Genomic DNA, 285,031 nt, shown 5'->3' with positions numbered 1-285,031 from the left:
CCTGTCTTTTGGGCACAGAAGGCAGGAGCTCTTGACCATTCAGCTGCTGGCTCTAACTCTTACCACGTGACAGCCCACCTCTTCCATGCCTGCTAAGTGGCCATGAAGCCCCTTCTTGCATGCAGTACTCATTAGTAATAGGTTGAGCCTACTTGAGACCATGAGCACAAGCTCACATAGCTCATTCTATCTTGCTGGCCCCAGACCCCCAGCTATGCTTTACCCCATCACCTCTAGACCATCCATGTACCCTCCACCTCTCCCTCTGGGATCGGTAATCAACAGTACCATTGCCCCTGGAAAGAGAGTGTCACCCAACTGCCCTATGGGCCCACTCACTATCCCACTGACTTCCCAGACCAAAATACCTTTCCCTGACCACCATTTTCCTGTATTCCTATTAGAAGGCAGGTGTCTAGAGAGCAGAGATTAGCCATCTTGGGTATTTGTGGGCACAAGGCTTAACAGAGTACCTGGCCTGAGGTGCATTCCTCCATTCCATTGCCCAGCCCCAACTGGAAGGAACCCAGAGATCCTCCTCTCCCTGGCATTCCAGCAAGGCCCTCCAGCCTCCCCTGGGATCTCTCCAGTACTCACACAAGTCCCCATCCCCCAGATGGAATAGGCTGCCTTGTTGGAGTCAGGCTTTCTAATGACCACAAGGGAGCCCATCCCACTTTAGGACAGTGCCAACATACAGGAAGTTCTTCCCTGTATGGATTTTTTTCCTCAGCATTTCTTATAGTGCTGTAAGTTTCTTACCAATAGTATCTCACTGGATCCTCACAACAACCCTGATGGGGAACCTGAGTCTGAGAGAGGTGAGGTGACATGCCCAGGGTCACACAGGTAGTACCTGAGGCCAGGTTTAAACCCTCATCCTCCTGACTCCAAGTCCACTGATTCATCCCCTGGGCCATCTGGCTGCCTGGGAAGTTAGAAGGCTTCCTCCTTATAACTTGCACCCACCATTCCTAGTTCTGCCCTCTGGGGCCAGATAGCTCCTCTTCCATGTGACCATGCTGCAGATATTTGAGGGCAGATACAGCTCGTCAAATACTTCAAGGCAGATCATGAGGACAGAGGAAGCCAAAAAGAGAGGCCAGCCTTCACGATTCCCATCAAACAACAAGATAATTCCCCAAGATCACAAAAAGTTGAGTGAGTCATCCAGAAAATAAAGGTGTAAAGTGGGCTATCAGTTTAACAAGGCTGAGATTGGAAACTGATAGAAATGCCAATAATAGACCCACTATGGGTAATTTCCATCGGCAGCTTGAACGCCCTGCTAGAAGGGGCCTGATGGGGGCCTAATTGGGAAGCGGGATTGATGAGGAAGACAAGCGGGCCTGTGAGGGAAGATTGGCGAGATGTGAGTGTCACACCTCAGGGGAGGCCGCCTCAAGTGGACCTAATCAGAACCCTTCTTGAGCTGATGAATATATTCAGAGGCAGGTACCAGCAGGCACAGTCCCCACACCCCCTGCCCTTCTCTCTCCAGGATGAGAGAAGAGCTCATCGACCAGTGCTATCACAAAACAGGAATCAAAAACTTGTCCTCCATTTGCAAGGGAGCAGACCCTTATAGTCAAATATATATGCTGTGGTTTCAACCCAGCCCACCGTGATCTGCAGGCATGCCCCATGTGTAGAGCTCTGAGGAAGTCCATAGGGCCACCATCTTTGACCAGTCCATTGCCTAGTCCCACTCAGGGCTACTCCACGTTTGCCAGTGGCTGACTGAGTTACAGTCTTACCTCCCCTTGTCTGGCTACATCAGCTCTAGGTTATGGCTCTCCCTCTGTCTATCTCTAAGGATCGCTGGGCTATTCCATTCAAGGGTGTAGTGATGGCACAAGGACAGTCCAAGAGGGAGCCTGGGATAGTTCTAGGGTGCATAAAACTGTGCAGGGAGGGAATATGCTCACCTCTCCCCTCATTCCACCATACCAGTGGCTGGGGATAAGTAGCAATGGTTTCCATTCATAGAATCATGGAACCTCAGAGTTGGGAGGAAACTCAGAGGTTCTTTTTTAAACAAAATACTCCTGAATAGCATGGTGGACAAGTGGTCATCTAACCTTGGCTTAGTGAGGGGGAACCCATTCCTTCACTTATGCATTCATCCATCAAACATTTCTGAAGTGCCTCCTGTGTGCAGAACACATGCTAGTAGCCTCTGGAGGAGATACAGTTTAGATAAAACCCAATCCTATTCTCATGGATCTTACAGTCTAGTAGACAGGCACACACAATGAAGTGATTAGAAGAAGTAACAGAGGGGCAAGCTAGGTGGCGCAGTGGATAGAGCACCAGCCCTGAAGTCTGGAAGACCTGAGTTCAAATCTGGTCTCAGACCAAACACTTGACACTTACTAGCTGTGTGACCCTGGGCAAGTCACATAACCTCAATTGCCAAAAATACCGACAAAACCCCCCCCAAAAAAGAGTAACAGTTGAGGCATGAGGGCATTGGTTACTACTAATAAGAGAACCAAGACAGACAGAAAGTCACATAGGAGTTGTGCTTTTATAGGTGGATAGAAATTCAACAGAGTTAGGAATGTTTCGAATTTCACCTCAAACTCTTAACCGCGTAACCCTGGGAAAACCACAATCTTCCTGAGACAGTTTCTTCATCTGCAAAATGGGAGAATTAGGACCTGGGATCCTATGATTATTGGAGATTTCACCCATAAGTATTTGAGGAGAGGTTCAAGCTACAAATTCAAGGAGCATTGTTAAGCACCTTCTTTATACGAGACCTGTTCTGTGCCCTAGGGGAAATCATGAGTGAAGCCACCACTCTTATTCAGGTAATACCACCCAGTTAACTAGCATTTATTAAGCATCAGCTTTGTTCCGGGTACTCTACTGAGTGCTGGGGACACAAAGAAAACTGATGCTCTCTATGAGCTGCTTTTGGGGGTTCTTGGGTTGCAAATGCAGGTGGAGCTCAAAGGATCATAGCTTTGGAGGCAGCATTGCCTCATGGTTAGAACACTGGCTTAAGACTGACTAAGCTGCGGAGAGAGTGCCGAAGGAGCTCCCTATATCAATAAACCACGGGTCTGGCATAGTACAGAGGGTGGCTCTGCAGTCCCAGGACCCAGGTTGAGCTGCCTGTGTGATCGTAGGCAAATCAAGCCTCGGTTTGTTCTTCTAAAAGAGGGGGTTGAACTAGTCCACCTTTAAAGCATCTTCCAGTTACCTAAGGAAGCCCAACGGTATCCACCTAACCTCTCATTGCCTTACTGTACAAGAGTCGCCTCATTTTAATGTGCATTTTCTGCAGGTTCTATATGGAATCATTACCTTTAAAACCGTCTTTCTTATAGTCGAACTTCTAATTTTGCTTTATTTAATCCATTAGCATAATTCATCACCTTTAATGCTGGGAAATTAGTGTTTCCTCAGTGGCTCATTAATTTCTGCTTTTTCACCTAAAGAGGCCAGAGTTCATAGAAACAATATCATGCAAAGCTAGAAATGCTTCTGATTCTTTCAGTGAGAGGAAAGACAGGGAGGGGAAGGAAGCTTCTCAGGCTGATTTTGTCTAGACACCTAAATGATGATTTTTAGGAGGATGAATTTCAATGACTAATCTATTGAAATTGGCTACAAGATTACTCCACTGCAGGGGCCCTAGATCAGAAAAAAAGGTACATTATGCAGCTCCTTTGTGTGCAGTCATTGCCCTCTGCAAGAAAGACAGTAAATGTCACTGCTTGTGGATGAATCAATCAGTCAGTGCATTCATTAGAGACCCGTGAATAGTCAGAGCTGGGACTTTAGAAGTCACCTAGGCCCAGCCCCCCATTTCACAAGCAGGAAGCAGAAACAGCATGGTATAGTAGTAGTTAAAGCTCTGAGCCTGGAGCAGGGAAGACTCAGGCTCCAGTCCTGGCTGTGTGACCTTGGACAAGTTACTTATCCTCTCTGGGCTCCATTTGGGCAGGGACTTGAGGGCAAGATCTGTCTTTTGCCTCTTTTTGTATTGCCTGTGCTTGGCACCTAGTAGGTGCTTAATAAATGTTCAAGGGTTGAGTCTGATGAGGGTCTATGATTCTAGGTGATGTAACTTGTCCAAGGAAGCACAGAGCTGAAACCAAACCCATGTCTCCGGAGACTCAAGCCTGAGGCTGTCTCTACAGCACCAAGTCCCAGATTCACAGGATCAGAGCTTGAAGCAGACCTTAAAGGTCACTTTGGCCAACCACTCGTTTTACACTAAAAGAAACTGAGTCTAAGCAGTCAAGTGACTTGGCCAGGATCAGGGGAGGGATTTGAATACAAGCCCTCTGACTCAAGAGCCTGGGCTCTTTTCATTGCCCCACCTCCAAGCTCATTTCCCTCTGTACCCCACCTTCACTTAGCCTCTTGCCGTCCAGGGGAAATGCTGCTATTCTCTCATTATCCACAGCCAGTCTGAGGCCTACACAGTCTGGCAAAAGGCTCCATGAGTGGTTTCATTAATGGACAAGAAACAATGAATGGTCCCCCCTACCTAAGCATTATTCGTGTGTCCTCATCCATCCACTGCCCCCATTGTGCGGGCCATTCACTAGAGGAGAGGGGAGAGTAGAATTCATGTCCCAGGGGCTCAGGGGCCCAGGGGCCCGGGGCAGGACAGATCAGAAGGGGCAGTCATCTCCCACCCACACCTTCCTCTCCATTTACCAGATCTCCGGCAGACCCTTATTGCTAGATACATGGAACCCCTCAGGAGACAGAATTCCACAACAGATGCAGAACCAGCGAAGGGAAGCCTTCGGTTCCTTTGGTTTGCTCATGGTCTTGACTATAAAAGAATACCTAAGAGGGAGGGCAGAGAAGTGGTTAGAAAGCAGGTCCCCAAAGCCATCAAGGCATGTGCCCTTCTGGTGCCCCAGGCACTGCCCCCCCCCCCGCCCAAGGCTATAAGTTGCCTCGTAGATGCTGACTTGAACTGGTAGAGAGAGTTTCTCCACCCCAGATGAAATCACAGGACTAAAAAAAAAGATAAGGAAGGCAAATATTCCTGGCCAAAAAAAAGTATTTAAGAACATTTGTGCTTGTTACGGAGGAAGAAACATTCAGCACCCAGGATAGGGCCTGCGGGCATTTACAGCAGCTCCTTGACTGTCCTATCCAAGATCAAGGCACCAGCTGGTTGAAGCAAATGAGACTGAGGTGTTAACACTCTGGAGTGTTGTCTATTTTTAGGGATATTCCGTGATATTACTAGGTGCTTTCTGTGCCCCAGACCCTAGGCTGGGCCCCTTCACCTCTCCGGAGGAGCTGCAGGAGCCCCAGTAATTTCTCCTATGCCAACTCTCCTCTTTCTGGTCAAGTCATCCAGCATTTATAAATCACCTACTATGTGCTGGGTGCTGTAAAGAGCGCTGGGGACATAAAGAAAGGCAAAAACAATGTCCATCTTCCAGGACTTCACATTATAATGGGAGAGGCAATGCATAAGCAACTATATACAAACAAGATACAGATATGGTAAACTGGAGGTGGCCTCAGAGGGAAGACCCTGCCTCAAAGGGGGAGCAGCCATCGGTAGCCATCAGTAGGACATCAGCTCATGGCGGACCCTAAAACTTAGGGTGCCTGCATTTCATGGTAGCAGAGCCACTACCATGTGAGGTCAGGGATGACCTATTTAAATTCCACTACCATTTAATATATGAGCCAAGTGCAAGGTTTGGGGAGAAGTAGGGGTCAGGATGGAGATCTGTCAAGCTGGAGAGCCTTTTAGAACCTTCTGTGGCTCCCTATTGCCTCCTGATCCTAGCATTCAAGGCTCTCTCCATTCTGGCTCCATTTACCTTCCCCTTTCTCTCACAATCCCCCTTTATGCACACTTATTCCTTCTGTTCTAGGAAAATTGGGCTCCTCCTTGTTCCCTGAACCACTCCCATTCTAGTTCCTCCTTCTGTCCTAGCTGAGACAGCCAGGGGAAAAGGAGTGAGTGTGTGTGTGTGTGTGTGTGTGTGTGTGTGTGTGTCTTTGGGGGTACATTCATGTACCATGTTCTATGTTGTGCACATCTACACAGATGTGTGTGTTCCCATGTTTCTGTGTGTCTTTATACATTCAAGCTTGGGAAGCCTATGCGTCTGTGTATAGGCAAATCCACTTTTGTGTATGTATGTCTTTGGGTGTATATGTGTATATTATATATGGGTGGGTGTGGTGGATGTGTTTACGCTGTGTGGTCTGTGTTTTTGTGAGTGTTGTGAGTGTTTCCTTGTATTTGCATGTGCAAATATAAGTGTATGAGTCTGTATTCATTTATCCATCCACAGTCCACAGTATACAAAGCACCAAGCCAGGCAATGGGGAATTGGGGGTTAGGGGAGATGTGATTAAAATTTAATTAGTGCCTGATCCCTGCCCTACCCTCTGGTGTGTGTGTGTACGTGTAAATATCTGTATCTGTGATTGTATGAGTATCAGTACATGTGTTCTGCCTCCATATGTCAGTGTGTGTGTAGAGGGGAGAGGCAGTGGGGAAAGTGAGTTGGGGGGATGGAGAAGAGAAGATTGGGGGAGGGGGGAGGGACTCAGAGCAGCAGAGTAAAAGAAAGCCAGGGATGATCACTACAGGCTCCAAGCTTGTCAGAGCCCCCTGCATTTTGTCTTAAGCTATGGAATCTAGCCTTGGTTGACCAAGGTTCAGAGGCAGTGAAATACAACCCATGGAAGAGCCCTGTGCTCACCAAGTAGGTTTCAGGACCCCTCCTCGAAGTCCTTCTGGAGGAGAGTGGGGAATGTCATTCCATAGAGGCCCTCGGGGTCACAATGGAAAGACTCCTGTCCTCTCCAGCTCTACTGAGGCACCCAGATCTGATAAAACACTCATGGTCCTGTGGGTTGTGGGTAATGATGAATTTGGGCCAAGAAAGGGAAAATCAAACATCAGAGGCAGGAAAGGGCAGAATAAAAAGAAAGGATAGAAAAGAGTTGGTTTGACTGAAATCTAGACTTGCTAAAGAAAGCAATATGACAGACTGGAGGGATTTGAATACCACAGCATAGAGGGTATACATGACTCCCTGGGCAATGGAGGAGTCACAGAAGGAGAATGGACTGAAGGTAGGAAGTGATTGCAATGGTTCGGGCAAAGGATGACAAGAACCCGGATGAGGTTATGAGGAGGAATTAGATTTGAAAGGTATTGAGATAGAATCAACAGAACTTGGTGACCCATTGGATAGGTGAGGGAGAAGAGAGAGCCCAAGAGGACCTGACATGTTGGGAGGACAGGGGGGCCATCATCAGAAATAACTATGGAAAGGAGAAGGGCAGCTAGGGAGTGGGGTGGGCTGGGGAGGAATGGTGAATCCAGTTGACAATGATCAATCCACTTGGCTGTGCTAGTGGGCCATCCAAGGAGAGTGAGATAGCCAACAGGCAGCTGGAAATGTGTTCCTATGGCTTGGGCAAAGAAGCTGTAGCTGGCGATACAAATTGAGGTGGGGGTTTCTAAATGGAAGTGGTTATGGAAATCATGTACCCTCAAAGCATTGAAAAAAACCAGGGCTCTTCATGGAGTCTCAGTGTTGAAAAATCTGCTCATTTTCAATGATTACCTAGTTCTATTCTCAAGAACCAAGAACCAAGCAGAGACAGTCAGAAAATGTCAAAATCTCAGAGCTGGCTGTTTAGTCCAATGCATAGCCAAAAAATAATTCTGCCTAAGACCTAAAGGACCCCAGGCTGTCTAACCTTTGCTGGATGACTTTCAGGGAAGGAGAAGCTACCGCTTCAGGAGCAGCCTGTCCCGCTTAGGGACAGCTCTTGTGATTGGGGAGTCCTTAAGGGCAGTTTTAAAACATGTTGTCTTGTAACTTGTACTCACTGATGATACAGCTGGCCTCCGGGGCTCAGCAGAACAAGATTAATCCTTAATCTCTTCCAAATACTTGAACACAGAGGTTCTGACAAACCTAAATCAGACCCAAGATCTCGTTGATTCTCCACAAGGAAACTCCCAACTGAACACTTCCAGGGAGGGGGGTGGGGCGCAATGAGAAGTTAAGTGACTTGCCCAGAGTCACACAGCTAGGATGTGTCAGAGGCAGGACTCGAACCCAGGGCTCAGAGGCTGCCTCTCCATAGACTGCTACCTTGCTTTCCTCAGGCTAAACATTCCTGCTTCCTCCGGCATCCCTCATACCGCGCGGCTAGGTCAGTCCTTCAGTCCACAAGCATTTATTGAATATTCAGGGTTTGCCAGGCCTTGCACCAAGGGCTGGGTATACAAGTGAAGAGAAAGGCAGCCCCTGGCCTCAAGAAGTTTACATTCTAACAGGGGAAGACATTACACAGCGGGGAGCTGGAAAAGGAAGGGGGGGGTGGTAAAGTGACTTGTTCAGGGCTCTGTGGCAGCCAGGGGTGGAGGTGAGCTTGTGACTCCCAGCACAGGGTCCCACCCACTACCCTACAAGAGCCTGAGGAAATCATCCTGTCTTGGCACCTGCACAGTGGCTGGTCCGAGCGTCCCCACCGTAGAGCCTTTGCTCAGGAAGGCAGCCATCTTTCTGATCAGCAAGAATAGTTCTCATGTCAAAGGGAGGAGGGCATGAGGGAAAAGCTTGGTTTTCTCCAGGGAACAGAAAACAAACCATCCTCATGAAAAGCTCCTCTGTCAGCCATGTGGGGCTGTGGAGGCGTCCCACAAGGTGCGACATCAGAGACTTTGTCATTAGTTGTTAAATGTGTTGTTGTCGTGCGTCAAGACGTCTGGCTGAAATTCCAATGGATCCTGGCGTGACCTTTAAAACGGGTCCAGGATCAGCAAAGTAAGCTGTACTCCCCGGTGAGGAAGACCAGTTCGAAGCCTGCACAAAGCCCACACGTCACCCTTCCATTCTAGTGATCAAAAAGATGTCTCTGTTGGGTCTGTGAGTTAAACAAATTAACCCCTCCGCTTCCTTCTTTTATTGAGTTTGTAGTTCGATTGTGAGCTTCTCAAGGCATGGAGTGGCTTCTGCCTGTCTTGGCATCTTGCCTGGCACGTAGTAGGTACTTAATAAGTTCTCTCTCTGTCTCTCTGTCTCTGTCTCTCTCTCACTCTCCTCTCTCTCTCTCTCTCTCTCTCTCTCTCTCTCTCTCTCTCTCTCTCTCTCTCTCTCTCTCTCTGTTTCTGTCTCTCTCCTCTCGGTCTCTGTCCATCTCTGCTTCTGCAGGCAATGTGATGTAATGGAAAGTGAACCAAATGTGGATTTGAGTCTACTGGCTGGTTGACCTCAGGCATATCACTTTCTCTCCCCAGCCTCAGTTTCCTTATCTATAAAATGAAGATGAACATCCTAGGATTGTAGATTTAGAGCCAGCAGGCTCCTTATTTATCCAACTCCTTTATTCTAGAGAAGAGGAAACTGAGTCTGCCAGAGTTGAAGTGGTTTTCCCAAGTCTACACTTCTAGTAGAAAGTGTCAAATCCCTGCCCTCTCAGCCTCCTGGAAGGCCAGGGCATCACTGCATAGACGAGAAAACTGAAAATCAGAGCAATGACCGTGACAAGACCTCACCCTGTTAGGTGAAGATCTGGCCCAAGGCCATCCTTGGTGTGGACACCGCACCCCCCAACTTATTTTCCTTAGTGCCTCTGAGACAAAGGAGTTTTCTAAAGGACTTTAGTAGCACAGAAGGGGAGAAAGTGTACAATTAAAAAAAAATGAGAAGACAGTTTCTCTGGGTTAGGGAGGCTGAAAACCCCTGTTGGAGCTATCCCTCTCTGGCCCTGTAGGCTGCACACAGAAGCTTCCTGACCTCATTAGCAGCCCCTTCTCTCATCTCAGCCTCTGCCTACTCCCCTCCCCCATCCCCTGTGTATCCAGCTATGGTCCACAACCCAAGGTTGGGCCTCCGCCCACATGGGCTGAGCTCTTCCACGTGCCCTCCCACTGACAGCTTGGCCTTGGCAGACGCCATCCAGCATTCACCTCCTTGTGCCTTCCCCACTTGTGGTTCAAATCCCAGCCCTGGCACCAAATAGCTGGGTGCCTTGGCTAAGTCCCCACTCAGTTTCCTCCATGGTAAAATGAGGAATTGAGACTAAATGGTCTTCTAGATTGAAATCCCACTGCCTAGAGGCCTCTGTTAGGCACCTCCTTTGAAATCTAGAGTTCTGGCTAAGATAGACCGGCAGGGTTATGCGGTCTGCTCGCCTTGGCTATGGCCACACGAGGCAGGAGAGTCAGTGTGGTCATGGGAGCTGGGCACCTTACTTGGCACAGTCTGGGCTGAGACCAGCAGACCAGCTGCTGTGTTTCTTGACTCTGCACTGACCCGTGGCTTGGCTCCCCTGCTATAGGAGATGGCCTTCAAGGCTCCTTCCAATGCTGGAAGTCAGTGATTCTGTGATCCCCCAACCCTGGCCCACCCCCAGACCCATGCCAAGGGTAGGAAGGTAGGCGAAAATAGTTGTTAGGACTGCACAAGGCTGGTGAGGGCTCTTTACCCAAATGGTGTGAGGCACAAGAACAGAGAAGGTATCTGGAAAAGGAGGCCCGGCAGAAAAAAGGAAGGGAAGGTCCAGGCCTTCCCCCAGGTGGGTAAGAGAAGAGACCAGAGAGGAGGAATTAATGACATCCACGCCTGCCTTCCTCCCCACTTCCCCCCAGTCCTCCCCAGTGGGAGAAAAGACATTGGCTGGGCAGCTTTCTCGAGCAGGGGGTCCAGTGGGGAGCCCAGCCCTGCTCAGAGACCAAGCTGGCCGCCAGCATCCCGGCCCAGGCTTCCGCTGAAAGGGCTCCAGACATCTGTCTCAGGGTCATTGAAGGTTGACTGTCAATGCCAGGAAACTGTGACAAGCAAAATGCCCGGCTGGGAGCCGAATTGTTTAGGAATAGGCTGGGCAGAGCCCACCTTGTCAGAAAGGAGGGAAGCTGGGAAGGGGCTGCCTTCCCCCTCCCCCATCCATCAGTAGCCCCGGGCTAGAGATGATGCCTGGAATCAGGCCATCCTTTTCTCTAATGATAATGATAATAAGAAGAGCTCACGTTTTTCAAGACTGACAAGAGGGGCCTTGTGGTGTCCCTTACCTTGCTCTGTTTTTACCAGATGAAGGACTCTGAAGCTGTGTGTGGTTTGTGCGAGCTCAGCCTGGACACCTGGGGGTGAGGGGTGGGAATCTGGCCCTGAGCTGGAAGCCACCTCAAGACTAGCAAAGCAGGACAGGTACTTCTGGGGTGTGTGGCCGGCATTCAGATGAGTGATTCTATTGCACAGAAATAATAAAAACAAGAGCATTTATTTAGCACTCACTGTGTATGCCAAGCACTTCACAAATCCTTACAATACTGTGAAGTAAGGGCTCTTATTATTCCTGTTCTACAGATGAGAAAACGGAGGCAGGGGCAGCTGGATGGCCTAGAGCATAGAGCTCTGGCCCTGGAGTCAGGAGGACCTGAGTTCAAATCTGGCCTCAACCATTTACTAGCTGTGTGACCCTGGGCAAGTCACTTAACCCAGAAAGAAAGACAGAAGGAAGGAAGGAAGGAAGGAAGGAAGGAAGGAAGGAAAGAAAGAAAGAAAGAAAGAAAGAAAGAAAGAAAGAAAGAAAGAAAGAAAGAAAGAAAGAAAGAAAGAAAGAAAGAAAGAAAGAAAGAAAGAAAGAAAGAAAGAAAGAAAGAAAGAAAACTAAGGCAGGCAGAGGTTAGGTAATTTGCCCAGGGCCACCCAGGGCTGGATTTGAACTCAGGTCTTCCTGATTCCTCTATGCACTGTACCACCAGCTGCCCCAGGTAAGATTTAGAAAGTCTCTTCCGGCTCTAAACCTACTCTCCTGGAAACTTATTGGAATATTCCTGCTCTGCAAGTTAGAAGCTAAGGCAAAGGGAAGTGACTTAGCCAGGGTCACACACCCAGTATGTGTCAGACGTGCACCTGAACCCAGGTGTTCTTTGCTCTGTTGTCTCTCTCATGGTTCCTCTCCTTAGAGGTCTCCTGGCTCAGCCCCTCGCTGGCAGATTAGGACATCCAGACCCACAGTCACAGCTAGTGTAAGCAGGGCTTAGGCCAAGACCACCTGACTTCACGTCTAGGCCATCCATGATACCACATTTGGGGGGAAGGGGAGAGGATCCCCCTTTGTGTGAGTGGGGAGGATAAGGCAGAGAAAGTTCATGGGTTAGGCCTCAAATTGTGCAGTCTGCTGGGGACTTTGGCTGCTGGGTCCCCCAGGCCCGGGTTGGGGCCTGCGCGCCCCCCATGACCCTTGGCCTTTCAAAGGCACTTAGGCCAGTCCCTTCATTTTACTGTTGTGGCAAAGGCGTAGAGTGGCCCACTTGAGGTCACCTGGGTACTGTGTGCTAGAGCCAGAACTAGAACCCAGGGCCTCAGACACTGACTCCAGACTCTTTCCCCTGCACAAGGCCTCTTTGTAAGACGTACAGCCTTTCTGCAGTGAAAGCTGACTAACTTCTGAGGTCTCTGAACCCTGGGCAGCGGAGTACAGTGGATGTCCCATTCTGCCCCTGACTATCTGGGGGATTCCAGCCAAGCCCCTACCCCTCCCAGGGCCTCAGTTTCCCCATCTATAAAATGAGTGGAGTTGACTAGATGGTGCCTGAGTCTGCTCCAGCCCTAGACTGGTGGTTGTATGGTTGGTTTTAGGATTTAGGGAAGACAGAGAGAGGAAGACTGGCCAGCTCCAAACCTGTGATCCTGTGGGCAGAGACTGGGATAATGGGGCTGTCCCAGACCCTTCAGGTGAAGGGCAGGGTCCTGGAGTCCCTTCCTTCCTTCCTTCCTTCCTTCCTTCCTTCCTTCCTTCCTTCCTTCCTTCCTTCCTTCCTTCCTTCCTTCCTTCTTTCCTTCCTTCCTTTCTTCCTTTTTTCCTTCCTTCTTTCTCCTTCTCCTTCTCCCTTTCTCCCCCTCTCTACCTCCCCTCTTTCACTCTCCTCCTCCATCTCCCTTTCTCTCTCTTCTGTTTTTCTCTTTGTTAGTCTCTCGCTCCTCTCTCTCTCTCCCTCTCTCTGTCTCTCCTTTCTCTCTCTCTCTGTCTCTTCTCTCTCTCCCTCTCTCTCTCTCCACACACACACACACACACACACACACACACACACACACACACACACACACACACAGAACAAGGGGAGGAGAGCCAGGTAGCCCCTGTTAAGCTGGGTCATTAATTGGAGAGAGTACCAAAGGTCCACTAATGACAGTCACCTGTGGCTGGCTTCCAAGGCCTGGATTCCACTTGTCAGCTCTTGCTCACAGGGATTTCATTAACCTCGCAGAGCTGCAGCTCCCCTCTAGCTCTTTGGTCTGGGGCATGGGATGACATGGCCCTCGTCCCAGCTGCCAGGGCAGGTGCTATTGTCCACTGGCCAACCCCTCCTGGGCCCCTGCTGCTAATCCAGTGAGAGCCCAAGCCTCGGGAAGCCCGCCCATCAGCTGAGGGGGTCATGGCTGGCCATGCTCGAGGGCTGGACAGTAGAGGGCTGGACAGTAGAACTCTGCTTTTCCAGGGTCCAGCTCCATAGGGCCAAATGCAGAGGATAGCAGCAGCTCTAATGAAAACTGCAGGAGACAGAGAGGAAGTAGTGGCCAGGGCCTGGACAGGAGGCTGGCCAAGATGTCAGCATCCTTCCCTAGTACAAGACGGCCATCAGATTGTGAGTAATGGCCCTATCAGCTCTGCTCTATATATGAGGCTGGACAGTTAGCCCCCCAGGATGGGCACTGTGGCAGGGCAGTGGATAGAACATCAGGACTGGAGTCAGGAGGACCTGAGTTCAAATCCAGACTCAGAGACTTCCTAGCTGTATGACCCTGGCCAAGTCACTTAACCCTGCTTGTCTCAGTTTCTTCATCTGCCAATGAGCCAGAGGAAGAAATGGCACAAACCCCTCCAGCATCTTTGCTGAGAAAACCCCAAATGGGTCACATAGTCAGACAGGACCAGACAGCATACGACGATGGAAACTGTCCTTTTACCTTGTGGCAACACCCTGAAAGACACACAGTTTCCTGGATGCACAGTCTTTGATTCAGGGAATCTTCACCACACAGAACCTCAGGGAGTGCAGGGTCTACAGTCAGAAGACCCGGGTTCTGATTCTAGCCCTGCCACCATTAGCTGTGTGACCTCGGCCAGGTCACTTACCCTCACCGGGCCTCAGCTTTATCCTCCCTGAAATAAGGAAATTGGACCAGATGGAGTTTGCTCGGGCCAGAACCATACAGAAGAACTCCCTGGTGGCAGAGGCTCCAGCCCCTCTCACTTTGGGGTCTTTTTGCCTCCCCCATCCCCCACCCCCAAGTTTACATTTTTGCTTTCCGTTTCCACATTTGCTGGGTTGTCAGTATCACATTGTCCAGGTGAATAAAACCTAGCTAGATGGGTAGGGGGAAAAGTGTGGTCAGACATCATCACACAGGTAGTAAATGTCAGAAGCAAGATTTGAATCCGGGCCCTCTAACTCTGCGTTTTAAAGGCCCATAGGGTTGATATCAGTAGGAAAGGACCTTAGAGGTCATTGAGTCCAAACCTTTACAGAAAGGGAAACCTAGAGACCAGAGAACAGGTGTGTGTAGGACAAATGCAGAACCAGAGACTGGGCGCTTTAAAGCCCTTCCCTTGGGCTGTTAAGAAATGTCTCAGATGGACGATGCCAGGGTCCTCTGATTCTGAGGGGCAGCCGAGCGGTCACTTGTCTTTGATGGAACAAAAAACACCAGGCCTGATGCTGGAAGGGACCTCAGAAGTCAGGTAACCCAACAAGCTCGTTTTCTAGATATGGAAACTGAGGTTCATGGAGGTCGCCCAAATCCGGTCCCAAAGATCTGGCTTCAGGGAGTGACCCCAACCTCCTACTGTGTCCATCCAGCTTGTCCCTCTGGAGGCGGGAGAAGGAGAGAGGGAAAGGCTGGCGATCCTGGAAGTCCTCGAGAAGAATGAGCTATCGCTGCTATCATCATGAGATCACACACATAAAACACTTTCAGGTTTGTAGGTTCAGAAATGTCTTATTATCATCATCATTAATAAGGCCCCAGAGAGCAGGGCGAGGAGCAGTGAATGGGAGGGCTGGGGCAGCCAGCAAAGCTGGGGCTCACAATGGCTGGCTGTTGCAGGGAGGGGGTCAGGGGCTGCCCTGCCCTGGGAGCCTCTAATCGAAATCTGGATGACTTCCTGTGGATCGGATGGGGAGGAAAGGCTCCCCAAGGCACCTTCTAGCTCTGACAGTCTGGGATCTGATGAGCCTCTGCACCAGCCCCTCCAGTCGAGGTCTGTCCTGGCCAGCTGCCTCACCCTGGAGGTGCTCAGGGCCTCCAGAGGCTCTTTCCTCTAAGCACCAGCTCCTGACCTCTTGCCCTGAGGACCCATCTCCCCCATTCTCCCAACACCTTTATTGTGTGCTGGGCTTTCTAGCTACAAAGTGCTTTTCTGTGGGTGATCTCATCTGATCCACCCAAGACCCTAGTGAGGTAATGCTGAGGGAGACTTCTCATTTTGACAGATGAAGAAACTGAGACTCAGAGAACTTAAGTGACTTGCGCAAGGCCCCACAACTAGCTAGGTGACAGAATTGGGGCTTGAATGCATGTCTTCAGACTGTGCATCCAGTGCCCTTCCTTTCTTACACCAAGAAAATGCCCATGAGAAGTCTGACCTGAGAGCCCTAGAGATGCTTTTGTAACGCAAAGACCGGCAGAGGTGGAAGGGCAGGGTCTTGGCGGCCACCGAGTCCATCCACCTCGGGGTAAGGATCGGGGCTAGAATCGGTCAAGAATCTCCAACATGGCAGACACTGCGCTAGACCCACGTACCAAAAAGGAAGCAGTCCCTTCTCACAGGAAGATTCCATCCTAATGAAGGACCGTGGAGATCCAAGGACCGTAATCTGAGAGCTGAAAGGGACCCTCCCTCTCATTTACAGATGAGGAAACTGAGGCTCAGAGGGTACTAGCTTAGGGTCACCAGCTCTTCCTGATTTCAAGACCAGCACATTCACCATGAAACTGTGAGCAGGATTGTTACTGAGCTGACTGGCTCAGTAAAATCCTGTTAACAAAACTGTGTTGCTCCTCTCATCTACTATAGAATCATCATTTAGGTCACTGAGTCCGAGCCCTCCCTTCATTTTGTAGGTGAGGAAAGAGAGGCCTAGAGGAGAAGGGACTTGGAGTGAGGACGGACTACATCCACTGACCAAAGATCCAACCCGCCACAGAGGGGCGAGTGACTTAGCCAAGGTCACACAGCTGCTGACCACCCCAGGATCTGAACCCAGGAGTCTCTGGTTCCTTCCACTACACCCCATCAGCTCTGGGCTTCAGGGCAGGTCCTGGGGACTGTGGTTTCACTGGCTCGAAGACCTTGGAGAATTGGACAGCTCCCAGGTAATGGAGGACACCCTCATCACGCCTCATTCTGCTAAATCACCCTGGCCCTGCTGTGTCTCTCGGAGCCGGGCAGCACTGACCAAAGTGACTGTGAAGGTCTATCATTGGTTTAGAGGAGCTCCAAATGCCCGCCAATTAGTGGTGTTTGGTAAGTAGCAGTCAGACATACCTGGCTTCGCGAGACAGAAGGAAGGTGAGCCCTGCTCAGAAGTGAAACCTCAGCTCCACAGCACTGTAACATGCCTGGAAGACGGATATACCATTTTCTTAGCCATCCCTCACTAGCCAGGAAAGCAGAGGTGGTTTTTCACTTGATCTATAGCTCGGAGACACCTTCGGAGATTTTAGAGAGTGTTAGAATACTCACTCACTCTGCCCGCCTTCAAGCATCAATAACTATTTTCATTGAAACAATTCTTTTTATTATGAGGTATGGCTCTCCTGGAGAGGGGAAGGAAGCTTGATTGTAAGATGTAAATGATGTAAGAAAAGATAATAAAATACATTGAATGCGCAAATGTCAGACCCAAGAGACAGCCAGGCCTCATGGGAGGAGGATGGGCCCTGAGGTCAGGGAGCCCTCGTTTCAGATCCTATCTTTGACACATATTAGCTGGAGACTGTGAGCAAAACAGGCAAGCCCTGGGTGTTTGAGCCCTCACCCCTCTCTCCTGAATTATTTCAATAATTGCCCTTAGTGCTTAGCAAGGTGGCTGGCGTGCGGTAGGTGCTTAGTAAATGCTAGTAGCTGACTAAGCGGCTTCTCTCCTTCTGGGATCTCCCAAAGCCCAGGTCTGACTGTGCCACCCCTCCCTCAATAAACACCAGTAGCTCCCTATCACCTCGAGGCTCAAACGCAAGCATTCCTTTGGCTTTTAATAAAGCCTTTCACAGCCTGATAGAATTAAGTTCCTGGAGGGCAGGGAATGCTTCCCTTCTGTTCTTGTATCCCGGTCAATCAGCCCAGGGCCTGGGGCTGAGATCCCAGACCGCTGCTGAGCGCTGAAGCTGTTGCCGGCCTCCTGCCAGAAGCGCAGAATGCCGCAGGTGGTTTTTAGAGGGCGATCATTCTGCTTACTTTACGGGGCTTTTGTTTTTCTTTCCCCACCCCCAATTAGGGGAGGAGGAAAGAAAATAAATGCATGATCATTGGAAAAAATTAAGTTTCATATTTTGAAATGCTTGACTGATTGATTAGAGGAATTTTCCCCACCAGGTGTGTCCTATTCTGATGGCAGTACTACTCCAAAAATTATGCTGGATGCCATTCTAATTATGAGAGAGATTAAAAAAAAAAAAGAGGTCCCTGGCCTGAGGGGGGTTACATTCTACTGGGGCATAGTTCACAGTGACATGGGGCTTAGGGGACAACCTGTGGTATGCGATGGCCCCTGATTTCCAGGGGGAAGACCCTAAAGTCCAAGGCAGCCCATTGGCTTTCCTGGCATCTGGGGACATCAGGTACCTCCCTCAGGGGGCAGGAGAAGGGGGAGAGTCCTGGCGGCCTGATCAGGAGATGTGGCTTCAAATTCCCTCCTCTGGCTGCCTCTGGCCAACTCCCTTCTCTGCCCCAGTCCTCAGTTTCTCCACTGCATCACGTGGAAACATGGCCCACCCACAGGAGCATTGAATGGGGCACTCAGGGAGCCTGGGATTGAACCCTATGTCTGCCACTTCTTACCTCCTCTCCCAACCTCTGCCCAGCAGAGGTGCCTAGATTGGAGTCCAGGTGTAACAGAAGCCACTGTGGAGTTCATGGACCAGGGGGATGATGTGGTGGCTGGACTGGAGAGCCAGGGAGGCCGGTTTGGAGGAGAGGCGATGAGGACCTGAATATTATCAGGTTAAGTGACTCGGTTTCCTCCTCTGCCAAATGAGGGTGGACTAGATGACCTCTGAGTTCCCCTCTAGCCCAGAATCTATGTTCTGATAACCCCCCATCACTGAACTGGGTGGGCTCCTCCTGTCCATGAATCCTCTGCCTCCAAGGCTTGAACTTGGCCTCCTTGGCAAAAATCTGCCCTCTTCCTGACAGCCAGGCACCTCCTGGAGGACTTCAGAACCCTCTCTCTCTGCTCTCCTGGGGGGCTGTCAGCCTTTAGGGGATCCAGGGCTACAGACACCCCCCTGAGGAATCTGGGAAGCGAAGCTGTCTGAAATAGAGAGCCGATGCTCTCACTGCCCCTGACCTTCTGCGGGGAGAGTCAGCTGGAGAAAGAGGAGGTCACGGGAAGGTTTCTGGGTGCTGGGGGAGCCCCTTCAATCTTCCAGGGCAGCCTTGCTCTGGGCAGCGGCCTGTCCCTTCCTGTGTCCAGTCTCATCTCCGATGACCGGCCTGCTGAGGTCTCCCCCCCTCCACCGCAGATATCTATCCATTTTTCAGCTCTAATAGACTTCATGGTGGGATCATTTTTCCTGACACTCAGCTCCTTTTCAACACATTATTTCTCATGGCCCTCTCCCTGCCCCCTCCCTCTGGCCCTCGGAACAATCTGTCTCTAATGCTGTTTGTGCCCTTCCCTGGCTTATGACATGTGGCACATTTGGGCAGGGAGATAGCCGTTTAGCAGCTCAATCTTGTCTCATGAATCAGCCCCCGGGATCCCTCAGGCTCCTCGGAGCAGAGCTTAGAGCCAGAAGGGGCTCCAGGGATCTTGGAACCTGGCTGCCTCATTGAACAGGCAGGGACACTGAAGCCTGGAGAGGGCAAAGGACATGCCCAAAGTCTCCCCAGCTCACAAGGAAGCGACTCCAGAGCCAGAGGCTTGGCCACGTCAAGCAAGCAGACTCTCCAGGCAGAGTCTAATATAGTGTAGGAGGAAAATCACTGAAGTCCTAGGAGCTGAGTTCAAATCCTGACTCCCTTTCTACCTGTGTGCCTTGTAGGGTACATCTGATACCTAGTAAGTACTAAACACATTTGCTGATTAAATGTTTTAGCAGGTGCTGTTGGGGGCCAGCTTGGAGTCAGGAAGACTGGGGTTCAAGACCTGTCTCTGACATAGCCTGGTTGTGTGACCTTGGGCAAATGACTTAACCTCTCTGGGCCTTCTATTTCCTCCTCCATAAAACAAGAGGTTTGAACTAGGTGACTTCCCAGCTTCCTTCCTGCTCAAGATCTGGGCTCCTGTGACTGCGAGGAAGAGGGCTGGTTGGCTGGGGCTTTGCCCCAAGGGGAGGGATCTGACACCACTTTCAGGCCTTCAACAGCATAGAAACACCTGAGCTTAGCATGCACTTACAAGTTGGTAAATAAAAAGCTGCTACATCCAGCCGAGCTGCTCTGCTCTCACCCCATGGAGTGGCCTTGCTGGGTCCCAGGAACCTGAGAACCTGAGAACACCCAGCCCTTTGGCATCAGAGCAAAGAAGAGAGTCCAGGATGCCTGGCCTCTAGGCCGATGCTCTGGTCACTGACCCACTGCCTCCAATCCCTTTCCATCCCTGGGGAGCTGTTTCTTTTATGCCAAAAACCCCTCCGACACATTCCTTAACTCTACCATGCATCCAGATTCATCTTCTCATTCTCCCTTCTGATCTTCCCTGTCCTCTTGGTCTTTTCACTGATACCAGGTGGGTAAAACAAATGGCTTTTCACTTCTCTGAGAAGTCAGTTTCTTCATTTGGAAAATCAGGATTGCGTGGTCTGTCATTTTCTACCCAACTCTGATGGTCCCTGTTCTAAGGCCCCTCCCAGCTGTGATGTCCCAAGGCTCCTCCCACTTCTGCCATTCCCTGTTCTGAATCCCCTCCCAGCTCTGATATCCCCTGTTCTCAGGTTCCTCCCAGCTCTGACATCCCCTGTTCTCAGGTTCCTCCCAGCTCTGACATCCCCTGTTCTAAGGCCCCTCCCAGCTCTGACATCTCCTGTTCTAAGGCCCCTCCCAGCTCTGACATCTCCTGTTCTAAGGCCCTCCCAGCTCTGACATTTCCTGTTCTAAGGCCCCTCCCAGCTCTGACATCTCCTGTTCTAAGGCCCTCCCAGCTCTGACCATCCCCTGTTTTAAGGCCTCTCCCAGTTCTACAATTGGCGGGTGCAGCCTGAGGTCACGGTTGACCCTCTAATTGCCCTGAGTATTAGATGGGCTGATGCCACCGAGCCTCCCAGAGGCTCTGCTGACTCTTCTTTGGGGGCACCCTCGTGGTCTGGCAGCCTTTCTCACTGGCAGCTGGGTCACTCCCTAGTTTTCTTGGGGTGAGATGTTAACACTTTCCCACTTGAAGTCATTAAGCCTCTAATTGTGCTGGGAATTTCTCTCTCTAATTACCCTTTGATCAGAGAGGACACACAGTCCTTTGGCAACTGGTGACATTCCCAGAATGAAAGCTGCCAGCCCCAATCATTTCAGACCCGAAGGGCGCACAGAAGCCCTTTTCCCACCTGCCTCCACGTCCGAGGCAGCCACCCTCCTTCTCGTCCTCATTGTCCATCCTTGCAATCATCTCTGGGAGCACACGGAGGGCAGCATGGGAGGATGATTGCCTGAAAGATAGGGTGAAGGAGGAAAGGCTCCATTTGGACAAAAAACATTCACAGCAGCAAAGGAATTGGAAACGAAAGCAGCGCCCCTCAAGTGTGGAATGGCGGAACCAGCTGAGGATATTGTGTGAGGGGATATTATTGAACCAGAAGAAAGCGTGACCGTGGAGTTCAGAAAAATACAGTACAGCTTGGATGAGCCCATGCGGGGGAATTAGCAGATCCAGAAGAATTATACGGAGACTCTTGGCAAAGAAAAAGAGCCACGGTCTGAGCAATGGATCCGAACAGATGCCAAAGACTGATGATGGAGCTAGCTGCCCACCTTCCAGTTATTATTATTATTATTAGTAGTAGTAGTAGTATTAGTATTAGTATTAGTATTATTACTACTATTGGTGAGGCAATTTGGGGTTCAGTGACTTGCTCAGGGTCACACAGCTTGCAAGTGTCAAGTGTCTGAGACCAGATTTTAACTCAGGTCCTCCTGACTCCAGGGCCGATGCTTTATCCACTGTGCCACCCAGCTGCCCCTCACCTTTCTGCAGACAGGTGGTGGACTGAGGTGCAGAAGGATACATCCATCCCAGAGTTTGACCGATATATTGGGGAGTTTTTCTTGCCTGCACCACTTTGTTACCAAAGAAAGGGCACCTCCAATGTCCTCAACACATCCCCCACCTCCAATCAGCTTAATGATGAAGATGAGGATGCGGAGGAAGAAGATGCTGCTGCTGACAGCCAGCGTGCTAAGATTTACAAAGTGCTTTACATATGTTTTCTCATTTTGCCACAACGTGTCCTGCTCTCTACCCCCAAGGCCACCACCCTAGACCAGATCTGCCCCATCACCTCTCACCTAGATTATTACAACAGCCCCCAAACTGATCTTCCTGCCTCAGGCTGGCCCCCTCCACAAGCCTCCTCCACACAAAGTGATTTTTAATAATTAGTTAACTTATTTATATTTTTCAACATTCACTTCCATAAGATTTCAAGTTTTAAATTTTCTCCCCCTCCCCCCAAGACAGCATGCAGTCTGATATAGGCTCTACTTATACATTCATGTTAAGCATATTTTCCCATTAGTCATGATGTAAAGGACAATTAGAACAGAGCTGCTATGAATATTTTTGTGCATGTGGGTCCTTTTTCTGTTTTTATGATCTCTTTGGGATACAGCCCTAGACATGGTGTTGCTGGGTCAGAGGGCATGCACAATTTTATAGCCCTTTGGGCACAGTTCCAAATTGCTCTTCAGAATGGTTGGATCAGTTCACAACTCCACCAACAATGCATCAGTGTTCCAATTTTCCCACATCTTCTCCAGCATTTATCATTGTCCTACTTTGTCACAAAGTGATTTTTCTAATGGTGAAGTTTGACCAAGTCACTCCCCTACTCAACAAATTCCTACAGCTCCCTGTGGCCCCAAGATCAAATAAAACCTGCTCTGTTTGACATTAAAGCCCTTCAGAAGTTGGCTCTAACCTGCCTCCCCAGGATTTACTACCATCTAGTAAGCCTGGCCTTCCCGCATCATTTTCCCTGTTTGCGTAATTTGTCTCCCATGCCAAAAATGAACTTCCTCCTCACTTCTGCCTTTTAAAATCCCACTTACCAGGGCAGCTAGGTGGCACACCGGTCCTGGAGTCAGGAGGACCTGAGTTCAAATCCAGCCTCAGACACTTGACACTTTCTAGCTGTGTGACCCTGGGCAAGTCACTTAACCCCATTACCTAGCCAAAAACAAAATAAAATCCCACTTACCTGCAAAGCTCAACTCAAGACCTCTGCCTACATGAGGCCTTTCCTGAGCACTCAGGCTGCCAGCCTCTCCCCTGCACCATCACCCAAGTTCCTTCGTGGTCACTTTGTGCTATATGGTTTGTATATATAATGTGAAAGTGGTCTCTCCCTCTAGAACGTGAGCCGCTTGAGGGTAGGAGTTATTTCACAAAGCCTTAGAGTTGGACGGTGACCTCACAGGCCATGGAGCCTAACTTATCTGATGACCAATCATTCAGCCTGGGTACAGGGCATTCGGGGCTTTGTATCTCTGGTGGTAGTGATAATGCATGTGGTGACACTGAATAATCCTTGCTGATTGATGGAATATGGAAGTCTGGGGTTAAGCCCAGGGCTCCTTAACTCCAAGGCCAGGTCAGCCTGCCTCTCTGGGCACGTAGTAAATGCTTCGCGTGATCCTGGGGTTCAGAGGAACGCTGTGAAGTAGAGATAACCCGGTGGATGACATTGTCTTCCTCCTGTGCCCAAATGCTCCCTTGCCCATTGGGATGGCCCAAGAGCTTGGTTGGGAGGAGCCAGCCAGTTTCACTGAAAATGCAGGGGCAGCTTGGGGAATCCGTCTATCTCTACGACCTCCCTCCAAGAAGGGCTCCAGGCGATGGGGAGGCCATCTGGCCAGTCACCTGCAGTCCCAGCAATAGGACAGTAACATTGGACAGCCGTGACTGAACGCCATCCCCTTTCCTGAATTGTGCTCATTCAGCACTTCACCTACATCCCAGGAGTAAGGACTCAAGCCCGGACAGCCCCAAGACTGACCTTGTGATGAAGAGGACCTGCAACCTGGGAGCCGGGCAGAAGCCAGGTGGCATCCATTTCCACTAGTAGAATGCCCTGAAGCGGTGAGCCTGGGAGTCTCAAAATCTGTCTATCTGGGAAGTCACTCCCAAGTGTTTGTTATTTCTGCCAGAGGCTGTCTCTGTCTCTGACAGAAGGGAGCCTGAGCCCTGCCGGCTGAATTCCAGAGCCTCTTTATAACAAGTCTTCAAGGGGATCGGATTTTAAGAACATCTCTTGAACTCCTACTGCACTCATGGCCCCTCTCCTTCCCAAAGCCCCTCCAAATGAGCCTCTGCTGGATGAAGGATGAAGAGTAGCTGAAAATCAGCGATCAGAAGTTAATCAGCTAATTTGTATTTTACAGGCAGCGATAATGAGCAAAGGGAACTTCTGGGACTAATAATAATAACTTAGTGATAGGGAACGTTAGGGTTTATCAAGCCTTTCCTTTCCACAGCCCCACGGTAGAGAGAAAAGAAGCCAGAGGCCCTCGGCTCAGATACGGCACAAGCTCGATGTGCCTGGTTCCTCATTTGTAAAGAAAAAGTCCCAGCTCTGAGCTTGAGCCACACTCCCACATAGCAGTCTGACATCCCCTGTTCTAAGGCCCCCTCCAGCCCTGACATCCCCTGTTCTAAGGCCCCCTCCCAGCCCTGACATCCCCTGTTCTAAGGCCCCCTCCAGCCCTGACATCCCCTGTTCTGAGGCCCCTCCAGCTCTACCATTCCCTGTTCTGAGGCCCCTCCAGCTTTACCATTCCCTGTTCTGAGGCCCCTCCAGCTCTACCATTCCCTGTTCTGAGGCCCTTCCCAGGTCTGACATCCCCTGTTCTAAGGCCCCTTCCCAGTCCTGACATCTTCTGTTCTGAGACCCCTCCCAGCTCTGATATTCTCTGTTCTAAAGCTCCTCCCAGCTCTGACATTCTCTGTTCTAAGGCCCCTCCTAGCTCTGTCTTTCTTTGTTCTAAGTACTCTCTTCAAATAAAAACAGCTCTGAGATTTCACCTCACATTTAGCCAATTGACAAAGATAGTGGAAGATGGAAATAGTTAATGTTAGAAGAGTTTTGGAAAAAATAGGCAGACTGATGCATTATTGGTGAGACTGTATAACCACTTTGGAAAGCAATTTGGAATTATCCAAATAAAGTGACTCAGCCATCCAAACCCTTTGGCACAGAGATTACAGTGTTAGGCCCCAAGGAGATCCATAACAAAAAGAATTCCTCCAATACTTTGTATTTATATTATATTTATATATATATGAATTGTATTTATAGTAGAACCTTTTTTGGTGGCGAGGAACTGGAGAAACAGTAGATGCCTACCTACTGAGGAATGACATGAGTATAATGGGAATCTTACTACACTGTAACTTATGATGAGTGTGGTGAACATGGAGAAGCCTGGGAAGATTTATATGAACTGATGCAGAATGAAGTTCGCAGAGCCAAAGAAATGGTATGCAATGACACCAACAATGGACATGGAAAGGATGGAATAATAACAAATGAGTGTTGAGAAATTATGAGGAACAACTTGGCCCCAAAGGAATATAGGACAGCATAGCTCCCCACCCTTTGCAAAGACGTGCGGTGTGAGGTATGGGAAAATCCATTTATATACTCATATATGTATGTATGTGTGTGTGTGTGTGCACATAGGCGTGTATGCACACAAATTTATAGTTACATATACATATACTACACATACTATATATTAGATGTAACATAATATATATGTGTGTATGTATAGATATAGAATATAATATATACACATATGTATGCCAACATATAGACCACTTTTATTTTTCTCTTCCTCTTTTTATCTTGAAACAAAAACCTCTTTGTTCTATGGAATAGCTCTTTACAGGAGAGGGTGGGATGCAGGGGGAAGTTCAGGTGACATAAAACCAAAATATATTAATACAAGTTTATTATAAAAAATAAAGCACCTCGGGGGCAGCTAGGTGGTGCAGTGCATAGAGCTCCCGCCTTGGAGTCAGGAGGACCTGAGTTCAAATCTGACCTCAGACACTTGACACTTAACTAGCTGTGTGACCCTGGGCAAGTCACTTAACCCCAATTGCCTCACCAAAAAAAAAAATTAAAAAAAATAAAGCACCTCCATCATCTGTCCTGTGCTATGTTCTTGGGCCAATTTCTAGCTCTATGTGCACCGTTTTAAAGGCCCTCCCTGCTCACTTGGTCTAGGCCAAGTCGGCCAATTCTTTGGTCAGGAAAACATCCCACCGTTCTTCTGAGTTTATGGATTCAAACAATTTTTTTTATTGTTATTCACCTTTCCTAAGTGTTTTTATTCAATAATGATTTATTTCCTCAATGTTTTAGTCTTAAATTTGCCAAGCAATCTCTCACAGATTCTGCTTCTAGATGTTCTATGATCTTTCATTGCTGTTTCTTAAATTCTTTGCACCCAGTTACAGTTTTTAAGATGATTGCTTTTTAACACGTATGTGTATTTGTGTAAACATACACAGCTGTAAGGCCATATCTGCGGAATCTCCAAAATCAGGACCAGAAGCACGATTCACCAACAAACGTGAGTCATGTTTTTCACAATTAAGTTCCATGATTTTGGCCACATGATCAGAGCAGGCTAATTTTGCTGCGCATTTGTAATGGTTCATGGTGTGTGTAGAGGATGGGAGGAGACGGCCAGTTTAGCTAAGACACCAGAGGCTCCCTACGGAGGCTGCTTAGCAGAGTCAGGGGCAGGGGGAGCCCGGTGGGGAGGCCCTCGGTGTGGCTGCGGCTCTGATCTACCCCGGGGGGGTCAGCCTCCGGGCCGGCTGACCCACTCAAGAGGCAGAAAAGAGCAGCAGCTGCTGCTGTGAGCAAGGGGCCTGTCAGGTCACAGAGCCTGCTCGCAGTTTGAGATGCAGTTGGATTTCCAGGCCACAGTGAGCCAAGTGCTGCAATCCATCACACCTTGTATTTGCACGGAAGCACCCAGGTGAAGCTGCTTTATTAAAATAAATGCACTTTGCAAGAGGAGGTGGTTTGTCTACTAAGTCTAAACAGGTTTCAGTCCTTTGCTCAGTCCAGAGAACGGGGAATGTCGGAGTTGAGAGGGGTCTTAGAACAGGGGATGTCAAGGCTGGGAGGGGCTTAAAATGATTAGGACAGGGGATGTTAGACCTGGGAGGGACCTTTGAAATCACTTAGTTCAAGTCTGTCATTCCACCCAGGAGGAAACTGAAGGTCAGAGAAATTGTGTCTCCCAAGGCCATGTGGGTAACAAATAGATGAGTCAGGATTTGAACTCAGGTCTCTCTGCCCTGTGCTGTGTTCATCCCAGCGTGTTGCCCATGGTGAACACTCCCAGAGAACACTGCACAAATATGCCCGCAAGGTCTCCCAGGTAACACATGTGTCTATTCAGATCCTGGGCGAGGCCCTTCCTGGGCCTTCCTGAGCATCTTGCGGGTCCCCCAGAGAAGGGCTGCAGCCTCAGTCATGGCCCCAACAGTCCCCTTCCCTCCGTGGTCAGTGTCAGGCTAAGCCTCCTCTGTTCAGCTCCTCAGTGATTCATGAGTCCTCGAGACAGAGAGCTGGCGGTTTTAACAAGTGGCTCAGTGCTTACCGCCTTCGAAGGCTCCTCCCTCACTCCTAAATACCCACCTGACTGCGGTCGATCCTTGCCAGCCCTGCCCATCTGTACGGTCACCAGCATCCTGGAAAGGCTAGCTAGCTCTGTGACCTCAGGCGATTCCCCTTCCCTCTGGCTGCCTCAGTGTCCTCATCTGTGAAATGGAGACAATAACCTCCCTCACAGAGCTGTTCATAAGAGGATCCTAATTTTAGGGTTGGTCGGGATGTCGGAGGCCACCAAGTCCGGGTGAGAAAACTGAGGCCCAGAGAAATCACTCTGGTGATCATTATCTCGGGGGTGAAATTTGAACCTCTGACTCCAAGGTCAGTGTCCTTTCCCTTACACCACACTGCCTCCGATCCCCCAAAATGGTTTCATGGAAAAACCCTGTCCCTGAGCTAGACACTCCACTGAGAGTCAAAAGAATTGCATTCTATAGTTCCTGCTCTGCCATGGCATCTTAGATTGGAAAACAAGAAGGAACCTCAGAGGCCATCTGGTTGAACCCCATCATTTTACAAAAAAGGAAACTGAGGCCCAGGGAGTGTAAGTGGTTGGTCCGAGATCTTACAAGTAGTAAGTGGCAGACCTGAGATTTGAACCCAGGTCCTCTGGGTCTGTTGTGTGACTCTGGGCCCATCCCTTCCCCTTTCTGGAACTCAGTATCCTCATCTGTAAAATGGATTGTAAGATCATCTCTGCCCTACTTTGCAGGGCTACCGTGAGGCTCCAAGGGGATTAATGCACGTGAGGAGGCTTTGCCATTGGAAGGCCTCATGCAGATGGGAGGAATCATTCAGTCTGCAGGGCTCTGGAGAGCTGAATTCCTGCCTGTTGCACTCCCCGTGTGACAAAGAGAGGTCCTGATCCACATTGCCAAGGAAGGAGGTTTGGGCCAGTCCATTTGGAGGCAGTGGATCTGGGTGGGGAGAGAGAAGTGAACGGAGATGGACACAAAGGGGCAGGAAGAGATCCCAGCTCTGCTGGGTCCCAACAAGGAGGTGGGATTGCAGGGCCTCTGATGTTCTGCCCCATCTCTTCTGTTCTGGGACACCACCAATATCCTTGCACACAGACAGGGCTGCAGCCCTTCTCTGTGGCACCTGAAAGATGCTTTACTGCAGGTGCCAGCTCCCTCCAGCCTGAGGAAGGGCCTTCCCCATGGTCAGAATAGACACGTGAGCTAGGTACATGGGGGCTTTCAGGGGGGATGAACGGGATGAACACTCAGAGTCCCTTTCTGCCCTGGGCTGGTGCTGGGATGTTGGAGATGAAGGGCAGCTCGCCAGACCTAAGGATGAGGGCGCATTGGGAGAGATCCCACTGAAGATTGAAGTAGGAGGGTGGGGAGGAGTTCAGAAGATGGGGATACTGTAAAGATAAAACAAAACCATCAGGTCACCAGGGAGACAGAGGCACAGAAAAAGAGAGATACCGGTGGCTCAGGGGAGATGAAGAAAAAGGAAGGGACAGAGAGATGGACACAGAGGAGAGGGTGATGGGGAGAGAGGGGGAAGCTGGTGAAACAGAGACAGGGGGAGAGTGGGAGGTGTAAGTGGAGATGAGAGACAGAAAGAAAAAGAACAGCAAGAAAAAAAGGTGCAGGAGAGGGGCAGAAACCAGTTTGGGGGCTGAGGTACAGGACAGGGAGAGAGCAACAGAGAGAGATGGGGGGAAGGGGAGAAGGGGGATAAGGAATGGGAAGAGAAAGAAGGCAAAGGGAAATGCATAGAAGGAGAGAAGGACTGGGAGGAGACACTGAAAAAGGCAGGGAAAAATGTTATAGGGAAGAGGGAGCCAGAAATAAGGAAAAATGAGGAGAATGAAGAGGAGGAAGAGAAGAAGAAAGAGGAGGGGGAGGAGAGAAAAAGAGGAAGATGAGGCATGACTAGATGAACTCTTCCAGCAGATACTATGGGGAGAGAACAGAGAGAGATCTGAGCAGAGGCTGAAGAAGGACATGGGTCAGGGAGCTGTCAGGGAAGGCTTCACAGAAAGGGTATTGATGGGTGGACAGGGCAGTAGAACTGGGTGTCCCAAACGCCTCAGGCACTGGAACCGCCGCTCGCAGATTGAGGCTCATGCACACCCAGAGTCCCCCCCAACCACCCAGCACCCAGGGAGCACCCCTTCTATGAATTCTCTAGCACTCATTGCCTGCTTGCACCCCCCCCCCAAACTCACCCCTTTATTACCCTCTTGCCAGCTCTGCCACCATCATCAATAACCACAAACCTGGCCTGGGTGCCCACTAGATGCCAGGCCCTGCTCTTGGCACAGAGGACACATATCTAAGAGACAAGCCCTGCCTTCAGTGGATAGAGTGCTGGACTTGGCACCAGGAAGACCTGGGTGCAAATCTTGCCTCACATACTCATGAGCTGTGTGGACATGGACAAACCATGTCACTCCTCTGGGTCTCACTTTCCCCTTCTGTTGGACTAGATGGTGTCTGAGGTGCCTTCCAGCTCCGGAGCTATGATAGTCCCACGAATCCAGGCTGCTGGACTCCAAATCCATTGCCACTCGGTACCTCTCTGAGTCGAGTGATGGAGTCCACATCCCTGCCCTGCCTGCTTGGGGGTGGGGAAGGTGTTATGAGTACCACATTGTCTAAGCTCCGAGGTGCTCTCTGAATGAGCCTGTTGCCCTCGCTGACCCCAATATGCCAGGAGTGAAAGGCTTGCTTTTCTCACTCGCCCCAAGTTGAGAGAGTGAGGTGCTAGAGAAGAGATACCCGCCTCTGGTCTGTGCACCAGAAGACCTGCCAGGCATCTCACTGAGCCTGCTCCTTCAGGCATAGCTTCCTCTCCAACGCTTTCCCTTCCTGGGGGGCTGGGCTGCCAAGCAAGGCCCAGAGTCCCCAGGAGGCTGCAATGTCCTGACAGGAGGCCCTTTCTGCTGCCTTCCTCCTCCTTCCTCCTCGGTACCTCCTCTCCATCCATCCTCCTGTTGCCATGGCAACGGCAATCTTAGGTCAGGTTGCGGCTCTAGGGATGCCTCCTCTCCACTGATGCCGATGCCGCCCAGCCAGACTCTCATTTTCATCAGGACCACAATGGTGGTGGCTCTTAATCATACACAGATTAACACCAAATTCATGACTGTTAGCCGGCTTAAAATTCATGAATTCAGTTTGACACAAAAAAGTGCTGATGGGAGAAGTTTCTCTAGTCTTAAAAAAACAAACAAACCAACCTGAACACGAAAGAATGTTTCAGGCAGATTCTTTCCCTCCCCCCACTGTCACTCCAGGCAGCCTGCCCATAATTCTCTACTTAATAGGTGAAGAAGCGAGAAATAAAGGGAGAGCAGGACCCTGGTCACCTCCCAGGGCAGGCTGAGGAATCCGGCTGGGTTGTGAGAATAGACTAGACCGGCAGTCGATGCAATGTCCGCTCTGCCTCGAGTCACCGCACTGGGGATGCAGAGCTGGAAGGGGCCTCAGAAGACAATTACTCCAGCCCACCCCCTCGTTTACTGAAGTGAAACCGAGTCCCGGAGAGGGAAAGAGACTTAGGCAAGGGCATACGGAGAGTGAAGGACAGAGGCAGGATTCAAATCCAGGTCTTTTGACTCCAGGCTCCTGCTGCCGTCCTACACTGACTCTTGCCATTCAGTTCTCAGATTGCCAGGTGAAGACTGGCTGGGAGCAGAGGAATTTACCCTCACAAACCTGTTTCCTTCCACAGCTTGCTGCTAGGGGCTTGTTTCCTCGTCTGTCTCTGGGTTCCTAATGCAGTCTAGTGGGTATGGATATCTCAGAGATTACTAACACATAGAAAATCTCTTTCTAATCAGTTTGTCACCCTCTACCCCAGCCTGAGTCAGGGAAAATCTCTCTTTTCAGGTCATTTTCCTTTTCTGAATCTGAAGTCACTTACTTAAAGGCAAAGCAAAATTAAAGGAAATACTTGAACAACCATTTCAAAGGGATAGAAATATAGACAAGCATTAAAGAGCAGAGCAGGGGAGTTGTAGCCAGAGGAGTTGAATCTCCCTCCTCCTTAATGCTAGTTGGAGGGGGAAGTCATTCAATAAACATTTATTAAGCACCTACAATGTTCTAGGCACTGTGCTAAGTGCTAGGGATACAAAAAGAGGCAAAGGACAGTCCCTGCCCTCAAGGAGCTTACAATCTCTGGGCTTCAATCCCGCCAACAGTAAAATGAGATGATCTCTAATTCAACAAACATTTATTACGAAGCACCTGCTAGGTGCCAAGCTCTGTACTGAGTGTCAGGGAGATAAAGACAAAATGAAAATCAGCCTCTGCCCTCCAGGGGCTTATGTTTTACTGGGGGTAGATGTGAGTGTGCAGATGAGTCAATTCGAGGTTATCTGAAGGTGGAGAGAATGCCCACAAGAGATGGGGGAGATGAGGAAAGGCTCCATCTTGCAGGAGGTGGCCCCTGAGTTGAGTTTTGAAGGAAGGTGAGAAAGTAAGGATGCTAAGAGGCCAAGGTGAAAGAGGGAGCATTCCAGACCTGAGAAATTGCCATGGTGGCTCCTCTTAGATCCCACATAGCTCTGTTCTAAGGACACCTTCAACTCTGACATGTGTTCTGAGGTTCATCCAGCCAAGAGTATGCCGGTAAATGTTTAACAACCAGCTCTCTGAGGAGAGAAATGTATTCATGAAACACTTTTGAGTTTAACCTGCATTATTAATGTTTTCTTCATAACTTTCTTAAGTCTAGACAATCAACAAAACAATAAAACAAGCCCTGATTTACAGCATTTGCTGATTTTTGAGGTGTAAATGCTCACATTGAAAGTTTCACACTTGGCTGTTGTGAGCTCCTATGAGTTGGTTCAATGTTCTTAGCTCAGACATTCCTTGTTCCAAGGCCCTTCCCAGCTTTACCATCCCCTGTTCTAAGCTCCCTCCCAGCTCTGACATCCCCTGTTCTAAGCTCCCTCCCAGCTCTGACATCCCCTGTTCTAAGCTCCCTCCCAGCTCTGAATCCCCTGTTCTAAGCTCCACATTCCCAGTTAAGTCACTCTCCATGACTTTCGCCAAGTTGCTTAAGCCTTTCCGAGCCTCCTTTGTAAAGCTGAAGAATTTGGACTTCCCTTCTGGCTCTCTCTGGGCCCATTTTCTCTGCAGTAAAACAAGGGGGTTGGCCTGAGTGACCTCCAAAGCCCCCCAGGCCTCAGAGAGGGGCGACCCTCCCCCAGATCTCCATTTGGCATTCCCTCTTTACCCTTTGGGGCTGCCAGGACATCTCCGTCCACAGTGACCACAAGAGGTGGCTGCTTGTGAGTCAGTGTTCCCTTCCTAGAAGACACTGGACCTTGGGCAGGGGGTAGGGAATGTGTCCCCATTGCCTGGGTACTTGAACACAAGAGCATTGTAAATTCTTGTCCCCCAGTCACATAAGGTGGATGAAGGATGCCTACTGCGGCTGAGGGATTGTCCCTTCAACCACCAAATCAGTCTTTCAGTTGGCAAATCGAGGGTGTCTCTGAATCTATGAGCTCAAGACTCCAAGGTCTTCTTGATTTGGCTCAGGCTCCCTCACTAAACAACTCCCAGCCTGCCATCTTGGTCTGGAACAGCAAACATAGATAGGGTGCCCATGTGCATACCTCTCAACTGTGGGTTTCTTCAAAGTTGGTGCTCTCCTGGCCCTCCTCTCACCATATGTACATTTTTTTTTCCATTCTGAACTTAACAGACTCTAAATAAAATGAGCATTTCCATATACAAAGTAGAGTAGATAATGAGGATTGTACACAAAACTGTGAATCTCTATTATGTACAACTTGGTTCCCTTTTCAGTTTATAATAAATTCACTGCTACTTTCGAAGCTGTCTGGATTCAGTGCATGTATTTTGAACAGACACTGCAGATGGGCAATGAGCTGGGCCCAGAACGGAAAAGTAGGCGAGAACTGAGCAAGATGGGTCACACTTGGAAAACTGGTCAGAAGTTTCAGCAATCCTAGGCTTATGCTAAAAAACCACCTTTTCCACACCAGTTCTCCTTTGGGGATATTGTATGGCTACAAATCATGAAAAACCATGGTGGCTGAAAAGTGCAAATGATGAGTGATGCAGAATAAACGGAGGGACATATGGTGGGCTCAGATGGGCGGATGAATCCATGGCCGGCAATGACTTACGGGGGGAAGAATGGCATAAGAGACTTCATCAGTGGTATGTAGGACCAGGACAGGGGGAGGGAGAGGGAGCCAGAGTTCCCAAGAGGCAGAAATGGAAGAGAAGAACATGGCAGACAAAGAGGACAGCCAAATACAGAGATGGGAGATGGAGTGTTAGGTATGAAGACTAGCAAGGAAGCTGGTTTAGCTGGAACTTGGAGTGTGTAATGGGGAGGTAGGTGACATCAGGCTGTGAGGATCCAGGCAGGTGAGATCCAGACTGCAGAGGGCTTTAAGTGGTGTGTCAATAGGAAGCCACTTGGGTTCTCAGGCAGGGGCATGACATTGTCAGAACTGTGATGTAGGAAGCCAGAGACAACTTGGGTATGATGTCTCCAGAGTATTCACGAAAAGATATAAACCAGAGAAGAGGCAGCTGGGTGTCTCACTGGATAGAGCACTGGGCCTGGAGTCGGGAAGACCTGCCTTCAAATGCAGCCTCAGACACTTACTAGCTGTGGGACCCTAGGCAAGTCACTTCACCTCTGTTTGCCTTAATCAACTGGGGAGGGGGGAGAGAGTGAGAGAGAGAGAGAGAGACAGACAGACAGACAGACAGAGAGAGAGAGACAGAGAGAGAGAGAGAGAGAGAGAGAGAGAGAGAGAGAGAGAGAGAGAGAGAGAGAGGAGAGAGAGAGAGAGAGAGAGAGAGAGAGATTCAGTGGATTCACATTCACTCTGTAACAGTTTATACCAATCACACACCACACAGCTTTGGGTACTAAGCTCTCAATCTCATGGTAAATGCCCTAAGGGCCGGCAGATGGGCTCTACCTTTTGCTGGTGATCTCTCTGTGTCTACTGAAGCTATCCAGGATCTTGATACTCAGAGCTCTAGGCACACCGTTTAACCTCCGTCTGAGACAGCGCAGCCAGGTGACAATTCCCAGATGAGGTTCCAGACCGAAGTCCATACACAAAAACTAGGGCCCCCAGATGCCTTGAGGCATGAGGCCCAATGGTGGCCACAGCTGAACATTCCCATGGCCTTCATGTATGATATCTCATCTCATCCTTACAATGACAACAGCCGTTATCATCTCCATTGTATGCAGCAGGAACCTGAGGGCCAGAGAGGTTAAGTTACTGGCCCTGGGTCACACAGCTAGTCAGTATTAGAAGTAGGATGTAAGCCCAGGTCTTCCTGACTCCAAGTCCAAGAGGCCACCCACTGCACCACACTGCCTCCCCTTCATGGATAGAGCACCAGAATTGGAGGCAGAAAGACTGAAATTAAATCCTACTTCAGATACTGACTAGCCAGGTGACCTTGGGGAAGTCACTTTAACCTCACCATGCCTCAGTTTCCTCATCTGTAAAATGAGGATAATAATAACAGCCCCCACCTCACTGGATAGTGGTGACCATGCCCAGAAGTTGTTTTGCAAATCTACAGAATTATTAGCTATTACTCTTAGACAGATGAGACCAAGGCCCCAGATAGAATCACTGTCAGAGAATGGGAACCCACAAAGACTGAGACCTGGACCCAGGACAGGCCCGAGATAAAGCTGAGGCTGTGCCAAGACCCATGTGTCCCCACGTGTCACTCACCGAGCCAAGTGACCTTGAATACATCACTGGCCCTCTCTTGGCCTTCATCTCCTCTTAGGTCCAGAGAAGGCAGGGGCTGAACTTGCTTAGCTCCCAGGCCCCCCACCATCCTAACGGCCCACGAGCTGGGCAGCAGGAACTAGCAAAGCATGAAATTAGTCCTCATGTGGGAATGACATCAACCCCCTCCCCTCTGACTCCCCAACACACACACACACACACACACACACACACACAGCTCAAAAACAATTTGTCTCCTTAATTACTCACAGGCTGAGTCCAGCTGAGAGAGAGAGAGAGAGAGAGAGAGAGAGAGAGAGAGAGAGAGAGAGAGAGAGAGACAGAGAGAGAGACAGAGAGAGACAGAGAGAGACAGAGAGAGAGACAGAGAGAGACAGAGAGAGACAGAGAGAGACAGAGAGAGACAGAGAGACAGAGAGAGACAGAGAGAGAGACTGAGACAGAGAGAAGAGAGAGACAGAGAGACAGAGACAGAGACAGAGAGAGAGAGAGAGACAGAGGGAGAGAGACAGACAGAGAGACAGATAGACCCTCAAGAAGAGGCACCTGAGGGTGAAGGGAGGCTGCAGAGCCTCCGACTTGTCTTTCCCAGGTTCCTTCCAGGTAGGGATGAAGGACCCAGCCCTGGGGCAAGCTCCTAAGGCTCTGAGAAGGTGGTTTGGGATCCCTATGGGCTGTGGTGGGACCTGAGGCTGCTTACATCCCTCCTCCCCGCACCACTTTGTTCAACTGTAAGTCAGGTCCCCTGGCTTCCCATGGAGCTGAGGTAGAGTTGGAGGTAGGGGGCTCTCTTCACCCCATCCCAACCCCATGAGGGTAGTTAGAATTAGTGGAAGAGTCTGTCAGAACTGAGAGGTCCCTTAGGGATCTCAGGCTCATTCACTGTCCCTTGTGCAAATCCCTTTCCTGACAAGACTCAGTTCCTTTATCTGTAGAATGATGGGGTTGGGTCCATAAAAGCCCTTTGCACTCTTGACCAGCTGTGTTCTAAGATCTCAGCTCTGACATCCCCTGTTCTGAAGCCCCTCCAACCCTGACATCTCCCGTTCTAAGACCCTTCCCAGCTCTGACATCCCCTGTTCTAAGGCCCCTCCAAGCTCTGACATTTTATTTGTCCATGTCAGTCTGAGAGGTCAGTTCTCCCCCCAGTCCATTTCACCCTCCTCCAAACCCTGCCTTTCCTTCTCGGCCCAAGCCTTGGCCTCTCAGCCAGCTCAGGAAGCCTTCCTTGGCAGCCCCTGGCTTCTTCCTCTGACTTCCCTGGAGCCTGACACCTTATACAACCATGGTTTCCCATGAGCATCATCTTGTGTTCCAACCTGAGGCCAGCAGTTCCAGGGGACAGGCTGGACCTTCTCCTTCTCTCACCTCCCAGGACCAAACCCAGACTCCCACCCCCAGGAGCACCCAGTCAGCCCAGGTATAGTGGGAGGGGAGCCCTGGATTTTGAGGCCAAACACGTGTTCAAATCCCAGCCTTCCCTTTTACTACTGGTGTGACTAGGGCACATCACTTAAATGATCTGGGACTCAGTTTCCTTTTCTGTAAAATAAGGAGGATGGACTTCAGCATTGCTTCCAGCAACTCTAACATCTATGAGAGGGAAAGGCTGGTTGGGAAGTGCCCCCATCCTGGAAAGGCCCTGGCCAGGGAATGAGGAGTCCTTGCAGGCCTTTCTCCCACCACAGACCCCCCATTTTCCCTCTGTTCTGGGGACTCATCACTGCTGGGAGTTGGAGAACGCTCATAACTAAAGGACTCAGGCAGGAAATCCTCCCAGCGGCTTGCTGCCCCAACTCCAGAACGCGCCTCAGACACACACACACCAAGTTTCTGAAATAGCTGTTTGTTTTTTAATTCAATACAATACTTTGTTGTCTGTTAGTTTTCCTACACCTTGATGGTAAGAGAACAGCAGATACTACCCAACAGCAACTAGGATTAAAATGGTCACATCCTATAAACTGTACATCCAACTGGAAGTTCATTAATAAAAGAGGAAAGGGACAGGATGGAGGGCTTCCTGGAGGAGAGAGAATTGTCCCTCCTCATCCTCCCTGGTGGCTATCCCCTCCCCCAACCCCTGGGGTGTCTGAACCTCGAAATTCCTATTATTGCATGAAGACAAGGAGCTATCTGGGTGTGGCAAAGGCTGCTGCCCCTGACATCCGGAAAAACCCCCTTCCCCAACCCCGAGGGCACAGCAGAGGGGTGAGGGGTGAGGGCCGGTGGGCTCTTCCAGACCGATGGGCTGGAGGGAGGAGGGAAGGGGAATGAAGTCTGGGGGAGTATATTTATTGGAATTTTGGGCCTCCACTAAAGTCCTATGCTGAGGTCCTGCCATGGGCTGCAAGTGAACTTGGGTCCCTGGAGGCCAGACCCCAGGACGTCTTCCCAAGCTGGAAAGACTTTGAGGACAGGTCCAGAAACAGATCACGTATGTATCTTCCATCGAGCTGGAACAAGCTTTTACACCCCAGCTAAAGTTAGGTTGGGGTGAGGAGTCTGGGGGAAGCCCCACACGGAGGGAACTCACCTGCACCCCTGGAGGACAGATGGTGGTCTGCGACTCCCTCTCTGCACCCTTATAGGGACTTCTTGGGGAAGGAGTGTGCCTTCCATACAGATGTGAGCTAGTATTCTAGGGCAAAGCTCTGTTTGCCCCACCCTTGTTACAGCTCTGGCCCTCACCCATCTGCTGATCAACAAGCATTTATTAAACACCTGCTGTGTGCTAGGCATTGTGCTGGGTGCTAGGGATATGAAGACAAAAAAGACTTAGTGTGGGCTTTGGCTTCTAGCGGCTCAAGTTTTGGACTATAGCAAGTTGAGAGAGAGAGAGAGATGGAGGGGGAGAGAGAGATGGAGGGGGAGAGAGAGAGATGGAGGGGGAGAGAGAGGGGAGAGAGAGAGAGAGAGAGAGAGAGAGAGAGAGAGAGAGAGAGAGAGAGAGAGAGAGAGAGGTGAGGGGATGAGATCTGCTGGAGTATGACCATCTTTGCTTCTATCTTTGTCAGAGAAGGGACGTCCTGGAGAGCTGCAAGAGGAGACAATGTAGGACGTGAGATGTGAAAGGGCAGTGTGGTACAGTGGACAGAGCACCGGGTGTAGGCTTGAGCCCCTGCTCTGCTACTGAGTGCGTGTGTGACCTTGGGTGAGTCACTTCCCCCCACCTCCCCGGCCTCAGAAGCTTGGCCTGGAAGATGAGGAGGCTCCCTGACTTCCTAGAGTCCCTGGGGCAGAGTATGGGGCTTGTATGAATGGACTGTGCTTTTCTGAGGGACCCTGGGTGACTCAGGGCAGACTGAGACAAAGGGGAAAGGGACACTGGGTGACATCCTGGACAGAGGTGCAGGCTGTCTCACCCCAAGAAGGAGGGCTTAGATGGAGTCACTGTCCTATTCTCTGGCCACCCTGGGGCCCAGCAGACCTGTGCTTTGGGGAAGGGGACCTTTGGGTGTAGGGGGACGTCATGCCCCACTGGCCATAGTGGCTTCGCTCAGTCCTTCTGTCAGGCCTGTGCCACTGACCAGATGATGACCTTAAAACAAGTTAGGCATTCTAGTGGGGATAAGCTTGTCTTAGGAAGGGTCCAAACCCATCCGCCACCCCGGCCAATGCACACATGAGTTAAGGTCAGGTCAGCACCTGGGCCTCTGTTTTCCTCAACCGTCTAATAAGTCAATTGGCTGTGGCCCATCTCTTCCAGCTCTAAATCTGGGTCTCAATTTTCCTGTAAAATGAGACTAGATTGGACTAGATGGCCCCTGAGCTCCCTCCCAGACCTAAATCTGTGATCTTTTCTACTTAGTGAACAAAAAACACGGCGGCCACGAGAGGAGGGAAGAAGGCTCCCTTTCTTAACTCTACCCAGGTCCCTGCAAAAGCAGCCTCCACTCCTCAGGGCTCCTCTTCTCCTTCTGGCTTCCTCAGAAACCAAGCCCCTTCCCTCTCCTACTTCTTCATCCCCAAAGTGAGAATCAGAATCCAAAGAAAGAGGCCAAGACCTCTCTGAAGGAAATCTACCTTGTCCTCGTCTTCCCCTTAGGAAGCTGATTTTTTAAAGCATGAGGGCAGTATTTTACATTTATCTGTACTGATTTTTAAGCGTAGAACAGGAGATTCCTGTTAGGGCAGGGGTTGGGATCGATGCCCTTCTCTGATGATCCTTTCCCATGAACAAGCTCACATCTCTTTGCTAATTGTGGTTCTGGTGACCTTGGGCCTCCAAAAAAGAGGCAGAAAGGAGAGAGTCCAAGTAGCCCACAGGCCAGTGGCAAGAAGGGTGGGGAGACGGCACAGAGACACTGGCATATTCTAGTCCTAGAGAAAGCCCGCTTGAGGCAGCCACCTGGCACTGTCAGAAGAGCCTCCAGCCTGACCATGTGCCATCCCTCCCCAGCCTCACCTTTGTCCTGAGCCCAGGTAAGGCAAACACGACCTCCCACCCTGACCGGCCCTGAGCTGACACAGAACACATCTTTCCTTGTCCAGTTTCACCCAACTCAATGATTGTGGCAGATTCTATGTATGTGACATTCCACACCTGTGGCCCTCCACCCCTCCTCTGAAAACTCCCTCTCCTTCCTTCCTCACCCTGTGGCCATCCACAATCTGACTCACCAGCTTGGGCCAAGCTATAGCCACACTTGCTGCCTGCCAGGCTGCCCAGATACCCCTCCCTGACAGGTTAGCCTTGAAAGTCAGAAGACCTAGGTTTGAGTCTGGCCTCTGAAATCAAACAAACTGTGTGATCATGGCAAGTTTCTGGACCTTAGCTTCCCTAGCTATAAAACAGACATAATACCTTTGCCCCACCTACCCCACAAGGCTGCAGTGGGCATAAAGTACTTTTCACTCCTAAAGGTACTCTAGGGATGGGAGCTGGGCTTATTCATCCACACACATCTTCCAACCCATTCAGGGACAGGGGGTTGGGGAGAATAGTAGCAAGCTCTCTGCCTGGCATCCTGTCAGCTGGGTAATAGGAGGAAAGATCACTGGCCTGGGAATCTGATCAGAAGATGTAGAAATAAAAGGCATTAATTAAACTACAAAAATAAAAATTCAGGCTGTAAAGAAAGGGCTATATAGACGCATAGGAGGGTTTATATGTTTACAATTACATTAGGAGTCTAGTGTTCCAATGACTCATTTGAAAAATGGAGCTGTTTTCTAGCCTTGGCACCCCAGTTAACCAAAATCCTTCTCTTAGAGCTGGATCTCCTCCCTTGGAGGTGACAAGGTGGGAGATGAGTGAGCCAACTCCACCCTTCCATCTGCAGCCAGAAAGATGCCCTCGACAACTCCTCACAGGATCTGGTGGGAGACTCAGAGAGGGGTCCTACTCTGAACCCTTCATTTCCCTCACATATCTTGGTAAACCTTCTGAGATGAGAGTGAGCCCCTTCCCACCCAGTCATAGCTGGGCCTCCAGCGAGGGGAGGGGATACGAAGCCCACCCTTGGGTCTTTCTATTGCTTACATGGATCTTAACCCAATACTTTGGAGAAGGGTTGGGAAAGCTAGAGCAAGTGTGTAAGCATGTGTGTTTCTGTGCATGTGTGTGTGTGAAATGACATGTAGGAGTGTGAACACAGGTGTGAGCAGAAGCATGTATTTGAAAGTGAACATCTATAAGCATGTTTCCCCCTCTATGGGTTGGACAAGGTGACCTTTAAGGTTCCTCCCAGTTCTAAATATGGGACCCTATGATCCTATCTGGGGACGTGCAGTTCATTGGCTGGAAGGCCTTAAGGAACTCAAATTGCTCAGGATGGGATGGCACGGACAGGCTGAGATCATGATGGGTGGAAAGAGGTCGCCCATTGTCCTCTGAGGTCTGGCTGCCTTCTCCCAGAAAGCCCAGGCCAGTGATGGGCTGAGAGCCTGTTGTCTAGCTAAGCAGTCGAGGCAGGTTGGTGGGGAGTAGGTGGGTGCTTGTGAAGGGGGGTCAGGAGGAGGGGCTCCTCAAAGGGCATGATCTCAATCCCCCAGCCCCAGCTGCCAGGCGTGTGCTTAGTATGAGAGAATGGGGATGCCCTGCCCTGAATTCTGGAATTTGCTTAGATACATTTGGCTCCTCAAGGCCCAGACTGATGAGAAAGTCAGCTGGACTCAGGAAGTACAAACAGATGAGCCCACCCACACCCAATGGGAGCTCTCATAGTCCAAACTAGGGTCCATCTGTCCTGGGCTAACCTCAGCCCTAGGTCACAGAAGGGCCTCCCTCCCTCGTTCCAGCCACTCCCCTCATAAAGACCAAGGAATTGGACTTGGGAATCAGGAAGACCTGGGTTCAAATTCTGCTTCTGACCCTGACAAGGCATATGTAGTCTTTGGGACTCAGTTTCCTCAGCTGTAAAATGGGGGACCTGGACTCAGTAGGCACTGACATCCCTTCCAGCTCCTGTTGGCTGAGGCTCTGCTGGGCCTGTGACCATCTCCTGGCTGTCCACAGGCCCTCAAAGCCCCTTACTCAGCATTCTTCGTCCTTTTCTCTGTCTCTCTGAGGCCTACCTCTATTGCTTAAACACTTAGACTGCTGGGGAGACAGAAAGACAGACAGACAGACAGACGGATGGCCCCTGGTCCTTCCCCTCACACCAAGATCTGGAGTGATCAAGTGATCACAGCAAGAGGCCCAGGGGCAGAAACCCACCCTAGAGGAACAGTGGGGGCCTCTGGCATTGCCCAGACCCTCAGCTCCAGGAAAAGGGAGGGGCGGGGAGGGCAGACCTTGGTCTGGAACATCAGTCATTCTGTGACCAATACCCAGGCCTGACCGAGGGCACAGTCAGCAGAGGAAGATGCCACCGATCCGTCCTCACATCCTGCCTGTGCCAGAATGCTGGGCTCCATGTCAAAAAGGCTCCAGAGACTAGGCTTGGATCCACGCTCCATCATTCAGCAACGCCCTGAGTGACCTTGGGTAGGTCACCTACCTTTCTGAGTCTCTGGTGTCCCCTGCTTGGATCAGGCTGGTGGGCCCATCCTGACACCACGTGGCTCTGTTAGCTACGGCTAACCCAGGGACACAAGTCCACCTCCTCTCTCCTACTACTGGAAAAATACCCTTCTTCCCTTCACTTTTTTTTGTTTTTGTTTTAGCTACAAAAAAAATATATGTACCTATTTGCTAAATAGGGTTCTCGAGCCTTTGGGGCTCCTGAAATACAATCAAGAATGAAAGGACAAAAACCTCACCCTTCCCAGGAGTGCTGGCAGCCTCAGTGGGTTGCCCCAGATGGCCCCTGCACAGACTGGATGGCCTCAGGGCCCGCCAAGGGCAGGGACCCGGCCACCCTGCTTGCCTCCTGTTCTCGTGCCCGCTGCTTCTCCACGAGTTTTGTTTCTCAAACATTTCCCCACCTCCCCATCCCACCCCCTCTCTATTCTCAACACTTTCTGGAAGTCGTAAGCTTTCAGTAAAAAAAATAAATAAATATATATGTCTTTGTGTGTGTATATATATGTATATATGTATATATATATATACACGAAAGGGCCTCATCTGGCTCCACATCTGGCTAGAGGCCGCCACCCGAGCTGAGCTGCCCCTGGCTCTTCCGTCCCCACTGCCCACAAGACTTCCAGCTCACGGGCACGTCCCTTCAGTCTCCCGTGTGCCTGAGGTAAGTGTGTTTGACCCCCGGCCGGGACCCTGGTAGACTCTCGCTCGCTCACTGCGGTGGGAGTTTGGAAGCGACAGCCACAGTGAATGGCCTTCCCCCGCTGGGCACCCCTGCCACAACCGCTCCTCGGCCTGCACCCCCCGGGGCCAGAGAACCTCATCTGTTCCTCTTGGCTACCCCTGCCTCAAACTCCATCCGGGGAGGCTGCTTGCGTGGGTGGGCATCTGGCCCCTGGGCCTCCTCGCCGGCTGAGTGGTGGTCCTTGCAGAAGTCTGTCCCCCAGGAGGGTGCAGACAGGAAGCCCCTGGGATCGACGGAGTAGGGCTGCACGCCCTCAGTCCCCAGGGGAGGCAGGGGTCCCTTGGCGGAGGACAAGGGGCCCACTGTGGACAGGCTGCTGGTGCTGTTACACCGCTTAGCCAGCCGAAGGCCTGGGGGTGGGAGGGCGGGGGAGAAGAGGGACGTGAGCGAGAGGCTGCTGAGGGTCTCTGACTGCTCGCTGCTATTGGTGCCTCCACCCTGGAGGCTGCTGCCCACCCCCTCCTCGTCGGAGGGGTCCATAGAGTCGTGGTGGGTGCAGCCAGGGCTGGTGCTGCCCCCGCTGCTGTGGCTGCGCTGGTGGCCTCGCAGGGTTCGCAGGCTGAAGAGGCCGCGGCCTCGCAGGCTCCTGCGCCGGGAGGCTGGAGAGAGGGCAGCAGCCACCACAGTTCTGTGGGCCCTGGCGTTGGGGGCCGGGCAGCCCGGGGCACAGGGCGGAGGGGAGGTCCAGGGTGCACTGGGGAGAGTCGCTGAGATTCAGGCTGTCGTCCAGCGTGGTCTGGAGGCTTCCCACCGAGCCGCTGCTCCGGCTGTTGTCCAGGGAGGTGTCGCTCTCTGTGGTCTAAGAGAGAGAGAAATGAGATGGGGGGAGACAGAGCTGGTGGAGGAGAAAACAGGTGCCTGAGGGCATGCAGAAGCAAAGCCAGGATTTGAACCCAAGTCTTCAGACTCTGGAGCTTAGCATGCTGTTTCCACCACACATGGACACCTATTGGGCCATCTTCTTGGGAGAGGCCCGGCCTTCACCCCCAAGCTGTCCTAGCCATTCTGTCCCTATTTCACTGTGTGCCCCCAGATAAACAGACTCCCCCCTCTGGTCCTCAGGCTCTTCCTCTGTCCAAATGAGACAGTTAGAATTCTGAGATACAAAACAGAACAAAATAAAACCCAAGTTTTCTTCCAGTTCTTAATTCTAAGTATGTATTCAAGGACCCCTGGTGCCTGGCCCTGAGCTGAGCACTGCATGTGTGACATAGATTGTAAGGGTGAAAAGAAATCAGTCTTTTCCCCTCCTCTCTTCCCCCGCCTCTTTTCCTCTGGCTTTCTCTCTCTCCCTCAAGTCTCTCTCTGTCTCTGTCCTTCTTTCTCTTTCTTTTTCTCTCTCTCATTCTCTCTCTTGCCTTCTCCTCCCTCCCTCCCTTCCTTTATCCGTCTTTCTCTCTCGGCCCCTTTTCCTCCTCCAGCTCTCCCTCTCTTCTGTCCATTCCGGCACCTACTTCTTATGAGACCTTAGGCAGCCAGTGGCACAATGGATGGGTCTAGAGTTAGGAAGACCCGAGGTCAAATCCAGCCCCAGACATTTATTAGCTGTGTGACCCTAGGCAAATCACTCGATCTCAGTTTGCCTCAATTTCCTCATCTGTAAAATGGGGATAATAAGAGCACCCACCTCTCAGGGTTATTTCGAGGACCAAATGAAGTAGCGACTGTGAAGCGCCTGGCACATGCTAAGCACCATATGAGTAGGACCTAGGATGGTGACGATTTCACCTCCCTCTCTTGGCTGCGGTATCCTCCGCTATGGGTTGGACTGCGTGACCTGCGAGGGCTCTTTCCAGCCCTCGCTCTAGGATCCTACGACGCTGTGAGAACGCTTGGACACTTTAACAGATCTCGTGGCTTTCCCTGATAGACTGTAAGCGCCTTGAGGGCAGGGACTGTTTCATCTGTATCTTTGTATTCTCAGCACTTAGTGGCTGGCATACAGTAGGCGCTCACTAAATTCTTGCTGACTGAGTGATTGAGATCATGGCATTCCATCCTCTTGAACTGTTGAGCATCCCTGGGTAGGGAACAATGGTGGAAGGAGACTGACCTCGGTGCCAGGAGCAGCTCGGGCTCCCACCATTTTCCAAGGGCAATCCCGCCTGCTCTTCTCCCCCGCCAGCTATGGGCTCAGCTGAGGGTATGAGCTCAGTCTGCCCAACGCTGTCCAAGGTGCTGATCTACGCTGATGCCCCCCAAGCAGGGCCTGGATTTTTCCAAGGAAAGGAGACTTTCATCAGTTTCCCGTTTTTTCAGTCAATAGCCTGTTGAATTGCTGAGATCACATCAGAGGCATTTCATCTTTGTCCTTTCTCCTGACGTGAGCTTCACTTTGACCTTCGCTCTAACCAGTGGATCGTCCAACCACACGCACATGGAGAGTTGATTCCGAAATGAGTCAGCACTCCTCCCCCCACCTCCCCAGCCAGCCATTTCCTGTCTGCTAAGATACGGGCACTTTCACTTTTCATCAGGCTGTTCAGTGTTTGCCATGTTCAGCATTCTCTCCTTGAATAGAATGCTCATGACATATTCACATGAGACCTCTGAGTCATCGACAAGACCTCTTTTATTTCTTCATCCTGAATCATATTTTCCAAAATAGACTTTATTGTCATCCTCCAAGCTCACACCGGCACTGAAGTTGCCAAGTATCAGGGTAAATACTGGGCCACGTCACGTTCATGGGCATAGGAATGTTTTGCCCCTGCAATGCCTGTTCAGTCAACGCATAAGTGTCGAAGAGCCTATGTGCCAAGCACTGCTATGGATGCTGAGGACACACAGACAAGATAGAACAGTCCCTGCCCTCGAGGAGCATACAATGTAGCAAGGGAAACAACGTGTACATGCATATGTACACGTATGTATAGATGTGTATATAAATGCATGTACACATATAAATACGTATAGATATGTATAAATATGTATGTATAGGGGCATAAAGATGTGTGTCTATGTATACAAATATATGTGTGAATATGTATTTATATGTGCATAAAAATGTACACATAAATACATATGTATAAATATATGTGTGTACAGGTATAAATGTATGTAAACATGTACACACACATATATGCAAACTGTATAAATATGTATGTGTGTGTATAAAGACATGCATATGTGTATAAATATATGTGTGTGTATGTATAAATACACATGCATGTGTGTATACCTCTGTGTATATGTATAAATATTCATATATAAGACATGTAAGAATATGTATTGATATATGTATAAAGATGTGTATATAAACATATATGTATAAATATATGTGCATAGGTATAAATCAATATAAATATGCATAAATACATAGAAATATGTGTATATGTATAAGGGCATGTACACATGTATACATATGTATAAACATATCTGTATGTATAAACATGTATTAATAGGTATTTATACATGTATAAATACGTGTATAGGTATAAATGTATGTAAATGTGTATAAATATATGTACAAACATACAAGTATGTGTCTATAAAGATATAGGTATGTATAAATACACACGTATAAATACAGACACAATATTTACACTATCGGGAGGGGGCGACCGGCTTCCAGGAGGCCCAGGAAAGGCTTCGGGAACGCAAGGCTTGAGCTGCACTCTACAGACACCAGGGACTCTTCAAGGTGAAGTGAGGGCGTGCATTTAGGGGTGAGTGGGGGCAGCTGGTACAAAGGCCTGGAGAAGAGAGGATGTTGTGTGGGAAACAGCAAGAGACCAGTATGGCCAGCCTCGAGAGACCATGATGCAGCCTGAGCTCGGCTCCCTGATCTCCAGCTGGAAGCGACCTTGGAGATCATTTTACAGAAGGGGAAACCAAGGCCCAGAGAGAGAAAGCATCTTGCTCCAGGTCACACTAAAGTCGGTGGCAAAGCTGGGATCTGAACCCAGCTCCTCGTGGCCCACAGCCAACGCTCTTTCCGCTCTTGCACCCTGCGGCCTCACCTCTTCTGTAGTCTAGAAGATCACAGGCTTTGGGCTGGAAGACAGCCTGGAGGTCATTCAATCTCCCCCTGCCTTGTTTTACAAATGAGGAAACTGAGGCTCCGTGAGCAGCTTGGTCAAGGTGGGACCTCTGACTCTGCCCCTGCCCTAGCCTTCTGGGTGCCAGTGCTGGGCTTTCCTGCCAGCCCGCCCCGAGAGCCTCTGTGGCCGCCCTTCTCTGAACTCTGGGGGATGGCTGCTTCCACCATCTGCTAACCGGACTTGAATGTGGCAGACAGGCCTAACCCTCTGGGTGACCACCTCTAAGCTGGAGCTGGCCCCCATCTCCATGACCTGCCCACCTTTGCCTCTGCAGCACAAGGGAAGCTAGGCTGGGCCCCGGCCCCTACCTGTCGGAGGAGGGCACAGTTGACGCTTGGAGATCGTAAGGATGCCCAGGAGCCCTGCAGGGAGATCTTGGGCAGGGTCCCCTTGCAGGTGGCCTTCTCCTCGGCCTTCTGGCTGCTGGCCACAGCTGGATGGAAGAACTCTGCGGGCATGGGCAAGAGAGGGCTGGCAGCATCGGGTGAGAAAGGACTGGCAGGAACTGTCAGAGCAGAAAGAAAAGAGGTCCCAAGGGTGAGACCCTCCCAGGGGCTGGGGCTGCTGCCACCACTGTGAGGGGGCATAATTCACTCTGAGCAGAGGAGTGGGCTGGGGGACAGGCTTTGTGGGTCCTCTGAGCTAGGCCAGCGCCCCCTCCGGAATGTTTAGACTCTCCCCTCTGCTTTCAGAACAGCGATGACGTAGCCATCAGGGAAGGGAGGATTAGAACTGGCCACTGCCAGATGGAAAAGGCCAACAGCCACCCCACCTATGATCCCAATACTCTCCACTCCCAGGGCTCAGCCTTGGACTCTGTTTCTGACAGGAACCCCAGGGCTGGGCTCTGAGAATTGGTCTCCTTATAGTACCCTCCCACATAGAAGTGGTGGAGAGGCAGGTTTGAGCTTGATCTGAGGAAAGGCTTTCTAACTATCAGGGTGAGCTCCCCATCACTGAGGATATCCAAGTCAAGGCTAGATGGCCCTTCTTTGGGGACATTGTTCATGCATTGAGTAGGGGTTGGGCCAGATGGCCTCTGAGGTCTCTTCTAGCTTGGCAGAGTCTAGGATTCCTCAGAAGCGGGGCCGCCCTTCACCCCTGGAATAGTGGCAGGAACCCTCCTCACCCTGACTGCTTTCATGTTTCAGCCAGGACTGGACAGGATTGAAGGGGTCCTTCTCCATCTCACACAGGTAGCTCTCTGGGGCCTCTGAGACAGCTGTGTTGGACAGCGGGAAGAAGCATTCTCCCAAGTCCCCGATCTTGATAGGGTCAGGAGTCTCTGACTCTCCCTGCTGGAGAAGGAAGGGCAGATTAAGAGGCTGAAGGGGCTTTGACATCAGGGATGCGGCAGTTTCCAATGCAGAGAGCGCTGGATAAAGAATCAGAAGACCTGGCCCTGCTGCTGGCTTTGTTCTCTGTCACTGTGTGGACCCTGGCAAGACTCTAAATGCCTCTGATTTCCAGTTTCTTCATCTGTCAAATGGGTCAATAATCCCCAATCTGGCCTATTCTTGTCTTAATGCCAGGCTCAAAGGAGATCATACTGTGTTGGAGCCTTTGTGTTGGGCACGAGAGATACCAGGGCAAAAATAAAACGGCCCCTAACCTCAAGGAGCCAACTTTCTACTTAGGAAGTTATGAATGTTGGTAAGCCATGTACAAGAAACTATTGTTTCTGACACGGGTTGGAATCACAGGGAGTGATAATACACGGAAGAAGGGAGCCCTGTCCCAGCTGTAGATCGCTACTGCCTTGATGTAAAAGGGTCTTAAAAAGGACCTTTCCTAAATCTGTGGCTGCTTGAGGGCAGGATTTTACCTTTGCAGACAGAGCTTGGTGCCCTGCACATAGCAGGTATGTGATAAATGTTTATCAAATTGAATTGCATTGAGACTCTAGCAGAGTTTCTCTGTGATGGATGCTCTATAAAATGTTTGACACAGAGGTTGTTACCTCATCCACAAAATGGAGGTGACCATATTTGTACTATGTGTGTCACAGGGACTATTCATTAGATCACAAATTTGAGAGAGAGAAGGGACTTCAGAGGCCACCCGTCCAACCCTCTCATTTTACAGATGAGGAAACTGAGGCCCGTGTGTCAAGGGACTTGCCTAGGGTCACAGAGGCAGTAAGTGGGAGATTTGGGATTTGACTCCAAATCCAGAGCTATTTCCACTATATTGCACTTCAAAGATTAAATTATGTTGTCTAGTTTCAATGATAAATACATTCTGATATAGTCTGATTATTTAACAAGCAGGAAACCCATGTATTACTTGGCTCCCAGAAAACTGGATTTGTAACCGTGAGACCAAGTTTGCTGCTTACTATCTGTAGGACCTTGGTCAAGTCATTTTATTCTCTGAGCCTCATGGCCTCTAAGATCCCTTCCAGCTCCAAGGAGAAGATACTATGCCCTGGATTCAAATCCTAATGCTGTCACCTAATGCTGTGTAGTAAATATGGTAACATATTAACTATACAATAATAACAAAAATATAATTACATATTAACTAGTATTTAAGGTTTACAGAGCACTTGTTTCATGCATTACCTTATTTGGCCCTTAAACAATCCTGTGAGGTAGGGGGTATGATTACCTCCATTTTAAAAATAAGTAAACTGAGCCTGAGAGAAGTTAAGTGATTTACCCAAGGACATACAGCTAGAAAGCACCTGGGGTGAGATTTGAACTCAGGTCCTGCTCACCCCAAGTGCAAGGCTCTTAGCCTCTGTCCCTCCTTTACATCACCTCTCTGGCCCTCTGTTCCTTCCTCTTCCAACTCGATGTCTAGAACTTTAGGATTCTTTGTTAGTTCAAATGTTTGGCTTTCCAGTTTCCCCCACTCCCCCACTCCCAGGGCAGAGCTTTCTGCCATTAGGGGAGGGGAACCCTCTGTTTGGGTCACAGGAAAGGACCCAGGACCCTGGGGAGGGTGAGGAGAATGCAGAAGAGATGAGCATTTCTGGTTTAAAAATAGAGAGGATAGAAGTGGGGAGTTAGCAGTGGCAGGCAGAAGGAATGGGGAAAGGGTGTGTGTGTGTGTGTGTGTGTGTGTGTGTGTGTGTGTGTGTTGTGTGTGTGAGAAAACAGCTGGCTTCCCTCCAGAAGTATTCACACAAAGAAGATCTCACTGCTTGGCTGACTGAAAGGTAGGACTCCCGATGGGGAAGTTACCAAGAGCTCTGAGCTCTTACGATGGGTCTGTCCAGGCTCCATCATCAAACTGGGGCCACCTGAGTGTGGGGGACTCATCTCTCCCCATGAGACTGGAGGCTCCCTGAGGGCAGGGACTTCAGTCTTCTTCACCAGACTGGGGGAGTCATGAGCTACCCGTCACCATGGGTTACATTAGAGCTCACGTCAGAGCTGGAGGAGACCCCCGAGGACATGTGGTCCAGCCCCTGATTTTACACAGAAGTAAGCTAAAGCCCAGGGAAGGGAAGTCACTTGGGTAGACCCAGACCAAGGGAACCTTCAGGGGGTGACAAAGACTAGAGCTGTACCATCCACGGATCTCAGGGGGTCTCCACTCACATGGGCATTTTACGTGGGCTGACCTGGGCTCTAGACCTTCAGGAAGCTTTCTAAGAGTCGAGAAGGAGGAACCGTTTCAGGGTGTCTGGTCTCCTCCTCCTTGGCCTTGTGAGCCGTGGACGGGCGTGGTAAGGGGCTTGTTTATTAGATGGTGAATCTGTGACGACAGAGTAATTCAGCTACAGCCCAGGCTGAATTTCAAAATCCTAGGGTTCTGGGACTGCCACCACCTCCCAAGGGTGGGATCCCCATGTTCGCATCAGAAGGCCATTACAATGGTCCAGGGGAGAGGGAATATGAGACTGAACTGGGGGCTGGCCACAAGACTGGGGAGGAGGGCGGATGTTTTGGAAACGGGCCTGGGCAATTGCTCCGACAGGTCTTGGGGGCCGGGGACAGGGAGGAGCCAAGGTTGGCTCTGGGTGACTGGGAGGGCACTGGTGCCGTTGGCAGAGTCGGGGATGTCTGGTAGACTAGCTTGTTTTTTGCTGGCTTTGGAGAAGTTGTACCTTTAGGTAGCTGGGGGCTCCCAGGTGAAGAGGGTTTTACCTGCTCGATCAATGAATCGTGGGATCACAGAGACAAGGCTGTAGCGCTGTATGGGACCTCTGGGTCCAGAAAGTCTGCTCCCTCATTTTACAGATGAGGAAACTGAGGCCAGGGAAAAGAAGTGACTTGCCCAGGCTCACAGAGGAAAGAAGTGCCTGACCAAGAACTTGAACCCAGGTCCTGTGGACTCCAGATCCAGTGCCTTTTCCATTTTACTGTGCTGTCTTCCTCCCTCCCTTCCAAGTTTGCTTATGATGGCTAACAAAGTGCAGGCTTGGACAGTGGGTAAGAACTGGGATGTATGAAGGAGGGGAAGGTGAAACAGGCTTTAATTTCATCTTGCTCTTTCCCAATGAGAAAAAAGCCCACTCTCTAACGCAAGTGGCATGGCGTAGGCACAGAGCTCTGGGCTTGGATTCTGGCACACCTGGGCTCCAATCTTGCCAATGACCTTTGCTGTCTGGATGGCCTGAGACCCACCACTCTACTTCTCCAGCCTCAGTTTCTTCATTAGAATAGCACCCCTCTCACCAGGTTGTAGTGAGGCCCTAATGAGAAAACCTTGCCGAGGGACTTTGCAAACCTGAGAGGGCTGTTAAAACGTCAGATGTTGTGAGGGTGACTGCTTAGCTCCCCCGTTCCCAGGTGTCACCGTCTGGGGTGATCTGGAGATAATTAATCCTGTTCTGGTTTTTTCCCCACCTCAAGCCTGGATCTAAACCTGAAATGAGCAGCCCCCTGCTCAGTTCAGTGGATACCGATTTCCCCTCCCCAGCTGCTCCCCATTGATGTCTGTCAGGAATAGAATTTCTTCTTCAGAGACTCTTTCGTACCCATGACCTCACCTTGTCCTCCTCACTACCCTGTGAGGAAGACGAAGAAAGAATTATTTATCCCATTTGGCAGATGAAGAAATTGAAACACAGAGAAGGTGAGTCATTTTTCTAGGGTCACACAGCTGGCTAGTAGAAGCGCTGGGGCTAAGCATCCAGTTCTCCTGATTTTATGTGGGGTGCCATGTTGGATACCAAGAGCTTCAACACAATGTGAGTTTGAAGAGAATCCCAAGGACGGGTGCAACCTCTCACAGTCGGGGGGGCAGTTCTGTTCAGCCCTCCCTCCCACTTATCCTTCTCTCACCTTGACCTCCTTGGAGGCCACAGGGCATGCTGGGGGATCCTCCAGGCTCACGTCATCCCCCAGCAGGATTGACGAGGACTTGTCTGAGTTCAGGGAGAAGGCCTCCATCTCAGCCAGCTGGACCTGAAAGAAGTCACAGACCACCTGCTCAGCCCTCAGTGGGCTTGGGAGGTGGGTAAGGGCAGGGGGTTACAAAAGGAGGCAAGAAAAAGAAATATTTATTGTTATATATCACCATTCCAGGAGCAAAGAACTAGGGAAAATTGGGTGCCCAGTAGTGGAGGGAATGGCTGAACTGATTATGACATATGAATGAAATGGGGTAGTTCCATACCGTGAGTAAAGGCAAACAGGCTAGATTCAGAGAAACTCGGGGAGACTTGTATGAACTGATGCAAACAGAAGTAGGAAGAACCAAGAGAATTATCTAGACAATGGCCAGCCACAAAAATAAGAGGGGAAACAACCTGGAAAGACATAGGGACTCTGATCAATGCAAGGACCAGTTAGAAGGCCAATGATGTGGTCTAATTTATAAACTAGAAGTAAATGATGAGATAGACATTTTTCAGATAGCCATCCTTGGGCTTGTGGGAGGAGGGATGGGGAGTAGTCACGGAGCCATCACTGAGCTTGAGGGATGGCTGAGGGGTGGTCAAAAGGAGGTCCGGGAGGGCAGTGGTTATGGTGGAAAGAACATTGACTCTGTAGTCAGAGGACCTGGGTTCAAATCTTGCTTCTGATGCTTACCACCTGGGTGACCTTGGGTAAGACACTTAACCTCAATGAACCTCAGTTTCCTCCTTTGTAAAACTAAGAAGTTGAAATAAATGGTCTCTGATCTTCCAGATCTGGATCCATGATGCTGTAACCACCTAGTGAGTCACAGTTGGGGTTGGAGGTCGTGAGGGTAGAGAGAAGTCTCATGCTAATCCCACCCACAAGGCCATTGCTGGGTTTGGAGGGAGAGAGAACCAGGGGAGACGGGAAGAGGTCATAAGCACCCTCTCCCACCCTTCCACAGGCTGTTACAGGCATCTTAGGGAAAAGGACCATATCTGAGGAGTCATGAAATTCTGGGATTTTAAAGCTGAAAAGGAACTTTCCAGGCCTCTGGCCATCCGGTTGAATCTCCAAATTTTACATGTGAGGAAATAAGCCTGGAGAAAGGAAGCTATTTTTCTGAACTCAGAGACTGGGTTAGGATGAGTTTTCACCCAGTTCTCTCTGGATTTGATCTACTTTCTCCAAATACTCTAGAACCATTTGGGCCAGGGTCTGGACTGCACAAAGTCAGGGAGGGCCGCCCTTCAGCTGGAAACAGTATCAATAGAAGGAGAGGGTGAGATGAGATATCTGATCAAACAGCAGAACAAGAGAAAGGTTTTCTGCCTGAGTGGGGCTGGTGGCTGGCACACTACAGCTAGAGAAGCAGAAGGCTCTCCTTCATGGAGCAGGAAGGAGTTTCCTCCCAAGCTAGGATAGGAGGATGCCTTTGCCTCCTGTCCCTTGGAAAGGAAACTTCGAAGTCAGCAGACAGAGCTACAGGCTGGGACCAGAAGAGGCTGCCCCAGGGATGCACCAGTGAAGGAACTTTAGAACACAGAATGTCAGAAGGGGGAGGGACCTTAGAACAGGAAATATCAGAGCTGGGAGGGGCCTTAGAACAGGGAATGTCAGAGCTGGGAGGGGCCTTAGAACAGGGAATGTCAGGGCTGGGAGGGGCCTTAGAACAGGGAATATCAGAGCTGGGAGGGACCTTAGAACAGGGAATGTCAGAGCTGGGAGGGGCCTTAGAACAGGGCATGTCAGAGCTGGGGATGGGGCAGATTATTAGAGCTGCAAGGGACCAGTTCAACCCCCTCATTTTTCTTATGGGAAACCTGAGGCCCAGAGATGGATTATGCTTTGCCCAATGTCACACTGGGTGTTAATGGTAGAACCAAGACTCAAATTTGGTTCTCCTTGGCTCCTAATCCAGGGTTCTCTCTTCTATTCTGTTCTGGGGACAAGGAAAGCCCCATCAGGTCATTAGAAATGCCCAAAATCAAGATCACTTCAAGAGGTCAAGAAAGACAACCATCTTGGCATGAACCCTTGGCAGACCCATAACTAGGGCAGGGCAACCAGAGCTGTGACCCAGGGTGCCACAATTTAGAAGGTGCTTGATAGTCTTTGCAGTCTTTCCAGAGCTAAAAACAAGCTTAATACCTAGTTAGGAAGAATAATTAGTTAAAATAGGAAGCTACCATGTAGTGAGGTTACTTCTTCTGACTCCAACTGGCCACATCCTAGGCACCCAGCTCCAGCTTCTCTAGCAGCTGTCATATCTCTAGCTTGCCATGTCCCCCATTCTTACTCCCCAACTCAAGTCTTTAAAAGACTTGACCTGAAGGCACATTCCATGCCATTTGCCCCAGTTACAATAACAGCTGGTGGTTCTGACCACCTTCTCCCATCCCCATTCCCAGTCTATTGCCTCATTCTCTTCTTACAACAGCCCCCTGAGGTAGCCAGGGCAGGGTCAGACAGGGACTGCATTCCTTGTTTAACATACAAAGAAAATAGGACCCAGACAGGTCACATAACTGGCCCAAGGTCACACAGCATGGAGTCAGCACTTGAACTCAAGTCTCCAGAAGTCGTAGCCAAGTACCAATGGATAGAAGGGGCCCACAGTGGGGCTGCCCCCCACGCCCTTTCTGCCCTCTTATCCCATGGTCCCTCCCCAACGGACTCTGCTAAGGAAGACACTGGCCAACCCTGAAGGGAGCTGGGTCACGGAGCAGGTCCCAAGCTGCTGCCTAAGCCTGTGCCAGCTGGGGGTGGGGTGGGGGAGTGGCCCCCTCCCCCCAGCACCCCTGCCCATATGTTACCTCTTGCTGGTCATGATCACACCTCTCGCACACGGCCGGGGAGGAATAATGGTGGAAGACGGAGCCGGACAGGTTATCAATCATCATTAGCTCTCCTTCGAAGGAGTCCTTAATAATTAAAGAGACACTGTCCAGCCACAAGTTCTCCTAGGGGGGGACGAGAAGGAAGGGGGTGGGGAGGAGGAGGGGAGAAATTACTGGAAGGAGCCAGAGCAGAACATCGATGCTCTGTGGGAATCTGGGGGAAGTGCAAGGAAGTGGAGGTGAGGGGCACGGCCTTCTGGGACCTGGGGTAGTGTTGGGAGTTTATAAGATCCAGACTTGGAGGAGACTTGGGGGTTACCTAGTCTAACCAGCTCATTTTACAGAGAAGGAAACTGAGGCCCAGGGAGGGGAGGGGAACTGCTCTAGGTCACACAGCTAGTAAACAGGGGAGCCATCATTCGAACCCATATCCTTCGTGGGTGCTCTGCCCACTGCACTAGACTGCACTTCCAAGTTTTGCCTAGTCTTCTGAAAGAAGAGGCCAGCACCTCTGATCTTGGGAGAGGTTTCATACTACTCCTGCCCTGCCAGGCCCCCAGGCCCACATCAGTGCACACCAAACCAGACCTGGCCTTCAAAGCCCAGGGATGCTCCAAAGGCCCCATCCACCTCCTGCCAGCCAGTCAGCCTTCCGTCCTCACCAGTCATGTTTGCTGGCCACCGTGCCCCTGAGGGCTAACTCACTCCACGAACCCCAATTCCGCTCTGAAATCCCTCCCCCACGGCCCAGCTCGGCCCCCCTCTCCTTTGCCCTTCCCCCGGTCTCCGAGCTGGCCGTCACCCAAACGTGGATCTCGGGCCAGCCGATTCCGCGCTCCTATACCGCGATGCCGCGGTCCTCCCTCCGTTCTCGCGGGCAGGTCGCACCAGGGCGGTAAGGGCTGCGCCCCTGGGAGTCCCCTACCTGTGCTGGGGAGTAACAGCGCACGCAGCGGCGCGCCTCGGGCTCGGCGGGCGGCCCCGCGCCGGCCGCACAGCCGCCGCCTTTGCTGGAGCCCGGGGAGCCCGAGCTCCGAGGGCACAGGCCGTGGGCCATCTCCAGCTCGATCTCGGCGTCCATCTCCGCGTCCTCCTGAGCCTCCTTGTTGCTGTCATCCAGATGCTTCATCAGCACGGCCACCACCACGTTGATGAGGACGAACTGGGCGGTGAGCACGAAGCTGACGAAGTACAGCGGCGAGATGAACTGGAGGTTGCTGAGGCAGCTGCGCTCGTCGTGGGTGCAGTCCCTCAGCGTGTCCTGGGTGGGGCAGAGGACAAGCGCTAGTCTCACCCGCTGTGCCGCCACCGGCCCAGGTGAGTCTACGGCAGAACCCCCGCGCCCGCGCGGGGAGACCTTGGACAACGGCACAGTTCATTCCATTGGGCTCTTTTTTTTTTTTTTTGGTCTTGTCCCCATTAATTTCATGGCAACGAGGCTCGGGAGAAGGGCTGGGGGACTTCCAGCCTCCTCTCCACTATTCCCTAGTCTCCGTCCTCCTCTACCTACTTTAGGAAATTCCCTGTGATTAGCTCTCCCTGGCTCGAGTCTGTCCAGCTCCTCATGGACTGGAAACCCAGACTCGTGCAATTTTAGGGTGAAAAGGGACCTTGGAAGGCCAATGAGTTCAACTCTTATTTTACAAATGAAGAAGCTGAGGCCCTCAGAGAGCAGTGGGATGCTAAGGTCACCCAGCCTGAGTCTCTGGCAGAGCTGGCATTCACCCCCTCATAACCAGGGCTCTTTTCAAGATGCCAGTTTACATTCTATCTCAAGGGGTCTTGTTCCCAATGTAGATACATTCCTGTGGCTCTATCTGTGGGTGTCCTGTTCTGCTGCTGACCTCACCTGATACTTTGTTTTTTGTGTCCCCAACACGCTTATGTGTAATATGTATGATAGTTATTGGCATGGGTGTCTCAACCACCTTCTGGACACAGATGATGTCTTATTTGTCTTTCTGTGTCACTCAGAGCCTGGCCCAGGGCTTTGTTCACAGCAGGTACTCAAGAAATGTTTGCTGAATGAATGAATTCTGAGACCAAAACTCAGGCCTCCTGCCTTTGGCCTAGGACTGTCTCCACTAGAACACATGACCTTCCCTAAGATCTCACTGAGTGGAATGTAGATAGGCAGACAAGTGGAGGGGAGAGTGAAGGCAAGGCCTGCTGGTGTGTTCAAGCCATTTCAAAGTAGGGTCACTGATTCCAGAAAGCTTTCCTTGCTCATCTCTGTCTCTTTAAACCCTTGGTGGCTTTCAAGGCTCAGCCCAAGAGGCCCTTCCAGATATCACCAGTGTTCATGCTGCTCCCTGAAATTGCTTTGTATTTATTTTGTCTTGATTTATCAGTCACTGATCATTTCCCCAGTGGACTTGAAGTTCCTTGAGGGCAAGGACTGGTTTTTGTCTTTGTATCCCAGCATCTGGTATAGTGCCCAGCATACAGTAGATGTTTAATAAATGCTTGTTGAATTGAATTGCTGAAAATGTGAAAATGGGGCCCAACCTAAACTGAAATTCCTTTCATCGCTTTGTGTTTCAACTTTTCCCCACCCTCAACCCTGGGGAATTCTGAGAGGAACATTGCTCCCTCCTTCATTCCTTCATCTATCTCCTTTCCTCTATCTATCCTTTCCTCTCTTTCTTCTTCTTCTTCTTCTTCTTCTTCTTCTTCTTCTTCTTCTTCTTCTTTCTTCTTCTTCTTCTCTTCTTCTTCTCTTCTCTCTCTCTCTCTCTCTCTCTCTCTCTCTCTCTCTCTGTATCTGGGATATCTAATCTTGCTGCTCAGGGATCTTTCCCCCTATATTAATTCACCCATTAATTAAACAAAAATTTGTTTATTTTTCTTTCTTCCTTCCTTCCTCCCTCCATTTACCTGTCCTTTCTTCTTCCCTTCTTTGCTTCTATCCATCGCTCCTTTCTCCACCTGTCCCTTCCTCTTCCCTCCCTTATTCTGTCCATCCCTTCTTTCCTCCATCTTTCCTTTCCTCCTTTTCTCTATCCATCCCTTCCTTCCTCCTCCTTCTCCTCCCGCCTGGTCCTCCCTCTCAGTCCCTGTTTACCTTCATGATCCCGTTCCAGTTGTCCCCAGTCGAGACCTGGAAAAGCGTGAGGAAGGCCATGCCGAAGTTCTCGAAGGTGGCATGGCGGCTCATGCCCTCACAAGGGTGCTCATCACTGCACACTGGGAAGGGAAGGAAAAACGATGTTAGAAGTGGACTTGGCAAGGATCTAAGACATCTCCAAAGGCCCCATGATGGAAAATGCTCTCCACATCCAAAGAAAGAACTGTGGAGTTTGAATGCAGATGGAAGCAGACTATTTGCTCTTTTTTTCTTCTGTTGTGTTTTGTTTCCTCTTTCTGGTGGTTCCTCCTATCGGTTCTAACTCTTACTTACAACATCACTAATGCGAAAATATGTTTAATTGGAATGTAAAAAAAAGAAGTGGACTTAGCATCCCAGACCCTTATCTCTTCTGGGTCTATGAGTGGCTTCCTTGCACTGGTTGGCTGGCATTCTAGGTAGCAAGGGACCGCTGTCATTGTCAGACCTAGGTGGGGACTGAAGCTCCCCCAGCCCTGCAAACCCTGCTCTGGCCAGTGGAGACTCTTTGGGCAGGGGGAGGGGGAGAACCCTCATTCCTAGGTCAGGCTGATCTGTCATCCTTGCCTCCTGGGACCGTGGGTGAGAGTGGGCAGCACAATGCCATCTGCCAGGCCAGCCTCCTGCTCTCTGAAGTGTGTCTGGCACATTTCATTGCAGAATAAACTCAAGAAAGAAGCCTGGGGTGGTAGAAAGGCTGGGGCTGAAGGCAGCAGACTTAGGGTTGACGCCACTTCTGCCCCTCACTGGTCGTGTGCCCTTGGCGAAGCCCTTGGGCCGCTTCCACAGCCAAAAAAAGAGGGGGCCACGTTGGGTGGTCTCGAGGGGCCCTTCTCATGCAAAATGGAGGAGTCTGAGAGTTTTTATGGTGAATTAGGAAGATACCGCCTTGGTAACATGAAAGCTGGCACCTTTGTAGGGATTCAAATCAGAAGTGAAATCATAGGAGGTTGAGTGAGAAGGGAGCTTAGAGATTATTCAGTTCAGCTTCCTCACTTTACAGGCAAAGACACTGGAGCCCGGATAAAGGAAGGGATTAGTCCAGCGCTGCACAAATACTAAGGGGCGAAGCTGGGAGTCAAACTCAAGTCTTCTGAAGCCAAATCCAGCTACCTCTCTATGTCTCCCTTTCTCTCTGTCTCTGTCTCTTTCTGCTTCTCTCTCTTTCCTTCTCTTCTCTGTGTCTCTCCCCTGTCTCTCTCTCCCTCTGTCTCTCTCCCCCGTCTCTCCTTCCCTTTCTCTCTGTCTCTGTCTCTTTCTGCTTCTCTCTCTTTCCTTCTCTTCTCTGTGTCTCTCCCCTGTCTCTCTCTCCCCCATCTCTCTCCCCATCTCTCCTTCCCTTTCTCTCTGTCTCTGTCTCTTTCTGCTTCTCTCTCTCTCCCCCTGTCTCTCTGTCTCCCCCTCCATCCCTGTCTCTCTCCCAAACATTTAAGACCACAGATCTAGAGCTGGTTAGGACCTCAGAGGACATGTAGTCCTACTTTCTCATTTTACAAATAAGGAAACTGAGGCCCAAAGAAGAGGACTGCCTTGTTAAAAGTGATGCGAGTAGCAAGTAATAGAGTCACATGCCGCTTTCAGTTGACACAGGGCTTTCTTCCTTGAGTAAAGGTCACCTATCACTTGGGTTCCATGATATTCCAGAGACTATCCAAAGATCTCCTCAAGCTCAGATTTCCTAGAGTGTCCACAGGAAACCACCTCTCATCCCCTGGCACAAAACCAATGATTTTTCCCAACAATCCCAAACCATAATCATAAGATCATAAGACCTCGAACCAGAAGGGCCCTAAGACATCCCCCTTATTTACAGATAACAAATGGAGGTCCCAGGAGGCAAAATAATGGCTCCCTGGGTGCTCAGCCAGATCAGAGCCAGGGTTCCAGTCTGTGGTTAATGGCTCCATGCTGCCCCTTTGAAGGCACCTTGGTAGGACTCAGAAAGAAGGGGACAACTCTTTCCCAGCTTGAGACTTGACCCATGCGAGTGGCTAACCTTGCAATGTAATGGGAAAACTTTCCCCCTGCTTACTCCTGCCCATCCCCTCCCTGCTTACCCAGCTTCCCAAAGAGCTCCACGCCCAGAGCAGCATAGATGAAGAAGAGGAGCATGAAGAGAAGGCCCAGGTTTCCCACCTGAAAGAAACACAGACCTGTTAGGAAGGGCAATGGGCCCACTTGGCAGGTGGCAGGGCCGGGGAAGCTTGTGGATTTCTGTGTTTGTTGTCTCCTCTGATAGAACAGATGCTCATTCATGGAGGCCAAGGACCATTTGCCTTTCGTCTCTCTCTCCCCACTCCCAGGAGAGAACCTGACAGGGTAAGTGCCTGATAAATGTTTGTGGAGTGATTGGAAGAGCCACTTCCTCCTACCACCATGATCACTCTCTTGGTCAGCTCACTTTGGAGAGGACCTGTGGTTTCATTGGACCATTGAGGAAGCTCCTTCTATAGAATGGATGACCACCCACTCCCCAACTTATGAAAGAATTACCTGAGGTCCTGAGTGGCTGCTTTACCAGCTGTCACACAGCTAGGACGTGTCAAAGGCGGCCCAAGAGCTAAGCCCTTCCTGACTCCTAGGCCAGCTACCTGTCCATTGTGCCGTGTGTGACCCCTTCTGACCCCTCTCTTATATCTTCTTGGGTTCCCATAATCCAAGGCTTTGTGTCGGTCCCTCTGCAAATATCCCTCCCTTTCTCTCTCCTCCCTTCCATTCTCATGGCTTCTGCCATTATTTCTGTCTGAACGATTCCCCAGCCAACATCTTTGGTCATGAGAACCACATGGTCATAAATCTAGAACTGGAAGGGACTTTTGAGGCCATCTTGTCCAACGCTCTCATTTCACAGATGAGGAGACCGAGGCCTGGGCTGATTAAAAATGACTTGTCCATGATTACGGAGGGAGCGAATGTCAGAGGCAGGATGCAGCCATCCCCGGATCAAAATGCAGCATTTTCACATGTCGCTCCCCTCCTCGGGCTCTGCAATCCAACCATTCTGGCCTGCTCACTGTGTGGTCCTCCATCTCTCATCTTCATGCTTTTCTACTGCCCCATTTCTATGGCCACCCACCAGATATTTCTACTCAGATGTATCACTGTGCAGTGGGGTGACCCGAGTTCAAATCCAGCCTCAGACACTTCCTAGCTGTGCAAGCCTGGGCAAGTCCCTTAACCTGTTTGCCTCAGTTTCCTCATCTGTAAAATGAGCTGCAGAAGGAAATGGCAAAGTACTCTAGAGTCTGTGCCAAGAAAACCCCCAATGGGATCACAGAGTCAGATATGACTGAATTATAATACCCCAAACCCTGGGTGGCCCTCTAACCTGTGGGGTGGATTCACGAGAGGCCGTGGATGAGAGCTGTGCAAGACAGAAGCAACGTGGTGAAGAGAATAGTGTTATGCTTGTAGTCAGGAAGACCTGAGTTCAAATCCCACCTCAAACATTTTACTAGCTATGTGAACCCAGGCAAGTCATAACCCTTCTCCGGGACTCAGTTTCCTCATCTGTAAAATGAGGAGGCTGAACTTGATGGTCTCTGAGGTTCCTCCCAGCTCTATATCTGTAATCCAGAGGGCAAGCATGGGTCATCTGTGAACTGCCCTCTCGGAGGAACGACCCATATCAATGAGATCACGGACCCATCGCAGTATTGAACTGTCTTATTAGGCAACTGGTCATGCTTTCAGGATGGGCCCAGCAACCACCCACTGCCTGGTATCTCAAGACTAGCTGAGCTTAGCGCGGGGATCTCCTTGTCAGGTTGGCCATAAGGCGGTGACTCGTTTACCTGCAGCAACTCATTAAAACTCTCCACCAGGGTAGAGAGGGGTTGAAATCTGCAACAGTGGAGGACATATCTGCATCACTGAAATCACGAGATCCTTGGGAATTATTGCTCTGAGCATCTGCCTTTCTTCTGTTCTAATGAAATGATCACTCATCACCCCGACATAACAGTGACCCATAGAGAATCTCCAATCTCTGTTTGGAATGAAAAACTCCCCAGATCCATAGACTCGGTAGAAGAAGTCAAAACCATGTGGGAGCGAGAGGAGATCTAAGCCATTCTCATCATCCCATCTGCTAGGCAGAAAGCCTGCACAAGACGAGTCTATATCCCAACACATTCATTCAGTTACAAACAGCAATCATTTTATCTACCTCAGCAGGAGCCTGAAGGACATTAGGCACAAAACAAAAAAGAATAGTAACCTGGCTGAGGAATATTTCTGTTGGAGCTCCTCTGAAGATAAGATGATACTACTACCACCACCACCACTATCCCACTACTACTGCTACTACTACTATCACTACTACTACTACCATTACTACTATCACTACTACTACTACTATTACTACTACCACTGCTACTACTACCACCACCACCACCACCACTACCACTTCTAGTACCACTACTACTGCTAAATTAATGATATAAATAATAAAAATAAAGTAATAATAACATTTTATAGAGCTTTAAGGTTTACAGAGTACTTTATTAACATTAAGCTCATGCCATTTGCCCAGCCACCATGGAAGGCAGGTATTATAGATATTATCATCATTTTAAAGATGAGGAAACTGAGTCTCGCAGAGGAGAGAAAGGAACTGGCCGGCGATTCACCCCAGGCCCTGCCAGATATGTGGATCCCGAATGAGATCCCTGAGAAGAGAGAGCTGTATGGAGGTATAACATGGGCTCTTTGCATTTGAGGCTGTTAGCACCATCAGGGAGGCAGAGCAGCTGAGCTTTGGGAACAGGAAGGCAGCTCAGAAAAAGATGTCAACTTCTCTCCATGTCTGAAGCAGTAAATAAAAGGCAGAGAAAGACCAGGCTTCTGGGCTGGTGTTCCTTATATTGATTCGTATACTGGGGCTGTCAAAATGACTTCAAACAGCTAAGTGTAGGCGGTAGGATTCAAACCCAGGTCTTTCCTGGCTTTAAGCTCATATATACCCTTTACTAAGAGACTTTTTAATCCTCATTTCTCAGAAGAGGAAGCTAAGGCCCAGCATGGACATTACTTACCCTGTGGCCACCTGGCTGGTCAGAGCTCAGACTCACACCCTGTCTCCTGGCCCTGGGTCAATGCTCTGGGAGAGAGGCTGAGGACCGCCTTACCTGGGGGAGGGCCTGCACCACTGTGTCCAGCAGGGCTCGCATCCCAGTGGCCATCTTCAGCAGCTTCAGCACTGAGGGGACAGACAAACAGCGGGTCAGCGCTTGAGAAGGCCAGGAGTGACATGTGAATGCCTTTATGTGTGAGTTTATGTGTGTGTGAATACAAAAGGGGAAGCTGTGATTTGAAAGTCTGAGTATGGGTAAGCATGGGTCTGCGAGTTTGTAACCACAGGGACACTGAGAAAGGGAATGAGCATGTGTGTGTGTGCATATGTGGGTACCAATTCTTCTTACAGGATGTTCACCCCTCCTCTATGGTAAGGCCTGCTCTCTCAGCCTCCTCTCTCTCCATTTTTTTCCTCCCTATATGTCCCTCTAGCTTCATCCACCCTCAGGGCTCCATAGCCTTCCCTCCTCATTCACCATAGAACCATTGATTGAGAGCTAGAAGTGTCCTTTTAGGTCATCTATTCTAACCCCCTCATTTTCCAAATGAGGATCTGGATGCCCAGAGAGGATCACAGATTTGGAGAGAAATGGGACCTTTAGGCTCCACCCCCTCATTTTAGAGATGAGAAAACTAAGACCCATGGATGTGAAATGACTTGTGTAGGGTCACACATTCTTTGCCATGCTCTTCACCTAATCCTGTTCCCCTTTTCCATGGCTCTCCCTTCCCTTCCACCTACTCCCACCTCCCCCAGCCACAGTACAATGGAGCCTTGGCCAAGTCCAGAAAAAAATCACCTTCCTCTCTTAACATGTATAAAGGCCACAAAGAGAGGTTCAATCTCCCCACTCCCCAACAGAAGGGGGGGCTTCAGGCTTCCCACACTGCAGCCAGGTGGACCCCCAGTCCTCAGGGTTATGGGTGTAGTTCAGGGCTCTGTGAAGGGCCTTTGAGGACATCTGAGGGGGCAGGCTGCTTGAATGGGGCCTCCATGAGAAGCGTCTTCCACCCACCTCCAACCTCCCCCCCTCCCGGGACCAGGACTCCCAAACTAACCCACCCTGGCAGCTCCTCACCTCGGGCGATGCGCAGCACTCTCATGATGCGGATGATGGTAGGATTGATGGGCAGGGCAGCGTTGATCTCAATCTCCTCCAGCGTGATGCCCATGACTGAGAGGAGGACGATGGCCAGATCCAGCTGGTTCCACCTGAACGCCCAGGACAGAAGGTGGGACACAGTAGCACAGTGGCTCAGACCCACAGCAATGGCGCCGAGGCAGGGAAAGTCATCACTGACCTCTAGGGGGCTTAGCTTCAGGATGGGATGAATTGGGGAGGGGAGAGGGGAGGGGCCCCCAACGTCTGGGTGCCTCTGGGGTCAGAAGGGCTCAGCCATCCCTAAGCAGCCATTCAGAATGCCAGAATCACAGCACACCGAGTTAGGGGCAGATGAGACCTTAGGGACCAAGTACTTTCAAAGGATCGTGGATGTAAAACTATCCAGTTACTTCATCGGACCATAGATCTGGAGACCATCTAGTCCAACTGCCCATGAGGAAACTGAGATCACAAGAGGTTAAATTTCTACAGTGGTTGTGTCACAGCCAGGATTTGAACCCAGGTCCCAGGACTCTTTCCTCTGCTCCATCACAGAATACCACCTTAGAGATCATTGAGTCCAAATGCCTTCATTTTGCAGGTGAGGAAACTGATGCCCAATGATGGGAAGGGGCTTGGCCATGATCACACAGCTAACATGCTCTGAGTCATGACTCAAACCCAGGTCTCCTGACTCCAAGCCCAGAAGTCTTTGTATCACAGCACACAGCTTTTCAACATCCCCTACATGAGGCTGATTTGCTTATAATGATCTCATGGAAGGGGTGTCCTCTACATCATGGGATAGCCCATTCCACCTTGGGATGGCTGTCCCTATAAGTTGGCCATCTTCCCTTACATCAAGCTGAGACTTGTTCCACTCCCTTCACTCACGCGTTCCTTGTTCTGGCCTCTGGGGCCAAGAGAACGGATCTGATCCCTCTGCCTCATAAAAAACCAGGGACCAGATGCTACACCATGGCTCCTCCCATCCCAGCTTTCCCTTCTGTTTTGGAAAGGGCTGAGTCTGAGGCACTGGTGGAGAGTCTGGCGGCTAACTGAGAGTCAGGACTGGAATTCCAAGGAGAGATGGGGGGGGTTGTGAGGTCTCTAACAAGGGTTCTCCAGCTTCCACCAAAAACCCCCAGTGAGGAGTGACTCATCCACCTCAGTGTGGGACAGTTTTGATCTTCACGCGGACCTCAAGCTGCCTCTACATCACTTTCATATGACTCATTCTCCCTTGTTCTGCCCTCTGGGGTCACGACCAGCAAGGCCAAAGCCTCGTCCACATGACAGCATCTCCAATTCTTGAAGACAACTGTAATGCCTCTTTTCCAGGCTAAACATCCCCAGTTCCTTTAACCAAGGCCTCACATGGCATGGACTCAGGGCCCCACATTCTCCAGCTCATTGACGTCCTTTTTTATGCTGTGGTGCCCAGAACAGATTGGAATGTTCTAGACTTCTGGTCCCTTCACCATCCTCTGGATGCTCTTCTATTTGTCAATATCATTCCTAAAACATGGCACCCAGACCTGAGATCCAGGCATTATCCAACCAGCACTAAGCAGGAAAAGACCGTTCTCTTATTCCTGGGCAGTCTGGCAGCTGAGGGCAAAAGTCCAACCAACATCCAAGGGCCCAGTCATGAGCCCCCCTCTCTCTCCCATTAGTGGTCTAGTCCCTGGACCACCAAACCATCGGAGGCTGGAAGCCCCAAAGAGGAGAAGGATGACTTCCAGCTGGGAGAGTGCCATGAATGGTGGGTACAAGTCCATAATGCAGTGGGAAGAGTCTTGATGCAGAGTCAGAGGCCAAGAGTTCAAATCCTGGTCTGCCACTTTCTTTCTGTATGACCGACCTAGGTCTCAGCATCTCCTCTGTAGAATGAGAGGTTTGGACCAGATGGCCTCTAAGGCTCTAGAGCTGTGGTCCTAAATCACTTAACCTCCCTGGGCCTCAGTTTTCTCCTCTGTAAAATGAGACCAGATGGCCCCCAAGGTCCTCTCAAGCTTGAAATCTCTGATCCTCTGACCTCAAGTCAGACTGGATTTGCCATTAAAGGCAAATCACAAGGCTAGGAAACAGCTAGGGTAGCAAAGGTGGCACCCTGGAAAGTTCCCAGGACTAGCTGTCAGAAGACCTGGCTTGGCTATCAACTCATTGGGTGAGTTTGGGGAGAGGTCCAGGCAGAGTGAAATGAGAAAGCTGAGGAAAGAGAGAGATCACTTTCTGCTAGAGGCCATCAGGAAAGGCTTATTGGAGGAGGTGTCAAAATCCATTATCTCACTTGAGTCTCATAGCATCCCTGTGAAGCAGGTATGACAGGTATTATTAGTCCCCTTGTACAGATGAAAAAAACTGAAATGACTTGCCCAGAGTCACACAAATGTTGGAGATGTGGTTTGAAACTGCATCTTGCTGGCTCCTGCACCAGCACTCTATGTGTCAGGCAACTCGCCTCTCATGCCTGAGCTGGGCTTGGAAGGAAAGGAGTGCATTCTATAGAGACAGGACATGATATCTGTATGTGCGGGACAGTCACCCTCCAGTCCCACAGCTTGTTATTGGGCCCCATGGAGAGCTCTAAAGAGGAGGAAGAGAGAATGAGGCTGCCCCTCCCACCTCGTCACAGCTCCCGGAACCACACCCCATAACATGGTAACTGGCCCCGGCGCTACCTCACGCCAAGTTTCCACTGCTCTGCTCCTTCCCATGGTGGGGAGGCGGGGGCCCAGGTCTGCTCTACTCACCTGTCTTTGAAGAAGCGTCGCAGCCCAAAAGCTACCAGCTTCAACATGGCTTCCAGCACAAAGACCGTAGTGAACATGTAGTTGCAGTATTTGAGAGCGATCTCCAAGGACTGTGGGGTGAGAAAAGGAGGCGTGAGTCATCTCACAGAACTGTCTTCCTCTGAGTCGGCCAAGGAGGGCATAGGAAATGAGAAAGGGATTGGCCAAAGGCTCACCCCAGGCCCTGCTGAACATGTGGATTTTGAATGAGATCCCCTAGAAGAGGGAGCTGCAGAGGGGTATAACATGGGCTCTCCGCACATGGGGCTGTTAGCACCATCAGAGAAGCGGGGCAGCTGAGCTGTGAGAACAGGAAGGTAGCCCAAAAGCACCCACTTCTGTCCAAAGAACAGGCTTCTGGGCTGGTCTTGCTTAAACTGGTCCTTATCCTGTGGTTTTTAAAATGTTTACTGACAAGAGGAAATGTGAGAGAATCAGGTGATAACTTCTTTAAGGGAGGGCAGTGTAATTCCAGGGAGTTTGGTCTTCCTAGGATGCTTTCCCTAGGCATCCACGTTGGGTTTCTCTTATGATGTATGTGTCTTTAGGAAAGTCTTGTGTGTTGGGCTGAGCTGCAAGCTACCTGATGTCCTAGACACTAAGGATTGCATCACAAAGGCAACAACCCCTTCACTTGACAACTCTTGATGGTCCCTTCCCTATTCTCTTGGTTCACAAGAGGTTAAAGGAACCTTGCAGGCAGTAGCTCGTAAGACCATGACCAGGGAAGCTTCAGAATTGGACCAAGGATGGGCACACTGGGGGCTGAAGAGAGGGCCATGCATAAGTTTTACAGGAAGTCACAGTTGGTTGGAATACTTGGCTTCCTTTAAATCCCAACTAAAATCCCATCTACAGACCCTTCCCTAACATCTTAATTCCTGTGCGTTTCCTCTTTAATTATCCTGTATGTAGCATGCTTTGTGTATGTCTGTTTGTGTGTTATCTCCCCCATTAGACTGTAAGCTCCTTGAGGGCAGGGCCTGTCTTTTGCCTCTTCTGTATCTCACAGTGCCTGGCACATAGCAGGCCCTTAATAAATGTTAGCTGAGTGATGTTCAAGGGTTATCACATCTCTCTGCACCTACTCTGTTTCTGCTTTTTTTTTTCTCTAAGCCTCTCTCTCTTCTTTCTCTTTCTCTCTCCTCTCTCTCTCCCTCCCTCTCCTTTCCTCCCTCTCTCCCTCGCTGTCTCTCTCTCTCCTCTTTCTCTTTCTCTTCCTCTCTCTCTCCCTCTCTTTCTCTGTCTCTCTCTCTGTCTCTCTCTCCCCCTTTTTCTCTGTCTCTCTCTCTCCCCCCTTTTTTTCTCTCTCTTTCCCTCTCTCTCTGTCTCTGTCTCTGTTTCTCTCTGTCTCTCCTCTCTCTCTCTTTGTCTCTGTCTCTCTCTCTCTGTCTCTCCCCCTTTTTCTCTGTCTCTCCTCTCTGTCTCTCTCTGTCTCTCCTCTCTCTGTCTCTCTGTCTCTCTGTCTCTCTCTCTCCTCTCTCTCTTCCTCTCTCTCTTTTCCTCTCTTTCTCTCTCTCTCTCTCTCTCTCTCTCTCTCTCTCTCTCTCTCTCTCTGTCTCTCTCTTTTCCTGTCTCTCTCTGTCTCTCTCCTCTCTGTCTCTCTCTCTCCCCCTTTTTCTCTGTCTCTCTCTCCTCTCTTTCTCTCTTTCTCTCTCTCTCTGTCTCTGTCTCTCTCTGTCTCTCCTCTCTCTCTGTCTCTCTCTCTCTCTCTCTGTCTCTCTCTCCTGTTTGGCAGACTATTTTTCCCCATCACACAGACAATTTCCAGAATATCTAAGAAGGCCAGAACACAAGTGCCACAGCCTCAGCAGAGGGTCAAAGGGCAACATTTTGCCCATGTTTATTTGGTGGGAAGGGAAAATTAGCTCCTGAAGGGCCTTCTTTTTCTTGGAAGTTTCTCTTGTGATTTGTCCCTGCAGGCTTTCAGGCCTTCCCCGCTTCCTGCCCTCTGCCCTGGCTCCAGTGCCTCGGACAATCTGCTCAGCCGCCTGTCTGCCCTTTGAAGGCTGATGACAGACGGCTCTGCTTTCCTGTGCCAGCTCAGCCTGAGGCTCGGTCCTCAACCCAGAGCCAGCCTTGCCTATCACTCTCTACCCACCTCACTCCCTGCCCAATCAGATTTCCATCCCCTGGCCATGTCGTGGTGCTCATTAGCAGGGTGAGTGCAACACATTTGGAGACATCGCTAACCCCTGAGGTAAATGTCAAGAAAGGACACTTCACATCCCCTAGTGCCCCTGCCAGAGACAGACTCCTGGACTGACTGGGCATGAGATGAACTGCTGGGCCATTTCTGATCTTATTATCTAGATAAAAAAAATAAACAATAAACCCAGAAAAAGCTCTCATGGACAACTATAGTCTGTTTATAGATCGATAATGGCTGACTGCCCATCGCTTCACCAGCAAGTCATGAGAAAGATCCAGGGCCATCACACAGAGATAGTTTGAGTTCAGGAGGAACGGGGTGGGATGGGGTGGGGTGGGAGGTGAGACCAGGCTCCCATCAGCCCGCTCTCTGTTATCTCATCGCCCCTTCACTCACTGTGTTTAACTGAACTCACATTTCCCAGAACGTGCCATCTCCCACCTCCCACCTGTCCACCATGCCTCCACCTTCATCTCTGCCTTCATCTTTATCTTTTCCTATCTTCCCTCCAGGCCCAGGTCAGGCACCACCATCTCTATGAAGCCTCCCTAGATTCCAGTCCCTCTTCCACTCTGCTCACCCTCCTCAGATCCATTCTCATTACCTTGTCTTTGTACGCCCTGGATCCTCCCAGGAAAGTGTGAGCCACGTTCCCGTGGTCTGTGGCGCCATCTGGGGTGTGAGATCGCTCTCTATCCCCTGTGCCTTTTTCTCACCCTATCCCCTCACATCTTCTAACTCCAAATCAGGGTCTTTCCAGTGTACTCCACTGAGACCAACCCCTGGGATGAGCTTAGAGGTGATAGCAGAAAGAGCACCTTGTCTCAAGTCAATTGGGCCTGAGTTCAAATCCTGCTTTTTTCTGGTTATTTCACCATGGGCCAGTTTCCTGTAAAATGATGGGGTTAGACTAGAAGGCTTCAGAAATCCATTCCAGCTCTAGCATTATTACCCTATGAATGAGAGGATCTGGATTCAAATCCCACCTTGGATACTTGCAATCTCTGCACTCTGACAGTGACCACTCCCTTTGTGATCTTGGACAAGCCCCTTCCTCTGTCTGGGCCTCAGTTTTCTCATCTGTAAAAATAAGGGGGTCCTCTGGGCTCTCTTCCTCCTCTACATCTGGGCTCCTATGACCCTGTTTCTGCCCCTCATTTTAATCTTCCTTCAGATCTCATGGGTAGAAAATGTTACATAAACATCACATGTGGGATTTGAACTCAGGTCCTCAGATTCCAAAGGCAGCCAGTGCTTTTGCCATTGCATTGTGTTCCCTCTCCTACAACCAGAAAGATGGAGAGCTCTGGCCAGAGAAACTAAGATGGGGGTGGGGGTGGGTACTGGGGGTCCACTCACCATGGGCTGGTTGTAGTGTTCCAGAGACATGGTCACGACATTGAGGCAGATGATGAAGGTGATGAAGATATCCAGGTAGTGACTGGTACAGACAGAGTGAATAAGGAGCCGGGTAGGGCAGTAGGTAGCATAATATGGGAGCCGCTGGGCTTCTGCAGAAGCAAAGGGGAGGGGACGCACCCCAGACAGAAGTGGGGCGGGACAGAGAGGAGGTAGGAGGCACAAGGGGGAGGGAGGGAGCAGGGGAGCCAAAGGTCAAGAGAACAGGAGGTGGGGAACCAGGAGGGGTACAGGAAAAAAGGGATCAAGGAAATAAAAAAACAGAGAAGAGAAAGGGGGAGGAGGGAGGGATCAGAAGAAGGGATAAAAGACAGTTAGCAAATCCAGGACAATCTGTGGAGATGATCAGATCATGCCTCAGTGAACTAAGACGATGAATGAGAAGACAAGCTCAGAGGAGGGACCAGAAACAGGCAGGAAATGGAGACCCCCTGCCTTGGGCTGGAGGTGGGAGAGGAGAGGAAGATAATGGAAGGACCAGGCCAAACCTACCCCCTCTCCTAACTCAGTGAAGGAAGGTGTGCTGGCCTTCCAAGTGGAGACGGGCTCTAGAGCCAGAATCTGAAGCTTGAGTGAACATTTGGAAAGCTTGGGGCAGAAAGACTCAAGGAAAACTGGAATGTAGTTTTCCTGTTCTTCAGGAAATGGCTCCCTCTCAACCGGAGGGCCAGTGGCCAGTATGTCAAGGCTTCTGTCTCTCTCCCTCTTCACTTGTGCACAAGCAAAATTGGGCAAGGATTCTATCTAAGAGGCAAGAGGACATTGGTCAAAACCAATGCCCTTGGCATTCCTCAGCACGTCAGGCATCCCGGGTAAGACTAGATTTAGAATGGAGGGAGACCACGGTGGTGCCCAGGCACAGAAGGTGTTTAATAAATGCTTGTCGAATTTAATAGGTCGGGATCACACAGGCCCATCCTGTCCTCCCCACCTCCACAGTCCAGGCCAGGGGGAGGGGCAAAATGGATGAAACTTTGGAGAATGGGGGAGGTGGGAGGAATAGAGAAGAGGAGAAGGTTTTGCTGGGAAAACCCCAGCCTACGAACCCAACGCACACTTAGGCCGGGCCTTACTCCTTCGCTTCTTCTCCAGCCGCCGGAGCCGCTTCTCCTCCCGCCGACGTGCCTCCTCTGCCTCCTGGTGCTGCCGGCACTTGTGGAAGTTCTCCACCACCACCCCCACAAACATGTTCAGGACGAAGAAGCTGACGATGAGCAGGAAGGAGATGAAATACAGCAACATCCAGGGATTGTGGTTGGTCACAGGCTAGAAAAAGAGAAGTTGGGAATCAGAGGCAGACCGGCATCTTCCACCACGTTCCACAATGACCACCAAATGGACATGCGGCTTAAATAAAACCAGGCACACCAGTTTTAAGAAATTCCAGGAAAATGGGAGAAGGCATCTTTCAGACCTATAGTCAGTGGGAAATTGTTAACCAAGATAACACAGAAAATTTGGGTTGCATAAAATGAAACCACTTTTGTACAAACAAAATCAATGCAGCCAGGATTAAAAGGGAAGCAGTCGAGTGGGAAAACAATCAAATATCTTGGATAAGATCCAAGATATGTAGATAATTTGCAAAAACATAAGACCAAGAACTTTTCCCCAATAAATACATAGCTAAAAGTTATGAACTAACAGTTCATAAGAAGAAGAAATGCAAATAATCAAAAAAAAATTTGAAAAAAAAAGTTCTAAATGGAAAAAGACCATCCAGAGTATTACCGTGACTAAGAGGCTCACTTACTGTGTGTGTCCAAGGCTATAAAATCTGAGAACAAAGCTCAGAACTTAAAAGAAACTTTTTTCTTTACTTTTCCAAACTGCTTGGTAGCAGATGTGGCAACATTCTAAGGATGAGTGGCTGCTTGGGAGAGTAAGGTGGTTAGAGAAGCGAGGTAAGGAAAAGAGGCGGAAATGACCATATGTGCCAGCCAGGCTGTTCTGGTCCCTACTTCCTCTTCTCCCATATATTGCCTCCAAACCTTCACTTACTCTGCCCCAGGGATGCCCCTTGCCTCTTCTCCACTCATCCAAATCCTCAGCTTGCTCAAGTCCTCCATGAAGCCTAGCCCTGGCAACCCCAGCTTACAATGAACACTCTCCAACAAGGGCAACTAGGGAAGTGTGGTGGGAGGTCAGGAGAGTAGTGGTCCTCAGCTCCAAACATCCAACAGCCTCAGTTTCCCTTAATGGCTACTTTGGTGCTGACCTTGGGAGTCTACCCAGCCCTTTCTTGAACCCGATTGGGCCCTTTACCTATCTCCCACCTTTTAGGGTCAGAATTAATCAACCGACAAGGATTTATTAAGTATAGTAAGTTAAGTATAAATATTGAGGATTTATTATTCTCTGTGCCTGGAACTGGGCTATGAGCTGGGGAATACAATGACAAAAGTTAGGCAGTCTTTGCCGTCAGGAAGCTTCTGTCCTATTGAGGAGGACAATGTGCACACATATAAATGTGAGATAATTGGGAACAGGGGAGATCCTAGCTGTGGAGGAGAGGGCAGGAAGGACCTCATGTGGAAAGTGATACTTCAGATGAGTTTTGAGGGAAAATTAGGAATTCTTAGAGGCAGAAGAGGCAGTACACTGTAGACATGGGGAGAGGCAACCGGTACAAAGGCACAGAAATAGGAAATGCAAGAATTCGCTGATTGGGTTCACCTATGGGGTCCCAGGGGTAGGGGAGACGCATGGTCATGGGAAGAGAGAGAGACATTGGCATCAGGTACCTGGTCATGATAGAGGCTCATTGGTATCCTGAGATCAGCAGGGAGGAGAAAGTTTTATTTACATACATACATACTCTGTGTGTGTGTGTGTATGTGTATGTGTGTGTATACACACATACATCACACATACATATATATATATATATATATATATACACATATACATATACACACACATACACATACATATAGATTATATTATATAATTATACCAGGAAGTAGAGCCCTCATCCCATCCTACTCTACTCATTCTACATCCTACTCTCCCAACCCTAAAAGATGGCCAGAAACCCTGACCAAACCTTTCCTCTACCGTCCCAAACAGGGTCAGCAGAGTGTTATGTAGTGTAAAAAACACTCAACCTAGAGTAAAAAGATCTTGGCAAAGTAGTGACTCTGCTATTCACTACCTTAATGACCTTGGGAAAGCCATTTCCCCTCTCTCAGCCTCAGTTTCCTCATCTGTCAAATGAAGTGAGTTAGACTAGCTGGCGTCTGAGATCCCTTCCAGACCTGGATCTATGATAGTAAGTAGTAAATAGTAGAGGTGTAGAAGGCCAATGCTCACAATGAGCTGAGGCTGGGGATGAAGGCTAAGAGCGATAAAAAGCCATGCTGGGTGCAAGGGGATGCAACAATACAACAACACAGAGAGAGCATTGCTAGGGCACTTCACAAATCTCATCTGACCCTTACGTCCCCTCTGGCATGTAGGTGTCATGGTCATTCCCCTCTGACAGACGGGGAAGCTCAGGCAGGCAGAAGCTCAGTGACTTGCCCAGAATTGCACAGCTACCTGAGGCCAGGTTTGGATGCAGATCTTGCGCTCTGCCCACTGCACCACCCAGCTGCCTCTACTCTAGTTGCTGACAAAAGACAGCAGAATGAAGGCAGAACTATTCAACTCTTCTGCTTCTTGTTTGTTAACCAAGGAGAGCGACGTTTGGACTAAGAAGTCATGAAACGGTTAATGGGGAATTGAAGGCCAGATGACAAAGCAAACTGCATCCCAGGATGCCACACTGGTGCGTGTGAATGCTAGGATGATATTGGGGGTCTCTGGAAAAATCACAGAAGATAGGACAGAAAAGCACAGGATTAGAAAAAGAAAAATGTCCTGAATTTTCAAAGGCGAAGAAAGTAGATTTTCCAAACCATAGGCTGATGAGCTTGACTTCCATTTCTGGCAGAATCTAGTGTATGTTCTTAAAAAGGATGAATTGAGAATACAGACAGTTCTCACTTAACGTAAATTCACATTATGCTAAATTTGACTTCAAAGAATTCTGGAAGAAATCTGCATTAAAAAACCATCGATTTACCTATAAGCTTTATCGTACAGTACTGTGCACACTTTCTCTGTCTCTCTTTTTCTCTCTCTCCTCCTGTCCCTAGGCTAGGTGGTCTGAGGCCTCCCCCCCAAATAAAGAACCCTCCATGTGAAAGCACAACAGATGCATGAAAAGACCCCCTACACTGCCACCACTGAATTGAGAGGTTGGCTTGAGACCTCCAGAGCCCGAGAGGAGACCTTTGCTCACCCCACCAACCCCTGGATGCAGCCCGAGTATCTCATTCATCTGCACCTGGGCCCCACGTGTCTGTTCTTAGTCCCTGCATTCACCTATCATGTCCAGCTCCTCCCCCCAAAAGGGTCTGGTTGGGAGGAGTCATTGAATGACAGACTAGAAAATGGGCCAAGTCTAATCAGATGGAATGTATATGGGACAAGTTTGAAATCTCACATACGACCAGTTTGGGTTCAAAAAATCATCTGCATAAATACAGGATGACTGAACAGACATGGCTGGACAACAGGTCACATTTTTTAAGTCCCAAGGGTGTGTGCTTTGTAATCTTGAAGCTCAATGTGAGTTAAAAGTATGACGTGGCAGCCAAAATATTTCCATGGGATTTTTGGGTAGGGTGGAGAGAAGGGAATAAGCATTTTTAAGGACCTACTACATGCCAGGCACCATGCTAAGCACTTTAAACATATCCTCTCATTTAACCCTCACAACAATTCTGGAAGGTGGGTGCTGGTTTTTTTACAGTTGTGGAAACTGAGGCAGGCAGGGGTTAAGTGACTTGCCCAGGTACAGCTAGTGTAAGGCTGAATTTGAACTCAAATTTTTCTAACTCTAGGCCCAAAGTCTCCATGTAGCTGCATTTTCAGAAGCATGTTATAGTCCCCATCTCCTGGGTAAGACCCTATCAGGGCACCGCTGATAAACAAGCATGCCCATAGAAGACTAGAGACCATTCCCCATGAGGAGGACTTGAAGGAACAGAGGAGGTTCAGCTTGGAAAAGAAAAGGCAGAGCCTGGGACATGATGCCTGTGTCCAGATATTTAAGAGAGTGTCATGTGGAGGAGGGATTAGCTTTATCCAGCTTGGCCCCAGAAAGCAGAACCAAGAGCAGATAAGGGAGTGGCAAAGTGGTGGGTTTTGGCTTGATATAAGGTGGAAAGTGCGCGGCCTCTGATGTCGAAGGACAGGGTTCAGATCCCATCTTTGGGATGGGACACTACCACTGTGACACCGGAATAATCACTTGGCCTTCCTAGGCCTCAGTTTACTCACCTGTAAAAAGAGGGGTTGGATTTGATAGCCTTAAAGTCCTCTTCTAAGTCTATCTGGCTTAATGATCTCTTTGCATCAGACTGTCCTATAAAGGAACATTTCTTTTTTTTTTTTAAAGGTAATTGGGGTTAAGTGACTTGTCCAGGGTCATACAGCTAGTAAGTGTCAAGTGTTTGGTCTGAGGTCAGATTTGAACTCAGGTGCTCCTGACTTCAGGGCCAGCACTCTTATCTACTGCACCACCTAGCTGCCCCAAAGGAACACTGCTTAACAAAGAGAACTGTCCAAGGTCCTAGAGGTTGTAGTTTCCTGTCAATGGAGGTTTTCAAATGGAGGCTAGGATGACCATATGCTGGACATATTGTGGAGAGGGCTCCACCTCCTCAGAGGTGGGTTGGGCTAGATGTCCTCTGAGGCTTCCAAATCAGATGTGGCATTGGGATTCCTAGGAATGGGGAAGGGAGAGTTGGGGGCTGACATGAATGGTGGGAGAAGTGCCCAAGATCTCTAAGGTTCCATCTGGCTCTAAATACTATTCTGGAAATGTTGAAGATCAGGAGTTCCTACACAGGGACAGAAATGCCAACACTGAAATAGCAAAGGGAAGATGGCGGGCTATCTCAGGAAGAATCCTGTCTCAGTGGTCCATGCATACAACAGCCCAAAGCTAGGAGAAGCTGGGGAGGGGGGGCTCTGGAGCCACAGATTCTGGGGAAAAGGCTGGCCCTACAAAGAGCAGATGTGGGCTGGCATTCTGGCCAGTTCCACTAGAAGGCCATCTCCCATTTCTTATTAAAGTGGAGGCAGGATGTTGCAAACCAACACCCAGCTACTCTTCCAAGGGACCTGACTCATGGGTAGAAAGGAATCTGCAATGTGCCACACCAGCCTCGTACTGGAACACCCACCGCCAGGACGGGGGTGGAGAAAGCCAGAAAAAGGTGAACAGGACCAAGGCCAGCTCGCTTGCCCCTTCCTGCTATCACCAGTCAAGAATTGGGTGTTCTGGGCAACAGGAGAGTGGGTGAAATGATGGAGGACACCAGGTGAGGCTGGGGGCTGAGGCAAGGCTTGGAAAGAGCTGGCGGAGCAATGTAGTCCTTCACAGGCTGATTTTCCTCTGTGCACTTAGATCCCTTTATGGAGAGTGATGTGTCTGAGCCCTGAGGCCAGGGAAGTGGGTGTGTTTTTATAAACTGAAATGTAATAACTTGTCATTCTACCTTGGTATTTATCTCACATCCTTTCTCCCTGGAGAACTCTCTCCCAGCAGCAGCTCAGCCCTTGCTTTCTGTGGCTGGGGGAGGATGGGAGTGAGAGCTGTGACCTCCATTTGCCTGAGGAGACAGGGAGGAGGATGGTGCTGAGGGGAAGGGAGGATGCCTGGGGCAATTCTGGGGCCAGATAAAGGACTGAGAGTCTAAGGCCTGCTCAGGAGCAGGGCTAGGGGAGAAAGTACCTTCTCAGACCTGATCCCCACCTGCGACTGCAGTCAGGGAGGCAGGCAGGTGAGCTGAGGGAACAAGAAGGAAGCCAATACTGCCAACCACCCGAAGGCACCAGCCTCTCTCACTCTGAGACCACTGGGAAAAGCAATGCGAAGCCAGGCTTCTGGGCTGGTGTTCCCAAATTGGCCCTTGTCCAGTTTATGGAGCTGAGCATATTGACAAGAGGGAGGAGGAGGGAGCCAGGTGATACCTCTCTAGGGCAGAACAGTCTATCTCTGTGGTTAGGCTAAGGGAGTGTCTCTTCTCAGATGTCTGTGGCTCCCCCTGGTTTGGGTCCTTGGGGAAATCTTTGCACTGACTATGTCGTGAGCTGAGGGGCTCTTAAACACAGAAAACACCAAAGAAGTGGGCAGCAACCAATTTCTGTCAGGAGATGGGTTCCAGCCATATCTCTGGCCACACCTTCTGAATCCTTCCCTATTCTCTTGGGTCAAGCTGTGTCAGAGGGTGAAGGACTGGCAGCCCAAGGTCATGGAACACTCCATCACCCCCTTCTCTTTTGAAGGAAATTAGTGGTGGAGGGGGTAGATTAGAGCCGGGCTGAGCGCAAGCAAAACTGTGACCCTTATCTTCAGTACTGGTCCCTTTAGACATCTGTCGCTGGTGTATCCCAACTCTAGGTTGACTCTTCTTGGGCCAACGCTCTTATGAGACCTCCAGACCTGCAGGGCGTGGCCCTCTATCCAAGACACTAAAATTATCATCTTCTATCCCCTTACTCTGTCTTCCAAGATATCCAAGGGGACAACCAGCTCACTTGTGTCAATGATCTGTGCTCATGGGAAAGAGCAAAGGAAGAAGGGAGATCTTCTACCAAGAGGTCCTTCCTTCTCCCTCTTAGATAATATCTGTGCAGCCTACAAGTGGTTTCTAGTAACCAATGACCTGTCTAATCCAAAAGAGAGGAGAGAAGCATTGTGACAGGCTCATTGGGAAGCTATCTGGGGAAAGAAGGGGCCTTGGGATCTCCTCCCACCACGCTAAGTAGGGGCTCCATTATTACACCAATGGATAGGGCTATTCCACCAGTGAAACTATCTGTCACATCTCTCATTTCCATTTCCTGTGCATCAATTAAGCCAGATTTCTATCCACCCATCTTCTTCATTCTGTCCCCTGCCTTCTCTGTGCCTTCAAAGGCTCATGCCATCCACATGCCACATCTGGAATGGACTTCCCTCACCCCCATTTATTGAACTCCAAGCCCTGATCCTGATCTCACCTCCTCCATGAAGCCTTCCCTGATCAAGTCAAAGCAATTTGCTTCATGTTTACATTTCTCCTGGTCCTTTGCCGGGTTTCCCTTTGCAGGCATCTTACTCTTCCTTGTATCACAGTTGTTTGGAGGGCAATGTGGTGCGGTAGGGAAGCATTGGAATTGAGGTCAAAAGACCTGGATTGTTTGAGGTCTGGTTCCAGTACTTAATAGCTGTGTGGCCACAGGCAAATGGCCTCATCTCTCTGAATCCAGTGACCTTGTCTTTGAAATAGGACTAATGATTCTTGTATTACCCACTATGGCTGCTCTGATGAAAACATTTTATAAGTCAATAAATGCTTTAGAAATTTGAGATATTTATGTATCATCATAACTGGTGCCCCCTTCCATTCATCATTATCCAGAATGATAACTAGGGTGGAGCAACCAGCACTTTACCCGAGGGTGCCGACATTTAAGAGGGCAGGCTTCTTGCCCCATTGAGAAGGACCCCGTACCTCCAGCCTGCACCAAAGCCTCCCTGGATGTATAACGTGTCTGCCTCCACCTTCCTGCCTGGGGCTTGAGCCACCAGTCCTGACCGCGCCCTTCTCCTGGGACCCCACATCCAGCTTGCCACACATCACTGTAGGATGTTCTGGCTTTACCCTGGGTCAGAGGGAGACAAGCACTACAGTCCCTTCTCCCACTCCTTTCCCCTCCCTCACCCCATTTGCCTCCCGGCCCAACCCCCAGCCTCATTGTGGAGGCTGGGGACATCCAAAGATCATCCATTGTGTGAGAGACCACAGTCCAGAGTCTCTGGGGAATGGGCATGTCCTTCTCCAGCATGGCCACACCCATTTGGTAGAGGCTCCATGAAGTAGGGGTCCATATGAAGCCACCCACGGTACAGTGAAGGTGAAGCTTGGAGCCCAGCCACCCAAGGGAGCATCCTAAAGCCTTGGTGCAGGCCAGGGGAGCCGAGGGGAACTTCTGTCCAGATGGGTCTGCTCCGCTTCCTTCCTTAGCAGCACAGCCTCCCCCACAGCTGTCTGGCTCCCATTCATCCCTCACCCCACCCCTGGCTCCCCCAGGTGCTGCGATCACTGGTTATGGTTCTGCCGCCAGTGTGGAAGCCCGCTGAGGGCAAAGACAATCCCCTACCCAGCTCATTATGCCCCATGCTGAAGACAAGGTTTGGGCTGGACTGGGTTGGGTTTTTGTGCATGGGAGCATCTAATAAACATGTGTTGACTTGAATGTCAAAAACACAGCTCACCTCCTAGCCCTCCTGCTCACCCTACCCCTCTTCCTTCTGACCCTTCACCTCCAAGCGTCACAGAAGGGAAGACATACTACCTGCTGGTCAACGGCCACAGCATCCAGCCCATTGTACATGATGTTGACCCAGCCATCTTTGGAGGCCAAGACGAAGAGGGACATCAAGGCCTAGAACAAAGGAAGAGAGGACATAGGTCTAGATTTAGGAGGACCCACACGAACCACTGAGTCTCACCTCCTCCATTTTACAGATGAGGAAACTGAGGCCCAGGGTGGTTAAGTGACTTTCCCAAGGTCACCCAGGTTGAATCATAAGTGTAGAGCCAGAAAGGGACCTCAAAGGCCATCCAGTCCAATCTTCTCATTTTACAGATGAAGAAACTGAGGCCCCAAAAGGTTAACCTACTTACCCTGGATCATGTATAGGTAAGATCATGGGTCTAGAACCAGAAGGGACCTTAGAGGCCGAGTAGCCCAACCCCTTTATTTTACAGATGAGGGAAGTAAGGCTCAAGAAGTAGAGCGACTTGTCCAATGTCACACAGCTTGTCAGAGGCAGACTGGGAGCAAGAACTCAGCTTGATTCCCCAGTCACTTACTCTCTGCCCCACACTGCCTCCCAATGGGACCAGTCCAGCCGCCTGGGGTGAGAATGGTGGCCCAGACCTGCTCCCGATTTCTCAGACATGTCCACTGTTCTCCAGCACCCTTGGCACCTTGCAAGATCTCTCTCCCCAGTGCCCCTCCTCTGAGGCCTGGTTTCCTTCTAAGGACCTGCCCTTGAGGAAATGCCCAAGCCAGCGGTGCTCACACCTTCCCTCCTCTCCTGGCTCTCATCCTGATCCTCAGTGTTTCTCCAACTTGCACCCTTTAGGGATCTCCTACCTACTCCCCCATCTTCAGCTCCCTCTTACGTGTCATCCCATTAGACTCCTTGAGGAAGGCAATGTCTTTCTTTTTGCTTATCTTCTATTCCCAGCACCTAGTATATTGCCTGGCACATAATAAGTGTTTAATTAATGATCTGTCTGCATCTGACTATTTATCCATCTACCTACCTATCTACTTATCTACCTAGGTATCTATTTATCTATCTACTTATCTGTTTGTTTAACTATCTATCTAGGTACCTATTTATTTATCTATTTATATCTATGTGTCTATTTGTCTATCTATTTTATCTATCTGTTCTATCTACTTATCTATCTAGGTATCTATTTACCTATCTACTTATCTATCGTCTAACTGTCTATCTATCTAGGTATCAATTTTTTACCTATCTATTTATATCTATGTGTCTGTCTGTCTATCTACTTTATCTATCTATTCTATCTATCTGCTTTATTTATCTATCTGTCCACCTATCTATCTACTTATGGTCTATCTACTTATCTACCTAGGTATCTATTTATCTATCTACTTATCTATTTGTCTAATTGTCTATCTAGGTATCTTTATTTATCTATCTACTTACCTATCTATGTGTCTATTTGTCTATCTAGTCTATCTATCTATCTACTTTTCTACCTAGGTATCTATTTACCTTTCTACTTATCTATTTGTCTATCTATCTATGTAGGTATCTATTTATTTACCTGTCTATTTATATCTATGTGTCTGTCTATCTATCTAGGTATCTATTTATTTATCTATCTACTTATCTCTCTATGTGTCTGTCTGTCTACCTATCTATCTACCTATGTATGTATTTATTTTTCTCCCTCCCTCCCTATCTACCTATGTATGTGAGTATGTATCTATGTATCCAGCATGATATGGTTCTGGGCACCACAGCCTTCTTTGAAAACGAGGGTTCCAGAGCGCCAGCCTACCCTCCGTGGGCTGCGCTGCCCAAGGTCTGTCCTACCCTAGGCTGAGTCACTGGGACTGTGCAAGCTGGAGTCTGCACAGCAGGATGGGCAGGGTGGCTGAGATGTGGGGACGCTCCAAGACAGCTGCTGTAAAGGCCACCAGCCTCTTCCATGCTAACAGAACACACAAGCTTAGAGGAAGGTGTTTGCTGCTCGTGCTTAAGACTAATCCCCCACCAGCGCTTGTGGGGAAGCTTATAGTGCTGGAAGGAGAGAAGAGACAGGTGGCTGTGGGCCTGGGGTATTCCTGGGTGTCTCTCCGAGTGTGCCTGTGGGTGTGCTCCTCCTGTGCTGTGTTTTCCAGGAAAGTCTTATGTGCTGGGCCAGGCTGCTGATCTACCCCGGAGCTGAGGCGCTAACACCAAAGGAACTGGGAGTGCTGAGTCGGTAGGGAAGGTAACAACAGCCATCCATCCAACACTCTCCTCCCGAGGGCTTGTTAGCATCAGGGGTCACGAGATCCTGACAGCCAGAGGCCATGGGACCTTGACATTCAGGGACAGCAGGTCCCCGAGAGCTAGAGGTCAGGAGACCCTTGTAGACAGAGGTCATAGGACCCACACATTTAGAGGTCACAGGCCCCTGTCAGCCAGAGGCAGCAAGTCTCTAAGAGCTGGAGGCACTGGGCTCTGTCAGTCAGAGACTGCCCTTTAAAGTGGGACGAAACACAGGGCCAAATATGTTTTCTTAGTTCATCAAATAATAAGAGAGAAAAGAGGCTGGGACCTGCCTCCTGAGCTTCTGTGGAGAACAGAGAGAGGTCCTTGGGATGAGTGATTTTGACCTGGGAGGGCACGATCACTCATCCTGTCGTCTCCAGCCCTGGAGCTACTTGGCTAAATGAACATGGTATTCTGCAAATCTCTCCCCCATTCACCATGCCCAGTCACCATGCCCTCCTCCAATGTCAGGGCAGGGGGACTCAGTCACAGCCACTGACATTCCATTTATCCCTGACCACGGTTTCCCAGCAATCTTCAAGAACATGGTCCCCAAGGGTAAGATGAGAACATTAGTAACAGTGGGGTTCAGGAATGGCATCACAGAAGAGGAGGCATCTGAGCTAAATTTTGAAAGAAGACAGAGGTTTTAAGACTTGGAGGTGAGGAGGAAGGGCATTCCAGACATGGGAAACAGCTTGAGCAAAAGCACTGTGGTTAGAGATGTGGGTGAGGAGTAGAAGGTAGGACAGTTTGGTTGGGATATTGAGTGTGCAGGACTCTACGGGTATGCGAGAGGGAGTGCCATGAAATGAGTCTGGAAAGGGGGTGGGTGCCAAATTGTGCAGAGCTTTTGATGCCAGGCTGAGGATTTCCCATTTTATCCTAGGGACAATAGGGAGCTAGTGAAGATTCTGGAGCAGGATAGTTACACGGTCAGATCTATAGAAGAGGAAGTTTGGCATCTACAGATGGAATGGAAAAGGGAGAAACTAGAAGCAGAGTGAACAGGGTAGGAGACTGATGCTATGATAGTCCAGATGAGAATGGGGCCCAAGCAAGGACGGTGTGAGCGTGAGTGGACAGAAGGGAAGGGATGCGATCACAGTTCATTGTTTCTGGAGAGCACTTTCTGCTCTTCTAAGAAGGTCCTCCTTTGGCACTCAGCACCATTTTGAGGTAGATAGGCTACTCCATTATAGGAATTTCCCAGATAGGGAAACTGAGGCTTACTAGACCCCAATCTCCCCAAAGGCAGAGACTAGTGTTCTAAACACATGCTAGTGTTCTAAACCTCATAGGTGCTTAAAACGTGTTTGTTGAATGAATATTGAGTAGAACCCAGAGGTTAAAGTGACTTATCCAAGGTCACAGGATCTCAGGGCTAATCCAGCCTGAGCAGGAACTTCCCTGACACCCAACAAAGTGTAATCTGGCATCTACTTAAAGATGCCCACTGAAGGGAAGCCTGCTCACTCCCTGGAGCTCCCATCTCACTTCTGGACAGCTCTGACTGTGGGAAGGTTTTCCTTGTATCCATGCTAAAGCTGTTTCTCTTCAAACTGCACCCCCTGCCCCCGATACCACCACTGCTCCCAGCTCTGCCTTCTGGGAATGAAGCCATATCCCCCTCCCATGTGATCACTGCGATCACTGCCCCTCCACGCCCTCCTGGCCCCTTCTGCTGGTCCGCGGACATCCTGGTTACCAGTCCTCTCTCTCCCTGCACGGTGGTGGAGGGAGGGCTGATCCCTGTGTCTCCCCCTCTGCCTCCCTGGGGTCGGGGCTCTGGGGGCTGCTCACCTGGCCCAGGTTGTCAAAGTTGTACTTGTGGTGCACCCAGCGGTAGTTGGCTGCCATGCAGTCAGAGCGGTTGGTGATGTTCCGAATGTCAACCCCGAGGCAATGGTAAAACTTCCCCTTGAAGAGCTGAGGGGGAATGACCAGAGGATCAGGGACAGAGCGGCATCCCACCCCGGAAGTCTGCCGGTCCAACCCCTTCGCTCTGAAAAAGGACTTGCCCAGGGTCATACAGGTGGTGCCTGACAGAGGACCCAGGTCCTCCGACTCCAAATATCCACGTACTGGGATGGGGCTGGGGAGAGAGGGTGACAAAGTGAGATGGTGTGGGGTGGTGGAAAGAGCCTTGGGCTGAAACAAGAGACCCAAGTTCAAATCCTGGCCTTGCCATTTGCTAGCTGTGTGACCTGGGGCAAGCCTCCTAACCTCTCTGGGCCTTGATTTCCTCATCTATAAAATGCTGGATCAGAAAACTTCATCCCCAGCAGCACAGAACAATCATAAGATCATGGATTTAGAGTCAGACAGGATCTTGGAGGTGGATCCCACCCCTTCATTTTACGCATAAGGAAACCGAGGCAAGCAGAGGTTAGGTGATTTGTCCAGGGTCATGCAGCTAGCAAGTATCTGAGGCCAAATTTGAACACAGGTCCTCCTGACTGCAGCTCCACTGAGCTATTTTGCTTCCTCTGGAGTTTCTTTAGAGATCCCCCAGAGTCTGGTGGGGTCCAAGGTGAGCTTTGAGGGGCAAGGTGAAGGAGGGAGTGAAAAGAGGAGGAGATCCAGAGAAATTCAGAGATGTCAGACACTGGGTTTTGAAGCTGCAAATCTCTGGGGTGAGAATTCTGACCCTAGTAGCTTCGACAGGGAAAATATGGTGAGAAGAGGAAGAGGAAGGTTTGAAGCCTGGGTGCCTGGGGCCTGGATGGGTCGCTGTGTGTGTGAGTGGAGAGAAAACAATCACAAACAGCACGAAGCAGCTGCGTTCCCGATCCCTTCCTCGGCGGCCACTGGCCTGCCCAGCGGCGCCTGCTCCACGAAGAGGGGATGGGTGGGCACGTGGGCCCCGGGATCCGTGCTATGGCCTATCTATAGCTCACTCTGTGAGAAGCAAGAAACACCCACTCTCTGTGTTCTTCTGCGGCAGAATCCCAAAATAAAGAGCCAGCAGAAGGAAAAAAAAATATTATCGTGGGTGGACTTGGGCTTGGGAAGCAGGGCTGGGTGTTACAGAGAGGGTCCAGCCTCAGCAAAGGACCCTTTCCCCTGGGCTGTCCAGACCCTGCCACCCTGGCCTGGGGCCCCCCTCAGCGATGGCACTCGTCCCAAGCGGGGTTAGCAGGGTCCTCGGGATGGCCAGAGTGGCCCCCGCCTCCTCTCTTCTCTTTATCAGTTACCGCTCAGAACACTGTGCCTGTCGCCTCCTACCTCTTCTTAGAATCCCCAAATGTCAAATCTAGAAGGGCTACCGGGGTCATCTCATCCCAGCCCAAGCTGAGCAGGAATTCATTATGGAGAAGTGATGTGGTACTGTCAAAAGGGCCATGAAGACCAGGATTTGAAGCCACTTACCGACTGATTGACCTTAGGCCAGACAAGCTCCCTGGGCCTCAGTTTCCACCTCTATAAAATGGGGGAATTAGACTTAGATGACCTGTAACATCCCTTCTACCTCTAAATCTATGATTCAGGCTAAATGGAGTGTTAAATGCATCAGTGTGCATTTATTAAGCACCTACTGTGTATGAGGATCTATATGGCTAGTTGCTGCCTTCAAAGAGCTTCCATTCATCTCCAATAAAAATGGCCAGAATGTCGGAGCTGGAGGGAACCTTGGGGGCTTCCAGCCCTGCTTTTGCTGAACCTACACAAATCATAACCCTCCATTTCATAACTATTAATATTATACCTACAAACCCCAGGCAATTCTCAAAAATGATGAGAAGTTGCCAACCTGCCCTGAGAGAGGGTTTCCCTCATCCTGGAGTTCCCTACACTTGTGAAATCCCAAGTCTTTGTCCCTAGTCCTGATCCTGTAAGCCCTATAGGGTACCACGAGGCAATTTAACAGGGTAAATGAGAAACTGAACCCATCAAATTACCCTGCCTAGGACACAGTATTAATCAATTAAACAATTAATGAGCATTAATTAAGGGCATGGATTTCCACTCTACCCCACAGTCCAGGGGCGATGATGTCTGTCTAGGAGGCAGGGAAGGGCAAAGGTTTGCCCACTCCTAGGAGGGTGGGCAGTGGTTCGGCCCTCCAGGATGAGGTGACCTGCCAGGAAGTGATAGGGCAGGACCCAAGCTCGGGTCTTCTTGCCCCAAGTCCAGGGCTTAATGTCACCTGACCTTGGGTCCTGTCTCCTCCATCAAATTGGAAGCTCCCCAGAAGAGGGGCTCAGGAAGCATGACTATGTTCCAGGGAACATGGCAAAGGCAAAAAGGAAATGGTCTGTGCCCTCAAGGAGCTGGAGACTGGCCAGAGGTTTCTCATCTTGGCATTCAAGGCTCTTGAGAGCCTGGCCCCGCCCTCCCTGTCCACCTGGCTTCACATTATTGCCCTGTGCTCCAGCTGGTCAGGGCTCCTCACTCTCCTTGGGAGGCCCTCCTGTCATGTTGGCTTTGCTCGTCATTTCCTGAGCATGGAACGCCTCTGTCTCTTCATTTCTGTATATAGGTGCCTCCCTGTCCTTCCAGGCTAGCATGGAGACCACCACCACCTCTACCCAGTCCTCTCTACCTCACTTTTGAGGACTGGGCAGGCTCTTCTGGAAATATCATGTCCACCTCTTCTCCACTGAAAACCGGGCTCTGCCCCTGGAACCAGCCTGGGCTTCGATGGGGCCAGTTTTGACCCAATCCCGCTTCGCTGCAGGCCTCCCTGGTGTTCTCCGGCCATCTCCTCCACCCTGATGCCACCAGTGCCAGTCTGCCCCTTGGCACCCTGATTTCTATCTCTCATTCATTTCGCGTGTCCTCAATTAAAACATAAGCCTCCTGAGAGCAGGAACTTACTTGTTTGTGTGTGTATCTTCAGTACTTAGCACAGTACCTGCCCCATAATAAGCACTTACAAAATTCTCCCTTTCCTCTCTCTTCTTTCTCTTCTCTCTCTCTCCCTCCTGCCTCTCCCCTTCTCCCTCTGTCTCTCTTCCTCCCTTCCTCCTCCTCCTCCTCCTCCTTCTTCTCTCTCACCTTCTCTCTCTCCCCCCTCTCTCCCTCTCTCTCTCTCTCTCTCTCTCTCTCTCTCTCTCTCTCTCTCTCCCTCTCTCTGTCTCTCTGTCTCTCTCTCTCCCTCCCTCCCTCCCTCCTTCCCTCCTTCCCTCCCCTCTCTCTCTCTCTCCTCCTTAAAGCCTTCCCTCCTCACCCAGCAGGCAATGATTCCTCCCTCATGAGATTTCATAGCCCCGTGCACTCTTCCTATGTACTTAAAGATAGAATGTAATCTCCTTGAGGGCAGGAATGGTTTCATTTTTGTCTTTTCAGCTCCAATGCCTAGCACAGTGCCTGGCACAGAGTAGGCTCTTTTAAAATGCTTATAAATTAACTAATTAGTCGATCTCATTCTAAGATGGTCTCCCAGCTTTTATTTTCTCTTGGCCCGCCCTTTTCACAGGTATTGAGCCCCAGGGCACAAGAATACTGGTATTTTTTTTTTAAGAATATGAGATTTGTAGTCAGAGGACCTAAATTTAAATCATGCCAGTGTGGCAAACCAGCCCACAGCCCTGAGCCTCAGTGTCATCTATAAAATGATTAGATAAGGCTGGGCCTCTCAGGTCTCCCCTGTCTGCCATCACCCAGTGGTGCAGAGCCAGCACCCTATGTCCTCCAGCCACTCACCTGTACTCCCAGGATGCCGAAGATGATGAAGAAGGCACAGCAGATGAGGACAATGTTTCCAATGGGTTTGAGGGATGAAATCAGCGTCTCCACCACGAGCTTCAGCCCTGGGGCACGGCTGATGACCCTGCAGTTGTGTGTCAGGATGGGGGCAGCTAAGCATGGGGGAAGGCTCTCCCTGGAGTTTGCCAAGCCCACCCTCATGGCATAGAGTCAGAGGTCTATGCCAGATTTTATAAATGAAGAAACTGAGGCTGAAAGAGGCCGGCACCTGCTGGTATCTTGTACTAACTAGATTTGGCACTGGGGGCTCCCTGCGAATGGCTGGTGGGGCAGGAAGTAGAGGGCACAAGAGGGTGACCAAGGGCTTCCTCACCTGAGTGGGCGAAGGGTCCGGAGGAGGCGGAGGACCCGGAGGACCCCGAGGATCGTGGCTCCTCCTGCAGAGGCCACAGAGACCACGATGTCGATGAGGGACACGAAGACCAGGAAGCCATCCAAGATGTTCCAGCTGCTCCGGAGGTAGGCCTGCTCCCCAAAATACAGGCCCAGGGAGACCACCTGGCAAGGGCAGGATGGGACACAGCAACAAAGGCAGAGACGTCACAGAACCTCACAATTATAGGGGTCCTCAGAGGGCATCTGCTCCAACCCATGACCCAACACGAATCATCCCCTGGATCATTAGGAGCTGTCCAGCACTTGCATGAAGACCACAGTGATGGTGATGGAGAGTCCACTGCTTCTGGAGGCAGCCCCTTCCACCTTGGGGTGGCTCCCACGATGGGGCATCATTCCTAACTCAAACTTGAAATAGCCTCTTTGTGACTTCCCCACAGGGCTCCCAGTTCTGCCCTCAGGGACCAGGCAGCACTTCACATGTTAAGCCTTTAAATACTTGTGGAGAGCCATCATACCCCCTGACTCTTCTCTTCTCCAGGCTGGACACCCCTAGAGGTCAGAAATCTGGGGTTCAGAAGCCCTCTGTTCCTTCCTTCCTCGCATGCTGTGAGCACAAGCCTCAGGTACAAAGACTCCTAAGCACTTTCTGAACTCCCATCCTGATCTAAATAACAGAGCCCTGAGGGAAGTAATGGTAACAGTAATAACAGTTGACTTTCCTATATGGCAAAGCACTTTACATTTGATCTGAATAACAATCGTGGGAAGCAGGTGCTATTACTACCCCAGTTTTATAGATGAGAAAATGGAGGCCTAGAGAGATTAAGTGACTTGCCCAGGGCGACACAGCTAGGAAGAATCTGATACAGGATCTGAACTCAGATCTTCCTAGTACCTTATTTGCTGCACCACCTAGCTGCTTCCTAGGGAGGTGGGGAGCAATAATTATTAGCCCTGTTTCCCACATGGGGAAGGTGATGCATGGGGCATCGAGTGGAATCTAGATATCCTAATGTTTATGTGTGACGGTCCTGGGTGCCTAGGACTGAGGTACGCAGATGATGAACAAGGAACAATTCAGAATCTGTTGTTAAGGACACAGCTATTGCTTATCTTGTTACAGAGAACCCCTCTTCCCTGCCCTCTGCATATTCTCTGCCCAAGATTTTGACATCTCAGAGCATGCCCTGGTGGACAAGACTTTTCCCCAGGGAAACACAAACACCCACACAGGGAAACATCCCAGCTAGTGGATGCCCTGGAGATGCCCCACTCTGCCCCAGAGTCGTTTCACCTAGCCCCCTCTTCTTCCTCCTTCCCAGCCATCCGATTTAGCCCCCACAACATAAAGACCAGTTTAAGGAACACCAGCCCAGAGGCCAGGACTAGCCTTGATTGTACATGGGGCGGGCAAAGCCTTCAGAGTGAGACAGGACGGTGCTCTCATTAGGACCATGGACAGCAGCTTCTGCCTACCTGCTCCTCAAACCAAACCTCCTTCTACCTTGATGATGCTAACACTAGGCCAGCCCCTTTTCCTCTACATAACAACATGGCTCTGGCTCTGCCTTTGTCTAGATGGAGCACCCTCTAATTCCAAGGGCAGCTTCTATGCTGTGGGGGAGCTGAGGAACCAGGGGAGATGACAGAGACGCAGCTGATGTAATTTGGGGGTAGGGGAGAATCCTGTTCCCAAACACCTCTTTATATGCTTACCACACCTTTTTGTTCTTTGGAGCTAGGGCTTAAAATTCAAATGTCCCCAACATTGGAAACCCAGTGGCTGAAATTCATACTAAGGTGCAAATGACTGATGTTAGATCCTTTGCTGAGAACGAGATGGGATGTATGGATGAGGAAGGCAGCACAAGGGCACCAGTTTATCCATGGACACAGAAAGAGGGTCAAGAAATAAACCAGCTTTTAATTTTTACTTACAACTTCGCTAATGTGAAAATATGTTTAATGGGTATGTAAATGTAAAGCCTATGTCAGATTGTGCACCGTCTTGGGGAGGCTGGGGGGAGGAAGGGGGAGAAAAATTTTCAACCCAAAAGCATATGGAAGTGATTGTTGATAAATCAAAATAAATTAATAAATTTTTTTAAAAAAAGAAAGAAACCAGCTTAGGGAAGAGCCATCCCCAGGTGACGGAATGCTTGGACTGTCCAACCTACCTTTAGCGTCATCTCTCCAACAAAGATGGCGGTGAAGATGTAGTTGGACACAGTGAGGAATATTCGCTCCTGGGAAGAGAAGAGGGGATAAAACTGGGCCCAGGGAGGGCCTCCAAGCTCTCTTCTTCCTCCATTCTCATCCTTGTGATAATCCCATCATTCTTTCTAACATGCCATGCTAATACTCTCCTCGCTCGGCCCTACCACTCCAACTTCATTATCCCTCTTGTCTGTCCAGGATCTCAGGCCACCTTCATCCCACACTGTAGCCCAGGGTTCCTTCACAAGCCCCATCTCTGTTCCCTGTTAGGGTGTGGGAGAGGGTGTTAGTATAAGCTGGGCCTGAGCTCAATTGCTCTTGATGGGAAATCATAAGATCCTAGGTCTCAGGTTGTAGAGGACCTCAGACATCATTGAGTACAAGCACCTCATCTGACAGAGAAGGAAACTGAGGCCCAGAACGGTGATGCATCTTGCTCAAGGTCACATAGGGAAGAAGCAGTAGAGGTGGTATTTCTGACTCCAAAGTGAATGCTTTCTACTCTACCCCACCACACGTGGTCACCTCACATGGTTACAAAGCAGCAGAACCAGGGTCTGAGTCCAGATTTCCTGACCCCAGACACAGTGCTTTTTTCCTGAAAGGCCCCCCAGCCCCCCCCGCCCCTCCCTCCAATCCCACCAGGTGCCCAGCCCTGCCCCTGGATGGGCCCCACTCACTGTGCTGCCGGCCTCTATCTGGGGCCTCTCCAAGGCGATGGTGATACAGTTGAGGAAGATAAAAGCCAGGACAACATAGTCAAAGAGCTTGTGGGTGATAATGGTTTGACAGAGGACCCGGAACCTGGGAGGAGATAGATGCCCTCCACCTCAGCCTCTCTCTCCCAGGCCCAGGCCTGAGCATGCTGGGCAGTGGGGAGGAGGGGACCAGGGCGTAATGAGGGAAACTATCCTGGGACAGAAAGCATGGGCTCAGAGAAAATTGCTACATATCCCATGACAGGCTCTCTACATTCTTGGGATGAAATTGCCTCACTGAAAACCTATGCTGACCTGGTCCCCCAGTCTAGCTCCCTGGGTCACACTTACTCCTAGGGTGGGCTCAGGGAGACATCCCCTCCTCCAAAAAGCCTTCCCTGATCTCACAATCACAAGAGACCTAAGGGGGCATCGTGGCTGAACAAGAATCCCATGGATAATACCCCTGACACTGGGGGCCAGCCAGTCTTTGCTTGAAGACCACCAGTGAGACAGAGACAAAAGTGTTCACCACCTCCTCCAATCTTCCTAAAGCTCTTTGGAGTTCTCTTTCACTCCACTACTCCCCTCCTTGTATTGTATCATCCTTACAAGTACCAGTACAGGTATCTACACACATGTAGACACACATATGCACACACAAACACACATGCACACATACATACATGTACACATATGCACATGCACACACATACAAACAAATACATGTATGCACGCGCTCCGATCAATCAATGAACACATCCTGTCTCTGCGTGACCTTGGCCAATCACTTAACCTCTCTGGGCTTGATTTTCCTCATCTCTAAAATGGTTGGCGGTTGTATTAGGTGGCCTCTAAGGCCCTTCCAAATCTAGATCTGTGATCCATTTCTTTAGCCCCTACTAGGTGCCAGAGTGCTTCAGCCGTATAGTAGGTGCTTAATAAACACTGTTTGGTAGCTTGAGCAATCAGTTCAGGGCTGGTACTAAGGGTACCCAGTGCAGGGTGTAGGCACCTAGGAAATGCTTGTGGAATTGAATCGCACTGGCTGCCCCAGGCTGGAAGTAACAATAGTAAGTGACATTAGGTTCAGGGTTTTAGGGCCAGGAGGAAGCTTAGGGACTGTCTAGCCCAACCCACTCATTTCACAACAGAAGAGACTGAGGCTGAGACACACAGGGTCGGAGGAGGGGAGAGAGGGAGGGCTGGGATTTGAACTGGGGCTCTCTGGCTCCTCTTGGATGCTCCATCCCACTGCCCCACACTTGACTGAAATAGATCTTTATGGTTTTCAGAGTCTTACATCTCTCACTTGGCCTGAGCCTCATGACAAACCAGTGAGGTGGATACCACAGGAATCAGACCTGGCCTGAGAGTTCATTGATATAGGGAACTCCCAGGTGAGGAGAGTCTCTCTATCAGTGCAGGTAGGCACCTTCTTTACAGTCTTAGAGGGTTATCTGAGGGGCTAAGGGATTTGGCCAAATGAGTCAGAGGCAGCACTCGAACTGAGTCTCTTTGGCTTTGAGACCAGCTCTATGCACTAGGCCACGGCGTCCCCTCCAGGTAACATCTGGATCCAGCCCCCATGGCTCCTCACTCCCCTCCCCAGTGGCCCGGATCCTTCCCCCTCCCCCTTCCCAGTCCAGCTCTCACCCACCTGTTCTCAGGAGAGAAGAGGTAGACAGACCAGTCTTCCCTGATCTCACACCAGTCAGGCTTGTAAACATCTATCATCTTCCGGATTCGGAAACACAGGCTCTGTTGGGGGTAGGGAGGGGTGAGAGGGCCAAGGTAGGGGCAATGTGAGACCCTTCCTCCTGGCTCCTTCTCTCATACCTCACCTCTGGGTTGTCCTGGTTGGTAAGAACTAAAATAGACTGACCCCCTCCCCTGCTGCTAATGGCATTCATGGGCTGCAAGACCACCGTCTCATCTTCTCAAACATGGCAGACATATGAAGATGGTGGCCCCCAAATGTGCCCGAGGAGCACCACCATCCCTTTTCAGCTTCACGTGCTGGGGCCCCTGCTTCAGGTCCTTATGTGCTTCTGTCTAGTGTGACTAAATCTCCCCCAGAAGACTGTAAGCTCTCTGAGAGCAAGGATTATGTGCCTTCACTCCTTTTTCTGCCCTCAGTCTCCTTCAAGTGTGCCTACCTAGGGCACAGTGATGACTTAATCCAGTAATGGACTGATCGATGGTCCCTAAAATCAGCTCTGGGAGGCTCATTTCTAGAATCGGAGTAGATTCTAAGCTCCCTGAGGGCAGGGAAATTTCTGTTTGTTCATCTTGGTATACTCAGCGCCTGGATGAGAGAATCTGGACCTGTGATTTCATCAGCGGAAACACCCTCCTTTGACACAGATTTGTGGCTCATTTGGAACTGATCATTATCCTTTACAGCAATGCTTCCTCTCTCTCCTTTCCCGTAGGCGGTTCTTAATAAATCTAGGGTGCATCCTAAATTTGAAGCAAGTAGATTTTTAAAAGTTCGGAGGAAAGAGAAGAAGAATCTCATGGCGTTAAATGTTTCAGGCGAAATCAGCTCAGGAGGGATGAGACATTCTAGAATGAAATTTCAAAGAAACAAAGGGAGTCAATTCCAATGAGGGGGGAAAAGGGACTGGTCTTAAGAGTCGGATGTAGATGCGCAGGAAACTCACCAGCCAGTTGAGATTCTAAAACCAGCGAGAGACTCTAATGACAACAGGAGGGGTAGGTTTTTCTTAAGCTGCATTGGGAAGAGAAGGGGTACAGCTTTTGTTTGAGATGGATGGGATGATGATACAGAAAAAAAAGCAGCCAGGGGAATGACATTTGCATAGGGAATAGTAGAACAAAAATGATTAGCAGGAAGTTGATACCCAAGAGAGGCAAGGAGAAAGGAAGAGAACATTCAGCCACCCTTGAAAAATTCAAGACCTCTGATTCACCAAAGTTTTAATAACAAATGTTAAAAATACATGCAACTGGGAAATAAGATATACAGGCAATGCGATATAGAAATCTATCCTGCCCTATAGGAAAATAGAAGGGGAAGGGGATCACAAAAAGGGGGGGAGATAGAAGGGAGGGCAGATCAGGGGAAGGGGTATTCAGAATGCATGTCATCTTAGGTTGGGGGAGGGGAGAGATGGGGAGAAAATTTGGAACTCGAGATCTTGTGGAAGTGAATGTTGAAAACTAAAATAAATTAATTAATTTTTTAAAAAAAGACCCCTGGTTCAGATGTGTCCTGAAAGAGATGGCAGATGTGATGATTAGGTCATCATCAGTGATATTTGAAACATCCTGGAAAATGGAAGAGGGATCACAAGAACTGGATAAGGGAGAATGTCCCCTCCAAAATTTCAAAATTGAGACGACCATAGAACAGGCAAACTCTAAGCCAATTCTAGGACGGATGTAGGTAAAGATGGTGTGTTCATCTGACTTGCAGAGGACACCAAGCTAGGAGGGACAGCTAACATGGCGGATGACAGAGACGGGATCAAGTGAGATCCCTAAAAAGAACGTTGGGATGAAACTAATGACCTGGAGTTCAATCAGGATGAATATTAAGTCTTATGTTTGGGTATAAAAACTCAACATCAGAAGTCTAAGATGCAGGTGGCATGGTTGGACAGCAGCTGTTCTGAAGAGATCCGAGGGTCTGAGTGGACTGCAAGCCACATGAGTTGTCAGCATGCTAATTCAATTTTGAGCTGCACTAAGAGAGGACTAGAGAGGTGAGGGTCCCCCTGTGCTTTGCCATCGTCAGGCCTCCTCTGGAGCCTTGTGCTCACTTCCCGGAGCCAAGGTTTAAGCAGGACATTTATAGACTGGAGCTGAGGATCGCACAGAGGAAGTAACCAGGAGGTGAGGGGCCATTAGACAGTCTCCTGTGAAGACTAGTTAAAGGAACTGGCCTGTTTAGCCTGAAAAGAGGGGGCTTGGGGAGGAGAGAGGCACCATCGTGGGGAGGAGAGACGGTGGAACCAGGGGCAGTGGGGCCTCCAGAGGCATGGGGGGAAGGGCCTGGACCAGGGGAGGAGTTCTTCCCTCTCTGGAGGTCTTACAGTGAACATCACATAACCACTTGTCAGGTGGGTTATAATAGGGATTCTCTTCGTGTGGGGGCTGGACCAGATGCTCCCTTCCAATTCCCAAGTTCTGTGATTCTGCAAAATGTGGAACCAGGGTCAGAAGACCCAAGCTCAAAGCAAGGAGGAGAAATGAGAACCATAGATTTCAGAGATGGGAGAGAGCTTAGAACAGGGAATGTCAGAGCTGGGAGGGCCTTAGAACAGGGGATGTCAGAGCTTGGAGGGCCTTAGAACAGGGGATGTCAGAGCTGGGAGGGGGCTTAGAACAGGGAATGTCAGAGCTGGGAGGGCCTTAGAACAGGTGATGCTAGAGCTTTGAGGGGGCCTTAGAACTGGGAATGTCGGAGCTGAGAGGGGGCTTAGAACAAGGGATGTCAGAACTGGGAGGGGACTTAGAACAGGAAATGTCAGAGCTGGGAAGGAGCTTAGAGCAGAGAATGTCAGAACTCAGAGGAACAGTAGAAATTACCTAGTCCAATCCCCTCATTTAACAATTGAAACCGTTGAAGGGCAGAGGGGGAGTAACTTGCCCAGGGTCACAAGGCTAATCAGACCTAAGCCCAGGTCTTCAGGCCCCCCATCTGGTCCTTTCTCTCTCACAGCATCCCGGGTAGCCGCCTGCCTCTCAGCTGCGTCCCCTGCCCTGCCCTGCCCCTCTCTGTCACCAGGCCGCCTCAGGGCCACTCACATAGTCAATCTCTTCTTCATCCTCCGCGTGGTCCTTCCGGTTGTCCATCTTGGTGAAAACATCTTTGGCGATGTTGGGCATCTTGCCGTTGCAGTCCTGGTGCTCGCTGGCGCCCGGGCCCGTGCCCACCTTCCGGGCGGGCCTCAGATGAGAGTGAGGGGCCAGTGGCAGCGGTGGCTCTGCCAGGTCCAAGGAGTCCTTGGTGTCAAGGGAGAGCGTCCGACGGTGCCGGTAGTGGTGGTGGTGGTGGAAGTGGTGGTGATGGTGATGGGGATGAGGCGGTAGGTGATGGGGTGGGCCACGCAGGGCGCCCTCATCCCGCTCTGCCTCTGCCGACCGGCCCCTCTCCCCAGAGAGGAGCGACTCATGCTCTGCAGAGGGGGCCCGGTGCTTCAGGCTGTGGCCCCGGGCCAGGCTGTTCCAGCTGGACCTGCGGCTGGCCCAGGCTCCACTGTGGCCCCAGGCCCCATAGTAGGAGCTGCGGGAGCTAGACTGAGAGACAGACACAAAGAGCAAGTGAGAGGGATTAGAAGAAGGGCACATCCCACTCCTGCTCAAGCATCTTCTATGGCTACCTACTGCCTACCAAGGAAAGCACAAACTTCTCTCCTTAGCATTCAAGGCCCTGCAAAACATGGTACCATTCTTCATCTTTGACCTGGTCTCACACTACCCACCTCCATGTGCTCTATGCTCCAACTGAATGTTCTACTCACTCCCAAACAGGAAACACCCCCTACGACCCACACACCGCATCTTTCCTTACTCCCCGTGCCTGGAATATCGGTTGTAATTCCTATCCTTCTGCTAAAGGTCAACTCAGATGCCACCTCCCCGATGAAGCCTGCCCTGCTCTCCTGGCTAGAATGACCTCTGACCTCACATCATACACTGCTTTCTAACTTTCCAATGCACACATCGAGTGATAGCTCATGTTACAGCCCTGTGATGGCTAATCCCCTTAGTAGACTGTAAGCTCCCTGAGGCCATGGTCTCTGGCCATAGCCTCCTCACTGGTGTCCCTGCCTCCAGTCTCTCCAATCCAATCTCCTAAAGCCCAGGTCTGACCATCTCACTCCCCTCCTCAAGAAACTTCAGTAGCTCCCTATGGTCTCCAGGACAAAATACAACTTCATTTAAATGTACAATTCTTCACAATCTATACATGACTCCCCTTCGCATACTTTATTTTTCACCAATCTGGCTCTTCCCGGTACGTGATATTTTATCTCTACCTCTAAGACTTTGCCCAAGCTGTCTCCCACCCCGGGAAGGCTCCCCCTCCTAATGATGGCCCTGAGGACCCTGGCCCCCTCCCAAGCTCCCTGCTTTCCCAGTGCCACCTCCTACAGGAAGTCTTCCCCCCCCCCCCATCATTTGTTAGTATTCTTCTATGAGATAGTGACTGTGCACAGGGATGGGGACCAGTCCTGGGAGCTCGCTGATACAGGAAACTCTCAATGTGCCAATGCAGGTTGGCACCTGTCCTGCAGCAGTGCCAGGGGCACCGAGACTTGAGGCTGCTTGCCTAAGGCCACAGAGCCAGGGTGGGTCAGAGGTGAACGGGGGTCTTCCCGGCTCTGAGGGCGCCCCTCTAACAGCGACTCCATGATTCACAGGTTTGTATCAACCCATCTGTGTACACGCTGTCTCTCCTTGTAGAGCATAAGCTCCAGGAGGTGAGGGGACATTTTACTTTTACCTCTGAATCCCAAACATGGACTCTGGCACACAGTAGACCCTTTGTAAATGCCTCCTGTATTGAGCTGAATTCAGACAGGGATTGTGTCTTCTGCAAACAGCGCAGTGCTGGGCACAGCACAAAGCTGGAATTGAAGCAATGCTGGTTAAACTGCATTGACTTGAGTCATTTCTGCCTCCAGGATGCTTCTGGATGATGTCTCACGTCATGCTTGGGCCCCAGAGCCACAGGGGCAGGGCCAGGGCTGAGGATGTAGGCTGGAGCAGCCCGCTGTGAGCCTGCTGGTCCCCGGGGGAAAGCTAGGTGTGCAAGGCTCCAAACCCAGAGGGCCTGTGTGGCCTCGGGGGAAATCACCCAAGCCTGGCTAGGGAAGAGGGGATTGATGGGGATGGAATAGTCTTGGCCTTCCTTCTTCCTAATCCCCAGTTTGTTTATTCAGCAAGCATTTATTAAGCACCCACTGCATACAAAGCACTGTGCTTGGCACTGGAGGGTATAGAGACAAATGAGAGCTGGCCCTGGGTTCAAATCTTGTGGTGCAACTCACCAGAGATCTCTGGTCATAGCTCATCCTCCCCAGAGACATGACGCTGCTTTTTCGGGAGTCCAGGGCGATCAGCACCTGGTCAGGCTGCAGGGAGTGGCAAGGGCCCGGGGGCATGCCCCCCATAGTGGCCAGGGCACCAGGCATCGAAAGGCTGGGGTCCAGGTGCCCATTGGGGGTCATGGGGATGGGGCAGAGCTTGACATCTGAGAGGAGAGATCCAAAGATGGGGAGGGAAGGAGAGGAAGAGACACACAGAGACACAGATGCAGAGAGAGGAAGAGGGGAGGGTCAAGAGCTGTCCCTTGCTGACCTTGTCCTGCAGATGGGGCCCTCTCCCAACCACACACCCACATCCCTCCAGAAAGCTGTTCAGAAAGCATAGTCTTCTCATGATAATCCTGGGAGGCAGTGAATGCAAATCTGCTCATCCCCATTTTGCAGAGGCAGAAACTGAGGCCCAGAAAAGTGACCCACTGGTAAGCCCCAGAACCTGGAATCAAGCCCCAGTTCTCACCTGGAGAGCAGGCTCTCCGTCTGATACATGCCATCATACCAAACAGGGAGATGCTCTCAGAGACAGGTTGTTTTCTCCACCTTGCTTAGCCCAAGATGAAAGAGACCTGGCTGCCAGGTGGTGAGGGCCTAGGAGAATCTGGGCCTTCCCCACAGTCAGCATCTCATCCCTCCCTCCATGCCTGGGCATTTGATGAATGCTGCTCAGAGCCTTAGCTTTTCTGCGGCTGAGCCCAGCCTTCGTGGGCTAGGGCTCCTAGCATGTGCAGGTAGGGCATCCCTTACCAAAATGGCCTTCTTGACCCTCCCGGAACTTGTCAAACACCTCTAAGTTGGATGAGCTCTGGTCCTCATCTGAGTAGGAGCGGTTGGCATCTCCCTAGAGGGGAGGGAAACCTTCTCTAAGACTTACTTAGGACTGAGTGAGGCACATGGTATGGGGTTCACACCCTCACTCTACCGATGATGAAACTGAGGCTCAGAGGAAGTGACTTTCTTGTAGCCACCCAGCTAATATCCAAACCAGAATCCCAACCCCAGCCTTCTGATGATCAGACCAGTGTTTTTCCTACTCCACCATGCTCCAGGGGCAGTGAAGGCAATGGGGAAGGAGAAGGAGGGAAGGAAGGGCCCCAAATCCCTAAAGCCCCAGATCTTGGTTCTAAGCTAGACCACTGGAAATATCTGAGAAGGGAGAGGTTGGTCCTCTTCCACCTCTCAGGGGGTTCGGGGCATGACTAAATGCTCATTTCCTGATTGATGGATGTCTCCATAGCAGCGTCCATGCCACTTCGAGAACCCCTCCAAACATGACCCTTACTCTGGCTGTCCTCCTCATGCCCCTCCCTTCAGGACGTGGACTCAGGCCCCCGGGGCCAGGGCTGCTGACAGGGGAGCTTCCAGGCCATTACAAACCATGCTGCCTGAAGCACCCCCTCTTCCTCCTCTCCCAGCTCCCTTTCTGTGCCTTCTCTTCCCTCATGATGCAAACGCCTCCAGGGCAGGCGCCAGACGCATGCCCAGCGTTCGGCATCTAGCTTGTCCGTCATTCATTCCCTTCTAGCTCCAAACGTACAGACCCTATCTTATTGTGTGTTTCAGCTGCTAGCACCGGCCCTGATCCCTGCGCCTGGGGGAAGAGGAAGAGCCTTTGATGAGCCGTTGACCCCAACCCCTGCCAGGGGGCTGGGCTGACTGCATCCTCTTCTCCCCTTTGCTCCTTCACTCATCCCTCCTTCCTCCAGCCTTCTCAGGTGGTGACGAGGAGGAGGAGGAGGAGGAGGAGGAGGGCATTGCTGATAACAGCCCCCATTCCAAGATCACGTTAAGATTCCCAAAGCACTCTTCACAAGGCCCTTGTGAGCAGGCAGGACAAGGATTCCCATCCCTAGTTGATAAATGAGGAGGCTTAGAGAGGGTCCTCCAGCGCTTGGCCCGGCCAGGCTGGGAGGGCCCCTCACCTCTGCCTGGAAGCCCTCCACCAGGATGGCCACCAGCAGGTTGAAGAGCACGTAGTTGCCAAAGGTCATGAGAGCCACAAAGTAGAGGGAGGCCCAGGGCGAGGTGGAGGCCATGCCATTGTAGAGCACCATGTTCCAGTCCTCCTGCGTCAGGATCTGCAGAGGGCAAGGAGTGGGAAAGGCCAGTGAGGTGGGGTGGGGGAGGGGGATGGGGGGGCAGGGATAGGCAGCATGGGGAAGGGGGGGGGGAGGGGGAGGGGGATGGGCAGCATGGGGAACAGAGGACAGGCAGGTCGGGGCTGCCAGGCCAGGATGGGGCAGCAGCTGCCGTGCCCTTCTTCCATCACACAGCTCCCTTCTAGACATCAGCACTCAGGTCCAATTCCACCTGGGCTCCGGCGACCTATGCTTGCTCCTACTCATGTAGCCACACACTGGTTCAGCGCTTCAGTGGTGCACACTCACACTTGTGCACTGCCCCATCTGTGTACTTCCTCACTCGTGTGCTTTCGTGGTATATGGTATGCTTTCTCAGCCTTGCATGCTCGAGTGCACACTTCTGCCTTGTACACTCACTTGTGAACTCTCACACATGTACAGGCTGCCCTGGCTTGCACACTCACACTCGCACACATCTGTCTTGTACATTCTCATTTGTTCACTCTCACACCTGTGCATCCTTCTCAATTAAACACACTCATATTTGTGTGCCACCCCATTTGTACGCTTCCTCACCTGTGCAGTCCCATGCTGGTGCACTGCCTCAACCTTGTACACATTTGTACACTTCTGTCTTGCACATTCTCACTTATGAACACTCACATCTGTGCAGGCTCCTCAAGCTTGCACACTCATATTTCTACTCCCTCCATTTGCACACTTCTTCAACCTTACACACTCACCCTTGTGCATACTTCCTACTGGGTATGCTTTTATTTAGTTATACACTACTCAGAAATAAGCAGAGAAGCCCACTTAGTAGTCCTGGGAATGCCTTTGTAAACCCTCAGCTTTCACTATTCCTATTAACTGCACTTCACCCCTCCTTTCCCTGGACATCCCGGCGAGAGCTTGGGTTGCTGCCGCTCTTTCGGGATCTGCACGGACATCACCGTTGTGTGTGTGTGTGTGTGTGTGTGTGTGTGTGTGTGTGTGTGTGTGTGTGTGTGTGTGTGTTGGGGGAGGGGTGGACTCCGCTTGCCTGGGCCCAGTGGTCTCGGCCAGGCAGAGGGCTGAGGGGAGGGACTTTCTCTTTCACCCTCACCTGGAACACTGTGACAATGGCCCAGAGGAGCGAATCAAAGTTCTTCCGGTCGGGCACCGTATCTCCGCTGTCAGTCCTGAGGCTGAATTTGCAGCCAAAAATGTGCATCCCTAGGATGCTGAAGGGAAGAGAAGGGTCCGGTGACGTCTCAGAGCGCAGCAGAGAGGTGTTGGGCAGAATGCAGAGGGAACCCTGGGCCACTCTCCCATCTCTCCTTAATCTCCACTAGAGCTACCACCCCCCATCACTTCCTTCATCCCCCAGGCCCCTCTTGCCTCCTGGGCATCCCTTCTCCTTCCTTCCTTCAAATCTCTCCAAAGTTCTCGGCTCCAGCCTGCCTCTCTAGACCCCATTCATCCCGCTCCCCATCCTGCGTTCTCTATTCCAGTCACATAGGCTGACTCGCTGTTGTCCACACATGGCCTCGCCACCTCCACGTCCTTAGGGGTGGCTCCCCGTGCCTATAGGGCGGCTGCTCCTAGCTTCCTTCAAGATGATGCAAGGGCCAGCCCCCAAATGGGGCGGGTCCTGCTCCTCCGGTTGTAATTACTTTTTACATTTCTCGTTTGTGCTACTCTGTCCTAGCAGAACACAAGCTCCTTGAGGGCAGAGGCTGTTTTCCTTAGAACCCAGAGGCAGCAGAGTTCTCAGGAGGAGGGCTTCCAGTCCTGTGCCAGGAGGAGTGCCCGGCTCACTGAGCTCCCACTGCCCCTCTACCGCACTCAGTATCTTGGGCCTGCCTCGCTCCTGGGGTGCCCTCCGTGCTCTGAGAATCAGGTGCAGCTAGGGGATTCCCTGGGCAGCAGCAGATGGAGCTGGCTCCTGAGCAGCCCCTGGGAGGATACCCGTGTGTGGCTGGCACCCTCGATGGCTCGCCCACCTGAAGATGAAGATGAAGAGCGTGAGCAGCATGCAGAAGGTGGCCACGTTGTCCATGGTCTTCATCAAAACCACCAGCTGGCGGCGCAGGGCTGGCATGAAGCGGACCAGCTTCAACACCCGCAGCAGGCGGAACGTCCGCAGCACTGAGAGGCCCCCATCCGACTGGCCAATGATCTCCCAGATACTGAGGGGCCAAGCGGGGATGGGAAGAGAGAAAGAGGGAAGAAATGGGGGAGGGGAAAGTGGGGGAGGGGAAGGGAAAAGAAAAATGGGGAGGGGAGAAATATAGGGAGGGAAGAGGAGAGGAAAGAGGGGAGAAATGAGAGGAGGGGAGGGAGGAGAGAAAGAGGGAGGGACGAAATGGGGGAGGGGAAAGAGAGGAGAGAAAGAGGGAGGGGGAGAAGCAGGGAGAGGAGAAATAGGGGGAAGGGGAAGGACAGGAAAGAGGGGAGAAATGGGGGAGGGAAAGAGAAAAGAAAGAAAGAAGGAAGAAATGGGGGAAGGGAAGGGAGGAGAGAAAGAGGGAGAGGGAGAAGCAGGGAGGGGAGAAATAGGGGGAGGGGAAGGACAGGAAAGAGGGGAGAAATGGGAGGAAGGAAGGGAGGAGAGAAAGAGGGAGGGGGAGAAGTGGGAAGGGGAGAAATGCGGGAAGGAGAAGGGAGGAAAGAGGGGAGGGGGAAAGAGAGGAAAGAAAGATGGAGGGAAGAAATAGGGGAGGGGAAGGGAGGAGAGAAAGAGAGAGGGGAGAAATGGGGGAAAGAGGGAGGAGGAAAAACAAGGAGGAAACAAATGGGGGGAGGGAAAAGGAGGAAAGAAATAGGGAGCAGGAGAAGTGGGAAGGGGAGAAACAGGGAGCAGACATAGCAGAGAGGAGGAGTTTGCACCAGAGACAAGGGAGAGCATAGAAAGAACAGAGGAGGGGAGATGCAGAGAGGGAGGAAAAGTGGAAAGAGATATAGGGTTGAGGTCCAGGGAACAGGCAAGGTAGAAAGAAAAAAATCCAAGAAGTTTCGAGGGCATAGGAGGAGAGATGGCACCAGGAGAAGGGGAAGAATGGAGGAAAGATGCAGAGGAAATAACAAATGAGAACAGAATTAGGAAAAAGGGAGAGACAGAGAATGGTCCAGTTGAAGAGGAAGAGGCCCAAGGCAAAGGGAGGCACAGGGTCCAGGGGAACGAAGAGCCAGGAAGGCCGACAGGATGGGAGATGAAAAAGGAAGAGATGCCCAAAGGAGAAGAGAGACAGAGAGAGGGAGAGACAGAGGAGGGAAGAGATGGGAGAGAGTTAAAGAGGAGGGGAGAGATAAGAGAGCCAGAGAGCCAGGGCCAGGGAGGGGGAAGAGAAAGATGGGGGGAGACCAGAGAGAAGGGGGGGCAGGGGTAGAACAGAGGATGAGGGATGGAGGGATGAGTTATTCCTGCTACTCTGCCTGATGCAGGATCATCCTGGTCATAGGGCAGACCTAGCAGAGTTAATTAAAATTCCCCTGAGTCTCCAAGCTTCATTTTAGCCCAGAGCTTCAACCTCTGTGTCACCTGCTTCCTCCCACCCCTTTGCCCTCTGACCAAAGCTGAGCTAAATGGGCTGATGAACACGGTATCTCTTTCTATTTCCTTTCCTCAGCCTTTGGAGGACACACTGCAAGGCAGGTGGCAGCAGGAAGAGGGCTTAGTTCCCATGCTGCTGCAGAATCAGCTCTTAGATGGTGTGGAGTGGGGGCTAGGGGATGAAAGAAGCCAGAAGAGGGACTGAGGCAGCCTCTGTGCTTGGGGAGGGTGTCTGAGGATGTGTGGCAAGCTCCTAATGAATGGGGGGAGGGGTGGCACTGACCACGAGGAGGGAGAGGGACAACCCAGCCCTTGCACCTGATGATGACGATAATACTGTCAAAGATGTTGTAAGGGTTCCGCAGGTAGTCAAAGAGGCCAAAGGCCGCCAGCTTCAGGATCATTTCCAGGGCAAACATGCTGGTGAACACCACATTACTGATCTCCAAGATGTTGGTCAGCTCCTCCGGCTGCAGAAAAAGAGGAGGAAAGATACCAGGCAATGACCTTAGACAGAGTCCCTGAATGCCAGGTCTGGGAGGGGTGTTAGAACATGGAATGTCAGAGCTGGGAGGGACCTTAGAACACAGAATATCAGAGCTGGGAAGGGTCTTAGAACATGGAATGTCAGAGCTGGGAGGGACCTGAGAACGGAATATTAAAGGTAGGAAGGGCCTTAGAATATGGAATGTGAGAAGTGGGAAGAGCCTTAGAAGAGAGAGCATCATAGCTGAAAGGGACCTGAAAACAGATAAGACCACATCTTTTAACTTCCTCTCTAGTGTTCTTTCCAATACCTCTGTGTGTGAGTTGGGTAGGAGAGTGGAAGGAGAGAGTAAAGGTGGAGTAGATGACCATCTCTCTTACTGGTCAACCCGAAGGAGGTAAGTCCTTTGTCTGCTGTTTAGGTTAACCTTTATCCTGCTGTTGTTCTCACTGACCGCAACTGACTGGACACAAAAGCTTCCCCCAGGCTCACCGCAATCCTTTCAGATGACCAGACACCCACGTACCCCAGTGAGTAAGCCCCAGCTGGCAGGAAGGCTGGACAGGGTGATGGTGCTCCCTCAGCTAGTGTGAAGGATGGAGAGCCGGGGTCAGGCAGGAGAGGCTGAAGCCCATCCAAGATCTGTGGCTCTTGACCCAGTCTGGGTGATGACACCAATGCTGCATGTCACCCACGACTTGATGCCTTAATGACCAAGGCATGTAAGTTGAACTGTGGCCCTTCTGCTCAGGGAAGGGGGATGAGGAGATGAAGACAGCTAGAGCGGCTACTTAATATCGTCCATGAACACAGCCCCCAGACCCAAGGAATTCTGGACAATACCAGGACTTAGCTTTACTGGCTTCCCCTACGATTGGCCAGAGTCCAGCTCCCCACGTTGACTTTGGCATAAAACCCCATGACCTCTAATTCCCACCGGCCATCCAGAAGGCATTGGCTGCCTGGGTGGAACTGGGTGGAGTCTCTAGGGGTTCCTACACATGCCTGTGACTTTCTGAAATCAGACCCAAGAAGGGACCTGCTTATAGCACTGGAATAGGGGATATACTTCTCTTGGACACTTCTTGGTTAAGCGAGTGTGTGCTGAGAGGCAGCACAACATAGAGGACAGAGGTTTGGATTGAGGTGTGACCCTGGCCTTCTGGGCCCAGGCAACTTTCTAAGACTAAGTTGTAGAAAAATTGCCCATTACCCTTGGAGCGAGAGGGCTCACAGACCTACAGCTGGAAGGGGCTACCTGGCCATCTAGTCCAACCACTTTTTTTACTGGTAGTTTTCTCCACTGGGTCTAGACACACAAAAAAGGACATCAAAGCAATCTGGTTTTAAAGGTCTGACCCATTACTCATTCATAGGCAAGTGGTTCTCACCGCAATCTGAACCCCCTTACTAGCCTGTAGGGTCAGAAGGACCTTTCGAGGTCATGTAGCCTAGTGGTCTAATTTGATAGATTCAGAGACAATGGAAGCTCAGAAAAGTTAAAAGACCTGCCCAAGGTCACACAGGGTCACACACCGGGAAGAATTAGGAGGAGGACCCAGGCTTCCTGTGCTCTCTCTCCTACACGTGACCCTGATTTCTTTTGAGCGTGTACATCATGGTGACTGTAAGGTCACCAAGACTGGCCCTGAAGGAAAGATGGAAAAATGCATCTCCTCTTCTTTGTAGAGGTGGAAACCTATGGGTACAGAACACTGCACTAACAGGAGGCAACATGGTGTGGTGGAAAGAACTTTCACTTTACTGTCAGAAGAGCTGGGTTCAAATCCTGCCTCCAATGTTACCATCTCTGGGAGAGTTCCCTCATCTTAAAAATGAAGGGGTTGGACCGGATGGCCCCGGAGGTCCCTTCCTGTTCTAGAGCTATGCCCTCGTGAACTACGAAGGCTTCTTGAGTACTTCTCAAATCATCCTTCCAGATGTGGCTGATGTGTGGGCTTGTTTTACAGACTTCGCTTTTCCTCTTCATTCTTCCTTTGTCCATTACAGGGGATGGCTCTTAGGGAAAGGGGAGGTGGGCAGCACCATGCTGGGAAGTGAAGGTGATGTGAAAACAAGAGATGGTGATTGCGGAAAAGCTCTCCCATTTACCGTCTTGGTGTCATCCATCCTTACTCCTCACACTCATTCAACCCAGATGGCCAGTGGTGGCCCAATCTTGTCATTTCTCTCTAGTCTTCTCTACTCACACAGCCACTGTCCTCATAGAAACCCTCATTACCTCACACCTGGACAACAGCCTGGGGGTGGTTCTTCCTACCTCCAGCAGGATTCAGCTGCCAAAGCGACCTTCCTAAAGGTTAGGTTTGATCACATCACCTCCTTCTTCAATAAACTCCAGTGGTTCCCTCTTATTACCTCCAAGATCAAATGTAAGCTCCTTTGTTATCAAAAGCCTTCCTAACCTGGTCCCTTCGTACCTCTCCAATCTTCTTACGCTTCCATCCAACTCCACTGGCCACCTTGCTATGACCCATTTCTCAACAATGAGCCTTCGGACTGACACATGCCCCTCCCCATGGAATGTTCCCCCTCATGGTTTCTCCATCTTCCTTCAAAACAGCTCCAATCCTACCTTCTTTGGGAGGCGTCCCCCAGGCCTTTCCCTGAGATTCCCATCCATTTACATCTCCATATCTTGTATGGAACTGGCTATCTTTTTCATTAGAATGGCAGCTTCTTGAGGGCAGGAATCCTGTTGTTGCCTCTCTATGTATCCCCAACCCTTAGCACAGTGCCTGGCACACAGCAAGTGTTTAATAAATGCTCGTTGATAGACTCACTGACCAACACAAGACTTCAGTAACAAGAAGCCAAGATTTTGAGCTAAAAAAGACCTTTAGAGACTCCCTCATTTCACACACAGAGAAAATGGGGATCAGAGAGGTTAAGAAGTGACCTGTCCAAAGTCATGGAACAAATGAGTGATGAGAAGCATAGATTTAGAACTGGAAAGGATCCTGGAGACCACTGAGTCCAGCCCCATTGTTCTATATGAGAGGAAATTCCTCGGAGATTTCCCAGGAAGACAAAGCTAATAGGTCTCTCCACATCCCTGGTCCTCTCCCGGCTCTCACAACCCTCCGAGAAATATATTCCCAGAATTCTGGGCATGGATAGAACTTCTCCATGCTCAGCTCTGCCCACTCTCCTTCTGCCCTCCCCTGCCCCCTGCCTTGGCCAGCACCTCTTGGCTCCAGAAGGCTTCTCCTCTCCCCTGTGGTTTCCCTAATTACTCAGGGAGCCAGCTGATTATACGAATTAGGCATCAGCAAGTAAGGAATAGCCCACTAATGCCCAACACAGAAGGCGGAAGAGGCGGGCTAGGGGGACAGACTCTAACAAAAACAAACACTCTTGGGGGGATGTCAAAGAGAGAAGGAGGGAGGGAGGGAGAGGCTGAGCCAAGAGGAGTCATCCCAGGGAGCCTCCCCTCTCCATGCTTTAAAGAGCACCTTCCATTGAGAATCTTCCAGGGTCCTGATGGGTAGAGCTGGTGGGGAGGGTGACAGACAGGCGGAGGGGAGAGAGGGGGTCTGCTGAGGCCACATCAGCACCCTGAGGCTGCACTGAGTGAATAGATTGGGAATCAGCAGGACTCAACTCCTTCTCCTGACCTGCCTTTTCATCCACAGAGGTACCTGGGGATAAGGAAACTCCCTCCCTCCCTTGATGTGGTTGGACCCTGCTTTGTAACCTAGAGTCTCAGGGAGTTGCCTGGGACCCTGACTGCTTAATTAACTTGCTCAGGATCACACAGTCAGGTGGGACTTGAACCCAGGTCCACACGGATCTGAAGCCCTCTAACCGCTATTCCACACTGCCCCGCCCCCCAAATAAAACGGCCCTGCTCTCTAAGATAAGAATTACTTTATTGGCAGCTCTTCATCCAAGCAGCTAGGTGGCACCACAGTAGATGGAGCACTGGGGTTGAAATCAGGAAGACTCATCTTCCCAAGTTCAAATCCTGCCTCAGACACTTCCTAGCTGTGTGACCTTGAGCAAGTCACTTAAGTTTGCCTCAATGTCCTTATCTGAAAAATAATCTGGAGAAGAAAACGGCAGACCATTCCAACCCCCACATGTGGGGTCCCAGAGCGTTGGACACGACTGAAATGACTCAGCAACAGCTCCCTCCAAGAGGTCGCCCTGCCTCTCATACACGAACAGTCAAGTCAGCAAGCATTTATTAAGCCCTTACTGTATGCCCACCACCATACTAAGCCGTAAGTCACTTTGTCAGCACTCTGGAAATGAGTTATTATTACTAAGGACAGCCTGTCTGAGCCTCAAGCTCCTCACCCAGAACATGAGGGTGCTAACACCCCGGCCACGTCAAAACACAAAAACTCAGGGCTGTTCTGAGAATCGGCTCACTGGGCACAGGCAAAATGCTTTGGAAAAACAGTGTGCTACTTAAAGACAAGTATTATTGCATGACAGTGAGTACTCCTAGAGAACTTTGAGGTTTTTCCAAAGTGCTTTACGTACGTTATCTCATTTGATTCTTACATCTCTGTGCTATTATTCCCTCTGTTTCACAGATGAGGAAACTGAGGCTAAGAGACTTGCCCATGGTCATGCAGCTAAACTAGTCCTTGCCCGAAGCAGAATTTGAGCTCGGGTCTCCTTGCCTCCAGGTCCATGGCCTCATTCTCAAGAGAAACCCCCCACCCCCAGTCGTGGACTTGAGGACTGGATGTCCTCAGTCTGGTTCATCCTCAGGGGCTTCTCCACCCTCCCTCCCCTGAGCCAGGCAGGGCCTCCTTATGCTCGGGCTCTCAGGAAGGGGGTAGCATTTCTAAGGAAGCTGTCAAGCCGAGGGTTGGCAGCTGAACAGGCCCCTCCCAGAGCGGAGGGGCTCCTTCTTTCAGGAGGCCAGGAACAGAGCCAGCAGCTGGCTTCATGGGGCTCTCTGGACTGGCTGGCAGAGCCGAGGAGGGTGGCAAAGGGCTAGATCCAGGGCCATGTCCACGAGGGGAGACTGTATGTGCCCTGGGTCGGGGGGAGGAGGCAGTGTATCCATGCATGTGCCAGTGGGGGGCGGGTGTGCCCTGAGAGCCACTGTGATTGGTCTCATTTGCCTAGGACTTCAGGTTGACAGAGTGCTTTTCTTATAACCACCCATTGAAAGATCATGGCATCCTAGGGCTAGAGCTGGAAGAAGCCCAGCCCCCTCATTTCACAGATGGGGAAACTGAGGCCCAGAGGAAGAGAAGTGACTTTTCCAAGGTCACACTGGTGATAATTGGAAGATCCAGGACTTGTGACCTTGGCAAGTGTCTGGGCCTCAGTTTCCTCATTTGTAAAATGAAGAGATTAGAAGAGACAATCTCAAGATTGTTGCAATGGACCTTGCTGTGGATTTGGGGTCAGGAAAACCTGGCCTTGAACCCCAATTCCGACACTTACTGCCTGTGTGAGCTGGAGCAGTCACTCCCTCTGTGTGGCCAGTTTCCTCCTCTGTGAAATGGGTTGGATTCAATGGGCACTGAGGTCTCTTCCTGCCTCTAAATCCCTTAGCTCCAGGAAGGCTGCCTCCCCCAGCCCTTGGTCTCTGTTCCTCCTGCATCAGGAATCTCCAGCCAAATGCCCCACCCAGCTCAGTAATGCTCTCTAGCATCCTCGCCCTCAGAGTGGGCTGGGGATAGGGACCCAGTTTCATTTCCTCTGAGCTGGAAAAAGAAGGGGGAAAATGCCCTCCCCGGTCCCTTGTCTGTGGATTCTCATCTATATACCAGCTTTTCAAAAATCCAAATAAAAGGAGAAGGCCCTATTTCCATCCATAATTACATTTGAATACCAAAATGGGCCCGGGAAAGGGAGAACAAAGCCCAGGAGGGAGGGAGGGCTTGTTGGGAAGAGGAGGGAGGGCCCACTGTGGGGAGAGAGAGAGAAAGAGACACGGAGCAGAGGCTGGAACCCGCCAGTCAGTAATGATGTCTGATGCCGGCTGGGCACCCGGAGCCCAGATGCTAAGCAGAGATACCAATTTCAACCTGAAGCAAATGATGATGTCAGTGGTAATGAAAAATGTAGAAGGCGACAGGCCATAATGGTAGATTATCCCCTGGCCCTGGCGGGGGAGGCCCAGCTCCCCAAGCCAAGCAGCCCAGCCTCGCCCCCTCCTCGGCGGGACTCAGCTGAGACAAAAGTCGGGCTCTCCTCTCTTCAAGAAAGGTCACCAGCTTTTGCGCCCACGCTGCTGCCTGACAGCTGTTTCTCTAGTCAGGCACACACCTGTTAATCTTTTCCTAATGGGCCATCCATCACTCCTCTAAGCATCTTCTCTGGAGGGAGGCGGGGAGTGATGGGAGGGGGAAAGAGACAGACAGACTGGTGGACAAATCAGGAGGTGGGGAGTGAGAGATGGAGCCAGAGATAGCCCCAAAGGGACGGAGAAAAGGAGGCGAGGGAGATTGACACAGGAAGGAGGTTAGGGAAGAGGGGGCTGAGAACAGGGAAGGGGTGATCAGGAAGAAGAATCTTAGGGAGGACAGAGGACGAAGGGATCATAGCCTGGAGCAAGCACCATTCCCAGAGGCCTCCTAGGCCAGCTCCTCCCTCTTACAGATGGGGAAACTGAGGCCCAGAGAAGTCAGAGGACCCTAGAACTTGAGCTGGTAGGAACCTCACACAGGTCATCTCATCCAACCCCTTCCTCTTACAGCACCATGGAGGTAAAGTGATTTGCCTAAGATCACACAGGTGGGATGCATGGGAGGTAAGATTTGAACCTGAATGACTTGAGAGCGAGGCCTCCTGACCCTGCTCTACACAGAGAAGCAGTGGTGGTAGAGAGAGGAGACAGGAAATGGAGGAAAGCAAAGACAGCAAAAGGGCAAATGGCCAGATGGATTGCTGACGCCAGGACTGATGCACAGCTGTGAGAACTGCTGGGCCCTAGCCCCTCTAGAGAGGCAGATCCAGCCCTTTGCTCTGTCCCCGAGCAGGGCCAAGCTCCACTGGGACCAGGACTGTGTCTCCTGCCTAGGATGTGAGGGAGATCATTTCTGGCCCAGGAAGCAGGAGAGGGAAGTCTGATCTCTCTTCTTTGCCTGGGAGGGCTTCCGTCCTTGCCTGTCACTGCCGCTCCCCACACAGCGGCTCTGGCACCCCATCCACCTCACCCGCTATCCTTCCCCACCGCACTTTCTGGACTGAGTCATGGAATGATGCCTGAGGAGGAAAGGACTCCCTCGGGGCCTGTCCTGGAAGCCTGGGAGCAGAACTCCTTCCAGCCACGACACCCACAATTCCTCACACGGAGCCAAAGAAAGACAAAAGCCAGAAATGATGGGAGAGCTGGGAGTGAGCCCGGGCCGGGGAGGTGGGAGGAAATCCCCAGCTTCCTTCGAGGTGCGGCTCAGCTGACACCACCTACAGGAAGCCTGCCCCAAAGACATCTGCCCAAGATGACTGGAATTCATTCCAGCCCAACAAACACTTGTGGAATATCTACTGTATGGAAAGACAGCATCCTAGAGGGGACAGAGAACTGCCTCTGGAGTCAGAGGCTCTGTGTTCAAATTCTACCATCCGTGTGACTTTGGACAATTCCCCAAACCTCTCTGATCCTCAGTCCCTGGGAACCAAGGTGGTAACCAACGAGACCAGTGAGCTCTAGGGCTCTCTCACACACACACACACACACACACACAAACACTCACACCCATGCACACATATACACACACTCACATACACATACATGCAGACACACATATACACATACATACACACATACACACATAAACACACAGACACACACATAAATACATACACATACACATACATGTGCATGCATACACACAGACACATGCACAAAATTTGGGGGGTGGGACAAATCTACTTCATCCCATCTTACAATTCTTAGACCACTTAGGAATAAGATAGAAATTAAACAGAAGCCTGCAGAACAAGGGTCCTCCCTGGAGCAATCAAATTTGGGGGAGGGGAGGCCAGATCTGTGATTTTGCTGATACAGGGAAATCCCCTCTACCAATGAAGACTGTGATTGCTCAGTAATTTATAATCTTACAAAGTTGCCTCAGCATTGAGAATGGAGGTGACTTACCCAGGGTCACATAATCACTGTGTATCAGGAGCCAGACTTGACCCCAGGGCTTTCTGCTTCTGAGGCCAGCTCTTCATCTCCTGGGCTACATTGCCTCTCAATGAAAAAGTGGATCCTGAGAAACACTGACCGATATTTTTGTTCACGAATTCCCAAGAGCCCTTGACCCAACGCAATTCAGTCCTACTCATGAAATATTAAGAAAACCCCCTCGCCCCAAGGAGAGCTCTGTGTGTGACAGTGTGGGAGGGACCGCATTTCCATCACACACAGTCCTGCCCTCACAGAGCTTACACTTGCGTAAACGAGGAGTCTAGGTATCACATGGCCTCTGAGGGAGATGATGACCAGGGCCTGAAAACGAGGCAGCTACAAGTGAAGTGAAGCCCCCGATTCTCAGAGGTGGAGGGGACCCCAGAGGTCATCTGCCCGAACCTGAACCTGACCAGCAAACAACATCCCTAGCGGGGAAGTCATCCAGCCTTTGGTACAAGACCTCCAACCAGGTGGGGCACACTGCTTCCCAAGGTAGCCCGTTCCATACTGGGACAGCCCAAATTGTTAGGAAGTTGACTTTTATGACGTTGAAATATGCCTCTCTGAAAACGTCCCCCTCACCCCCATCCTTATTCCGCTTTCTGGGACCAAAGTCAGTCTCTCTTCCAGATAATCATCCCCCAAATGCTTCAAGACAGCTGCCATGCCCCCCTTTCCTGTCTTCTCTGGACAAGCCTAAACATCTCAATCCTTCTTCTGTGTCTGACTCTTTGTGACCCCATGGACTGCACCCATGGGGTGGATCTTTGGAAAGAGTGTCGGGCCTCTGGGGGTCCCTGGACCATGTTTTGAGAATCATGCCACATGAGGCCTAGGCCCTTCTATCATCCACTGTCTCTTGAAGTCTGTCCAATATTCTGTGTGACAGACTTTCAAACACCTGAAGAAGACAGCTCCCATATCTCCCCCCGCCCCAGGCTTCTCTTCTCCAGTCTAAACTGCCCACTTCCTGCAACTAGGTCCACGAGGTCAAAACTATTTTCATAATAACACTGACATTTTAATTCCTGGCATGGTAAACATTGATAGATACAAACCATATAGACAAAAGCTTTTGGGGGATCCTTAATAATTTTAAGAGGGCCAATGGATCCCGAGACCAAAGAACCACTGATCTACATGTACATCCTGGCCAGTCAAACAGTGGGAGAAGTGATAGAAGTAGAGGCAGAGGACCCAGCTTTGAATCCAAGCTCAGTTACTTATTCCTTGTGGGACTAGAAGGTCTCTGCTCCTCAGCCACCTCACCGATGAAACAGTGACTGCAGATGGTTTCTGGAGTCCTTTCCCACTCTAAATCTATGCTCGATATATTAAGTGTCTACTGTGTGCCAGGCATCAGTGCTTGTTACACCAGGAGGAAAGTGAGACGGTCTCTGGTCCTCCATCCTATCCCAGCCATCTTCCTTAGATAGATGTTTTCCTTTCCGGCTCTAAGATGCCATGATTTGGTGTCTTCTTTTGCTTGGACTTTCAGAGAAGAATTAGGAACGTTGGATGGAAGCTGAGAAGGGGTGGGTCAGAAATACTTTCCTGACAATGAGAGCTGGCCACGTGTGAAAGGGTTGCTCGAGAAGTGATGCGCTTTTCCTCTTTGGGGCTTTTCGGTAGCCTCTGGTCGGGATGCTATCGATGGATCCTAGGGTCCCTTCCAGCTCTGGGATTCTGGGCGGCTCTCTGATCACAGCTGATCTGCTCCCCCACACTCAGTCCCTGACAGGAGACAGCGGAGGTGGTTTGATATAACCCCGATGCTCCGGGGCATGATTGGTGGAACTGCAGGAGAGAGAAACGTGTGTTCGTTCTCCTGAGCCAGCAGCTTCCCATCCCTAGAGATAGCAGGCGCTGAGACGGCTGTCTCTACCTGTCAATCAGTGGATCGACAGTGTGGCAGAGGGACAACACGGAGGGGTGGACGCTCCCTTCTGCTGTTGTCATCCACCCCCCTCGCGGCTCACTGGTAGCGCTCCTCGGTGGGCACACGCCTTAGACAGAGCATCCTGAAATAAACACGGGGGTGGAACGTTTGCTGCTCTCTGTCTGGGAACTGAGATTAAAAATATCAATCGGCCCAGAACGATGCTTGGCTGACTTGAAACAATTGCTGTTGCTTTATAAAAAAAAAAAACCTTTAAAAATAACAGATTCGCCCGATGTCACCCTCATTTCTTTCCTGACAATCTGGACGGCTGGGCTGCTGAGCGGGGAGGGGAAGGAGAAGATGATCCAAATACCACAGTGCAGTGGGCCAGGGCCTCAAATTTAGAGTCAGCAGTCCTGAATTCAAATCTTACCTCGCATACTTGTGATAATTGTGTAACCTTAGGCAAATTACTTAGTCTCTGAGCCTCATCTGTAAAAAGATGCTAACAATGACTGAGGCACACACCCCACAAGTTTGTTGTAAGAAAAGTGGTTTATAAACCTCAAAAGCATTGAATAAATGCCGTTATTGTTATGACTAGTCTGTGGCTGAAGCTACACATTGCTGGCTCTAAAAATTACAGCCTTGTCAGAGAAAATCATAGAATTGGCCCTAGTGCTTCCAGCCCAGCCACTGGCACACAGTAGGAGTTTACTAAATGCTTGCTAATTGGCTCATTAGAGCAAAATGTCAGGACGGCAAAGGAAGTTATTTTGCAAAGGAGGAAACTGAGACCCAATGGGAGAAAAATGACTGTTATAGGTCAACAAGTGTCTTGTTTGTTGGGTGATGTGAGGTTGTGGAAAGAGCCCAGACTTCAAGTGAACTGACAAAGCCTCAGGTCCGCATCCCATTTCTAATGCTTCCTAGCTTTGTGCTGGGGGTGTAGATGGTCTGAAACTGAAGACGTAGGCTCCCCGAGGGCCAGCGAGGCCTTCTCTCACCGTCTCCTTCCTTTTCATGACTCCCGCTGCCTGGTAGCCATTTTTGCTCTATTTTCCCCAGACCAAACATCCTCCTCATCCTCAGTGGAGAAGAGAATGGTCAGGTAAGGGGTGAGCAGTTCTGCTTTCCTTCCATCAGACAGTGCCATGGCCTCAGTTACTTGCAGCAGAGGTCCTTCCTAACCTTTCATTGATATTCTGGATTTCCTCATAGGTTTCAAAAGTCCTTTCTGTCATCCTCATGAAGGACTAGTAGGAGAGAAGCCCCATCTAGCAGGCTTTGAGGGAGGGAAGTGTCAGGGGAGGTCATTCCAAACCTATGGGGCTGGAGGGGATGAAGGAAATCCACATACAATGGAGGAAATCCCAATGGGGATTAGGGACAAACACCTACTGTGTGCTAGGGACATAAAGCCAAAAAGTCCCCTCCCCCATCTGTATTCCAAGTGAACCAGTGCCTGTTCACTTTGCCCTGGTACAAGAATGACTTGGTAGGTCTCTGGGCCACGTCCCTACTCAGTTGTCATGGCCAGCCTCCATGTGAACTGAGCTTCAGGCTTTTTACACATTCCCGATGCTCTGTATTCATCCTCAGTCATCTGCCTTTACCCCCATCTTCTCTAAGTGTCTTTTAAAAATGCTAGCTGGCTGATGAGTTCTCTACGTCGCCTCATCAAAACCTTCAGACAATACCATCTTTCCTTCATGGTCCAAAGCTTTTGAGTCTGCTGCATCTTCAGAATTCCATTGTTGTGAGCCTCCCATCCTCCTTGGACCAGCTTTCTCTACCGAATTTCAAGCCACGGGGGTTTCTTCTCCATTTTTTGAACTGTCTGAAGTCTGCTTCCTCCTCCCAAATAGAGGAGGCACACCAGATGACTCTGGGCTCCCTTCCCTTGGCATGAACTCCAAAGATGGCATGGTCGCTTCTACTAAATTTCATCATTTCTCCTCCAGTCTCCAGGTCTTATTGGTGAGAAGAGCAGTTCCCCTGATGGTCACTTCCCCCTGCTGAAGGATGAGAATTCCAAGAAGGCAAGACTTTCTCAACGGCCCTACTTTTGTCATCGAAAGAGCTCCAGGAGATCTGCAGAGAGCCAGAGACCCCAGTGGCCCCATGTGCACCCTGCTGCCCTGCCCCCATCTTGAACCAGGAGCCATTTGTGGTTGTGGTTGTGGTTGGGTGTTGTGACTTGTCCTTTGTTTTCGAAGAGGACCCCGCTATCAGGAAGATGATGCCATGACTTGCAAGTGAATTGGATCTGAGTGAGGGAGGACCGTGCAGTCACCAGCCTCACTTTCTCCTCCAGAGCCATCTGGGTCCAGTGGCCAGATATTGATCAGGACCACTGCAGATGGTCCAGAGGCATTTGAAAATGCTTGTGCTGGAGGCCCAGGAAGCTCCAAAGTGATCTCCATCTTACAGAGGAAGACTTGCCCAGGGTCATGCAACTAGTGAGTTTCTGAGGTAGGACTCGAAGCCGAGTCTCCCAAGCTCAAACTTCAACACACCACCTACTGTACCAGGCTACTGCTCCAAGGCACATGGCCCATCTCTGGGCCTCAAGCCCCTGTCAACGGCCAGCATGGCCACCGTTAGCTGGGCTAAGTGTTTTTTGTTCCGCTAATTGCTTTCTCAGAAGCCAGTCTCTTCAGCTTCAAAATCCCTTCTTATGTCTTGGATGACACCACCCCTGGGGAAGGGGGTCAGCCAGCTGGGCCCGAGCCTAGAGCTGTACAGAAGATCTCCATTCTCTCCCACCTGGTGAGGCAGTGAGTCACCAAGCTGGTGGTAGATGCTAAGCAGTCACTGAGAAGACACTGGTCCAGGATAAACTCTGGGGGTTAGGGGAGGGGACACAGGGGCAGGGGTGTGGACACAGAAAGGTCCTGGGGGTCAGCACCACCAGGCCTCTCCCTGTCAAGAGCCCAGAGGCATCTTTGTTTTAAATCAAGTCAGAATGGCTGGCAAACCAGTGAATCTGAACAAAGAAGTAGATAGTGCCTGAGCCATTCCCATGAGGCATATTTAAGCAAATTGAATAGTCTGAGGACGGGTTTAGCTAATGAAGAGGGAAATGAGAGTGGGGAGCAGGGTGGGGAGCAGGGTGGGGAGCAGGAAGGAGAGCGAGGCTAAGAGAGAAGACAGAACCCCAGAGAGGGCCGTATGGGGGTGGCGGAGTAGGGAAAAGTAAGACTTCTGAAACACAAGAAAGGTTAATAGGAAGAGAGAGAAGGATGAAGGCTGAGAGGGGGAGAAGGCCAGGGAGAAAGTGGTGGGAAATGAGGTGGATACGAAGAAAATAACTCCGGAGAAAAGGCTCATGGGATGTAGAACTAGAAGGGACGCACACACCCTTTAGTTCAACCCTCCCATTTTACAGATGGGGAAACTGAGGCCTGGGGTGGAGGTGGGAGGATGAAAACGGTAACACGGTATAGTGGAAAGAATGTTGGATTTGGAATTGGGAGACTTGAATTTGAATCCCTGCTTAGCCACTTGATGCCTGGGTGACCTTGAGTAAATCACTCCACCTCCCCAGGCCTCAGTTTCCCCAGATGGCCTCTAAGGTCCCAAGGTCAAACGTGAAGCCAGGAGCAGGCAAGCAAAGACTGAAAAGGATTATAATAAAGGCAACTAAGACTTATATAACAGCTTAAAGTTCCCAAAGAGGTCTCCATGGAATATATTATTTCACTTGAAAAAGTAGAATGATAGGGTGGGAAGGGAGCATCTCTTCCTTTAGCAAGAGCCCTGACAGCCACTCATCAATCTTCTCCTCAAACACCTGCAGTGATGGGGAGCTCACCTCCTACCAGAACATTTTGCCTCTTCTCATATTCTGAAGTCTTTCCTTATCCTGAGCCCAAATCTATTGCCCTGATGCCAGGCAGGAGCCATGGCTTATAGCACTGAGCCCTGGGTATCTTCATCCCCTGGCCCTCAGCCCTGAGAGAGGGCACTGCCCACCACCAAACAGCTGTTTGCACATCTGCAGCCTCCCTCATAGCAACCCTCCCATTTCCCCAGCTTTGGAATCCCTCCTTTGTCAGAGCCGTGGCTTTCTCATACGTCAAAGCTGGAAGAGACCTCAGAATGTCAGAACTGAGAAGAGGGAATGTTAGAGCTGGGAGGAGCTCAGAACAGGGAGGGGGTGTCAGAGCTAGGAGGGGCCTGAGAACAGGGAATGTCAGAGCTGACAAGAAAGCTTAAGGGTAATTTAGTCCAACACTTTCATTTAACAGATGAAAAAATTGAACTTCAAAGAGAAAGGTTAAGTGACTGGCTCAAAGTCACACAGCTAGTAAGTAGCTAAGTTGGGATTCAAACCCAGGTCCTATCATATGTAATCCTGTGCTCCAGGGAATCTGAGAGCTATCTTCAAGTATCTGAATACTAAATGTCATATGGAAGAGGGCTTAGCCTTGTCCTGTCTGAGCATGTGAGGCAGAGCCAGGAGCAGCACACAGAAGCTGAGAAAGGACAGCTTTAGGTTTGATGTCAGGAGAACCTTCCCCACAACAGGAGCCGATCTTGAGTGGGCCAAGCTGCCCGGGAGCTAGTGGGTTCTTTGTACATAGAGGTCTTCAAGCAGAGGCTAGGAGGTCAGCAATGTTTTCATTGGGATCCTTTGAGAGATAAGAGCTGGACTCCGAGGTCTCTGCGAACTGTGTCTCTTCCCCTGTGCCCAGCCCTGCTCTGTACATAAATATGTTGCTGCTGCCACTCAGTAAATATTTGTCAGTCTTACCCTTCCTGGGCTGTGTGATCTCGGGCAAGTCTCATGATTTGGAAACCCTCCAATGCCATGGAAATATGAGTTATTGTCATTAGTAAGACTCTAAAAGTAATAGCCATCACCAGGAGCCTCAACATTACTCTTCCCCTTCCTCAGCCCCACCTGCAGCTCCTACAGGCCAGGGCCTGGGGAAACACTCACCTGTTCATGGTGTTCGATGCCCATGCTGACCGTGTTCACCAGGATGGCGATCATGATGCCTCGGTTAAAGTACTTGCTGTCCACGATGCCCCTCAGCTTGGCCCTCACCTCCCGCCACACATCCCCACACAGCCTGGCTGCACCACTGCCTTTCTCTCCCTCCTCTTCCTCCTTCTCCAGGTCCAGGGTTCCTTCACTGCTCCCTCCACCTTCCCCTTCTTCATCATTGACAGAGCCTTCCTCCTGCCCAAAGTCATCATCACTCTCTGCCATGGACAGATGTTGATCTCTCTCTCGCTGGCAGTGGGGGCAGTTGCCAGGGTCGGAGGTCTGCGTCACAGAGATAGGCTGCACAAGGGTATGGGGTGGGTAATCCAGGGGAATGTGTTTCTGGCACAGCCCTGTAAGACAAGGAGAAGGGGTTACAGTCAGGTTTGCAGGCTCCTTGTAGTAGACCACTTCCCCAAAGGCCCAAAAGGCAAGGTCTGGAAATTGAATGAGAATCCACTCACAACAGAAAGAATGATAATTCAACACCAAGTCGATGCACATTTTTCAAGAACCTACTTTGTGAAAAATCCTGGACTCAGTGTAGGGGATACAAGGAGCTTATGATTTAACAAGGAAAACAATGAGTCCACAAGTAGGCACGACACAAGGGAGAGTGGGATCATCTAAAGGAAAAGTTCTAGACTAGGAGAAAGAAAGGGAATAAACATTTATACGCACCTCCTATGCGCCAGGCACTGGGCTAAGCACTCTCTCAGAATATTACCTCATCTGCCCCTCACAACAACTCTGCAACATAGGTACTATTATTTGAGGAGAGAAAAATCAGTTGTCTTGGGTTTGAATCCAGTTCTACTTACTAGTTGTATAACCCTGGGAAAATTACTTATGATCTTTGAAGACATGATCCTAGGACTTTCATCTGGAGGGATCAGGGAATGCTTCATGGAGGAAGCAGCCCCTAAGTAAGGCCTCAAAGCACCCTAGCATCTTCAATTTACAGCTGGGAGAGACTTTACAGGTCACCCAATCCAACTCCCTTATTTTACAGGTTAGGGTTAGAAGCAGAGGGCTAGGAAAATGAAGCAATTTGCCCATAGTTGTATGGGTGGCAAGGAGCAGATCCAGGATTTGAACCCAGATCTTCTGATTCCAAATTCAGTATTTTTTTCCATTAAGCCACTGTGCTCATTCTTGGGAGGGACTTCAACAAAAGGAGCCCTGGCAGGAGGGAAAGAACATTACAGATATAAGGGACAGTGAAAGTAAGGGCACTGAGCTATCTTCTCCACTCAAAGGCTTACAAGGCCTTTTGCTCAGGTTCAGGTTTTTATGAAGCCACAGAAGCTTTTCTCAAGTGGTCTCTCCTGGTGAACTATTTGGCATCTTGTTGCCATGATCAGGAAGGAAAGAAGAGAAGAAGGAAGAGAGGGAAGAAGGAAGGAAGGAAGAAAGAGAAGGAAGAAAAATGAAGGAAGAGAGGGAAGAAAAGGAAGGAGAAAGGAAGGAAGAGGAGTAGGAAAAGAGGGAAGAAGGAAGGAAGGGAAGAAAAGAAGAAGGGAAGAAGAAAGGAGGGAAGAGGGAGGAAAGAGGTAATGAGGAAGGAAGGAAGGAAGGGGCAGCTTCTTGTCACACAACAGCCTTAAAGAGGACCCCAGCCTCTTCCCACTCTGGACTGCCTGTAGGTAATGTGTCTCATCAGGGAGAGCCCAGGATTCTAGGCTCGATCTCCTAGGCTGGCCCTTACACTGTGATTCCAGTACTAAGTATATTGACACAGGACACCAAAGGTCTGGGAATGATGACTACCTATGGGCAGCAAGCTCAGCACCAGCTTTGTCCCTGACAATACCTTACGCTGTCAGAGGTCAGGGCACTTTGGCTCTCATGCTTACAAATATTTATAGCTTGGGGAATTTACTTAAGCTATCACTCGCTGATCTCCTCAAAAATAGCAGCAGCCTCTCCCCTGACTCTGGTGACCCCTTTTTGGCTTTTTTCCCCCGGGGGAAAAAGTATAGGGTTCAGGATTAAGGAATGAAAGAGACTGAAGGCATGTGGATGACTCAGAGGCCCTCCCAGGCCATCCAGTCAAGCTCTTCACTTTACAGACAAGGAAACTGAGGCACACAGACTTGAAAAGACTTGCCCAGGGTCACAGGGGTTGTAAGCATCAGAGGTCGCATCTCAAGCCTGCCACTGTGTCATTCGACTTCCCAGGCTCCTCTCGTGAGGCTCAGATGAGATCGTGTGTAATGTGATTTGAAACTTTAATATGCTACAGAAATGTCAGTTACTGTCATGTTAGGCCCTCGACAATCTGGCTCCAGCCCCCCATTCCAGTCTTCTCTCCTCCTTGTCCCTCTCCACAGGCACCATGCTTGAGGACCAAGGACAGCTCCCACTGCCCAGATGGAACCTTAGCTTTCCTTCATTCCCTGCCTGGACTCACCCCATTCTCAGACCTGGAATTCTTTCCCCACTGCCCTCCTTCCTTCCCCTCCCCCCCCATCTTCTCTCATCGTATTCTGTTTTCCTAGGAGACTTTAACAGAACTGAGCTGGCCAGGCCATGGCTCCTCTCTGAGAGTGGGGACCATTCCACTTCTAGCTCTGTCTCCCCAGCCCTTAACATACAGCAGGAATTCAATGAATGTTTTCGGCAGTCACCTGTAAGTTCCTGTAGTCAGCTTTAAGCTTCTACAAGATGGGACTGAGGGACTTTTTATCTTCGCATCCCCAGGGCCCAGCAAAGGGCCTTGCACAGAATTGGACCTGTGATTTCATAGCTACAAAGAATTCCCAGGTGAGGAAATTCCCTATTACAATGCATATTGGCACCTTCTCTGTATCTTAGTGTCTTAGAGAATTGCCAAAAGCACTGAGAGGTTAGGTGACTTGCCTAGGGTCACACAGCCAGATGGGACTTGAACCCAGGTCTTCCTGGCTCCAGCTCTCTATCCATGGTACTTAATAATTATTTGTTGAACTGAATGACCTTGAGCCTCAGTATTCTGCTGGGCCTCTAGCCCAGTGCAGCACACATAGTAGGTGAGGTATAAGTGGGTGTTGATTAAGTAAACAAATGAATGAAAGAGTTTTAAGGGATGGTCATTCTTTCTGGAGTGAGTGGCCTGAACTTCTGGGGCTTTCTCCCCCACGCGGGCCACTTACTGTCCGGCCTCTGCTCCTTGGCATTCCCCGCCTCAGGCTTGGCCCCCACGCTGAGCTCCACCTGGCCCTGGTGGCGGCTGCGGAGGGCATGGTAGAGGCCCAGGCTTCGGCGCTTGGCCTTTCGCAGAATGTGGCAGACATACTGGAATATCTCCTCGTAGCAATCCCCAGGCTCTGTGTAGCTGGCCACGGTGCTGGAGGACAGGTACCGCCTGCGCTGCTCCTGCATCAGCTGGTGCTCTCTCTGCTTGGTCTCGGAGAACTGGGTCGCTATGACAACGAGGCACAGGTTGATCATGAAGAAGGAGCCCACCTGTGACCAACGGGGAGAAGAGGAAGGAGAACGACAGAGACGAAGGGGAGAGGGGAAGGGCACATGGAGAAAGGCAGAAGCAGCGGCAGAGGCCAGAGAGACACGCCGAGAGAGACAGAATGAGATCATCAGACCCACACGGGGAAGGAAGAGAGAAAAAGAGAGAGACCAAGAGATACAGTGAGAGAGTGAGGGATGACACACAGAAAGACAAGAGATGAAAATACATAGGGAGAGAGAGGAAGAAAGAGAGGGGGAGGGGAGAGAAAGAGAGAGAGACAGAGACAGAGAGGCAGAGAGACAGAGAGATGGAAGGAGAGAGAGTGAGAGAGAAGAAAGACAGAGACAGAGAGATGGAGGGAGAGAGAGAGGGAGAGGGAGCGAGAGAGAGACAGAGAGACAGAGACAGAGAGATGGAGGGAGAGAGAGAGGGAGAGGGAGAGGGAGCAAGGGAGAGAGAGAGAGGAGAGACAGAGAGACAGAGACAGAGACAGTGAGAGACAGACAATGGCACAAAGTTTTGGAGAAAGAGATCATGACAACGGGAACAGAGAAAGAAAACCAAACAGACACAGAGGCATTGAGACACAGACAGAGATAGAAGATAGAAGATTGCTCAGGTTGGATCCTGAGAGAAGCACTTTACAGGGAGGGGCTGAAGATGAGGAGCCCTATCTTCCAGGGTGGGGACCTGGGGTAGGGGAGGGCTCACTTCGAGAAGGTGGGTCAGGGCAGCAGCCAGGCCTCTGCTAGGAGCTCAGAGCCCAGCAGATGCAACCCTGGCATTACCAATCTAACCTATTGTCTTCATTCCCTCTCACTACCCTCAGGCAGGAAGGAATGTTCAGGGAGACACTGGTCTAAGGGACTCTGACCTTCCCAGAGAGGATGAGGAAGAAGGAGGCTCTCCAATCTCTCTCTCTGTCTGTCTGTCTGTCTCTGTCTGTCTGTCTCTCTCTCTCTCTATCTGTCTCTCTGTTTCTCTCTCTGTCTCTCTCCTCTGTAATCTTCTCCCTCCTCCAGGGCTTTAGCCAGAAGGAGGACCAAGAGAAAAACCTCTGGTGGGAGGAATCTTCCCAATGGCTTTCAATAGGGAAAAACAGAGGGAGAGAAAAACCTGCGAGAGGCCAGCAAACTTTCCTTTAGGCCTGGACAACTTCCTGAGCCTGAGTGACCATTGACCTTCCCTCCTGAGAGAGGCCAAGGGTAGGAGGAGGGAACCCTTGACTCACACAGAGAGAACCCTTCTCCCACCCATTTAGCCTCCCTGGGCCCCATCTTTTTAGGCCCCCCATTCCTCCTCTAGCATTAACTAGCCCCTGGTTTGGTGTATCCAGAACCATACCAACTTTAAGAGAATTTTTAAAGTCCCCAAACCAGCACCTCCAAGTTCCACTAGGCACAGGTGCTGGAGACACAAGAAAAAGAGACTCCCTCAAAGTAATGCCTGCCCTCGAGGAGCTTACACTCAGCTGGGAGGAGACGTGTAAAGAGATGAGTGAATAGGAGGCAGTTTGTGGAGGAGAGAGTCTGGCCTTGGAGGACCAGGAGGGAGGAGGCTCCAGTTGTGCCTGGGCCCTGCATGGAGGCAGGAAACGGAAGGTCAAGCTGAGGGAGACTTAAGCAGGAGATTTTGACTGAAACATAGCATGTGGGAAGCAATGAGAAATTAGACTAGGCACCTCACTGAGGGTGCAGAGTAGGAGGTGTCTCAGAGCAGAGGCAACAACCCCCTTATTTAACATACAAGGGACCTGCGGGGCAGCTGGAGATCTGTGCAGAATCTCAAGCCAGTAAATGTTCTCAGGAAGGATTCAAATCTAGGTTTTCCTGACTCTAAGACCCATCCTTTACACTCCATTCTCCAAGGCCAACCTCCCTTCTTTTCAGAAGACTCAAAGCATTGGACTCTTTTTCAGCAATCCAGGACCAAGAGTAGGAAAAAAAAACCTAGAGGCTCTGACCTCCTCTACTCCTAAGAGCCTGACATCCCTTGTTCTAAGGCCCCTCCCAGCCCTGACATTCCATGCTCTAGGTCCCTCCCAGCCCTGACATTCCATGTTCTAGGCCCCTCCCAGCCCTTCTTCTAAGCCCCAACTCCCCTTTGACTTTCCATGTTCTAAGCTCCCTCCCAGCTCTGATACTCCATGTTCCTAGAAGCCAATTGCCTTATTTTAATGGCTTAAGTCACTTGTATAAGATCACACAAGTTGCAGGGAACCAAGCTTGGATTTGAACCAAGGCCTTAGAATCCAGACCTAGTGCTCTCTTGGCCACACCATTCAAGAACTCCCCAGCTGCTGATTTAAACCAGTTTGACATCTCCCGGCCCTACTTCCCTCTCTGCCTCCCCTCCCCATGGGCAATGGCTTCTGGGGTACCCGTGGGTTCAACATCCTTCCCTGTTTTCTCCATGGGCTCCCCCTCCCTCTGGGGCCCAGGTGCCTGAAGACTGGGGGGTCGATCCCAGCAACTTCTCTGTGCTTCAAAGGAGGAAGACCCTGCTTGCTGTCATTTGCATAAGCCTTTGAAAACCACCCAGGCCTGCCTAGGAGCTGGACAGAAAGCTGGTTTTTATCCCCTTCAAAGCAGACTCTAAATCCAACGTTTGCTGCCCCTTCAATCAATCTAGCCTCTTCTGTCCGTTCTCCTCCCACCCTCTAAACTTGCTCTGATGCTTTCCCTTTCTCTCTTTCCAGAAGGGATGGAAATTGGCTTTCTGGATGGGATCCGCTGCCCTGGAGGATTCTGGGAAATGCCCCCTGCTGCTGTGGCCCAGCCCTCTGGACAAGCATGGAGTGCCCTGCTCCCATGCTGCCACTGCTGAGCTGAGCCTCCTTCTCTGTGTCCCTATCTGAGGCCTCAATCACTCAACTCCTCTTCTGCCCACCTTTGGTCTCTGTCTATGTCTACTACCTCTTTCCCCACTGCTTATGAAGATGCTCAGGTCCACGCCATCCTTAAAGGAAAAGCATCAGCTGGACTTCCTCGCCCCTCAAGCTGCCAGCCTACCCCCTTCCTCCCTTTATCTGCTAAACTCCTAGAAAGAGCTGGCCACTCTTCTTGGCTCCACTCCTCACTCAATACCCACTCATCTGCCCCTGGAGAGCTGGCTCCCACCCCTGTCACTCTGCTCTTCTCGCTTCTCCCAGAAATCTCTCAATTCCTCCATTCCGTGGATGCTTCTCTGGATGCCCCTGCCACTCTGAACCCTGCTGACCCAACTCCTCCCTGGCCACTCTCTCCTGCCTTGATTTCGGCGACTTGTCCCTCATGCTTCTCATCCTGCCTGTCTGGCCATCACTTCTATCTCCATCACTCATCCACCGCCTCCAGAGCCAGCCTGGGAGCTGAGGAATGAGGTCCATGAGCCTTCTCCTCGGCTTTCCCTACACTGCTTGCTAAATCTCATGGGCTCAAATATTGATTCTCTCTCTCCAGCCTGAAGTTCTCCCGTGAACTCCAGTGGGGCATGGTGCCAACTGTGGGCGGGATATCTCCTCCTGTGTGACCTGCAAGCATTTCAGACTCAGCCTGCCCAAAATTGGATCCAGCCTCTTTCCCCCGATCCCCCTCCAAACCTCCCTGTTTCTATGGCGGCCACAGCCATCCTTCTAGTCCCTCCACACCTCAGTCATCCTTGACTCTCTCCTTCCCACAGCCCTCCCCATTTCCCATCAGCTGCCAAATCTTGGCACTTTTAGCTTCACAGATCTCTTCTCTCCACTCACAGGTATTGCTACAGTTCCATCCTCACCACTGGTCCTCGGGACCATGATAAGAGCCTCCTCCTGGTTGTGCCCCCCACTTCCCTCTCCTGCTGTCTAAATAACCTCCTTAGATACAGATGTACCAACATCCCTCCTTCCTCCTCTGACCTCCCAGGATCCTTGTCTTCCTTCAAAACTCAGCTCCAGGAACACCTCTGCTGGGAAGTCTTCTCTGTCTCCCCTTCCCCCATCACAGATATTTTCTCCCTTCTTTATTGCCTTTGTCTATAGCATCTTAGATCTAGAGATGGAAGGGACCTCAGAAGCCCTGAGTCCAATTCCCTCATTTTATAGTGGGAGAAACCGAGACAGAGGTTAAGTGACTTGCCCAGGGTCACACAGCTAGTAGGTGCATGAGACAGGATTTGAACCCAGATCTTCCTGACCCCATGATCAGTGCTCTCTCCACTGTGGTGGGCTGCCCCTCCAACTTGTGGACATGTAGTTTCCCCCAGTGGAAAGTAAGCAAGCTTCCTGTTTCCCTTCTGTCTTTTTGCCCCTAGAGGTGAACATGGCCCCTGGGCACAAGTGGGAACTGGGGGTCCTCTGGGCTATTCTCTCTCCATCCATCAGGCTGTCTATTCCCTGCCCGTGATCCCTCAGCCTGTCTGTACTACCCCTTTCTGCCCTGTCAGGAATTTTCTATTTCAGACCAGAGACCACCAGTGTCCTAATGGATTCATATCTTCCTTCCACAGAGGTAGGAAGTCAGTGAGACCCTCCTAAGTAGGAACCTTCCACTCCCTAAGAAACATCTGAGTTGGCCTGAACCCTGGACCCACAAGGCCTAGATGAGTGTGGACCTCCCCTCTTCCCCACCCCAGACCCAAGGCCTGACAGGTTCTGCCCCTTCCCGATCCTTCCCAGGACAGCTTTGGCCCCACTGCCCTGCCTGAATTTGGGAGGGGCTTGGGGGCTGCTCCTGTCTGCAGTCAGTCCTGGCTCCAGTGGGAGGGGCTCTTTGAGCTGTCCACACTCCCTTCTCTTGTGCCTACCTCCTGTCCCCCAGAGTCCCTCCAGCTAAGTCCCATGGCCTTCCCTTAAACAAACCAAGTAGCAGAGCCTGTGGCTTTAGGCACCGGCCGGCTAGCCTCCTTCTATGACTGCCTTTTAGTTCCAGCTACAGGGCTTTGTAAATATTTATTGTTGGTTTCACCCAAGGGTCAGGCCCCTCTGGCCCCTTTGCTGGGCCAAGGAGGGTCAGGCTGGGGAAGCTGGGGGTCACTGGGGGAGGACAGCCCTGAGCAATGGTCTGCATGCTCTGCCAGCTGACAGGAAGGAAGGCTCAGGGCTGGCTCTGCGGGCTGTGGCGAGAGGCCCTGGCTGTCCCAGGCTATGAATCACCTTGACATTTTACAGCCCGCACAGTCCTCAGGCCCCCAGGAAGGCTTGTCACCGAGGCATCAGCTAATTCCCAGGGACATGGAGGGTGAGGAGGGGGGAGCCTGTGGCCACACTCTAGGGGGTGTCGAAGGGGCCCTTAGAAATCAGCACGTGACTCTGAACTCCAGAGTCCTGGCTCCCAGAAGACAGCACACCTCCTAGCAGAGAGTACTGGGCCAGGCACGGAAAGCCAGGAACTAAATCCCAGCTCGGCCAGAGGCCTCTCTCTATGACCACAGGCAAGTCACTCTGTATGGGCCTCAGTTTCCCTATCCACAAATGAAAGGATGGGACAGTGGGAAGAATGCTGCGTCTGGGGTCCAAGGTATTTGGACAATTCTCTGCTCTCTTCCTTTGGTGAGTTATTCCACCTGACTTCAGAGGACCACAAAATCACAGGCAGGAGGGCAGAGACGTGAGGAGGCATCTAATCTAGTCTCTGCATTTCAGAGGTGAGGAAACTGAGTCACACAGGAAGTGGCAGGTACAGGATTTGAACTCTGGTCCTCTGACTTGGGGGTTGGAATCAATGGCCGTGAAGACTCCTGCCGGCTCTAAATACATGAGCCCAGGGCCAGGTGATCCCGGAGGGGCTTCAGTGGTCACTTATGTGGTATGACACCCCCATTTTACAGATGAGGAGACTGAAGCCCAGGGAAGTGAGCTGAAGGTCACACAGGGAATAAGAGGGAAAGGTCCTCTGGTTTCCAGATCTTTGCCTCTTTCCAGTGCACCATGTGCCAGTGTTAAAATCCCAGGCTCCTGTGATCCTCCGGCCCCTCTGGCTGGCAGATGCAAAGTTCTCCAAGGATTATGAAAGGTTCTCAGCACATCTGGGAGAGCTGCCAGGCCCACTCCAAGAACAGGAATACAATCAAGCCTTTCCATGATCCGGCTCCATGACAAGAAAGAGGAAAGGGCCCTGGATTTTAGAGTCAGAGTCAGAGGATCTGAGTTCAAATCTTGGCTTTGCTGCTTGCCACTTGTATGACCTTGAGTAAGTAATTTCACTTCTCTGGGACTCAGTTTCCTCATCTGTAAAATGAGGGAGCTAGATCAGCTGGCTGTTAGGGTCCCTTCTGGCTCCGTCCTTCAAAATCATCTCATTTTGTCTGCGATCATAAATCCAGAGCTGAAAGGCGCCTGAAGGTCATCTAAGGGGCCACCGCTCACTGGACAAATGGAAAGGGGGTCAGAGGGCCTGCGATCTGTGGATGGGATGGGGTGAGGAAGGTCCCTACACCAGAGCAAGTCAGCACCTTCTCTTCCACTTTTTTGTTGTTTAATTATTTTTACTTGTGTCTGACTCTCCGTGACCCCATGTGGGGTTTTCTTGGCAGAGATACCAAAGTGGCTGCAGATCATTTTACAGATGAGGAAACTGAGGCAACCAGGGTTAAGTGACTTGTCCAGGGTCACACAGCTAGTGAGTATCTGAGGCTGGATTTGAACTCTGGAAGATGAGTCTTCCTAACTCCAGGCCCGGTGCTCTAACCATTATACCACCCAGCTGTCCTTCAGCCTAAGAGTCTTAGAAACCGGCCAAATGCCTTGGGACAGGAACTAACTTGCTCATGGTCACACAGCCAGGATGGGTCCGAGGGAAGACCTGAACTAAGGTCTTTCTTGCTAGAAGGCCGGCGCTCTGTCCATTATACAAGACTTCTTTTGGTAATAACAGCAATAATAATAACATGTGCATTGACATAGCACTTTGAGTTTGCTAAGTGAGTCACAAGCCCCCTCTCATTTGCTCATCACAACACCCCTCAGAGGCAGTTACGGTCATTATCCAGGCCTATGGCACATCCCCCTCCTCCATCCCCCTAAGAAACTCTAAGCTCCCTGAGAGGGTTCAAGGGCCTTATTTAACTGCTAAGAAAGCAAATGGACCACATTTCTGCAAACACTTTCCTCATCTCAAATCCTCCTCTGGGCCCCCCACCCCTGGCTCTCCCTGGAGAAGAGAGAGAGAAGCTGAGAGGACCCCCTGAGCAGAGGTGGGGAAGAGGGGAGAGTCTCAGGGATCAGGCCTAGGCTCTGCCCCCCCCCACAACCAGACCAGTGGAGAATGGGAGCAATGATTCCCAACAAACGGGCCCAGGGTGAAAAACAGCAGCAGCAGTCACAGCTGATGGCCCTTTCAGCCACTGCTTTCAATCACGCACTGGCTGGTTGAGTTCAGGATTAATACCTGGGCCCCTCCTCCTGCCTGCTTCCCTCTCCTCTCAGGGAAAAAGCTGCCCACTCAGGGGGATCCAGGTGACTCCCCCTCTCTCCAAAGGGCCCCTGGTCTGGGAGCCCCTCACGGCTCTGGCTTGTGGGCCCCCCACACACTTACTATAATTAGCAGGATGAAGTAGATGAAGTTGTAGAAGGAGTGGGCATCCATGACGTAGTACATGATTTCGACCCAGCCTTCCAGGGTGATCACCTGTGGAGGACAGGGAGAAAGAGAAGGGGGGAAGAGACAAAGGGAGGCCAGTTGGCTGTGCCTGGAGCCCAGAGGCAGCTCCCTCCCTAATGGGGGAGGCCAGCCCAGGCTGGGGGCTCCAGGAAGCCAAGCAACTGGGCCACTTCCCCCTCCAGATTGTTACTGTGCTGATCTGGGGAGCTTCTGGGGCATGCAGCTTCATCCTACTGCTTAAAGGGCTCGAGGCCATGGCAAGGTCTCCTATTCAATAAGTACCTCAAGGGTCTGGAGTCATGGGACCAGAGAATGAGATTAGAGCTGAGGTCACTAAGGACAGGGAAGGTCAGAGCAGGGAGGGACATAGAACAGGGGATGTCAGAGCTGGGAGGGCCTTTAGAACAGGGGATGGCAGAGCTAAGAGTGGCCTCAGAACAGGGGATGTCAGGGCTGGGAGGAGCCTTAGAACAGGGAAGGTCAGAGCAGGGAGGGACATAGAACAGGGGATGTCAGAGCTAAGAGTGGCCTCAGAACAGGGGATGTCAGAGCTGGGAGGGACCTTAGAACAGGGAATGTTAGAGCAGGTGGGAGCCTTAGAACAGGGGATGTCAGGGCTAGGAGAGGCTTTAGAATAGGGAATGTCAGGGCTGGGAGGGAGCTTAGAACAAGGGATGTCAGGGATGGGAGGGGCCTTGGAACCTGAACATTAGCTAGTGGCTCACACCTCTCTAGTGCCTTACAGTTTCATAAAGATCTTTCCCACCAGTCCTATGAGGCGGGTAGTCCAAGTATTACCACCATTTTACAAGGAGGAGACTGAGGCTCAGAGAAGCCAGCTGGTGCCCCGTGGTTATATATCCAGGAAGCGGCTGCGCTACGTCTGGGCCCCGTCTGCACTTGGCGGTCAGTGTTCTCACCGCACCCCAGCATGGGGGGCACGGAGGATGCGGGAGGACGAGGCCACCACAGCCGTGAGCCCTCTGTGGCTAGGTGTCGCCAAGACTTTGAATGGATGGATGGATCTCAGCATCAGGGTCTGGACCTGGTAGCCCAACTCTTATTTTTCAGACGGGTAATTTCGGCCCTCTCTGCACTCTGCCCCTGGAGGGGCACCTATGGGGGGCGGGGCGCACCCTGCCACCTCTGCTCGGCGGAGGGCCAGCCTGGGGCGCGAGGCGCCGATCCACCCTTGCGCTCCCCACAGAACACCGGCCCCAAGCCGGCCCCTCCCCCCCCCGACGCACCGGGCCCCCGCGAGGGCCGGGCGTCACCTGGAAGATGACGATCCAGGCGTAGCCGATGTTGTCGAAGTTGATGGCGCCCTTGTGCGGGTTGACGCTGCCCGTGCGGCACACGTTGTAGTAGCGGTTCCAGTTGACGCACATGCCGCTGGCGTTGAAGTCCTGGTGAGCCGCGCTGTAGTAGGCGAAGTCGTCTTTGCTCAGGCAGCACTCGCGGCCCTGCTCTTTGAGGGGGGGGATCTCGTGGCAGCCCATGATGCCGTTGTCCCCCGACAGCGAGCAGATGAAGGGCATCTCGTCGTCCTCCTCCGGCTGGTAGTAGGGGGGGAGGGCAACATCTCCTTGTCTGACCGAGGAAGAGGGAGAAGACGTGGGCTCAGCTGGGAGCCAGGAGGGAGGCTGGACCGCGTCCTCTGCCCACCCACAGGCTCTCGCCGTCCCACCAGGGAACTGGGAACATCCTCACGAGGACAGGACACCAGAGGAAAGCCATTCATCCATCCATTCATTGACTCATTCATTCATTCATTCGTCATTTGCTTGCTAATTCATCCCCGCTTCCATCCAGGCACTCCTTCACTGACTCATTCATTCATGAAACAAACCTTTAAGTGCCTACTGTGTGCAGAGCGCTATGCTAGGTGTTGAGGAGAGCCCAAGTTTGGGGCCTCTGCCCTCTTGAAGCTCCTACTCTGAGGGGCATTAGATACAAACACGGGGAATGATAACATACAACGTTCCATGAGAGTTTCAGAGAGAGGTGTGAAGCCCAAGTATGCGAGGAGCCCAGGATGGGGGTTGCCTCCCCTCACCCAAAATACCCTGTAATCTTTTTTTGTGTGTGTGCACAGGAACTGGTAAGGCTGAGACAAGGTTAAAATAAGAGTTTACTGCTGTAATCAAATAAAACTTAGAACAAAATTGATTTCATCTGTTGTGTTTGTTTATTTTGGACGGGACTAGACGTATGGTCAGATCAATGTAGGGAGCTCCCAGTGTGGATGTTCTTTCCAGCAAAGCCAATCAGCCCCTGCCCTGCCAGGTATGGTACCCAGGTATAGCAGGGGTTCTTAATTTAGGGTCAGTGAACGCGTTTGCTCCTATTGAATTGATAACTGTATTTCAATATAATTGTTTTTCCTTATAACCCTATCATTTTATGCATTCCAGAACATGATTCTGGGAAAAGGTTCATGGGCTTCACCAGACCGTCATGGGGGCCCATGACATAAAAATGGCTGAGTCCCAATCTTAGATAAAATGACTTACCCCAGGTCTTAGATACAGTAGAGGTTAGAAGGAGAACTTGAACCCAGATCGTCATGACTCCAAAGCTAGCTTTCTCCCCAGCACGCCCCATTGTCTCCTGCTGCTATTATCAATCCCCATTTTACAGATGCATACATTCAAAGTCTCTCAATTATATATTAATCATATTCAAGGTAGCAATTAGGATACAGTAATAAATGCAAGCTAAGGAACAGAAATGCCCCCTTCCCTGCCCAATGTCAGCATTAGGACATCAGCATCAAGCCAGCTACTTCTACCCACTGCACCACACTGCCTCTCATACAGTAACATACATGTACACATGTATATGTGTGTATATATACATGCATATAATTGCATATGAATCAGGTGGTGGGTGCAGTGTGGAGAATGTGAGATGTGGAGTGACAGTAATTGTGTAACTCTGAGAAAGTCACTAAAACTCTGTTAGCCTCAGTTTCTTCATCTGTAAAATAGAGATAATAGCCCCTCCCTCCCAGGGAAGTTGTAAGGATCCAATCCAATCAATCACTTAATATTTACTAAGCAGCTACTATGTGCCAGGCACTTGTGCTAAGCCCTTTACAAATGCTATTTCATTTGATCCACACAATAACCCTGGGAAGTAGGTGCTATTATCCCCATTTTACAGACGAGGAAGACAGAGTTGAAGTGACTCACCCAGAGTCAGAAGCTAGTAAGTGCCTGAGATGGGATTTGAATTCAGGTCTTCTGAAGCTCTATCCACTGCAGCTATCTATTATCATAAATGACAAGCCGCTCTTCTGAATTTGAGGAGGGAGTTTCTACACCAGGGAGCTCCCTAGGCCAGTGAAATCACAGGTCATGACCCCACCCTTTCCCCACCCCACTAAATGTAAATGTCCTGCCCTGGCTCCAAGAGGAGTCCTATTTATAGCAGATGAATTCCCTCCAGTAAAGCAGATAGCCACTCCTTAACTGCCCTGCTTTATGTACCTAAAATGGGGCACACTTGCACGGGGCCAGGAGGGGCCTGGGGAGAGGAGGGCACGGTCTCCGCCCAGGCTAAGCTGCAGTTTCCTGGAGGTGGCGGTGAGGACGGGAGTCCACAAGAGATCAGCCCGCCATGGAAACACAGACTGTGTAGGAGGGCAGAGGCAGGTGAGCCAGGCAGAGGTGCCCCTGAGCTGGGAGCTCACCTGCTGGGAGCTTCCCATGAGGCTGTGCATGCCAAGTTCCTCCCTCCCTGGGCCTCTGCCCAACCAGAGCCCATCCACACCTGCCCCTCCATCCTACATGACTGCTCGGGGCTCTTCCCCTCCCTCCTCTAACTAAAAAAAAAAAAAGAAAGAAAAAGAAACAAGAGACAAATAAAGTAAAGTCCCCTCGCTCAGTGCCAAGAGCCCAAGTGGGTATTTAGAGGAAGCGATTAAACTTGAAAGAAGTCCTAGGCTCCAAGTTCAAATCCTGCCTCTGACCCTGCCTGGCTGGGTCACCGCTGGCCTATCATTGAACGTTTCTGAGCCTCCATTTCCTCACTGGCAAAGTGATGGTGATGATTCATGTTCTCTGGGGTTCACCAGGGCAAGGAAACCCTAGAGCCGGGAGCATCCCCTCCTGCTGGCTCCTCTCTGCGCTTTGCCTCTTGTTTCTTTACAGACACATGTGCACACACATACACAGACAGACTCACACCTACACACATGCACTCGTGTGTATAATACATGCACGTGCATACATGAACATGCACATAGACATGTGTGCACGCAGAGACATACACCTATACACAGATGCACATGTGTGCAGACACACAAATACATGCACACATATACACACTCACAGAGACACATACATAGACACACACATAGATACATGCACACATGAATGTGCATGTACACACATACACAGATGCACACACAAACACACATGCACACACCCACTGCCTCCTGCTCTCCCAGCCCTGACAGTCTCCTCCAGAGATCCCTGGGGGCCTCCTCCTCCCCTCACTCTGACAGCCAGCCCTCCCCACCCTCCCTTGCATTGCCCTCTCTCCAGCTCTTGGCCTCCTAGAATCTGGTCTGGTCGGTGCCTGGGGAAAGACGCTTGTCAAGATTGCTCTGTTCTGGCCTTTCCCAGGAGGAGAAGAAGCCAACCTAGCAGAGATTGTGGGGAACAAATGAGCACAAACAGGGGGCTTTGTCAGAGGAGCCAGGTGGTCCTGGGACTACATTAACAGATAATTAGTGTCCTGGCTCTAGGCTCAGAAACCTGAGTTCGAATCTTGCCTCAGTGTGATCTTGGACAAGTCACCTGATTGCTCTATACCTCAGTTTCTGTACCTTTAAAATGAAGGGGGCTGCACTGTGCAGCCTCAGAGCTCTCTCCATCTCACTAGATGAGACCACTGTGACCCTATGAAATGAGGGTCCCACTGCCCTTTATCCTGGCCAGGCCGTGCCTACCATGCTGTGTCAACTTAATTCTATGAGGAAAGTGAAGATCATTATTATCCTTTGACCCAATGACCTCATGACTAAGCACATCCCCCAGTGAGGTCAAAAATAGAAGGAAAGGACCCTTACATATCAAACTATAAATGAAAATTCTCTCTGTGGTGGCAGGACCCTGGAAAGAAAGCGGCTGAACAAACTGTGGTCTGTGAATATAAAGAGATATGATCGTGCCCTAAGAAATAATGACTATGAAGGTTTCTGAGAAGTATGGGAAGACCTGTATGAATGGATGCAGGACCAAGAGAAGGATTTACATAGCAGCTGCAGTAATACCAACAAAAAAGCAGCTCTAAAAGACAGGAGAATTGGATTAAAGGCAAAGAATAGGCTTGATTCCAGAGGAATGATGATGAAACGCCCTCCCTTCCTCTTGGTAGGAAGGTGGTAAACTACAGGTGTGACACACTGCCTACGCTGTCAGATGGCCTTTAAGGTATGACTCTGCACTGCCATGACTCTGAGTTACCAAATGGATCCCCCCATCACCAGGGTCAGAGCTGTCATTGCCCCTAATTACGGGTCACATCAAGGAGGGCTGTGTCCCTGGACCCCTTTGCTTTCCTCTGTAGCGGAGGTAATCTAATCATCATCCCCTGCACGTGTTCCTCGGCTGCTCCTGAGCTTTCTGACACACACTGGTGAAAACATCTGGAAGCCACGTTCGGCTCCAGTTCATTTGAGGAAGGACGTTGACGAGACGGAGCACACACCAAGGAGGGTGGAGGCAGAGAAGACAGGCTTATCCAATTTTTAGGTGACGCGGAGCTGTCGGGGACCGACAAACACTCCGTGACAGAATCCTGATCTAAGAGGTCTTGACAGCCTAGAACAATGGCCCAATCTATTAATAAAAAAAACAACGCGGATGACTGTAAAGGCTTCTGCCTGGGTTATGAAAGCCCCAACAACACTGCCAGAACACGACAGAGGAGACATGACAAGGCGCCGGCTCACGTAAAGGAGACCTCAGAGCGCGCGCCGACTGCGACTGCCGAGACCGCTAAGGGGGGTTAGGGTCGCCTTGACAGAGCAGACTGAAAACGTGCTCCCCCCTACCCTGGCCAGCCACATCTGGAGTACGGGACTGTGCTCCATCCCAGGCGACACGTTTTGGGAGTCCAGAAAGCAATCAGAGAAAAGCAACCAGGCCGCGAGGTGGTGCCACAGTGGACAGAGTGCTGGGCCAGGATGTCAGAGTCAGGATGCCCTGAGTTCGAATCTCACCTCAGACACTCACTGGCTGTGTGACCCTGGGCAAGCCAATTTATGGGAATAGTAACATCACCTACCTCTCAGAGTCGTTGTGGGGAGCAAATGAGATAATATTTGTGAAGGGCTTAGCACAGTGCACATAATAGGTGCTATCTAAATGCTTGTTACTACTCTCTTCTGCCTTCCTCTATGAATTCTGGAAGCAGCAGCAAGGATTGAGGAGTGGGCCAACTCCTCCCCCTATCGCCAGCTGGCAGGAGATGTAGAAGAAGGAGCAGCTGCCCTTGGAGATGCAGCCAAGAGCTGTCGTCTCTTCAAGAAGAAGCTAGCCTCAGTGGGTACTGCTGGAAGCAAGGACTTTGGGAGAAAGAGACCCTTCCCTCCTTTCCTCCTTCCCTCCTTTCCTCCTTCCCTCCCTCCTTCCCTCATTTCCTCCCTCTCTCTTTCCTTCCTTCCTTCCTTCCTTCCTTCCTTCCTTCCTTCTTCCAGCTCCTGTGGAAAAAGGCCTCAGGCAAAGCAGCTCATTCATGGGTCATCTATAGTTGACTGCATTTTTTTTGTTTCTGGAGGTTGTATCTGTGTATGTGTATGTATGTGTGTGCATGTGCATACATTTATATGTGTATATGCATATCTATCTACCTCTATAATATCCTCCGGGGCCTAGCTCAGTACTCGGCATGCAGCAGGCACTTCATAAATGTTGGCTTGAATTACTGTTATTCGTGATTGTCTCTTATTCCTCCTACCAGATTCTTAGCTCCGTGAGGTCAGGAACCATCTTTCCTACACTTTGTACGTCCCTTAGCCAAGCAAACTGTTCTGCACAGAGTAGGGGCTTAATAAGCATTTGTTGGGTCATTTTTTTTTTAAATTTACCACCACTCCAGGTGCCTGGTGCCCAAGGGGAAGCCAATGCCTGGCTGGGACAGCCAACCTTCCGGCCACTCAAATTGTCTGGAACACAGTAGGGGCTCCATAAGCGCTGCTCCTTCCCTCCCTCCCTCCCTCTCTCTCACTCACACGGTGAAATTCTCCTCCAGGAAGCAGCGGTTCCGAAGCAGGCCGGCCCACAGCTGCACGCCGATGATGCCAAAGATGAAGAAGACAAAGAAACACAACAGCAGCACGTTGCCCAGCATGGGCAGGGTGTCCAGCAGCAGGTTCACAAGGATGCGCATGCCTGTGGAGGAGAGGGCGAGAGGGTGCAGGGTGGAGAAAGGGAGGAAGGGGGGAGAAAGAGAGGGAGAGAACAGGTCAGTGGGGGATGGGAAGAAGGCAGAGGGACAAGAAATGACGGTTTCTGTCATCGCCAGTGAGGTGGAGCCTGTCACGGCTCCCCACTTCCCGCCAGATGGAGGGAGATTCACTTCAGCGGGTCTTCTCTCTCCCTCTCCCCATCCTCCTCCTGAAAACCCCAGTGACAGCCACAGAGAAGGCGCTGTGATCATGCAGTGTTTCAGTCCAAGTGCTCTCTTCCAGCCCCTCCGGTCAAAGATGGACAAGGCGGAAGGGCCGATTTGGCAGAGGACCCTGTTTTTACACAATTCCTTATTCAAGCAAGGTGGGAACAAAGCCTTTATCACCCAAAATCACCAGGCTGGAAGGAACCGAGCCTAGTGGAACCCTCCACCTGCTGAGAAACTGAGGCCCAGAGAGGTGAACCCACGTATCCAAGGTCACACAAGTAGTAAGTAGCAGAAGTGAGATGGGAACCAAGATCCTCGGACCCCAGGGCCGTGCAGCCCAGTCACTCGAGATCATAAGGTCAAAAATGGCAAGATCATGGATTTAAAGTTGGAAGAAAGCGCAGTCTCACTTAAATCCCCTCATTTTACAGAGGGGGAAACTGAGGCCCAGAGAGGAGTGAGTGACTTATGCCCTAGAACGTAAGTTCCTTGAGGTCAGGACTTTCTTTGCTTTTTGTGTTTCCCCAGACACTTAGCACAGTGCTTGGTATGGAGTCACGGACAGCTCAAGAAATGCTTTTCCATTCATTCATTCATTCATTCATTCATTCATTCATTCGTTCGTTCATTCTTGGGGTCATAGATCTACAGATGGACCTTAGAGATCATTAAGTACAATGCATTCCTTCCCTCGTTTTATAAGTAAAATCACCAAGGCCCAGAGGAGTTTGCGACAAGCCCAACGTCCCTCAGGAATGCAAGCTGAGCTTCAGCCGCAGGGCTCCCGGAGGACTGGGTCTACGCTGGGTGACACAATTGGATAGACCCTTGGTCAGGACCAGGACAGGCTCTCCAGCAGGGCTCAAGATGCCATTGGGATGACAGCCAGTGGGAAGGGGAGATGAGGAATGGGAATGAGGGAGAACCAAGGGAGGAGGCTGGTGTCCTTGACCAGAATGCTGCTTGTTTGGGGGCCAATGATGGCAGCTTTATTAACGAGGTTAATTTGGGGGGATTTGGATCCTTGGCTACAAGTACCAAGCGCTTGTGGATCAATAATTAATGCCTACCAACAACTTCTACCCCTGAAACTAGGTCAGCCTCCTCCTGGGGAAGGGGGTGTAGCTTCTCTCCAGGCCCCAGAATGAGCCAGGAAGCTGGCCCACATCTGAGTTTAGAGCTTCTGCTCCTCCTTCTCCCACCCCCAGCCAACAGAGAGACCTTCACTGCGCCCCAGGTTGGGTGGGGGGACATTCAATGAAACCAACTAGAAAACTCTTCATGACAACCAGAGCACCGGCCCATACTGATTCCCTACTAATCCCGAATCGTGGCTGACCCTCTGCGGCATAGCCCTCAAAGGAAAGGTTCCACTCTTTTCCCTCAATTAATTATCCTTTCTCTTCCTCTCTGGGGATATGGAAATTTGAGAAGAGGATAATGAAATTCTGGAAGCTGTCCTCTGAACAAGCCAAGCTGACTGGCCTTCCTCCTCAAAGGACTCCCTCCCACTCCCCTTTCTAAGGCTCTCTTCCTCTGCGGGGTCCTGGGAATTCAGGTCTTTCAGACAATCCATAGAGGCCGACTGTAATTAGCTAATTAGGGACTTGTAACTAGTTCATTGCTTCTGCTGCCAGGGAAAAGGGGAGCATTGAACTCAGGAGTCTGGGAAGACCCTGGAGGCCCCAGCCAATCCTCTGTTTTATCACTGTGGTCAAATAATTAGCCAGGTCAGGTTGGGCCTCTAACACTGTCACCAGTTCTTGGGAGAACCAGGCTGGAACCCAAAGAAGGAGGAAGGAGAATTGGAGGGGAGGGGAAGAGAAAAGAGGGAAAGAAATGAAAAACCAGAGAGGAAAAGAGAAAAAGAGAAACAAAGAGATGGGAGTTGCATAATGCAGTGTAGGAGAGAGAACACTAGCCTTAGAGGTCTGGGTTCCAATCCCACATCAGATGCCTGCTTACTGATACTGGGCAAATCATTTCTCTGAACCTTCATTTCTTCCACAAGATGGAGGCATTAATTCCACCCAGCTCTTGTGAGACGGTGTAGGAGAGGTGCTTGGAAGGCTACAAAGGCTGGATAAATGGGAGCTATTCTCCTAATTGGCCCCATCTGTGATTTCAGCAGCGCAGGGAAGTTCTAGTGTAGGACATTCCTTCTACTAGGGGAGATCAAGCAGAGCCTGATCTGAGGCGCTGCCTGGGGACAGAGAGAGGCTCATTCTGCCCCGGGCAGCTCCCTTGGCCTCTAAGGCAGGAGGTGGCCGAGGTGAGCCTGGCAGGCAGGTCTTCCTGCTACCTGTCTTTTCTATCTCCTCCCCCAACAACTGCCTCCTAAGCCAGTATGGCGACATGAAAAGCCATCTGGATGCCCCCTCACTCTCCTGATGCAAAGGTCAATCAGCAGAAGTAGATTGTTGGAAGGGGCCTTCTCTCCCAGGGCTCCTTTGCCTCCTCTGTGTCCTAGCCCCCTCGGGCAGTCAGTCTGGGGATGCCCACAAGCCCTTCTCAGAGTCATGTGTTTAAATGCATGAAGTAAATCAGAGTGTGACAAAAGAAATTAAATCTACTGAAATACGCCTGTCAATGTGGTTTTTTTTTAAGTTCACAGCCCCCAGATTCAAAGCCTTTGGCAGTCAGAAGATCAGGGGCTTGAAGGGACCTTGAGGATCAAAGGAGGAAAGTAGGTCTCTGAGTGGGGACTCTGTCCGGCTCGCACTGTCACGAAGTAGCAAAGCCGGGACTCTTTCCATTGCTTTGCTGTCAAGTCCTAGCCTCACCAGAACGGGAATCCCCACTGGATCAGGCTGGAAGAATGGACATCCAGCATCTGCTTGGAGAGTTCCAGGGATGGGGATCTCACTACCTATCCTGGAAGCAGAGGGGTTATTGCCCTTTTCCCTGCCCAGGGGATTTTTCAGACAGGTTTTTTTTTAATTTTATAAAAGTTCCTCGAGATAAGTGCCCTTCAGGTTTGTCTGCAAAGAAGCTGAGGTGGCTCCCCTGGGCACCCTTAGTCAAATAATGCAGCTCCTCTGCTGCTGAACCTGTAAGTGGGTTGGCTAGACCTCCTCTTGGCCAGGAGCAGGGTGAGAAGAGGCAAAGGGGAGGCAGGGCTGACGGCTAGGATGGAGGTGGGCTGGCACAAAGTTGGTGTAAATATTTATAAAGCACTTAGAAGCTGGAAACACATGATCAGGGCCACTTTGCCTGTCCTCCCAGCTTCCCCTCCCCCCGAGCTACTAGGAGGGAGGAGAGGCGGAGGGGGCGCTATGGCCAGCCACTCAGGGCTGCGGAAAACAACTCCCAGGCACAGACTGATCCAGAAAATCCTTTTCTGCCCCTCCCCCCATTTTTCTTTCTCTTTCTGTCCTCCTTCGATCTCCAGGCTCCCTGCCCCACACCCTCCTTCACTGGGCCCCAGCCCTGACTGTCAATTCCCAAGACTCTTTCTCATCCCCCAGCACCCCTCCACAGCCCCAGATGCTCTGAGCCAGCAGGGGCTTACAAATCTTCTGCTATAGCCATACCCGTGTTTGTACAGATGGTAAGACTGAGGCCCAGAGAACAGAAGCAACTACACACTAAGAGGCAGACCTCTGATTCGAACCCAGATCTGACTCCAGATCCAGCTGCTCTTCCCTATGACGCCTCCCTCCTTCAGTTCCACAGCCCTGTCTCCCTCAGAGCAGCAGGGAGGGTCTCTCTCTTTGCGACCTGTTCTTCTACCCTCTTCACTCCTGGAGCTGGGGGTTCAGGTTGTGTAGGATAGTTCCACAGCTGGTGATCCATCTTCTCTCCCCTTCCTCTTCTCTCTCTCTCTCTCTCCTCTCTCTCTCTCTCTCTCTCTCTCTCTCTCACTTTCTCTCCATATCTCTTTCTCTTTCTGTCTCTCTCTCTCTCTCTCTCTCTCTCGTGCTTTCTCTCTCTCTGTTTCTCTGTCTCTCTCTCTGTCTCTCTGTCTCTCCGCCCTTTCTCTTTTCCTCTCTCCTCTCCCCTTCCTCTTCTCTCTCTCTCTCTCTCTCTCTCTCTCTCTCTCTCTCACACACACACACACACTTTCTCTCCATCTCTGTCTCTCTGTCTCTGTCTGTCTGTCTGTCTGTCTCTCTCTCTCTCTCTCTCTCCGTCTCTCTCTCCCTCTTCTTTTTCCTCTCTCCCTCTTTCTCTCTCTTTCTCCCCCTACAGAGTAGTTGTGTGCCTTACATTCTGCCCCACCATGAGCTGCCCACGTGGTCAGACTATTTTGATGGGTGGGAGAAAAAGCTCAGTTAAGCATTTTTAAAACTACTCAAAATGTGTCAGGGAAAAGGGTGGGGGATAAGCTTTCAGAGGGAGAGAGGGATGGGTTGGGTCCAGCACCAAGACTTGACCTGATTAGGCCCCAAAGGAAGCTACAGGAAGTCTAAAATATGGATGGGGGGTGCTCACATAGTTTTGTCTATGCCCTACCACCCGACTCCTGTCAGTCTCCTCCTGGCTCAGGATCTCAGGAAGGGGGAAGGGGAGGTAGGGGGGCAAGGCCAGCAGGGAGGGAGGGGGAAACATCCAGACAGCCCCCTTCCCACATCCCCACCCCCAACATCTCCAAACTAGAGAGTAGGAGCTTCCTTCTACCCCCTGCAGAGGGGAGGCAGGGCCTAGGGGGAAACACCAGCTCCATCAGGTTAGCCCTTCTGACCACCAATCTGGCACATCCCAGGCTTAAAACTACTAAGTTGTCCCCAATGCCTACAGAATGAGAATGCCAATAACAACTCAAATTTCAAAGCACTTGTAGTTTGCAAAGTACTTTCCATGTTATTTCATTTGATCACGACAACAACACCAAGTGCTATTATTATCACTATCACAGATGAGGAAACTGAGGCAAAGGGCAGTTAAGTGACTTGCCCAGGGCCACACAGCTAGTAGGTATCTGAGAACAGATTTTGAACTTAGGTCTTCGTGACTCCAAGTCTAGCACCCTGGACAGGGCAGACTGAGCTGCCTTCACAATCTGTTCCCATCCTTCCTTTCACCCACCACTTCCTTCTTAAACACCCTGTGCTCTATCTAGCCCAAGGGACTAGAGGCCTGTGAACTTGGGATTGTTTTAATGCTTTAAAAACAGTAATTCAATATATTTAGTTCCTTTTGTAATTCAATATATTTTATTTTATGCATTTAAAAATGTTCTGAGAATGAGTGCCAAAGCCGACTGCCAAAGGGGTCTCTGGCCCAAAAGAACTCTTGTTCTAATTAAAGTGGACTCTAGTAGTCTCCCACCTATGTGCCTTTGCTCTAGCAGTTTCTTGTGCAGACATGCCCTCCCCTGCCCCAGCTAAAGTCCAGCTCAAAGGTCATCTCCTCCAGCGACCCTTCTGGGAGTCCACTAGGCACAAGCAGTCTTTCCCTCCTCCAAAGCTTTATTCTCCCCTGCTCTGGTATTCCCATTCATCACAACATTCTGCTTTTTCTGCCAGGAGTTTGTGCTGATATTAATCTTATGAGATTAGGCTCCAAGCTACCTGAGGGCATGTACCTAATTCTGCTTTGGGTCTGTTCCTCCTCACACCTGTCACAGGGATAGTCCAAAAACACTATCTGCCCCTGTCGCTCTCCTGCTCAGGAACCACTAAGGACTCCCTACTTCTTCTAGGATAAAAGTTTGGCTCTCCATGTGTTTTCTGCCTATCTTTCCATTCTGGTTTCAAATATACTCTTTATTCCAAACTGGCTGGCTAGACATTCCCCATACAAACATTTCATCTTCCACCTCTGGGTCTCTGCACTGCTGTCACTGTTGTTCAATTATTTTTCAGTTATAACCCAGTTTGGGGTTTTCTTGGCAAAGGTCCTGGAGTGATTTCATGTCCTTTTCTCCAGCTCATTTTACAGATGGGGAAACTGAGGCAGACAGGGTAAAATGACTTGCCCAGGGTCACACAACTAAAAAGTGTCTAAGGCCAGATTTGAACTGATGAAAAGGAGTCTTCCCAACTCCAGGCCCAGTTCTCATCCACTCTCCCACATCACCTTTGCTTGGACCCCAACAGAATCTGAATAAGTGTTTGATGAATCAGAATCACATTTGCTCCTCTTCTGCACTTCCCCAAGACCCAAACTTTGTCCGAGGGGTCCAAGTAAAACAAAGCTGATCCCATTTCCACAGGACAGCTCTTTCAAATTCTCAAGGACAGCTAGTGCCTCTAGTTTCTGGTTAAGAATTCCCAGTGCCTCCTGTCTTCCTGCTGTCCTGCTCCTGATCCTTGGCACTCACTGCAGGGGCCCAGTAGCCATCCAGAACCAGGCTGGCTCCCCCATGGCCCTGAGATGAGTGCTTTGCACACTGGAAGCGCTCAGTGAACATTTCTGGAACTGAGTCAGCTGAGCCCTGTGCATGAGGAGGTCTCAAGGGCTGCCGTGAGCAGCTGTACTGAAACACAGATGCAGAGTGTTACAGTGCTCCTGTGACCCACCAGTCTGGCAGCCCTATAACCAAAGTGTTATCACCATCCAAACACAAACTGCAGTTATCACCACCCCTATGGACTGGGCATGCAGGTGGTGCTGGGATGGATTCGGCCTTTCTAGAGAGCTGAGCTGCCCAAATGGGACGGGTCCTTCTCCCCAGGCTCCTGCCTTGGTGGACCCACTGAAGGAAGGACCGAAGCGGGTCAGGGGGAGAAGCTGGCTATCCTTGGGTGTCTCCATCACCTTTAGAGACTGCGGTGTTCTCTCTCCCGACAGTCCCTGTCATCCCAGATTAGAGGCATTCAGTGTGCCCGCCAGCCTCTCCCTGCGGTTAGAGCCTCCTGCGGTGAGGTAGGGAAGGGAGAGATTGAAGGAGCTGGGGCCACGTGGCTGAAACTTGCTCAGTCTTCCTTTCCTCATCAGTAAAAGGAAGGCATCCTTTCCATCTCTAGATCCTGATCTAGGAGAGTTAGGAAGAGCAGGAAGCCAAGATGGGGGAGGGAGAGAAGAGTGTGCAACACACAGATCTGCCCTGACCAGTTTGGCAAACCATGGGATGCTACAGAAATAGGAGGTCTTTTTGTGCATAGACTCATGGGATTGAGAACTAAGAGGGACTTTAGAGACCATCTCTCCAGACATCTTGTTTTATAGCTGGGGAAACTGAGGCTGAGAGAGAGTAAGTGACTTGCCCGAGGCCAAGCAACTAAGCCACAAAGGCAGGGTCAAAGGCTGGCAGATTTAGAACTGAAGGAGACCTCAAGGGCCACTGAGGCCACCCTTCCACATGTCGCAAATAAGAAAACTCAGGCACAGAATCACAGGATTCGAATCCAGGCCCCTGGACTCCAAAGCCAGCATTCTCTCCATTGGACCATGTCACTTCTAGGAAATAAAGCTTTTAGACACAGTGATTGTGGGGGTCCTTCCAGCTCAAAATCCTAGCATCCCATTGTATTTTTCCACTCCACCTCTTCCCTCCCATTCCCCTTCTTGGCCCTCCACAGTGGGGAGAAGGCTGCAGATTCCAGGGAGAGCCTGGGGGGTTCAGACAGAAGGCCCTCCCTGAGGTTGGTGGGACCATTTTGAAGGGGAAGTAAGAAAACCTGAAGGGGGGGGGGCGGCCAGCTTCCTTCCTCTTCTGCCCTTCTCTGGTGCCAGCTAATCAGGGCCACAGCAGGGTATACCAGGGGGAGGGCAGAGAGAGAGAACATATGGTCCATGGCTGCCCAGGTCAGAGCAGCTGGCACCGCGCCTGGGCTAGCGCTCCCTTGGCTGGAATGAGGGCAGAGATAACACCAGGAGAAGCTCAGCAGCTCCTGCTAGTGGGGTGGCACAGTGCTAACCCAGCCTCAGAGAGGGAATTCACAGGCATGAGGGCTGGTTCTGGGCAGACCCCAAGTTCCGGCCGGGACAGTGGAAAGAACGATAGTCACAGACTTAAATTCAGATCTCACTTCTGATACTTTTTACCTGTGTGACCTTGGACAAGTCACCTTTCTACTTCCTGGTTTCCTGATCTAATACAAGGGGGTCAGAGTAGACTAGAAGTCAGAGGCACAGCAGATAGAGTGTTGGCCTGGAAGATCTACGTTCGAATCCTGCCTGGGATTCTTCCAGGGCCAAGCCACAGAACCTTGCTCAGCCTCCATTTCATTATCAGTAAAATGAAGGCATTTTCAATGCCCCTCACAGTCCCTTCCATCTCTCGAACCTGATCTAAGCCTCTGAGCCTCTTCAGTTCTACACAGAAGGAAGGGAATAAGCATTTATTAAGCACCTACTGTGCACCAGGGACAGCGCTAAGCACTTTACAAATCTCTCATTTACAATCCTGGGAGGTAGGTGTTATTATTCCCATTTTACAGATGGGCAGACCTAGGTTAAGTGACTTGCCCAGGGTCATACAGCCAGTAAGTGTCTGAGGTGAGATCTGAACTCAAACCTTCCTGACTCCAGGCTCAGAGCCCTATCCCTATCCAATCGACATTCTTTCTTACCTTCAAGGCCTGACCCAGGGGTCAGCATTTCCAGAAGCTTTCCCCAACCCTTCTTAATCCAAAGTCTTCCCTCTGTTAATTATTTCCTATTTATCTTATATACAGCTTGCTTTGCAATCTATTGTTTGCACGTTGCCTCTCCCATTAGATGGTAAGCGCCCTGAGGGCAGAGATCATCTTTTGCTTCCTTTTGTATCCCCAGTGCTTAATACAGTGCCTGACTCATAAGAGGCATTTAATAAATGTTTATCGAATGAATGAATTTCATTAGTGTTTCGAGGTATGCAAAGCACTTTCTCTATGAAGACCCTGGATGTTATATATGTTAACAAGGATATGAGGAATCTCATTCTCCTCTTTTTTACAGATGAGGAAGCTAAGGTTGAGAGAGGAAATAACAAATAAGTATAGAGCCAGAATTTGAACTCAGGACTCCCAACTCTCAGTCTCATTCTCCTATCACTCTGCCTGGCTACCTAGGACTCTTTCCTGCCCCACCCCCGGCCCCCCTGCTCTGGGAGAGCTCCTTCCACCTGCCTGGACCTTCCTTTGGACATCTCAACTCTCCCTTGTCCAGGCAGAACTCTCAGAGTCTTCCATTCCCAAGCAAGAAAGCCCTTACTCCAATGGGTGCTTCGTGGCGGGGTGGAGGTTTCTCTGCCCAAAATAGCAAGAAGAGAGAAGGGGTGTGAAGGGAAGGAGAGAGAAAGTATGCATAGAGGAGTCACAAAACATGGGCTGCATTGACCTTCCTCCTGGCTGTGTGGCCTTGGACAGGTTACTTAACATCTCTGGGCTTCGGCTACCTCACTGAAGGGGATAATAACCCCAGCCCTTATTCCTAATGATGCCAAATGCAACTGGGGAATTCTGAAGGGCCCCTGGTGATCACCTTCCCCCTGCCCACCCACCCCAGCCCTGCAGGATGCCTGCTACAGGGTTCCTGCAGGATGGTCAGCCAGCTGGGGCTCAAATACCTCCAAGCCACGGGAGCTCACTAGGTCCTCCAGAGGCAGCTCGTTCTATTGTTAGACAGCTTGGCTCTGCTGGAGAGCTCCAATCTGCCTTCCTGTAACTCCCACCCACTGGTCCTGTTTCTGGAGACACACACAAGTCTATTTCCTCTTCCTCATGACAATCCTTCAGATTTCTGAAGACAGGGATGAGGTCCCCACGAAGACACCTCTTTTTGAGGCTAAATAAACATCCCCAGTTCCACCCACTGTCCCCCAGAGGGGAAGCAAATAATATCTAGGTTCCCATTATGTCCCAAGGTATAAGGCCTGGGGCGGGGGAAGCTTTTAGAGTCTAAAGCTGAAAGTGACTGTAGAGGTCACTAAATCCTAACCCCTCATTTTATGTAAGAGGAGAGTGAGGCCCACAAGGGTAAAGTGACTTTTCCAAGGTCATACAGCTAACATATGACAGCCAGAATTTGAACCCAGGTCCTCTGTATCCAGATACAGAGCCTTGCCACTGAACTGTTCTGCCCTCACTACCCACTTGGTCCTCAATAGGATGAACTGGCTTGTTAATGGATATGAAATGACCTCGAAACATATACAATTTGGTACAAATGCCCAGGTTAGGATCATCCAAGGCAGCGTGGGGCCACAGAGAGATTGATGAACTTGGGGCCACAGGACGTGAACTCAGACCCCGTTTTTATCACTTACTATCTGTGTGACCTTGGGAGAGTCACTTCACCTTTCCGGGCCTCATCTGCCTCTCTCTAGAGTGAGAGTTAGACTACATGACCTTCCCAACTGTCGATTGATAATTTTATGATTGTTATCAGGAGCTCACCAGCCCCTCCATCTGCCTGGACCTCCCAACCTCATCCCACTTCATCCCGACCACAAACCTGGGGTGTTCACTGTTACAGCACTGTCCCCTGATTCTAGTTATTGAAGTGATATTCCCCCAAAGTTACTGAGTTGGGGGAGGCCACCCTGTGCCCCCTTAGGCTCATTTGGGCAGGCTCCCTCTGTTCCGGACTGCTCTTCCTCCTTTCTAACCCTCCTCCATCTCCCTGCTGTGCACCATACCAAAAATGCCCATGTCCCCTGGCTGTCGGGTCCAAAAAGGGGCAGTGGGCAACTATATTGCTCTTTGTGGGCATCAAAGGCAGGTCCTCTGGCTCCACACCCAACACTCCATGCACAACACAACAGCCCCGCACCCTCCACCTCTCTGCCTACTTTGCCATAGCTGTTCTTTCTCTGTCTCTGTCCTTGGTGCTGAACCAGATGCTGGAGCCAGATGTTCTCCCTCAACACTTCCCTCCCTCCTCCCCAACACTGAATCTCTTCCAGAAAGATGAAGCCCCAGTGCCATGGGTTCCACTCCATTTCAGCTCCATTCCTTCTCCCTTCTCTCCCCCTCCCCTTTCCTCCTCTTGGCTGCTGTCCCATTTAGGAAAGCCCTTCTGGGGGTGATTGAGTCATTCTCACTCATTAGGAAGGGCAGCTGCACTAATAGAATGGGCCTGGGAGTGGGAATGGGGTGGGGGTGGGGGAGAAGGTCCAAAGGCACTGTGGGAAGAAGACACCAGCAGCCCCTCAGCCATCTCTCCCCCTGCTATTTGCTGCTCAGCCTCTGGCTTCATCTCCTCTCCCACTCCCTTCCCAACCACAGATTCTCAAAATCATGAATCCACGTGGAAAGACCATCTCATCCAGTGTAGGCTTACACAGCAATTCCATCTTAACATCCCTGACATGTGGCTATCTGACTTATGCTTGAACACCTCCAGCGACAGAGAGCTCATTACCTCAAGAGACAACCCAATCTACTGTGTGGTAGCTTGAAAAACTAGTAACTGCGTCCTTCTGTCCATCTGAAATCTTCGTCTCTGAAACTTCCTCTGCCCTTTAGGGCAGAGGTTAATCCCTCCTCCATATAATAGCCCTCTAAACACATGGAAACAGCTTTCATGTGTCCCCTGAGTCTTCTTGTCCCTTCATAAGGCCCTTGATCTCGAGGCTCTTCACCAACCTTGCTGCTCTGGGTCTACACTTCCCCAACTGCAATACAAATGGTTTGGACTAAGGCCTCTTTCAGCTCTGTCTATGATTCCCATGACCCCATCTCATGACACCTCTGAGCCTACAAATAGCTTTCTTAAAATGTGTCCCCCAGAACTGAATGCCATCTTCCAGATGGGGACTGACCAGCGTAGAGGACAATGAGATATTCCTTTGTTCTGACCTTCTGAAAGCAACCCAGGCCGTGGCTACAGAGGAAGATGGAATGACAGGCTCTCAAGGTACAGCAGAGTCCACTGGCCTCGGGGGGCTCAAGCCACTCCCTTCCTCCTCTGAGAAAAGCCTGAAGAGGTCATGACCCCTTAAAGACCAATTGTCAAACATGGCCCTGAGTCTCCCACTGCCAAGCATCCCAAATTCCTCCCTTAGAGCTCTGATATAACAACGAGTTACACATACAGCCCTGCAAAAGTTGAGTGATTTGTCCAAGGCCACAAGGACATTTGGTAGTGGAATGGGGAAACAGAATCCAGGTCTTTTGGCTGGAAGTTTGAGGCTCTCTTGGTCCTACGTTTAAAAGTATGCATCTAGGGGACTACGAAGAAGTAGGTAAGGGACAGGAAGGGAGAAAAGGGAGTTTGGTGGGGGCTATCTAGGGGGCATGGATGACTGTCTCCAAAGGCAGGAAAGGGAAAGTTGGGGGAAGGAAGTAGAGTTCTCAGAGCCCCTGAAGGGCCATTATTGGTTGGAGCAGATGGCACCCAAGGGTCAGGCTTGACTCCTCCTGCTGCAAGAATTCTAATGATGGAAAGTGAGCTGGATTCAATACAGAAAATCTGGGCTCAGACCCTGGCTCTCCCACTTACTAGTTGCGTCCCTTCTCCTTCCCAGGCACCAGTTCTTATGTCCAGAGAGTGAAAGGAATGGACCAGAGGATGTCTGAGCCCTGACATCCTGGGAGTCTGGGAGTCGATGAATCTTAACAAACTTGTATAAATAAGCAAAATCCACAGAAAGTGTGAAGAGCTAGCCATGCCAAACTGTGGAAGAGATTTCAAAGGCAGTGACGGGAAGAGATCCCAGAGCTCCAGCTGGCAACGTGGTGTTTTCTCACACGGGGAGAGTTAGGGCTGCAGAGTGCGGGAGGAGGAGGAAAGCCAAGTGAGCTCAGGAGGGATCACAGGGAAGCAATCATGGCATCATTGGCCTAAACAGCTGGTCAGAGGCAGGAACAAGGATGGGCTGAGCCCAGGAAGCTCTGGCCCCCCTTCCTCTCTGCCAACCACTCCTCATCCCTTCTCTACTTAAGACCTGCCAACCCATGAGGATTAGAGGGATGCTGAGGCTCTGGAACCCCTAAACAGCTGTTTGGTTGTGATACTGCCAGTCTTGATGGTTTGGGGAGGTGGGCAGGGATCTGGGGACCCCCAGAAGGCTGTTGGGGGGACCTGGGAAGGGGCCATAGCCACACTGAAATATTCAGGAAGATTTCCCCACTTTGGAGACCCCTAGGTCCCAGACATCATTCTCCTCCTGGCCCCCTGCCCCACCAATTATTCATGAGGTAGTGGGGAGACCTAGGAAGACCTTCCACAAGCTGTTCCTGTGAATGCCCTCCTCCCTCCCCTCTTAGTCTGATAAATTCTGCCCATCTTTAAAGCCCAACTCCAACACCTTCCTCTCCCTCCTTGATTCTCCTCCCACCTTGCTCTGTACCTTTCTACTTTACATGGCTCTTGGTTTTGCATCTCTCTGAGGCACCTACCACATAATATTTAGCTATCACAGTTATCTGTTCTATCTTATTCCCCCTAGTAGATGGGAAGCTCCAGGAGGGCAGGAATTGTGTCTCATCTAAACTTTTCATCTCCTCCTGTATGTGCTCTGGACACAGTCTGGCTACAAGAAACGTTCTTTGTTGGTTCACAGGAACATAAATCTAGAACTGCAAAGCATTTAGCCCAACCACCTCAAGCGATGGCCAAAGAGGTCACTTGCTTGCCCTGGGTCACCTGGATAGGGAGTGTCTGAGGTGAGATCTGAACTCCCAAGCACTGTCTGGATGCCTGGATGCCTGAGGTTTATCCCATCTATTGTTGCCTAGGAATTTCCAGGGTTATCAGTAGCACTCAGCACCATCGGTCCTTGCCAGTCTGAAACCTTCTTATATTGACTCAGGAGAGGGCGAGGAGAAGGCCGTGCCACCATCTTGTAGAGATGAGCTGTCCTTCAGCACCAGGCTGACCATCAGCAGCAGAACAGTCAACTAAACCTTCCCTGCATGGCCTGGGGCTGAGGGGACAGCTCTGAAGGGAAGTGAAGGCAGGAATGGAGAGTCAGAGCACTGGGGCTGGAGCTGGGGAAATGGGGGTTCAAATTCCATGGCAGACACTGGGTCTCAGTTTCCTAACCTATAACATGAACAGGTTGGACCTAGATGGTCTCTTGTTTTATCTGCCACACTATGGTCCTGTGAGCCTAAATTCTGACTTGGAAGCCTATCCTCATCATAGGAAATCCCACTGGCTTCAAGGATTACCCCCTTCACCGGGGATCCTGTGGGGATTGTGGGGTCATCAGAGGTAATGGGTGGGGATCCTAGGTCGGCTGCTTTGTAAATTACCAGCTCCCGGTTATCATTCATTGGTATGCTTTCCTAAAGCCCCAGAGAGGAGAGGAGTGAAGAAGGAAGGGCAAAGGGGAAGAGAAGGCAAGAAGGGAGAGAGGGGGAGGAGGGGAGGTGGAAAAACTTGCTCGAGGGGAAGCTGGCCTACTCTCCCTAAGCCTGCTGGGACTCTGGTGATGCTGGCCCAAATAAGCAGCAGGAGATGCAGCCTCTGAACTGCAGAATTTTTTTTAAGGATTTGGTCTTTCTTCCAGGATGTGAACTGAGGCCTCGAGTCATTGCCATCTGGACACCTTCAGGACAACTAGTCTAAATCCCTCATTTTACAGGGAAGGAAACCAAGGCCCAGAGAGGGGAAAGTAATTGGCCAGGGTCATAGCAAGTTAGAAGCAGTGCCAGGATTAGAGCCAAGTAGCCAGAGGCCCTGGGTTCAGATTCTGCCTTTGAGGCTCACTTCCTGTGAGGTACTGTGGGCCTAGTTTTGTTCTCAGTGAAATGAGAGGTTCAGGCAGGATGACCTGGGAGGCCCCTTCCAGATCCCAGCCCAAGGCTCCTACAGCCCTTCTGCCACACCCTAGTTCTTGGGGCAATCTTTTAGGAGGAGAGATCAGGGACATGCAGGCTAGTTAGATTCTCCTAGTCCCCCATCTACTAGCCCAGGAGTCCAGGGGGCTAGATGTCTGGTCCCAGGTCAGGGGACAGATATTTCTAGGGAGCTACAGGTGGTCTCTACTAGACCAGACTCCACAGATCTAGAAGGAAAAAGATATCTAGGAAGTTCTAGCTTAATGAATCTCAGGCTCTAGGTTCTGATGAATCTAACTTTCTAGGCCCCAGGCCTGCTGAAGACTAACTTCTTGTGATGAAAGACTGTATGATACAATGGAGAGACCTCTGGACAGATAGTCAGAGAACCTGGGTTCCAATCCAGACTTTACCATTTACTAGTGGCATCACCTTAGGCAAGTGACCTGACCTTTTGATCTCAGTTTCCTCATCAGACTGAACCAGATGACTCCTCAGGTCAGCTATAAATCTTTGTCTTCCTAACCCCAATGCTTGCCACAGAACCTGGCATACAGTAGGTGCCTAATCAATGCTTTTTGGTTGGCTGATTGATTGGGTTTCTGTGACGAGTTTCTAAGAGGAAGAAACAAGTAGGGAGGGAGGAGGGTCACCCCAATCTGAAGGTTATCCTTTCCAAGAGAACACTCAGACTCTGGAAATTAGATCACTGCCTGGTAAATACTGCTTTGAAGAGTCTACTTTTCAGGGTATATTTAGCTTTTTAATAGTGTCCTTCTTTCTCCGAGGGTCAAGCGATAATACCGAGATGTTTGCTTCCTATTCCCCACTGATTTCTGGGACTGACTCTAATGCAGAGTAGTAAATCGTAGGCAGAAATCAACAGTGAAAAGGGCCAGCTGCCTAGTGTAGTGGTTAAGAATGTGGGGGGAAAGACAGCAGAGGAGAACCCTGGAGATGTGTCAGCAGAGCTGGCTGGCTGCCCCCACCCCTGCTCCGGAGGCAAAGAAGAGACCCTCATTGAAGCCCGAGGCAGGGTCTCCGGGGCCCTCCCGGCTTGGCAATGAAGGGATTTCTCTCTCTGGGGCCACCATAGTATTTTAAGTCGGCTTCATTTATCTGGCAATTACCAACCACATCCATCCCAATACAAGAATTCTGGGTCAGGCTTGTAGCAAATGTTCACGCAGCCCCTCTGTAAAGGATGCTCACAAAAGGGAGAGTGTGGCATCAAAGCCAGCGGTCGGGCCGGGGGTCCCAAAGCCTAGTTCCTGGTTCTGGCTTTGATATTCACGAGCGTGAGGACTGTGGTCAGTTTGATCTGCAGAAGTGATGACTCAGAGCTCCTGGGTTCAAATCCTGCTTCCACGGCCTTTGGTAAATCATTTCATCTCCTTCTCTTTCAAGTGAGGAGGTCGGGCTGGATCACCCCCCGAGTTCCCTTCTGCTAGGGTATTCTGAGAATTGATCCAAGAGCTAACAGCACCAAGGCAACGTCACTGCCCAGGGGCCTGGGAAATGACTGGACCTGCTGTGATGGATGCTTAAAGTCAAAAGGACCGAGGTTTGAGTTTTGGTTCAGATGCATCCTAGCCCTGGTACCCTGGAGAAGGCTCCCTCCCTGAGCCTGCTTCCTTGCCTGTGAAATGGAGATAATCGTACAGGCATTACCTTCCTCAAGGCCAGGAGAAGGAGAGTGCAAAGTGCTAGAGAAAGGTGCGTTCTTCTCATGTTATTCTATTATGGCCCTCCAAAGCCCCATCTGGGGAGCCATGGGTGAGCAGAGCCTGGAGACAGAGCTCACCACAGGCAGGTGGGGGTCTGGTGCCCAGAAAACCTGGGCTCAGTTCTGAATTTGTCACGTGTTTGCTACAGGAGACTGGGCACGTCACATGCCCCCCCAAGCCTCAGTTTCCCCATTTTTTAAATGACAGGGTTGGACTTTATGATATTGAGATCCCTCCTGACTTTAACATCATCTTTTCTCAGACCCTTCCCAGCTCTGACATCCCTGTTCTAAGGCCCCTCCCCACTCTGACATTCCCTGTTGTAAGGTCCCTCTCACCTCTGACATTCCATGTTCTAAGGCCCTTCCCAGCTCAGACATTCCATGTTCTCAGATCCCTCCCACCTTTGACATCCTCTATGCTAAGTTCCCTCCCAGCTCTGACATTCTACAGCCTAATATTTTACGTACTCATGTCCCTCCAGGCCTGGACAACCTTTGATCTGATGACATGGGAGGATGAGAGGCCCTTTCACAGTGGTTCCTGGTGACCTCCCACACCGCCTTGGGTTGCCCTCTGGCCTCCCCCAGGGCTTTTGGAGTGGGAGCCATTCCAGGGAGAAGGAGTTTAGGAAGAATAGGCTGGAAGAGAGAGATGGATTATTCTGCCTTCAGGCCTCTTGCAACAAATGTCCTACTTTCTTATTAAAGAGCCCCCAAGTGCCCTTCATACTTAAATGGCTGGATTAGCAGCCAGAGGGATTACTGGCAGCCACTAAGGTCCAGAAGCCTAGAGCTCAGAAGGACCAGAACAATCAAGTCCGATGCCCTCATTGACAGAGGAGGAAACTGAGGTCAGAGGAAGGGAGGTGATTCACACAAGGTCACACAGTGAGAGCCAGAACCCAGCATTCCACAGTAGAGAGGTAACAGCAAGTCTTTTCACCTGGGGACCAGAACACTCATGTTGTACTGACTGTAGTCGACAGGTCTGGGTTTGAATTCTGCCTCTGACACAACCCATGTGACTTTGGATGAGTTCCTTCCCCTTCCAGGCTGCCTCAGTTTCCTCCTCTGCCACAGGCCTATGAATCTTGTCCTCACCTCTGCGGGAGTTGAGGGAGAATGCAGCCTGGCAGAGGGAGTCAGCAATAAGGCCACCCTGGGCAGTTAGGTGCCCACGCCTGGTCCAGGGCCACAGTCATGGCTGAGAGGAAGGTCCCTGCCATGGGTACCCCATTCACCCCATGCTCACATAGCTCAGCCCAGGCTCCTGCTTCTGGTTTGATGGGCATTTCTGAGCTCCCATCATACCCTCAGGCTGCAGGCAAGCAGGGGGGAGCCACAAAGAATGGAAAGATGAAGCCTCTCTCCTCCAAACGGTAACAAGGTGGGGCTCTGCAGGGGTGAGGATGTGGGGGTGCTGGCATTCGAGCGTGTCCATATCTCTATGCCTTGCAGTCTCTGCCACCTTCTGTTCTGCCAGCTGAATCTGTCTTCCTATACCCACACCGTTTCTATAACACCTTCAGGCTTATTTCCCCCATAACAACCCTTTGAGGTAGAGAGTACAAGGATTATTCTGTTTCCATTTAATGGATGGAGAAACTGAGGCTCGGAGAGATGAGGTCACATAGCCTGACAGCACAGGATGGAGGATCCGGCCCCACATTTCCAACATTAGACCCAGGCCTGTAGCCACCTTATCTGGATTTCTGTGCTCTCTGTGTGTCCGTGCATCCTGACGGGCCTGCCCTGATCTGTCCACATTCAGTACTCCCTCTGTGTGTCCGTGTGTCCAGGAGTGTCTGTGTCTGTATGTGGTTTCTAGTCCCTGCCCCTGCCTGGGCCCTCTCAGACTGCTTCCCAACCCTACTCTCAGGGTCTCCAGAATGCCTTTGACTTTTCCCGGGAAGCTTGACTCTGCTTTGAGGCAAGTGAGGTCTGCCAGCTGGGTCTTCCTCCGGCCAGGAATCTGGGGGAGAAGTTATGAGTCCTGGGGACACGACCCCACACTGCCCCCCCCCAGCACTAACAGGAAGGAGGCACCCTTGGTAAACAGGCACAGGAGAGCCCTGTCTGTCGTGCCTCCTTCATGAGTAGGTGAAGGAGGAGGATGAAGCATGTGAACCTGGATCCTCTGAACCCGCAGCAAGTGACCACTCCATTGTACCACACTGCTTCACTTGACAGGGGAGGACACTAAGGCTCGAGGCAGTGACTTGCCCAGGGTCACAGACAGTAAGCTTCAGAAGAGGGATTTGAACCCCACTCTTTTGACTTCCACTGCCCCACAGCCCTTCCTGCCTCTCTAGGAATAAAATCTCATTCCCAAAAATCACCACTCCCTCCAGTACGGGTCACCTCCCAGCATCCTGGGAATGTTATTCATTGGCCTGACAAAGGTCTGGTCCTGTCACACTCCTCCTCCCAAAAAACCTAAAAATAAAAGGCTTCCAATGCCTCTAGAGTCAAATACTGGCCTGGCATTCAAGGCTCTCCACAGCCTGTCTCCCACCTACTTTTATAGCCATGACCCCTCTTCCATGTACTCTATACAAAGTGGACTACTTGCCCCCAGCAGATAGCATCCTGCCCTTTTCTACCTTTTCAAATATCTAGAACACACTGAGTTCGAATCCAGCCTCGGACAACTAGTAGCTGTGTGATTCTGGGCAAGTCACTTTACCTTGTTTGCCTCAGTTTCCTTATCTGCAAAATGAGCTGGTGAAGAAAATGGCAAACCACTCCAGTATCTCTGCCGAGAAAACCCCCAATGGGGTCACAGAGAGTCAGACATGACTACTTAGACTAACCAAACAAATTCCCTCCACATCTCCATCTTTCTCATCCTTCAAGGCCTCCATCTCTAGGGCTGCCTCAGCCATGAAGCCTTCCTTGATCCTCCGAGCTGAGACTGAGTTCTCTCCTCACCCTTCTGTGTAGACTGCCCCCTTGTCCCCATCACAGGCTACTTTTCTCCACAGGTTTTATCATCATAAGCCCTTGTGACCCAGGGTGGTTTGGGTTTTCCCTCTGGCTCCCCACACTAACACAGGCCTTCGCTGCTTGGGGAAAGCCCTTCTCCACGTTTTGTGAAATAACATTTTTTCCCAGAATACAGCACCCTGCTGAGCCATAGCTCAGGTGGGCCGGCAGGCATCCACCCGAGGTCTGCCCCCTTCTCTGTACTCCGGGTCTGGGCTCTCCTCAGCTCTCACCTGGCCTACGCCAGCTGCTTCCTCTCTGTCTCCCTCCCCAGCTCTCTGCATCTCTGATCCATCCTCCCCCAGCTGCCAAGGTGATATAGTCCTACAGCACAAGTCTAACCATATGACTTTTGCTTCTATGAGCAAAAACAAGCCCTTCTCTTTGGTATTTAAGGCCTTTCACAAGCTGGCTCCAAGTCTGCTTTCTGGGCTTGTCACGTACGTGTCAGGAGGAATGGGCCTGCACATACCCTTCCCCACATTACTCCCCTTCACGCCCTCTCTGGTACAGCAAGGCTGGCATCACGTGCAACACCCTGCCCGCATCTCTACCCTCTGGGGGGCTGTCTCCCCACTCCCAGGCTGGGAGTGCTCTCCTGCTCATCCCTTCCAGGACCGAACTGGCACCTCCTGAGCCTGGATGCTTCATTGCAGAAGTGACCAATTCACAGCTGTGTGACCTTAGGCAGCTCACATGCCCTTTCTGGGCCTCAAATCTCTATCTGCATAGTAAGGGAAAGGCAGAAGGAAGGTGGATAAAATGATCTCAAAGTGTCCCCTGTCCCTGAGAATCAGTGGTTCTTCCTAGCTGAGTCCCGACCGGCTCTCCCCACTCATCACCTCCACGAAAGCCATCTCTGAATTTCAGGCAGTGAGGAGGAGGGGGGTAGTGGGGTGTCTTGCACTCCTGCAGGAAGACTGGGACACCCCCTCCCTCCAGTCCAGGTTCCCCCTTCACAGCCAGACTTCTACTACCTTTGTCCCTCATCCAGTGCCTCAGTTTCCTCTTCTGTAAAATTGGAGGCTCGACCTCAGAAATCTTTTCCAACTCTAGATCTTAACATGGTCCTACCTTAACATTAACCTGCAACATTACAGTTAACAGTCTTAACATTATCCTACACACACAGGTGATGCTGCTAAAAAGTTTGTTTCTCCTGAAGTCTTTTGGGGTTGGTCCCTTCAAGCTCTGGCGTTCGATCACCGACCAGCTGTCTCCAGAGACCATTCGTCCAATCACTGGAGTGACCCAGCCCGGCAGCAGTGCCAGCAGCACTAAGCAGGCTGGTGAGCTGCCTATGTCTACACAGCACAGAATACGAGTTTATTATACTCCAGACTGGGAAGGGCCAATTCCTCCCGATTGCTCCTTCACAGACCTGAGTCAGGGAAAGTGGGAGTCTGCCTGGGGGTGACTTACTGGGCACTCGATTGATGGCTTTGAGGGGCCTCAGGACTCGGACCGTGCGGATGGCCGACAGGTTGATGTTCTGAAGGTCCAGAGAATATTCTACCATCCTGCAGGGAAAGACGGAGAGAAAGAGAGTGAGGGCAGAGGGCAAGGGGGTAGAATGAGGTCTGGCCACTGGAAAAGGGCCTCAGATATCACCTAGACCAGACCAGCCACAACCATGCTAAAGATAAAGAAACGAAAGCCTAGAGTGGAAAATGACCACTCCAAGGTCACACAAATGGTTCATAGCTCAGCCAGGACTAAAACCCAGGTCTCCTGAACTCCCATCACTTTCTGTCGTCATAGCTAGCACTTACATTATGCTTCAAGATTTGCAAAATGCTTTACAAAGATTATTTATTCTATCCTCACAACAACTCTGAAAGGTAGGTGTTATTATCCTCATTTTACAGATGAAGAAACTGAGGCAGGTGGCAGTTAAGTGACCTGCCCCAGGGATCACAATAATTTGTTGAAAGCTAGTTTTGAACTCAGGTTTTCCTGACTCCAGGCCCAGTGCTTTATCCACAAGGCCTCGCTGCCCACAGGAGTCTGCTACAGAGAAGGGGAGGGGTACCGTAATAACAACAGGTACAGCTCATTGTATATAGTATAGAGGCAGAATGTATACTGGTTAGAGGGCTGGCCTCCAAGTCTGTAAGACCTAGGTTATATCTTGACACACTGTAGATTTATAGTGTAACCTCTCAGGGCTCTCTAAAACGATAAATTACAGATAGGTATGAACCTGCATTGGTAGAAGGTATTTCCACACAGGCAATTCCTTACACTGGTTTAATCCCAGGTCTGCAACCTCACCAAAGCATAAGGAACTGCTTAGACATCAGAAGGAATACCTTATAGTCTAATGGGGTAGGGGGCAGAAGGAGGGAGTCAAGGACACAGAAATAAACACCATGGATTTGCTAGTGCCCAGTATAGACCCTGGCCAGGTAGCATGTCCATCTTTCATTGTTCTGGACAATTCTCTAAGTTGCAGAGAGAAGGTGTCAACATCCCTTAGAAGACAGTTTCATCATCTGGGAGTACTCTGTGCTAACAGAAGCACAGGTCCAGTCCCTATCACAATCCTTAAAAACATTGGCAGAAATAAGAACTGAAGAGCAGAAAAAGACCTTCCTTATAGTAGGCAGTCCAATCACCTCATTTTAAAGATGAAGAGAAGGGAAGGGACTTGTCCACAGTCATATAGATGGGAAATGGCAGAGTCTGGGTTGGAGCCCAGCTTCCTCTGCCTGTCACCATGACCATATGGTCTGACACCCTCAGTCCACAATATCCCCAAGTGAAGCTGGCCTGGCCATCCTTCACCAAGTGGTTTGGCCTCTGACACACAAGCGCAGTAACCTCAGAGGTGTGGGGAGGGTCTGGGGGGGGCAGCTTTTGCCTCTGAGAAGAACCAGAAGCTAGTTGGTGGTCTGGAGTCTACTGGTCCCTGCTGCCACTGAGACTGATTGGCATCCTAACATTGAGCAAGAAAAGAAACAGGCAGGCAGGCTCTTTGCGCTTTCTCTCTTCTCGGGGTGGTGCCAGATGCCAATGCAGCAGCTCTCATTTAAGACATGCCCAGGTTTGGACCAGCCTATTGTCTGATGAGCATCACGCCCTAGGGGACTTGACTGAGGACCTAAATCGAGCCTGGCCCAGCTGCTGACTCGGTTTTCACAGCTCACACTCAATTATCTGCACTAGTGGGGGGAAAACAAGGCCTGCACTGAACAAAGGAGGCTCTGGAGCCTGTGTGTGCTTGGTGCAGAAATGCACACAGTGAGGCTCTCACTTCTGGTGTCCCCTGAGCCTGACTTTAGCCCCTGCCAGCTGCAGAGCCTGGGGCTGGCTGGACCCAGACAGTTAGGAATCCCCCACCTCCACCCCCCGACTCACGTTGCAAAAGGTATGAGGGAGAACTTGCCACATTCACAGAATCCTGAGCCTAGGGCTGGAAGGGACCTCAAAGGCTGCCCACTCTAACCACTTTATTTTACAAATGGGGAAACTGAGGGCCCGAGAGTTGAGGTGACTTACCAAGGTCACATAGATGGTAAGCATGAGATACAGGATTTGAATCTGGCTCCTCTCATTCATAGAATCCTTGGTTCAGAGCCAGAAAGGACCTCAGAGGCCTCTTCGTACGGAACTGAGGCCCAGGAAGGATTAGTGATTTGCCCAAGCTCACATGGGTAAGAAACATCATAGGTAGGATTTGAACCGAGGCCCTGATTCCAGGTCCAGGGTTCTTTCTACTCTCCCTAGATGCCTTAGAAGTTATCTTGTCCAAGCTCCTTATTTTGGAGAAGAGGAGACTGAAGCCCAGAGAGGGAAAGAGTTGTTCAGGGTTACACAGCCAGCTGGTCCGAGTCTGAGCTGGAATTTCTTGGATTTCTACAAGTCTTACCTCATTGGAGCACAGTCCCCAACCCAACACTAGTGCCTCTGTCTGGAAGGAGCCGAGGCCAGGCCAAGAGGACACAAGGCACGTGAGCTTCTTCCAAAGGCAGCTCCAACGCAGGGCAGGAGTGTGTTGGCTGGGCCTTGGGTGGGCTTCCCCATACCACAGGGCGGTGAGCAAGGCAGGGACAACTGCTCCCATTCTATGGAGGAGGAAACTCAAGAAGCATTAGTTTCTCCAGTGGCAGCAGAGAGTAGAAGCCGGATCTCCTGACAGCCAATGCTGGGCAGGGTTTCTTCACGTCCTCCTGTCAGATGACGGCTGCTAGTGACTTAATAATTGGCTTCTCAAGGCCCTCAGATTAAAGATCACAGAAACATTGATCTTAGATGCAGAGCTGGAAGGGATCTTGGAGACTGTGTAGCTGGAAGATCAAAGAAGACCAGCCGAGCCGCTGATCAAGCAGCATAGATCTGGAGCTGGGAGAGGCCCAGATGTTGAGCAGTCCCGCCTCCCCATTTTACAGATGTGGAACCTGAGGCCTGGCAGGGGAGGCAGGCTGCCCAAGGCTGCACAGGGCAATGAAGGATGGAAATCTGGGCAAAGGCGGAGAGGGATGAATGGGGATATCTGTTAGCAATCTGTGGATGAGAGACCTAGATCGAAAACGGGGCTGGGGGATGGAAAATGGACAATGGAAATGGGACTGTACAGGGAAAGGGCCTTCCCTCATTTTTCTCTGAATAACCTTCAGTTTTAATGGATTTAAAATAATAATAAAGGAAAAACGAAGACAGAGCAATTGATAAAGCCGGCACACATTTCATAGAATCCTAGATTGAGAGTTAAAAGGAGCCACTGAGTTCAATGACCTCATTTTACAGATTTGGAAGCTGAGGCTGAGGGACATTAAAATGCCTTTCCCTAAGGTCACATAGGCAGTAAGCGTCTAAAGCAGGATTTGAACCCAAGTCCTCCCACCTCCAAGTCCCCGCATTCCAGCTTCCCCAAGCCAGGCAAGACAAAGCCCCACCAGGCAGCAACGACGCTGACTAGGCATGTTTTCTCATACTTTCCCTAGACAGAAGAGCATACCCAAAAGAGTTTGTCTTCTCCCAATAAACAGTATAGTTAGATCACCTGAATCTGAGATTTTGTATCTGCTCCTAAAAATTTTAGATGTTACCACTAGCCCAGAAGCCTAGGGGAGAAAGTGATCTTTCTAACTTGGATTCTGCTATCAATTATGAAGGGAAAAGCAGGGAATGGTGGGGTGCACAGCCTAGTTTGGGGGAGCACTGAAGGCCAAGAATTCAGGGAAAAGCTAGGTCCCATGGCCTGACAGAGGGAAGTCATCCAAGAGGGATGGAAGGTCTGTAGAACAAAACGCTGATGTACACAAGATGCAATTCTGATAGAGGAGAAAAAGGTGGATCGGGGGAAGCACCTGCCAGTGTGGATACACAAAGAACTCTCCAACCAACTTAGAGCTTTCAAAAGAGGAAGATCTCTGTCTCCAGCCCTAGTCTCCTCTATATGTCCCCTATAGAATGTAAAGTCCTTAAGGTCAGGGATGGATGGATTTTGTCCTTGTACCCACAATGCTCAGCAGAGTTCCTGATACATAGTAAGCACATAATAAAGGCTTTTTCATTCATTCAGTCTTCTTTAAATCCTGAGCTTCATGGCTAAACTTAAAATGTAAGTCTCGTGACCCAAAGGGGAGATGGAAGTCAACAGACCTGAGGTGACTACACTCCCTAGACCTCAGTTTCCTCATCTGTAAATTCCTCTCAATTCAACATTTATTAGCCAAGCTCAATGTACTTGGCATACAAAATTTTTAAAGATGGTAGTCTTTGATTCCAAGAAGCTTGAGGGGGGAGGCAAGAAGAGAAGACAATAGGTGCCTAAGATAGCGAATATGACATGCAGACCTATTAATCATAGAAAGTAACTGCAAGGGCTGAGAACTGGGGAGTTAGGAAAGTCTTCCTATAGGAGGCAGTGAGTGAGCCATGCTTGGAAGGAAGTCAGAGACTTTCCGAGGGAGGGAGGAGCATTCCAGGGTATTCAGGGGCACACGGGTAGAATCTGGATCTCCATCCCAATCTGGGTGATTCCAATCTGCCATGATTTCCCGTGATCCTCCACAGAGGATCCATCTCTCCCTCTGTGCTTTCTGACACCATGGTGGTACAAGCATCTAGTGGGCTAGGTTGGGGTGAGAGGTTGCCACTCATCTGCTGCTTCCTGCCTATGTCCAGCCCATGCTATTTCCCAGGCACGCCTGGCCCCAGGGATGTCTCTTGGGTGATCATTGTCAATACCCTCCAACCTTCTTACACCCCCTCATACTCACTGATACACCCTCATGGCTCTTCCATTCCCCCATGGGTCATTGCTCATTTTGGTCCTCCAGAGATCGTGTGCCATGATCTCTCACCATGTGTGTCACTAGGAGAGGGCTAGCATTTAAGAAAATGGCTTTCATGGCAGCCACCAGTTTATGTTCATCGAAAGGCCCAGGTATTTTCCCCAATGTAATTTCTTCTAATTTGCAGAATCCCAGGATTTGGAGCGGAGAGGGACCCTGGAGATCATCAGATCTCATCCCTTCTTTTTAACAGATAAGGAAAGGGGCAGCGAGGTGGTGAAATGGACAGAGCACCATCCCTGGAGTCAGGACTTCGGACCAGGTCTACCAACTGGGTTCAGATCATCTGCTCCAACTCCCTAATTTTGCAGAGTAGGAACTTGAGGCCCAAGAAAGCAAAGTGATTTGTCCATCTCAGTTCTGAGAATGTTCCTCTGAGTTCTAAGTAAATTCTAATTCTCGTCTTCCCCAGGTTCCTCTAAGCCACAGAGAAGCATTTTCTGCCCTGGTTGTGCCAAGCCATCAGCCTTAAGTTCACAAAGAGGCCTCCTCTGCCCTGATCCTGCCAGCCCACCAGCCTTCCCTGTCCTCCCTCAGCTCAGCAGGTGCCTATCTCTACCTGCCACGCAGGAGTGGTATGAACTGATAGATTTCCCAACACACGGAGGGAAACCTGTCCAACTGTTGGGAGTGCTCTCCCCCTCCTCCCACGACTCTAGTGCTTGTGTGTAAGAGTAATTGAGTGAAATAATTCTTTTCCTGAAATGCAGCCGCCTTGATCTATCCCCCAGAGCTGTCACTGCCACACAGGCATACACCAAACCAAAGGGGAGTTGTGGGGTGGGGGGAGCTAGAGAAGAGGGGTGAGGGGAAGGAGGGAAGCTGGCAGAGTCTGACGCTATGTGGGGATTTCATGCGGGGATCAGAATATTCATTTTCATATATATGAAAAAAGCTAAACACCAGAGGCATCTGGGGAGCCTGAGTGTGACGGCAACAATGCTGTGGAGGAGGGGCAGTCAGACAGCCGCAGCTTCGGAAGGGAGGGAGGCACGGGCAGATAGGAGGACAGGCAGATGGACAGACAGACAGACAAGCTGACAGGCAGATGGATAGGCTGACAGACAAGTGGACAGACGGACAGGTTGACAGACAGATGGACAGACAGACAGACAGATAGGCTGATGGACGGACAGACAGGACAGGCTGACAGATAAGACAGACAAGACAAGCAATTCTCATTCTCCATTACAGACTTATAGGCACACAGAATATCAGGGTTTGTAAGACCAACAGAGCACAGAATGTTACAACTCTAATAGACCTTAGAATGTAGAATGTTAAAGGCCCTTAGGACACAATATTACAAACCTTAGAACACAATGTTACACTGCACAGGGCCTTAAAACCTAGAATGTTTCCACTCAAAACAAAGAGTTGAGAGGGACCTCAAAAAAAAAGGGGATCGGTAAACTTGTTTGTTTGAATATTATGATAACTATTTCAATAGAATTGATGTAATTTTAAAGCATGGTCCATAGGCTCCAGCAGCCTCCAAAGAAGGCCATGACACATAAAAGGGTGAGACCTACTGGATGCGGTCAACTGTTTCATTTTACAGATAGAGAAACTGAGGCCTGGGAGAGATAGGAACCTCACCTACAGACAGAAAGCCAAGCGCCCCACACAAACAAGGTTGCTCAGGCTGGGGGGATCAAAAGGAGTTCTGGGGCTGACAAAGATGTCAGTACTGGGGGAACGAGGGGAGCTGTGTCTCCCCTCTTCCCTCTCCATCCCTCGTTCTCCAAGCCAGTGCCCAGCTCCCATACCAGGCACATCTGCATAGTTGTCCTTCTCTGCTTATTCTCTGGCTTTCTACCCACACACAGTTCCCAGGCGCTGTGTCTCCCGGACACACATGCACTCACACACCCACGTATCAAGCACAAACACACGGCCTGTCTCTTCTCCTCTTCCTATCTTACCCTGACTCTCATCAGCTTTCCCACAAACCCAGGGGCAGCGGCTTCTCAGGGAGCTGTTGTGGGGTTACGGGGTCTGGGAGGGACAAAGGAGAGGGGGTCATGGAGGAAGGAAGTAACCCCTGAGAGCAGCTTAGCTTGGAAGAAGGAAGGATAATCACACTGCGAAGTCAGAGGATGGTGCCTTCTGACCCTCCCCCACTCGGTCTTCCCCGTCCCAGCTTCTTCTCAGCCCTACCTTTCTCCCTTTCACCCCCTCCTCCCCACGGGGCCTGGACTCTCTGATCAGCCCAGGCTCCCCAGCTAGGAGAAAAAGGAAAACCTTAATTGCTCCACGCTAACCCACGTCTGGTCACACAGACCTTTGTTAGAAGACCAGATAGCTTTTTCTAGGATTAACCGGGAGGCTGTGTATATATGTGGAAAATGTATTAAGTGTGTGGGAGTAGATAAGTGGGGACGAGGTGAGCATAGTGAAACATACAGAAATAGAGATAGAGAGACAGCATTTATTAAGCACTTACTATATACCAAGCAGGTGACAGAGCACAGGATCTGGAGTCATGAAGACTCCTCTTCATCAGTTCAAATCCAGCCTCAGAAAAAAAAAAAAAACATGGCAGGTAGGTGGTGCAGTGGATAGAGCGCCAGCCCTGGAGTCAGGAGGACCTGAGTTCAAATCCGGCCTCAGACCAAACACTTGACACTTACTAGCTGTGTGACTCTGGGCAAGTCACTTAACACCAACCGCCTAAAAACAAAATACAGCCTTAGAAACTTACTAGCTGTGTGACCCTGAGTAAATCACGTAATCTTGTTTGCCTCAGTTTCCTCACCTGTAAGATGAGCTGGAGAAGGAAATGACAAACCACTCCAGTATCTTTGCCAAGAAAACCCCAGATGAGGTCCCATGACTGAACAACAACATATACAGAGCACTGTGCTAAGCACAGTGGGCACAGATGCATGCAGAAAACACGGCCTCTGCCCTCAGGGAGCTTCCAGCCCAATGGGGGAGCTGGGAAGGAGGAGGCGAGAAGAGGGCTGAAAAGCAAAGCGGCGGCTGGTTCTGTGGCAGAGAAGGTGAAAAGGCCCTCTTACCAGAGTCCAGGATGGTTGGAGAGGCAGGGTCCTGTGAGGAGGAGGAGGAGGGAATGCACTGTGTGTATTTATGTGTCCTGTGTAAATACAAATTTTAGGCCCATAGATTCAGGGATATAAGGGGCCTGAGAGATGACCTATTTCACAGATCAGGCAACTGAGGCCCAGAGAGGTGACATGACTGGCCCAAGTCAGCCAGCTGGTAAAGACTGAGCCAGCCTATTGTCTTGTTCAAACCCCTTCAGTCTGCTTGTCCCAAATCCCCAGGAAGCTGCCCATCTCACCCCAGCTCACAGCAATTAAGCCTTTCTTTCTCTGAACTGTCACAGTCTTGACTATCAGGGCTATTACTTAAACCCCATTTTAAGGGGAAACTCACCAACGAGGAAGCCAGATCTTTGGGGCCTTTTTAACACCTGCTTCAGAATTTCTTCCTCCTCCTTGGTACAGGAAGGCAGTTGGCTTAGATGGCCGCCCAGGAGGTCCCTTGCGGCTCTGATATTTGAGGATTTGAGACTCCCTGGGAGTCCATCAGCCTAATCTGTAAACGGGGCTGGGAATGTGGTTTCCTTTGGAGCTAAGCTCCAGCCTCACCTTCTTCCAGATGCTCTTCCTGGCCCTGCCACTTTCCCTTCCAAACCCTCTTGTATTCATCTTGGTCACAGGATGTCCACAAGTGCTTACTGTCTTGCTCATTAGAAAGTAAGTTCCTAGTGGGCAGGGACTCTCACTTTGTGTCAACAGGGCATGCATAGCTGGGGGCGGGGAGGTGCCTGACACAATGTAGGGGCTTAAGAAAGGCTGGTTGATTCATTCTGGCATTTGACAGGGGCAGTCCTGTGGAAAAGGGGTTGGCTTGGTTCTCCCTGGCCCCAGAGGTCAGATCAAAGAGTCACAGATGGAAGTTTTAAGGATGTTGGCTTAGATTTTATGTGGAAAAGCTTCCTACACAGGAGAACTGAGCTAAAGTCACCACCACGGGTGGGAGGGAGGCTCTCCTCAATGGAGACATTTAGACACAGCCTGGGGAACCACTTTTCTGGAATTATAAGATCCTACATCTCGGTTTCTCACCCACACACTGTTCCCAGGTACCGTGTCTCTGTGCCAGAGGGACCTCAGAGGTCACAATGCCTCGTTTTTACTGTTTATTGTTTCCTCATTTTACAGATGAGGAAACTTAGGCAGACAGAGGTTAAGTAACTGGGCAAGGTGACACAGGTAGGAAGTGGCATGCCCAAGATTTGAACCCAGACCCTCAGACTCCAGCCCCAGATCTCCTTCCCCTGTGCCACGCCAGTTCACCTAGATGAGGTCTGAGGTGCCTCTCTGCTCTGAGATCTTCCCATCTACACAAGGAAGGGTCGGCTCAGATGGCCTCTAAGGCAACTGTTGTTCTAGGATTCTCTAATCTGTTAAATCGAGGCTGTTGGCCTGGGCAGACTCCTCAGTCACTTCCAGATGCAGGTCTATGAGCTCCCCAGCGGGTGGGCCAGGGCTGGGGTGGGGGAGGCTGGAAGAACAAGAGGGATGAGGGATAAACTGTGACATATCTGAGGCATGGCCAGGGGCTGTCATCACAGAAAATCAGTTCCTATCCTCTTCTGTGTGGCTGCTCAGAACAAGGCCAACTCAGCAGGACAGGAATGCTGGAGGGCAGCAGCATGGGAAGCTCTGGGAACACTGGGCAGGGTGTTGTACTGCAGGGGAGGGGTAGAGACTGAGAACTATGACCACAAGCACCTCAGCTGCCCTCCCAGGCTCAACAACATGGCTTCTTTCTCCTTCCTTTCCACCTTGGCCATTCCACTCCAGGGGTCTAGAATTCTTGGAAATTAAATTTGGGGGCAACTAGGCTATTAAAGCCAAAGACAGAAGTTGGGGGTAAGGAGATAGAGAGTAAGAGAAAGACCACTGCCAAATAAGTCCAGTGGATATGGGTCTCTTCAAAAAGCCCTAACTGTGAAAAAAAAAAGTCAGAAAAGTCCCAATTCATGATATGTTGGAAAGACCATTGACTCTAGAACCTGAGTTAATTAAGTTAATCCAATTCTCACTTATCCATGTGACTGAGGGCAAGTCACCTAACCTCACTGGGCCTCAGTTTCCTCATCTGTAAAATTAGAGGGTTGGACGAGAAGGCCTCTGAGGTTTCTTCAACCCTAGATTTATGATCTTATGGTCCCAAGATGCAACATAACCAAATATTTGTATGCAATATACTAAAATTTGTGGGCATGAAAAACTTGAGCAGTTGTCTAGAAACTGTGGGAATGACTGCACAAACTCATCCATGAATGTAAAGGAATATTACTGAACCATTGAAAAAAGGCAAATAGGAAGAATCCAGAGAAACATCAGAGACCTTTTATAAACTAATTCAGAGTCAAGTGTACACAATGACCAAACACCAAAAGAAACAGGAACTTGGATCAGTAAAAATCTCCCCTCTCTCAGGATATGGATGGTCTCCATGGTCAGAATAAGCCATATATTGTCAGGTATCCACTAACAAGCATTTTTTTGGAGGCAGTTGGGATTAAGTGACTTGCCCAGGGTCACACAGCTAATAAGTGTCTGAGGCCAGATTTGAACTCAGGTTCTCCTGACTCCAGGGTCAGTGCCCTATCTACTTCGCTACCTAGCTGTCCCTCATCAGTAAGCATTTATTAAGCTTTCACTATGTGCCAGGTACTGTGGTAAGTGCTTGAGATATGAAGAAAAAGCAGAAATTATCCCTGCTTTTTAATGGGTAGATAGCATTGAAAGTAGGTACAGACAAGATACAGACAGAGCAGATGGAAAGTAGCATTGGAAAGCTATCTACAGTCATAGGAAAAAATATTCTAAATCACTATTGATTAGAGAAATACAACTTAAAACAACTCTGAGGTACCACATCACACCTATCAGATTGGCTAATATGACAAAAAAGGAAAATGACAAATGTTGGGGGGGGATGTGGGAAAACTAGGACACTATTGCACTATTGGTAGAGTTGTGAACTGATCCAACCTTTCTGGAGAGCAATTTGGAACTATGCCCAAAGGGCTATAAAACTGTGCATACCCTTTGACCCAGCAATACCACTGCTAGATCTCTATCCCAAAGACATAAAACAGGGGAAAGGACTTATTTGTACAAAAATATTTATAGCTGTTCTTTCTGTAGTGGCAAAGAATTGGAAATTGAGGGGATGCCCATCAATTGGGAACGGCTGAACAAGTTGTGGTATATGAATGTAATGGAATACTATTGTTCCATCAGAAATGATGAGCAGGCAAACATAGAAAAACCTGGAAAGACTTGTATGAACTCATGCTGAGTGAAGTGAGCAGGACAAGGAGAACTCTGGATACAGTAACAGCAGTATTGTATGATGAAGAACTGTGGATGACTTTGCTATCCTCAGCAATACAATGATCCAAGACAATCCCAAAGGACTCATGATGAAGCATGCTACCTGCCTCCAGAGAAAGAACTGATATTGACTGAATACAGACTGAAGCATGCTATTTTTTCATTTTCTTTCTTTCTTTCATTCTTTTTTCTTACTTGAGTCTTCTTGTACAAAATGACTACTATGGAAATGTTTTACGTGATTGCACCTGCATAACTTATATCTAATTGCTTACTGCCTCGGAGATGGGGGAACAGAGCAAAGGAAGAAGGGATAGAATTTGGAACTCAAAGCTTAAAAAACAAATGCTAAAAATTGTTTTAACATGTAATTGAGGGGGGAAATATTATATATTAATTTTTTTAAAAAGTACATTGCAGTCAGAAGCACCAAGAATAGCTGGAAGGCCTGGGAGATGCCTCCTGCAGAGCATGGGACTTGAGTTGAATCTTCAAGGAAGCCAGAGATTCTAAGAGGCATCAGTGAGGAGGAAAAGCATTCCTGTAGTCAGTGAGTGCTGCAGGACAGACTTCACTGGACATATTGGTCTGGGGACCATCAACATAAAGATGATCATGGAATGCTTGGGAGTTGATGAGATCCCCAAGTGAGAGGGTAAAGAGAAAAGAGAGTCTGAGACAGAGCCTTGGAGGACACCCATAGTCAATGCATGTGACAAGGATGAAGACCCAGCATAGAAAACCAAGAGAGAGTGGCAATTAAGAGGACACCAGTAACTTTGGAGAGCGCAGTTTCAGTTGAATGATGAGTTCGAAAGCCAGGTTGCAATTTTATTTAAGGAAAGAAAGTAGAAGCACCTGGTGTAGATGGCTTAACCAGAGTTTAGCTTAGAAGCAGGGGAAATGTGGGGAGTAGGATGGCACCAGCAGCGATGGCAGGAAAGAGTGAAGGGTTTTAAGATAAGGGAGACATTGACATGTTTGTTAGCCCCAGAGAAGGAAAAATCGATAGGGAGAAACTAACGATGAGTAGAGTGAATGGTAGAGTGAGTCTGCCAGAGAAGCTGGGAGGGTATGGGGTCAAACGGATGTAGGATGGTTGCCCTTGATAAGGGGAAGGGATACATCTTCATCAGACACTGGAGCGAAGGATGCTGCAGATGCTGTCAGAGGAATGTGGAATAGGGAAAAGAGAGAGCTCTCCAAGAATGGCTTCAGTTTCGTTTTTTGTGTTTTTTTTTTCTGTGAAGTGAGGCAAGGTCCTCAGTGGGCCCTCAGAACGTGAAATGTCAGAACTGGGGAGGGGGCTGAGTGCTTAGAATAAATAATGATCCTGGAAAGGAGCTCAGAAGCCATCAGTCCAGACCTCTCATTTTACAGATGAGGAAACTGAGGCCCGGAAAGCAGCGATGGCAAGGATTCAGGTCTCTGTCCTGAATTGTTCCAGCTGTTACCAAATGTATGCCTTGGCACAGAGGATGCACTCAGCCCTAGCTAAATAGCTAATGTTTTTTGTCCAATCCACAGGGAAGTAGAACTTAATAATAACATCCTTACCATCAGCTCTATAACACTTTATGGCCACAGAAACCCTTGACCCGTAGGAGCAGAATCAGCCCACACCTCAACTCTAGGAGGCAGGATTTGAATCCAGCTCCCAGTATTCTCTGCACTGTCTAACAATGGTAGCCTCCATTTCCATGGGGCTTTATGATTTGCAAAGCATTTCACCTACATTACATCATTTGATCCTCACATCATATTTATGCTGTAGGTGTTATTGTCCCCATTTCACAGGTGAGCAAACTGAGGCTGAGAGCCATTTCATGTCCTGCCCAGGCTCACAGTAAGGTCAAAGGTAGGATTTACAACTCAGGTCATTCTGCTTCCGACTCCTCCACTGTATCCACTGCATCCTAAGCTTGTGCAGGGTCAGTCCTGATGAGGGGTGGGAGAAGGTATCAATCAATCAGTCAATAAACATCTATTAAGCATCTACTCTGGACCAGACACTGGACTAGATCCTGGAGAATGGAAGAGAAAAAGAAGCTGTCCCTGACCTCAAATGTCCATCAAGGGAGACAATAACAGACATATAAATAGATCGGCAAGCAATTATTAAACTCCTACATGCCAGGCATTGTACTAAACTTTGGGTGTTAGGAAGATGGAACTGAACAAGTGTCTACCTTCAAGAAGCTTATCTTCTGTTGGGAAGGTAATGTATGCATATTAGAGATCACACAATAGATCAAACAAGCATTTATTAAGCTCCTACTGCTACAAGTCAGGGGCTGTGCTAAGCCTAGGGAATACACATACAAGGAATGAAACAATTCCTGTTCTCAAGAAGCTGACACAAAATAAATACAAGATAATGGTAGGGGGAGGGGAAGGTCTGGAAGGGCCTCATACATATGGGAGGGCTCTCTCCTCTTCATTCTCTTCCTTTAATACAGTCTCATGGCATTTGGGGGCATCTCATTAAGAGCGTGGCTATGCAGCCTCGAAGATCTACACACACACACACACACACACACACACACACACACACACACACGTAAGACATCACTCTTAGGAGTGAGAATTTAATTACTAATCACACAGTTACTTCATTGTGAAGCTTCAACTGCTAAAAGGCCTTGGAGTTTAAAAGGGGAAAAAAGCCCCCACCACAGCCTGCCAGCTCCAGAGCGCCTAATTGGGTAAGTAATTTGGTATTAAAGTCATCATTTCCTGCCTGAGTTCTCCCCGAAGGGAGCCCAGCTGAACAAGAGTCCACAATCCGGGCTCCCGATCCTTGGAGGGTACTCAGGAAGAACCTGCTGGGGAAAGGCAGCAAAAAGGAGCAGCCTCCAAGCGGGAGGCTGCCTGGGCAGGACCTTGGACAGCGCAAGGGGCCCCTGGTCACCTCCTTCAAGCCCCACATTTTACAGAAGAGGAAGCAGAAAGGAGACCCAGAGAAGGGGTTGAATCCAGGTTCTCCTAGTCCACAGCTGGGGCTGTTTTCACTGCACTACTTCAACAATGATGTCAGAGCAATTCAAACCTACATTTATTAAGCACTAACCGTGTGCCAGTATTGTAGGCCTTTGGAATACCAAGACAGACAAATAGTCCCAGAAATCTCTTCAAGGAGCTTACATTCCCCTGAAAAGACAGTAAGACAACCCCCCAGGGTCTGACTAGAGGGTCTTACTCTACAAAACACTTCAATGTGCATTCCTATGTGACCTTGGACAAGTCACTAAACCTCTTTCATTCCCAGTTTCTTTGTCCCTTAAATGAGGAGGTTGGATTAGGCTGCCTTGGAGGGTCCTATGATCCTATGTTCTCCATGATTCTCACAATAGCACTGTGAGAAATTAATGTCCCCATTTTGCAGGTAAATAAATCGAGGTCACACAGCTCTACCACTTACTACCTCTGAGACCCCAAAACTTGTCTAGGTCTCAGTTACCTCATCTGTAAAATGGAGGAAGGGGGAAGGACTAGATTATTTCTTAGGTGCCTGCCAGCTCTAAACTTCTGACTCTATCAAACTGGGAATAGTTTAATGAACATGAAGATTCACAAGGGCCTTCCAGAGATGGTAGGTACCTCACCACAGGGAAGAAAGCAGAAGGGGCAATGTCAATACCTCGGTAGGCCAATGGGGAAGAAACTCAGGATCAGGAGAGCCCTTACAGTACCACTGTCTCAGACTATTGGGGTGATTCTTCAAATCCCCTCAATTTACAGAAGAGGAAACTGAGGTCCAGGGAGCAGAAGTGACAGGCTAACGTAGAGTTAATGGCAGAGCCAGGACTAGAACTCTGAACTACCATCTCCTAACCCTTTGTCCCAACTCCCTCGGGTTGCCCGTCTGAAGATGATGGAACTCTGTTCTCATCATCGCTGAAAGTGGTGGCTGCCGAAGTCATAGAAATCATTAGATTTACCTGTGTACAATAAAGTCATCCAAAGAGGCCTTCAATTAAGGTCTGCTGAATTGGACTTAATTAACTTCTCAAGGGCCTCAAGCTAGTTCACTGGGATGTAACAGAATCATAACATTTCAGAGCCCAAAGTGTCCTTAGAACAGAAAATATTAGAATAAGACTTGTGAGAGCAAGTCGGGGTCTGGGGGATAATCCGGAAGCTTGGAGGAACTTAGAATACAGAATGCTAGAATGTGGATCCTCAGACCTAGGAGGGCCCTTACAACAGAGAACCTCAGAGCTTCGGAATGGCAATGCCCTAGGTGAGAGGGCCCTGACAGATCTCCCATGCCAACTGGAAGAGGAGGCTGAAATCCTCTCTGAAAGCATCCCCCACGGGTGGTTGATTGTCCTCTCCCCCTTAACAAAGGAAGCCCATTGCCTTCTGAAGTCACCTTCCAAATTCATCTAGTTCTAGTTTCTGTACAGCTATATGGTCTTGGACTTTTTAACTTGTTCAGATATTTTCCTTACACAAAGCTGAAATGTTGTTTTCTGCAATTCCTGCCTTCCCCCACTTCTTCTGGTTCTGCCCCTTTCCCCACCCTCACCCACCCAAGCGAAACAAGGCTGATCCCACTTCCATATAACAGCCCTTCAAATTCTTAAGACTTACTACATCACCTTAATTCTTCTCTTATGTAGGAACATCCTCAGTTTCTTCAAAAAATTCTCACAGGACCTAAGCTTCTGTTCCCTCATCCCATTCTGGATACATGCCAGCGTTTCAACATCCTTCCTAAAATGTGGTGCCTGGAACTGAGCACATGGTCTAAACAAGGCAGAAGACAGAAGAACCATTACCTAGTCCTATCCTAGACCTTACTTGGTCCTGGAATCTATAGCTCAGCAGCCTTCTCACCCTGGAAGATGCCTCCATCCCTGCAGCCCCTTCCTCTGGTTGGCCAGTTCCTCTCAGGCCTTCCACTTTAAAAAAGGACCCAGGGGCCAGCCATACTCAGTTCTTCCTTCCCTCTCCAGAGTTCCCTCCTGACTCTGGACTTCTTTCTCCACCATGTCTCCATGCAGGTATCTTCTTTCTTCCCCACCTCGGGTTTTTTAAAAGTGCCTCACACACACTAAGCACGTCATAATCGCTTGTTGATTTGAGAGCACATGGGCCACCATGTCTCCCTGCTGATGCATATTGTGTTTCAGGTTCACCAAAATACATAACCTTCTGGGGTCTTCATTGGCCGCCCTCCTGTATCTGTGTGGCTGACTTTTCTAACATGGGTGAGACTTTATACTTCATATTATTAAATTATACTTTATTCTCTTCTGCCTATTGTTCTAGACCACCTGTGAGGAGCCTTCTGCCTTGAGGCCACATGTGGCCTCGAGGCTGTAGGTTCTCCACCCTTGTTCTAGATTGTGGATCCTGATTCTGTTGTCCAACGTGTGACCTGTCCTTCCCAGCTTCAATACATGGACTGTCTTCTGCATTTGTCACTGATGATTATCAGATCTATTTATTCCACTTATTCAGCCCTAACCTATCCCTCTAGTCTGCCATCTCCAACTATCTTGGGATCCATCTTGAACTGGACGTCTCAGAGACATCTTAAACTCAACTTGTCCAAAACTAAACTCATTACCTCCCTCCTTCCAAGTCCTCGCCTCTTCCTAATTTTCCTATTTCTATTCAGGGCACCACCATCCTCCCAATCAACTGGGCTTCCAACTCATGTATCACCCTCTATTCCTCACTCTCTCTCATCCCCCATATCCAGTGAGTTCCCAAGTCCTCTCATATACAACCCCTTCTCTCTCTCTCTCTCTCTCTCTCTCTCTCTCTCTCTCTCTCTCTCTCTCTCACACACACACACACAGATGCATATGTGTATATGTGTGTATATATACATACAACAGATCATATATATGTAAACATAATTGGTAGCATGTTGTTTCTCTTGCACTTCTTAGGAACAGGGACGGGGTTCGGGTTTTTCCCCCCTTTCTTTGTATCCTCAGTGTTTAGCACAATGTCTGGTACATTGCAGGTGCCTCATAAATACTTACTGACTGACTGACTGATGCATCTATTCCATGAATGGTACTCTATTGTGATTTCTTAAGATTCTGGGTAAGTCATCCTTGCTCCATTATATTCTTATGTGTATTTGATGTTTTGCTGCATTATTTCAGGTGCCAAGAATACTGCAACTGATTTTGCAAGGGACTGCAAAATTCTAAACCCCTGAGAGGAATGGGAAGTCTTCTGCACAACTCTCTAAGGACTAGTTGCCTGTGAAATATAGTTTGGGGTTTCAATGGAATACTTGTGGTTTGAACGGCAATGGACTTTTTTGGAAAGCTTGTGAAGTTTTGAACCAATGGGACTTTGGGAACTGAATGAATGAGAGTAGAGAAAGAAGGGGAAGACGGCAGTCTTCTCCTTCCCCATAGCAGCAGCAGTAGCCGGGGATGAAGAGAGATAAGGCAGCTACAACATCGCAAAGGATGCCTACGTAGCAACAGTGACAGCACTTGGCATTCCTCCCTGCCTGCCTCCTGAGGAACAAACAGGAACAGAGAAGTGATCAGCAGGATAATGACTGTCCTTGATCACAGAAAGTCCCCCATTTAGGGTTATGACCCTGGTGAAATACCTCTGTGGAAGAAATGAACTGCGTCTCTCTACAGAACTGAGACAGTAAGCAGGTGTCTCTTCTCTCCTCTTCCATCCAAATACTGTAAATGGAATTTAAAAGGGAAGTCTCCTATTTCCCTGTCAAGCTACTTCTTCACTGCTGCAATAATATTTTGTTACCCAGTCTCTTTGGATGAAAGGTTCTTTACCCTTTTTGTATCCTGGGCCCCTGTGGCAGGCTGCTGAAGCCTATAGCTGCCTTCTCAGAATTATGTTTTTAAATGCATCAAATAAAATACATAGGATTACAATGGAAAGATATTCTATTGAAATACAGTTATCAAAAAAAAAGTGTTTAAGTTCCCAGATATCAGGTTAAGAACCTCTGCTTTAGATAAAAGGCTTTGTTCTCTATCGTCTTGCAGGTATGTCTTTACTTGGGGTCAGGAGATGCAGTGAGCATTGCTGGAGTTGCATGGTTCACACTGGGTATAACTCCATGGTAGCTCAGCTTGGTGGCTCCAGGCCACCTGCGGGCAAGAATGAGCTAATATTGATTTATTTTTTTCTATTTCTATTAATAACTCCCTCACTCTCCCAAAAGGCAGAACCTTTGGCACCTGGGACTTTTCGGTCTCTTTGACTAAGCTAGCCTATTTCTCATCTCTCTTGTGCTGAAATGATAATAGTACATGCCTGGCATCTCTGCCACTGTTGAAAGTGAGGCTGGTGGATAGCTCGAGCTCAGGAGTTCTGAGCCACAGAAGGGCTAAAGCTCATCGGTTGACTACATCGAGTCTGGCACTGATAGTGAGTCCCTCTGAGTTGGGGGAGGGAGTACTAGGCTGCTTACAGAGGAACCAACCAGCCCGAACCAGAAACAGAGCAGATAAAAGCTTCAGTCTAATCAGTGGTAGACTTGGTCCCATGAATAGCCATTTCTAGCCCTGTCAAGATGAGGAGACCCAGACTGAAAAACAATTGCAGGCATAGCTCCCTAGGAGAGCGTGGTGCAGATTCCTGGGGCTAAGCCCTTTTCTAGGCTGAACCAGAAGAATGGTACAAGAAAGTCAGAGGAGAGAACAGTGTCTGTGGTCTGAGAGGAGCCCATATCTTCCCCTTTGCTGTGGGAGCTGGGGGGCATTCAGCCAGTTGCCTGCCACAGTGATACCTAGAAATTGCAGAAATAGCAGAAGGCAAATAAGATCAATGTTCTGAGAATTGTGTTATCATAGAATCCAAGAGCCAGAAAGGAATAATAATAGCTAGCAATTATACAGTGCCTTCAGGTTGTGAAAGCATTTCACATGTGAACTCATCTGATCCTCACAACGACTTTGTGAGGTGTCATTATCCCCATTTTCTATATGAGTACACTGAGGCACAGAGGGGTTAAGAGACTTGCCAAGGATCAGATGGCTAGTGAGTATCTGGTTCAGGACTGAACTCAGGTCTTCCTGACTCCAAGTCTCAGAGTCCCAGCCCTTCCAGAACGAATGTGCCCTCCTCTGTACACAAAAGAGACAGCTGCTCAATCTTCACATGTACCTCTAGGGACAAGGAATGCGGTCCATCTGGAGGCAGCCCATTCCACTGTGGAACAGCTCTTCCTGTTACTGATGAAAATCCACCTCCCCCCACAGACAGCCCACAATGTCCTTGACACGCACTGACCTTGGCTCTGCCTTCTGGGGCTGAGAAAAATATGCCTACTCTTTCCTCCAGTACCCACACAGAATCAGGAAAATGAAGGAAGAAGCAGAGAGTAGGTGAACTGCACCCCAAGTTACTATGCCATGCTCCTGGCAGCCATCAGGGGTGACAGTTCTTATTCAGAGGCACTGAAGGAGGAGGGGCGGTGACTATTGCTGCTGGATAAAAGACAGCCATTGTACCACTGCCTCTGGGCAGTCCTGACTTTTCAGAGCACCAGTAATGCTTCAGGATGCAGTGAAAGCCACAGTTATCCTGGAAGAGTCTCCCCCTAAATGGTCAGTTTCTGTGTGGCCCGCCAGTATGCCAGTCCTCTGGGAAGTTGGCCAGGGAGGGAAGTAGGGTATGTAAGGTCCCTCCCAGCCCTGACATCCCTTGTTCTAAGGTTCCTCCCTGCTCTGACATTCTATGTTCTAAAATCCTTCCTAGCTGACATTCCATGTTCTAAGGCCTCTCCCAACTTTAACATTCTGTATTCTGAGCTCCTTCCCATCTCTAATACTGAGTGTTCTATGAGTTTCCATTTTTAACCCTGTGGGTGTGATTCCTCCCCTTAACACAAGCTTAATGCCAAGGGTAGGGCAAGGTAGATAGGTACAGATTCCCCTATATGGATCCAAAAGGATTTGTGAATGTTCACCCCATCCACCCCTGACTGATACACAATCAAAATTTTTATATCTACACCTATGTGTGTATCTATATCTGCATAGTATAAATACAATTAAACAACAAGCAGTTCATTACAAGATAGCTTGGGAGAGAGGACATTAGCACTTGAAGTGAATCAGGGAAGGCTGCTCTGAACAACATTTTTAAATGCATATAATAAATAGATAGGATTAAACAGAAAACTAGTTATGTTGAAATACTGTTCTCAAAGTGTTTTTTTTAAAAAGTCCATAGACTCCACGGTAAGAACTCCTGACTAGGGAGAGAAGAGTGGCGTATTGGTGATAGTCCTCATGTAGTCACCTGATGGACTTTAGCCCTACTGCTGCTCAGAACTCCTGAGCTTGAACAATCCACCAGCCGTATCCACCTTTGGTCAGGACTCAATGGAAATTTCCCACCTAATCTACATCGTAGTGACCTTTACATGCTGCCCTTTAGGCATAGTAATTAGGCACCTGGTTCACCATTTTCTCTTCCCCAACTCCTGCATTTATACTGGGGACTTTCCTAAATGCCCTACCCTTCCAAAGTCTCATCCTTTTCATCCTTCACTCTACTTCAGACACACACACACACACACACACACACACACACACACACACACACAGAGGATTTCACCAACAAGTGTTCCACTTCCTTAATTAGAAACCCCGACATCCCCCATTTGGCCAGAACTTCCTATCACTCCATCTCTCCCTATGCCTCCCCCGCCTTACCTTTCAGCCCTCCCCATCCTTCACTTCTTTCTCAGGCCATTGTCCTTACTTCCCTTTCCTCCCTTTCCGATCCTGAAGGTGGAGTAAGCCTCCATCTCCATGCTATCCTCCGCTCTCCCTTGCCCCCTAATCCCCTCACCACTCATCTACTCCCAGACCTCAGCTCTGGATTCCTCCCAGTATCTGCTTCCTCTACTCCTACTCACAACCTGCTGTGAGGGAAAGAAATCTCACCACCATGCTGACTGAGCACCGTACAAATCCACGCTCTCTGACTTCAAGAGGGTCCTCACTGCAGCAAGGCAGTCTTTTTATTCCTCTCTAATTAATTCCCTAGCTCACTCCCTGCAGAAGCTCTTCCAGACCACTTCTTTCCTCAAATTTCCCACACTTCCATGCCTCCTTTCCTTCAGCTGAGAACCTCACCTCTTGTTTCATGGATAAAACAGAGGTCATTCAACAGGAGTTCCATATTCTCCCATTTTCCTCACTTCAAAACCCCCAGATATGACTGGACCCTGACTCTTTTATCCTTTTTCCCAATCTCTTCTCCTTGCCTGGATCAATCCACATGTGTCCTTGATTCTATCCCCAGCCACCTTTTCCAGCAGATGGCATCATCAATCATCCCCCCCCCATCAAATTGTCTATCTCTTTCTCTCTCTCTCCCATTTCCTTCCTTGTTGCCTTTAAACACACTTCCTTCCTTAAAAACCTTTTACTAGACTCCACCATCCCCTCAAGCAATCATCCTGTCTCTCTCTCTCCCCTTTCTCAGCCAAACTCCTTGGGAAAAGCCTCCAGATACTGCCTTCATGTCTTCTTCTCACCCCTCAACCCTTTGCAACCTGGCTTCTAACTTCGTCATTCAACTGAAACTGCCTTCACCCAAGTTACCAATGATGTCTCCAACTGTCAGATCAGCTGGCCTTCATCAGTCCTCATCCTCTCTTAATACCACTGACCCTCTCCTCCTGGATGTTCTCTTTTCTCTGGTGTTTTGTGATCTGACCCTCTCCTGGCTCTCCCCTCACTAGTCTGATCCTTCCTTCTCAGTCTCCTTTCCTGGCCCATCACCCACATCACATCCCCCAACTATGTGTGTGCCTAAAGACTCTGTCCTGGGCCCTCTTCTCTCTCTACTCAGAGATTCTTAACCTAGGGTCTATGAACTTGGTTTTTTAAAATACTTTGGTGATAACAGTATTTTAATATAGTTCCCTTTTTGATCCTATGTGTTTTACTGTATGCATTTAAAAATTGTTCTGAGAAGCCTTCCCTGATCCCCACCCCCTCGCCAACTGCTAGGGTCTTCCTTCCCAAGCTACCCTGTAATGAACTGCTTGATGTTTAATTGTGTTTATACTGTATGTACTTGGAAGCTTCTGAAGAGCAGGGATGGTTTCATTTCTGTCCCTAGGACCATGCCTGGCACACAGGGGGTGCTTAATACATGCTTCTTCACTGACCCTTTAGTCCCTGGACTCTCCCACTCAAACGGAGCCATCCATCGAGTGGCATCCAGATACACAGATTAGTACCCTGAGGGAGAATAGGAGGGAAGGGGGAGGACTTAGACCCCACTGAAAACCACCTGCTCTCATGCTGCTCCAGAGATCTGAACAGTTGCTTGTTATCACACCATTCAAGGTTTGGCCACCACCAAGGTTGGACACACGGGTGGAATTACCAGGACACTGGAATCATGGGCAAGTAACCTTCAATGACAGCAACGGTCGCTCATCTGGGGACAGCACTTCACAGTTTGCAATGGGATTTCCCATCCTCATCTTGTCTAATCCTCTCATCAGCCCTGTAGGGCAAGTAGTCCTGGGATTACCGCCTGTTTTTTCAGAGAAGTGGAGTCACTTGTCCAACGTCACATACCTAGGAAGCGGAAGAGCCAGGATTTGGGCCCACATTGTTTCTATTCAGCCATTCAACTGTTCTGTCTAGGAAGTATTAAGTCAATCGTGGGGGAGGGGATTCCACTAATGTTAGATCCATACTGGTTTATGAAAGCTTTTAAAAGAGGCTTTTTTTAGGACTTGGGGGGAGGGGGAAATGGCCTGTAGCCAGTCACTTTAGGAAAATATATTTCCAATTTAGGATAAATCTCAGGATTAATAATAGCTGACGTTTATTGCCAACTTTGTGGCCCGCCTCAGCATAGCGTAGAGGTGACCCGGACTGTCAGCAACTGTGCCAGCTGATCTCAAGCCCAGGCAGGCTCCCAATAAGCTGGGAAGGCTTCAGAATAGGCCTAGTGACAGACTGGGCATCTGGTGTCAGGACTAGAACTCCTACAGCCTTGTCTCCCTGAGTCTGACCATCAGGGCAAGACTTCCTGCAGCCCCAATCAGCTGCGAAGGTGAAGCTGATTCACAAAGGCTAGGAGGGGCTGCAATCTTCATCAGTGAAGGGACAGGCTCACATTGATGGGACCATGGACCTTTCAAAGTAATACATTTAGAGCACTGGGCCTGGAGTCAGGAAGACTCATCTCCTTAAGTTCAAATCCCACTTCAGACACTTACTAGCTGTGTGACCCCGGGCAAGTCACTTCACCCTGCTTGTCTTGGTTTCCTCATCTGTAAAATGAGCTGGAGAAGGAAATGGCAAACCACTGTAGTATCTTTGTCAAAAACAAACCTAAATGGGGTCACGGAGAGCTGGACATGACTCAAGTGACTGTTTACCAAGCACTTCTGTACTGGCTGTCACTGCATCCTCACAACTTTCCTACAGAGAAGATGGCACAGGGAATATTGGCCCCAGCTTGCCAACTTGAAGACTCCAGGGATCAAAGAGGGAATGAGACCTCTCACAGGATCATAGGTTTAGGATAGCAGAGAAGATAAAGAGCCTGGAGTCAGGAAGACCTGAGTTTGAATCCGGACACTGGCTGTTTGGGCCTGGACAGGTCACTTAATCTGTCTGCCTCAGTTTTCTCAACTGTAAATTGGGGGTAAACAATAGTATCTACTTCACAGAATTGTTGTGAGCATTACATGGGATAATACTGAATAAAGAACTTTGCAAACCTACATACAAGATTGTTGTTGTTGTTAATTATTCAGAGCTGGAGCTGACCTCAAAGGCCATGAAGTCCAATCCCCTCGTTTTGCAGATGAGGGTTATGAGAGAGGGACTTGACCAAGGTCTCTTTGGCAGAGCTGGGATCCAAACCAATTCCACTAACTCTAAACCCAGCATCCTTCCCCCCACTGCCATCTGCCAAGGTTGTGACCTGCCCAAGGTCATTCTGCTGGCAGGCACCAAAATGATTTTCCTTATGTGCAGGTCTGACCATGTCACTCCCCTACTCAATAAATTTCAGTGGCTCCCTGTTACTCAAATAAAATATAAACTGCTGCATTTGACTTTTAAAGCCTCTGACAGCCCAGCCCAAACCCCTTTTCCTGCCTCATTATACTTTACTCTCCTTCCTATAATCTATGGCCCTTCTTTCTGTTCCTCTCTCCCACCTCTGTGCCTTTGCACTGGCTGAGCCCCATGCCTGGAATGTTCTCTCTCCTCCCCTCCACCCTAGAGAATCCCTCAAGACTCAGGTCACTTGCTGCCTTCTTCATGAAGCCTCACCTGCCCCCTAACTGTTAGTGCCCTGTTTCCCCAAAGCACTTTGCATTTATTTCTATTTATTCAGTATATACTTTGGTGTACATAAGCCTGTCATCTCCCCTGAGAGATATAAGAGAACAGGGACCCTTTGGGGTCTGCATTTACTTCTCCAGCTCTGTGCAGTGCCTGGTGCACCGGGCACTTGGAAATGCCTTCAGATTCACCAATTCTAGAGAACCTCAGCCCAAGCCTACCTAAGTCTCTGTCAAGTGCTCTTTGCCAATGAACCATCTGCTGAAGATGCTGTCCTCCCTCAGTGTTGCTGGAGTGATTAAGGAAGCCAAGAAAAGACAGGAACCAAAAATAACTGTCCCTGGGGTCTCCGGCCACCCGCCCCTTCGGCTCCTCAACACGACTCCTGTTCAGTGTCTGCTACATCAGAAAACCGCTTGATGCCCAGCTCAGGACGGGCAAAGGGTGGATGAAGCCCTGTCAGTAGCACAGTGGAAAGAGCAGAGGATTGGAGGCAGCAGACCTGGGTCCACCGGGCATTCTCCTCTCTAGGCCTCCTTTTCTGTAGAATGAGAGGATTGGACTGTATGGCTGTCACTGCATTATCCTATGACTCCCCATCAACACGGCTGATGACATGAGGTGTGGAAGAGGGGACAGTTAGGACCCCAGCTTCCACCGGCTCCTTCTACACAGTGCTTTCCTACAACTCTGAGACAGGGCTGCAAGTACTGTGATCCCCATGTAATAAGTGAAGAAAGTGAGTTTCAGAAACCTGAAGTGCCCTGCCCAAACGTGCTAAAGGCAGGAATTGGAGAGGCTGGGTCCTCCTCAACATACAGAGATAGATAGATAGATAGATAGATAGATAGATAGATAGATAGATAGATAGATAGATAGATAGATAGATGGACAGATGGATGGACAGATAGATGGATACATGAATGGATAGATAGATATAGATAGATGGATAGATAGATGAATCAATAGGTGGGTGGATAAATAGATGGATGAATGGCTAGATAGAGAGATAGATGGATAGATAATTGAATCAATAGATGGGTAGATGAATAGATAGATGGACGAATGGACAGATAAACAGATGTGTATATATATATATATATATGAACACATATATGTATATATGTGTATGCACACACATAAACCCACAAAGTAAACGCAAGGTAATTTATGGGGGATACACTAACGTCTTGGAGGAGGGATAATTAGGAAAGGCATCCTGCAGGATTTAGTGCCTCAGCTGAGCCTTGAAGGAATCCAGGGGTTCTAAGCAGGCAGGTGTAGAGGGGAATACATTCCAGGTATGCTGGGGGAGGAGGGACCGACCAAGTGCAGGTAGTAATGGAGGAAATTTGGAGGATTTAAATTCAATATAAAAATCAGGCTCGTCCCACAAAGAAATGGAGTCCTCTGTGAGATGGTGAGCTCCCCCTCACCCAAAGGACTCAAGTGGAAGCACCGGGATGGTGTAGCTATTGTTCGTGAATGGGGTGGGAGGTTACATTGGACCGACTCAATAGAGTCTGCCAACTCCAAGATCCGGGGAGTCTCTGGATCGGGCTGGGGTGCTTGGGAGTGGGGCATGGCCGACAGCAAAGAGGAGCTTTCTGGGAATCATCAGTTCCTGTTGCCCAGGAAACGGCACACTGACCACAAAAAGCACAGAATCCGGGAGGCCCTTGTGGCTTGCCAGGTGTGAGGAGGGGGAGGGGAGGGGGAGCCAGGGAGGAGGGGAGATTAGAGAGAAGCAGGAAGGGGGAGTAGGAAAGGGAGAGCCGGGAGATAGGCACTTTTGGACGGGAAGAGCAAAGCCCAGAGAGTCTGCTGAACACAAGGGAATCTGGATGAAGAGGAGAAAGCAGCAGCTGGGGAAGTCTCCCTTCAGGAGGACAGAGAGACCTCAGGTTTGGAGGAAGAGGGGACGGGGTGGGATCACGGCCAAGGGCCACTTCTCTGGTGTCTGTCGACCTTCCTCAGACACTGGGCGACATGACGGCAGACTCAGATGGAGATTCCCATGCCTTGCCTCAGTGGTTCCCCTCTCCCTCTGAAGCTTCCAGCCCATTTCTAAGCCCAGGTTTGCCAGGCTCTCCCTGGGGCTCTTCTCCTGCGCCCAGCTCCAGAGGGGACATGCTCAGCCTTGTGGCTGCTCTCGTGGGCCTCCCCTGTCAGAGCCCCATCGAGAGAAGAACCCCTTCCACTCCTCAAACATTTCCCACGGGCCTCTCCCTGGCTTCTCCGCACAGCACTGAGGTGCTTACAGAGAGCATGGGATCTGGACCCCTCTTCCTCACCAGCTGTGTGACCTCAGGCAAGTCTCCGCTCCCTCAGAGCCTCTGGCTCCTCCTTTCTACCCTCCTAGCTCCCCACAATCAGACTCCCAACTCCTCGCCAGCTTCCCCTAGTACCAATGCTCTTCACCAGTCCATGGCAGTCACATCCAGCTAACTCACTGGCCCCAGAATACCTTCTGTGCCAAGTGACACAGCCAATTTAGAACCCGCTGGGGCAGCATGCCCACTCTCCTGTGGCTAAAGGCTCCAGGCACCACAGCACTTGGTAGGGAAGCATGGTGTCAAAGGGAAAAACCAGCAGCAGAGAATGAAAGGTACAGGGGTTGGGGATCAGATCACCTGGAATCCAATCCCTTCTCTGACACTAGCCACGTGACCCTGGGCAAGTCACTTAGACTCCACGGGCTTCAGTTTCCTCAGAGATGGCCTCTTAGGTCTCTTTCAGCTCAAAAGTCATGAGCCTATGATCCTATGAGTCAAATGATCTTACTCCCTGGGTGACCCTTGGCCAGCCGCTCCCCCACCCTAAGCCTCAGTTTTCCCATCTGTAAAATGGCACTGTACTACCTACCTCCTACCTTGTGAGAAATGAGATGCTGGGTGGAAAGCACCAGGTGCTACGTGAGCATCAGCTGTCATCGTTGCTGTTGTAAACAAGATGATCTCTTGCCATCCCCTTCAGGGAACCAGAGGTCTGGATCAGGCAGAGGCAGGGGGACTCCCACAAAGGGTGTCCAATAGATGCTCAGCTGAGCTCAAGCCCTTCCCACAGAGTGGTGTCTCCAGACCTGTGCAGTGCAGGGCAGCGTGAGCTCTGACTATGAACACTCACTAAGCAAGCCCAGACATCTGCATGAATGGAAGGATGGATGGATGGATGGATGGATGGATGGATGGATGGATGGATGGATGGAAGGATGGATGGATGGATGGATGGATGGATGGATGGAAGGATGGATGGATGGATGGAAGGATGGAAGGATGGATGGATGGAAGGATGGATGGATGGATGAAAGGATGGGTGGATGGATGGATGGATGGATGGAAGGATGGATGGATGGATGGATGGATGGATGGAGGGAGGGATGGATGGATGGATGGATGGATGGATGGATGGATGGATGGATGGATGGATGGATGGAAGGATGGAAGGATGGATGGATGGAAGGATGGATGGATGGATGGATGGATGGATGGATGGATGGATGGATGGATGGAAGGATGGATGGATGGATGGATGGATGGATGGATGGATGGATGGATGGAAGGATGGAAGGATGGATGGATGGAAGGATGGATGGATGGATGGATGGAAGGATGGAAGGATGGATGGATGGAAGGATGGATGGATGGATGGATGGATGGATGGCCAAGGCTGAGTTTCTATTGGAGGGGGCAATTGGGCTAGACAAGAGGTGTCAAACGTCAATTCAGCTGCATCAGCTGAACCAGATTAAAGAAGAATTGGGAAATATTTAACAAAGTAAATGAGACATAATAGACCATAGATAATGCTAAGATGGGGTTTTCTGAGTCAATATGGGGCCATCAGGGACCTTTGCGTGTGGCTTGGTGGTCCCCAGGTCCATTTGAATGTGACATCACTGGCCTAGCTAACCATGGGTGATGTTGGGTGATGCATCTACTACTTGGGGGTGGGGTGTGGAAAATCAGAAATAACAGACCTTCATTGTGAAGGGCACTATTTGTCTGCATTAGGGTTTCCATCTCTAAGTTACAGGTAGTGAGGTATGGTGGAAAGAACTCTGGACCTGCTGTCAGAAAGACCCAGGTTCAAATCCTCCCTGTGACACTACCTACTATCACTCTGACCCTCTCAATATACATATATCCTACAATCATGTTCCCCAAGCTTCCCACTGTCCCTATTTTACAGGTGAGGGGACTGAGTCTCAGAGAAATTAAGTGGCTTACCTAGGGTCACACAGCTAAGTGGTAAAGCAGAGGTTCTTAATTCAAAATTCAATTGAATTCTACAAACTAGGACCAGGCAGGGGGCAGAGCTAAGCACTAGAGACAGAAGAAATATGAACACCACAGACCTCCATAGAGCAAACAGGGGGATCCAAGTGTAGGAGAGGGACACAGATGGAGAAGGAGGAAGCTGGTTACCAGGGAAGGCTTCCTGGAGGAGGTGATTCTTGGGATTTGTCAGTGGAGTGGCTATTGAAGGGTCTGTAACTTGTCATGGGCTCTTGGGTGAGAGGATTTGGTGTTGGAATGGATCTTGGGACCATATAATCCATCCACCATCATCTCATACGCGAAAAAGATGGGGCCCTGAGGAAAGTGACCTGCCTAAGGGAGGTCAAATGAGAGTGCCAGGATTTGTACCCAGTCCCTCAGATTCCAAACCCTGCTTCTACGCTTTCTACCACACCATACTCTCTCATTTAAAAACAAAACAAAACAAAACAAAACCAAACCCATCCAGTGCTCAGACTTCTGCCTACTTCATTTCTTGGGAATCAAGCCATGGCACCATGTGTTGCCCTTCCAGGCCTCAGTTTCCCCACTAAAAATGAGGAAAAGGCCAGCCCACAGTCTTCTGATTCAATGTCAAGCAGATGGGCTGTGTGACCTCCAGCAGAGTTACCTGTCCTCCCGGAGACCTCACTTTCCTCTCTGTAAAAGGAAGGGGCGGAATGAGGTGACCGCTAAAGTCCCTTCCCACTCTGACAGTCTATGTTTATGACTAATGATGAAGTGAGATGCTTTTCTTTTCTTCGAAGGCCTGGCGAGACAGTGCCAGGTACCCAGCAGGCATTCAAGGAAGGCTTTCAGATGAAGACAAAATCATCGATGAGTGTTCCTTATAAATAAATCATCTGCCCAGGAGGCCAGCCTCTGCTAAACATCTTGTGCAGGGCACACGCAGGACCTTTCAAGGGCACACGCAAGAACAAGGGGTGACTTTCCTGTTCTCAGCCTCGCCACAGAGCCAACCAACAAATGGATCAGGAACCTACTGCACGCCGGCCCCTGTGCTGGACGCTGGGGATCCAGAGACAAAGACGACAAACCCTGCCTCTTGTGGAGCTAGGTGATAGACAGATGGACAGAGAGAGAGAGAGAGAGAGAGAGAGAGAGAGAGAGAGAGAGAGAGGGAGAGAGATGGATGGATGGACAGGCAGATAGAGGGATGGATAGAGAGAAAGAGAGAGAGATGGATGGAAGGATGGATGGATAGATGAATAGACAGGCAGATAGAGGGATGGATAGAGAGAAAGAGAGATAGATGGATGGAGAGAGAGAGACGGATGGATGGATGGATGGATGGATGGATGGATGGATGGAAAGGCAGACAGGCAGATAAATGGATGGATAGAGAGAAAGAGAGATGGATAGAGAGATAGATAGAAGGATGGATGGATGGATGGATAGACAGACTCACACATACAGACAGATAGATAGACAGATGGATGGATAGAGAGAAAGAGAGAGAGATGGATGGATGGATGGATGGATAGATGGATGGACAGGCAGACAGGCAGATAGATGGATGGATAGAGAGAAAGAGAGAGAGATGGATAGAGAGATAGATAGAAGGATGGATGGATGGATGGATGGATGGGTGGGTAGATGGATAGACAGGCAGATAGATGGATGGATAGAGAGAAAGAGAGATAGATGGATGGAGAGAGAGAAAGAGAGATGGATGGATGGATGGATGGATGGATGGATGGATGGATGGACAGGCAGACAGGCAGATAGATGGATGGATACGTGGATGGATAGAGAGATAGATAGAAGGATGGATGGATGGATGGCTAGACAGACACACACATACAGACAGACAGATAGATAGACAGATGGATGGATAGACAGAAGGAGAGAGAGATGGATGGATGGATGGATGGATGGATGGATGGATGGATGGATGGATAGACAGGCAGACAGACAGATGGATAGAGAGAAAGAGAGAGAGAGATGGATAGAGAGATGGATAGAAGGATGGATGGATGGATAGATGGATAGACAGGCAGAAGGCAGATAGATGGATGGATAGATGGATGGATAGAGAGAAAGGGAGATGGATAGAGAGATAGAAGGATGGATTGATGGATGGATGGATGGGTGGATAGACAGACACACATACAGACAGACAGATGGATGGATAGAGAGAAAGAGAGACAGATAGATGGATGGATAGAGAGAAAGAGATAGAGAGATGGATGGATAGATGGATAGACAGGCAGACAGACAGATAGATGGATGGATAGATGGATGGACAGAGACAAAGAGAGAGAGAGATGGATAGATGGATGGATGGATGGATGGATGGACGGACGGACAGATGGATGGACAGACAGATAGATAGATAGACAGAAAGATAGACAGATAGATGATGGATAGATAGAGGGCTAGGAGGGAGGATGGGAGGGTGGGCAGAGGGACAGACAAACAGACATAGATACTGACAGACAGACAGACAGATAGACAGACAGACAGATAGGTAGATAGATAGACAGACAGACATATACATATATAGATGCAGAGATAAACTATGGACCAAATTAATGAACAGGAGTGAAATACAGGGTCGTCGATGGGATACTAGCTGTTCTGGGGAATCTGGGAAGGCTTCCTGTAGGCAGTGGTACATGAGCTGCTTTTCAAAGGAAAAGAAAGATTTTATGAAGTGGAAGGGAAGAGGGAGGGTGTTCCAGGCATGGGGCACAGCCAGCACAAAGGCACAGAGTTGGGAAGCAGTGCCGAATATGAGGGCTTCATATACGAAGTCCAGCTCAGTGGGATCAGAGCATGGAAGGGGGAATAATGGGAATGAGGGAAGTTAAAGGGAATACAAGTATGAAGTCTGCTCTGCACCAGACACTGGCCAAGCATTTCTGTTCAACAAACACTATCTCATTTGAGTCTCACAACAACCATGCAAGGCAGGTGCTATTATCCCCATTTTACTATTGAGGAAACTGAGGCAAACAGAAATGAAGAGACTTGACCAGGGCCACACAGCTAGTAGGTGTCTGAGGCTGAATTTGAATGTGGGGCCTCCTGAGCCCAGGCCCAGGGCTCTATCCACTGCGGCACCAGCTGCCTCAGTCACGTACGATGAGTCTAGAGAAACCTTAATAAGCCAAACGGAGTTGACATTTTATCCGAGAGGGAGCAGGGACACAGTGGAGATGCCTGAGCAGGAGAGTGCAGATCAATGCTGGCAGCTGAGCAGTGGAGGGAAAGGAGAGGGGAAGACGAGGCAGGAAGGCCGGCTGGGAGGCTGCTGCCGTAGGAGAGGAAGAGGGAAGCCGGATATAGGCTGCGTCGACCCAGAGAAGAGAGCAGACGGGAGAGATGGGGTGAGGGCAGGAAGGACGAAATCTGGCCAGTGATTCAAGGTGGGGGTGGGGGTGAGGGAGGGCACTGAGGCTGGGGGTCTGGAAGGATGGTGGCATCCTCAGCAGCGACAAGCTGGGAAGAGCAGAGGGTTGGGAGAAAAGAACTCTTCTGTTTGGGGCAGTTTGAGTTAGGGAGGCTAGCTGCTCAAACCTGGAATGAGGAGACCCAGCACCTGCCCCAGGGGTTCTCCCACTGCTTTTCGATGAGGCCTTGGGTAAGATACGTGGAGGCGTAATGGACAGTGAGCTGGCTGTGTGACCCTGGGAAGATTGTTTAACCTCTCTGTGCTCAGAGCAGCTGTCTAAGACTCTCAATGCCCTCAGAAAGGGAGTTTCTTAGACCAATCCCTTGGACAAGCCACATCCACTTTCATCTGTAAAATGGGAAGGTTGAACTAGTGGAAAGGGGCACCCTGGTCTTAGAGTTGGAAGACAATTTGGGTTCAGGACCCAGCTTAGACACTATTAGCTGTGAGACCCCAGACAAGTCACTTACCTTCCCAGCATCTCAGTAGCCTCAGCTGCAAAATTCTGTCATCGCAGAACCCTGCACCACCAGGGGTATTGCTTTAAAGAATGCAATTTAAATAGGTAACGGACTCTGCTATGCTGGGGGGGGGGAGCACTAGGTTCGGGGTCACAGGATATGGGTTCAAATCCCAGTTCCACTTGACCCACGGCCCAGATCAGGCCCAGATCACCTTCATTTGAGTCTGCTAAAGGGCCTCATCTCCACCTCTTAGTCCCCCTTCCCCCTTCCTTCAAGACCCAGTTCAAACCCCACCTTCTACCGGAGGTCTTCCATGCCCCACCCCCACCCCAACTATGGCCTTCCCTTCTGGGGTTCCCTTCCATCCACTCTCCATATCCCTTCTGCATTCCTAATTACATACCTGTTGTCTCTCCCATTAGACTGTGAGCTCCCTGAAGGCAGGGACTGTGTTCTGCCTTTGTGCTCGTAATACTTAACACAATGCTTGGCACAGAGTAAGTATTTAAAATACGTTGGCTGGCTGGCTGACTTCAGCTCTCAGCTCCAGTTTCCCCACATGTAAAATGACAGGACTATACTACATTATTTTTAAGGTCCCATCTAAGTGTGTTTGAGGTTTTTTTTTTTTAGTTAAGAAAACAAAAAAAAGAAAGATCTGAGTGATCAGGAAAACAGCTATAACAAAGCCCATGCACTTTTCTCCATAGGAGAGGGGCAGAGTCTATTATGTATAAAATGTAACACTCTTCATTCCCTGGTTTTCCCTAGCAACCTCCAGTCCCCTAACTTACAATACTCTGTAGATTAAAGGCACTGAGAGAGGCTGCCTGTTTGAAAGAGTCCTCTCCAGGGCAGCAAGCACTGGCAGCCGATGGCTAAGGAGGAGACAGAAGAAACCTCAACAACAACAAAAGCCCAGCAGGCCAGAGCCACAAACGGATTTGTGTGGCCACAAACGGATGCACAAAGACCCACACAGCTGTGCTGGTCAATAACTCAGATACAGCTGTGCTGGTCAATAACTCACATACAGCTGTGCTGGTCAATAACTCACATACAGCTGTGCTGGTCAATAACTCACATACAGCTGCGCTGGTCAATAAACAGCTCCCACAGCCTGGGAAGAATCATTACATTAAGTTCTGCAGTGTAACCACGGACATTCAGAGGGATGACTCTGAATCACTGAGAAAAGGTTAAAGCCTATGTTCCATATAATCTGTCTGCTAAGGCAGGAAAGTGAATAAACATTTTTAAAAGATTTCTATAAGACATGGGTAAAATTGTCAATGTTTCTTCATCGGAAGCTTCGGTTATTGTGAAGTTTCACTTATGTGGAATACCTCATGCCCCTCAGAAGCTAGATCAATGACAGTGCTGCAGCTGAGCTTTTGACTAGCATACCTGCGTGCACCTGCACGGACCCACTGTCAAAAAAATCACTTGCCTTAGAACCAGCTGCTTCACTTACTGCGTGACTTTGAACAAGTCCCCTCCTCTGGACATCAGTTAAATAATCGTCCTAGTGTTGAACTAGATTATCTCAGGGGGTCCCTCCCAGCTGTGACAGACATTCTGTGAGTCCACAGGAGGCAGAGAAAGATGGCGCTCTGGCTGTTACCAGGTGATAAGAAGTCACATTTCTATAACCCTTTAAGGTTTAGCAGGGGTGGGGAGCCTGCAGCCTTGAGGCCACATGCAGCCCTCTAGGTCCTCAAGTGTGGCCCTTTGACTGAATCCAAACTTCACAGAACAGCACTCCACCCCTGGTTCACGGTATATGTACTTCCCTTCCAACTGTCCTTTGGAAAAGAGGGCGAAAGTTCGATTATTACCGCACAGAGGCTGAGAGAGAAGCCCAAGGTCACATAGACATTAAAGAGGCAGGATTTTAATTCAGATCTCCTGACTCCAAACCCTTTTGGACTAATGCAAGCAGCTTCTCATCTAGAATAAATCAAAAAACAATTTCAATGTATTCTGACAATACCAAAATAGAAACCTTCTGGATTTCACTAGCAGAATGTCGGAGTGGGGAGGGACTTCAGATACCTTTCTCACTCTGCCACTTACAACTACTCTTAGGCAAATCACTTTCCCTTTCCGGGCATCAGTTTCCTCATCTGTAAAAAGTACTAGAAGGCTTCTGAGGTCTCTCTCAGCTCAGGATCTAGGACCCCATGATCATCCTGTAGAACCAAAATCTCCTCCATGGAATCTCTGAGAAATACTTGAATACCTCCAGTGGCAGGGAGCTCACCACCTAACGAGACAGTCCATTGACTTTGGGACAGCTCTGAGTGTTAGGAAGCTTTGCCCAACACCTGGTTCTGCCTTCCAGGCCCATGAAGAACAAGGCCGGCATCTCCTCCACACGACCACCCTTCAAGGGCCTGAAGACAGCTTGGATCCATGCCGAGTCTCCAGACAGAATGTCAGTGGCATAGTTTCCAGTCTCCTGCCTCTATATACTCGTCAGTCTGTCGGTGTTCTTCCTAAAAGTATTACTCTGAATGGACTCAAATTCTCAAGATGCAGGATGATAAGGAAAGAGAAGAATAGAACTCTCAGCTCCATCATTCTGGACTCTTGTTCCTTTTAATACAGCCTAAGATCAAATTCATTCACCAGACTGCCTGTATGATCAATAAACCGTTGACTTATACTGAATTTGTGGTCCACTAAGACTCCCATCTCTCTCTCTCTCTCTCAGCAATCAAATGGAGGTTAAGTGACTTGCCCAGGGTCACATAGCTAGCAAGTGTCTAAGACTGAATTTGAACCCAGGTCCTCCTGATTCCAGGGTCATTGCTCTAGCCACTGCACCACCTAGCCACCCCATCTCCCATCTCTTTTTCACAAGAATGCTGTCTACCCTTTCCTCCCCACCATGTACCTGGGCTGGAATCAAAGCATTCTTTGAATCCAACCAGAATGGGATTGATAAATGCCCCTGTGACAGGACCTGTATAGTGTCAGTTTACAATAAGATGGTTGAGACCTTGTAGCCAAATCTCCCTTACATCCCTGCTCTCATCATCTGTTTATAACATCTTTATGGCACTAACTGCCCCCATAACATTGTTTCACCTAAAGTCCTATTTTCTTGAAACCAGCTAATGCTTGGAAGTCTCTCTCCCTTCCCCACACGGCCACATGGCAAGAACCAGATGTCCTCAGCTTTACTTTCCTCACCAGTCTCTAACCATTTCACAGTTGCCAAAAAAGGTTAAGTATCAGTTACCCAATTAACAAGCCCTCCCTGGCCTGGCTTGGCCTTCCTCCCCCTTCCAAGCCCCAGCGCCAGCTACCATCTCTGTCCAGGCAGAGGGACCAGTAGCCCAAGACCTACCCAGCCATCACAATGAAGAAATCCAGCCGATTCCAGGTGTCCCCCAAGTAACACTTCCTGCCGAAAATCCCCAGGGCCACCATCTTCAGCACCATCTCCATGGCAAAGAAGATGAAGATGAAGTCGTCGAATACCTGCAGGGTGACAGGTGACAGGGAGGAGACAATCAGGGGAGAGGCGTGAGTGAAGGTCAGAGCAGCCTCAGCCCAGGAGATGGGGTGGGAAGCCCCAGGAGGGGAGCCAGGGCCAACCACAGCAGCCCTCTGCCTGCTTGGGCTCCTGGCCTCTGCTTTCCTCACTCTGCAGGGGAAGGCAGCAATCCCTGACTCCAGGATTCTGCAGGGCTCAGGTCAGTGTGCCTGGGGTCCATGCTTCTGCCTGGAACATCCCCTGCCCCTATTCCCTGCCCATCCTGGGCCCTGGCACCGTGCTCATCAGGCCTGCACACCATGCCTGGCTCCCGGGGTCCTGCATTCCCATCTACAAGACTGTAACTTCCTTGAGGGCAGGGAGCAGGTCACTTCTCATCTTTGTATATCCCCAGTAAGAACCCCAGGCTCCTGAAGAGCTGGGGAGGAGGCAGTGACATTGAGTGGCCTCTACATCTAGCCCCTTACAGATCACGTCTCTGATTCTACCTATGTGACCTTGGATAAGTCACTTAACTGTTCTGGGCCTCAGTTTCTCCAATTGTAAAGTGAGAAGATCACCTCTGAAGTCCCTTCCAGCTCCAGAGCTAAGGTCCCATTATTGTCGCATCATTCCAGTACACAGCATGGGTCTGTGCACACAGTAGGTGCTTAATAACTGTTGAATTGAATTGAACAGTTTGTTTCCTGCTAGAAAGGAGACAGATTTTCTTAATCGCTTAATCTGTCCCCTTCTTCTGACCTCCCATCTAGCATAGGCATGCTGTTGTTCAGTTGTTTTCAGTCACGTCCAACTCTTCATGACCCCATTTGGGGTTTTCTTGGCAAAGATACTAGAATGGTTTGCCATTTCCTTCTGCAGCTCATTTTACAGATGAGGAAACTGAGGCAAACAGGGTTCAGTGACTTGCACAGGGTCACCCAGTTTGTAAGTATCTGAGGTCAAATTTGAACTCAGGTCTTCCTGACTCCAGGCCACTGGGCCACCAAGCTGCCCTTAAGCACAGGCTTAGGGCTCTTTAAATATAAGTGGGTGATGAGGAAGTGGGCTTATCTCCCACCCTAGCCTCCCCCCCCATAAGGCCTGTTGCCCTGCGTAGGTGGGACACCCATGCTTTGCCCTGGTTCTGTGGACCAGCATCTAGTGATCAAGCAGGCCTGGGAGGCCAACTTTACCTGCAGGATCTTGCAGCGATCAGACAGACAGTCCATGTCCTCACATGGCTGGTACATGCCCAGGGTAACGCAGTTGAGAAGGATCACCAGCATGCTGACACACTCGAACCACGTGCAGAGGGCGCAACGTCAAGGAAGACACAGACAGAATGGACCCTTGGACATTACAGAGTCCTCTCCCCCATGCCCAGGGCTTAGGAGCCCTCCTACCCCATCCCACCCCCAGTCTAAATACTTATTCAGCCCCTATCCCTTGGATTAGGACCACTGAAAGTGGAAAACAACCGGGCAGAAATTCGGTTTAGACAAGCATCTTACAGCACATACCAAAATGAGCTCCACATGGAGACGTGACCTAAGGATAAAAAGTTATATCATAAAAATTAGAGGAGAACAAAAACAGGACCTATTCACAATGATAGAAAATAAGCAATAAAGTTGATCCTAAAAGACAAGGGAGACAGTTTTAACTACACATAATTAAAGACCTTTCCAAGAACAGAATCAAAGCAGATAGAATCAAAAAAATGTTGGGGGGAAAAAAACCCTTTGCATCAAATCTCACAGATAAAAGACTGATATTCAAGAAATGCAGGGAGTTGATATAAATACATGTGCCATGGAGCCATGCTCTAATACAGAAAGTGTCAAAGGATATGAATGCTTTTCAAAAGAACTAGAAATTATAAACGATTGTATGAAAACATTTCAGAGACCTAATAAGGAGAAAATAGCAATGGAAAAGGCTTTGTGCCTCAGGGGATCACGGGCTCCAAAGGACAGATGGGCCTTCGAGATCACCTAGGCCCACCTCCTCCTTTTACAAATGGGGAAAAAGGAAGACCAGAGAGGGCAAATGACTGGCCCCAAGCCACAGGGTACCAAGTACTGCTGTTCAGTCATTTCAGTTGCGTCCGACTCTCCGTGACCCCGTCTGGGCTTTGCTTGGCAGAGATACCGGAGTGGCTTGCCATTTTCTTCTCCAGCTCATTTTACAGATGAGGAAACTGAGGCAAACAGGGTGATGGGTCACATAATCATTAAGTGTGTGAGGCCAGATTTGAACTCAAGTCTTCCTGACTCCAGGCCTGCGACTCTATCCACTGAGCCACCTAGCTTCCCACAGTAGTAAGTAGGACCACAGATTTCAAGACAGAAAGGACCTTCAAGGATAACTATCCCAATCCCTCCATTTTACAGATAAGGAGGGTAAAGCCCAGAGAGGCAAAGGCCTAAGGCCACACGGTCATGGAGACAGGATTTGAACCCAAGACCTCTGACTCTAGAGCTCTTCTCAATGCATAAAGGTGGGACTTGAAACTGGGCTTCTGGCTCTTCCCACTGCCCTGAGTGCAGCTAATGCCGCAGGGCCCATCCCTAGGCACACATTTTGGAGGCCCACAGTACCAGTTGGTGCCATCCATCTCCCTCCATAGACACGTCCTTGGCCTGGGGCACATGGGGGAGGCCACTTGGCATTCAGGGCATCTGGGCTTTGGGCTCCTCCACGGACTCGCGGCCTGCATTAGTCGGCTGCTTCCCCATCTGTAACGTGGAGATAAGCCCTGCACGAGAGAGCCCTCCCTTACGGTCCTCTCCAGCCCTAGTGCTCTCTGTGGAGCCCTGACCGCTGCAGGGCCCAGGAATCCTCCACGCCTTGCCCTGCTCTGCGAGGGCAGAGGCAGCAAAGCCACAATCCTGGTCAGACCCCACCAGGAGCCTCGGATTCAGTGAGGGGGACAAGAGGAGCGAATGGCTCCAGAGGGGGTGAACCTAGATTCCAGGTCACTGGCTGAATTCCATCTTGCCCCCTGCCTCTAGGTCCCTTCCAACTCTACAACGCATGAGCCTAAGACATGGAGACCATTTCATGCACAGCCAGGAGGGCATTGGGACTGAGTGAAGACAGCTCTGGCCTCGGGGGAGAAAAGGCCTAGCTCTAAAATCCTGGATCTACCATGCTGTGAGATCTTGGTCAAGTCACCTTCGTTCCTCTGAGTTCTGGTTTCTTATTTTAAAAAATGGTAGCGACAATGCCGATAAATGTTGACAATAAATAATGCCCACCTCGTGGTAGTGATTGACTTCTAAAGGAGGTAATGGGAATGAAAAGGAGATGTCAGTAAGTCCTTCTCTCCCTCCCTCCCTCTCTCTCTCTCTCTCTCTCTCTCTCTCTCCTCTCTCTCTCTCTCTCTCTCTCCCTCTCCCTCTTTCTCTCTCTCTCTCTCTCTCCTCTCTCTCTCTCTCTCTCTCTCTCTCTCTCTCTCTCTCTCTCTCTCTCTCTCTCTCTCTCTCTCTCTCTCTCTCTCTCTCTCTCTCTCTCCTCTCCCTCCCTCCCTCCTCCTCTCTCTCTCCCTCTCTCTCTCTCTCTCCCTCTCTCCCTTTCTCTCCCTCCCTCTCTCTCTGTCACTCTCTCTCTCTCTCTCTCTCTCTCTCTCTCTCTCTCTCTCTCTCTCTCTTTCTCTCTCTCTCCCTCTCCACCTCAGTCTTTGCATCCCTCTGTGTCAATCTCTCACTTCCTCCCTGCCTCAGTCTCCCTCCATCCCTTTGTTTCCCTCTGTCTCTGGGCCCCTCAATTCCAGCCTCCCCAGCCCTCCCTCATTTCTCTTTTTCTGCTTGGTTTGAAAGCATCACCAAAGTCAAAAGCAGCTCAAAGGCACCACAGGCTAGGGCCCGCTAATCGCCAGCCCTGGGCTACAGGGGCGGGGACAGGTGAGGGCCAAGGAGAATGAGCCCGGCCTGCCTTGCTGGGTAATGAGCAGCGAGTGCGGTGTGGGAGGAGGGAAGCAGTGGCTGGCCCCGAGCTCCCTCCAAGCCTGTCTTCTGCAGTTCTGTCCCTGCCAGCCTCAGGCGCCCCCTCTCTTTCTCTGTTTTCCCATAAGCACTAATTCCCCCCTCCCCTCCAATGCTGGACACTATTTGCTTCAGTATTCCACAGCCAGGAGCTAATTAAACACAGTATAAACATTTGCTTTTATGACGCAGGGAAGACTAGTGCCTTAACTTTGCCAAAAGCCTTCCCTGGACTGGACTGGGCTGGATTCCATCTTGCAGATAGAGAGGACCATGGGATAGCAGGACAGCTATTGCTACCAGTGATTGGCCAAAGAAGCCCTCCCTCTACCCAAAAAGTCAGCTAAGGACTTGTCTCAAATGGAGGTCAATTCAATCAAATTAGTCCACAATCATTTATTAAGCACCTACTGTGTGTCAGGCACTGTGCTAAGCACTAGGGACACAAGGACAAAAGTTAAACATAGATTCATATGCATATATTCAATGGAGACCACAATAAGCATTGATTAAACACCTGTTGAATGCAGGGCACTGTTGCTCCAGCTGGGATAGAAGGGCAGTTTAGCTAAGACCTAGCCTCATGGTGGGAAATGAGATCCAGGCAGATAATTACAGAGATAATTATAACAAGCACCATGGAGAAGTTGAGGGAGGCTGGTGTTAATCGAAGGAATCAGGGAAGGCTTCCTGGAGAAGGCAGCATTGGAGCTGGGCTTTAAAGGATGCATGAGAGTCTAAAGGGAAAGGGAGAGAGGGCAACACGCAAGGCCAGGGGAGCAATGTCTGAGCCAAGTCGGACCCTTTCCCCTGGATGCCAGGCCACTCAACAGCTCCAAGACAAGGAAACCCATATGGAAAAGTAGAATCAGGGCCAGGGAGTCTGAACCTCTCCTTTTACAGATGAGGAAACTGAGGAACAAAGTTAGGGTTAGAGAAGCTAAATCACTTGCCCAGGGCCACATAGCTAGCAAATGCCTGAGGTGGGATTTGAACTCAGGTCCTCTAGCTAGGTGGCATGGTGGGTAGTGTGCCCCACCTGGAGTCAGGAAGACTCATCTTCCTGAGTTTAAATCCAGCCTCAGACACTAGCTGTGTGACCCTGGGCAAGTCACTTACCTCTGTTTGCCTCAGTTTCCTCATCTGTAAAATGAGCTGGAGAAGGAAATGGCAAACCACTCCAGTATCTTTGCCAAGAAAATCCCAAATGAGGTCATGAAGAAGAATTGGATGTGACTGAACAACAACAAAAACTCTAACTCCAGAGATAACGTCCCAGCCCTCCTGGCTCCTGGGACCCCTAGACTTGCCCACTCAGCCCCCATGATGACATGTTCTATTCTATGACATTCTCATCTCTAAGGCTCTAACCAGCTCTGATATTCTCCGGTCTGTAGCTTAAGGTCCCTGCCTGCTCTGACATTCTCTGTTCTCCCAACTCTGACATTCTAGGATTCAGAGCTCTGGGGATGACGCAGTTGCAATTTCTCAGCACCATGTGCTGTCCATAAGAATGGGTCTGACTGCCACGCAGAGAAGAAGCCCTCAGCCACTTAGGATTTAGAACTGGGAAGGGGCGTAAGGCATTGAGCATCAGAACTGAGAGGGGGGTCAGAGGCCACCAAAGTCCAATGCCCTCCTTCTGCAGAGGAGGAAACTCAGGCAGGCCTTCAGTGTGCAGCTGGATGCCTCATGGGAAGGATTCCTTCACTAGGTTGGGAAGATGGCCCGGGATGACTTTGAGGGCCCCTTTCAACTCCAGAGTTGCTGGTTTCTCTGTTCTCTGGAGGAATGTCACATCTGACTTCAAGGTTTCTAGAAAGATCTCAGAGCCTCAACCCAGGACTGTCTCATGCTTATTTGTTCTATTTGTTCTCAGGTCAGAGATGGAATGGATCTTAGAGAGCATCTAGGGCCCCTCACCCCATTTTACAGATTGGGAAACTGAGGCATAGAGAGGGGAAATCACTTACCCAAGGTCACAAGGTAGGCCAGTGGCAGAACTGGGATGGTAACTCAGGCCTTCCTGACTCCCGTTCGAGTCTGATTTCCCATGCCAGCCCACACCCAGTGATTTCTGCTTTCACCCCAATTACCATTATCAGAGGATATCTCCTTTCTGTCACTCATACTTCCTAAGTCCTTCATATACAACAGAGTGCCATGGCAGCCTGATAGACTCAGGCTCATGTCTCAACCTCTGCCCTCGCTGTTTGTGTGACCCTGGGCAAGTCACAGCAGTTTTCAATGCCCTAAATGACTCGCTATAAGTTGTAAAGAAGGTGCCAGTCTTCATTGGCAAAGAGAGTTTACTCATTTGGGAGGATCCAGGTCAGCCTCTGTCCCTCTCCCCATCTTTGATTTACATCCTAACAACAGCTGCCCATTGTAAGGTCTGCAAAACACTTCCCTGAGTTTGGTGGTACAAGTAGTATTAACCCCACTTTACAGAGGATGAAACTGAGGCCCAAAGATAGAAAGGGACTTGCTCAAGGTCACACTGCTGGTTAGTGGCAGACCTTGGACTTGAGCCCAGGTTTCTGAAGTTCAGAGCTAGAGCTAAGGAAGGAGGGAGGGAGGAGGGAAGGAAGAAAGGAGGGAAGGAGGAAGGGAGGGAGGGAGGGGAAGGGAGGGAGGATGGAAGAAGGAAACGAAGGAGGAAAAGAGGGAAGGGGGAAGGGAGGGAGGGAGGGAAGGAGGAAAGGAAGAAAGGAAGGAAGGGAGGAAGGAAGGGAGGGAGGAGGGGGAGGAGGGAAGGAGGAAAAGAGGGAAGGAGGAAGGGATGGAGGGAGGAGGGAGGAGGGACGGAGGAAAGGAGGGAAGGAGGAAAAGAGGGAAGGAGGAAGGGAGGAAGGGAGGAGGGAAGGAGAAAAGGAGGGAAGGAGGAAAGGAGGGAAGGAGAAAGGGAGGGAGGGAGAGAGAAGGGAGGGAGGATGGAAGAAGGAAAGGAAGGAGGAAAAGAGGGAAGGGGGAAGCGAGGGAGGAAAGGAGGAAGGGAAGATAAAAATATAAGGAACCATGCAATACACTGGGAATGCAAACAAAATAGAGCCCGCTTCCACTCTCCCGGAGGGTACAACGTGTCACCACAAGAACGTATAAGCTAATCTGAGAAGGGAAAATGCACCAGCAACTAGAGGGTCAGGAAGGGCTTCCTGTAGGAGGTGGCATTGGAACTTGGCTCTTCAGGAAGCTCTGGGTTCTGAGGGCTAGAAGAGGTCCAAGAACACAGTCTAGGTGCTGTCGGCAGCCCATGGGAAGGTACACAGGTGGGAGATAGGAGGCTGAGCTCACCAACAACCAGCAGGACTCATTTGGCAGAAACACAGGTTGGGGCAAGTAAAGTCAATTGAGCTGGGAAAGGTGATCTTGCAAGCCTCTCTCAGGCCTCATGGTTTAGCAGCTTGGGATCTGATGACACCACCTGAGAATAAATCCTCCCCTTGTGTTTTAAAAGGTCCCATGATCTGGAGTTTCCTGAGGGGGTCCCTGAACCTCCTGTTCCCATCCATACATCCCTACCCCCAGCCATGGTGGGCCCTGGTCACCCAGGATCCACAGGCCTCCTCCTGCCCCATTTCCAGGTTCTCCTCTCCCCTACCTTCAGATTTCCTCCCTGCTTCTTGGATTAACTGCCACCCACCCCCATAATCTCCCACTCCTTCACTTTGTCCCTTCCCGTTCAGCCTCTTTCCTCCTCCCCAGCTAGTCACAAGCCAGTGATTAATTGTGAAAGCTGCCAAAGCCCTTTGCAGAATCTGCATCAGGCAGACACTAGTTTCATTATTAATTAACTTCTCTGAAGTTCAAACATTCTAATTACAAATGAACTTTCTCCTTCTTACCTCTTTTCCCCCTCCCTTCTCTCTCTGTCTCTCTGTCCCTCTGTCTCTCTCTCTCTCTCTCCCCCTCTTCTATGTCTCTTCCTCTCTCTATGTCTCCCTCTCTTTCACTTTGTCTGTCTCTTTGTCACTTTTCACTGTCTCTGTCTGTTTCCCTCTGTCTCCCTCTCTCTCTGTCTCTGTCTCTTTCACCTCTCTCTCTCTCTCTCTCTCTCTCTCTCTCTCTCTCTCTCTTCTCTCTCTCTCTCTCTCTCTCTCTCCCTCTGTCTCTGTGTGTGTCTGTCTCTCTGTCTCTGTCTCTCTTCTCTCTCTGTCAGTCTCTGTCTCCCTTTCCTCTTCTCTTTCTCTTCTCTCCTCTTGCCCTTTCTCTCTCCTCTGCCTCATTCTTTCTCCTCTTCTTTTTTTCCATACTTTCCCCCATTCCCTTTGTGTTCCCCTCCTGTCTCTCTCATTACCAGCACGGGGGTCATTTCAGAAACATCCACTGGCTCTGGAGGGTCAGATCACCCACTGATCAGAGCAAAGAGCAGCATCAACCCCCAAGAAGCCGAGAGGACATTGTGTACAATTCTGCCAGTTCCTACCCAACCTACTTCCATGGAATAGAGGCCTGACAACTGACTGGCGCTCTAGGACTTGTACATTCAAGGGAGAGATGAGATTTCCTCACAGCCCTGAGAGCAATTTGAACTAATGCAATCTTGGAGCAAGAAGGAAGAAGTGTCACATCTGGGAAGTTTCCAAAAGACACAGAACCTCCAAGAGAACACTCAGAGAAGGCCCCTCCTGGGGCTTAATAAGCAGAATTGGAAAGTATTGGTGGCATCAGAACAACAAACAGAAAAAACCCAAAGGAAAAGCGGAAGGCCAGGCTGCTGGGAGAGGGTGGTGGGGACAGAGAAAAGGATCAAGGACTAAGGTTAGTCCCTGGGTTTCTGCAAGCTTCTCAGAACAGCCCCCCTGGCTGAGGTCATCCATGAGGTTCCCTCTTCAGAGGGAAGTTCTCAAAAGGTGGCTGCTGTTTCCCCAACTTCCCCTCTCTGTACCTGTCTGATAACATGCACTGGGATGTGCCCTGTCCGGAATTTTGCGCCCACGTTTTTCACTGAGAGTATTTTTTTGCCTACCCCTGCCCTAGGGGGGAGGCAGAAGCCAAAGCATAAGATGTGGCCCCATTTCCTCAAGTTGTTGATGGGGAAGGGAAGACAGGACACACTCGTGTAAAAAGTTTGTTTTTTGTAATTAGCTCACAGTTCACAAGCAAGCAGTCAATGTCCCCAGGGCCCAGTGAGTGGGACAGACAGTCAGTCCTGAGTTCTGAGTACGAGAGAAAGATGACTGGGGACTGGTGGCCAGAGGTGGCTTCCTGGAAGAGGTAAGCCTGACACAGGGTCCTGAAGGTTGAGGAAATCTGGATGAGAGCTTGGCTGTGGGCTGGAATGATGACTTTTCCTACAGGAGTTCTGCTCATCCAGTTTTCCTGAGACCTTTTCAAACCCTTCTGAACCCTTTCTGGGTCCAAATCATGGTTCTGCCACCTACTGCTTGTCACTCCCCACACCCCTCGGTTTCCTCATCTGTACAACATGGGGATTTGAATAGATGACCCTGAGGGTCCCTTCTAGAGCTAAATCCTATGATCTATACGGCCAAAGGGAGCCAACCTCCTAGAGACACGGGTGGGGAGGGGGATGCCTTTAAAGTACGTGAGAATTAACGTAGATAAGGAGCTGGCCTGAGATCCAGGAAGACCTGAGTTCAAATGCTGCTGCTCTCTTTTGTGTGTCAAAAAACATGAAACAACATGAGTCACTTGGCTATTGGGTAACAATGTAACAAATTATGGAAGGTGAATATAATGCAATCTTATTGTTCACAAGGAATAACAAAAGGGATGGTGGCAGAAAAACATGGGAAGATTTGTACGAACTGATGCAGAGTGAAATGAGCAGAAGCAGGAAAAGTTTCTACAACAACAACATGACTCTGAAAGACTTAGGAGTTCTGTTCAATGCAATGAGCAATCACACCGCAGACAAGCACCAACGAGGCACGTGGCTGACCCAGAGACGTCAACAGCTGACCTGGCTAATGCTGGAGCTCTCTCCTCCCCAGATCCCTGCCCCGCTCCTTCCTGGGCTCCATCTTCCCCAGGACCCTGTTTGCTCCCAACTAACCCAAGACAAATGGGGTCATATTAATAAAGATGGTGACTCTGACAAGAATTCACATTTCTGTAGTGCTTTATTGTGATAAAAGGCTTTCCTCACAACCACTATGCAAAGTAGGGTAGTGCACAGATTATCAGTCCCACTGAAGATGAGGAAACTGAGGCCCAGAGATGGCAGGTGACAGGAATGTTTGAGCAGAGCCTAGAATCCAGATCTTGTGAAACTCAGACCAAAACCCTTCTCCCCAGTCTCCTGCCTGCTGGGCATCTCTGCCTACACAGACCATAGGTCTCTCAAACCCTAGTGCAGCTAGGTGGCACTGTAGTGGATAGAGCGCCAGGCCTGGAGCCAAGATGACTCATCTTCATGAGTTCAAATCCAGCCTCAGGAACTCACTAGCTGTGTGACCCTGGAAAAGTCACTTCACCTTGTTTGCCTCAGTTTCCTCATCTGTAAAATGAGCTGGAGAAGGAAGTGACAAATCGCTTCAGTAACTTTGCCAAGAATAAACCCCAAATAGGGCCACAAAGCGTTAGACATGACTGAAATGACTGAATAACAACAAACTGTCAGACTCAACCTGTTAGAAAGGAGCACAGAGCCTTTCCCATCAGCCAGCCCCTTCTCCAAACTCCCCTGTTTCTGTTGAGGGTGCAGCCATTCTTTGAGTCATCTGGGACTGAAACCTCAGGAGTAACACTGGGCTCTTCCTTCCCCTCCTACATCCAACGGGTTTTCCTGGGTCATGGCTCTTGCCTTCCCAGTGTCTCTCACGACCGTACCCTCCTCTCCACTGGCACGGCCACCATCCTAGTCCAGGGCCTCATCCCCTCTCACCTTGACGGCTGCCATCACCTTCTCCTTGGTCTCCCTGCCTCCAGTCTCTCCTCCCTCCAATCCATCCCCCCCACAGCTAGCTGCACAGGCCACCCCCCTGCTCATGAGGTCTGGGGTTCTCTATTGCCTCTAAGGTGGTAATTAATACTACTCATGGTCTGACTCAAACCTACCCATTCCCTTTCACACACCATTTTGTTGTTCAGCCATCTCAGTCATGTGTGACTCTTCGGGGTTTTCTTGGCATGGTTCACCACCTCCTTCTCTATCCCACACTCTACCTTCCAGTGAAACTGCTCTACTAACCTGACATCCCATCTCCCACTTCCCTGCCTTTGCACAGCGGCATGCACTCCCTCTTCATGTCTGCATCTTAAAATATTTAGAAGCTTTTCAGGGTCTGCTCAGGGGCCACCTCCTACTACAGGAAGTCTTTCCTTTCCCTCCTAGTTGTCAGTACTCTTACCATCCTCCAATTACACTTAATAATTTATTTGTGTAAATGTTTTATCAACATTAATAGAAAACAAACTTCTTGAAGGCTGGGACTACATTTTTGCTTTCCTTTTTTATCCCTTGAACTTAGTACAGCACCTGGCACATAGTAGGTACCTTAATTTAGCTCTGTAAGCTGAATTAAACTGTACACCCCTGCTGCCTCTTAGTGGCTGATAACAGTTCATTATAATTAGAGCTAACAAGGGGCAGCTAGGTGGCACAGTGGATAGAGCACAAGCCCTGGACTCAGGAGGAGCCAAGTTCATAAACCTGCCTCAGGCCAAACACTTGACACTTACTAGCTGTGTGACTCTGGGCAAGTCACTTACCTGCAACTGCCTTAAAAAAACTGTTTTAAATAAAGTAAATAATTAGAGCTAACATTCATATAGACCTTCATGGTTTGCAATGTGCTTTTCACATTACATCATTTGATTCTTAGGATATACTTATCCTCATTTTACAAATGAGGAGACTAAGGCTGGAAGAGGTTAAGGGACTTGTCCAGGGTCCTGAGGCAGGATTTTAACTCAGGTGTTCCTGACTCCAAGCCCAATATATACATGTAATCTCCTTCTCTGATGATTCAATAAGCTATCCTTCCCACGTTAATTCAATTTAATTAAACTAACATGTATTAAGCACCTACTAGGTGCCAGGCAATGAGGACATTAAGAAAAAACAGGGACATCTGAGGCAAGAGATTGAAAAGTAACTTATGGGAAGAGTAAGGAGGTCAGTTTGACCACTTACGGCACGTCAAGGGAAAAGAGAGAAATAAAGCTGGAAAGACTGGCCTCAGTCAGAGCTTAGAGCTTTCACAGGTTAGCACTTCCAGGTAACATATGTGTTTATGCAAAGGCCTTCTAGAGACCCCAACTTATCCAAGAAGGAATAAATCCAAGGGAATTTTCAGCAGCGGCAGCAGCAGCCCTTAGAGCCAAACACAGCTGCTGACTCCAAGACTGAGAAGGACCCAAGTGGCTAGAGCCATGGGATCGGTGAGTCGTAAGCTGCCTCCCTGCTGTATACACCCCAGCTGTACCCTATGCCTGCTGCTTCCAGTGATCTTCTCAGGGTTCAAAGACAAATATCCTTCCTGAAGTTGAGAAAGGTGGTGTTTCTGTTTGAAGCTGGGATGTTGGAGGGAAACATAATCCTGGGGAGAAACAAACATCCCTCCCTGCTCCAGTTCCTGAAATGTCCCCCCACAGTGCCTATTTAGGGTTTAGGGGCTCTAAATATTGGAAGGAACCTCATATCCCAGACCTAAAGCTGGAATCCATTCTACTACATTCATGGTCATCCATCTGGTGTCTGAAGACCTCTAGTAAACAGGAAGCTCACTACTTTCCAAGGCAGCCAATACAATTGCTGGACAGCTCCTCTTATACTGAGCCAAAATGGGCCTCTCTGCAGCTTCTACTTTTTCTCCTTAATAAAGGCTTAATAACCACTGAATGGGCACTGCCTCAGTCAAACAGACCTGTTAAAGACCTCAGCTTGAAAAGGCCAAGATCCCTCACTGCATCCTGGGCCATCTCCAGTCGTCTTGACCCACATCTGGTCACTGGACCCAGATGATTCCAGAGGAGAAAGTGAGGCTGATGACTTTGCACACTCCCTCCCCCACTTGAACCAATTCACTTGCAAGTCATGGCATCACCTCCCTGATGGTATGGTCCTCTTCAGAACAAATGATAAATAGCAACCTTTTCTCCTGGTTTTGTACTCAGGGTCCAAGCAGAGAAAAGCTAATCCCTCTTCTGACTAACAGCCTTTCAGGCACTTGAAGAGGATGATGATCATCTCATCACCATCATCACCATCATCATCATCATCACACACTCACAGCAGTCCATTTCCTCTTTTGGACAGGTCTAATTCATAGGAAGTTCTTCATTCTATTGGGCCCAAATCTGCCTCTTTGCAACTTTCCACCACTGTCTTCTGGGGCCAAGGAGAACAATCCTGGTCCCTTTTGCAAATGGGGGCCCTTTCAATATTTACAGTCACAACTCTTATGCTTCTCCCCAAGCCTTCTCATCTCCATGCTAACCAGCCCTAGTTCCTTCAGTTGATCCTGGCATGGGCTAATCTCAAGTCCCGTGCTCCCCACCCCCAGTTAGTCTGACCTCAGATTGGGAGACTCTGGGCCAGGGAGGGGCATCCAGGCTCCTTACTAGATATGGTCCTTTGACCAAGTCACTTTCCTTTGTGAGCCTCAGTTTCCTTTTCTATAAAGTAAACGAGGATCTGATGACCTCTGAGGTCCCTTCCAGCTCTAAATCCGTGAGCTTGTCCCTGTGCCAGCTTCATGGTGTGTTCACAGGTGCTTGTCTACAGGGGTGTGCTGGTAAATGTTTAACAACCAGCTCTGTGTTTGTGTGCTTGTGTGTGTATGACAGAGAAAAAAACAGAGAGAGAGAGAGAGAGAGAGAGAGAGAGAGAGAGAGAGAGAGAGAGCGCTACACTTTTAACATTTTTTTCATCACCTTCTTAAATCTAGACAATCAAAAATACAATCAATCATACCCTGGATACTCTGTGTGTGTATGTGTGTGTGTGTGTGTGTGTATGGAGATCAAGGGATGCTGGACACTATGATTAGGCTTGTTGTGGTACAACAGCTGTGAATCATGTCAGGGACTAGCTTGTAGTTCCTAGTTATGAGACAGAGAGACAGACAGACAGACAGACAGATAGGCAGACAGAGAATGCCTGGGAAGGCAGGTACTATGCAACCTTTACAGTGAGACTCTCTCCTTACTTGTCATGAATACCACACTGTTTTTGTAATAAAAAATAAAAGATCTTGGCTTTTTGTTGGGCTGAAAGCCCCAAATGACTCACTAGCAGGCTATGCCCTGCAAGATGTGGCATCCAGGACAAAGGAGCCCCAGTCCCTCCACTGCCCCCTCCAAGGCTCTGCCTTGCTCAGACTCCATCTGGAGGCCTGGGCGCAGCCCTGAGCTCCACATCAATAAGCTGCAGTGTCCAGAGGAGGGACCATGAGGTCAGAAGGCTCAGGTGAAGAACTGGGGATATTTAGTCTGGAAAGAGAAGATTGGGTGATGAACGGTTATGTGGAAGATGATTTAGGCACCGTTGGCTCGGCCCCAGAGGCACAACCAGGGGCAATAGAAGTTAACACCAGGCAAATTCTGGGTCAATATAAAGAAAAACTTCCTAACAACCCAGAAGTGGAACAGGCTGCCCATCCCTGAAGGTGTGCAAGCAGAGACTGGATAACTGTTTGTCAGGGATCAAAGCTTTAGAGCCAGAAGGGGACTCTGAGGCTGTTTACACCAGCCTCCTATTTTCCAGATAGGGAAACATTCCCAGAGGGGGGAGGTCACTTTCTAGGGTCACATGAGTGGTAAATGGGAGCCTAGGATTTGAACCCAAGTCCTCTGTGTTCAAAATCCTACACACTTTCTAATGAATCCTACCACCTCCCTATAGGGTAGTCCTGCCCTGGTATAGTTAGGACTAGGGAGACTAATTAATAACTAACACTTTAATGCTTAAGAAGCACTTTGCATAGAGCATTTCATCTGATCTTTGCACCAACAATCCTGTGCTGTAGGTATTATTTTCCCTGATTTACAGATGAGGAAACTGAGGCTCAGAGATGAAGTGACTAGCCTAGGATCATACAGCCCATAAGTGTCAGAGGGGAGATTGGAACCCAGGACCCCTGACTCCAAATCATAGGCTCCCTCCACCCCACCCCACCCCCAACCCTGTCTTCTAAGGGCCCTTCCCCCTGCTGAAATTCTCTCAGATAGTTATTGCTTCCCAAGATCTCGCCAGCATCTGTGATCGTCATGTCACATTGCTGACTCATTCAGAGCTTACGGCGTTGAAAGACCCTGTTAAAATGCCAGGCTGCTGCCAGGGAGGGGGAGACCGTCAGGCTATTATCTGTGGTAAACACCTTAGCAGAAGCATGTTGATCAGCTGAGCTGGCCGAGAACTTGGCCCAGAGGGAATGGGGCTGGGGCCAAGAGGGACAAGACATCGCCTGGGAGCCTGGGGAGGGGGCCGAGGGCCAGGGGCTCTCAGTGGGGCTTGGGACTATTTATGGAAGATGCTGCAGTTCTTCCCATCTGCCTCTGCCCTCACCCCCTCACTAGGGCCTGGTCCTCCGGACTGTCCTTTACTCCCAAGGGACCTGAATGCACAGAGGCAGAGGCCTGGCCCCATCCCTCCCTGGGGCCTCTGCAGCCTGAGAACCCTTGTATGGAACCCAATTCAGTCCAACGCAACAAGCATTTAAGTGACTACTGTATACCAGGCATGGTGCTAGGTTCTGGGCACAGAAATACAAAAATTAAACACTCCCTCCCCTCAAGGTGCTTCCATTCTACTGGCAGAAGCAACAAGTAGCAGACAAATTGACTTGAATGATTTAGGAAGGAAATAGGAAGTGATGGGGGAGGGGAGGGCCTGGGCTGGAAGAAGGTGACATGGGGCCAAGCCTTGGGTCACTGGCTCTCCCTGTCCCTCCCCCTCGCCTCCCATCCAATGCCGTTTTCTCTTCTACATCTCTCACACCCACCCTCTCCTCTCTGTTCCCACTACCTCCTACCACCCTTGTCCAGCTGCTCATTCCCAACGCCTCGAACTGCCTCCTGTACCCAAGTGATAGGTTGGCTTTCCTTCCACAGAGATCCAGACCTGTCAGTCCTTTGCTTAAAAATCTTCAGGGGCTCCTATTGCCTTGGCTGGTGCTCAAGACCGCCAGCAGTCTGAGGCCTCGGGTTCTCCCATGAAAAGTGAAGAGGCCAGCCACTTCTGAAGCTCCTTCTCCCTTCAGGGCTACGCGCCTAGAACCCTACCTCTGCCACCTTCTCTTCACTCTTCCCTTTTCACATTCACTCATTCACATTCATTCTAGTGAAACTGAGTCACTCTGTCTCTCAATCTCCCATCTCTAGGCTTTTGCTCAAGCTGTGCCACCTGCCTACAATAGACTCTCTGCCTCCTTCTGCCTCTCCCTGACAGTGGTCAGGTCCTCCTCTAGGCACGGTCAGAAGACTTGAAGTCTGAGTTGATCGGAGTCCCATTCTTCCACAGAGAAATCATGGGGACTCTGGACAACTCACTCAAACTCTCTCAGCCTCAGTTTCCTCATCTGTAAAATGAGGCAGGGTCCCATGGCCTCTAAGGTTCTGTTCAGTTCTAAATCTACTGTCCCATGATTCTTGCACTGCCTTTCCCCCTCCCCATCCCACAGAGAGCTGTTGGGGGGTGGGGGGTCTTGGAGAGTTTAAGGGGTTGAGAGGCAGCAGGGTGTAGTGGCTACAGCACCAGCCTCGGCACAGCGGAGATCTGTGTTCAAACCCTGCCTGTTACACATACTGACTATGTGTTCGTGGACAGATCAATCCACCTCTCAATGCCCCGGCCAGCTGGCTAAGACTCCTACATTTGGTAGAGTGCATATCCTCACCAGGGGTTCCCTGCTGTAGTGACACCCTCAAGTATGGGAAAATGTGGGGGGGAGGGCTTACTATGGCTTTGGCAGCTTTTGTCACCCCTCCCTGATGAACTCTAGTATCCTCCAAGGCCACCTCTTCCAAGAAGTCTTCCCTTCCCCATCTCCTCCACCCCCACTGGACACTCTCTCCTCGATAGCCCTGGGTCCATTATCTCCTCTTTGCCTTCATCACATCGTACTTTGCCTCATCTCGTCATCTCCCCTGGTAGAGGAGAATCACTTGCCCTTTTCCTGGACCCAGTCTCTTCCTCTGTGAAATGGGGATGACACTCCCCTGGCTTCATAGCTCCCAGGGTTTCTAGAAGGGAAGAACTTAGAAGGAAACCTCAAAGTTCCACAGAAACAGGAGCTCACACCTTTGGGGTCACCTTTGTTATTAGCCTTTTGGAGAGGAAGGAGATCCTGTGTCTTTATATCTGAGGCTCTCAGCCCTGGCTAAGTGCCTCATTAATGTTCAGTTGAAACAAACTGACCACAAGCCAGCCCCGAGGGGGTCCCTGAGAGCCTGATTCCAAGTGGGGAGGCTCCCAACGCCCGGTCAGACCCAGAAAGCCCAGCCTTTGGTTTCTTTCCTTGGAAAGGCGACCAACAAGCAAAAGCTAAGGACCAGAAGCTCTGCCCAACAGCCTGGGCTCCTGAGGATGGACCCAGCTGGAGCAGAAGAGGGAGGGTACCGTCTGGGAGCCAGGGTGCCAGGGACATAACAAGGACACCCCCTGCTAGAGCTCCACAAGGAACACAAAGCACTTTCCTCACAGCCACCCGTGAGGAAGGGAAACTGAACTGTATCATTCCCATCTTACAGATGGGGCTCAAAAAGGGAAAATGACTTCTCCAAGATCACACCCTCTCCCAATCCTGAACACACCCTAGATTGTGTCTTCTTCTCCTCTCCTCCCCACCTCCTCCTCCTCCTCCTTTTCTTTTTCTCTCTGTCTCTCTCATTCTGTGTCTCTGTATACCTCTCTGTCTCTGTCTTTCTCTTTCTCCCCCAGTGCCCAGCCCCATCACACCCCTCCTCTGCTTAAGAGCCCTCAGCAGTTTCCTCATACCCACTGCATCAAATCAAGTTCCTCAGCTTAACATTCAAAACCCTCCAAAATGGGGCCCCAGTTCTCCTGAGCCAGTGTCCTCTGCCATCCCAAGCCCTGAGTTCGAATTGCCTCTCTGATGCTTACTGCCTGTGCCGTCTCTTCTACATCCTGACCTCAGTTTCCGGATACACAAAGTGCGGGGTTGGACTAGGGGATTTCTAAGAGCCTTTTGGTCTGGGAATTTTGCTGCTGTTCTCAAGCCTGAGCCCTCGGTTCCAGACCCTTGCTTTTGCCTTTCTCAGCACACTGCCTGGCACATAGTGCATACTTCATAAACGCTTGTTTATTGACACTGACTGACAGCCACACACAGGCCCACCTCCCTGGGCCTCTCCAATCTCTCCTGGCCCTTTGAGGCCCTGTTCCAACCCCACCTCCTCCAGGCCTGCGGTCCCTCTGCTCTGAGGAGGAGCTCCTCTGTGGCCCATACCCCATGCTCTGATACTAATTTGCCCCTCATTCATTCATTCATTCATTCTCTCCTTCAGTTTTGTACCTTATTGTTTTATGTCCGTGAGTGTCTCATCTCCCTGTTTAGACTTGGGTTCTTTGAGAACAAAAGCTGTCTGCCCCCTCCCTTCTACCTTTCCTGGTGCCAAGCACATGGCAGATCCCAGAGCCGCCAGTGGAAGAAACCTTAGCGGTCATCCAGGCCAACTCCCCCATTTTATAAATGGAGAAACTGAGGCCCAGAGAGGGGGAATGACTTGCTCAAGGTCACACAGCAAGCATACTCCATAAGGATCCACCATCTGCCAGGTCCTCCTCCCCCACCTTGGCCTGGAGGCCCCAGGTTTGGGGGCAAAGTCGATGAGGGGCACTTTGTAGAATGGGCGTCCCACTGGAGTCTCCCTGCTCCCCCAACAACTCCCCAGGGACAAAGAGAAGAGGCCCCATGGACACTGGAGCAGGGCCTCTGCCAGACAACCTCAGCCCGGAGCGCCCCTCGAGAAACAGGGCTGCAAGCCAGTGAGGTTTCCATGGTGACCAGTGTGCAACCAGGATGCTGGTTCACAGCTTCCCATGGTTTCAGGGGCCTGGGTTGGTGAGCAGGGGGGCTGTGTTAGCTGGCAAAGGGCAGGGGAGTATGCAGCTTTGTTTTTATTTTTACATAATTGGAAATCAGAGAGATTTCCGCATATGATTATCAGTTGTCTAAATAAAGGGGCCAAGGGGCCCAAGGAAAGGGGGAGGCCGGAGGCTCCGTTTTCTGGAGGGAAGAGAATGGGAGGGAGGGCCTCGGAGGCCCTGTGGCGTGCTGTAGAGAGCCACCCACGGTGTGGGTATGGGGTTGGGAGCGGGAAGGAGGGACAGGGAGGGAGGCATCAGACTGGGATTCCAGACGCCCGGCTTCTCCACAAAGCTCTGAGTCCATCTCACTATAGGGAACATTTTGTTGTTGAGTCATTTCAGCACGCCCAGCTCTTCCTGACCCCCTTTGGGGTTTTCATGGCAGAGACACTGCAGGGGTTTGCCATTTTCTTCTCCAGCTCATTTTACAGATGAGGAAACTGAGGCAACAGAGAGAAGTGACTTGCCCAGAGTCACACAGCTAGGAAGTGTCTGAGGCCAAATCTGAACTCATAGTTGGTGTTTATAAATGTTTACTGAATGACTGATTGCTAGATCTATGCTCTTCTTTCAGGAATAGAGAGACATAATGAAAAGAGTCAGAGGGCCTGCCTTTGAATCCTAACTCTGTTTCTTACCATCTGCAGGACCTTAGGTAAGTCACTGCAGTGTGGCCCTCAATTTCATCATCTCTAAAATAATCCCTCCTACATAATCTCTCCAGTGTCTGTAGCTCTAAATCTTATGATCCCATTTTACAGATGCATATCTTAAGGCTCATGGAGTTTACATGACTTGCCCAAGATCCTAGGATCCTAGGATTTGTTCTGTAATGGATGGTTAGAGGTTACCTGGGTCAACCCCCTCATTTTACAGCAGAGGAAACTGAGGCACAGAGAAATTAAGTGAACAGCCTAGGTAGGATTCAGAGGCAGAGCTTAGGTCATTCTTCCTTCCAGGCTGGCTTTTCTTCCACTAGGCATGCCAGGGGCTTGACAAATGCTCACTGACTGATTCTTCTCTTCCTCCCCTTCCTTTCTCCCCCCTCCTTCCTCATTCTCTTCCATGAAAGGTCACCCTGTCCAGGGATACCCAGGCAGCCTCTTTCTTTTTCTAAACTCAGTAAGGACATACCATGAGCCCAGCCTCCAGAAATGGGATACCCCTTCCGCAAGACCTCTAGAGTAGTAGGCCATGGACACTGGCTGGGGATGGCGGAGAAGGCCTAGGCAGCTGGAAGCTCTCCCCCTTGTTCAGAGCCTGGTACAGGGCCATATCCCTCACCATCCCTGGGGCCCCGCACTGAGAGGATAAGGCTGCTTCACACTACCATCAGATTCCACCCCTCTCACCATAAGGGGACTGGAAAACTGATCCCACTGAGTCAGCCCAGACAGCGCAGTCAGCCAGTGTGAAATCTCACCAGGCGGCTGCCCGCCTATCCAGCCCTGGAAAGACTCTCTTTTCTCCCCTGGCCTCTCCCACATCTAACCAAGCTTCAAGGGCCACCTCCTCCATGAAGGCTCCCTTGACTTCTGACATCACTCCCCTACACAATCAATACCAGTGGCTCCCTATGACCTCCAGGATTCAACATAAAGTCTCTGTTCGGTATTTGAAGCCCTTCCTACCTTCAGCTGTTTTTACAGCTGACTGCCCTCCGTGGACTTGACAACACAGAAATGCCACACAGCTCTTTCGCTGATGCTGCATCACCTGAATTGGGGGCTTTTCACTGGCTGTCTGCCATGCCTGGAATTCTCTTCCTCCTTGTCTGCACCTCCTGGCTTCCCTCAAGGCTCAGCTCAAATCTCACCTTTTCTTCAAGGAGCCTTTCCTGGTCCCCACTCCCCCATGTCCCCCGCCTCCCTTCCCCAGCCCTTCTTCAACTCTCTCCCCTCCTTTCCCTCTCCCTCTGAAATTACCTTCTAGTTAATAGATAGATATAGATATAGATGTAGATACAGATACAGATATAGACATAGACACAGACACAGATATGGATACAGAAAAGCTGTGGATACAGATACAGATACTGATACCGATACCGATAAATAGATACAGATATAAATATAGATATAGATATAGATATATAGACATAGACATAGACACAGGCACAGACACAAATATGGATACAGATACAACTATGGATACAGATACAGATACAAATACCGATATATAGATAGATATAGATATATAGATAGATATAGATATAGATATAGATATAGATATAGATATAGATATAGATATAGATATAGATACAGATACAGATACAGATACAGATACAGATACAGATATAGATATAGATATAGATATAGATATAGATATAGATATAGATATAGATATAGATATAGATATAGATATAGATATAGATATAGATATAGATATAGATATAGATATAGATATAGATGATATAGGTATAGATATAGATACAGACACAGACACAGACACAGACACAGACACAGATATAGATATAGATATAGATATAGATATAGATATAGATATAGATATAGATATAGATATAGATATAGATATAGATATAGATATAGATATAGATATAGATATAGATATAGATATAGGTATAGGTATAGGTATAGGTATAGGTATAGGTATAGGTATAGGTATAGGTATAGGTATAGATATAGATATAGATATAGATATAGATATAGATATAGATATAGATATAGATATAGATATAGATATAGATATAGATATAGATATAGATATAGATATAGATATGTGCTACCCTGCCTGGTTTCAGTTCTATGGAACAAAATGCCCCTTGGTTTCCAACACCAGCCCCCACCTCAGCTTTTCTGCCTCCTTTCGTATGTTGTCTCCCCCTTTAGATTGTAAGCTCCCTGAGGGCAGGGCCTGTTTTTGCCTTTATATGCATCCCCAGCACTTAGCACAGTGCCCGACACATTGAAGGTGCTTAATAAATGCTTATTGATGTGACTATTAGCCTATACTCCAGTCTCTTCCTTTCTCCTGATTTTTTAAAATTTTATTTTTTAATTCTGAACTTGACACACACCAAATAACTGTGGGAATTTCCAAATACACAGCAGAACAAAAAAGGAGGATTGCCTACGAAATTGGAAATTTACTATGTACAACTTGCTTTTCTTTTTACATATATAATAAATTTAACATCTAATTTTCAAAGCTGTGCTGCCTGCCTGTCCTTCTTTTGAGCCTTCCTTCTGTTCTCTTCTGTGAACTTAAAAAGAAGGTTTTTTTCCTCTTTTCTTTCTTTTTGAGTAAGGCATCTCTATTTCCACACCCCCACCCCCAAACACACTTCCCCACCAAAAATTTTTTAATGAAATCCTTCAAATAAACATGCATATTCAAGCAAAACAAATTTGCACATTGGCCAGGGCTAATAAATATCTGTCTTGAGTACATCACTTCTCATCATCAGTCATCTCCTCCTCCTCTGAATTCCTAGAATCCTCCAGAGAAGTGTGACGTTATGGAAAAATCAGTAGCCTTAGGAGTCGGAGCAGACCTGAGTGTGAGTCCTAGATCTGATCAGCGGGCTGACTATGAGCAAATCATTCATTCACCCCCTCTGAGCCTCAGTTTCCCCACTTGTAAAATGGGGGTGATCATCCTCGCACTGCCTACCTCACAAGGCCATTAGGAGGGAAGTGCTTTCAGAACTTCAAGATGCCCCCAAAATAGGGATTATTCATTCTCTGTGGCACCAGGTTGTGAGGAGGAAAGTGCTTTGTGATGCCCAGGAGAAGCTGTGAACGATTATTATGGCTTGGATGACACAGTTTGCACTTGATTATTCCCAGTCTCCTGTTGCTCCAGCACACTCACTCATTAATTCAACAAATATTTATTAAGCACCAACTGAGTGTAAGGTGCTGGCAGGAGGCAGGGTACAAAGATGAGTAAGACACAGGCTGAATACCAAAGAGTCCATGGGTTCTGTAAGGAGAAGAGTGAGGGCTGGCTAGGAACGCTAAGGACCACTGGAAAAGGCAGGAAAAAGGAGGGACAGAGCAACTGCCCAGAGAAGATGGTTAGGGACAGTGGTGAGATGGCAGAATGGTGGGATTCCTCTGCCAAGGAGAAGGATAAAACAGTTTCAGAAGGACCTGAAAATAAAGATGAGGAGAGAGAAGGCAGGAGGGCCCCTGGCTGCCCTCTGGGAGCTCAAGTGCCCAGGCTCCAGGTGAACTCTATCCCAGGGCACTGAAGGAACGAAGATCTTGGAGAGGTCTGGGGGAATTCTGAGCTGATGCTGGATGAGAGAGGAGCGAATGTCATTCAGAATTTCAAAGAAGGGAAGGAAATTAATGTTTCAAGCAATTGGCCGATGAGCTTGGCAAAATTCTAAAGCCTCTAACTCATTAAAGGTAGGGTTTGTGAGCATTTGAAAAGTGAAGCAGGGATCCGCAAGACCCTAGCACGTTCATTAAGAAAGGGTCATGACAAAGTCAAAGAAGTGGAACCAGGAAAGCAATGTACCTTATGTAACTACAACAACGTCAACTGGAAGAACATCAAAAAGACACAATGGAAACTGCTTGAGGTAGAATGGTGGCGACTTAGCTCAGCTCCAAAGAGGAGACAGGAGAAGGCGCAGAAAGTGACGGGTGTGCCAAACACCAGACAACACCAGAGGTTTTCATTTCGTTGGTTGGTTCTGCTGGAATGAGTTTTTCTTCGCTATATAGCTGGATTTCTGGGAGGGGGAGGATAAAGGACACACCGGGAAATAAAAGGAGGTGATATCAAATCAAAAGATATAAGTAAAAAGTAATTCTTTTTTTTTTTGCTTTTGGGTAAGGCAGTTGGGGTTAAGTGACTTGCCCAGGGTCACACAGCTAGAAAATGTGACGTGTCCGAGAATGAATTTGAACTCAGGTCCTCCTGACTCCAGGGCTGGTGCTCCATCCACTGCCACCACCCAGCTGCTCCAAAATTTATTTTTTAATGGACCAAACTAAACAAGCCTATCAACAAGCAGCTTGTACGATCAACCCCATTTTATGGATGAATGCGCTGAGGCTAAGGAAAATTAAGTGACTTGCCCAGGGTCACACAGCTCATATGTGCCCGAGGGGGAATTGAACCAAAGTCCTCCTGCCTCCTGGCCCAGAATGACAGCCATGACTCCACACTGCCTCTTAGCGGGAACACTGACTGTCAATAGTCCTGTTTACAACCTGGGCCAGACAGGACAGGCACAAGCTAAAGAGTCAGCTTCTCCCCCTTCCCTATGGCCTCCGAAGAAACTCCCAAGCCCAAGATACCCTCCGCATCGTCCCTGTGCCCATTCACAAGCTTTCAGCTTTCTCCAGTTCCTGGTTGACCCAGGCCTAGGGTCCCCACATTCCACAAGGGATCCCCAAAGATCAAGAAAGATCAGGGCAGCTAGAGAGTGCAGTGAATAGAGCTCTGGCCTTGGAGTCAGGAGGAACTGAGTTCAAATCTGGTCTCAGACACATGACCCTTACTAGCTGTGTGACCCTGGCCAAGTCACTTGACCTCGACTGCCTCACCAAAAAGCAAAAAAAAAAAAAGATCAAGAAAGATCAATCCCCTCCAGTGAAGTCAATGAGATGATTCCCAAGTCTTTAACTCTCATCCTAATCTTGCCTCTGGGTTCTATTCTGGCTTTTCCAGGACATCCTGATCTGGATGTCCTGCGGAACACTCCCAAGTCTGAAAGCATCATCTTCTAACAAAATGTTTCCCTCAATAAATTCAACTCAACAAACAGTAAAGGTCGACCATGGTTCCATCACCCAACCATGTCAGCCTTCCAGGGTTAGCCTACCTAAGTACGGACGCTACCTAAGTTGGCCACTTGGAAATGAATGCTTTGGCTAAGAAAACTACCAACTGTCTCTCCACCCTGTTTGTCCTCCTGCTGTAGTGACAAGAGAAGATCAGCAAAACGATGACAGGGGGCCTTAAGCATCACAGGCTTTAGTCCTTCCATCATCTTGAATTTGCTCTTTGGCACCACAAACGTGAATCCTGCCCGATGACCAGGAACTATACATAATGGCACTCAACCCAGAGTCAAGAAGATCTGAATTCAGATCCCTCCTTGGACACTTACTAGCTGTGTGACCCTGAGTAAACCACTTCATTATTCTGTGCCTCAGTTTCCACATCTATCAAATGAGGGAATGAGACTAGATGGCCTCCACAATCCCCTCCAGCTCTAACTATGATTCTAAGGGGGCAGACTTCTGGAGGAGCCGATTTCCGTCAGTCTTGCCAATCTCCCTGTCGAGTTCCCAGGTTCTCCTTGGGAGCCAGACACAGGAGCTGGCAGAATCGGCTTCATGGGCCATCCAACGGCAATGAGAACACGTGGTCACCTCTTATCTCATGCTCATGATAGACAAACAAAAGATCACCAGCAAGATGCCTGCAGCCCATATACCGATATCTGATAACGGAGGATGAAGAGGCAAAGCAATATTTAAAGGCTCTCCAATTAAATTCACTTGTACTGCAGTGAGAAAAGGACCATCTCATTCTTTGTATATGTGCCCCCAGCACCCTAGCACAGTGCCCAGCACACAGGAGATGCTTATCAAAGGCTTATTGATTGACTACTGATTGATAAACAAGCACAGAGGAGGGTGGTGAGAAATATCATCCTATCTGAGGAAACTTGGTTCCAGAATAGGCCAAAGAATCCCTACGTTACTGTTGAGTCGTTTCAATTGCGTTCGACTCTCCGTGACCCCATTTGGGGTTTTCTTGGCAGAGATACTGGAGAGGTTTGCCATTTTCTTCTCCAGCTCATTTTACAGATGAGGAAACTGAGGCGAACAGAGTCACACAGCTATTAAGTGTCTGAGGCTGGATTTGAACTCATGAGGATGAGTCTTCCTGCTTCGAAGCCCCGTGCTCCCTGCACTATGGCGCCACTTAGCTGCCTGCATATGCCTCTACCTCATGAATGCTTTCCCTAAGAACAGAGTCAAGATGCACGATTCACAGCAAACGCCTCATGACATCACAGGAAATGAAACTGATCCTATTCTAACAGGAAGCAACTGGCTCCCGCTGGAGGAGTCAGTCATGTGTTTACAGTTAGATCCCGGCTTGTTAGAACAAAGATCAAAATCAGTACCGAATTAGAAGGAAGGACAGAAATGAGAGGGGGTGAGGTGCGATCCAGGAAACTCCTCCTTGGCCTGCTTAAACAAATTGTTGATTCTGGAAAAAGAGGACATGGGTTGCAGATAGCAACAGCACTACCATTTCCTAAAGAGGAATTTGTTAACTGACACAAATGTATCTCCACAAGGAGAAGACCAGAAAGAGCTATGTTGGCCAAGGGCAATGCCATTTTGGAATCGAACCTTGCTTTTAAAATCTGATGGAGGGGGATGACACGACATTGCAAGCAATATTGCCTTGTAAGATAGCCAGAAATGAGCTTGCAGACAGCTTGTCAAGAGACCCATTGAGACGGGATCATCCCAAGAGTTCTGAGATGCTTCAGAGCTAGAAAGAAAATGGGGAGAAGATGGAAGACAGAAATGACCTGCCGAGATCTCTAGACCACTCTTTTCTCCATCAATGGCCACATTTGGACTCTCAATCTATCAACTTATCAACGTACTACACAGATTAAGGATTTTTAAAGGTTCACATCAGAGACACATTTGAAAAGAAAAACGGATTATGTATCAAGAGCGAAAGATAGGGGGCAGGTAGGTGCTGCAGTGGACAGAGCACCAGTCTGAAGTCAGGAGGACCTGAGTTCAAATCTGGCTTCGGACCAAACACTTGACACTCATTAGCTGTGTGACCCTGGACAAGTCACTTAACCCCAATTGCCTTAAAAAAAATGAGAGATAACTCAAGTTAGGCCACATTTTCCGTTGGTGCCCAAGCCACACCTGGAGTGATGCCCCCAATGTGTCAAGGAGATCTCCTCTGGAGGAGTTAAGGGAGGAAATAAATGAAAAGGCATGCATGGGCTGCTATCTGCTCTACTGGAGGAAGTACACATATCAAAGAAGTTGGATATCCATGGAAATACCCCAGGCGTTTTGCTCAGTGCTTCAGGCAGAAACAATCCCGATAATGTTTAAAATCCAGTTGTGGTTAAGTATGCCCAGTACCTAGCCCATTAATAAATGCATGTTGATTGACGGATCTGAGCTAAACATATCTGTGGGTGACGTCTCCATTCTTCCAGCCAACCAGAATTCTAAGTACAGAGTTCTCTCTGATTCCTCCCTGTCCTCACGCCCCATGTCCAATCATCTACCAAATCTGCTCGACTCAACTTCCCATCTATCTCTCCATCCACCTTCCTTCTCTCCATTTACCTAATCACCACCCTAGAGTTCAGGACCTCCATAGTCCGCTGCAGTAGCTGGCTAATCTGTCCTCTCTCTAATGTATCTCCTGTACAGCTGCCCAAATTACCTTCCTAAGACACAGATCTGACCACTCTTTCCCCTGTTCAAACATCTTCACTGACTCCCAGCTGCCTCTAGGATAAAATGCGAAGGCCCCAGCCTAGAACTAAAGGCCACCTATAATCTAACTCTAACCACCCTTTCCAGCCTGATTTCACATTACTTCCCCTCACACATACTACCCTGAAGCCAAAATAGGGTCCTCTCTGTTCCCCAATTTGGACCTGCCACAGCCCATCTTTGTACAGGCCTAGAATGGACTTGGGCTTTTTCAGCATCCTTAACTTCCTTCAGGGCTTGGTTCAGGCGCCACCTCCTCCATGAAGCCTTCTCTGGTCTCTTCCTCCTTCCCCCGGCTGAGAGCCAGCTCTCCCCAGGATTTCCTGAGCTCATATGCCTGGTTCCCTTTGCATTCCCTCCCAACTCCGGCATTCTGTGATTTCACCTTTAAGTCTCAGCAACTTCATTATTGTTATCTTGTTTTTCCTCATCTTGGTTCAATGAGTTCGGAGAGAAATGATCCTAGAACAAGTCAATGCTCTTGGTTTAATGCTCTGGGGACAATTGCACAGGTGGAGAAAATTAGTAGGTTTTTATTGTTGCCATTATTAATTGACTATCTAAACGGTGACTATCTAAATGGTAACATTTCTGGCTGCCTCATTGTACACATATTCTTGAGAAGAAAGAGAACGATCAGGGGTGAAGCAGAGGGCTGGATGGGATGACTTCTTAAAGGCCCCTTAACTGGCCCTAATATGTGGCTGCCTGGGACTTCCCCTCTCAGATAATGGGTAATCCCTGCCACTGTTTGACTGACAGGACTGGGTTCAATCAGTGTCGGTGAAGGTGCCGAGGGGTCGCCAGGCACAGGGGGGAGGGGTCTTGTCACCATTACTATAGTTATTGGGAGACAGGATGTGGATCCTTAGGGGGAGGGGGCAGCTGGGGTCCTGCTGTAAGATCAGTGCGACCCCTCCCTGCTGAGTTTGTCAAATCTGGGGCTGCAGATGAGGCCTGGCGGGGAGGTGGGCAATGGGGAGTCTGCGGATTTAAAAGGCAGAGTGTGTTCTGACTGAGGAGGGTCACAAGGACGTAATTCACAGACACAAACTCTCTATATAACCTATAATCTAGAACATACAATCAATTCCTTGATGTATATGATTACAACATATTATATACATCAGAGGGGAGCCCTGAGTCTGAACTGTGGCTGTCAGTCTCGCTAAGTAAGGGACCCTGGCCAAGTCACTTCATCCTGATAAGGCCCAGTTCCCTCATCTGTGAAATGGGAATAATACTGAATGAAGGTGGGGAAATGTGATCATTGTAGCTCTGGCCCTGGAAGAGACCTCAGGGCCACCTACTTCAAACTGGGGCCCAGGGAAGGGAAGAAACTTCCCGAGCTCATGCAGAGAGCCTCAGAAGCAAGATTTGAATTCAGGTCCTCTGGCTCCCAAGCCAGTGTTCTTTCCATTTGACCACCAAGTGTAAAGTAATTCAGAGTCGGAAAACCTGAGTTCAGATACTGACACTGATCCATACTGAGACTTTAGACAAGTTATCTCTGGGCCTCAATTTCCCCATATGGAAAATGAGGGACTTGCCTGGATCCCATTTAATTCAAGCGGGTTTTGAGTACCTACTACATGCTTACCACTGAGGATGCAAAGATAAAGTGATAAACAACGTCTGCCCCTAAGGAGCTGACATTTGGGGGGGTGGGGGAGGAACGGTACAGCATGTAAACACAGAAATCAGTCCCAAGTAATGGGGAAGGGGAGTGGGGGAGACACCGATGACTGTCAGGGGTGTGTGTCTGAATCAGTGAGCTATATTAAGCTCCTACTATGTGCCAGGCATTGTGCTGGGCACAGAGGCTTTGTCATATACACATACACGTGTGTGTGTGTGTGTGTGTGTGTGTGTGTGCACGCGTGTGTAGTGTTTATGTTATAAAGGGTTTGGGAGCTAACAATGTAGGCACGGAAATAGATTTAGATACAGAAATCCATGTTGATACCAAGATAGGGAGAGATGTTGATACAGAAATAGGTACAGACTTAGACACGGACACAGAAACTGATATCGTGATTGATAGATGAGGGGACAGAAATAGGGGGTCTATCTGGCCGCGGATCCTGGAGCAGGTACAGTGTGTATACAAGGTTACAGGGGCACGGAAGGAGGCAGCTGTATGGCATATGCATATGAGGATCTCCATGGGAACATTCATGGAACATTCATGGGGGAATAGATGAATGAGGGGGTATATCAGCACAGCAGGGGTTATGAGTCAGATTATAATTGGGGTGTATATTAGGAAACATAAAGGGTATAAGGCATAAGGGGTTACTGGGGCACCGGACCTGGAGTCAGGAAGACCTGAGTTCAAATCCAGCCTTAGACACTTACTAGCTGTGTGACCCCGGGCAAGTCACTTAGCCTTGCTTGCCTCAGTTTCCTCATTTATAAAATGATCTGGAGGAGGAAAAGGCAAACCGCTCCAGCAGCTTTGCCAGGAAAACCCCAAATGGGGTCATGGAGACTGACGACTGAACAAGTAGACCTGTGATTTCATCAATACGGGAAAGCCCAGATGAAGAGACGTTCTCCACCATCGGCGCCATCTCTGCAATTTATAGTTTTGGAGGGTTCCCTGTAGTATTGAGAGGTTAATAGACTTGCCCAAGTTCACACAGCCAGGATGTGCCAGAAATGGGATAAGAAAATACCCTGTGTGTGTACAGACATAACTATATCTATCTATCTATCCATCCATCCACATCCATCCATCTATTCATCCAGCCGTCTGTCTGTCTGTGTGTCTGTCCATAAAGGCAGCATAGCCCAAAAGATGAAGCCTCCTTCTCAGACTCAGGACAATCTGGGCCTCTGTGAATGGGAAGAAAGAGACAGAATGGTGGCTGAATGGGGTATGGGGTTGAGGGAAGGCCTTTTTGTAAGACTGGAGAGGCCTGGGCTTGGGGCCTTAGGCTGTAAAACGCCTTCCTCTCCATGACCTCATTTGAGCCCTGGGAAGTCCCCAGGGATGATATTTCCATTTTATGGATTAGGAAGCTAAAGTGGACTGCCCAAGGCCATGCCAACTGGGCAAAAGGCCATGCAGATGATGCTGGTGCCAGGCCCACCGGATGACTCCTCAGGGTTCTCTCGGCTACACCCTGCAGCCTCTGGTCAGAGAGGGAGGACACCAGCCCCCACCCTTGCAAAGGCAAGGGCTCCTTATGTGACAGCCTGGCCTGCTCCTGGGCATTCCTCTCCTTAGAGAACAGAGTGGATCTGGCCCAGCCATCCTCCCCAGATGCCCCCAGGGCTTCAGTGCCCAGCAGAGACAGGAGGCACAGCGGAGGAGGAAGGGAAGGGGAGGAACAGAGGCTAGCAGCTCAAAGGAAAACACCAGGCCCAGGGTCCCGGGGGGGGGGGCGCGTTTGCAGCAGGGAGAGTGTGACGGCCTCCTAGAAACAAGGCCTGGAAAAGGCTCAGGAAGCCCATGGGTGGAGCTCAGGCCTCCAGCTCTAGCTCTGACACAGCACAGTCCAGGATCGCACAGCCAGTACGTGTCAGGGTCAGGATTTGAACCCAGCGCTTTTTGGAGATGTGTCTTTGACTTAGAGTGACGTCCTCATTCCTGGAATAAGTCCAGCTGCATGACCCAGAGCCAGATCACGGGAGCACCTCAGAGGGTCACGCAGGCTTTCACGCCTGCCCTCAGCTGATTATGTCCCATTTATCCCATATATTTGTTTGTTATCTCCTTATTAGACTGTGAGCTCCTTGAGGGCAGGGGCTGTCTCCTGCCTTTTTGTATCTCAAAGTGCTTAGCACAGTGCCTGGTACATAGCAGGCACTTACTAAACGTCTGCCATTTCGTTGTCATCTTCCCAGGTGCTGAGTCCAATGCCTGGCTTAATAAATGGTGCTTAATAAATGCTGGCTGGCAGATGGATGGATGGATTGGGGTTCCCCACACCCAGGTCCACCATGGCATCCCACTCTGCTTCCCAGAATCCCAGCCTTTATGGCAGAGATGGAGAGGACCTCAGGGAGAATCTTGTCCACCCTCTAAATTTGGACCGGTCCTGTTCACACCTCCCCCAGCGTGCATACACAAGGTCCCACGCGTGCACCTATAATCAGCTGCACCCCCAGCTCCGTGACATCTTGACTCCCTTGTAGACAATTCATCTGGATTCCCTCCTCTCTCCACGAGGGATTGAAGAGAACCTCCCAGCCTTCCTCTGCCTGCTGCCAAGGGAAGGGGAGAGCTCCCCGGGGGGAAGAGGCGAAGCAGGAGGAGAGGGCCAGGGATGGGCCAACAGAGAAGAAGGCCAGAATGAAAGAGGAGAAACTGGGAACCAAGAAACCCAAACCGAGGGCTCAGGAAGGCAGGGACCAGGCCTCTCCCATCACAGGATCTCAGCGCTCTGCGGCACCCCAGAGGTCAACCTCTGTGACCCAGACTCGAGCAGCAATCTCACCTGCAGCATAGCCTCCAATTAGAAGACCTCCAGTCTCCACCTCAAGAGGCCGTCCATTCCACCTGAGGCAGCTCTCATTGTTTGAGAATTTCCCTCATATATCTGCTCTCTAACTTGCCAAAGAGATCTTCCTAAGGCACAGATCCCACCTCCTTCCACACCCACTCAATGCTAATCTCCTCCTTCTGAAATCACCTCCAATTTACCCTGTATAGATCTTGTGTAGACATCATGGTTCGCTCATTGTGATCTCCATTAGACTGTAAGTTTCTTGAGGGCAGGAACTGGTTTTGCCCTTCTCTCCAGTGCCCAGCATAGTGCCTGACAAGTCTCTGATGCTTAAAAAATACTTAGGTGTGTGTGCGCACACACACACACATACACACATCCGCACGTTATTCCAGCCAGGATGAAAAAAAGGGAGCTGGTTGAAGAAATAGATATGGACGGACAGGGAACTTAATCTTAGCCTTTCTTGTATATGTAGATGGAAGGATTTGAGAAGTGAGAGACTGAAGGTAAGATCCACAGGTGTGAACATGTAACATCAGATTCTTTTTTCAATATTTTTGATCATTTGCTGTTTTTTTTTCTTCTTCTTTAAAAAATCCTCTCATAGGTCAGGGGCAGCTAGGTGGTACAGTGGACACAGAACTGGCCCTGGATTTAGGAGGACCTGAGTTCAAATCCAGCCTTAGACACATAACACTTACTAGCTGCATGACCCTGAGCAAGTCTCTTAACTCCATTGCCCAACCCCCCCAAAAAAATCCTCTTATAAAACATAGCTCTATGAAGGGGAAAAAGGAAAAGAGGAAGAAAAAAAAAGGGAAACTATCAATAAAAATATATTATTAAGAACCAAAAAAAAAATTTAAGCCTTTAGTAATCCTTTGCTTGGCATTTTAGGTCCTCTACAATCTCCGGGTTCCTCTGAGGTACAGGACTAAAAACACTGTCCCTTAAGCCTCAGAATATGGGTTCAAATCCTGTCTCAGACGCTTACTCCCCGTGTGGCCTTGGGCAAGTCACTTAACAACTTCTCCACAAAAGACAAGGGAGGGAGGGACAACCTCCAAGGTCACCTCTGGCACCATATTTGTGGTCTCATTTCAATCTTATTTCAGGTTATTTCTCTTTGCGATTCCCCTCCCCATCAAATGCCAGTACTTTCTCCAAAAACTTATCTTGTGCCCACCCTACATAGATACATATCTCTCCTACTTTGGAGGCTGTATGGCTAAATGGATGAGGCACAGGTCTTGGAGTCAGTACTGGGTTCAAATCCTGCTTCAGATACTTCAGATACATGTGTGACCCTGGACAAGTCACTTAACTTATCTTTGCCTCAGTTTCCTCATCTGTAAAGTAAGGGAGTTGGACTTGATGACTTCTAAGATCTCCTCCAGCCCTAAATGTAGGATCCTAGGACTTTTCACTTTTTTCTTTAAGTCCTCACCACCTAGTACGGTCCCTGGCAAGCAATAGATGCTCAATAAATGCTTGTAGCAGCTAGAAGTCACAGTGGATAGAGCCCTGGGTCTGGAATCAGGAAAACCTGAGTTTAAATCCCACCTCAGACACTTACTAGCTGTGTCACCCTGGGCAAATCACTTTTACCTGTTTGCCTCAGTTTCTTCCACTGTCAAATGGGGGTAGTAACAGCACCTACCTCAAAGGATTGTTGTAAAGTTAATTAGCATAGTGCCTGGCACACAGCAGGCTCCTTTCCCCTTCCCCTCCTTCGATGATCGACTGGCCCACTGACACATGCCCATGCCAGCCAGATTGGCCAGACTCCCAATTCTCAGATCTTAGATTCTTAGAGGCTAACTCTTGACTCCCTGCCATTCTGGAAATGTTCTCGATACACTCTCATCTCAGTCCTTTCTGTCCTTTGAGGCCTGTCCTGGGTGCCACCCCCTCCAGAAAGTCTTTTCTTACTCCACACACACACACACACCCCAGCTGAAAACGAGATCTCAGCACCCCGGCTCCAACTTCTTCTGCCCATCACAGGTCACCCTGCATCACACTCATTGGTGCCCATGTCATAAATCACCGCCCCACCATAGAACATAAGCTCTCTGAGGGCAGGGACTATAAGTTTTTTGTCTCTGAATGTCCAGTGCCCAGCACAGTACCTGGGACCTAGTAGCCATTTAACAAAGGCTCGTGGAGCTGAGCTAGACTGCTTTCCCATGCTTCCTCCCCCACCTGTCTCCTCTCTCCGCCCCCTTCCACCCACCGCACCATGCTCTATTCTGGGCTTAATTACATCCTGTAGAGATGGGAAGAGGGCGCTGGGGGGGAGTGGTCCCCTCCAACCTTCTCCGTGGTGCGCCCTGGAGAAAAAGAAACCCAGGCTCAGCCCCTTTGTTCCCTGGCAGAACAATGCCCTTCTCATCCCTTCCCTAGCTCTTCTTCCATTGCCTAAGGACACTCCCGGCGCTGGCGGTCAGGACAGTGTCATCCCGTGTGCGGATGGAGTTGGGGGAGGGGAGCAGGTGGTGGGAATGGGGTCCTTCAGCAGCCTGCGAATTCCAGCGTGCGGCCCCAGCACTCCCCAGTGCCCTGAACCAGATGAAGATGGTGCTGGGGAATATTTAACAGAATAAATGAAAACACAAAAACACACAGATAATGTTAAGGAACTTGTGTATATCTTAGTGGCCCCCAGTTTTTCTTTGAGTTTGACACCGCTGCTCTATCATATTCCCCTTAATTTGCTGATTAGGAAACTGAGGCACAGAGAGGCCATCAGGACAATGAACCAGGACTAGAAGCCGAGCTCGGCCAATCAGAGCGGGGATCGGGCCCAGGTCACTTCTTCCTCCCCTCTTCTCCCCTCCCCCCCCCCCGGAGCCCGTTGGAGTGGGCAGAACCATCCCTGGCGCACAGTAAGTGCATAACAAATGCTTGTTGACTGATTGGCCACAAGAAACGACATCGTGCCTCATGGCTCTGAGTGGCAAGGATGGGAGACTGGAGAAGGTAAGCTCTCTGGGGGCTCGAAGCAGGCCCTCTTTCCTTATTGGGTAGTGGCATGTAATAGGGATCTGTGGAGTTCAATTGAATTAAGAGCCTGGCCGGAGGCTGGAAGAAGGCAGAGTAGTGTGTGAGGAGGAAAAGGCATCTCAGGGAAAGCCAGGGACAGAGAAAAGAAAAACACTTTAGGGCTGATTAAAACGACTTATCGATTTCTCTTGAAAGGAAGCAAATGTAAGAGCTGGTCTACCAAGACGATCAGAAGACTGTCCGAGGTGGGAGGAGGAGGGAAGGGAGGAGAGATGGGGAGGAGAGGAGAAGGAGAAGGAGAAGGAGAAGGAGAAGGAGAAGGAGAAGGAGAAGGAGAAGGAGCAGGAGCAGGAGCAGGAGCAGGAGAAGGAGAAGGAGAAGGAGAAGGAGAAGGAGAAGGAGAAGGAGAAGGAGAAGGAGAAGGAGAAGGAGAAGGAGAAGGAGAAGGAGAAGGAGAAGGAGAAGGAGAAGGAGGAAGAGAGAGAAAGAGACAGGAGGGAGAAAGAGAGGCAGAGAGAAGAGGACAGAAGAGAGAGGCAAAGAGAAGAGAGAGGGAGAGGGGGAAGAGAAGGAAGGAGGGAGGGAAGAAGATGGAAAGAGAGGAGGGAGGGGAGCAGGCTGAGGAAGGGCTGGCTCCTCCCTAGAAGAGTCATAACCAATCCAATCCAATCTAACATTTACTGAGCACCCGTTTGGCCCTCATGGGCTCAGCAGTGGGAGCCTTAAGGGCAAAAACTAAAAAGAAAAAGTTCCTCAAGGACCTTAAGAAATGGAAAGCTGTTTCTGAGGAACAGCAAGTGGGGTCAGTTTATCTGGGGGAGAGAGTTGGTGAGTGGGAGTAAAGCATAACGGGACCTGGAAAGATGGGCTCCAGCTGGCCTGCCAGGCTTGAAATGCTAAGCTGAGCTGTTTGCATCTGATCCCGGAGGCATCGGGAGGCTGGATTGGAGTGGGGACAGTCTAGAGGCAAGGACGTTGATCAGAAGGCAGCAGGACAGGGCCTGAACTAAGATGGCATCTCAGTAGAGTAGAGACAAAGGGTCAGATGCCAACAATGCTGTGGAGGGTAGAAGTGGAAAGATCTGGTGGCTATTCGGGAGATCCGTGGAGGAGGTGATGAGGCCAGCACCAGGGCAGGAGCAGAGGTTGATTCCATCCAGTGAGCCTTGATTTATAGCAACAGCGATGAACAGCTCTCATCCAAATCCTATTTTAAATACGCTCAATCCACAGTCAGTCACCAAGCATACATTAAGTGTGAGGAGATGGGGATAAAGGAAAAAAAGTGAATCCATCCTTGCCTTCAAGAAGCTTATGTTCTATCAGAGAGAGTGGACTAAAGCATCATCCAGTTTGTCTTTTGCACACGTCTAAATGTCTAGGAAGGGACCCGTCTGACTAATCCCTCGATGGGACCCTCAGTTCCAATCAGCATACATTTATTAAATACCAACCGTACGTACACCCTTTGCCAAAGTTCTCCCGAAGCTACGTGGTGGTGAAAAGGTTCCAGCCAGTCCCATCAATCTAGAAAGGCTTCTCTTACAGACCCAAGGATGGATTTTGCATCTGACCTTGGAGGACCAGCCCAGCCAAGTTCTAAGAGGCTTGGTGTTAGGCTGGATTTGGAAGATGGATTTTTCATCCACAGAAACTTTTGAAAACCACTGACTGCGGTATAGAAAGGCTAGTCTCTTCACTGGCCAACATAATCATGTGGCCTTGAAATCAAGGTCTGCCCAGGGCATGGGTTCCATATTACAAAGACAGATGGGACCCAGTGGGATCTCATGATATAAAAGAAAAGATATAGCACGTGCAGAAATTGCCAAGGCAGAGAAGCAGAGGACAAGTAGTGGCAAGGACACCAGCTTTGGAGTCAGAGAACCTGGGTTCAAATCCTGCTGCTGTCACTTACTACCCTTATGGTCTTAGGCAAGTCACTCAACCTGCTTGAGCCAGAGTTTCCTCCTCTGTGAAGAGGTTGAACTAAGTGACTTCTGAGGTGTCTTCTAACTATAGAAAGATAGGTAGGTAGATAGATAGATGATTGATAGATGAATAGATGGATATACAAGTGACTGGCAGATGGTTAGATGGGTAGGCAGATGGGTGACTGATATATGGATAGATAGATGAATAATAGATTGATAGGTGGACGGATGGATAGATGATGGATGGAGATAACAGATGACTGGATGAAGTAGATGGATGGACAGATAGATGATAGATGGATGATGGATGATAGAGATAAAGGAGAGATACAGATAGGAAGACAGATAACACATTTACGCAGTGCCAGGCACTGTGTTAAACACTGGAAATACAAACACAGGCAAGTAGACAGGATCTTGCCAGTTGCCCTCTCTAGGCATTGGCTCTTCCCCTATAAAATGTGGGGGTTGAACCAAATCCAGCTCTAAATCTTTAATCCCATGATGCTAAAACACAAGATGGAGGCAAAGCGACCAGTCCCGGCAACACATGAAGGGAAGTCTCAGGCTGGTTGGAGAGAGGCCTTTCAGCCGGAGGGTGGAGGAAGGTTTCAGGAAAACGGTGAGCCTTGAAGGGACATAAAGATGCTGAAAGCTAGAGATGGGGAAGTCATGTGCTCTGGGCATGGTTCGCAGTCCATGCAAGTGCACAGAGGCAAGAGATTGCCCAGTGAGTTCAGTGAAGGAGGAGGCCAGCTGGATCAGAGAGGGCAGGAAGAGGAAGAATGAGGCATAGGGGTGAATCAGAGAGGGACAGATTGTGGCTCTGAAGGCGCCGTGTGCGGAGCTGGGCACACGGGCACAACAACCAGCCATATCATGCTCTGCACCCTCCCTATTCTTCACGGCCAGACTTCCTTTCCACCCTCTTCAGGAAGGGATCAGAGCAGCCCATCCCACCTCTGGACTCGGAGACTCCAGGTGTCATCTGGAAGGGCCTTCAGAAGCCGACATCTCATCCCACCCCTTCCTGACTGAGAATCCCCTCCACAAGGGCTCATCCAATCTTTGCTTGCAGACCTCCAGCGATGGGAAACTCACTATCTCCTAAAGCAACGCATTTGTCTTTTCCCATCAAGCCTAACCTAATCTCTGCAGAAGCAGTGGATATAGAGGAGGCACGGCAGTAAATAGACCTTGTGTTTGCATAGATTTTGCATTTGTATAGACCTTTCATACGCCTATATGGGACCAGTTGGCTCTCTCACTAGAATGGAAGCTCCTCTTTGTATTTCCAGGTGATTTTGCACAGCCCTCCCTCACTTAAATTCACTTGCATGTCATGGCATCACCTCCCCAATGTCATGGTCCTCTTCCAGAACGAAGGACAAACAACTATAAATAACAACCACGCAGCAGAGTGCCCGGCACATAGTAGGTGCTTCCTAAATATTGCTGACTGATTTGTGACTCCTCTGCCTGCTCCTGCCTCTCCCCTTTGGAGCCAAGAACAACCCTATTCCTTCTTCCGTGATAAGACAGCCCTTCCACAATCCCCTCTGAGTCGTATCTTCTCCAGGCTAAATGTCCCCAGTTGCATGTCAGATCTAAAGTGATATGTCCCTGTGAAATGCAAACATAGAGATGGAAATTAAAATACATTATCAGTAGCAGACAGTTGGGAAGGCCTCCAGAGCAGGCAGAAGAATTCAAACGCAATAGGGACCCAGGAGTGCGTGTGCTAATTGTACTTTTGACCTGTCACTGTCTGTCACCACTGCGCCTTCAGAGGGGCATCCTCTGAGCATTTTGGAGGCCAGAAGGACCTCCAGGCATAGGAGACCAGAGCTGTGAGTTCGAAACTCCTAAGCACCTAACTGTTGGTTTGCTAGTTGGACCCCAGCTGACCCTTCTCTGTCTTGCTAGGGCTTTGGCACATAACAGGCACTTAACAAATGTTTGTTTACCAACCACGGCCAGGCTGAGCTCCTCCATCTAGCTCTCCTCCATGGGGCACCACCCCCAGACCCCTTTGAGAGGGAATAGCTGAAGAGGAATAATCTCTCCTTTCCTCTCTCCCGACTCAATCCTACTTCTTCCTAACCTAACTGCTGCCTGACCACACACTCTACTCTCCTTTTGCTTTGGTTTTCTTGGCCAAGTTGAATCCTCTCTGTGCTGGAAAAGAAGAACAAAAAAGTCCAATGGGAGCTGAAACCCAAGATGAGTAAGGAGATGGAACAGCACGCTCAGAAGCCCTTGATGAACACGAGTCACCTGGTCTCTCTGAGCTCCATCCTCAGACCTTGAGAGATGTGAGTGTTTGGCCAGTCAGCGATCTTGGAAAGATCGTGGGGGTGCATGGGGATGGACGGGGAGAATTCCTACAAGACCGTAGAAGGGTGAATGTCCTGATTTTCACCAAATGAAAGAGATTGAAATCTGCCAACAAGCTGGATTCCAGGCAGAATTCTAGGACATGTCCCTAAAAGAGTAGTCAGGAGTCACAATCACAAAGACCCAGCAGGGCTTCAGCAAGAGCAAGTCAGACCTGACTCATCTCATTTCTTTGGGAAGGGTCATTAAACATAAATCGGGGAATGTTGTAGATTTTATCTACCAAGGTTTAAGCAAAGCATTTGATAAAGTCCCTCATGCTATTCTTGTGAACAAAATAAAAGATGTGGGCCAGATAACAGTACGGTCAGGAGGATGGATTGATTCCAAGCTGGCTGAATGGCCAGGACCAAAGAGTCATTAGTCATGAAGAGCTCGATATCAATGTGGAAGGATGTCCCCAAAGGAGCAACGCAGGTGTCTTGCTCACCCTTGCGAAGTTCGCCATTTTTACCAGCGATTGTAATCGGTGATTCCAGCTGTACACTGTCCTCCCCAGAATCCCTAATCCCCTTATCATATCACATAGCCTCAGCCTCAGATCACTCCCCGAATCTGACACCTTCACTCCCATGCAGGAGCTGCCATTCACAAAGAAGATACTCCATCTCTGGGCTCCGGGCATTTTCTCTGACTGTCCCCCATGCCTGAAACCCTCTCCTTCCTCAGCTCTGCCTACTGACCTCCCTGGCTTCCTACAAGTCTCAATTCAAATCCCTTCTTTTACTGAAAGCCTTCCCCAATCCCTCTTAATTCTAGTTTTCTTAATTCTGTTTTCTGTTAATTACTTCCTATTTATCTTGCTTACTTTGTAGATATTTGTTTGTATGGTGTCTCCCCCATTAGATTGTAAGCTCCTTGAGGGCAGGGACTGTCTTTTGCCTCTGTCTGTATCCTCAGCGCTCAGCACAGTGCCTGACACATAGTAGGTGCTTAATAAATGTTACTGACTGATTGACTTGGATAAAGGCATAATAAGCAGCATCTTGCTTTGGTCTGGACCACTGATTTCATTGATATAGAAAGGGAACTCCTAGTAAGGAAAATCCCTCCATGTTGCAGGTTGGCCCCTTCACTTTGATTTAGAGTCTTGGAGAATGGCCTGGGGGCACTGAGAGTTGAAGTTACTTGCCAGAGGTCACACAGGCCTTTAGTGTCAGAGACCAGACTTGAAGGCAGGCCTTGCTAATTCTGAGGCAGCTCTCTGTCCATTGTGCTGGATTGCCCCTCACTGGGGGCACAGAGCTAAGAGAGTCACAGATCAGACTGGATAAAAGAGTAAGGAGCCAAACAATCCCAGACTTTGGGCCAAATCTAACCAGAAGAAATCTAATAGGAATAAACAAGGCTTTGGAGCTGGATTCAGAAAATCAGCCTCACAAATGGGTGATGGGCAGACTCAACCAGAAAGCTGCTTATCGGATGGTCACGATGCCGATGCAACTGCTGCCCACCTCCTGACAGAGAGGCTGCAGACTCGGGGGCGGGGGGGGGGCAGAAGGAGTTGCATACTCAGGGAGCCGGTCAATGAGGAATTTGTTTTGCCCAACTAGGTATATTTATTACAAGGGTTTAATTTTTCTTCCCCCCCCCAGAGAGAAGGAGGGAGGCAAAAGAGAAAAAAATGAATACAATGATAATTGAAAAAACCTCTAATTTTAAAAAAAGGGGAATGTTTGAGCTGGGAAGGACCTTAATACATTGAATATCAGAACTGGGAGGGACCTTAGAACATGGAATATCAAAACTGAGAGGGGAGACCTGAGAACATGGAATGTCCAAGCAAAAATAATTCCAGAATATTCATGATGAAATAGGCTACCCACCTCCTCATAGAAAAGTGATGAACGCAAAGTAAAGGGCGAGGCACTTTTCCCCAACATAGCCAGTGTAGGAATTTATTTGTTTTACTTGACTATATGTGTTTGAAAGAGAGGTTTTGTTTTCTTGCTTTCTCAATGTTGGGAGTGGGAGGTGCGGTGGGGAGTGGGTGGAGAGAATGAGGATCTGAAAATAAAATAAAATTGAATTAAAAAGAAAAAACATGGAATGTCCAAGCTGGAAGGGACCTTCAAGACCATCTCGTCCACCCATTCATTTTCCAAAGGATAAACTGAGTCCCAGAGAACGGAAGTGCCCTGACTGTGGTTACCCACTGAAAGTTAAAGAATGGTTCTAGAGAATGCTACGAAAGACTTCACAAGTCCTGGACTCACTGAGCAGCATGACTTCTGGTGGATCCTTCACCCCCTCCTTCCCCACTCCCCATTTTCCCTTCCTGCTCATCCCCTTTTCCACCTAGCCTCCTTGTATTTTGCTCCTCTCACCATCATTTCTTCTCTTTGCCACAGTCAGCTGTAGATTTTGTCTCCAAAGTAAGACGAGGCTGATGCTGGCACCCCCCATTTTTGGTGAACCTCATATTAGTACGTCTAATGCTGGGAACAAGAGAAAGAATCGTGGCGGGCTTCCACACCCAAGCAGGAAAGGCAGGCCAAGAACTACAGACTTAAAAGCAGGAGAAGTGGGCCTGAATCCGGATTCCACTTGGGTCAGTACACAAGTCACTTCTCTCTGGGACTCAGTTTCCTCCCTTGTAAAATGTGAAGATGAGACTAGAGGAAGCTCTGAATTCTATGATCTGACCTGGGGCCCAGGGCCAGGCTCTGGGTAGATGGAACCCTCCCTATTCATCAACTTCTCCAAGGCCAAGTATCTCCCATGTTGGGAGCAATGCTTCCCCACTTGGCAGGAAGTAAGGCCACCTTTCAGGCATCCTCTGCAGACCTGGGACCTGCCCAGGATCTGGGCTAGGAGCATCCAGGGACATTCTCTACCCTCCTCCCCTCCATGGTAGTTAAGCCCTCTGTACTCCTGCAGATCGTGATGGGGGCCTGAGAATGGGTGACACGTGTGGTGGGGAGGTCGTGGGGCCCTGAGGCTTTCACTCTCCAGGGAAGTGAGTGTCCAGCTCTGTTGCCATGACAGCACTGGTTCTGACTCAAACTCTGACCCTCAGCCCTTCTAGGGCAGGGAGAGGAGGAAGGAGGAGGAAAGGAAACAGAGAGATGGAGGGGAAAGGAGAAGGAAAGGAAGAGAGAGCAGAAGAGGGGGAAGGAAAGTGGGAGGGGATAGGAAAGGACAGAAGGAGAGAAAAGAGAAAAGGAAGAGGGCAGGAAGGGGAAAAGGGACTAGAGAGAAAGATCATACTTAAAAGCAGGGATATGGTGCCAGGGCAGAGCCTGAAAACCACCTTCAAAGCCTTCTTCAAGAGGCACCCAGCTTGCTCACAAAATGTCAAAAGGTGTAGGCTCAACCCCGAGCATGCAATAAAACACTGAGGCAGCTGGGCCTCAAGGGAGGAGGGCTGGACAGAAAGTCAGTAAAGGCTTGGGCCGAATCTTAGACTTGACACTCACTAGCGGTGTGACCAGAGCAAGAAGACTCCTCTCTGCCGGCATCATTTTACTCTTCTCTTAAATGGAGGGGATGATACTTGCAGCATGCACCCCTTAGATTGATTATCTCCAAAGATACAATGGATGCCAAGGACTTTGCAAACCTCACAATGCCAATGGTCTTGGCATCCAGTAGGTGCTTCATAAATGCTTGGTGTTGACTTCCTGTAGACATAAAGAGATGGGGGCTGGGAGGCAGGGAGCTCCCTCTACCAAAGGAAAGGAATCTGGAATGCTGACTAGTGACTTCACTAGTGCAGGGTCACAGGGCCAGGATGGGTCAGAGGCCAGAACTGAGCTCTTCCATCCTCCCCACTAAAGCACCAATCAATAGGCATCCTTGGTCTGTGGAGAGACCTCAAGTGGGGGCCAAGCCTCAGCAGAGGATGTCAGGGCTGAAGGGGCCTTAGAACAGGGGATGTCAGAGCTGGGAGGGAGATCAGAACAGGGGATGTCAGAGCTGGGAAGAAGCTTAGAACAGAGCATGACAGAACTGGAGGAGCCTTAGAACAGAGAATGTCAGGGCTGGGAGGGAGCTTAGAACAGGGGATGGCAAAGCTGGAGGAGCCTTAGAACAGGGAATGTCAGAGCTGGGAGGGAGATCACAACAGGGGATGGCAAAGCTGGAGGAGCCTTAGAGCTGGGAGGGAGCAGAGGATGGCAGAGCTGGGAGGAAGCTTAGAATAGAGGATAGCAGAACTGGAGGAGCCTTAGAACAGGGAATGTCAGAGCTGGGAGGGAGCTCAGAACAGGGGGTGTCAGGGCTGGGAGAAGACTTGGAGATCATCTAGTCCAGCCCTCAAATTTGACAGATGAGGAAATCGAGGCCCAGAGGGGGAGGTTCCCCAGAAAGTCAGCGGCCCCACCAGGACTTGGCCCCTGGATCCCCAGGCCAGGGCTCCTCCATCCGCACCCAAAGTCGCCTGACGTCCACTCGCTCAGACCCCACACTGCAGGGTCTGAGGTGGCCCAGACAGCTCTTCCCCTCTGTCCTGGCTCCTTGGGGCTGCTCAGCTCCTCAGTCAGCAGGAGCCTTGCTGGGCCAGTTCCACCCTCCCTCCCTGCTACACCCACCACCCCAAGTGTCTTCGAAAGCCCACCCCAACCCTGACTTTTACTTAGAAGAAAAACAACCTCCCACCCAGATGGAGGAAGTCGGACCATTTCCCAGACATCTGCTGTGTCCTGGGCCTGCTCGCTCAGCGAAGGCAGGACAGCCTGGGAACGGGAGCCAAGCTCTGATGGGTGACTGTAGATGGGGCTCAGATCAGTGCCCTGCGGCTACTGTGGCAGGGCACAAAGAGCATGGGATCTGAAGCCGAAGGATCTGGGTTCAGATCTTGGCTCTGCTCCTTACTGTGTGACCTTGAAGAAGTCACCCTGTGGGCTTTGCTTTCCTGGTCTCCAAAATGAGAGAGTTAGACTGGATAAAGGTGCAACAAATCTCAAGGACTGCAGTCCTCAGTGTGCCCAATGTCCCCAGTCTGTGGATGGGTCTTACCACCAGGAAGTACCCCCTGCCCACTCCTAAGTGCTGAAAAGGCCAGGAGCCCTGAACAGGGCCCCTCAGGGCTGCCAAGTTCACGTATTTGGGCAAGGAAGGCAGGATAGAAAAGGGCCAGGAGGGTGCTCACACAGAGACCAAAGGCTCCTGGGGCCAGGGCTGAGCAGCACAGATGATGGAGTGGGGCAAGAGACCTTGGGGTGTCAAGGCCAGAAAACAAGGAAGAGCTGGGCCGGGGCAAAGCTCACCAAGAGGTGGCCATGGGGGAAAGGGCAACGGCTAAGCAGGCAATCTGGCAACGTCCTGTTCTGTTAATTATTACTGCCAGGTAAGTGCTGACGCCTCATGGCCAGTCATAGAGTGTTAGGACAGGGAAGGGCCTTGAAAGAGGGAATGTCAGAGCTGGGAGGGGTCTTAGAACAGGGGATGTCAGATGTGGGGGAATCTTAGAACAGGGAGTGTCAGAGCTGGGAGGGGCCTTACAACAAGGAATGTCAGAACTGGGAGGGGCCTGACAACCTAGAACATCAGAGCTGGGAGGGGCCTTGGAACAGGGAATGTCAGAGCTGGGAAGGGCTTTAGAACAGGGAATGTCAGAGCTGGGAGGGGTCTTAGAAGAGGGGATGTCAGAGCTGGGAAGAGCTTTAGAACAAAGAATGTCAGAACTGGGAGGGGCCCGAGAACCTAGAACATCAGGGCTGGGAGGGGCATGAGAACCTAGAACATCAGAGCTGGGGGGAAGGGGGAGCCTTAGAACAGATTGTGTCCCTGTGCTTGATAATCCAGCACCCTGAGACAAAGTCTCAGATGTTTCATCCTAGTGACAAGTCTGGGCTCAGATACTCATCGCTCTCCTGGTCACCACCTCAGACTCCTCCATGGGGGTCTCTACTGGGGTCACCCTGGGAAAAACCCTTGACCATGAAGCAGGAAACTGAGTTCTAGCCGTGGCTTGGCCATTAACTTGCTAAATGACTTTGCTTAGGTCATTTCCTCTCCCTTGGTTTCAGTTTATCTTTAAAGGTGGGGGGGGATGGGCTAGCACAGGGTACAGTGGAAAGAGCCTTTGGAGTATAAGGACCTGGGTTCAAATCCTGCCTCTGTTACTTACTAACTATATATCCTTATGCAAGGCACCTAAAGGTCCCTGAACCTCCGTTTCTGCACCTAGAAAGTGAGGGAATTGGCTTCAGAGGCTTCTTTGAGCATTAAACATCTAAAAGTTCTGCTGTGAACCAGTAGATATGCAGGTGCCAGCTCCTTCCCTCTGCCTGTGCCCCGGGTAGGGCAGCCTGCCCTCCCTGCTCCTGTCAGGAATCTCACTGCCCTGCCCCCAGCGGACCCTCGAAACAGTCACACATTCTCTGTTTCAGAACCATCTCTCACCTCCAGCCCCTCCTCTCTATTCCCACAGCCCCTCTCTGCTCCAAATCTCATTACCACCTGTCCGGCCTCCCGCCTCCCTGTCCCCCAGTCTGTCCCTCCTGCATCCTTTGCTTCACTCTGCTCATGTGAGGCCCCTGCTCTCACTCGACACAGTCTCCTTACTGCCTGCAGAGAAAAGCTCACGTTCCCTTTGCCTGGGATTCAAGGTCAGTCAATTAGCACCTATGAAGTTCCAGAGCCTGTGCTAAGTGATGGGAGTCCAAACAGCCCACCTTTTCTTTTCCTCTCACCCCTCACCCTCTGAGTCCCCAAAAAAGACCACAAAGGAGCAGGGGATGTGGGAAGACAGGCAGACTGAAGGGGTGCTGGCAGGGCAGGTAAATTGGCCCAGGCATTCTAGAGAATCATTTGGAGCCATGCTTTTAAAAATTCACTAAAGTGTGCATCCCCTCTGACCTGGTGATATCACGACTCAGCCTGTCTTCCCAGGGAAATTTTAGAGAGGGAAGGGGCCCATATAAATGCAAATATTTGTAGCAGCACTTTTCAGAGTAGCAAAGCACTGGAAACCAAAGTGAGGTTGGGGTGGGGGGGGGAACCCATCTACCAGGAACTGGCTAACAAACTATTAATATAATAGTATTAGCACAAACAAAAATGAAGAAGTGGGTGGCTTGAGAGAAGCCAAGGAAGACTTCTATGAACTGATGCAGAAGGAAATGAGTAGAACTAGGAAGATAATTTCTGTAATAACAACACTGTACAGACAAGCAGCTTTGAAAGACCTAAGAACTCCGATGAACATAATGATCAACCCTAATCCCAGGGGACCAGTGATGAGGGGTGTCACCTACCTCCTGAGAAAGTGATGATGGACCCAGGTGCAGAATATTTCTGGACATGGCCAATGTCCTCACATGAAGTACTTAGGTTGAAACAATCATAGAACAATCTAGGTCAAGAGAGAAGCATGTTAGATAGACGGTGCGCATTTGTTGAATGACTGTGAGGACATTCTGAAGCCCTACCTTCATGTGCTGTCAGAAGGAGGGGGCTGAGAGGAGCCCAGCCCCAGATGTCCCAAGAGCCTGACCAGAGGATGTGACCAGAAGGGAGGACTCACATTAGGGCCTGATGAGGATTCTGAGCCAGGGGCAGGAGTCAGTGAGCTCCAGAGAGGAGAGCAACACGCTCTCAGACCTCCCCCACTCCCATTGCCTCTTTCCCCACAAACATTTCCCTGGCGGCGGCCGCTTTCCTCCCAGGACCCCTGGCATCTTGCCCTGGTCGTTCCTGACCTGGGCAGCCTCTGCCAGCCTCACCCCGGGGCTGCTGGGAAACTCTGCCACATCACTGCTCAGCCCTACAATGGCCAAGCGTGTGCCCTCCAAGGACAGCGGGCCTCCCAGGAGCCTCTCAAGACGCCAGCGCGTTCAGTGTGGCTGAGGCACTGCAGATGAGCTAAGAGAGCCTGCTCTACTGCTCCCTGCTTGTGTGACTTTGGGCACAGTATTACTCCTCTTAGGGCCTCAGTCTTCCCATCTGTAAAATGAGGGGGTTATATTAGAGGACGTCCTAGAGCCCAACAAACTCCAATGTTCTGTGAATCTAGAAGGAGAAGATGGAAAGTGGAGGCAGAAAATACGGTCAACAAGAAACCACTTGTTTCCTGCCTCTGTCCCAGTCTGAGAATGTCAGAGATAGGAGGGCCTCAGAACAGGGGATTTCAGGGCTGGGAGGGACCTGAGAATGGGGGATGTCAGAGCTGGGAGGGACCTGAGAACAGGGGATGTCAGAGTGGGGAGAGGGACCCTAGACTCTACTAAGCCCAACCACTTCGTTTTACAGAGGGGAGACTGAGGCAGGACAGGAAGTGAGATGGCCAAGGTCACCCAGAAAGTGCAGAGGCAGCATCCAGCTGGAAGCAGAGCCTGCTGCCTCCCACTGGGAGGCTCTTTCCAACACTGTTCTGCCGTCTAAACCCCCTGTGATGTAGATGCTTTTGGTGATTGTTTTCACAGCCGATTAGCTTTCCTACTTAGGCTTCCTGGACTCAGATAATACTGGTGCTGGTTTGCATTCCATAGACAGGCACAGAGGCCTGGGGGGGTGGGCTGCAGTGGCAGCTGCCAGCAGGGGTGGGGACAGGGCTGTGGACCGGGCCTACACCCAGATAATCCAAGCTTGTCCTCTTCACGGACAGCCCTGGACAGGCCACATTCAGCCTTCCTCCAAATAGGACCGTCGCCCTGCTGAAGGCAAAAAAGAAAACCAAAAACCCCCATCCCTGTCATCGTCCAACCCTCCTCTACTAAGGAGCAGAAAGGTCAAGGTTTGAGGTCAAGGCAAGAGACCTGGGTTCTCTGGGCATGGCCCAGGATGAGTCACTTCCTATGTCCGGGCCTCAGTCTCCTATGTGCTCGATGGGAAAGTTAGACAAGATGCCTGGCATCCCTCCCAACGCTAATCCCTCAGGGCTCTGTGGTCCTAAGGCCTCTCTGAGGCAGAGCTGGAATTAGGGGGAAAATGGCTAGATTTAGACACATGGAAGTGAAGTGGCCCCAGAGGCTGTTTTTAGCGTTTTGTGCCGACTTTTTATAGTTATTGTCTCTTACTGTACAATCACATGTCTCAGTGCTATCACTGTGCCTGCTTCTGGCAGCGCCTTCCTCTGATCTAAGACGAGCCCAGAACTTACAATGTCAAATTTGTTAATAGAGTATCAAAAGTAAGAGTGAAGAGGCTCTGAGTGAGGGCTTCTTTGCAAGGCAAGACATTTCATACTGGGAGGAGCCTTAGAACAGGGGATGTCAGAGCTGGGAGGGGCCTTAGAACAGGGAATGTCAGAGCTGGGAGGGGCCTTAGAACAGGGAATGTCAGAGCTGGGAGGAGACTTAATACAGGCTAAGCTTCAGAAGGCTGCTGGGAGGAACTTACTTTAAAAATGATGTAAAATATAGCCCTAGGAAGTCATAGACAACATCTAGGCCCCGTATACATTAAATTATTTATAGTGCTACTTTTTGTGACAGCAGAGAACTAGAAACAAAGTAAATTCCCAATGACTAGGGAATGACCAAACAAATGTGATCCACGAATGTAATGGAATATTATTGCGTCGTAGGAACCAATGAATGTGATATATGCAAAAAAGCACAGAAAGATTTCTAGAAACCCACGCCACATGAAGTCAGCCAAGCTAGGAAAACAGTGGACGTCACGACTACAACAACGTAAATGAAAAACACAAGACCCACAAAACAAGTGAAAGTGGACGTGGCTAAATTATAAACGATAACCTTGGTCCCAAAGGAAAACAGAAATGATGCCAAACTGTAGGAATGGGTGCTGGCTTCGTGCCCAGTCTGTCAATCTGCTCTGGACTCTGTTCCATTGTCCAGCCCTGGCACGAACCCCAAAGGCCAGCCCATGGCTGCCCCTGGCTTACACTCCTGCCCCCTCTGGGTCCTGGGGGTCTGGACCTCACCCATTCCCTCTGCTCTGACTTCTGACCTGGGCACTTATGGTGCCAGTACAGTCTGACATTCCTTAGTAATTCTTAGTAACTTAGAGACATCTCCCCAGCCATCAGCTGCCCCCTGTCCTGGAACATCTGCTGAATTCTCCCTACAGCTCTTACAGTAAGCCTTCCCTTTTACCTAAGGGGAAAAGAGAATTAATTAAAACAAACCCATAAATCAACCATGGCCAACATGGTACACAGCATCCCATACCCTCAGTCCCCACCTCTCCAAAAAACCAGAATGTCCCTGTCCTCTAGACACAGGTTTCCTGGGGGAGGAGGACAGAGTTCCTTCAATCTCTACTGAAAGAGAGTGTGGTGAACTGAAAAGAGGCCCAGCCTTGGACTGGATCCCAGGCCTGCTGCTTCCTTGCTGTTGTCCCCATCTCTGAGTTTCAGTTTCCTCCTCTGTGAAATGGGGAGGTGAGACTCAGTGGTCCCTCCGGTCCCTCTTTTCCTGTAAGAAGATGCAGCTGCAGCAGGAAGTCTCTCCTGACCCCCCCCCAGTTGCTGGTGCCCTCCTTCCCAAGCCACCTTGCATCTAACTACATTGTGTACATTGGTATTGACTCCCTTTCTATTTATTCTGCAGGTTTTTATGTGGTTGTCCCCCACTATTACGATATCTGCTCTTTGGGAGAAGGGATTATTTCATTCTTGGTTCTTGCATCCCCAGCACAGGGTCTGGCACACAGTAGGGGCTTAATAACTGCTTGTTGATTGCTTGATTGGCCAGGCAGGGGAAGGTGGAGTCCCATTTGTCAGGGAGGTTGCTGAGAGGATTCCCATTCAGATCCCGGTGGAAGGCCTCAGAGGTTCCTTCCAGCTGTCCCACGTTGTGATTCTAAGGTGGGGGCTCTTCAGGCCAGGAAGAAGAAGGCTGGGAACAGGAACAAGTCTCTAAAATTGGGAAGGGGACGAAAGGGCGGGAGGCAGCCTCACTCACCAAACCCTGGCTCTCTGGACCTCAGAAGCTCCCCAGGAGGCTGGAAAGGGATGGACTGAGGGCAGGGCAGGCACTGTCCTTCCCGCATAGGAGGGCAGATACGTGGCGGTCTAAGAGGTGAGGCCAAGAGGCAACACCCCTGGCCGCAGAAAGTGACCGTTAGCATGAGCTCCTACAGGAAAACGAGGCAATAAGGGAAGTCCCAGCGGTGTGTAGCCCATCCCTAGCCTTGGTCCTAAAGCTTTATTGCTGACTGTCACTTTCACATCCAGGTTATTTCTGGACACACCTCCTTCTCTGGCGTCCATCCCCATCCCTAAAGTGAGCCCTCCCTTGTTTCAAAGGGAAAAATAAGCAAAACCACCAATGAATTGACCACATCTGATACAGCATTCCAAACCCGTGGTCCCCTTCTCCAATAAAAGGACATTCCTATGCATTAGAGATTCGTGGAGGAAAATGAGAAAACCTTCCTGTCACCCAGCTCTCAGTGCCGAAGGAAGAGGCAACTCTGAACTGGCAAACTACGAAGTCAAACCCAAGGCCACTGGCGCTGCCCACCACTATCCACAAGCCCCCTCCTTCCTGGCCTCCTGGCCAGAGGTTCACGCTGCTCCTTCCCTAAGATCAGTGCTGCCGAAACCCCAGAATCACAGGAGTTCGAGCTGGAAGGACCTTAGAAGGCGTGTTGTCTATGCTCTTCATTTTACAGATGGGGAAACTGAGGCCCAGAGAGGGGATGGGATTTATCCTAAGGTAAACCAAGCTTGTAACCAGCAGAGATAGGATCCCAAATCAGGTCTTGTGACTGTGAACCTGGTGGTCTTTCAGCCCTGCCACCACGCTGCCCCTCCAGCTCCTGGTCAGCTGGCCTGCAGGTTATTAATGCTTAAGCCTTGGGGGAGTGAAGAGTGCCAGGGAAACTGAAGCTCAGGCCCCTCCTGAAACCCCCCTCAGGCTTCTGGGAACTGCAGCTTTGGGGAGGGGAGGGGGCCGTCCTTCCTGGAAGGGCACTGGAAAGACCTCCCAGCCCAGCAGGCAGAGCGCCAGGAAGGTCAGCATTAGCTCTGCATTCTTTCAGTTGGGAAGACTTGGCTTTATGAAAATAGAAGTGACATCTCTGGAAAGGGTCATATTCTAAGTCTGAAAGTGACAGCTGGTATTTGCAAGGGTCTTTGGGAACTGCCAGGGCCAGCCAAGACCCAGGGTCAGTTCTGCCACAGAATTATTTTGTGCATGGCCTGGGACATGCCACCCTTCCTCTGGGCCCAGTCTCCATCTCTGAACGATGAGAGAGATGCACTAGATGAGCTCCAAGCTCCCTCCCAGTCAGAATTCCTTGTTCTAAGACCCCTCCCACCTCTGACATTCCCTGTTCTAAGCTCCTTCCCAGCCCTGACCTTGCCTGTTCTAAGGCCCCTCCCAGCCCTGACATTCCCTGTTCTAAGGCCCCTCCCAGCCCTGACATTCCCTGTTCTAAGGCCCTCCCAGCTCTGACATCACCTGTTCTAAGGCCCCTCCCAGCCCTGACATTCCCTGTTCTAAGGCCCCTCCCAGCCCTGACCTTCCCTGTTCTAAGGCCCCTCCCAGCCCTGACATTCCCTGTTCTAAGGCCCCTCCCAGCTCTGACATCACCTGTTCTAAGGCCCCTCCCAGCCCTGACCTTCCCTGTTCTAAGGCCCCTCCCAGCCCTGACCTTCCCTGTTCTAAGGCCCCTCCCAGCCCTGACACTCCCTGTTCTAAGGCCCCTCCCAGCCCTGACACTCCCTGTTCTAAGGCCCCTCCCAGCCCTGACATTCCCTGTTCCAAGGCCCCTCCCAGCCCTGACATTCCCTGTTCTAAGGCCCCTCCCAGCTCTGACATCCCCTGTTCTGAGGCCCCTCCCAGCTCTCATCTTCTGTGATCCTATCATGGGTTCTAGTGCTCACCTGCTCCTTAGCTTCTGCTCAGGGGTGGAGCAGTAAACTGTCTATTACAGGCTCTTTTGGCCTTCTCTCACTAGAGGAATTTAAAGTCATGAAGCTGAAGTGACTTGCTCAGAGCCATTGAGCTCATTTGGGAGGCTGGGCCTCAGGCTACCCGCTCCTACCACCACCCTCTGCCTCGGCTGGTGATCCTGGCTTTGTCCAGTCCAAGGAGGCACCTCTGCCTCTCTGCCCAAAGGGAAAGATGGGGAGGGGAAAGTGGTTTCTCCCACCCTCAGTGCCAGCTCCAGACCAATCTCCCTCAGGGGATGGTCAAGCCCATGGCCATAGGCATGGAGTGGGTACCGGACTGGCCCTGAGCGTCTTAAGACCCCTTTTCTCTGAAGGAAAGGACCTACTTGGCCTGAGATCCCCTAAGAACACCCCAAGCCCCTGGGGACAAACAGGTTGGGGAGCAATGTGAAGGGGAAATAAACATGGAGGAAGCTATTGGCTTTAAAGCTAGGTGGGACAAGCCTTAGAAGACATCAAGTCCAACCCCATAATTTTATAGAGGAGGCGACTGAGCCCCGAAAGGTAAAGTGATCTGGCCAGGGTCACACAACCCCCAGTGGATAAAAGCTGGGCTTGGAGTCCGGAGGATCAGAGTTCAAATCCAGCCTCAGACACTAGCTGGGTGATGCTGGCCAGGCCACGGAACCCTGTTTGCCTCAGTTTCTCATCTGTAAAATGAGCTGGAGAAGGGAATGACAAGCTACTCCAGCGTCTTTGCCAAGAAAACCCCCAAATGGGGTCCAGAGAGTCAGACACAACTCACTGACTAAACAGTAGCACAGCCACTAAGGGTCTAAGTCAGGTTTCAAACTCAGATCTTCCCGACTCCAAGGACAACTTCTATCCACGACACTATCTAGCTGCCCACGATGAGGACTGGGCCTGCCTTGTCCTGCCTGCCCCTTGCATCTTCCCAAGCCAAGAACGGGGAGGGGCTGCAATGATGCAGCCCCTGAATAAGAGGCCAGAGGTAGGGGTTAGCTCCTCATTAGACTATGAGCTTCTTGAGGGCAGAGACTGTCTTTTACCTCTTTTTGTATCCCCAGCCCTTAGCAGCACCTGGAACATAGTAGGCTCTCAATCAATGTTTACTGATTGATAAGTAATTTCATAAAACCAATCTCTCGGAATCACCCAAACTCAGAAACACAGCCCCAAGAGCCTGAAATGCTTAGGGTGTCCTACACGTGGCGTCAGAGACCTGGGCGCTAATCTCAGAGTTACTGCTTCTCCCCAGCACTGGGGAATCACCGACACTGGGTGAGTCCCTTCCCCAACATGGGCTTCAACATCCTCATTGATAAAGGCTAGGCTAGAACTGGATGGCTCTAAATCCCGGGTTCTTAGCCATTTTTATGTCTTGGACCCTCTGGTAGTCCGGTGAAGCCCATGAACCCCTCCCAGATTTAAGTTTTTGAATCTATAAAATAAATAGCATTACAAAGGAAACCAATTCTGTTTTTTAAAACAGTTATCAAAATAGTTTTAAAACAAGTTTGGAGGTCCCAGGATAAAGACCCCAGCAATAGATTCCATTTAGCTCTAATCTAGGATGTTTAGAATTCAAAAATCTCAGCCTCTCACTGTAATAATAATTCTCATTCATATCACAGAAAGAGTTAGGATTTACAAAAGCATTTTCCTCATAATAATCTGGCAGGGAAGACAGTTTAACCATGCTCCCCACTTCACAGATGAAGAATTTTAAGTCAGAGGCCCTGGCTTCAAATCCTGGTTTGAATCCAATTCAATAAACATGGATTAAGCACCTGCTATGTGCCAGGTACTGTGCTAAGTGCTAGGGGTACAAAAAGAGGCAAAAGACAGTCCTTGCCCTCAGGGGGCTCACAAGTAATACCCGTGTGATCCTGGGTAAGTCACCTGAGGCCTTTCTGGGCTCACTTCATCTGTAAAAAAGGAGATTGGACCACACGACCCCTGAGGCCTCTAGAGATAGACATCTACGATGCCTAGAAAACTGAGGTTCAGAGAAATGCCGCTGATCAGGGCCAGAGACGGGTCTGGATCTGAGGTCTTTCCCATCCCAGGTCTGGGATTCTTTCCAATTTAGTGTTAAATCTCCCACACTGTCAGACTCAGAGCCTCTAGATCTCAGACACTCAGAACCTTGGAATCAACGGAGAGAGAAGGGACTTCAGAAGCAACCTGATCCATTACACACGCGCACACTCACACACTCACACGCATGCACGCATGTGCACACACGTGTGCATACACACGTGTACTCATACACATACACGCATGAACACACTCACACACTCACACACACACACACACACACCCAGAGCCATTGGATGCGGGAAGCCCCTCCCAGGTGTTCTCACGGCCTGTCCAGCAATGAGTGGCTCACTGCCTGCCAAGGCAGCTCACGCCATCATTAGGCAGCTCTCCCTGGTAGAGAGTTCTCTTTCTTTGCCTATTATGAGTCACCCTCCTGCCCACCCCCAGACTCTGAGCCCAGTGATGGGACCCACTGGGCTTCCCAACATGGGCTGGTTCCCACCAGATATCATTCAGAGCCTCAGAGGGGTGGGGAGCCGGGCTGCCTGTGGGCCTGCCAGCCATCTGGTGTTCCTACATGACTGGGCGGTCCTGGGGGGCTGCCCAGTTCCACAGGATGCTCCAGCCCACAGGCCTCGTCACCGGGGGCCCTTGGCCAGGACTTCACTCACTGCCTCATGGGGGTAGAGCTGAGAGACACCAAACTGAAATGGAAGCCAGGCCCTGGGATTAACTGGCAGAAATGGGGACAGCGTGGGCACTGGCCTCAGATGGAGCTCTGGAGAGGTAGAGTTGGAAGGAAGGGAACCATCAGAGGGATGCAGTCCCATGCCTTTGGACCAAGCCTAAGTTGGCCTGGTCTCAGCTCCTGAGCCATGGGCTCAGCCATCCTGAAAATATCTGTCCTAGAGCGGAAAGCTAGAGTGGGAAGGGGGAGGGGAGAAGGGGGAGGGGCTTTAAAATACCCCGCAATGAATTTCATTTAAAAAAGAAGCCAATCCCCCTTTTCCCATTTAGTGTCACCCTTGGTCTTCCCAAGACCTGACATTCCATCTCCTACCAAATACAACCCAAGATCCTTGGGCTTCTGAGGCCTTCCAGAGAGTCACGAGATTGGAAAGGACCTCAGAGTCTACACAGCTGGCTGAGAATGCCCCCACAACAATCCTGACGTGGATGACACCACCCTGGGTCCAACAGGTGCAGAGGACGGGGCATTCACTGAACGTCACTGCCCTGGTCAAAGCAGCCTCCCTGCCCCACACCTGGGACAGTCCCTCCTCACTTCCTGCACTCTGAGGGGCTTCAGTCCATAAAAGCCTGTGCTGACTCTCCCCCAGCACCACTGCTGATGACTGCCCGCTCCCTGAAATGGCCTTCCATCTACCCTGCACCAATCTGGCTTTTATCTGTCTCTGCCTGCATCACTTCCCATTGCAGAATGTACACTCCTTGAGGTCAGCAACCATTTCATTTTCCTCTGTATCCCCGGTGCCAAGCACTGACCCGGCATGCAGTGTGTGAATGAATGAATGAATGAATGAATGAATGAATGAACCACTAGCCATTCCTTTCTTCACGAAGACTGAGATCACATGAGTTTTTTTGGCAGCCGCGTCACATCGTTGACTCACACTGAGCAGTCAAGGCAGTCTACTCTGACCTCTCTGCTCCCTCTCAGTCCCCATTTCTCTATGGTTCCACCCTCACCCTGAGGCTACTTGTCATCCCATGTTCTACACCACGATCAACTTGTACCACTCAATGCTCATCACTTGCACTCTGGGTGGATGAGTCAATCAACAAACATGTATTAAGCACCTACTGTGTGCCAGGCGCTGGGCCCCCATCTTTCCTCACTCCATCCCCTACTCCAAGAACTCCTCCTCGTCTGAATCTCCAGTTGCTGAAACCTTCCCCACCTTTCACAGTGCCAACTCCAATGCTTCCTCCTCCAGGGAGCCTGCTCTGATTCCCCCACACCCTCCCTATAGCTTTCTCTACCCTCTGAGCTCCCAACAGGACTTGGTCCATACCCCTCTTTATGATAATCACCCTCCCCCCCCACACCTCTTGGCACAATTATCTGCTTCCCTCTCTTTGAGGATTGTTGTTTTTCAATTGTTTCTCAGTTATATCCAACTTCTTGGCAGAGATACTGGAGGGGTTTGCCATTTCCTTCTCCAGCTCATTTTACAGATGAAGAAACTCAGGGAAAGAGGGTGAAGTGACTTGTCCAGGGTCACACAGCTAGTTAAGTGTCTGAGCCCAGATATGAACTCATGAAGATACAGGCCCTGTACTCTATCCACTGCATCCTCTAGCTGTCCCTCTCTTTGCTCATTCCAAAGAAGCATCTGACTTAGTTCAGCATAACCCTCTCATACAGGCCCTCCTCCAGCTTAGAGCATGCCACAAACACTTGTTGAAATCATGCAGGCTTCCTCAGTGTCCTAATAGCATAGAACCATAGAACTTAAACACAGAAGAGACCTAACAGGCCAGCATCTTATCCCTCTTCTTACCAAACTAAGGTCTAGAAATGGCCTTTCCCCAGGTCATGCAGGTAGAAAGAGACAGAGACAGGATCTGAACCCAGACCCTCTGTCTCCAGCCCCGGTGCCCTTTGAACCACCTCATGCTAGGTCAGAAGGGGTCACAGAGTGTCAGAACTGGAAAGGAGCTTAGGAGGCATCTAGCCTCACCTCCCTCATTTCTACAAATGAGGAAACTGAAACATGGAATTGATTTTCCCAAGGTCACACATGCTGGGATCTCAGATTTAGAGCTAGAACCAGAGAGATCATCTTGTCTCATCTTCTCATTTTTCAGATGAGGTAACTGAGGCCCAGAGAGCTGACATGACATGCCTGAGGTTACCAAGATTTGAACTTGGGTTGTCTGACTCCAGGGACAACATTTATTGGAGGCTTTATGGAAGAACACAGGTTATAACATGGAGAGGACATCCCCCAACCCCTGGCACTCCCCCTCCCCCTCCCTTTGTGGGGAGCTTGGGGGGGGGTCCTCCTCTTTGGAGGTCTTCAAGCAGGTTCTGGGGATGCTGGAGCAGGAACTGCTTTCCAACATGGGCTGGATGAGATGACCTCTGGGGTCTCTTCCAATCCAAAGTCTATGACTTTGATTCTTAGACCCTTACTTGAGTGTAAGCTCCTTGAAGGCAGGGACTGGGTCTTGCATCCAAGTATAGGTGGTGCTTAGCCAGTAATTTTCATTTGAAATCAAGCAAAATAAGTTGTGTATTATCAATCCCGAAATCACAGATGAGGAAACGGGTTCAAAGAAAGGAAGCAGTGTGAGATCATCACCCCGTGGGGGTCCTTTTCTAGACCTTAGTTTGCCCAAGGTCCTCCTTGTTAGTATAACAGACTGCCATTTCTAGACCTTAGTTTGGTAAGAAGAGGGATAAGATGCTGGCCTGTTAGGTCTCTTCTGGGTTTAAGTTCTATGGTTCTATGCTATTAGGACACTGAGGAAGCCTGGATCAGAGGACTGTCCTTCAAATACTTGCTGTCTATGTGATCTTGGGTCTCAGTTTCCTCATCTGTAAAACAGAATGGCCTCTGAAGTCCCTTCCAGAAAAGAGGACCCAATCATCCTGTTTTGCACAGAAGGAGCAGAGAACCCATAGAGATTAACCAGGATTAGAACAAGGAGGGACTCGTCCACTACAAGGGCCCCTCCTCCACTGGGAAGGATGAGAGATTTTTGTTTCTGGCACAATGGCCTCTTAGGTGAGCTTTTGAGGAAGGTCACTGATAAGCCAGAAAGTATCTGGAGGACAGCAACTGGGAGGCACCTAGATGTTCCTGACTCTTGGGTCAGCTGTGGCCAGCACCAGAAGTAGATTCATGCGTGTCCAGGGTGCCTGATTCGGCATTCCTCAGCGTGCCCAAATGATGCCAACATGGGGATAATAGTCTGTCTGTTATACTAACAAGGAGGACCTTGGGCAAAAAGCAGCATTAAAGAGATACCCCAAGGAGGGGTGAAGAGAAAGGTCCAGTGGGGGTGGAGAAGGACAGTAACAGAGAAATGGAAAGGGAGAAGGAGAAAAAAAGTGGCGGGAGAAGGGAAGAGAGAGAAAATGAGAGAGGGAGAGGAGGAGAGGAGGAAGAGAATGTAAGCCCCTTGAAGGCAGGGACTGGTTGGTGCCTTTTTATTTCCCCAACACTTAGCACAATTCTGGAACCTCAGAGATGCCGTGGGTTTGATCGGTTTCAGACCACCACAATAAAGTGAATGTCATAATAAAACCAGTCACATAATTTTTTTCCCAGTACAAATAAAAGTTACATTCACACTGTACTGTAGTCTATTATATATACAATGGTATTATGTCTAAAAAAAGTTACATGCCTTAATTTAAAAATACTTTATTGCTAAAAAATGCTAACCATCGTTTGAGCCTTCAGCAAGTCATAATCTTTTTGGGGTGGAGGGTCTTTCCTCGATGTCGATGGCTGCTGACTGATCAGAGTGGTGGTTGCTGAAGGCTGGGGTGGCTGTGGCAATTTCTTACAATAAGACAACAATGAAGGTTGCCCCATCGACTGACTCTTCCTTTCACGAAAGATTTCTCTGTAGTATTCGATGCTGTTTGATAGCAGTTTATCCAGAGTAGGATTTCTTTTAAAATTAGAGTCAATCCTCTCATACCCTGCCACTGCTTTCTCCATAGGTTTATATAATATTCTTCAACATCGTTGCATCGCAGGGAATAGGGTGGCCCAAGGAGAGGAAAAGAGACAGGAAGGGGGCAAGGGCGGTGGAGCAGTCAGAGCACACACACCATTTATCAATCAAGTTTATCATCTTACATGGGCTCGGTTTGTGAAACCCCAAAGTTCACTGATCACAAATCACCATTTCATATAGAGATAGAGATAGATATGTATATATGCACATGTATTATACACACACACACACACACACACACACACACACGGATGGAGGTAGTGAAAGTTTGAAATATTGCAAGAATTACCAAAATGTGATATAGAGACACGACGTGAGCACATGCTGTTGGAAAAATGGTGCCAATAGACTGCTCCATGCAGGGTTGCCACAAACTTTCAATTTGTAAAAAAAACAGCACAGTATCTGTGAAATACAATGAGTCATGCCTGTAAATGTTCAATGAGGCCGCTAGGGGGCACCACAGTGCACAAAGCGCTGGGCCTGGAATCAGGACCACATGAGTTCAAATGCAGCCTCAGACGCTTCCCAGCTCCGTGATCCTGGGCCAGTCACTCAACATCTGTCTGTTTCACTTTCAACTATAAAATGAGGATAATAACAGCACGTCCTTCCTAGGGAGATTGTGGGGACTGAATGAGATATTTGTAAAGCATTTTACAAACATTTTGTTATTCAGTTGTGCCCGACTCTTCATGACCCCATTTGGAGTTTTCTTAACCAAAATACTAGAGTGGCTTGCCATTTCCTTCTCCAGATCATTTTACAGATGAGAAACTGAAGCAAACAGAGTTAAGTGACTTACCCAGGGTCACACAGCTAGGCAGTGTCTGAGGGCAGATTTGAACTCAGGTCTTCCTGACTCCAGGCTCTATCCACTGTGCAAAGGCTTTATAAATGCTAGCTATTATCATTGTTACTACTACGAATAAATAGTTGTTGATTGAGAGAAAAGGAAAAGGAGGGAGAGGGAGGAAGAGAAAAGCAAATAGGGAGAGACCGAGAGGCAGGGTAAAGGAGAGGGAAAGAGAGGGAGAGAGGAAGGGAAAGAGTAGAAGCACCTTGAGGGTAGACAGCGATTTTCCTTTTTCTTTGTTCCTCTTAGCACAGTGCCTGGACACAGAGGAAGCACTTAGTTGACTCAATTGATTGATTGTGGACGGGGAGAGGGAGCAGGAGGAAGGGGGGAGGAGGAGAGCAGGGAAAGAGGAAGACGGACAGAAGAGGGAGTAGGGGGAGATGGGGAGGGTAGAGAACGAGGGAGTTTGAGTGCATTTCAACGTGGCGGCGGCCTTGGAGTCAGAGGCCTCTGTCCCTTAGTGTGATCACAGGGAAGTCTGTATATTAAATAAGAACCTCCGGCCTGCCGCGGTCCACCTGTGGCCACCGCCCCCACCCCACCCCCGCCATCGATGCTTTTGGGGAAGACTCTTTGGGGGCTCCAGTCTACACTGCGGATATGCCGAGGCCGGTTTTCACCCACCCCCCTTCTCTCCACTGCCCTTTGGAGCACTCGAACTTTTGAGTCCTTAGAAATGGTGGGGCTCTATGATTCACAGGCATAGATAGATCAGGGAGAAAATAGGATGAGAGACAAAACAAATCTCCCTGCCCACTCCTTACAACCTCTCAGGAAGTTAACAAAATGTGCTGGATTTGGAGGTGGAGATTGTGGGTTCAAAATCTGACTGCAGGGGCAGCTAGGTTGCACAGTGGATAGAGCACCGGCCCTGGAGTCAGGAGAACCTGAGTTCAAATCCAGCCTCAGACACATAGCACTTCCTAGCTGTGGGACTCTGGGCAAGTCACTTAACCCCAATCGCCTAAAAACACAAAAGCAAACAAACCAAAACAACCTGCCAGCACAAAGTCAGACACAAGTCAGACACCTCGGGCAACCTCTCTAGCCCTCAGCTGCTGATGCTGTAGGATGGGGCTGGACCAGGTGGCTGCTGAGGGTCCTTCTAGCACCAAGGCTGTCATCCCAAGATATGTTAGCTATCTGAGGTTTTCTCAAGGGATGGACCCCTGTAAAGACAAAACAAGGGCTTGTATTTGCCCCCTCTTATAAGCTTTTACTCATAGAGCTCATGTCAGAATTGAGAGGGCTCTTAAAACAGAGAACATCAGAGCTTAGAACAGGGGACATCAGGGCTGGAAGGGGCCTTAGAATAGGGAATGTTAGAGCTGGGAAGACCCTTAGAACAGGGGATGTCAGGGCTGGAAGGGGCCTTAGAATAGGGAACGTCAGAGATGGGAGGGGCCTTAGAACAGGGGATGTCAGGGCTGGAAGGGGTCTTAGAATAGGGAATGTCAGAGTTGGGAGGGGCCTTAAAACAGGGGGTGTCAGACCCAGCAATAGCACTTCTAGGGCTGTATCCCAAAGAGATCATACAAATGGGAAAAGGACCCATATGTACAAAAATATTTATTGCAGCTCTTTTTGTGGTGGCAAAGAATTGGAAATTGAGGAGATGCCCATCAATTGGGGAATGACTGAACAAGTTGTGGTATATGAATGTAATGGAATACTATTGTGCTATAAGAAATGATGAGCAGGCAGACTTCAGAAAAACCTAGAGACTTGTATGGACTGAAGCTGAGTGAAGTGAGCAGAACCAAGAAAACGTTGTACACAGTAACAACCACGTTGTGCGATGACTAATATTGATAAACTTAACCTTCCCAACAATACAAGGATCTAAGACATTTCCAAAGGCCTCGTGATAGAAAATGCTATCCACATCCAAAGAAAGAACTATGGAATTTGAATGCAGATCAAAGCATATTATTTGCTATTTTTTTCTTCTGTTGTGTTTTCTTTCCTCTTTGTGGGGGTCCCTCCTATTGGTTCTAATTCTTCCTTACAACATCACTAATGTGAAAATATGTTTAATAGGAATGTATATGCATAACCTATATCAGATTGTGTGCTGTCTTGAGGAGGGTGGTAGGGAGGGAGGGGGGGAAAAATTTTAAACTCATATGGAAGTGATTGTTGATAAATCAAAATAAATTAATAAAAAAAAACAGGGGATTCAGGGCTGGGAGGAACCTTAGAACAGGGGATGTCAGAGCTGGGAGGGTCCTTAGAATAGCAAATGACAAAGCTGAGAGTAACCTTGAAACATAAAAGGTTAGAACTGCAAGGGACATTAAAACTTAGAACGTCGGAGCCAAAATGTTCCCAGTAAAGACCTTGACAGGGGATGTGATTTGCCCAAGGTCACCCAAGAACTGGACAGTCAGAGCAGACCATGACCCCAGCTCTCAGGCTCCCAGCACTAGCCAAGTTGCCCCCTCAGGGATTCACCCATCAGGCCTTGGAGGAGTTGCCTTCTCCCACCATCTGTGGTTGGGGTGAGGATGGATGCTCTCTCTCGCATGACCAGTTGCTTCCTGGAGCAAAACTTCAAGTCTAGACCAGACGTGTTCCTGGGCTGCTTGAACGCACCCACCCCAGAGGAGGAGGAGGGGGTGGACATTTGGGGAAGCCTTTGCAGACGCCCTTCTCTGGCAGTTCTGGGCCACGAATCAGGAAGATGACTCAAAGAACAAAGTCCTGTCACTGGAAGGATGTACTGGGGGAAGGGGACTGAGGGAGAGCTGAAGCCTGAGTCAGAGCAGAGGGAACAGAGAACGTCAGAGCTGAGACAGATCTTAGAACAAAGAAGGTGACCCTAAAAATGTCAGAATTAGGAGGCACTTTAATATCTGGAAGGTCTGAACTGGAAGGGAACCTTAGAACCTGAAAGGTCAGAGGTGGGAGGGAACCTGAGAACCTGAAAGGTCAAAGCTGGGAATGTCAGAGTCAGAATGCGTCTTAAAACATGGCAAGTTGGAGCTAAAAGGAACTTTACACATCATTTAGTCTAACGACTTCATTTTACAGAAGAGGAAACTGAGTCAGAGACAGAAAGTGACTTCCCCAAGGTCACCCAGCCAGTCAGTGGCAGACCCAGTATTCCAATCCATTTCTACGGACTTCCGAGCTCTTTCCCTGATGACACAGCTAAGTGTAGCAACGCAGCTTTCCTTCCTGACGGGTGGGACCAGACATCGTGAGAACCCTGGGGCTCGCCCGCCTGCCCTTGAAGGCCCTTCCCATCTCACTCCAGCCTACTCATCCATCCCTCTATTGTGCATGAAATCTCTCCTCACACCCTATACACCAGCTAACCTATGGGACCCCTGGCTGGGTTCTTCCAGCTGAACACTCCCCACATCACACAATCCATCCCCAAATCCTGCTCTTGCCCCACTGCTGCGTCTAGAATCCTTATCTTCTGTCCTCCAAGAAGCCTCAGGCCCTGAACCCCAGCCCTGCTCCTTTGCTAGTGCTCCCACGCCATTACTTGAGTTTGCTATAAAGGAGGCTACAGTATGCCAGGCACTGGGGATCTGAAGAGAAAGGAAACATTTCTATTTACTCTCTGTGTATATGTCACACACACACACCCCTTGTAGATTATAAGCTCCCTGAGGGCAGGAACAGTTTCCTTTTTTTCTTCTTTTTTTTTCTTTGCCTCTCCATTATGACAGCAGAGCCTGCCTCTGCCATGTATGGGCTGTGTGACCCTAGACAAATCACATCACTTCTCAGAGCTTAGGGCAGCTCTGTAATGCTATAAGCTACTGTGGAGGTGCTGGTCTGCATTGACAAAGGAAGTGTCTTCATGGGGAATTCTCTACATCAAAGTCCTAGACACCAAAAAGTCCCCAAGACCTAACTCAGTACCTTGCCCAGAGTTTTGGGGGGAAATAATTATTGAACTGAATTGAAGGGGAGACCACTGTTTTGTTGTGGATCTACAGGAAGGAGCCCAGGACTTACAGTCAGATAATCTCCTCACTTCTGTTGAGGCCCAGAGAAATGGATCATTCTCCATCCCCTTCCTCTAAGATCTTGTCCTGGCCCTCTCCTCTTCCCTTCCTGCACTCCCCGTGGCATCAAGGCTCATTTTGTTCCCTCCAACGTTAACATACTCCTGGGAGAGCAGGATCTTTGTACAACTTGTGCAGATCACAGGGCTCTGTACAGAGCAGTCACTTAGAAAGGGAGAAGTATACCGCATCAAGCATAGAGCATTTCTGCTGACCACACTCCTCTCTCACCACCCCCTTCTTTTTAAAGATGGAGACAGGAAAGAGGGGGGAAAGAGGAAAGAGAAAAGGAAGGAAAAGAAGGAAAAGAGGAAAAAAGGAAGGAGAAGAAAAAAAGCATAAGAGAATAAGATGGACACAAATATACAAATAAATGATTAAAACCATGAGTGTAAATGGGATGAACTCACCCAGAAAATGGAAGAGAACAGCAGAATAAATTAGAAAGCAGAATCTAACAGTATGTTGTTTGTGAAAACACATATGAAGATTCGCATAGATTTCAAATAAAGGGATGAAATAAAATACATTATACTTCAACTGAACACATAGGAAATACATAATAACATATCTGGTCACAGAAACACAAAGAGCTGGCAGGTCAAGCACATCTACCCCATTACAACATAAGCTCCTTAAGAACAAGGGACTGTTTTTACTTTCTTTTTTTGTGTCCCCTGTACTTAGCACTGACTGGGACATCATAAATGCTTGATTAGAAAGGCATCTAGTCCATTCTATACCTGAGCATAAATCTTCTCTTATGACATCCCTACCTGGGTTCCACATTTTAGCAAGGGCATTAATGAGCAGGGGGAGGGCAGTGTCCAGAGGAATCCAACCAGTGAAATCATGCCACAGAAATATCAGTTGAAGGAGCTGGGGAAGAGAAGACTCAGGAAGGACATGAGGCCTGTCTTCAAGAATCTGAATGACTGCCAAGTGGGAAATGGATGAGACTTGTGCTTGGATCCAGAGAGCAGAGCCAGAAGCAGTGAGGAAAATGGCGGAGAGGCAGAATGAGACTTGGCACAAAGGAAGGTTTCTAAATAATGAGCACTGTCCCAAAGGGGGCTGGGCTGCCACCAGAGGCAGTGAATTCCTCCTCTCTGGAAGTCTTCAAGCAGAAGCTGAGCAAATGTTGGGGATACTATACAGGGGGTTCCCATTCAGCTACAGGTTGGAGTAGATGGCAGCTGCCAACTCTGAGATTCCAGAATTCCATGACCATTCAACCTCTCCTTGGAGACCTCCAAGGAGGGGGCGTTCACCACCCCAGCGTTGAAATGAATTGAGCTGCTCCCTTTGAGGGCTCAGATTCTCTCTTTACTCTTAGCCTCAAAGGCTCCACACCCCAGGCTTGTGTCCTGAGGTGCTGAGGTCGCTATTTAGCAATATCGCCACAAGTCATGCCCTTTTCACAGCCCCAAGCCAGAAGTCCCTTAAAACTTCAAACTTGAGGAACCTCCAATTTTGTAGCTGCCAAGAAGTCAGGGAAGCAAATGGCCTACTATTCTTGACTCTAATGTCTAGGGCCAGCTGGAATGCTTTCTAGCCATCTGCAGGCTAGCCCACAAAACAGATTACAAAGGTTCAGTCCTGCCCTGTTCTCCACCACCATCATTCCACCCAAACCTCCTTCTCCAAAAAATGTAACATGTAGATTCTCTGCCCCACTCCTGATGTTTGTCCTCTAATAGCTGGTATGAGTCCTTCCACACTCTCTTTACTTGGCCTCAAGCCCTAGGAAGGATTCAGGACCTGGCAAATCTGATACTGAGTATAGCCTGGAACCTAGATGGGGTTCCAGATTCAGAAAGATAGGGAGAAACAGAGTCCACCATGATGAGTGATGGAGACAATGGAAGAAATGGAGAATAACAGAGAAAGGGAAAGAAACACAAACAAATGGAGAGGGAAGGAAATACCTACTAAAGGAAAGAGACAGATGGAGGTGGAAAGGGGTAAGGTGGACATGGAGAGAGATAGGAAGTGACAGGGACAGAAGGTGAGGCAGGCAAGGAGAGACAAAGACAGAGATAGAAGGATGATGGACAAAAGGTAGAAAGAAATAGAAAGATACAAAGAGGTAGAGAGAGAAAAACAGACAATGAGAAAGAAAAGGAGGGAAACCAATAGAAAAAGACAGATGGAAAGACGACAGGGAGACAAAGAAGACAGAAGGCAGAGAAGTGAAGAGAGGAGACAGAAGCACAGGGAGATGGATGGAAAGGGAGAAAGAGACACAGAGATGAATCAAGAATGAGAAATGGAGACAGACAGCTCTGGAGAGAAACTGATTAAAGACGAGGAAAAGAAGACAGAGGAGGCCTCTGGTTCCTGGCCATGGCCCAGTCCCTGTGGTTTCCAGGCACCTGATCAAAGAAACACTGTCCCTTGATATCAACTCCAGACCTACATATGTCCTGCTGCTGCTCCTTGCTAGCATCTGGCTTCTCTAGGGGAGAACTCGAGGGAAAATTCTGTTTGCCAGGCTTCCTCCCTGGACTCTTCTTCATCCTCCTTCCTCTGCAACTCTGCTCCCCTCCAACCCATCTCATCCTCATCCTCTGCCCCTCTGCTGGTCACCCTGGCTTCTGCCTTTTGCCTCTCTCTCTCTCTCTCTCTCTCTCTCTCTCTCTCTCTCTCTCTCTCTCTCTCTCTCTCTCTCTCTCTCTCCCCTCCAAGCTTGAGGAACTCAGGTGAGACTAATTAAGATCCCTAGAGATTCCAGGCATTGCTCAGGACCCCAGCCTTAAAAGATTGAAAGAGAGAGGCTCCAGAGACCTCCAAATGCTACTCATAGCCAGAATAGGTGGATGTCCTTGAAGGACAAAAGCCATCTACAATCAAAAATACCTGCCCCCACAGCACATGAAATCCAAAGACTCTCACAACTAGAACAGCCGTACGGGTCATCCCACCCAAGGACTTCAAATGTCCACTACCTCCAACTGATGGAAGACTCTCATTATAGTTCTCTATCCTGAGGTCCAAGGAATTAGTCACTAGATAAACAAGTCTATGTGAAGAGAAACAAATACTTGAACAAGCATACAAGACTAGAGGGCTACAGTCTAGAAACTGAGGAAGAATTTTGGTTGGAGACCATGATTTAGTCCATCATTCTTTATTTTAAGGCCCCTCCCAGCTTCCCTGTTCTAAGACCCCTCCCAACCCTCACCTTCCCTGTCCTAAGGCCCCTCCCAGCCCTGACCTTCCCTGTTCTAAGGCCCCTCCCAGCTCTGATATCCCCTGTTCTAAGGCCCCTCCCAGCTCTGACATTCCCTGTTCTAAGCTTCCTTCCAGCTCTAATATTTCTTGGGTGGTTTTGTGGGGGTTTTTTTTATACTTCAGTGACCATTTTATTGACCTTTTAATAGAAAACAGGACTTTATTTGCCAGGAAGGATGATGCCATCAGACTTCTGCTGGTACTAGCACATGGCTTCCTTTTTGCCAGGTCTGGGTTTGACCCTGACACTGCCTGTCCTGGGCTTGTCTGTGATGCTGAACCCAAGCCTCCCAGCCCCATGGAGACATCCAAGCCATAAATGTTGATGCTTTGGCTGTATTTAATCCCCAGATCTATCTGCTCTTGGAGCCCAAAGCCAAGGTCATCTGACAAGTTATTTTTCCTGACTTTGTATTCTCACACCTTCAGCCCCTTCTTCTCCAGAATCACTTCAGCTTTGGCTCCATGGCCCATATAGTAAATCAGCATTTTCTCGTTCCTCGGGATTCCAAAAGATCTGACAGTACACTGAACTCTGCAGAGCACTGGGGTTTGGCCTGGGAGCTGCTCCAATACTCTGGCCGCCAGGGCAGCTGGGCCCCACTGGCCCCAACAGAGATGTGGAGGCAGAGCTCTCAGAAGCTCAGTTCCCAAATGGGGTTTTGCTTTTCACCCTGATCTTGTGCCATGGGGGCAAACCAGAAGAAAAGACATTCCCTGTTCTAGGACCCCTCCCAACCCTGAAATCCCCTGCTCTAAGAGTTCTCTCAAACCGGTATTTCTGAAGGCAGTAGTATCCAGATGAACATCCCACTCATTAGAACAGTGAGGTGGAAGACCACTGAAATCTGTGTCAGGAGGCCTGGGTTCAAATCCTCTGTCTGACTCTTGATTACCATGTATCGTTTCACCACTTATGTGGCTGGCTGAATTGTTGTGGGGGAACAGCTTTGTAAACACGGTAGGGAGGGACAGTATTGGCCTCACACACAGGGGACCTTCATGAGGCAGCATCTCCATGGACACAGCTTCCCTAGGGCCCACATTTCCTGTTCTAACGTGCCCCTACTAGACCGTAAGCTCCCTGAGAGCAGGACTTCCTTGACATGGTGCCTGCCCTCATGGAGTTTACAGTCTATGTGCAGGTCTAATATTCACAGGCTACAAGGCAGGGAGTGCTTGGGAGCTCCTCCTCATCTTTCCTTCCCTCATCCCTCATCATCATCGACTACAAACGTTCTATCCCTGCCCAAATCCTCCTCCAGCCATTGTCTCCTTTCACTCTTTACCTTGGATTACATCTATCTATTGAATATGCTGTATTTCCTCCCCTCCCCCACACAGACAGTAAGCTCCTGAAGGGCAGGGACTGCTCATTGCTCACACCAAACACAACCTTCCATATATAAGCAGCACTTAACAAGTGTGTGCTGAATGAATGTAGAATACATCGAGCGCCCACATGTGTCCACACACATGTGCTCATGTATGTAAACCCATGAGGATCAACATGTACTTGTACAGGGTTCTCTAAGATGACCCTTGCTCCTCCCCGGGTTTATAAGCTCGTGCATCTGCAGCAGTGAGGGACCCAGAGGTCATCTAGTCCAACTGCCTCATCTTGGAGACAGAAAACTGAGACCTACAGAGGTGAAATGACCTCCCTAAGGTCCTGTGATGGGATTGAAATGGGGCCAGATCAGGCTCTACCCCAGCTGTGTGCAGATTCCTACATTCTCACCCGGGTCCCAGAGAGGTCAGTGCAGCCAACTGTCCAGCATTCACACTGGCAGGAGAACATGGCACCTAAAAGCTTGGGTCCGAACAAAAAGCCAATCTGAATGATCCCCAAATCACTGCACCATGAAATAACCGAATCAACAGAGTCAGGGAATCAAGGGAATCACAAATCATCAAGCACAGAGAATTTTAGAAATCATTAAATCTTGGGCTCAATAGAATCTGAAAAACCATCAAATCACTAGAATTTTAAAGTCACAAATCCTGGGAACCAATGGAATCTGAAGATCATCAAATCAATACAATTTTAGAGTCACAAATCCTGGAATCAATAGAATATGAAAAATCATCAAATCAATAGAATTTTAAAGTCACAAATCCTGAAATCAATAGGATCTGAAAAATCATCAGATCAATAGAATTTTAAAGTCACAAATCCTGGAATCAATAGAATCTGAAAATCATCAAATCAATTAAAATCACAAATCCTGGACTCCATAAGCATCTGAAAATCATGGAGTCAGCAGAACTGCACAATCAGTGGAATCATAGAATCACAGAATCAGCATTTTAAAGCTGACCATTTCCCCCACAAGGTCCCATTAGCATCTCAAAGTCAATACTTCCAAAACCAAACTCATCTTTTCCTCCTCCTCTTTCCCAATTTCTCTTTTTCCATAGAAGTTTCCTCAGTCTTCCCAGTTTTCCAGACTCTCAGCCTTGGAGTCATCTCTGACTGTCTTTGGAGACCCCAGTGGCCACCTCACTGCAGACATCACACCTGATGGACTGCAGATGGAGCCTCCCCAGACCTCTTCCCCAACCATCTCTCTGTCTCTTCATGGTACCACCAACCTCCCAAGCTCCCAGACTCATAACCTTGGAGTCATCTCTGACTCCTCCAGGGTCCTTACATACCTCATGACCTCAGTAGCCACACTGTATCATTCCAGGTTCCAAATTCTCTCTCCCCTTCATCCCTTCCTCTCCTCACCAGCTGCCCCCACCTGCTCCAGATCCTTACTCTCTCCCACCTGCTCTATTACTCCCTCCCATTGCCTCCTGGCTTCTGTGATGCTGCAGCCCACAACAAGAAGACAAGAGCCAGGAGGCCAGACCACAAGAGAGCCCAGCTCCTACCTGTTTGCAGGAAGCCTAGGGTGGGTTGATGGGTCGGTGGTCAAGAGGGAAAGAGCCTCAAAGGATATGGATTACACACCATCTTGATGCACCAGTTTCGCGGGCTGGTGGTTTGCCGAAGACAAAAAAAGACCACGGGGGCCAGGTCTGGGTGTGGGATGTCAGGGTCAGTGCTGGGGCCCGGCTCCTGGGCTGGTGAGGAGGGCGGTGTCTGTGGCTGGGGCTGCTGCTCCGTGACTCCAGACTCCGAGGCAAGATCCGGGGCTGAAGACACAGGGGGCAGGGGGCTAGGATTCCAGGCAGCAGCAGGCAGAACACACTCCGCCATGTCAGCACCGAGCAGGGAGCCCTGAAGGAGACCCAGAGAGGGAAATATATGAGAAGGACACTGCCCACTACAATAGCCCCTTCAGAGGACCAAGGAACAGGAACCACACCCCCACCCAGGCAACCACCACCTCACAGCCCAGGCTGGATTGTTCACCCAGATATTTGGCCAAACCCCTAATGGAAAATTCAAGAACCACAGAGTGTAAACACGAGGAGGGCCTTTAGAACAGGGAATGCCAGGGCTGGGAATGATCTTAGAACATAAGAATAATGGGCTTAGAAGGAAGGTTAGATCATAGCACATGGGCCGATAGAACCACAGTGCAGTTAGGGAGACTGGAATTTAGCATGGCCGACCTGGAAGGCTTGGAAGCCGTGATGTGCATGTACTCACATGTCCTTAAGGGAAGTGCCCACTCCGTCCCTCCAATGCCTGTCCTCTCGCCCTCTTTCCCAACCATCTGCTCTTCTCCCCAGGGGCCTGTCCTTCTAGGGACCCATAGTTTGAAGAAGCAGCTCTTGGGGGGAGGGGGCACACTGGGCCCTCTTGGGAAATGGGGAGGATGCAGCTGTGCTTCGGCCAGATAGCTCTCCTTACTTCCCACACGTGCAAAGACCCCCACCACCCCTCTCCTGCCTCCCAGGGCCCAGCAGCCTGGATCCCTACTTCTCACAGGTCTCCAGCCCCAGCTGTGGATGACCGGGCTGGCTGTGCCCTGATGCATCTAGCACTGAACAGGGCCTTGGAGAAGACCCTGGCCAACTGCACACACGCACATCTTACAGATGAGAAAACTGAGACCTGGAGAAGGAAAATAAGTTGGCCAAGGCCATCCCCTGCACACACAGCCCTAAATCTTCCTGTCCATCTGCCTAGGGGCAGAGAGAAGGGAAAGATGGGCTCTCTTGGCCAGGGGAGTCACAGCTCTTTCCTCACAACAGCCTTGTGGTGGACAAAGATCATGCCCCTATCTCAGAGATGAGAAAACTGAGGCTCAGAGAGGTTAGACTGACTTGCCATCACACAGCTTATCCATGGCGAAGCAGGAATTCGAATGCAGGTCCTCTGGGGGAGACAGTGACAAAAGCTCTGAGTCTCGAGTCAGAGAACCTGGGCCTGAATCCCTACCCAGCCACTCACTTCCTGAATGACCTTGGGCACGTCTCTTTGCTGTTCTGAGACTCAGTTTCCTCCTCTGTAAAAGGTTGAATTAGATGGCCAAGTCCCTTCCAACTTTAAGTCAATGACACTACGGACCCATGCTCATGATGCCTCAGTGGGAAAACATCAGGATGGGGCACAGATCCAGCGTGGTGCTGGCACCTCCGGCCCTGCCTTTCCCTGCACCCAGACACCCTAGTCTGGCTCAGTATCAATCAAACAAATAACAACCACTAATTAAGCACCTACTAGGTGCTGAGCACTACATCCTGGATAGCCTGGGAGCCAAGAAGACCTGGGTTCGAATGATGGGCACTGGCTGTGTGATCCTGGACAAGTCACTTGCCCTCTTCATGCTCTGGGCAACTTTCTGAGAAACCAATTTTCAGAAGAAGCGCTCGTCCACGCTGGCATAGGGAGCTTCCTCACTGGGAATCATTCCCTATACCGATGCAAGCGCAGATGCCGGGCTGAGTGCTGGGTTGGGACTGGGTATGGAAGGGAGAAAGGAGACTTCCCACAGGGCAGAGGGAAAGGGGCATGCCCTCAAGGAACTTCTACTCCATTAGGGAATTACAAATAGTAATAGTAATAATAATAAGCAGCAGTCACCTAGTACAGCCCGATTTGCAGAACACTTTACATAAGCCAGCTCATTTGGGCCTCACCACAACCCTAGGAGGAGGCGTGGTTATCATCCCCACTTTTCAGATGATGAAACTAAGACTGAGAGAATTGACTTGCCCAGGGTCACACAGCCAGGTCTCAGAGGCAAGATTTGAACTAGGGTCTTCCTGACCCCAGGCCTACTGCTCTCTACTGATTAGCTACTTCTAACCCAAGAACAAGACAGAACAAAGTCTGCACACTTTCTCCCCTACAAACACACTCCCCTCTCCATCTGCCCACCCGTTTGTCACACTCACGTTCACCTCCTCCTTGCCCATTCATCGGCCCTGCGCCACTCCTGCCCCTGCATACTCCCCATTCCCTCACCAGGCCCACCCAGGACGCCCCCTAGCTCCCCAGGCCTCTGCTTATCCCAGACACGCAGCTAGCAACACCCCCCCCACACACACACACGCACACGCACACACGCGCACACACACACGCACACACGCACACGCACACGCACACACCCACATGCACGCACATGCACACACGCACACATACATGCACACACGCACACATATACGCACACACACATATACAGACACACACACACGCACACACACACACACACACACATTTGCCCTTGTAATACATGTTGGTTTCATGCATACACACACATACACACACACACATATACAGACACACACACATGCACACATAATTGCCTTTGTAACACATTGGTTTAATGTACACACATACACACACATACACACACACAATTTGCTCTTGTAATACATATTGGTTTCATGCACACACACACATACACACACACAAACACACACACATTTGCCATCATAATACATATTAGTGTCACATACATATTTGCCCTCATAAATACATATTGGTTTCACGTGCGTGTGCACACACACACACACACATATTTGCTCACATAACACATATTGGTCACACACACACACACACACACACACACACCCCACTCTTTCTCCAGTCCCAAGCAGACTCTAGTCAAGAAGGCAGCTTCCCCCCTCCAGATGATGGCACACAGACCTGGAGATCAGGGCTCTGGGGGGACCTACGCTCCACCACCCCCCCTTCACTCATGGCAGCTGGGGCATTCCCAGACCCACATGGAGACACCTACGTGGCACAGTGGGCTTCAGGTCCGATCCACTGGTTCTCCCTCTCTGCCCCGCCCCCAGCTCCGGCCTCAGGGCCTCATCTCTGACCAGCTTACAGCCCCAGGCAGCCCCCAGATCGCTCCGGGGTTTCTTCCCAGCTTGGTCTATGTCAGGACAGTGGAGCACATCAGCCCGTGTACCTGGCCGGGCCAGGCCCCCCTGCTTGGCAGCGTCCCTGATGGCGCCTGTCTGTCCTTAGCTCATGCAGAGACGATGTGCTTTCTCTCCCTATTAGTGTAAACCTTCCACGTCAGAAGCTTGTTGCGGCTTCTGCCTACAGCAGAGGAGGGAGAAGGGGAGGGAGAAGAAGGGCCTGCACCTGCCAGTGTCCCTGGGGCTCCGGGCAGAGCACCCTGTGGGGGCAGCTGGCCGCCAGGGGCCACCGCGGGAGGAAAGGCCAAGAACTCACCTGAAGCAGCACTAGGAAAGCCCCATGAGGGCAGACAGGATGGAGGCCTGGGTGTCATCCCCTGGGCCTCCATGGGCCTGAGTGCACAGCCTTCATACAGTCGCAGCTTTGTCAACCTGCTTCTGTTTTGTGTCTATGAAGGAGCCAACCCCCTAGTGTACGTCGGACCCTTTGTGTGCTGCCCACATGTATGGGAGTGTCTACTCCCGTACTCAGGGCCTCATCTCTGACCTGCTTACAGCCCCAGGCGTAAGGGCATGTCTACACACATACAGACACATACACGTGGGAACTGGGCACATTGGGTGTACCCAGTCCACAGGTATTCATTCATCTGTGTGTTCACAGGACTTGTATGTAGCCATGGGTACATCTGTGTGGACCTTGTGGATGCTCGGTCACATATGACACTGGGTGTGTCTGTCACGTGCACGTTATATGTGCACATACACACCCATGTTGGGGGACACGAACACATGTAAGGACCAGTGCCAGGAGCACAGAGCCTTGGCTACGGCAATCAGCATTCAGGGAGGGACTTCCTGCTTGGGCCATCACGGAGTGCTAGAGCCAAGAGGGACCTCAGAGGGCAGTGAGTTCAACCTTTTCTCTTTACAGAGGAGGGAACTTGAGGTCTAAAAAGGGAACTGACTTGGCCAAGGTCACACAGAAAACTGGGCCCAAATCTCCCAAGTCCCAGCTGAGAGTCCTCACTCTACTGAATCAATATCCCCTGTTCTAAGCTTCCTCCCAGCTCTGACATCCTCTGTCCTAGGGCCTCTCCCAGCCCTGACATCCCCTGTTCTAAGGCCCCTCCCAGCTCTGACATCCTCTGTTCTAAGGCCTCTCCCAGCCCTGACATCCCCTGTTCTAAGGCCCCTCCCAGTTCTGACATCCTCTGTTCTAAGGCCTCTCCCAGCCCTGACATCCCCTGTTCTAAGGTCCCTCCCAGCTCTGACATTCTCTGTTCTAAGGTCTCTCCCAGCCCTGACATCCCTTGTTCTAAGCTCTAAGACACCTAGGAGGGCTGGACTCAAGCACGGGCATGAAGCCTGACCCTCACTTCCAAGCAGCACATCAGAGCTGGGAATTCCCACAGAACAGAGAATGGCAGGGCTGGGAGAGACCTCAGTGAGTATCTGCTCTAAACCCATAATTGTATAGAAGCCCAGACCTCCAGAGAAGACAGATTCGCTACATTCCAAGAGAATTCATTCTACTTTGGGTAGCTCTAAGCTAAGGCCAGGCTCAGCCACCGGATGAAACATAGCTGGAATCACTGTCTTGGAGCACTGGCTACTACATGTCACGAGACAAGGATTACATGGTTGTCATACGACCCACTCACATTTCCCAAGTATCCCTGGTGAGGCTGAACACTAGGCCCAGGAGCCCTCATCTGCCATTTGGGGCTTAGAGAAGACTAAGTCCCAGTATCACAGGACCCTAGACCTCTGAGCTCAAAGAGAGGCCATCTAGTCCAACCCATTCCTTTTACAGTGGGGGAAACTGAGGCCCAGAGAAGGGAAGGGACTTAGGAGCACAGCTGGTCCAATCTTCTCCTTTTATAGAGGGGGAAACTGAGTCTGAGAGGGTGAAGAAACTGGCCATGGGACAGTCAGGGTGTCTGATCCCAAGCCCAGGGGTTTTTCTACTCTCACATGGGGAAGAACTTCTTCAACTTCTGAACCCCAGGGCTCAGAAAAGGGCAAGGACTTGGTCAATATCACACAGCTGGTTGGCTGCAGACCTGGGATGGACCAGGTCCTCATGCCCAGCCCAGAGCTCATTCCACAGGACAAGCCCTTCTGCCTTTGAGGAAACCCTCACATTCCCTTGACGTCTTCCCTTCTCCAGGGAAAATGCAATATTTGTCAAGTGCTTTACAAATTTTAAAATCTCTAGATAAATGTGCGATTATTATTCCAAGATAAAACCCCCATTTCCTCCAGGTCCCTCCTCACCCATCAACCAGACACATCCTAAGAGTGTTAATGAGCGAAAGTTAACTTATCCTGGGGGGAAGGAGGACCCAGCAAAGGATGAGCAGGCTACTGGCTCCATTCCCTCTAGCCCCCGTGCCATCCCTCCCCTGTGGTGGTAGGAATTATGGAGAGCCCCTCATTGTGAAGCCAAGCTGCCAAGCCCTGGAAGTGTCAGGGGCATTGCCCCCACTCCCAAGAGAAAGTGGTAGAAGGGGGTCCGTGCTGTCCTTAGCATCCATAGTCCTGGGACCACCACAAGCCGAGGAGCGTGGGGGGCTCTCTTGACCATCCACAGGCCACCCTTGGCTTGGACATTCTACAGAAAACTTGCCAAGAGTACAGGGCCTACAAGGGTCCTGTGGGACCTAAGTCAGCTCTACCCCACAGGAAATATTGGGGAGGGGGAGGCCAATGGAAAAGCCAAATGGAAACCAATTTTCCACCTAGGCTAATTACACTGGGTTAGTGTACAGAATAGAAGGTTACATGGACATCACAAAGGGACACGTAGCCTTGGTGGGAAGGAGGCAGGTCAGACTCCTCACCTCCCATCTGCTCTCTCTGGGCTAAACACCCACAGGGGTCAAAGGAGGAAGAAGAGGAAGAGAAGAGAAAAGACAGAAGAAGGAATGTGCCTCTGGGGAGGTACAGCCTGGGCGTGTCCCCCTCCTCCAGACTAGGGGCAGCCTGGGAGGTTCATTACCTTCTCCCCATCGTAGGGAACCAGGCCTCCTCCCAGGGTCCCTCTCCACCCCTCAAAGGGCAGTCCAGGGCTACCCACTGGGACACAGGAATCCCATGGACACGAGTCGCAGACTCAGGACACCAGATCCAGGGATCCCCCCAAACCATGCCCAGAAGCGCCCTCTCCCCAGCCAGACTGGCCCCTTCCCATTCTCCCTTTACCAGGTCTGTCACCCTCAGTGCCTCCTCATACACACACACACACACATACACACAAGGGAAGGAGCCAGTGTTAAAGGTTTGGAGTGTGTGTGTGTGTGTGTGTGTGTGTGTGTGTGTGTGTGTGTGTGTGTCTGCCTGCCTGCCTACATGTCACGGGCTGTGTACAGCATCTGAATGCAGTTTCTGTGCCTGGTCTAAGAGGCCCCAGAACAAAGCCAGGGCTTTAAGAGTAGCTGAGGTTGGGAAGAGCTCTGGGGGGAAAGATGAGGGGAAGGATCTTAAGAAAGGGGTTCTGATCAGGGAGAAGGAGCCCCAGGAAGTGAAGGGCCTCCAGGAAGAGAAGGGGGCTAAGGGCAGGGGAAGGAGCCAAATGCTTTGAACCCAGGCCTGCTAAATGAATGCTTTTCCATTCATTCACTCAAGGCAGGGGAGGGAGGAGGAACCTCAGGACAAGGGACTGGGTGAAGTGGAAAGAACTTGGGCCATGGAGGCTGAAGACCTGTGTTCAAATCCCACCTGTATCCCCTACAACCTGAGTGTCCCGAGTGCTGGGGATTCAAAGAAGGGTCCAGGAGTCCCCACTCTCAGGAGTTCACTGTCGAGTGGGGGGGACACAGCACGTACAAGCAAGATCCAGACAGGAGCAGTCAGAGGGAAGGCACGGAGACCCAGGGCCGGCTCAGGCCCCTTGCAGGTGGTGGGACTTTAGGGGAGACTGGAGGAAATTCAGAGGAGAAGACAAGGAGAGCCTCCCCGACTAACAGGCCAGGGACCCCGGGCTGCAGTGAGGAATTCTGGGAGCTGGGCAAGGATGATGGACTTGACCTGTGATGGCTCAGGGCCACGCGGGGTTAGGGCCTGAACGAGAGCTGTACAAAGTCCTCCCCAGGCCCAGCCAAGAGAGAGGATATTTGACAGGCGGCAAAGGCATTGAGGTTCAGTGGAAACAGCGCCGGCTTTGGAGTCAGAGGACCTGGGTTCAAATCCTGCCCCATCTCTTCCTAGTTGTATGACCCTGAGCAAGTCACTTAACTTCTCAGGGCCTCCTTACATGTCTGTAAAATGACATGGCCTCTCCCGCCCCTCCCGGCTCTTAAATCTTTGAGCCTCTGAGACGTACAGAACCCTAGAGCTGGCTGGGCTATCAAGCCCTGGAGGACAGGGAGTCTGTCTCATCTGAGCCCTGAGCTCAGGGCTCTGCATTCCAAGGTGCCTAATCAGTGCGTGCAGTGTCAGAGTGCTCAGGCATCCAGGAAGCCCGCCGTCCCGGGGCTGCGCTGAGGACCCCTGTCCCAGATCCGATTCTGGAAGGGCGCTGGGGCCATTCGCGAGAGAAGACCAACTTGTGTCTCTGTTTCTCCATCTAGTTCTACATCTGTGTGTGTCCCTCCCCACCCCAACCCCCATGCCTCAAATTCTTCCTCAACCTCCAAGTCCCCATCGGCTGCCTCCAGCCGCTCCCTCATTCACCAGGTCACAAGGACAGATCTCTGATCTAAGGCCCAAGAAGCAGTGGAATTTTTTAAAACACCTTTCAGTCCAAAGGCAAAACTACCTCCTCCATCAGGATTCCTCCTGAGACAGAGGCCAGCTGGGGAGGTAGAGGTAGGTGGGAGAGGACTGGAGGTATTCACCACACACACACACACACACACACACACACACACACACACACACACTCTCTCTCTCTCTCTCTCTCTCTCTCTCTCTCTCTCTCTCTCTCTCCTAAACAAAATCAGGCACTTTTCTGATTTTTCCAAAAGGGAAAGTTTTGAAAGCAACGAGACTACATTAGATCTGTCCCTGTCAGAGATGGCACGGCTCAGGGAGTGTGTTTGGCGACCTGATCAGGAGGATGGTGCAGGAGGCCAGGATTAAGTGAAAGAAGCATCCTGGAGATAGACATGGGGGGCGAGGGTGGTACCTGAAGAAAAGGAAGCAGGGAGCCAGCTTTTCTAAGTGGAAAACCAGCCCCTGTCTGATCTCTTAGGCTTGTCCCCCCCCCCACCATGACAAAGCCAATAATGCTGAATTTGTAGTCAGAGAACCTGGGTTGCAACCCCAGTTCTGACCTTGTGTAAGTCACTCCATTTCCTCAGCTTCAGTTTGCTCCTCTGTTAATAAGGAGATGGAACTGACTGGCCTCTGAGGGCCCTTCCAGCCATAGATCTGTGGTCCTGTGTGTGACCTTGGGCAAGTGGCTTTACCTCCCAGGTCCCAGTTTCCCATCTGTAAAATGGGAAGGTTGGACCAGAGAACCTCTGAGGTCCCTTCCAATTCTGGGTATAGGATCCCCTCATCTTAAGCAGAATACTGGACTAGGGAGAGTGGCGCACACACACACACACACCCCCACACACCCCTACAAATTCATCCCTCTTCCCTGAAAGAGTCCCCATCAGCATCCCCATCAGCCACTCATCCTCAGCTCCCCAGGTGTCTTAGGAGCACAGAGCACAAGAATGCTCTGGTATGCCCAAAACCTGCTCCCACCCCCACAACTCCCTGGGGGCTGTTGGAGGGGAGGGGAGGAGAGGGAGAAGGCAGGGGGCAGTCGGCTCTCTGCTCACCCGTGACCTGGCCTTCGGGTCTCCTAGTCAGGGCAGGAGTTCACCCACAGGTCCCACATAATCAGATCATTTCACCCATAAAAAGAGGTTTCCACATGGCCGTCCTCTCTGCCCCCCCTCAGTATCCCCCATCACCAAACAGCAGCCGATGCTGTGAACAGACAATCAAGACCCAATCATCGTAAACAGTGATTATGTAACGAGACCCGGAGACTTAATGATTTTGTACCCCAAACAGAGCATGGGTTATTTTTTACCCCAAGTCCAGCTGATGGGCCTTGGACCCCAAGGGCAGAGGGAAGCCACAGACTTAAGGATCTGGGGGAGGGGGGGGATTTAACCCTTCACTGCCCTAACCAAAGTTGAGTGCCTCTGGGCTTGTTTCTTCCCCCATCCTTCCCAACAGCTTCCCCCTCGGTTTTTCCAACCCCCAACCCTCCTCATTCCCTGGGATCCCCGACTCAGAGCCTGCCAAACCTCACCAGAGCCCCTCCGGTTTCCAGTCAGCGTCACCGAGCCCTGATCGTGGGAGGACCAGCGGAGGAAGCCAAGAGCCGGGAGCCAGGACCGCAAAGCCACTGGGGAGGGGGGAGGACACCCCTACCTCCTACCCCAGCATCTTCAGCCTGACTTGTTGAATGGGGCAGGCAGCCCAGCTGCACACACCGGCCGGCACTGCCACCGAAAGAACTTTCATCACCGCTGGGATGGAGGGGGGAATCGAAGTTTCCCATTGCCTGCCTCCCAACACCTCCCTCAGGGGAAGCAGGTGCTAGACTGGGATGGGAGGGAAGGAGGGGATGGGACTAGAGGGAGGAGAGGGCTCCGGAGGTCTCTCCTCCAAAGAACAACTCCCAGACCACCAGCGAATTACTAGAGTCAGGTATGTGCCAATCCCGTCAGCACCCCTCCCCCAATATACACACCTACCTTCTCAGGGAAGAGAAAGCTTTGGAGAGGTCCAGGTCAGAGTGGAGTCAGGGGAGAAAAATATCCCCCACCAAAAAAATTCCCAACCGGAAAAAGGAGGGAGGATGCCCCTCACCCCCAGTCCTCACACACCCATACCCACCCCCCAAAAAAATCAGGATCAGCTGAGCCTCCAGGGGCCGAGAAATTGCAGGCACAAGCCAGGGGGCTGTCTCAGATCCATAGCAGCCCGGCAGTTGGCTCTGAGGATGAGGACGGAGACGACCAAGAGGCTGGTCCTGTTCAGGCTGGAGCCGGGGACTCTGTAGAGTCAGAGTTAGAAAACGCTGTCTCCAGGTGGGGCGGGGGGACGCATCCAAAGGGGGAGAGTGGGGGAGGAGGTAGAGACTGTATTTGGGGAGAGGGGCTGAGGTGGATGGGGGAGGGGAGGAAATGGGGGGGGGATATCTCCTTTCAGAAGGACCAGTGGGGACCCACTAGCTAACAGATGGGGTGGGGGAGATGGGGGGGAACAGAGATAAAACTACTCCATTCCAAGGGGTTGGGGGGAAGGAAGGATGGATATGAAGAGGGATTGGTTCTCCTCTCTCTCTCTCTCTCTCTCTCTCTCTCTCTCTCTCTCTCTCTCTCTCTCTCTCTCTCTCTCTCTCTCTCTCTCTCTCTCTCTCTCTCCCCCTTCTCTCTCTCCCTGGAGCTTACGATAGGTTCACTAAAGCCTTATTGCAGGGAGAGCGGGTGCCAGCCAGGGAATATGAGCAGATCTGTGCATGCAGAGAAAGCCGCGCAAGGGATAGACCATCCTTCTACTGACACCACATGTCTATAGGGGAAGCTACAGTCACAGGGAAAGAGGCTGGGAACTAGATGGTCTCAGCTTGGTGGTGATGCTGGAATGGAGTAAGCGAGAGGCTTGGAGTCAGAAGCCAACCACGTTCAAATTCTGTCTGTCTCTTCCTCACTATGTGACCTTCTTTCCTCCTCTGAGCCTTAATTTCCTTGTCTGTAAAATGGCAGATAATAAACCTGGCATGGCTGGTAGCAATCTAGGGCCACAGAAATAAGAGTTGGTGTTTTTTGAAGAGGGAGATCCTTGCCTTTTCTTCATGGCCATAGTAGAGAAAATTGCCCATTACTTCCCCCAGCTCCTCAATCCTATATATTACACACACACCCCACAGCAGAGGTAGTTCAATACCATAATTCTTCCTCTTACCCCCTACTCCCTTCCTGGAGATACGAACCATCATCTTGATGTGATGGGTAGGGAGGCTGAGCAGAAAGAGCCCTGGACATGAGGCCCTGGGTTCTGAAATTCTGCCCCTGCTATTTGCCACTTGTGTGACCCTGGGCAAACTGGTCTTAAGACCTCTTTCCTTATATGTGGTGTGGGGGAACTGAGCCATGTGAAAGGAAAGGATTGGACTAGATCATCTCAAATGGTCATCGGATCAAAGATCTTGAGCCAAAAGGGACCTTAGAAATGGCCTACTCCACTCACCTTCTTTTACAGAAAAGGAAATTGAGGCCATGAGATGAAGTGACTGGTCAAAGGTCCCTTCCAGAAATAAAAGCCTACAAACATTTCTATTTTTTCTTGGTTACAAGAAATCGCTCACTAGTGATGGGAGAGGGAAGGATTTAGTTAGAAACAGGAGACATCAAAACAAAATATATCAATTAAAAAATGAAGTCTATATGCAGCATTTTTGTATTAGCAAAGGAGTGGGAGTGAAGTGGGGGCAGCTGGATAAATTGTGGCCCGTGAAAGTGATGAACAACTTCTGCTTCACAAGAAAAGCTAAATGTGCCAAACCCAGAGAAGCAGGGGAAGGTTTCTGTGAACAGATGCAAGGTAAAGTGAGCAGAATTGGAGAAACCATAGTGATAATGACCACAACACTGTGATGGAAAGAGCAAGCGACGGCTTTTTCTACACACTCGTGTGAGTGCACACTGCCTCCCCAGCAGAATGGACGGCCTGCAAGCAGGGACCTGATTCTCAAGAGGCTTTGTATCCCCAGAGTGTAACCCATAGTCAGGACTGAATAAAGAGTCATTGCCGTTGTAATTGTAATTGTTTGTAATTCTAACTTCTTGTAACAGTTCAATTACAAAATATAATGCATCGATTATAATTACAACCGCTGAGCTTGTCACTAGACAAAGGAGCAAACTCACTTCCCACCTTTGCACAGGTGGGGGACTATGGATGCACCATTTTGCATACCTTGCCAGACAGGGTGGATGTGCCAGTTGGCTTTGCTTAACTGATCTTTTCCTTTATTATAAAGGAAGAATCACAGAGTTGGTGGGGAGTGAATGTTTGGAAAGAGCTAAGATGTACTAATTACATTTTTTAAAAATTTAAGTCTATGTAACGGAATACTATTGTGCTCTAAGAAATAATGAACAGGCTGACTTCAGAAAAACCTGGAAAGACTTATATGGTCTGACAGTGAGTGAAGTGAGCAGAACCAAGAGGACTTTGTACACAATAACAGCCACGTTATGCAATGACTAAGATTGTTAAACTGAACCCTTCTCAGCATTACAAGGATCTAAGACATCTCCAGAGGCCTCGGGATGGAAAATGCTGTCCACATTCAAAGAAAGAACTATGGAAGTCAAATCGCTATCACTTATTTTTACCTTCTGTTGAGTTTTGTTTCATCTTTCTGATGGTTCCTCCTATTGGTTTTATTTTTTACTTACAACTTCACTAATGTGAAAATATGTTTAATGGGAATGTAAATGTAAAGCCTATATCACATTGTGTGTTGTCTTGGGGAGGGTGGGGGGAGGAAGGGGGAGAAAAATTTTCAACTCAAAAGCATATGGAAGTGATTGTTGATAAATCAAAATAAATTAATAAAAAAAAATTTAAGTCTACAAGCACCTCAGACCCACATGAGGAAAGGGGTTTCTTGTCACCATCTTCCCCTCCTGGGAGGGGGGGTACTATAACACACTGGAAAGAATGCCAGCGATTAGAGGATGGGGTGTCAGTCAGGTTCTTTACCTCTCTGGACATCAGTTTCTTCATTTGTACAATGAGGGAATTGTAGGAGACGGCTCTCAGGCCCCTTACAGTCCTCAACATCTTGTGAGCCTAAAATCTATGCTTGATTCAGGACACAAACCAAGACTAAGACAGTGAGATACAAAGACACCAAGAGGAGATGAGATTATGGGGTGACTTTGGGCAAGCCCCTTCCCTGCCTGGGTCTCAGTTTCATCATCTATAAAATGAGGGGGTTGGATTAAGTCTCTAAGGGTCCCTTCCAGTCTGACAACATATCCTCCCTCTTGGATCCAATCCATTACTCAATAGCTCTCATCCTCAGAAGTCTTGCCCTAAGTCACTAAAGTTCTCAGCTTGCTTCCTCATCTGTAAAATGGGGATAACAATAGCACCTGCCTCACAGGAGTATTGTGAGGATCAAATGAGATAATGTTTGCAAAGTGCTTTGTAAATCTTAAAGCTCCATGTAAATTCAAGTTATTGCTATTAAACTCACCACTTAGAAAGGAAGGAAGGGAGGGAGAAAGGAAGGAAGGAAGGGAGAAAGGAAGGAAGTAATGAAGAGGAAGAGAAAGGAAGGAAGGGAGAAAGAAATGAAGAGAAAGAGAAGAAGGAAGGAAGGAAGGAAGGAAGGAAGGAAGGAAGGAAGGAAGGAAGGAAGGAAGGAAGGAAGGAAGGAAGGAAGGAAGGAAGAAAAAAAGAGTCTTGCCTTGGGTGTAACCTAAGTCTCTCACATGCTAAGTGAAACATTCTCTACCCCTACCCTGCCCCCATCCCCTATAGTAGTAGCCTCTTCTTTTCCTTTCCTGGATAAATAACCACCCTTCTAAGAAATAGTACTATAGTGGAAGGGGGAGGTTCTGTAAGGCAAGAAAGGGGATGGGAGGGAACAGAAGGGGGGACAGGAGGGAAGGTGGAGCAGCATGGCCAGCACCAAGCTGGTGGGGGGAGGGGGGCGGAGCTGATCAGGTTCTTCCTGGTATCACCTAGAAGTAACACTCCCCCACTGCTGCCTGCTTCATTTTTCGTTATTGCTATTTATATTCAGCCTGATATTTGTGGAGTGCTATGCAATCACTTATTAGCTCCCCACATTCATTAGGTCTTACAAGGGCTCTCCAGCCCTCTCTGGGATTCAAGCCTCAGTGACCCACAGACAAGGCCAAGGTCTCCCACTGCATCTGGGGCCATCTCTAGTCATCTGATCTATACCTTGCCACTGGACCCAGATGGCTCCGGAGGAGAGAATAAGGTTGGTGACTTCGCACAGTCCTGCCTCTCTTAAATCCAATTCACTTGCAAGTCATGACATTACCTTCCTGATGTCATGGTCCTCTTCAAGAATGAAGGACAAACAGCTATCTGGGCACCATCATGCCATCTCACCCCTTGGAGCTGTCCAAGGTACCTTTGGTTCTGGCCATGGAGTTTTTGCCTGATTATTTTCTATCCACCTTGATCCCAGAATCCCACTTCAAGCCCCACTCCCCAAGCTCTTTGGCTGGTCCTGGCCCCTGACCCTGCCTGGCTTTGGCTCCAGAGAGCCAGCAACCACAACCTCTCATTTCCTCGTCCCTTCTGCTAATACTGATTTTGAATCTCAGAACCTTAGCTTGAATCCTGGCTCTAATTTTTAGCACCTGGGTGGACTCTGGGTGAGTCACTTAATCTCTAAGTAAAATTAATCACTAATTTCTCTTGGATTTATTTCCAATGGAAAAGAAAATTGACAGATTTTAAAAGAACAAACACATCAAGGGCTTGATGGAGAGAGTTCTGGACATGGACTCAGGAAGAGCTGGGTTCAAATCTCACCTCCAACACTAACTAGCTGTGTGACCACACACAAGGTACTTCATTTAACCTCTCTGAGCCTCAGTTTTCTCATCTGTAAAATAGGGATAAACATACTTACGCTAACCACCTGACAGAGCTGTTGTGAGCAAAGAAATGTGTTGCAGAAACGTGACCCAGGACTGTGATAATGCCAGTCCCAGATCAGGTGACCAAAGAGCTTTCTAACCTCAACTTTAACTAATGCTCCCCCAAGGCTGATCCATGCAGGACTTGTCTGGGTGGCTTCTGGCCCCAAAGCAGAATGACTCTTTCTTCCCAGGGCACCTCCAAGCCAATCTAAGGAGTGGTCCCCCTAAGAGCTTATTGGGCAATTCTTCCAATACCTCAGTGGATCAGAAAGCCTCCTAGGGGGTGTACGGGGCTTGTGATTCTCTCTTCATATTCCCATGGGACACGCCGAGGGGGGAGGAGAGAATAAAGAGAAATATCATGCCACATTTTTTCCATCACCTCAAAAATGAGATTAATTCCATCAGACACAGAGATTCCACAGACCTAATCTCTTTCTTTGAGGATGCCTCTGGCATTAAGACACAGGAGGGACAGTGTGATGTAGTGGAAAGAACTGGATTTGAAGTCAAGTCAGGGGATCTGGGTTCAAATCTTGACTGCCATTTACTATCTGGGTGATTATGAGCAAGGCTCCCTCCTCTCTGGGCCTGTGAAGTGAGGGGATTCAGTGCCCTCTGAGGCCTGTCCAGCTCCAGAGCTGAGGGAACTCTGCACTCAGCCCTGTTTACCTTCCTCCTTGGAGGACCCAGGAGGCCCTGGGATGAGAAATGGCTGGCCCAAGTGGGCCTAGGACCCAGACCTCTTGCCTCGCAGTGGAAAGCATTGGAGCACTTGGTCCTCTCCCCCACCCAGGAGACCCCCAATGCCCAGAGGCCTTGGCAGCCCATCACACACCAGCACAGGGTGACTGGGAAGGAAGCAGCAGGTGCCCGCAGGAGACGAGCAGGGAGGGTAAAAGTGGGAAGTTCAGCGAGGAGTGTGCCAGATCCTCTATGCCCGTCATTTTTTTCGAAACAGGATCCCTACACATCCAGTCCTAGGAGGGGCTTGGTGCATAGGGCATCAGCTGCTGGGACAGCCTGGCTAAGCAGAGCCCCAAACTCCCCCTGGAGACCAGCAGCCCTCAAGCTCAGGACCCCCTTGGTTCACTTTGCTCAGGGTCCAGGGGCTCCAACCTGCCTCCCTCCTCAGCCTCAGTCTCCACTCAACCTCTGTCTTCAAGTTCTCTCTGAACAAACTCGCCTATCTTTCCTTCTTTCTCCTTCCCTCAGGCCAGAGTCTGGGAGGAGGCTGGGATGGCCTATCCCCCACCAAATGACAAACTCAAGAATCAGAAGATTTCAAATCCTTGCAATTTACAAACAAGCCCCCTCAGGGAGAAGGAAGGAAATAAATTGAACTCATTCATGCATGAATATCAATGAGTAGAGGAAAGAGGGGAAGGAGATGGAAAGAGGGAATAGGACTGACTTGGATGGAAGAGGAACCCAGCTGAGCCCAGAGGGTAGGACTGGGTTTTATTTTTCTTGTTGACCCCAGAGGACTTAGTGGAGTTTGAAGGATGGATAGATGGACTCTGTAGGATCCCACACTGGAAGGTCCAACCCCTTCATGTTACAGATAAGGAAACCGAGGCCCATATAGGTCAAGCAACTTGGCCAAGGTCACATAAGTGGAAATAAAAAATTCTTTTCAACTAAACTATGTCAGAATGCTGCAGGAGGCCCCAGTGAGATTGAGAGGTATAAAGAGTTGAGATTGGGTTGGACAGAAAGAGTAAAAAGGAAAACCTGATGGGGGATGTGGAGCAGGTCTCCTCTTCCTTCTGGGAAGGATGAAAGGAGTGAATCTTGAACTGGATGTCCAGTAGACATCTTCAACTCAACATGTCCAAAAGGGAACTCATCATCTTGTCCCCAAACCCTCCCCCTTCCTATCTTCCCCAATACTGTAAAGGGCACCCTCATCCTCCCAGTCCCTCAGGCTCCCAATAGGAGTCATCCTGGTCTCCTCAGGCTCACTTCCCCTCATATCCAAGCTCTTAAGTCCTATAGCCTCCATCTTTGTGCCTTAGATGGCCCCTTCTCTGCTCTCACACTGCCATGGCTGGGAGGGGTGGGGAAGGCCCTCATTATTTCCTGCTGGGAGCACTGAAATAACTTGCTAGTGAGAGGAGAGTGAAGGGGATGCACCTGGTCCAGTGGAAAGAACACCAGCTCTGTAGTTCTGGAGTCGAGGATCTGGGTTGAAATTCCACCTCTGATACTTACTACCAGTATGACCATGGACAAATCACTTAGCCTCTGAACCTCTGAACCCACGTGTGTTTTAAAAAGAAGGGGGGGGTGGTGGTAAGGGATTGACAAGGAAGGAAATGAGAAAGGGATGGGGGTGCAGGCCATGGAAAGTGGAGACTGGCTGAGAGGGTCAGGGCTGGGAGCTGTCTGCTGGAGCCTCTGGCCCTCTCACCCTCTCTCCCTCCCTCCCCAGTCCTCTCCACAGGGCCCCGGCTGCTCCAGGGTCTCTGAAGAGGAATAATAAAACCCAAGACTCTGTCTCTTTCATTACCTGAGCTGGCCTCTCAGCTGACAAAAGCCCAGCCTCCATTCTGGCTTAGAAGAGCCCCTAGTTCCCAGATCCCTCCTGGAAACAGACTTCAATGGTTTCTATTAACTCCTCCAAGAAGGGGCAATTACCCACATTATCCTGAAATCACACACAACCCAGGGAGAAGGGGGAGAAGCAGCCAGCAGGCAGAGAAAGAGCCCAAGCCAAGGCCGGCAGTCTGGGAGTCTAATCCGTCATCCCCTTCCCTGCTCCACCTTCTCTTCCCCCCTCCTCATCCAAAACACCTCCCCATATCCCTTGGTCCAGACCAGTCTTCTGTCCAGAGCTAGGGGGCTTCAGGCTAAGTCCTAGGAATTACAGGGGCAGGAGAGGAAGCTGACCAGCCAGAGTAACTTCAGGGACCCTCAAGCCCTCCCCGCCAGGCACCAGTTAGTGCCTGAAATTACTCCAGCCCCTTTTATCCAGATGACTGAATCCCTTGAGTTTCCAACTTGACTTCCTTTGAAAATGGAAAACTTACAGAGGAAGGGAGGGAGGAAAGGAGGGAGGAGAAGGACAGCATTGAAAACATTTACATCATCAACTGTCAGAGCAGTTGAGGGGAGCACTTAGAACGTAGAATGTCAGAACTGAGAGAGGACCGTGGAATACAGAATGTATATTCTATAGGAGACCTATTCTACAGGGGGATCTTAAGCCATTGGGATTGGGAAGGATCTCAGAAGAGAGAATATTGGAGCTCAGATGTCCTTAGAACATAGAATATCAGAGCAGGGATGGCCCTTAGAACAGGGAATGTCAGGGCTGAGAGGGGCCTCAGAACAGGGAATGTCAGGGCCGGGAGGGAGTTTAGAAAAAGGACTCTCAGAGCTGGGAGGGGACTTAGAACAGGGAGTGCCAGAGCTGGGAGGGATGTTATGAGATGTATAGAGAATATAATTCTCCTTCAAGGTCTGCAGCATTTTACATCCATCAGTGCCTTAATGAGGATGTGGGATGGGCAACATGGGATAGTGGAAAGAAAGCTGACCTTAGACCCAGGACTACTTGAGTCTCCATCCTGCCTCTGATTTGTACCATGCCAGGTGTCCTGAGCCAGGCCTCCTTTACCTGCAGCTCCACCTGGCAAAGTTGCTCTAGGCAGGTCTCCAAGACTATGAAGGTGCCAATCTGCATGATAAAAGGGGTTTCTTCACCTGGGTGTTCCCTTTGCCAATGAAATCCCAGGTACCATCCCTATCCCCTTTCAACCTGTGAGGTAGATAGTAGTTCTTATTAAATACCCATTTTACAGATTAAGAAACTGGAAATGACTTGCCCATGGTCACAGTGATGAGTGCCAAATGTGAGATTTGAACCCTGAGTACAAGCCTAGGGCTGTATGCATCATGCACCACTACCTTTTGGTATAGTAGAGGACATATATTGGGGGTAGCCATGGCAGAGGACAGAAGTGATGAGATATCAGTGAGGGGAGGAGACTGTCTTCAAATAGAGAGGGTCATGAGCTCTGGGAATCAATCCCCTGCATGCTGGAGGTGGCAGGCACAATCCCAGTGGCAGTCAGGAAGACCTGGGTTCAGATCCCACCACTGACACTCCCTGTGTAACCAGGGACAAGTCACATCTCTTCTTTGAGACTCAATTTCCTCTTCTGTAAAATGGGCATAATAATAGCACCTACTTCTCTTGGTTGTTTTGAGGCTCAAATACAGGCAAAGTGCTTGGCAAACATCAAGTTCAATTGAAATGGCAGCTGTTATTCAGAATCATGATTTGTTTCTACGCGTCCCCAGCGCCTGGTCAGTGGCACACTGTAGGTGCTGAATCACAGCCGGCTGACCCGTTAGAATGGAAGCTCTGGAAGGGCAGGGTCAGGGCCAGTGGGTGTTTGTATTGTTAACATCTCGAACAGGGCCTGGAACATGATGAGAAACGACAGTGGCCTGGTGGATTGCTGTATTATTTATATCATTGTGTCATTAATAATAATAGCGATACAGTAATAATTTAATGTTTTCAAAGCTCTCTCCTCGTGACGACCCTGATAGAGAAGTAGTATTGGAAGGCTCATTACCCCCATTTTCCATCTGAGACAATTTCCTCAAGGTTGCACTGCCAAGTCAACAATGCTAGGGCTTCTTCCATTTCACTTCAGGTTGGCAGAGGCCTATTAAGTAACCACCCAACAGCCCAGGCTGTTCTTAAGAAGAAGGGAGTGGCCTGGGCAGCACCCAAGGTCTATGGCCCCCAAACAAAGATGGTGGCCACTGTGGGATTCCAAGCCTAGGACTCCTGAATGGGCTCAGGGAGTCAAGAATGGTGGCCCAGATGATACAAAGGCATCCTAGGAGTAATCTCACTGGAACATTCATTCCTCAGATCAAGGAATGGCCAGCGAAGGCCATTTTCTAGCTTGAGCAAAGAGGAGAGCATGAGTCTCCTCCTAGGGGGGGTCCTTGTGGTAATAGGACCCTGTGCACAGAAAGGCCAATCCCCAGCAACCTTAAGAGCATTGCTGAAATCCCAGACTGAGCCCATCAATCATGATTTTTAATAATTGATCATAAGAGCAGATATTTCTATAGTCATTTAACGTCTATAAAGTGCTTCACATCCATTATCTTGCCTGATCCTTACAAAGTTTCTGTAGTGTAAATTATGAAAATGCAATCATCCCCATTACAGGTGGGAAAGTTCAGCTAAAGTCCATTTCAGAGGCTTCAAATGTGATGTGGGTGTGATCTTGGCTTTTCAAAAGCAAAACCAATATAGGGTGAGCCCTGCCCCATCCCCTCCAGGCTGCAAATGCTTCTGGGATGGGCCCAGGGACACTTTGTATGGCTGTGGTCCAAGGACCACAATTCAATTCAATTCAATAAAAACTCAGCACCTCCTAAGGACCCCAGCACCATGCTAGACTCAAGAAAAAGAGAGACAAAGAATGAAGCATTGATATTGTGCTGAGGGC

General features: G+C 49.9%; 1 protein-coding gene, 1 long non-coding RNA gene and 1 pseudogene across 2 annotated transcripts; 1 reads left to right on the top strand and 2 right to left on the bottom strand.

Moving 5' to 3' along the window:
• Positions 1–42,230: 42,230 nt before the first annotated feature.
• Positions 42,231–196,000, bottom strand: CACNA1I (calcium voltage-gated channel subunit alpha1 I; the record flags this gene model as incomplete). Its single annotated transcript, XM_020982659.2, is given in 36 exon segments — positions 42,231–43,131; positions 43,133–43,293; positions 46,846–47,042; positions 47,667–47,835; positions 51,775–51,897; positions 54,651–54,797; positions 55,600–55,935; positions 57,739–57,860; positions 59,838–59,916; positions 62,910–62,980; positions 63,936–64,069; positions 66,716–66,825; positions 70,266–70,417; positions 71,399–71,591; positions 79,722–79,811; positions 83,758–83,883; positions 87,604–87,730; positions 87,980–88,164; positions 90,183–90,251; positions 90,903–91,026; positions 92,581–92,681; positions 95,697–96,188; positions 97,946–98,148; positions 98,744–98,837; positions 99,919–100,074; positions 101,183–101,300; positions 102,063–102,248; positions 103,931–104,082; positions 119,061–119,461; positions 122,243–122,555; positions 130,050–130,142; positions 131,390–131,705; positions 137,359–137,518; positions 158,478–158,575; positions 194,550–194,683; positions 195,875–196,000. Coding segments are annotated over 36 exon segments (6,420 nt in total), but the record flags the coding sequence as incomplete, so codon positions are not given.
• Positions 196,001–202,749: 6,749 nt separating this feature from the next.
• Positions 202,750–204,734, top strand: LOC144455782 (uncharacterized). The gene is made up of 2 exons (XR_013484545.1): positions 202,750–203,884; positions 204,390–204,734. It is a non-coding gene; the product is annotated as an uncharacterized LOC144455782 (long non-coding RNA).
• Positions 204,735–261,768: 57,034 nt separating this feature from the next.
• On the bottom strand, positions 261,769–262,307 carry LOC110205806 (large ribosomal subunit protein uL5 pseudogene; annotated as a pseudogene).
• Between the last annotated feature and the right edge of the window lie 22,724 nt (positions 262,308–285,031).

This window comes from Phascolarctos cinereus, unplaced genomic scaffold (genome assembly GCF_003287225.1).
Source record: "Phascolarctos cinereus isolate Bilbo 61053 unplaced genomic scaffold, phaCin_HiC Scaffold_1;HRSCAF=81, whole genome shotgun sequence".
NCBI lineage: Eukaryota > Metazoa > Chordata > Mammalia > Diprotodontia > Phascolarctidae > Phascolarctos > Phascolarctos cinereus.
Note: the sequence above shows the minus strand (reverse complement) of the source record. Positions and strands in the feature narration are given on the sequence as shown.